The following is a 288,358-nucleotide window of genomic DNA, read 5'->3' on the forward strand; positions in this document are numbered from 1 at the left end:
CAGAGGCAGGCAAATCTCCGAGTTCAAGGCCAGCCTGTTCTACAGAGTGAATTCCAGGACAGCCAACAATACATGGAGAAGCCCTGTCTCGAACTCCTCCCCCCAAAAAAAGATGAAAGATTAATTGAAGGTGGGGTTCCATGACACATTTTCTGTGAGGTCATCATGTATGCTGAGGTGGGACTTTTCAGTGATGCTGCTATTCTGGGGTCACCCACATTCCATAAACCCTTCATCATGAGCCTGTAAGTAAGCTCATAAACTCATCGGTAAACCAATGGCTTGGGTGGCATTGTTCCTTTGGTCTGCCATCAAATTCTCTATCTGGGGTGAACAGACATCTGTTCATGTCTCCCCAGGAAACGTCACACAATACCGACATGGTCTCCTCTCCCCTCTAAAAGGGCCCAAAGCTTCTTTCCCTCCCTGTGAGTAAGCCACCACCAACAATCCCAGCAACTTCTTTCTGCCAATTTCAGTTATGGGAGCTGAATGAGCTCGTATGACATCCTTCCACTTGCTAGGTTGGGGTGTGGGCAGGGCTGGGAAAGACAAGAAACTGATGTTCATAGAGATGATAAGGATAAAGATGGAGCCCAGTGGGGTGATTCAAAGGACTCTGTCCCAGTATATATTGCCCCTCCAAAAAAACCCACAGACCTGCCAGGCATGGTGGTGTACACCTTTATAACAGCACATAAGAGGCTGACACAGGTGATCTCTGAGGTCAAGGACACCCAGGGCTGTAGAGGGAGACCCTGTATCAAATAGAACAAAGACCCAAGAGACTTATTCCTGAGCCTTGTAGGACTTCAGGTGTTAGTAGTCTGTACTGGAAAGCAGATTATATTCCAGCAGCAACGATTCCAGTAAGCACAGGAAATGGGCCTTGCATTTGCAACACTGGTGCTCAGCCCCAAGGAAGTTTCCAGAAACTGTCAGCCTAAATGTATATTTAGGCTGGCAGGAGATGGGACCCTGAATATACAGACAGAGCTCTGTGACAGGAGTGAGGCACGAGCTAAGTTTGGGCTTCCCTCAGGGAAATGAGAGGCAGGGTGACGATGAGCTGGGTGGGCTGGTCTTTGGCTGCTGTGCATGGTCCCCAGAGACTAGCACTGATGCAGGACTCTCCCTAGGGAGTCTGTTTCTATTCACTCCAGCCAGGGAGGGCCGGGACACATCAAAGAAACAATTCAAAGTCCAGCTTGGTAAACCCATGAGTTTAACTGGGATTATTTAAGGACAGCCACACCACCAAGGGGTCTCCTTTGCTCCCAACCACTGTGAACTGTTTTCATACCCTTGGAGTGGAGGGGACTGATGAGACATCCTCCTTCCTTGAGGGGATGTTGTAGCTGGAGTTTTCTCCAGTCCTGCCCAGCACCACGGACCCCCACAACCACTTATAAAACAATCACTCAGAAACTTATATTAATTAAACTGTTGGGCCATTAGCTCAGGCCTACCATTGACTAGCTCTTACACTTAACTCAGCCCATTTCTGTTAATCTATATGTCACCACGTGTTTCGTGGCTTTACCTGTTGCCTTTACATGTTGCTCTCTGGATGGCAGGCTGGCGTCTCTTTCCACTCTGTCTTCCTGTTCCCTCAATTCTTCTCTTTGTTAGTCCCGCCTATACTTCTTGCCTGGCTACTGGCCAATCAGCATTTTATTTATCAATCTATCATAGCAACATATTTTTACAGCATACAGGACATCCCACAGCAGGATGTTAGTGAGCCCAGTTTTATGAAGGTGGTGGGTCTCATGTGGCAACCAGGGCTGCTCTGACATCAGATGGCAACAGCTACATCAATCCCAAAGGACAGATCATCCCAGCACAGCGGCCCTGGCAGAAGAGGAGACATTCTAAAGAAAGGCTGTGTGCCCTTTCCTTTGCTATCAGGCTATTCAAAGAATTGCAAAGAGTTAAATTTCCACCGAATCCTACACTGGGGGAAGGGATAGGCCGATGTGCTGGTGCCAGCCAGAGGAAGAGCTTGCCTCCCAGGAAGAGACTTCAAGTAGTTCTGACAGTCTAAATTAGCATGCTTTCTTGGCTTTCCCTTCATCGGTCCTATAAAATTCTATCACTATGGAGAAAAGTCAGAGAACTCAGGAGTCTTTCTTTCCTGACTTCGGCCAAATTGTAAATAAATCAATGTTCCTATGTCAAATTATCTCCTAACTTCTCTTAAGAAGTTGTGAGTTTCTGGATCTATGTGCTTTTCCTAAGACCAAGATAGGATATATCAGGGGTAGGGACATGGAGACGGCTCAGTGGGGTGAAGGTGCTTGTTGCCTCTGAGTCCAGGCCTCACATGGTGGAAAGAGAGGCTCCCAAAGGCATCTTCTGACCTCCACGTATGTGCCATGGTACTCTCGTGTGCAAGCACACACACACACACACACACACACTACATACATACATACATACATACATACATACATACATCAATAAATTTTAACAATTTAAAAGAAAGCCTAGAGGCTGTTTGGGGAGAGGGTAAGATGTCCCAAGACAGATGCACAGCTTCTCTTCACATTGCCTGTATTTCCTGTGCACTGCAGCCCTTTACCCCACCCCCACGCCCCAATGCTGGGAGAACAGGATCAGATCCCTGATTTTTCTGGTTCTTAAAAACAGGCCATCTTTGGGCTAGAGAACGCTTATCGCTACTGCAGAGGACCCAGGTTCAGTTTCCATCACTCATACAGTAATTCACAACCCTCTTGAAACTCCAGGTCCAGGGAATCCACTGCCTTCTTCTGACCAGGAAATCCAATGCCTTCTTCTGGCCTCCATGGGCATCAGGCAGGCATGTAGTAAAAATGCATAGCTGTAAGAAAAACTTCCATAAAGTAAAATAAATAAATATTTTAAAAAAACAACAGCCCACCTACCAGACATGAGAGAGCATTCCTGTAATCTTAGCAGAGGCAGAGGCAAGTGGATCTCTGTGAGTTCAAGACCAGCCTGGTCTACATATGTTCGGGGCCAGGGTAAGGCCCTAACTCAAATATACTGGTGACCTGGAATCTTGTGAGGCTTGTTTGTTTTGTTTTATTTGTTGACTGATTGGTCTTTTTGAGACAAAGCCTCACTGTATAATCCAGGTTGTCCTTAAACTGGCTATCCTCCTGCCTCAGCCTCCTGAGTGTGGGGATTATAGATGTTTTTCATCGTATCCAGCTGCTCTGAGGCCTTTGCTTTTCCTGAGTTTCCTGGTGACTTGTACTTTTTATCCCCTGAGTCTGCAAGTTCCTCTATTTACATATGTCTAGGTCTAGAAGGCAGAGTCGTGTGTGTGTGTGTGTGTGTGTGTGTGTGTGTGTGTGTGTGTGTGTGTGTGTGTGTTATGTGTCACTATGCACTGCTCACTCCAGAAACGAATATAAATACATTATCACAACCTGAACCTGATTATGGAAAGTCGTGAGTAATTTTGTATTATAACAATCACAAGATTGGAAGCCAGAACTCAATTCTCACGCCAGCTTCAAGGGCTCCCTGGGGAGTCTGGTTCTCAGTGGATGTGTGGGAAAGACTAACTTCCCAGGGTGGCAAATGGTTTCTAGACCTTTGAAGAGAAGGGCTAGAAAAATCACCAGGTGGCCACCTAGGCCTATCGCTCACAGCCCACAGTCCAAGTTTAGCCAAGGCATCAGAGGAACTATCCACATACGAGCTGAGAGAGAGAGAGAGAGAGAGAGAGAGAGAGAGAGAGAGAGAGAGAGATCAGTCTAAGTACACAAATCATCTTATCTCTCCTTGGAGTTCACTCAAATTCCTGGGGAGCTTACAAGATTTTATTTTTCTGGGGACTGGAGAGATGTCTCAGCACTTAAGAGCACTGGCTGCTCTTCCCTAGGATTCGGGTTTGGTTCCCAGTGCCCACATGGTGGGTCACAACCATTTCTGTGGGAACTGACTCTCCTTTGGCCTCCATGGACACCCATGTGGTGCACAGAAATATGTTCAGGCAAAATACTCACACACATAAAACAATAAAACAATTTTAAAAATGTTTTAAAGATTTTTTTTTGAGACAGGGTCTAGTGTAGCCCAGGCTGGCTTCCAACATATTCAGTACCCAAGAATGATCTCGAACTCCTAATCCTCCTACCTCCCCAGTGCTGGAATTATAGGTGTATATCACCAGGATAAGCAAGGACTCTACCAGCTGAACTATATCCTCAGCCTCTGGAAGGCCTGCAAATCCCCATGTAGGCTAAAGCAGCCTTGCTATGGGATGTTCTGTATGTCAAATGTGTTGCTCTGATTGGTTCATAAATAAAACACTGATTGGCCAGTAGCCAGGCAGGAAATAGAGGTGGGACTAACAGAGAGGAAAGTTGAAAGAACTGGAAGGCAGAGAGGGAGACACTGCCAGTTGCCACCATGACAAGGAAGATGTAAGGTACCGGTAAGCCACGAGCCATATGGCAAAGTATAGATTAATAGAAAATGGGTTAATTTAAGATATAAGAACAGCTAGCAAGAAGCCTGAGCCATTAGGCCAAACAGTTTAAATAATATAAGCATCTGTGTGTATATTTTGTAAGTGGGCTGTCGGACTTCTGGGGCTTGGCGGGACCAGGAGAGAAAACTCTCTAGTTGTACACCCTTGTCCTGCAGCTCAGGGATGGTCCTCATCTTTGGATCCAGGAAGCAATCGGCAGGCGACTATTTAAAGGGATGGGAGAGAAACTTTGCAGAGAAGCCATGAGTATGGCACAAACAGGGATGAGAGTGAGCATGGGATGTCTTGTGACCCATCCTGCTAGAACCAGGCCTTGGGCTGGAAAAGGGAGAGGAGGCCTCGGCCGAGATAATGGCTTGACTTTGCTCTCTGTGGGACCCATCCAGTGACTGGATACTGATAATGAATGTGTAAAAATTTTGACAGCTGGAAGTTACCATGTAGGGTCAAGATTTATTGTACAAAAGGCAAGACTGATGGATAAGAGAGGCAGGGTAAGAGTGAGCCTGATGTGGCATGTAGGAAACCTCATATCTGGGAGAGAACCAACCAACCTGGAGTAGGAGGCTGAGGGTTGACCGCACAACGTACAAAATATAAAGGTTCCAAAGATTTTGATAACTGACTAAAGGGACCTGGAAGAAGAGCTTAATAAAACATTTTCTTCTGCCAGGCGGTGGTGGTGCACGCCTTTAATCCCAGCACTCAGGAGGCAGAGGCAGGCGGATCTCTGTGAGTTCAAGGCCAGCCTGGTCTACAGAACGAGATCCACAACAGGCACCAAAACTACACAGAAAAACCCTGTGTTGAAAAACCAAAAGAAAATTTTTTTTCTTCTTGGGACTCTGTCTTTGAAAGATTGGTAAGGCACTCAAATCTTAAAATTGTTAATATGTTAATTTTTTTTCTTTTGGTTTTTCAAGACAGGGTTTCTCTGTGTAGCTTTGCGCCTTTCCTGGAACTCGCTTTGGAGACCAGGCTGGCCTCAAACTCACAGAGATCCACCTACTTCTGCCACCCAAGTGCTGGGATTAAAGGTGTGCGGTGCCGCCGCCGCCACCACCACCACCACCACCACCACCTGGCTATGGGCACACCTTTAATCCCAGTACTCAGGAGGCAGAGGCAGGAGGATTGCTGTGAGTTCAAAGCCAGCCTGGTCTACAGAGTGAGTTCCAGGACAGTCAGGGCTGTGCAGAGAAACCCTGTGTTTGAAAAAACAAGCCCCGTGTTCGAAAAACAAACAAAAACAAAAAAAAAGATGATGCTATTACCTGATGGGAACACAGGCAAGTAAACACAGTTACAACAACTCGGTCCGGGCTTCTACAGGGGCCCACAGGGAGGTTGCTACCAGAGCTGAGGAATGGCAGAAGGAAAAGGGATGTGGGATGAATGGTCCAAGGAGAGACAGATTAGCTTGTGTAACAACTTAGAGACAACAAGAACACAGGGAGCTCAGTATCACAGGTATAATTTGCGAAGGCAGCTGTGACACTCAACCTTCTGGAAAAGCTTTAACTGGGAGTGCGGCTTTTGTCCCCGAGTCAGTGGGATGATTGTGGGAAGCACTGTGGAGTGGGTGAACAACAAAGACATTTGCATCTTAGAGGCACAAAGGTTCCTGAACAGCCCAGAAGTCTTGCTCCAGCACCCTCTAAAACCCACAGGATGGTACAGCATGTCCCACTTATCTCGGTATCTGTTTCGCCTGAGTCCATCACCAGGAGCTCCAGCCAGTACTCTGCAGTGGCCCAGATGGGTCATTTCACCAAATGGGTGAAGCTCAGAAAAAAACTCATAGGAATTACCCTCTGTAAAGTGAAGAAGTAACCAGGTCAGAAGCATTTTATCTGAAAGACCAGACAAACTTCATGTTAGACATTCACTCATTCACATAGCCAAGTAACCCCTAATGCTTGGCTCTGTCCGACAGTCCATGGTTCATACTTTTCTGTTCCTTCTTAGCAGCTTGTGGCCCGGGCAAGCAGTTTCAATTGAGCATTCTCTTCTGAAGCAACTCTCTGTCCCTCTACGCGGCTGTGAGAGCTGAGTGATGTAAAGGTGGCACAGTGCCAACTACTACTTCCCTTTGGTTAAGCAGCTTCTGAGCATCCAGATGGCACCCAGGGCTGACGAAGACGAAAGAGGCATGCCAGTCTCCTTAAAAGGCTCCCACTCCATCAGCAAGCCCTCACCCTCCCAGCCTCCATTGCCCCAAGCTCTTGGTGATCTAAAAAGGCAGCCAGACTCAGGAGCTCTCTGTAGGTAAGGGAAGCAGCACCACCTGATCTAAGACCAGGCTGGCATCGAGTGGAGAGGAGGCTCTGCTCTCTGCAGAGCATCCCCAGTCTAGAAAGAGCCTTGCACCGCACGCACATCAACCCAACCTGGAAATCAGAGCATAAAAGCAAAGATATCTGAGCCTTGTAATGAACCTTGTTCTTTAAGGTACCAATAGCCTCTTGAGAAAACCACCCTTCCGTTGGACAGAAAACAAATCTTGAAATTTCCACTTTCCATGTGGTGAGCTTGGCACAAAGAGTATGGAACTCAGTTCTGGCTAGCACCGTTCTCCTCTTTGGCAGGTTAACATAACCAGATTGACCCAAAGGAGGGATTACGAGGGCTGGAGATAGCAAAGGGTTAGAGCAGAAGATCCTTAGGAACATGGGTTAAGGTGTTTAAATTGGTCTCCTGTGATCTGCCTCATCTCTGTCAACTGCACCCCATGATCAGCATCTCATCATCTTTGTGTTCCCAGCATCATCTCATCTTTGTGGTCCCAGCACCCAATGACTATTTCAGTGTTTTCACTGTACAGTCAACTGTAAGAGTTTTAGGACCCAAAAAACTCCAGGATCGGTATCTTCACAACTACTAGTCGGCTCCAGTTATGTCCTTTGCATGGAGTTTGTCACTATGCATACACACACACACACACACACACACACACACACACACACACACACACAAATTTTAAAAAATTTAATTTGTAAGGTAGAAATTGCAATGGAGAAGAACAATTCCAGTTGGTCCAACAGACCATTTTAACTATACTTTGTGGGATTTTTGCTGTTGTTATTTTTGCTTTATGTCTATGGTTTTGGTTTTTGTTTTTGCCTATACATATGCCTGTGCATGCCTGGCCCTTATAGGCAAGAGGGCATCACATCCTCTGGAACTGGAGTTACAAATGGTTGTAAGCCACCATGTGGGTGCTGGCAATCGAACCCAGGTCCTCTGGAAAAGCAGCCAGTGCTTTGAACTGTTGAGTCATCTCCCCAGCCCTTGCGGGTTTTTTTTTTTTTTTTTTTTTTGCCTATTGTCTTTTGTTGGGGTGCGGGGGAGGGAAGAACACTTTCATCTAGCCCAGACTGTACTGAGGCTGGCCTTGAACTTCTGATTCCTCTGCTTGAGCCCCCCCAAGTGCTAGGTTAACAGTCATGTACCACCACACACAGCTTTAACTACCTATTTTGAAAATTAGTCCTACATGTGTTTAACATGAAACAAGAAGGAACTTAGGGAGCCTTTTAGAAAAATCTGTGCACCAAAATTCTACCCAGAGGAAGATGCTGGCATGACTTGCCAACAAATATTATTATTTGCTTGTGAAATTTGGGGCATTTTTTTTTTATGTACAGTCTCATGTAGCCCAGGATAGCCCTTCTGCCTCCACCTCCCAAGCACTAAGATTACAGGTATTTGCCACCACATCCAGTTCTTTGCCAGTTGAGTTTTACAACAGGAATCTGATGGTCACCCAAAAAGAAAACGTGAACAGAAAAGGATGTATGTCAGTAAAGCTGTCCTGGGTTTCCTCCAGAGGCTCTCCAGCTTCTCGAGGTTTGCCACCAATCTAGACCTGAAAGTGTTCTGATAGCAGAGCCAAGGTAGCTGATGCATGACGTTTTTGCTTGATCAGTATTTGCTTAAATACCATCCCACATTTAGGCAGGTTGGGGGTGTAGCTCAACGATAGAGCATTTGCTTAGCATGCACAAGGTCCTGGGATCACCCCACCCCAGCATAATCAATGAATTAACTGATAACAACTTGGGCTATTTTGAACAAATTCCTAAGTGATTTGTGCTTGGGTAACACACTTCGACTTCAGTCGTTTAGAGAGGTGCTTATGTTGGATGCACCCCAAATGAATTTCCCTTCCTCTAAAACGGGATAAACAAAGTCTCCTGTCCTTTCTCTAGCTGAAATCGAGATACATGTGTGCTACATATTTAAAATAGGGTCAGGGAGGCAGCTTAGCAGGTGAAGCTGAGCAAGCCTGAGGACCTGAGTTCAATACCCAGATCCCATGTAAAGGGGGAAGGAGAGAAGTGATTCCTAAAAGCTGTCTGCTGACTCTCACATACCCTCTGTGATATGTACACACACACACACACACACACAGGCACACACACACAGAGGCACACTCACACCAAACACATACACATCTAAAAATTAAATCTTATAAATCCAATTTATGTCATGGTTTAAACCCAGCAGCTGGATACATTTTTAAATTATGCTAAAAATTCCTATTTAACATCTAAGTCTTCCCTGAAGCCCAAAATGTCCCAGTGGTGGTTTAAAACATTTTTTTTTTTTTAAATTTTAAGACAATGTTGTAGGGAATCTGGATTGGAGGTCTGAAGCTACAGAGCACTTCTTAGAGGACAGAGAACAAAATATCAATGCACTTGCTGTGTCCAAGCACCGGAAGTTCAGGCAAGAGTGTCAACGGAAACTGTTGGGAACCTAACATTCCGTCACATGACTCCATGAAGTAGACGGGGCTACTCTGGTGGAGCCTGTCACGAGGCCTTCCACTTCATGGAGTTCACTGTAAATATTTGCTTTAGTTTTTACAACGGGAAAACAGAGGCACACATGTTTGGAAGACAGACACAGTGAGTAATACCTACCTCCTCCCAAGAGTGTTCTAAGGACCCAAGGGCACATGATGAGTGAAAGTGGTCTGTAAACTAAAGAGGCTCAAATAAGGATAACCAATGCTCCAGTTCCCACCGTTCAGGGTGAAGCCAGGGCACAGTCATGGCTATCTCATCCTACCACAGATCTGCTCCAGAGTTATTGTGACCAGGGCCACCTGGATAAGTTGCCAAAGAGCAGGCAGGACTGGGACCAGGGTATGGCTTAGATTCTGTGTACCATCTGAGTAATGGATGATGTGAGTAGCAGCTTCTGGTCCTGGTCCCCACTCTTGCCACTGTCCCAGGAGCAGTGAGATTCTTTTAAATGGCAACGCTAGCTCTTAAGGCTGTCCATCCTTAAAGATCCTCTATCTCCATAAAACAGTCCAAATCTCCTAAAGTACACTTTGGAATCGATCTGCACATAACCTGCTTGTGAGTACGAAATGTTTTATAAACTCAGTAGCCAGGGCTAGAGAGAAGGCTCAGCAGTTTAAGGACACTTGATGCTCTCACAGGGGACCCAGGTTTGGTTCCCAGCATCCACATGATGACTCACAACCATCCGTAACTCCAGTTCCAGGGCATCTGACACCTTCTTTTGACCCCCTCAGGCAGTAGGCATGCACATGGTGCACATACATATATGCAGGCAAATACTCATACACATAAAAAAAAACTTTAAAAATTATAAAAAAAAAATAATAATAATAAACTCAGAAGGGAAGTGCTCTTTCTTGGGTGGTCAAAGAGATCACAGGTTGATTCACCTTGCTATTTCCAGGACAAGAGATGGTATGTTAACAACATAAAGCCATTTTGCTAGTTTAGTGTTGTATTCCTTCAGTTTATTTCCAAAGAGTGTACTTTACACACACACACACACACAGAGAGAGAGAGAGAGAAATGGCCCGGAGACTAAACTCACTTGCTACACAGCCTTGATGATCTAATTCTCAAAGCTGCCCTCTGATCCACATGTAAGATGCGATACATACACACCTGCATCCACACACACACACACATATATAAACCCACAACACACACATCCTCAAAGATCTATCCAAAGAAAAGCTCTTAGGGCCTGCAGACATAGCTCAGTGGCAGAACATTTGCCTACCACATACAAAGACCTAGGCTGAATCTCACGCTATCCAAGAGAGAAGGACACCAGAGTAAGGGGGTCAGAGGTCGTATAGAAATGCTGCTGCCTCCTGTTTAAAGATGGAAAAGGCATAAAAAGAAACCCACATACTCCGCAGACTCATAGGAGTCTCCAACCTGAGCATGCATCAGTCTACTTGGAGAGCCCGACACAACACAGACCAGCTTCTATGGAACAAACCTGAGGTAGCATCCAGAATAGTTTGCTGCAGGTCTTCGGACCACACAGGATCTGTTGACTGACTCTAGACCATGTGCTACGTAACAGCTGTACTCTAGTTGGCTCCCAGTGTCTTTGCTCTGTGGATGACCATTAGAACTTCACTTCCAGGAACCATTGCACTACTTGCTTATATAAGCTTGTCACGGGCATTTTATTAGTTTCGTTTCAAAACCAAAAAAATACCTATAGGCCAGGCATTATAGCCTCTGACCTTAATGGGTTCGTAGCCTTATTAAATTGATCCCAATCACAGATGTCCATGCTAAGGTGGTTTTTCCTGGATGTTATTGCTATTTAGACAATTTCACCTTTTGAGACTTTTATCATTGTGGGAGAAGCAGATTACTCACAGAAACTTTGCTTAAGCAAAACGGACCAATTAGTCACACATATGCAAAGTAAATAAATGAGTAAACCCTGAGAGGATCTGCCTGGGGCACAAGTGTCTGTTTCCAACCTTAAGACCCAGGTTTCCCTAAGAACTCTTTTAGTTATTGGAGCCAAAGGTCAAGGCAAGCAGCAGACCCAGCCAGGCAAACGTACAAAATCTGTGGATGTCTTCTCCAAGTCCTCTCAGTCTCTGGGCACTGTTTGGTCGGTAACTTTGGAGGTCCTCTGTCAAACCCCTGCGACTCTGCCTGTTCACCAGACACATTCATTCAGAAAAACAGGTGTCCGTTATAATTAGCTGTCTCAAACTGCCAAATAGCTCAGATCCCTACACCAGTTTAAAAGGAAAGTATAAAAAAGGAAAGTATAAAAGAACCACTACTCAGCCATTAACTGATGCTCACAAAATTATAAAGATCACAGGGGCTGAGATAGACAGACCACACACACACACACACACACACACACACACACACACACACACACACACAAATTTTGCATTCTTACCAAGAACCCAGAATAAGAAAGGCCAAACTTTAAACTACCAAAGAAAGACTTGTTGTGATTTTTTTCCTGGTAACGCTTGAAAGCCTGTTTTGTCCCATGTCCTTGGCTGACTGTCACAGATAATGGCTTTTGTTTGGGGGAACTTAGCTGTTTTTCCTTTTTCTCCTTAGCATTCCTAAGGTTTTTGACAGACAGAAAGGACAGTCTGCTTTAAGCTTGACTTACAAACCTTGACCTGGGAAGTCAGAAGGACCCAGGGATGGACTGGAAGTTAATAGTAGGGAAGTTTAATTTACATATTAAAAAGAAAAGTGAAAGGAGGCCATTCTGATTTCATTCCTGGAACCAGTAATTCTGGTGACCTCATTACACCCTATTATGAAATAGGTTGATGTACTTCTTTTTAAAGAAAAAAAAAAAAAAAAACCAGACACTATTTAAAAGAGAAGTTTGGCAACTAGCACACTGGAAGAAAGTTACAATGTCAAAGCCCTGTGCCTAAGTCCCTTGGCCAAACACTGCACACACACACACACACACACACACAGACACACAGACACACACACACACACACACACACACACACACACACGAACAGTGCTGTGTGCTCCTCACACTAGCTCTCACTTCAAGACACCTGCTGTTGGACAAACCCCGAGCCTCAAAAACAGAAGAGATGTCACTTTTCTTCAGGACAGAGATTTTTAACATTACATGCCGAAACCTTTAAATACACACAAGCATTGAGAGCATTCCTTACTCATCTATGAGAAAGAGCAGTGTCAAATTTAACTTGGAGACTAGCTAGTTAATGTCATGCAAGGAGATAGGGCAAGTTTTCTTTTTTTTTTCTTTAGGCGTGCATGGTTTTTAAAATCACTTCTTTAGGGAGTGAGTCCAAGAAAAAGTTGGCAATTCTTTTTTCTTAATTACCAAATTCACAGGTTTCTGACTCTTATTTCCTTCGAGTTTACTCTGTGATCTGCAGACTGAAGAAACTATACAAAATTTAGATTTTATCATTATTTGTGTAAATCCAATAAATAGAAAGAATTTCCATATGCACTTAGGATTTTCTTTGGTATCCCCCTCCCATATCTCCCTGAAGCTGATCTAGACTAAACTTGACCACAGAGCAGGGGATGAATCCACTCAGGGTTACGCTCTTTTACCTTGACAGGACCTGACAGAGAAAATGACTGCTCTGTTGATCATTTTTAAAATTCCTAATGAATATCTTTTTTGTTTGAGACAGCCCATGCTGGCCTCAAACTCATGGCAATGCTCCTGTTTCAGCTTCCTAAGTGGTGGAATTAGCGGTGTGAGCCACCATGGCCAGCTTTCCCTGACCACTGTAAATGAAATGGATACACCCTCTTACTTTAACATTCTTGTAAGAGTGTGAGAGAGGGTAATTTTACAAGTTAAATTTCATATTCTTGCAGCCATTCAAGCAAGTCGATCAGTATGACTCTCTTGATGCTGATACTTTACAGTGAAAACTCTTCAGATTTGTGGGCACCGCCAAGGTTTAAGCGCAATAAAGCCCAAGAAAAACGTAGATGATACACTTATGGCCTGCAGGAACCCTTTTGCCTATGTAGTTCTTCCAGGCTTCAAGGCTGTAAATAAATTTGTCATTCTTTTAATAATGAAACTATTCAACAGTGTCTTCAGCTAACTATAGGCTCCCTTACAACCCCGGTCCCCAATTCCTTTATAGGTCTACAAAGGAAAAGACAAACCACCGTGGCATAATTTCAATCAACAAAGTATTCTTTCAGTACACCACCAGCCATTTGGTTCAAGGTCACAAAAACAAGCCCTCCGCCGGCAATAATGCTCTAGAAAGTTCTTACACTCTCCAGGAGCCATCCTCCTCTACCACACAGCCATAGAGATTTCTGAGTAAGGCCTAGCCTCCTCACCAAAGATGCTAAACGCGCTCAGTTGATACACAGTGCTGTTGGGTCCCACGCAGAAATCCCGTGAGCTGGCAAGGCTGTAGCCCACACAGGATTAGGAAGTGCTTTAATCCGAGAAATGGCAGGCAGAGCACCCAATCAGACTTCAGCCAGTCTGAACGGTGGCTCATGGCAATAGCGAGAAGAGTGAGGACAAAGACAGCTAAGTTACTTTCCAGCAAAACTAGAAGACAAAACCCCGAGAAGAGCCCACCCCCAAGCACTGCTAATCCAATCACATGTCGCCTGCCTTTAGAAATAGATCACATACATTTGTCTTCCTGGGGGGCTAGGATGCTCAGAAGAGTAATTCTTGAGGGGAAAAGTGGAAAAGGTTGGGCGCCGGGGATTCACTTGCCAACCGAAGCAAACCTTTCCCCCACAGCCCCTTCCCACAGATGACCGGCAGCCTGCAGTTAGCGAGAACAGAGCAACTGCAAAAAGCCATCTGAGAAACATAACAATTTAATAGATGAAATAAATACTCCAGTACATGCAGGGTAAAAACTTGACATTGAGGGGGAAAAAAAAATCACTCTATAGTGTAAATTAAAAAATAAAACACACGCTCACAGTAGCTTTCCCCCCCACTTGCAAATCACATGGCAAAGTCATACTCTTATCACACCATGTATACTCTAATTCAACAAAAATAACGACATACAAAAAGGTAGCTACATCCATGTCTAATGAGTGAAAACTGAGGTAACCTTTCTTTTAATTAAAAAGAAGACAGAAATGAACCCATGACCTTTTTCCTGCCCAATTAGTAACTGAGTTGAGAGGCTGGAGTGTGTAAGGGTAATCCTGCAGCCAGCGGACTACCTACCCATCTCTTGCATCTGAGTCCCTACAGTGGGCTGGTAGACACCTGGGCCCTCTGCGTACATGTTAAGTTGTGTGCATGGCCCTGCGTTCTGGAAAATTCCTCTTGAGCATTTAACATGGAAGAAGGGGGAGGGGGGGGTCACCTATGATTTCTTTGGTATAAATGGAGAGGGGAGAAGTAAGTGTCTTCCTTTAGCCTGGGGTGGAAAACGGGGATGGGGGATGGAGTGGGGTGCTAATTCACAGAATTGGAATTCACTGGCGGTAAAGTCCTGGGTGAAGACCTTTCCCTTAAAGCCTGAGATAGCAGGGTGCAGCCTTCAGACACGGCGCAGGCTGAGTTCCTCAGCCTCTCCCTGTGGTCCGACATCTTGGCGCCCCCATCGGGGTGCTGCGCCAGATCCCTGAGGCACTGGGTCAAGAGCACGCAGGCCGACACCACGCTCATGGCGCCACCCAGGATGGCGGTCTGCACCGCCTTGCCTTCGGCGCTCACGGCCGCTGCGCGACCCAGGAATTGAGGCTCAGTGGCGAAGCCCACCAGAGCGCTCACAGCCTGCACCAAGGGCCCGCTGAAGAGCGCGCAGCGGCTGCGGGCCAGCTCGCTGGGCGCCGCCTTCACCTCGCGCACGCATGCCAGCAGCGCCGAGGCGCTGGTGCTCATGCACTTGACGCCCAGCTTGAACTGCTCGCGCGAAAACCGGTCCCGTGACTTGTCACTGGCCAGGGCGCACGCGTCCGTCAGGAACTTGAGGTTGCGAGACAGGCCCTGCGACACCTCCAGCAGCAGCTGTGGGGTCATGTCGGCCAGCGGGGTGGCTCGAAGCACGGCACAGCCCTGCTCCACCTCGTGGCGGCAGCGTGTCACACGGTAGCGGTCCACAAGGCCCGGCTGTGCGGGTTGAGCGCCCGGCGTGGCCACGGCCGCCAGGTAGGCGGCGTGCGCGGAGCACTCGGTCAGCGACACCACCAGGTCGCCCAGTTCCACGAGACTGTCCCCTGCCTCTCCGAAGCGGCCCATGTTGAGCTGGCTCTGCACGTCGTGGGTGAGGATGGACAGCCCCTTGGTGCGCGCGATGATGGTGTCCCGGCACTGCTCGAAGGACTCGGCGCCAGCGCCAGGGGAGGCGGGGCCTTCGAAGAGCACCGGCCGCGCCTCACTCGACAGCAGCAGTAGGTCGGCCACCAGCTGCATCTTGCCCTTGCAGTGATCACAGATCGACACCAGCCTCTTCCGTGGCTGTGAGCTGGCCCCGCCGACGGCGCTCCCAGGAGCCGGAGAAGCCGCCTCGCCAGTGGGTTTCCCGGCGCTGCCGCTAGCCATCGCGCCCAGGGGGCACTGGCATGCCGCTGGGGAGCCCGCTACCACCGCCGCCGCGACTCAGCTGGCCAGGGCCGCGCTGCCTTCCGCGCACCATCATGCCACCCACCGCGGCGGGCACAGAGATCGGGGTGGCGGCGGCCGGGGGGCCGGGCGTCGCGGGGCGGGCCCAAGCCCGCGCGGCAAGCTCTTCGGGGCGCTGTGCACGCTCGCTGGAACCGTGAGCTGGGGCACGGCAGACTCCTAGTCCGCGCCCCTCGCCACGAGCCTACCAGAAAAGTCCCCGCTGCCGGGCTGTCGCCGCCTTCCTGGGCATGGCCGGCCGGGCCGCCGGAGCGGAGAGGGCGGGACGGGGAGGCTGGGAGTTGTCCTTCCTTCCTTCCTTCCTTTGAAATCAAAATCCTCTGCTCCTGGAGGAGCGCGGGCGGCGGCCCCGGCAGGCTTTGCTGTCAGCCGCGGCGCTGCGGCGATCGGGCTCCGCGGCGCACGTGGGCTTCAGGCGCGGCGACCCCGCCAGGCGGCACCGGCCGGCGACGGCGGCCGGGGCAGACGATCGGGGGCGAGCGGCCGCATCTCCGGCTCCGGCTCTTTGGGCGCTGGGCGGCCGCAGGGCCGAGGGCGTGGCTGGCTCTGTGGCGGCAGCGCGTAGTCAGTCGGGCGGGAGGCTGCAACACAGGGCGCTGGGCGGCCGCGCCTTCCCGCCTGGCGGTTCAGAGTGCTCGGCCCGGCGCCGCGGCGGCCCGCCGTCCCCTCCTGAATGGCCCGCGCCCGGCGAGCGGCTGTCGTGGCGACTCCATCCCTGTTCCCCCGCAGAACCCACGGGCCCCGCGCATCCGACGCCCCCAGGGTAGTCGGCTCAGAAGGTGCGCGCGGCTCCTCGGCGACCGACCGGGGCCCCGACTCCTGCCATGTTTGTCAACCAGCAACTTCCGAGCGACCTCCGAGCAACTGAAAGGAAGGGCGGAGACCGCAGGCCAGGGGACACCCGCCTGCCCGCGCGCGGCTGCGGCTTTCGCCTCCTCGCGTCCGCCTCGCCCCCGGCTCGCCGCCGCCACCTCGGCCGTAACCTCCCCGGAGCCTATAGGAATCTTTTGTGTGGCGTCACCGCCTTTCGTTTAAATCCCGCTTCCTCCTCTTGCCCTTCCTCCCGCCCCCTCCGCCGATCCCGGATGCTTGCGCGATGCGCTGCTCCTCCCCCGGGAAGCTGGGGGCCGTGGGAGGACGCCGCGCCCAGCCCCGACGCTGCGGCCCTGGGGCCGGTGGTCCCTGAGTCTAGAGAGGCTGGGAAGCGCGTGTGGTGGGGCAGGCCCGCCCTCGCTCCGCTCCCTGGCGCTGCGCACACCCTGGGGACACCGGGGCGCAGCCGCGAGTGGCCTTACGTAAGCTCTCAGCCAGCCCCGGGGCTTGGTGCTTCCTCCCCGCCGAGGGAGCGAGTGTAAAAGGTGATCTGTTTTGCTTTCTTGAGGAGGAGGCCACTAACTCTCCCCTGTTTCCCCCCCACCCCCGGATTCCAGTTCGAATCTCCGAGATTCGATGACTTTTGCAAGCCTCCCCCCGCCCTTTGTTGTGTTCGACCCTCTCCTGTGCTTGGAACAGGAGTGCTGGTCCTGCTCATGTCCCCACAGCGAGTGGGGCGCAGAGGCAGACCCGGCCGATCAGGAGTTGTGTGACCTTGGGCAACTTCTCTCTCCAAGTCAGGTAGTGTATGGTGACGTGGTTCCAGCTGGCCAGAATTAGTATGTGCCTTGATCAGCAGTTCGCCCTTTCCTGGCTCCATCTATATAATGGAATAATAGCAGCCATTGTTAAGTAACGAGCCTGTCTCTGGAGGAAAACACTGTTATCTCAGGGTTACAGGCTGGGAAACTGGTGGCCCAGATGGCTCCCTGCCCCATATCTAGGGATTAAACCTAGAGCCTTAAACTACTGTAGTTTTATTTATTAATTCAACTTTTATTTATTAATTTTGGAAACAGGATCTGATTAAATTGCCCAGGCTGGCTTTGAACTTCTGATCCTTCTCCCTCAGCTTCTCAAGTAGTTGGGATGACAAGCCTGTGCCATCGGGCCCAGGGGTGAGGTGGACTAAGTGACTTCCTAAACTCCTGACCAGAGCAGAGGGTTAGAAGAGGTGGTCCTCCACCCCCACCGGCCACCCCGTTCCTTCCTTCAGGCCTTCTCTGCAGGAAACGCCTGGAACACCTGGGCCTGCTCCCAGCAAAGCACTCTCCTCTGAACAGTCTGAAGCCTTCTGCTGGTGGTGCTCAGCCAGTGGAAATGTTTGTTCCTCTGTCTCTTCCTAGGACCTCCACAGCCAGTTATAAATGTTATTTATAAGTTGGGTGACCTTCAGATTTATTGTCCAAACCCCAGTAGTTTACAGAGTGAACTATGAGACAAGTTATTAATAAGTTAACAAGGAACAACAGATACAAACCTGGATGGAGAGTCATACTACTCATAACCAAAAAATGCCCTTACAAGTCGTCTCGATTCTAGGTGAACCGACTTTCTCTAAACTGAAGCCAGTAAAACCAATGGCTCTGCAAACAAGTAGTGATTCTGTAGGGTACTCCTTCATATTTTTCTACAAGGGAAAAGCAGAGCAGACTCTTTCCACGGTAACCCATGAATAGCAGTTAGTCTAAGGAACAGTTTCCTTAGCTCTAAAACCTTAAGAAAGGGGCCAGTGAAATGGCTTAGCAGTCGAAGGTACCTTCCAGGAGCCCAACAACTTGATAATTAGTCACTTGGACCTGCATGGAGAAAGAGAATCGTCTCCTCCAAATTGTCCTCTGGCCACTACACGGTGGCATTCACACAAATTCGTACACACACACTAAATGAGTAAAAATTCATAAAATGTAAACAGGCAAAGAGACGTCAAACCTTTCCCCTGTGCTCACTTTATTCCAGGAAGCTGTGGGATCAGAGTATTTTCCCAAACATAGTTGTTGCCCCTGGAGTCCGAGTTCCCTTTTCTTCTGTTGTTACTACAGCCTCTTGTCCCCAGTATATGGCACATAGACTGCCCTCACTTGGTTTGCATCATGGAATTGCGTTTAGCTGTGCAGTTTGGTGGACTAAATTTTTGGCCTTCCTGGCTTCACTATTTTCAGATAGTGCCTCTCTTCCTAAACTAACCTTACCAGGTTCCGCCTTCACCGGCCTTTTGGGTTCTGTTTTTCCTTCTACCATTGTTTACTCACGGTATCTACCATGTGCCAGCCCCTGTTCAAGGCACTGAGTTTATGTAATAGATTGTAATAGGCAGCCTCAGCTTATGAAGATTAGAGTCCAGGAAGGGCAGGTTCACAAGCAAGGCCCCCAGTTACTGTTTGTACAGCTCAGAACAAAATGGGCATCAGACCGAGTACTGCATACCAAGTTTTTCGGTCAAATTGGGCAGACTTATTTTGGTGCAGTCTGACCAATGCTAGGGAAGTAGAGGTGATCTGCAGACCAAAGCAGTGGGAACCAAACCTAAAATGCCCTGCTCTTTCTCGCCTTGCTGGAACTGTGCAGGAACTGTGCCCAGCAACATCCATCTTCAGAAATGTTTCATCTTCCGTGACACTCTACCAGTGAAATAGCATCTCTCTAGTCTCTCTCCCAGTCCCTGGTCATCATCCACTTCTTCCATGAGCTGGATTATTTGAGGTACTCTGTTCTTTTGTGCCTGTCTTATTTCACTACGCATAATGTCCTTAAGGTTAGTCAATGCTATAATGTGTCAGAATTTCCTTTTTAGGGGGAATAATATTCACCTGTACATACTTTGGACATTCATTCCCAAGTTTCATATTACATCCCAGAATTGGTGCCCTAGCAACCAAGCTGTCTGTGGTACACAGTGCCACCCAGTGGTCGGTAAGGAGCAGCGTTGGCCGTAGTTTTCCTTTGGAGCTGTGTTTCCTTGGTTTTATGTTTGTGCTCCCAGACAGTGATATCAGCTGATCTTTCTTACACATTTGCGGACATCACGGTTCATTCTCTTCCTTTGAGTACCGCTCGTGGCCAGGCGTGGTGGCACACACTAGCACTTGGGAGGTAGAGGCAGGAGGATCAGGAGTTCAAGGTCATCTGCAGCTGTGTAGGGAGTTTAAAGCAAACCTGGGTGAGAGGAGACCAAGCCTAAAAACAGCAAATAACACCTCTCCTGGGGAAGAACAATTTACAACTGAAGAATGTGGCCCTATCCCTTTTCTCATCACAGTTGATGCGTAAGAGCATCTCACTGGCTAGGGTTGCAGAATCACCATGGAATAGGGCACCCTCCCTACTTGGTATATTCTCTAGCCCTCTGGCACATCGTGATCCTGTCCAGTGGCACACCTGGGCAACACTTGGGCCTTCACTCCCTCATCATCTCTGTTGTTACTCCTGTAGTGAGCAAGGCAGCTGTGCACAGGCCGAGTGATCCGTTGGCAGGAATGCCTGAGCGTTCAGCTTCCAGTATCTAAGAGGAGGGAATTCCTCCCAGTGTTTCCCAGGGTACCCCGTATGGATAAGATTGCTTGCACCAGCCAACAATTTCATAGCCTCTTCATTCCTCTACTGGCCACGAAGAGAAAAGATGAATCCCAGGATTGAGGGATCACAGGCAGCTAACACTAACTATTCCTGGCCAGGGTACCTGGTGGTTAGTACCTATAGATTGAGCAGGGCTGTTGCTGCCTCCCACAGAGCCTCTCTGGACCGTTAGATACACTTGGGTATGTCTGCCCCTTGTTTCCACTGTACTGTCTGACCAGTGTGGGTGAAGCCATGGCCATGCTGTTTGGGACTATAGGCCCAGCTCCCTCAACAACCCTGTCGAGCTATGAAGAGTGGAGCTGGTATCTATTCTCTCCCACATCCGATGCCTTGCATAGTCATCAGCCAGTGTTGATGGCATTCAGTTGTCAGGCCTTCTCTCAGTTTGTTAAAGGGTTAGTGTTTGGCACCATTGGCCTACCCACCAGGTCCTAGGCCTAATTGATTGAGTGTGCCATTCAGTTTCTCCAATGTTTTGGATGTTGCTCAAGCAAAATTTCAGGGAGTGCTAGAAAGTACCATCTACTTCCTTTCCTGTGGGGAACAGAGGCCAGCCTGAGCCCAGGCTCATGCTCTCATTAAACCCAAGATGCTCTTGGAGGTGGGGTGAGTGTGCACCACAGAGCCTGGCCCCTCATTAAGGCCATGAACACAATCTCACTTCTGGCCCCTTGTAGGCGGAAGTTTCTCCAGTCCCACCCAGCCCCACCGTCCTGCAGCCGCTTATAAAATAATCACTCAGAGGCCTATATTAATTACAAACTGTATGGCCAAGGGCTTGAGTTTCTTGCTAGCTAGCTCTATCATCTTAAACTAACCCATTTATTAATCTATGTTTGCCACATGGCTGTGGCATTACCAGTCTGCTGGCATGTTGTTCCTTGGGTGATGGGCTGGCATCTCTCCTGCCTCTCCTTCCTCTCCTTTCTTCTTCTGATCTCTCTCTTGGATTTCCCACCTGGTTATAACCCGACTTGCCATAGGCCAGAGCAGCTTGTTTATTAACCAGTCATAGCAACACATATTCACAGCACACAGAAAGACCATCCCACAGCAGCCCCTCTTCTCCAGTTCTATATTGCTCTGCCTCAGACCTGCTTTGGATTCCAGTGCAATCTGAGTGCTCCTGGCTCCAGATTTTTGTTTGTTTGTTTGCTTGCTTGTTTTTTGAGACAGAGTTTCTCTGTGTAGTTTTGGTGCCTGTCCTGTATCTCACGCTGTAGACCAGACTAGCCTCAAACTCACAGAGATCCGCCTGCCTCTGCCTCCCAAGTGCTGGGATTAAAGGCATGAGCCACCACCGCCCAGTTCTGGCTCCAGATTTTGCAATCTATTTCTGTATTGGTCTTAGTGTTATTGTGCCAAAAGCCTCACTGCTAACCCAAATGGTACCTTGCATGGGAGAAGAAAGACATCAGGGAAGAACATGTCCTGTATTGCTGGACCCAGATTTTTGTCTGCATGGCTATACTAGCTATTTGACCACAGTTGAATGATTCTGGAATCAAAACAAGTACAGGGGCTGGGGGTGGGGAGATGGTTTAGTGGGTAAAATACTTGCTGAGCAAATACGGGTCAGCCCTCAAGGAGACAGAAACTGGAATCTTTGTAGTAAGCCAACTAGCCAGGCTAGCAGAAATGACAAAGTCCAGGTTTGAAGAAAAGACCCAGCCTCAGTGTATAAGGTGGAAAGTGATGGAGACACCAGATGTTAACCTCTGGCCTTCACATGACACACACACACACACACACACAGAGAGAGAGAGAGAGAGAGAGAGAGAGAGAGAGAGAGAGAGAGAGAGAGAGAGAGAGAGAGAAGAAATAAGTACAGATACTCATCATGGCATGATCACTTTAGCCCCTCCTGGAATCTATGTAGAATTCACAGTAGATGGCTTATCTCCTCTGCTAGGGCAAAGCCTCTGATACAATGCAGAGAACTACAGGTTCACCTTCCTGTGTGTTTCACCTGCCTAACAAGCCATTGGTAAATAATTCCTTCAGAGTTGAACTGGTCCAAGTTCCAAAACACCAAAATATACTTAAAGTATCCAAGTGCTGAAAATGCAGTTGCTCCAGATGTTTTCACATCAGTGGAGTGGGAGCCAGATGGGTTTCCTCCTCAGATGACAGTCAGTAGCCCTGGAACTTCTGACTTGTTTCAACAATTGCAGTACAATACTAAAAAAAAAAAACCCTTTTATTCTCTGTAACTAGATATTGTGGGCCAAGAAAACCAGCATTTTTTTCAACTTACCTTGGCAGTTGGCAGAATGAATGACCAGGGTGACCCCGCCCTGCAGAGCACATGATCAGCCACAGCTGTGCGTGTTTTTTAGCATGACTGTGCCAGGACAGAGCTCCAAGCCACTGGGTGGAGCAATGTGCCCCTGGGAGAAGGCTCATGACATTTCCCCTATGATTTCAGAAAAGAAAAAAATTCCTCTTTTTCGCTTATGAGTTGTTTCTGCACAATGTCAATGTTTATGCATATCTGTGCATGAATATGGAAAATGTTAGCCTCTGCTGCAATGGGATAAATGCACACCACATTTGACCTTAGAGTGAAAGTCAAATAAGGCACATATTGCTAGTTAGCTGCTGTCTTAACCTCCACTTTATGCTTTCCCCTTCATAACAAGCCTAATTTTATTTGTGCTGGTAGCAAATCCAGCTAAAGAACAATTCCTCATGCCCTCTCAGAGAGGTAGACTCCAGCCAACGAGACCAGAAGCGCTGTGCACAATTCCTAAATAGGATGCTTAAAATAAGTTGATCCTACTGAAAGACATTCTCCCTTCAGCTTGGCTTCTTTCCCATTTCCATTGATTGGAATGTCATCTGATGGCCAGAGCACCAGCAGCTATCCTGGACCTTTTGATGACCTTGAGGATGGGAACTCCAGACCAGTGTGATGAGGTAGTATGAAAAAGAAGTCTGGATGACTCGAGACACCCTATTACACTCAGTTTCCACCAACTTCTGTGAAGGAGTATCAGTCCTAAGAAAGACTTTTGTTTAAACATTTTGGATAGGGTTTGCACTATCTGAAACCTATTAATCATATCTATCCAAAGCACAGAGAAAAGTGTGTGTATGTGGGGGGGGGGGAGTAGTAATAATGCTCATGTGTAGGGACAACCAACCAACAAACAAACCACTGGCAGAGTAGTGAAGGATACTTTATGATGGATGTGATAGCCCACGCCTTTAATCTCATCACTTGGGAGGCCAAGTCAGGTGGAGCTCTGAGTGGGAGGCCAGCCTGGTCTACAGAGTGAGTTCCAGGACAGCCAGGGGCTCAACAGAGAGACCCCGTCTTGAAAAGCCAGAAAACAAAAAAGCAGAACTATACAACAGTAAAGAGATGAAATACTCAAGGACTCCAGTATGCTTAGTAATTCACACACTGTGCTGACATAAACAGTGAAAACCATTCTTGAGATACTTCCACATTTGTAAACATGGAAATGAATTGTATGCAGCATGTGATACCTTGGGGTAAGAAAACTATATTATTATGTTTGAATATTGTCCAACTATACCAAGGTTTCATGACTTATTATATAACTTGAAATTTTAAAGAAATCAGATGTGCCACTAAAAGTTTATGAAACTTTAAGGTGTCTCTGACCACAAATATTTTCTTTTTATTTCTGAAAAGCTTTGTGGTCAAAATCTTGTGAAATAAAAAAAAAAAAAAGTGTGATTTTTATCTTAAAGATTAGAGCCACAGTAATAAGTGGAAATCACTTTTGTTTGTTTGTTTTTTAAAAGAGTTTCTTTGTGTAGCCTTGGCTGTCCTGAAACTAGCTCTGTAGACCAGGCTAGCCTGGAACTCGATCTGCCTGCCTCTGCCTCCTAGGTGCTGGGATCACCACTGCTTGGTTGAGACAGGAACTACTTTAAACAATAAAAAATGGTTAAAATTAATAATTTAATTTTTTTCAATATTTATTGACAGCGGTATTGAAAGATGGGTGTGTTGAATCGTCTATGGGACAAAATGACAATCGATCCTTTATTTTCGGACTTGGAAAAAAGTTGCCCTGGCTGTGGTTAGCTTTTTAGCTGGAAGTTCTCGTGGGAAATTGTTAGGAAGTGAGGCTGAAAGTCCACACCCTGAAAAGGGCCTCTTTAGGGTCACGGCATTTTGCATCTCTTCCCCTCTCATTCATTTCACAGGCAAACAGCTGAGGCTTCAAGGACGCTGTTTGGCAGTTTCTGCAGGCCCTGAGGGAACTTTCAGATCTGACTAGCGAATGAGAGACAAAAAGGTTGACTTCTAACAAAATCCACCCCTCCAAATCGTAAAAGCACAGTCCAGCAAGACCCAGCTAGGGTAGACCTTTGGGCCAGGCCAAGGGGAGGAGCCCGTGGGGCGGAGCCTGGTGAGGGGGAGGAGCCGGTGGGGTAAAAGCGGGAGGAGGAACAGTTGGTGCCCAGCCCGGTGAAGTCCTAGAGCCATGGGGCGGAGTCTGGAGAGGAGGCGGAGATCTAGGGGCGGAGTCAGGAGGGGGAGTCGCGGGGCGGAGCCTGGTGATGAGGGGGTTGGGGCGGAGCCTGAGGTTGGAGGCCTCAAGGGAAGGCTGCTGTGGGGCGGAGCCATGGTGAGGGGGCGGGGCTTCGGGAGGAGGTCAGGACTGGAGGAAATGATGGGCCGAGGCGGGGCGCCGTAGGCTGCGGGCGGCGGGGAGGCTGAGGACCCGAGGGTGGGACTGGGGGCGTTAGCACTGGGCGTAGTTCTGCTCAGGACACTCCAGGGGCGGAGTCGGAAGCCAGGGGGCGGGGCGGGGCGGGGCGGGGGCGAGGCCCGGGCTCCTGGAGTTCGCGCGCTGTCTGCGCAGGCCCAGTGTGCGCGCCGTCGCTACGCCGGGCGGCTAACATGGCGGCCTCCAGGTGGCTGCGCGCGGCCCTTCTGTTTTTGTGTGCCTCGGACCTTCTGCTGCTCCCTTCTCCTGGGGCCTGCGCGGCCGAGACGCCGGGCGAAGCCACCCCACCTCCGCGGAAAAAGAAGAAGGACATCCGCGATTACAATGATGCCGACATGGCGCGACTTCTGGAGCAGTGGGAGGTCCGTGCTGCCCTCACTCCCGGGCCTGTCTCCGTCCAGAGCCCTTCTCCCTAACCCTTACTCCCTTGGTCTTGTGACCCTCTGACTTCTGCCCCCTGATTTCTTGCCCCGTCCTGTACCCAGGGCCCTTACTGACGGTCTCAAGTTGATGCTGACCACCTCCCCCTCCCGTGCCCGCCTTCATTCCACCGTGGCTCCGGCCTCTCTCCCCAGTGTCCTCTCCACTGCCGTGGCTTCCCGGCCACTCCAGTCAGAATCTGGCCTCTTACCAGTCAAGCCCCACTTTCCCTGCTGTGCCCCGGTGGTCTCTACATTGAGCCGGCAAACAGGGAGAGGGCGCTCCCTCACTCCTCCTCCTGTTCCGGAGTGAGTGGGTTGTGAAAGTTGTCTCTCGAGAACGTTTTTTTTTTTTTTTTTTAGCTTTGACAGAGATCCTTCCAAATATAGAGAGGGTTTCCGACTCCTTTTGGTTTATGTTCCTGCTGGGGATTTTGTAATTTCGTGGGTGGATTTATTTTACAGGTGGGGAGAGCTAAGGCATCTCATAGGGAACCCAGGTTTTTCATTCAAGGGAGCAGTGGACTTGTTTTGTGAGAGGCTGTTTTCTGATCCGTTACTTGTGTGCACTGGGGTGTGTAGTCCCAGTGAGTGTGAATAAGGTGCTAAGGGGCGGCTCCGAAAGTGATTGTACTGTCCTATTTGATTTGCACAGCTGATGGACAGGAGTCACACAACTGTACTCACTGTGTAACTTTGGGCAGGTTGTCTCTTTCTGCAGGAGAACTCCCAAGGTTTGTTTCCGATGCTGATGTTTTAACTTGTAGCTAACTCTGTATATTGGATGGGGGTAAAGACTATTGGGCATAAGCTTAAGACAGCCGCCTGCCGAGTTTGAGTAGAAGGGGACTCCTGTTTTCATGTTATCTGTACCCGACAGAAAAACTGGAGTAGTGGGGCCATGGTAGTGCATGTTTGTAATTCCAGTACTTAAGAAGCTGGTGCAGGAGGCTAGCCTGAGTCAACCCTGAGCTACATAGTAAATTTCAAACACAGTGAGATCCTGTCCCAAAAAGAGAAAAGAAAAATTAGAGAAGATTTGAGTGGGTGTGTATGACTAATGGGGAATCCCCTTATTCTCTTCTCAATTTTAAACTTTTTTGGACTCTAGTAAACAATGCCTTTTAATCTGCCCAAGTGAGACCCTTACCTTGTGAGAAGATTTGCCATGGACAATGTTCAGACACTGAGGAAGAGGAGGTTGCAGAAATAAGCAAGGCATCGTTAGAATAGTGGAAATAACCGTAGTTTACCAAAACAAAAATGGTTGGCTCCTATAAAGATAAGATGCTGTGGGAACACTAGAAGGCTGCAGGGAAGAGACTGCATTTTAGACAGGATAAAGAGAGCATGTGAGAAGAGTCTGAGAGAGACCTGGATCCTGGGCAGAATAGCAGAGACCAACAGGTCAACATACACTTAAACTTGTGAATTTGGTCTGGTAGAGAACTCTGCCTATGTGCCTCAGCATGTGTGTGAAGGTCAGAGAACAGGTTGGGTGTAGGTGATCAGTTCTTTCCTCCCACCATGTGGGTCTTGGGGAATTGAACTCAGGTCATCCAGTGTGCCCAAGCAAGCATCTTTACCCACATAGCCCTTTGAAGATATTTGTCTATCTGTTGTATACATTTTTTCTGTTTATTAGTTGATATTCTTGTTTGTTTGTTTGTTTGTTTTTGTTGTTGTTTGGTTGGTTTTTGAGATAGGGCTTCTCTGTGTAGCCTTTGGCTGTCCTGGAACTTGCTCTGTAAACCAGGCTGGCCTTGAACTCACAGGGATCTGCCTGCTTCTGCCTCCCGAGTGCTGGGATTAAAGGCATATGCCACCATTACCTTATTAGTTGATATTTTACTGTTAGTAATTCATTTTTTGTTTTTTGTTTCTCCTTTATGTCAGGATGGACAAATCCACTTAAACTTGTGAATTTGGTCTGGTACAGATCTCTGTACTTTAGTTTCCTTATATGCATGATGGAAGTGTTGGTGTTCGTCTCAAAGCAGTTGCAAGTATTAACTGAGAAAACTGGAAGGACTTGGAAGAGTACAATTCACAATCAGTATCCAGTATCAGCTAATTAATTTATCCAGGTCGTATCTGAAGCAAAGCAATAGTGAGTGAAGGTTACTGGGAACCAGGCCAGTGAGGTCTCGAATACCATAGGGCCTGTACTGTATTTAGAAGTAATGAATAGGTAGATCTGATGGGGATGAAAGTTGTCTTACCCGGATATTACAACCTGTTTCTAATCTTTTTTTATGAAAACATAATTTTAGTGGCTGTAATCAGTACAGATGGACTTTTAAAAGTTGTATTTGTTTCCTCTGATAGCTGTTAAGCAGTTCCCCATGTGCTGTCTTTCTAGCTATACTTTTAAGCAAGTTTAGAATGTGCCCTGGAGCTGTAGAGGAGAGGTAGTGACTCTGTTTAGAATGTGCCCTGGAGCTGTAGAGGGGTTTTGAAGGAGAGGTAGTGACTCTGGAAAGTGGAGGGATGGGTGAGCTGGGAGGGCTCTGAAGTCTGCTACACGGTATCTCCTTTAATCCTCTCTCTTAGGTGATAAGGGAGGTTCTGTTTCCTGAAGGCTGACCTTGAGGCATCTAGAAGCAATTTGCCCAGGGTCACAGCAGGTTAGCCTAGTTAGAACTCTGTCATTTGACCTCAGAGCCTCTCTTTGACCCACTTAGCGACACTGCTGCACATGTTAGTAGTGTGCACTGTGCAGGTGGACTAAGATGAGGATGTTACGTGTGAAGCCGAAAGCCTGCACGATTGACACACGAGGGAGAAATATGATCTTGTGACCCTCATCTACTGCTCAGCTTTCTCCAGAGGGAAGTGTGTGACCCTCATCTTCTGTTTCTGTGAACCAAGGCATGCCTTGTTTTGCCAGCTGCCATGCAGATTGAGCTACTATATGTAGACACTGTAGATGTGAGCTCCCTTCCCAGCAGCCCTGGTTCTCCTCTGAGATCTTCTCCTCAGTGGGATCTTCAAGTCAGTGAGTGCTCTCACTCCTTCCTAATCATATGAATGTCTCCTGAGGGTCCTGCGTCAGGTTTGTGCAGAGGAGGTGAGGACTCTGTGTTAAAACTGATGCTGAGTCTCAAGTGGCACAGGAAATAAAGATGTGATTTCATTTTCTGTGGAGGCCAGAGGGATTGAAAAGCCAGAAAATAGATTTGACTTTGGCATTAGGTCTTCTGGTTCATGTGTAAATTGCGCTTGTTCTTTGAGAATCATCTGATTCCTTGAGTGGAGAACTTAAGCAGTTTGCTCTGAAGGTTGGAGATAAAATTTGTCCAGATGAAATATTCTAGTAACTCAGCAAATAGTAGCTATTATCAAGGCCCCTAAAAGAAGCTAGTCCAGGACAGGCTCCAAAGCTACAGAGAAACCCTGTCTCGAAAAACAAAAAAAAAAAAAGAAGAAGAAGAAGCAAGTTCAGCTTGGTTGTCTGCAGACAGCTGTGGGGCTTGGAGAAACCAGTTGAAAGGTCAAGACTGCGTGCAGTTGAGTGTGTGTGTGTGTGTGTGTGTGTGTGTGTGTGTGTGTGTGTGTGTGTATTTGTGTGATGCACACCTGTAGTTCCATTCCAGCATGTGTCCTGCTCCATCGAGCTCCACCTTGTACCCATGGAGCAGGGTCTCTCATTGAACCTGAAGCTCAGTGAGTGGCCAGAAGACTCCAGCCATTTTCCTTACTCCAACCCCAGTGCTGGGATCGTAAGCCTGAGAAGCCACGCCAGCTTTCAAGCTGGTGTTAGTTTAGTTTGTGTTAGCCACAGGTCAGAGAACAAGTTGGGTGTGGGTGGTCAGTTCCTTCATGCCACCGTGTGGGTCCTGGGGATTATACTCAGGTCATCCGGTGTGCCAAGGCAAGTGACCTTTACCCACTGAGCCAACTCAACAGCCTTTGGGGGATTTTCATTTGTCTGTTGTGTGCATTCCTTCTGTTTATTAGTTATTCTATGTACTGGCTATTTATGGATGTTCTACTGTTAAAAATGGATTCTTTTTTTCTCTCATTTCTTTATATCAGTATGGACTTTTGGGTAGCTATAAATCCTTGCTATTATTTTGATGTTCATATTATTCCAAATTTGGTCCTTGAGCTGCTTCAGGTTGGTGTCTGTGTCATTCTGACGTGGTGTGTGAGTCACTGAGCACGTCCTCCTGATGCAGGGAGATATTTGAGGGTTCATTTTTGTTTCACATGCAATGATTAGGCTTTTCTTCAAGGAACCTACATTTTAATATTTTTACCCGTCTACCTGTCGAATCAATCTGTGCCTACAATTCCAGTCTGCTCCAAGGTTCACCCTTCCTCCTTCCATGTTTGCCTCTTCCCCCAAGTGAGGAATCTGCTGTAGTCACCCTCAGCATGTCTGCACCTTTGCCTCTTCCCCCAAGTGAGGAATCTGCTGTAGTCACCTTCAGCATGTCTGCACCTTTGCCAGCTCCTAGAATCCAGTGAAGATGCTTTCAGAATTGGTAGGTCACACCACTGCATAGAGCAGACCTGGACCTGGGATTTAACATCTGTGTGCAGTGGATTGCAGGTGTTGAGGTTTGTTTGTTTTGTTCTGCTGGGGATGGAACCCAGGACTCTGGGCATGCTAGAAAAGCATCTGTCACTGAGCCCACAGAGAGTTTTGAATAGTGTAACCCACACCTTACTAAAATACAGAACTAATGAGTCGACGGTATTACAAACCATCACACCAGATGTTCCTTCATGTTCTTCCCAGTCTGACCCACCTCACATCTTTCTCCTGAGGCAATCAGTGTTCTAATTTCTGTCCCCCACATTCGTTTTACCTGTTCTTGATACTGAAACAAATGGGATTGTATAGTATGTCTTTTGTGCCTGCCGTGTGTTATGTTTTAAAAAGAAAGTTGTCGTAGTGGTGCTGGAGATTGACCACAAGGCCTTGCACATTCTAGGCAGGCACTCTCCCGCTAAGCCACATCCCCAGCTGTTTTGTAGTCAAGATCTTGCTAAGTTGCTTAAGTTGGCCTTGAATTCTCCATCTTTCTCCTTGATCTACTGAGTCATTACTCACTTTAGCCAGTATGCCTGTATTTGGGATTTGTTATAGGTATATTTGATTTTCATGGCTAGGTGGCATCCATAACAATACCTAATGTGGCTGTTTTTATATTCCACCAAGTTGGGTAGGTTCTTTGAGAATGAAAACATCATAGAAACCTGTATGATACAGGACCCCTGAGCTGTTAAGGGAATCTTGCGTGTGTAGTAATTTGGTGGTGTGTACCCCTGCTTCTGACATCCTGGGCAGTATCTGTGCCATTGTAGAGTGATGGCAGGGTTAATGCTCCCTCTCTCCTGGCAGAAAGACGATGACATAGAAGAAGGAGACCTTCCAGAGCACAAGAGACCCTCTGCACCTGTTGACTTCTCCAAGCTCGACCCAGGCAAGCCTGAGAGCATCTTGCAGATGACAAAGAAAGGGAAGACCCTGATGATGTTCGTCACCGTGTCAGGGAACCCCTCCGAGAAGGAGACAGAAGAGATCACCAGCCTATGGCAGGGCAGCCTCTTCAATGCCAACTATGATGTTCAGAGGTAGAGACCCCAGGCTAGGCTACTTTTTTGGGTTTTGGGGGAGGGGTGGGTTCACTCCTCATACTTAAAAAGATCCTCCTGCCTCTGCCTCCCCGGCACTGGGATTACAGCTTCCTGTCACCTCACCAGGGGGTGTGCTAGGGATTTTTCTGGGGCTGAAGCAGGGTGTCCTTTTTGGTAGTCTTCCCAAGGACCTTAGACCTTTCCTGTCTATGAGTTCCTTTAAATTTATTTCAATATTTTTTTCTTTAAATATTTGTTTTTTGTTGCTGTTTTTTTGTTTTGTTTTTGGTGTTTTGGTTTTTGTTTTTGTTTTTGTTTTTTTTCCACCAGTAAGTTTGTTTTAATATCTTGTTTGGTGTTGAAAGTTTTGTTTATCTTTGTCTCTAACTTTTACTTCATCAGAATAAAGAGTTGTATTGCTTAGCCTCTTAGGATGAATGAGTTACAGCTCTACAATCCATGGTGTCGATACATGCAGCTGTAGTAGGTGACTGATAAATAACTAATGTGAAGAAGTCTGTTTTCAAAGACCATATGATCTTAAAATACAATGTGGAAGATTCTACTTTATATATATTTCATAGAGTTTACTTTTGATCATGTTCACCAGCCTCCACCCCCTCCTGTATCCATCCTTACCACCCTCTCTTCCCTTCCCATCCATGAGTGTCCTTTTTTTTTTAAAGATTTATTTATTTATTATGTAGACAGTGTTCTGTTTGCATGTATCCCTGCAGGCCAGAAGAGGGAGCCAGATCTCATTACAGATGGTTGTGAGCCACCATGTGGGTGCTGGGAATTGAACTCAGGACCTCTGGAAGAACAGCCAGTGTTCTTAACCTCTGAGCCATCTCTCCAGCCCCGTGTCCTATTTTTTTTAGAGCCTGCTTTTTCTCCTTAGCAATAGTTCTGAAAGTCTAGGTCTCCAGACGCCTTAAGAAAGTAAGGAAGTGATGAGAAAGAATGGGAGTTTTGAGAGTGCACAGGCCAGCATGCCTTCTGTAACCTCATCAGAGCCATGTCTTGGTGATGACTGCTCTCTGATGGAAGCCTTGCTGCTGAGGGGGGCAGCTGTGGAGTGCTCAGAAACAGAAGCGCCATGCTTCTGGACATGCTTTTGTGTGTTTCCCGGACCCATGCTGTCCCTGTGCTTCCTGGGCCCTGCCGAGAGGGCCTAAGCTGAGCTGCTTGCTTCTGACCGTGGTAGTTAGGATTTCTGCCTGCTTAGAGGTGTCCCGTGGGCCTTGAGGAAGACCCTGTAGTACCTGCTCTAAGCCAGTGCCTGTTAGCCTTCTCAGCAAAGGCTTTTTGTCAAACAAAACTAACTAGAGACTTCAGGACATGAAAAGGCTGGGCACAGTGGCGGGTGCCTGTAACCTCAGCACTTGGGGGTGAAGTCAGGAGGATCTGAAGTTCAAGGTCATTTTCCTATGAAGTCATCTTGAGCTACATGAGACCATTTATCAGGGAAAAACAAAACAACCCCCCCCCAATATGTAAAACAGAGATAGACATAACATTTCAGGGACTGTGCCCCTCCACAGCCCCGGAAGGAGTTTTTCTTTTATAGTCTCATTTATGCCTTAGGAACACCATCATCTGCTTCTGTCTAGATCCAAGCAGGATGCTTGTTTAAAGCTCAGCCAATATTAAAGTCAGCAGCCACTTGGCCCAAGGCAGTACAATACGGTGTTCTGTGTTGGTGTGGAATTGAAGTCTGGTTATGGGCCCCGACTTTCTCTGACCCTTGGCACCTCACTAGCATTGCTAACTGGGGGCTTCTCTGTTTAGGTTCATCGTGGGATCAGACCGTGCTATTTTCATGCTCCGGGATGGGAGCTATGCCTGGGAGATCAAGGACTTTCTGGTCAGCCAAGACAGGTGTGCTGATGTCACTCTAGAGGGACAGGTGTACCCTGGCAAAGGAGGAGGAAGCAAGGAGAAAAATAAGACAAAGCCAGAGAAGGGTAAAAAGAAGAAAGAGGGAGATGCCAAACCACGGGCTTCCAAGGAAGACAACCGAGCTGGGAGCAGAAGAGAAGACCTCTAGCCAGGCGGTACGCTTCCCGCCGGGCAGGCAGGACCACACAGCCAGCCCCTTGCAGGCCCGTGAGACAAGCGGGTGCAGGAACCTGCATACCAGATGACATTCTCATGTCTTCTAGAAAGGGTCTGTGCATGACCTCTGGTCAGTATCACAGTTACTGTATGAAGAAGGCTTTACATGTGAAGGCAGGCTTTGTGATTGGTAGTGGACACTGGCAAGTCATGCTAACTGTGGCATCACCTGACATGGAAACTTGATGGATGTTTTGTACCTCTTACATCTGGTGAGTCCTCAGAGTACCACTCCCTCCCTCTTCCCTGCATCTGATGTGTCTGTGTCTTAAAGGCCTCATCAGCCGAGCCGAGAACCTGTGGCTTGACTGAGGCAGGCATGGACTGCAGTTAGTGAAGATAACATACTGTGTGTGCAGTGCAGCTGACTGCACACCCGGGATCCAGACAACAAGCTCGTTATAGGAAGTGATGCAGATCACGAGGCAGTGCCGCTCCGATCCCAAGGAATCATTTCAGGTGGCTTCAGTGCTCCTCCTCGGGTCAGGGATCCACTGTCTGTCAGTCTCCCTGTGGTTGTAGAGGGAATGCTGGGAGCAGAGGAGGGTGTGGTGCTTCCGTTGAGGGCTCGTGCTCTTGTGGCCCGACAACTGTCAAGCTGGTGAGGAGGAGGGACCAGCAGCAGCTCCATAGAGTGGACCTCATCTCCAGTATTTCTGAGTGGTTTTCTGTGATAAAGTGCCTAACCTTGTGCTTTCGTATGGTACTCCTGGTGTGCTGCTGCTCTTCACATCTGGGTTTTGCTGTTCGTAGGTTGAAGCCTATCTAAAGGAACATTTCTGTGAGGATGCCTTTTCTAGGAACTTTAAAACTGCAGTTGTGATTTGAAACTCAAAACAGAACATGTACACATCCGTGGCTAGAAATACCCCTGTCAGAGTGTTGCCGTGTGAAATGCCCTACCCTGCTGCCAATACTCCTTCCAGTGGAGCTACTGTTGATCATTGGTTTTCCAAAATAAAGTACGTTTACCAGCTTCCAGTGGCGTGTAGTCTGTCCTCTTTTTGGTTCCTATTCATGTTTCTCTTAGTGAGCCATGCCCTCTCCCTCCCCAGCTCAGGACACAAACTACTGAGCCTCTTCAGAAAGAGGCTTTTCTTGGTCCTTGTTGTGAGCCTGGGAAGATGATCTGCTGCTGTCCTGGTTGAGGGTGCTGCCAATTCAGGACAGGCTGGGATAGGGTGGGTACTCAGCTTGGTGGTATCTGAGCCCAGCAAATCTGAGACAAGCCACATCCCTGAGGTTTTTCTGTTTTCACATGAGGCAGTTGATTGGCTACTGTCTTGTCTGTAGCTGTGATGTTCTTGTCCCATAGCTGAAAGCCTTCACGCTGCTGACACAAGGCTGTCACTGCTTTCTGTGAATGTGTAGCCACTTCACCAAAATTCATGCATCATCTGTGATGCACTTGGTGCCACTGTGTGCCAGAGACAGTGCAGACATGGCAGAAAAGACAGATGACCTACAGTGTAAAATGGTAACCACGGGGAGAATGGAAGAAATGTGGAATGGAGGGGGCCGGGTGGGCAGACTCTTCACCTTATTGGGATGGTCAGAGGCTACACCAAAGGCCAGAAGAAGAACTATACCGTCAGGGAACAGCCTCTGCAAGGAGAAACAGCAGAAAAGGGAACTTGAGAAAGGTCACCAAGGAGTCTGGGCTGGGGAGTGAAAACCACAGGGGATGCTGGGGTTTGGGGTGCCTGAGCGGTTTTCCATGGTTAGTACTGTCTGATAGAATGGAGAGCCTCCCAGGTTTACAGGAAGGGACCCTTGAACCAGTGCTCAGTCCGTGCCTGCTTGTTGCTGTTCCTAGTTTCTGGCTGTGTATTCCAAGCTCTGATGAACAGATTTTCCTCTCCAAATGCACACTTATTTGCTACTAGAAATTACATTAGCATGTGCAGACTTCCTTTTATTGCAACTCAATTGTTTAAAATCCAGACAAATCTAATTATCTTCCCTAATTATTAACACTACCCAAACTGCCCAGTGTTTTCGAATTCCTTCAAATCTTGTGTTCAAGTTTCTCAAGCACAAGAAGCATGTGTGTGTGTGTGTGTGTGTGTGTGTGTGTAATACTGGTGCTTCTTTGAGTAGAATTCATCTCCAAACTACCGATTCCTTACAGTGGTACCAAGGCAGGGAAAGCAGGTACGGTGATGCATGCCTGTAATCCCAGTGTTTGGGAAGTAGAGGTGGGAGGATCGGGGTTCAAGGCTGGCCAGGTTACATAGTTTGAGGCCAGCCTCAGCTATACCTGAAACCCCGCCCCTCCCACCCCCAGGCAAAAAAAAAAAAAAAAAAAAAAAAAAAAAAAAAAAAAAACCCTAAACTAAACCAAAAGGAGGAATAGTTAACGAGAAGAGAAATCTGTCACACAGCTCCCAGGGTATTCAAAGTTCTTGGGTGTACAGTCTTTTCTTAGCATAGCGTAGCTCTCAGCTGCCTTCCTAAGTTGACCCTGTGCTATAATTGCCCTGGATTCTCGCGCTCTCAGAAGGACCCGTTGCCATTACAGTGACTGCAGGTACATTTGGACAGTACCTTTGCTTCACTCCGGTGTCCCCGAGACCACTGGCTCTTAGTTCTCTTTCAAGCCAGGAAGATCTGCTCTTGGCCAGCCTTCTCTCCTCAGGGAGAGCCACCTTAGTGCTCCAGGAAGCTCCTGTGCTGGAGATTGGTCCTGGCAGTGAGTTGGTTATCAGCATTTCTGAGTTCCAAGACAGCCAAGGCTACACAGAGAAACCCTGTCTTGAAAAACACAACAACAAAAAAAGACTCGTCACCCCCTGAGCATTATGTCAGCCTTTATGCTGTGAGACAATGTGGCAGGTATGACTTTTCGGGGGTTTTCTTCAGCATATCACATTCTATCCCTTTGGAGAGGTCTCAGGCCACCGTATTGTTACCCATGGGAGAGAGTGGTCTTTCTACTACAGTCTAAGACTCCTTTCCTTAAAACTTTTTTTTTTACATTTGTGTATTTGTGCAGCATATGTGTAGGCATGCACATGTTCTGTATCCTAAGTGGAGGTCAGAGGACAGGCAATCTGTTGTTCCCCCTCCTTCTATTATGTGGATCTTAGGGATTGAACTCAGGTCACCAGGCTTGGCTGCAAGTGCCTCTACCCACTGAGCCATCTTGCCAGCCCGGATTCTTTCTACTAATTAATATTCTGTCATTTTGCTAGGAAATGTCTTCATGCTGCTTTTTCAAATTACAGATTCAGCTCCCTCTCCTTTGGTTTAAAAAATTGTATAAAACTTGTCGTTTATTGTTAACTTAGTTATAGTTTTCTGTATGGATTTTGCATAGCAACTTTTTTGCTTAGTTCTAAAATAGTTTTTTGTTTGTTTGTTTGTTTTATTTTAATACTTTGAGACAAGATTTTCCTGGTGCTCAGGCTGACCTCAAACTCACCGTGTAGCCCAGGCTAGTATCTAACTTCCTCAGCCCCTTGGATACTTGGTTTACAAGTATGTGCTAACAGCATTTTTTTTTTTTTTTTTTTTTTTTGAGACAGGGCTTATTCTTTGGCCCAGGCTAGCCTGGAACTTACTATGTAGTCCAGACTGTCCAGACTGGCCTCATTCACAGTGATTCCCCTCTCCCACCTCAGCCTTCCAAATGCTGATATTATGAGCATGGGCTGCCCTGCCTGGCCTGAAATTTTAAACATCCATCAGTTTTTAAATCTCATCTTTGAACCGTTTGATTTAAAAATCAAGTTTTTATTAAGTTCTCCAACTCAGAAAAACTCCAGTGGAGACTCTCCACCTTGGCTTATATATTTTTTTCCTATTAGAATATTTGTCTGTGTTGGGATTGGGGATATGACTTGATAGCATGCACAGAGGCCTAGAGTCAGTCCCAGCCATCACATAGACCCGGTTTGTTGATGGCACAGGGCTAAAACACAAGTACATAGGGAGCAAAGGCAGGAGGATCAGAAGTTCAAAGTCATCCTTGACTCCACAGCAAATTTGAGGCCAGCCAGCCTGAAGTAATGACAAAGTAATTTCTTTGTCTCAAGAAAGTATGTATTTGTTAACATTGGCTTGCTGTATTCTTTTGCTGTTGTTGAATTCCAAGTATCTGGGTAGATGCCATACCTGTTTCTTCCTCTTTCATTCATTGTTCAGTAGACACAGCTTTTCAGCCTTGAGCCCAGGCCAGCATTTGCAGTGAATTCTCCTGGACACTCCCACCCCCCCACTCCTCCAACTCCCCCACCCCCCACCCCCGCTGCTCTGAGTTGGGAAGATGTGATCTCTAGCTAGATGCTGCTTGCTCAAAACTGAACAGTGAGAAGAGAAAGGTTCAGAGGGCATTGAGCTTGGCCTTGTTTGGCAGGTGGCCTAAGTTTTCTGTGCTTTCAGGAAGTGGCCTAGACTAGGGTCTTCCTCCCAGGTTGGGGAGAAGCAGCCTGGACTTCAGACCCTCCCTTCCCATTAGATGTGGACCTTGGCCCCTCTGTCAGGACAGGATGCATGGTCTCTGCTTTGCATCTGTCTTTCTAGAAACGGTTTTCACTTGCAGCTCCTGAAAAAAAAAAAAAAAAAAAAAAAAAAAAAAAAAGACCTCACAATGTGTGGCTTTTGGAGGTGCTGGGGGCAGGGTGGCTTAGTTGGTATAGTACTTGCAAGCACACGGACCTGAGTGTGACCCCTAAAACCTACTTTAAAATGCCAAGTGTGAAAGCATCCACTTGTAATCCCAGCACTGGGGAGGCAGAAATAGCAGACTCCTTAGGGGCTCCCTGCCTACCCAGTGTAGTTTAATCAGCCAGGTGCTCTTCCAGCCAATGAGGGGCCCTGTCTTCAGGTCAAAGGAGGTAGACAGTGTTGCTGAGGATGACACCTAAGGGTGTGCTCAGGCTTACACACATATGTGCATTCACATGTGTGAGTGTGTGTGTGTGTGTGTGTGTGTGTGTGTGTGTGTGTATGTGTGTGTGTGTGGTGACCTAGTTAAGACTAAGGTATGAGAAATAAGGTACTTGCTGTGGGTATACATCCTAGGGTTGTCATAAACTTATAATCAGAATAAATAGAAAAAATTGTAATGCAATAGTTTGAAATTTAACATTAAAAAGATTTTTTTAATGACAAAAGCAAATATTTTAATAAAGACCAGTCTTAGTTAAGGTTCCTGTTGCTGTGATGAAACACCATGACCAAAAGCAAGTTGGGGAGGAAAGGGTTTATTTGGCTTACACTTCCACATTGGAGTCCATCATTGAAGGAAGTCAGGACAGGAACTCAAACAGAGCAGGAACCTGGAGGCAGGAGCTCAATGCAGAGGCCATGGAGGGGTGCTGCTTATTGGCTTCATATGGCTTGTTAACCTGCTTTCTTCCAGAACCCAGGACTACCAGCCTAGGTATGGCACCACCCACAATGGGCTGGGTCTTCTCCCATCAGTCACTAATTAAGAAAATGCCTTATAGCCAGATCTTAGGGAGGCATTTTCTCAGTTGAGGTTTCCTCCTTTGGGATAACTATAGCTTGTGGTCAAGTTGACATGAAACTGTCCAGTAAAACCAGTGATATAGAGTGAGGCTGTAAGACATGGTGTCAGGGGTGGAACTAATCTGCTAGCTTAAATCTGCAGTTCTTTAAAAAAAATTTAAGGATGTTAGAGAGATGGCTCAGTAGGGAAGAATACTTGTTGCTCTTCCAAAGGATGCAGGTTCAATTCCCTTCCCCCACATGGTGGCTCACAACCATCTGTAACTCCAGTTCCAGGGGATTCGACAGCCTTTTCTAGCTTTTGTGAACACCAGGCATGCAAGTGGTATACATACATACATACATACATACAAATATACATACATACAGGCAAAACATTCATAAAATAAATTGAAAAAATTAAACACTAAAATTTGTTTTATATATTAACAGTACAGCTTGCATGTTAAACAACACTATCACAGAATCATGTGATAAAGATTTCAAGATTTATTATTACTATACTTTTTTAAGTTATATGTATATGTGTATATGTGTGCACATTCTCTCAGTGTCTAGAAGAGGACATCAGATGCCCTAGAGCTGGTGTTACAAGCAATTGTGAGCTACCTGGACCTAGGTGCTAGAAACCAACACAGGCCCTCTACAAGAGTATTGGTACTATTATTTATTTGTTTTTGAGACAGGGTCTCACTATATAGCCTGGCATGCTCTGTGTAGACCTGACCTTCAAGTGCTGGGATTGAAGGTGTGCATTACCATACCTCATATGGCTGTGAACAGAAAATTTAAAAAAGGAGAAATTTTCAAGTTACAAAATCCCTCCCTCCAAAACAAATTTTTTAAAAATCAGTTTTTCTAAGTAGGTCAGTGTCACAAACAGACGAAGTCATGGCTGATTCCTGCTGCTGTGATGGTCAAGGAATTGGAGAGCATGGCTTCAAAGAAAGAAGAGGTTGGATGCTTCTGGAATACCAAACTGCTCATTGCTGTTTCCTCATAGTAAAAGTTCAAATTCTCTGAATTCCCAGGATTTGTTTTTTTGTTTTTTTGTTTGTTTGTTTGTTTGTTTTAGAATAACAACTGAAATCTTGACTTTGTTTATTTGGTTTTGTTGTTTGTTTGTTTGTTTTTGAAGCAGGGCCTTGCCCTGCATCCCTACCACCCCCACATCTGATTTTTATTAGGATAATATCACAAAGCAGGTTGTGAGAGTGCAAGCTTGTACCTCCAGCACTTCAGAGGTTGAGATGGGGGGATCACTACAAGTTCAAGGCCAGCCTGCATTAAACGTCAAGACTCACCTCTAAAATAAATAAGCAAACAAACAAATAAATGAAACCACAGCAGTGGTTAAAAGCCCTATAAAAGAAAGAACTTGGGCTGATTAGATGTCTCAACAGGTAAAGGTGCTTGGTGAAAACATGGAAAACAAACAAACAAAAAAACTGAGTTTGATCCTTGGCTTCCGCAGTAAAAAGCAGAACCAGCTCCAGAGAATTGCTCTTTGAGGAGGCGTGCATATTCTGGCACTCTGTATGTGCGCATACACACCACACAATAATAACAACATGAGAACACGTGAGGAAAGACTCTGGGTGTGATGGGAAGTGCCTATAATCCAACACTTGGGAGAGGAAGGCAGGAAAACCAGCAATTCAGAGTCATCAGCAACAGAGCGGAGTTCAAGACCGTGCTGGCCTTCGTAAGACTCCATCTCAAACAAAATAAGAACTTCTGCCAACACGTCTTTCTCACTTGATTAGGTTTCCTCTGGGGCCATTGTCTCTGACCATTATCTTCAGGTTGATGTCATCAAAGCAGACATAGAATTTCATTTGTTCTTGTTTCTGTCTCCCTGCCTGGGCTTTATGCTCTGCAGGTAGTCACTATAGCACCCCGTCCTTGTAGTATACCATAATTCCACTTAGGATTTTACAGATGACGTCATGGAGAAAGCAGGGCCAGATGTGGCTCCAGGGAAGACTGCAGAAGCACTTGAGCCAGATCGATCCTGTCTCTGTAACAAGACCTTAGCAGAACTGACTCCATGATGAAAGTACTGTTCAGGCCATAAAACTCGGCACACAGAGAGCAACACCTGTCAAAATGAAAACAAAGACCTAATCCATCAAAGTCCACAGTTCTGGGAAGTCTCTGAATGTACTAACCTTGCTTTTTGGCTTCTGTAGTTCCACTTTTGGCTCATTGTTCTTGTTAACTGAAGTGTGTCAACCCAGGATATAGTTTTTTATGCTTAAAAGCTCACCCTGAGAAAGGCTTGGGATCCCGAACACCAGGTGTAGTTGTGGAGTAGTTAATAAAGATTTTCTATGGGTTTAAACCCAGGTCCGAGTAGTCTTCTCTGATGGATGCCCACAACAGCCTCCCGCCTGTCCCTTTAAGGAGAATCTGCTGCAGCCCAAGGCTCCCGCCACCCTGCTAGCCTCCCCAACCTACCCCGCTGTTCCACTTCCTGGATGGGCATGGGGACCAGAGAGGAACACCTGACCCCCGGGGACATCCTATATGAGGTTGGCAAGTCAGATCCTTCTCAGCCAGACTGATTCGGTGGCTGAGTTGTGACTGGACAGCTAGATGGAAGGCCCAGGGACTTCCGTTGCAGAGGAGTCTAGACGGGCTCTGAGTTTCCGCCCTGGGTTGTGTTGATTTGGGTTGCTATTGAGTTCTGAGAGTTCAAAATCCATGAGGACAAGTTCGGAGAGGCTTCTGCATTTCTGACTTCTACTTCCTCCCCGACTTTCCCTTCTTTTGTTCAGTCCACATGGGAGAGGAGCACACACAGCTTGCGTTGGTCCCTGCTCGTTCCTCGCTGCTAAGTGACTTCCCTGTTACTTCTCAATTTGCTGAAATTAGTCCTCTCATGTTCATTTGAAGGTCACCGAGGCAAAGGTGTCTTCTACTATATGTTGCCACTTTCTGAAAGGGTCATGCCAATTCACCACCCCGTGATGGGAGCAGATCCATCAATCCAGGTGCCCAAGTGGGGGCCAGGCCATATTGTCCACTCATCAAAAAAACCAAAACATTCTGCCTACTGTGCGGAGTAAAAACCAACTCCTAGTCAGTGAGACGACTCAGCTGGTGGAGGTGCTTGCCACCAAGCCTAACCTCCTGGCTTTGACCCCCAGCCCCCCTGACGGGAGGAGAGAACTGACACACTGAGCTGTCCCCTGACTTTCCCATGCCTGCCATGGCGTGCGCACACTCTCCTTCAGCACACACAGCAAAGAAATGTAACATGGTGGCGCATGCCTTTAATATCAGCACTCTGGAGACAGAGGCCGGAGGATCTCTGTGAGTTCAAGGCCATCAGAGCGAGATCCAGGACAGCCAAGGTTGTTACACAGAGAAACCGTCTCGAAAAACAACAAAAACCAAGAAACAAAACAAAAATATGTTTTTAAAAGCCAATTTTTGTTGTGAAATAATTTCCTTTTCCTCCTCCGACATTTATTTATTTATTTATTGGAGGAAGTTGTTTTTGTTGTGTTGGTTTTTGTTTTGTTTTGGTTTGGTTTGGTTATTTTTGAGACAGGGTTTCTCTGTGTAGCTTTGGACCCTGTCCTGGAACTCACTCTGTAGCCCAGGCTGGCCTTGAACTCACAGAGATCCGCCTGGCTCTGCCTCCCAAGCTCCTGTTGCCCTTTTAAGACAGGATCTCATTATATAGCTTTGGCTAGCCTGGAGCTTGCTATGTAGACCAGGCTGGCCTGGAACTCAGAGAGATCTGCCTGTCTCAGCCTCCAGAGTACTGGGATTAAAGGACTATGCCACCTGGCCTGGCTAATACTTTACTCTTCTGCTTCTTAATTATGGTGGTCTCTGTTAATGAAAAACATTAAAAATGGCGAGGATGAGGCCAGCAGAATGGATCAGCTGGTAGAGGTACCTGCTACTGAGCCTGACAACCTAAGTGTGTTCCTGGAACCATATGGTGGAAGAACAATTCCTACAAGTTGTCCTCTGATGTCCACATATACTAGGAACACACACACACGCACACGCACACACACACACACACACACACACACACACACACACACTATAAAAATAGGATGGGCATTTGGATTTGTTCATAGAGCACTTCCTGGTGTGATTTTCTTGGATATCTGAATACTTGGTCCCCAGCTGGCACTGGGTAGGTTTAGGAGATGTGGTCTGAGGTTTCAAAAGCCCTACACCATTTCTAGAGCACTCTCTCTGCTTCCTGTTTGTGGTTCAAGATGTGAGCTCCCTGCTGCTGCTCCAGCTACCTGCCACCTGCTCCCTCCGCTCCACCGCCATGGAATTGTAAGCCAAACATACTCTTTCTTCTATAAATTGCCTTTTTCATGGCGTTTTATTGTACAAACAGAGAAGTCACTAAGACCTAGCATGCACAAAGCCCTGGGTTTGATTCTCAGCACCACATAAACTGGTGTGGTGTCACGTGCCCATATCCCAGAATGTAGGAAGTAGAGACAGGAAGACTGGAAATTTAAGGCCATTCTAATTGCCCAGAGATTTCAACGCCACACGAGGCTACATGAGATCTGAGATCTGTCTCAAAAAAGGAGTGTGTAGGGGGAACTTTACTACTCCTATGGCAAAGAGCGAAAGAGAGGGTTCAACTGAGAATGTGGTGAAGAGAGCTAGGGATTTATAACAAAGAGCAGAGTGTGCAGGTCCGTGAGTCGCAATGACTAAGAGGCATTTGATTAGCTATCAAGGATGGAGGAATTCTTGTTAAACTGGCTTATGATTGGGGCTAAGATGGGTTCCACAGGCCAATTGGAGTCAAGAGGGGGAAAGAAAGAGGCTCGGATGAGCTTGACTGAAGTTCTGTTTTGTTTTTGAGACCAACTATTGCTGTGTAAATCCAGGCTGGCTTTGAACTTGAAATCCGGCCCCCCTCTCCCAGTGACGCCTCAATCTCCTAGGTGCTGGGATCATAGGTGTGGAAGGTGTGCTTCTAATGGAAATTTTGCAGGGCCAGATGGCCTTTCTTTCCTCTGACATTCTGCAATAATGTAACAATCATTCTTGTACACAGGCATTAATGTGTACTTGTAATCTTGACTGTGAGGGATGGTAAAGTAGGGTCCCATGAGGAAGATCTGAATCTTTTAGGATTGGAATCTGATGGAGATTCTTCTCCTTGACCAGCCTTCAGTCAGGCTCCTTCAAGCTCACTAGGCCTCAGCCGTTAGCATCCAACTATGGCAAATTTGTATTGCCCGGTTTAGCAAGAATCCTGTCAAGTCAGTTCTAGAACTGACTTGATATCTGACCACACTTCATATGGGTTATGGTTTAAATGTGAAATGTCTCCCTCAGGGTTATGTGGTCAATACATGGCCCCCAGCTGGTGGCACTGTTTGAGGATGCTCTGGAAAATTTAGAAGTTGGGACCCAGTTGGAGGAGGAGCTCGCTGGGAGGCCTGCCTTTGAAGGCTCTATCTGGTCCCCAACCCCTTCCTCTCTGGTTCTGGTTCAATGAATAACCTCCTCCACAAGCTTCCACTGCCATAATACTCTGCCCCAGTGCTTGGGAGCAAGCTGATGCTGTGGAGAGAACAACCTGCTCAACTGTCCATGTCAGACATCCTGTCACAGTGAAGAGACACAAGAAAGGAAGAAGCATGGTAGCCATGACGTTTGCATCCCCTGCCGCCCCTGACATGATGTTTTAGCAAGGACCCAGGAGGCCAGTCTGCCCTCATTCCTGGTGTACTCTCTGCCATCTTCATCCGCTGACCACACCCTGCCTCAGCTGTAAATCCCAACTGCTCATGCAGTGTTCAGAACACTCTCTTTTGTTGCAATAATTCGCGATTAAAACCCATTTTTATCGCCTTCGTACTATCAGACTTGGTTTTCTTTCGCAGAGTCTGAAAGGAAGAGGTCCAGAAGGATTGGGAATGCTGATGGCTTTGTGGAATTTCTGTTGCAGAGCTGAGCTGTGTGCAGCAGCCAGCATGTTCTAGGCCAGTGGTTCTCAATCTTCCTAATACTGAAGCTTCTTAATACAGTCCCTCGTGTTGCGATGACCCCAACTGTAAAATTGTTTTTGTTGCTACTTCATAACTGTTGTTTTGCTGCTGTTATGAATCATAATATAAATGGCTGTGTTTTCCAATGGTCTTAGGTGACCCCTGTGAAAGGGTCATTTGACCCCCAGGTTCAGAACTGCTATTCTGGGCTTTAGTGCTTACGCTCATGATCACAGCAGCCCTGCAGCTGAGATGATATAGCTTATTTACAGGGCAGCGGGCTGAGGCAGAAAGGGTAGTGATGTAATAAACAACGAGAGTTCCACCTCCTTCACATGACTCCTGTCAATCAGAGGTGGCGGCACACCCTTGAAGTCCGTGCACTCGAGAGGCTGAGGCAACAGAAGTGTGAAAACTTATTTTTTTAAAAAAGGGCTCTGGTCCATTAACGTAAAATTTTACGTTCTCTCTTCTTTATGGTCTGAAAAACAAAACAGCTCTTGGGAAGTGGATTGCCGTCACTCACTCAACATTGTCTTCCTGTTAGGAGCCAATTTGTAATTTGTGTTGCGCCCACTAGGGGGCAGCAGAGACTGATTGTCCCTGGCTGATGCTCCACAATCCTCTGGTGAGAATTCTTCAGTTATTATTCATTGCTCAGTCGTGCTCAAAGTGTCCCGTGAAAATCTGCCTGCAATTTATCTTTTAAATGCAAATGGTCATTCGATCCCTGTGCATCCTTTGGTGGAACATAAATTAATTTAGGTTGGTGAGACCGTTTGGTGGGGCAGGGGACCTGGCACACCGTGCCGATGACCTGTGTTTAATCTCAAGGTTCACTAGGTGGAAGGAAAGGACCGACTACGACAAATTGTCTTCTGACTTACACGCAAGCACCACGGCACGTGACCACTCAATAAATTTTTAAATAATGTATATCACCCTCAGCAGCACTATGTGGTAGTAGACACTATATCACCTTACACACAGAGAAGCCGAGGCCCAGAGAAGTCAACATTTCCTGTGAAAGTCCAACCACAAATAAATGACAAAGGCAGGATTTGAACTCCTGTGTTTGGCCTCTGAAGTCTGCCCTAGTTCCTCTAATTTGCCTGGGGATCCTGTTCCATGGACCTCTCTGCTTGCGGGTCCAAACGCTCCCTAACTAAGCGCTGGGCACTGCTGATCCTGGGGAAATGAGGGTGACGCGAGTGGACAAGGCAGGCAGGTCCCTTCCTTCTGGCATTTGCAGACTTCATTGCATGATAGGACATGCCAGCTTTGTACAGTTGTATCCTGCTTTGCCATGCATAGGTCTTCAAGCCTTGGCTCTCGTTTCTCCCTCAAGGCATCTGTTGGCCAGCCTTTAGCCTGAGGCCTGCTGGAGCAGTTAGCCCAGCTCTGCCTTCATGAACTGGACCATACTGGGCGAGTCACTGAGGCCCTTGCCTATGACTAACACTGGGCACTCATGCAAGTCTCTACCTTGGAGAAGTGTTGTGAGGGTCCAGTGAGCTAACCCACCCAAATATTTATGTTACCATCGCAGCTTTAGTGGTGGTTTGAATAGGAATGGCCTCCATAGACTCAAACATTTGAGTGCTTGGTCATTAGAAAGTGGCGTTACTTGAGAGAGATTGGGAGGTGTGGCCTTGCTGGAGGAAGTGTGTGACTGGGGTGGCCTTTGGGTTTCAGAAGCCCAAGCCAGGCCCAGTGTCTGTCTCTTCTCACCACCTGCGGATCGGGATGTGGAACTCTCAGCTACCTCTCCAGCACCATGTCTGCCTGCATGCTGCCATGCTTCCTGCCATGATGACAATGGACTAAACCTCTGAAACTGTAAGCCAGTCCCAATTAAATGCTTTCCTTAATAAGAGTTGTCATGGTCATGGGGTTTCTTCACGGCAATAGAACACTGACTAAGACAGCTTTCCTTATTTTTTGTTTGTTTTTGTTTTTGTTTGTTTTTTAAGATAGGTGCATACACAATGGCTTACAGGAGTTAAATTCAATTTAAATTTACCAGTCACAGCATCCCCTCTGCAGCATTCTCCTTTGGAGGGTGTGCTGGCTAATTTTATGTCAACTTGACACAAAGCTAGAGTTAGCTGAGAGGAGGGAACCTCAATTGAGAAAAATGCCTCCATAAGATCCAGCTGTAAGGCATTTTCTAATTAGTGATTGATAGGGCAAGACCCAGCCCACTGTGGGTGGTGCCATCCCTGGGCTGATGGTCCTGGGTTCTATAAAAAGGCAAGTTGAGCAAGTCATGATGAACAAGGCAGTAAGCAGCACCCCTCCATGGCCTCTGCATCAGCTCCTGCCTCCAGGTTCCTGCCCTGTTTGAGTTCCTGTCCTGACTTCCTTCGTGATGGACTTTAATGAGGAAGTGTAAGCCGAATAAACCCTTTCCTCCCCAACTTGCTTTTTTGGTCACGGTGTTTTGTCACAGCAGCAGAAACCCTAACTAAAACAGAGGACCAAGGCTCTTTTCACCGTGGATTTAAACCCTGAGGTAGATGGCTATAACATGACTGCCTGGGCCACGAAGATTTTTTCTAGAAGGATGGCCATCTGCCCAGTGTGTATAGCACAGATTCCTTCCAGGCAGGACTGCATGCTGTTCCCACCACTGTGGTACCTGGCTGAGCCTGTGGCAGTGGCCTTCACACCCAGGTGAGCTGGCTTTGCTTGAGGGACCAGATTAAGGCAGAGTCCCAGAGTCTTCCATGACTAGCAGGCGGCTGCAGGCTGACTGTGAGACTGGCTGACACAAAGACATTTCCAGCCGGCAGAGTTTCCCGAGGTCCCACCAGGTGCTATAAGGCCAGAGACTCAAGAGCCTTTCCCACTTGGTTCCAGTCTGGGGAGGTCTGAGCCGGCAGCTGGGTCCCTGCTGGAGTCTCCAGAGAGTTTGCTGAGTTCACACAAACCTGGCCTTTCTGAACACTGCAGACCTCAACAGCCTACTTGGCAGATCCCTGCTGGATGCTCACCACCAAACCCAGAATGCTTTTGTCTTTTTTCCCCTCTCAGGGAGTCTCCTGGGGTCCCCCAGGTGACATCCTAGAATTAATGGCTTAGGGCCTGAGGGGCTGTTCTAAGCAGAATGCTGGGAATGCCAGAGCCCGTGGTCCTCTTGAGTCTGCCCCTGCCAGCCTGCGTGCTGCCCGAGGGGAGGGAGACTCCAGCCGGGCCTGACACACTGAGGCCTCTTTGATGCTGTCCTCACTTGGGCCCTGAGCTGGTGACTGTGACTGTCAGCTCCCAAGCTCTACAATTAACCTCTTCTGTGAGCAGGCTTGACCGGCCTCTGGGCTCCAGATTTATATCTCAGAAGAAATGGCACAAAGGGACCCTCATCCCAATGCAAGGAGGTCCCTTACCCCTCTAGAACAGACCTTCACTGTGGACCCCCTGAGACCCATGTTCCTGTGTTCGAACCCCAGCAGGGTGAAGATGGACATTTCTGTCTTTGAGCTCTTCTTGACAGTATATATCGCAATGCTTTCTGGGCCAGAATGTGTCACTTTTCTGGGCCTCAGCTGGCGTTTAGCCAAAGGTACAGCTCACCAAAGAGGAGTGTGCCACTTAAAAAAAAAAAGAGAGAGAGAGACTTTTTTTTTTAATTATTAAGAAATTTTCTATTCATTTTACATACCAACCACACATTCCTCTGTCCTCCCTCCTCCCTCCCTCCCGCCCTCCAGCCTTCCCCCACAACCCACCCCCCATTCCTGCCTCCTCTAAGCAAGGTCTTTCATGGGGAGTCAGCAGAGCCTGGTACATTCAGTAAAGGCAGGTCCAAGCCCCTCCCCCCTGCACCAAGGCTGCACAAGGTGCCCCACCCTAGGCACTGGGCTCCAAAGAGCCGGCTCATGCACCAGGGATGGATCCAGCCCCCCTGTGCCTGGGAAATGGGAGGTTTGAGCTGGAACAGGGACAGAGTGGGAGAGCAAGGAAAGAGATACCATGATAAATGAAGACATCATGGGAATAGGAAGAAACAGGGTGCTAGGGAAGTTCCCAGGAATCCACAAAGACTTCTGCTTTTATTTCATGTATATGAACGTCTTGCCTCCCTGGTGGCCATAGAGATCAGAAGACATTGGGTCACTGGTCACTGGAGTTGCATGCTTGTGAGCCACCATGTGGGCACTGGGAACAGAACTTGGGTCCTCTGAAGAAACAGTCAGTGCTCTTAACCACGGAGCCGTCTCTCCAGCATTGCAGCTTTGAGCCCACCTCTTTAGGGTTTTGAGATGCACGGCCAAGGTGGAGGAGATGCAAAGCTCTGGGGCAGAGACTGTGGGGTATGAGAGGAGGCCGGAATCAAATCAGTCCAGCAAAGTGCACAGTGTCAGCTAGGAACGGGGCTGAGAAGCTCTCAGGAGAGGCGTTGACCCAGGGAAGCCAGGGCAAATTTCCCACCAAGTACAACCCAGCTGAGATGCCAACTCATGGGAGACTGTTCCAGGGGTGTGTGGGGAGGAAGTTTCCCGGAACAGTCTCTAACCAAGTAGAGAATGAAGCAGGTATGAGCACCAAGCTGCAAAAGAAATGGTCCACAGCCTTAGGTAGAGGTGAGAGAGAGCTCTGTGTGTGTGTGTGTGTGTGTGTGTGTGTGTGTGTGTGTGTGTGTGTGTGTGTGTGTGAAAAGTGTACATATATGTGTATGAGGGTAAATGGGTATTTGAATGTGCGTGAGGGACTATTAAGTATGGGTGCTTATGAGTGTCCATATGAGTACAGATGTGTGTATGGTGGTTTGAATGAGAAATGGCTCCCATGGGCTCATGTATCTGAACATTTGGTTGGTCCCCAGTTGGTGGTGGTGTTTGCCAACAATATGCAATATTTAGGAGGTAAAAGCTTTTTGGAGGAACGATGCCACTGGGGGAGGGAGGGTTATTTCCCTGTTGTGGGATAATCTTTTTGTACACTGTGAAGATGTGTCTCTGCCAAGGCACCTTCTGATTGGTTTAATAAAGAGCTGAATGGCCAATAGATAGGCAGGAGAAGGTAAATGAGATTTCTGGGGAGAGAGAGGAAGAGGAAGAGGAATCTAGGCACGAAGAGCTCACCAGCAGACTCGGAGCAAGTTGGACGTGCCATACTAAGGAATGGTAACTGAGTCCATGTGGCACGATATAGATTAATAGAAACAGGTTAAATTAAGTTGAATAAGAACTAGTTGGAAACAAGCCTAAACTAAAGACCAAGCTTTCATAATTAATAATAAGTCTCTGTGTCATTATTTGGGGGCTGGCGATCCAAAGATAGTCCTACAAGAAAACTTGCTACGTTTCCTGTTTCTCTCTCTCTCTCTCTCTCTCTCTCTCTCTCTCTCTCTCTCTCTCTCTCTCTCTGATTCTGATTCATGAAATTTGATCTCTCTGCTGCCTGCCTTTGCTGTGTGTCTTTCCCACCCTTATGGAATGGAGTCTCTTCCTCAGAACCTTAATCCAAAACTTAATCCTTTCTTCCTTGAGTTGCTTTTGTAAGATTATTTTATCACCACAACAGGATAGTAACTGATACAGTGTGTGTGGGGTGGGGTGGGGTGTATGAGTGTGGGTGTGTAAATGTGTGTGAGTGGGTATGAGTGTATGCAAATGTACATGTAAGGATGGGTATGTGTATGTGTACACACCATGAACATCCCTGATGTAAGGAATACTGGTCCAGCAGAACTCGGTCTTTCAATCTGGAATATTCTATGACTTCTATTCCTCACAGGCCTACAATTGACTGCAAAGAGTAGTGTGTTATTATAAACCCTTTGTAAATATCAATGAGATGTAACAGTGAGACCATCATTTATTTAGTCAACCTGTGTAGCTGAAGGTGTAGGTTCTTTAAACCTATCGAACGCTTAGAAAAATGCTACACATCCTTATACCTAAGCTGTATCACCTTGGGCTAAATTCCCAGATAAGTAATAAGTAATTAATAGGTGAAAGAAAAAAGCTACTTTCTAGGATATTGTTTTGTAATGCTAAGTGCATTCTAAATTGGTTATTTCTACTTATCAAAGACTTGTCATGGAAATACTCTCAACGAATACATAGAGTGAGTGGTGTGATAGGTGTTCTGATGTTGGCTTTAATAGTCACCGACATTTCAATACTCACTTGACCCTTCCAGTTGGGAGAGGGGCTGAATTAGCCAGTCTCTGATCACTGTTCGGACTATTTCAAGATGTCCACAGCCACATAAAACACTGCAGGGTGTGTTCTTTTCGTAAATCCTTTGCATCACTGCAGCATGTTCTTTGGGAAAAAAGCCAAAATTTTGGAGCCAAAGTCTGCATGCTTTTTTTGAAATTGTTTTTATACAATGCTGTGGAAAAGTTGCTCTGAGTGACTCATCGCTGTCCAGGAGTGTCTAGTTCTTTTTAAATTTTTTAAAAAGTATTTATTTTGTAGTTCTTTTCACAACTTGCTTGTTTAACAGTTGAATAGATGCATCACTCTGTTGTTGCAAAGAGCATGGTGTCGTTGCAGAAGACACAGACACGGAATTTTGACACTTAATTTTCCCTTATGGGAACCGGCCACTTCCTGGAATCCTTTTGGTGGTTTCTTCTTTTATCTTACTGCTTTGTAGGAGATATCTATATATGTAAAGTGTTATGAGTGTCTAGTTGTCCTAGCTATATGGGAAGTTGAGGCGGGAGGTGAGAACACTTGAGCTTACAAGTTTGAGATCAACCTGGGCAATACAGTGAGACCCAATCTCAAGAAACAGGAAGAAGAGGAAGAATGGTGTGTAGAGGTGGGGCTTTGGGGAAGAGACTAGACTAAGTCATTAAGGTGGAATTCCCATAGTTCATAACTGGTTGCTTTTTGAGGAGAGAGACCAAGTCAAACCAGGTGCACACCAACCTCTCAGCACTGAGAACCCTTGCCATGGCCTACACCACATGTTTGAATGGCCACTTGTGAGCTACATAAACCTCTTGCCTTAGAAAGTATCTAGCCTAAGGTATTTCATAATACACTAAGGAGCTGAGTAAAATAGTGTGGTCTGAGAATGGGTGTGGAGACAATCAGATGAGCAGGCATCCAAAGACAGCCATCTCCTCCTAAGGATACACATTTTAAATCATTTCCTCAGTACATTTCCTTTCAGTGTTATTTAGTTTTAATAATCTGACATAGTTGTACCAGCTTGCCTTTTAAAAAGACTTATACTTATTCTTTTTAATTGTGCATAGATGTGTGTCAGCATGTGAGTATGTGTGCCTCGAAGCTGGAGTTACAGACTGCCTGCCATGGGTGCTGGGACACATACTCAGTTCTCTGGAGGAGAAGCAGCAAGTGTCCTTAACCACTGAGCCATCTCTTTAGTTACGTAGCAGCCAGTCTTGATGATACACACCATTGATATTGTGTGTTAGAAGACCATCCCCATCTGTATTAGTCAGGGTCTATAAGGGACAGACTGACAGAATGAACTAAAATATATGTTATGTCACCCAGTCCACAAGACTGGATGTCCCAGCAGTCCCAACCTGGTGCTGAGGTCCCAGTGAGGTCCTAGAGAGCTGCCAGTTTTCAGTCTACACTGGAATCCCCAAGAAGAGGATTCTAACACCAGTGAAGGAGTGAGTGATGGCAAATGGCAGACAGCACAAACTTTCCTCTTCCCCATCCTTTTAACGGGCTACCCACCAGATTAACATGGCTCAGATTTAGGGTGAGTCTTCCGACCTCAAACGATCCAGATTTAGGTTAGGTCTTCCGTCTCAAATGATCCAACCAAGAAACACCCTTGCACAGATGTGCCCAGCTGCTTGGGTCTTAGTTAATTCCAGATGTAGTCAAGCTGACAACCAAGATTAGCCATTGGGCTACCCCCAAAGTTACCATCATTCAACCAAATACAGAGTGTTTTCACTCCAGAAGATGAAGGGAGACCAGTCTATGTAGAGAACACACAGAGCTTGGCATGGTGGTGCAAGTCTATGATGTCGGGACTTGGAAGGCAAGGCAGGAGGATCAGGAGTTCAAGGTATTCCCTAGATCCATGGTGAGTTTAAAGCCAGCCAAGGCTGTATGAGAACTTCTCCCAAAAACAAACAAACAAACAAACAAACACGCATACATAAGCAGAATCCCATCTCGGAGACTTAGCTCTCTTCTGGAGTGTGAACTAGTGGAGTCCCCTGTCGTTTGTGTGATCGCTTGACTGCGTGGGCTGATCTTATAGGCACAGGCAGATATTCTCGTGTTTTCTCAGGCTGTGTTCAAGCGCACCTCTGTTAACTCAGCTTTCTGGGTGACTGGCCACCTAGGGCCAGCTTGTGAACAGTTGTGACACAGGGATTTTTTTTTTTTTTTTGCAAGCTGGCTGTTCAGCCTTTGTAGCCTGTGCTCACCATGGTGAAGGATTTGCTCTGTAGAAACAGCGAATGGCTACAAGCAAGGACTTCCTTCTGCCCGTCCACTTCTCCTGCTCTCTGCTTCCCTGGCCCTCTTTCCTGACCACCCACAGGTGAGGGTGAGACATTGACTCTACTTTTCTTCTCCATTGTTGATGGGCTGGCCCAGAGGGAAGGGTGGAGGAAGACGCTTAGGAAGTCTTCAATAGCATATGTTGTAATGTGCTTCTAAGTGGCCTGTGTTGTGTCAGGGTCCTGTGTTGGCTCGTAGGCTTGGGGTTTTGGGTTAATGTGAGGACCCACATACTCACTGTGATCTCAGCCAAGAATTTTCAGTTGAATACTGCTGAACCCCTTTCTCCTGCAACCCCTGCCTCTGGAAAGCCCCCAGCTGCTTTGGGACAGCAATCCCTTCTGGGGCCTTCAGTCACCTGGGACTGATGCTGTTAGCTTTGTGGGTAACGTAGACAGACTAGCCTCCACCGGATGCAGGGCCTGTAGGAGTCCTCACTCTCCCTGCCAACCAAAAAGCAGAAGTGTGTTCACTAGAGGTTGACCTTTGCCGCTCCAGGCTCCAAGGGGAGCCCCCACCTCTGCCCACTTTGGTCACCCCTAGTGGAGGCATGTAGCAGGAATCTTAAAAGTTCTTATTAATAAAATCAAACCCGAGGCCAGTTATTGGGGTCAATGCTGGTAGATCAGAGAGACAGAACAAGCCACAGCTAACCTCACCTGGCCAACTTCTCAGCTGGTCTTGTTTCCTCCGACTGGAGCTTCTGTGTCCTCATCCCAATGGCTCTCAGCTGAACTGTACCACTCAAAAGCCTGAATGCTTAACCAGCCAAATGCTTAACCAGCCAAATGCTTAACCAGCCAAATGCTTAACCAGCCAAATCCTTCTAGTTTCTGGTCCTCACGCCTTATATACCTTTCTGCTTTCTACCACCACTCCCTGGGATTAAAGGGTTGCTTTCTGGGATTAAAGGTATGATGAGTCACCATCCTTGAACACATGGATTTCTGCCTCTGGAATGCTAAGATTAAAGGCGTGTGCTACCACTGCCTATCCTCTATGTTTAATATTGTGGCTGTTCTGTCTCTGACTCCAGATAAGTTTATTAGCATGCACAATATTGGGGGAATACAATACCACAGAGGCACCTTATGGATCCCCCATCCAAGGCAGCAGGTAAGCTTGATGGCTGCTAGTTTTCCCTTTGCATGCCTACCATCCCCCAGACCAGTTCTTTTGGAACAGCATGCAAGAGAAGTATAAGTTCATGGATTTATGTGCACGTGTATGTGCATATGTGTACATGTATGCACTGCAAGGGTGTGTGAGCATATATGTATGTGTATGTCTGCATATAACTGTGGCATGTGCTGTGGGCACATGCATGTATCCATGTATGTGTGTGTGCAGTAGGGAGGAGGTACAGAGTTTCTTCTAATCACAGAAGATTCAGCAGTTTTGTTTAATCACAGATAAAAGTGGTCTCTGAAAGCTAACATGATAACCAACGTTCATAGTAGCAATCCAGTAGCCAGCAAATAACTCAGTTCCTTTGTCAATTGACTTACTAGGTCTTTGTTGACAGGGAAGCTTGTTTTTGTGCTTTTAGGGCTGCTGCTGGGGTTGGATCCCTTCTGCCCGCTGCCCACATGCCACGAGGTCATTTGTATTTTCTCGTGGTGATTGTTCTGTTCCCCTTCCGAGAAGACTGCATTTTGTTTGCTTTTATCTTCTGCAGTGGTTTAGGAAGGAGACGTCTTATTTTGAGTAGGACTAATTATCATCATTAGTTTTTGTTTGCATTCCTAAACCTGCAATTACAGACCTATCAATGTCTAGGACAACATGCCATACTTTCCTCCCACGGGGAAGAAGGAGAATCTGCACAGCTTCTCCTACCTGCTCCCTCCCCTGCCTGTGCTCTTCAAGAGGATTACAGAAACCCAGCCCTTCCTTCTGAAGACTCTCATCAGCTCCCTTGTGTGGTATTGTATTCCCCCAAATATTGTGCATGCTAATAAACTTATCTGGGGTCAGAGACAGAACAGCCACAATATGAAACATAAAGGATAGGCAGTGGTAGCACACGCCTTTAATCCTAGCATTCCAGAGGCAGAAATCCATGTGTTCAAGGATACAGCCAGGCATGGTTACTCGTGCCTTTAATCCCAGAAAGCAACCCTTTAATCCCAGGGAGTGGTGGTAGAAAGCAGAAAGGTATATAAGGCGTGAGGACCAGAAACTAGAAGGATTTGGCTGGTTAAGCATTTGGCTGGTTAAGCTTTTAGGTTTTGAGCAGCACAGTTCAGCTGAGACCCATTCTGGATGAGGATTCAGAGGCCTCCAGTCTGAGGAAACAGACCAGCTGAGGATCCGGCGAGGTGAGGTGGCTGTGGCTTGTTCTGCTTCTCTGACCTTCCGGCATTCACCCCAATAACTGGCTCAGGTTTGATTTTATTAGTAAGAACTTTTAAGATTCATGCTACACCCTTGGGTACCCTGGCCTTGCCCTCAGGCTGGGCTGATATCTGCAAAGCTTGTCCCATGTCTCTGTCATTTCAGACTTTACTGCCAGCTCCTCTCCTGACACCTCTTCCTCGTTCTGCAATTCTTAGTATCGTGGCATCTCATTTAGAGACCATCTCCATGGCATCTTTTCAGGAACAGCACCCAAGGGCTACCCATCCCTCTCAAGTGTCTGGATGCCAGACCTAGTTTCTTTTGCTCTTACTCTGGGTGGTGCCTAAGACCAGTCTTTCTGTAGACTCGTTGGTCCCTTTTCTTTCTTTCTTTCTTTCTTTCTTTCTTTCTTTCTTTCTTTCTTTCTTTCTTTCTTTCTTTCTTTCTTTCTTTCTTTCTTCCTTCCTTCCTTCCTTCCTTCCTTCCTTCCTTCCTTTCTTTCTTTCTTTCTTTCTTTCTTTCTTTCTTTCTTTCTTTCTTTTAAGATTTATTTATTTATTATGTATACAGCATATATGACTGCAGGCCAGAAGAGGGCACCAGATCTCATTACAGATGGTTGTGAGCCACTATGTGGTTGCTGGGAATTGAACTCAAGACCTCTGGAAGAGCAGTCAGTGCTCTTAACCTCTTGGTCCCTTTTCTTTATGAATGTAGTGAGTTGGAGATCTGGGAGATGACAGTTGGAGGCTGGGAGTGAGGCAGCATTTGGACAGCTTCTGGTTCTTCAGCTTGTTGTCATAATGGCCAAGCAGCCCGTTCGTTTATCACACGCGGGGCAAGCCTGTTTCCTAGGCTGTAGATCACTCTCAAAGCCTCACCTGTCACACTTGACCATGCAACCACCTGCTCTGGGGCTCATTTAAGATGCAGCCTGTGCAGCTGGAGAGATGACTCAGTGTTTAAAAGAGCATGCACTGTGTTTGCAGGGGACCCAACTTCAGTTCACAGCACCCATATTAAGTGGCTCACAATAGCCTGCAACTCCAGTTCCAGAGGAATCTGAAACCTTCTTGCCTCCTGAGTACTCATGTGAACATTAAACCCCCCTCATACATAATTAAATAGTGAGATAGTTTTATTTTGTTCTATTTATGTATGTATCTGTGTGTCTTAATCAGGATTACTACTGCTGTGATCAAACACCATGACCAAAAGCAACTTGGAGAGGAAAGGGTTTATTTCACTCACACTTCCATCTAACAGTTCATCATCAAAAGCAGTGAGGGCAGGAACTCAAGCAGGGCAGAACCCGAAGGCAGGAACTGATGCAGAGAACATGGAGGGGTGCTGCTTACTGGCTTGCTCCCCAAAACTTGCTCCTGCTGCTTTTTTATAGAACCCAGGATGAAAAGCCCAGGATGGTCCCACCCACAATGGGCTGAGCTCTCCTACATCAATCACAAATTAAGAAAATGTTCTACAGTGTGGTGATATTGTGTTCCCCAAAATATTGTGCACCCTAATAAACTTATCTGGGGTCAGAGAACAGAACAGCCACTAGATATATAGGCCAGAAAATGGTGGCACACACACCTTTAATCCTATCACTTGGGAGGCAGAGATCCATCTGGATCTCTGTGAGTTCAAAGCCACACTGGAAACAGCCACGCGTGGTATCAAGAGCCTTTAATCCCAGGAAGTGATGGCAGAAAGCAGAAAGGTATATATGGCATGAGGACCAGGAATTAGAGCCGGTTAAGCTTTTAAGCTTTTAGCAGCAGTTCAGCTGAGATCCATTCAGATGAGGATATAGAAGCTTCCAATCTGAGGAAACAGGATCAGCTGAGGAATTGGCAAGGTGAGGTAGCTGTGGCTTGTCTGTTCCAATAATCTTCCAGCATTCACCCCAATATCTGCCTTGGTTTTGTTTTTATTAATACAAACTTCTAAGATTCATGCTACACTACAGCCTTACCTAATGGAGGCATTTTCTCAGTTTAGGCTCCCTTTTCTCTGGGGACTCTAGCTTGTATCAAGTTGACACAAAACTAGCCAGCACAATGTGCTACAGATGTGCAGACCTTCAGAAGCCAAAAGAGGCTGTGGGTGTTAGACATCTACTCCCAGTCCCCTGAAGAGCTGGAGTTACCGGTGGTCGTGAGTCACCCAACATGGGTACTGGAATCTAAACTCTGGTTCTCTGGAAGGGCAGCGTGTGCTCTTAACCACTGAACCATCTCTCCAGTTCCCCAACTGTTATTTTATTTTGGATTATTTGTTTGTGTGTCTGTGCCTGTGTTTCTGTGTGTATATGTACTGTACATGTGAGTGAAGTTCCCACATAAGCCAGAAGGGGACATCAAATGTCCCAGAGCTGGAGAGACAAGCTGTTGTTATCTACCCAACGTGCTTCCTGGGAACCGAACTCTGAACCATTTGTCCAGGCCCAACACTGGTTTTTACATGGATGCTGGGGATCAGATTCAGGTTCTCACGTTCACACATATGCACTTTGCAGAGCAAGCCATCTCCTCAGATACATCTTTTAAAATAAAACAAAACAGAATGCAACATTGTGTTGTGCTCATGGTAGGAGGTGCTGAGAACTTAATTTCTTTCTTTTTTCCCAGTGAGAAGGACCAAACTCAGGTCAAGTATTCTACCATAGAGCTAAATCCCCAGCCCCAGTAGCCTGCATTCCTGACATTGGTGGTAAGCAGCAGCTGCAGACAGAACTGTGACAGATCTCTCGTGAGGACTCTTGATACTGTGAGGTGCTTCCTGGTGATTTCTGGGAGCAGGGAAGCATCTCTCCCCCCTCCCCTCTAATCTCCTTTCATCACCCCCCAACATCAGTCAGCGGACATGGGACCCTCTCTTCTTCAGGAGGTGCTCCCTCCCTCCATATTCCATTCCTTTTCCTGTGGTTAGGAAGGAACCTCCTGCTTTCCCAGCCTGCAGGGTGGGGACCTGATGTGAGGGTATAGGATGCTGGCCTCACTGGTGGTAACAGAAGGGAAGTCCAGCCAACAGCCCAGCACAGACCTGTCTGTGGGACCCTGCCCGCCACACCACAGCTCCCTCAGATAAGAAAGGCAGATGGTACTTGTTTGCAGGAGGACACTACCTGCGGGGAAGGGGGAGTTCACAGACGCTGCAAACCCCAGGATCCTGGGCCCAGGGCTGGGCTGGGGTGCTCTGGGGAGCCCTGCGGAGTGATTCTCATGAGTTAAGTGAGAGGATGAGGGATGGGGGTGCCAGGTGAAGGAGACACACAGATCTTTAAGCCCCTGGGGAGAGGAGAAATGGCAAGTGTTCTGTGCACTTGACAGGAGGGAAGTAAGGAGGCGATGGAGGCATTTGCCACCTAAGGACACTTTTGTGCCCAGCCAAGACTGTCCTGTAATTGGGATAAACTCTTCTGAGTTCTTCAGAGGGCTTGCCTGTGCACTTAAACAGAGGTCCTTAGCTGTAACCTCCCTGGCCGCCTAAGGCCAGCCCATGTTTCGTCCCTGTGACCCTCCCTCACCGTCTCCTCCCAGCCTGCAGGAAGACCCCCATTCTCTTTCCCTCCAGGCTGTATCTTGAGGTCATTGGGAGGCAATGTCCTTCAGAACCTTCACCAGGGCATCTTGCTCCTTCCATGGAGCCTCCTCTGCCCTTACCTCTTCCCTGGTGGCGGTGAATGCATATCCAGCCAGCCAGCCTCCATCTGGACAGGGGCAAGGAGTTTACCTAGTGCCTCTAACAGTGCCTCCTCACGGGGACTTGGTGACTGTGTCAGAAGTAACCAAAGGTCATCAGGGTTCACCCTTGTCACGTTTCTCTCACTTTGGATCCAATTGGCAGTGGTAGTCACCTGTCAAAAGCTTCCCTACAATTCTTTCAGGTGTCTTTGTTACTGACTGGCCTTGCTGGTTGGACACTTATTTGTACAGTTATATGATAGTGTAAGTCGATAAAGAAAGAGTGTATAGATCTGAAAAATGAAAATGTATTTCACTTTATCTTCTAAATAAGCCAAATAATGTAAAACTGCTTGCTAGAGTTATAATATGCTTCATTCACAAACTCCAGGAATTTCCAAAATACTTGCAAATTTGGTATTTTGCTGTAGAAGTCTTTCCTATGACACGGGCATCCTTGCTTCTCTCTTACCCACTGATTGGTATAGGAAAGGGTATCAAACTGTTACAGTGAATCCCCTACTAAAGTGGGGGGTGGAGGAAAGAGGACATTTTTGGCTGAGAAATCTTAGGGTGCATCCCCCGATCATCAGATCTGCCGTTTGGCCCTGCCCTGCTTCCCGCTTTCCCTCTTGCAAGGCAACATGTTTTATACGGAGATGTGCTCAAGTCTTCAAACCCTGGTCACAGCCCCTGCCCAGACTGTCAAGGTCCCATTTTGTCCTACATGACTCCGAGGTGAACTCTGCTATCTCTGCCCAGCCCATTGACCTTCCTGATGATTCTAGCTGACAATAATTCCTCCCTATTTAAAGAATCCTGCTACACCCCTCCCTGGGCATGCCCTGGCATAATTTACTGTTTCATGGTGCTTTTTGGACTTGATGTCTGGCATAGTACAAGGGTACAACTGTGATTGCTTCCCGATGCTAATGTTTCTCCCCCACTCCCCTGTTCTCCTTTCTCCTCCCCCCTCTCCTTTCTTTCCTTGAGACTAGGCCTTTAAAAAAACAAATTGTTTTTATTAGTGTGTGTGTGTGTGTGTGTGTGTGTGTGTGTATGTGTGTGTGTGACAGTACATGGGTTTTGGGGATCAAACTTAGGTCACCAGGCAAGCACTTTTACCCACTGGGTCCTCTTATGGGCCTAAACAGGACCAGGCAACTACCAGGAGGATCCAAAGCAAAAGAAGTGATACATGACCAGAGTGGACCCTGGGCACATTGTGTTGCTCCTGACACAGTCATCAGGAACCCACCTGGAGGAAATGGAGGCATTAGTCAGCAGTGTAGAGTACACTCTGCTCTCCACCTCACAATCCTCCTGCTTCATCCTCCCCAATGCTGGGATTGCAGATATGAACCATCCTACTCAATGACGACATCCTTAATGCTTGGGCTATGCGTTTGTCACTGTATTGATGGCACAGTGTATTCATCAATGGATCATCTAATTAACTATTTACTGACAGCTTTAGCACCACGAACCTGGTACCAGCTCCTTTAGGTGGGTTGTGTCCACCCACATTCACCCTCTCTTGCTCACACTAGGGGCATAGATTTTTTTTTTTTTAATGCCAATGTGTAAGTCTCAGCAGCTTTCTGGACAGAATCAAGAGAAGACTTTTCCATGACGGTGAACATGTTTTATATCCATGCAGTCTACAATGGTGGTCACTAGATTTTGATGACTGTGGAGTATCTGCAGTGTGGCCAGTTAAGGAACTTACTTATTTTAAATTGTTCTTAATTAATTAAATGTCATCCACAAGTGGTCTGGACCAGCTCACTCTGCTCAGACAGTGTGCCTCCTCACCCCTCTCCAGAGCCCATTCCACCTGGCCCTACCCCTTGTCTTGAGTTCAGGTTGGACTTGTTTGTCTACTTCTGTGGCCATGCCCCTCTCAGATGGGGAGTTTGTCCTCCGGTCAGAACTTGAGAGGAAGGACAGTGGTCTTCTAACCCCCCAGTCTGATGCCTTCCCCAGGTTCCCTAATAGGAGGGGGAGGATTGAGAGCTTCCTGATGGCTAAGGGACCTAAGGATGAGGCAAGTACTGCCTTGCTTGGTCACATGACATGGCATCTTCTCTGCCAGTGGACCATTCCATCTGCTCTTCTCAGCACTCCTGTGGGATGGGAGCAAGGTGGGGTTCTGATATGTAAGTAGCTCTTGGGAACAAGACCAGGAAGTAAGTGGGGCAGACTTGGGTGATTCCGTCTTACTTTCTGTAGACAACTGCTTTAACATGAGACTCACTGTCCCAGAAAATGAACCAAGCAGACAAGACAATGACATCCTTTGTATGTTTAATATGGTACAGCAGGATTTTTTTCCAAACCAGAGCTGATGTCCTTGGCTCTGGGCACACCCCTTCCCAGTGCTCCAAAGGACACCTTCTAACAGAATACTTCAGATGACTCTCCACTTCTCTGACAGCGACTTCTTGAAGTGCATATATAATAAATAAATAGAAAATATACCTTTGTTCATGGTGACAACTACAAGGGACATTTACATACAAAACATGCTGTGCATACAATTCCCGAGAAAGGGCCAGCTATTTAGCCAACAGGAAGAAGATGAGCCTTTCAGGAGCCTTTGGATCAAAGGCGCCTGACTCAAGGGCAGTGCTGACGAACAGAAAGGACAAGAGCGACTTTCTAAGCAAGAAAGACATTTGTGCTACCAAGAAAATGCCTGGACATGGACTCCTGGTGAATGGTTTAGGAGAGAAGGCTTTCTCTACAGAACCCTGTACTGCTCACATATGTACAGCCTGGAGAACTTTCCAATAGGTATTTGCTGAAACGAACTGAGCCAAAGACATTCAACATTGACGGCCACCTGAAAGTGATCGCATCTTCAGTGGTTCACAGTGTGAGACCCTTGCATTAAAAACCCAATGAAACTTAGACAAGAAAAATGTGAGGTCACTTTTATCTCCTTCCCACTCATCTCCCCAGAAGAGGTCTTTCCTGTGATGTTGGCCACTGAAGCATCCCTGTCTTAAGAGGCTGAGATCCACAGACACCTCCTCGCAGAGAAGATCTATTCAGTGAGCAAGACCCCCTGAGAGTTGGCTCAACCTGGAGAGTGGACGCTGGGACTAAGGCTCCTTGGCACCACTGGGCAGAGAGGACCAAGAAAGTCTTTGAAAGAGTCTGTGGTTGGGAAGAAAAGGGGACCCATGCCATTCATGAACCCCAGGGAACCCCCAATACCTCAGAAGATTATTGAACATGGATGGTTTCCACTCATCTGGGTGTCTGAGTTATTTGCTCAGACAGCGTTCACAGCAGCTGAGAGACCCCGGGCCAGAGCCAACCACTCTCAGATCCCCACCAATGAAAAGCCAATTTGGCCCACCAGAAGCACATTGGCATATCTTGATGCTATCCATTGGGCATTCCAGCACCACTGTGGAATAAGGTAGCACCAAGAGGATTCCACAGTCATGAGTAGCCCGTGCCCAAGTGTGGCAGGCAGTGTGAAGAAGATGAAGGTGGCCGGGCTGCTGCCTAGAGGGGAGTGTGGAGTGTGCACTGGGGAGCAAAATGAAAAAGCCCTTTACAGAAGATCATTCTATCTGGCCCACCTCTCCCTTGCGCGGGGATATGCCCCCTTCCTGCAGCTACCTCAGGAGCACTGGACACTCCGGGCTAGCTGTTGAGGCAGTGTGATGTGGCAGTGGGTGCTGAGATTGGGACTCACAGACTCCGCCGTGTGGCTCTTTCCCATCTCGGGTCTCATTCTCCTCAGATATAGGTGCAAAGTTCTGGACTTCCTCTCCATCTCTGACACCCCAGATTCACCGTGGTGTGAGCATGCTCAGATATCCTGGAGTCTTCTTCGGCCCAGCTCTTGGCTGAAGTGCACCGAGACCCGTGGGAGAGCCTCAGATCTGTGAACTTCACTCCACCCTCCCTCTCTCAGGGTCAGAGGGGGCCGGCTGGAAACCAGCCCGAACTAGGTTCTGTGCATCGGAGCTCCGCCCTTGTCTCTCTGCTGACCCTACCATGCGTGGGTCAGCTGTGGAGGGCAAAAGGTGACCTGCAGTGACGCAGACGCTGCAGGTGGTGGCAGGAAAGCCTTCCCCCTCTGAGCCATGCCAGAGGCCACCTCATCTCTCTCTACCATCTCTGTCCTTCACTCCCGCCAGCACCCAGGCATCCCAGAAGAAGCCTCCCACCGTTCCCGGATGGTGTGAATGTCCCCTCCTTTCATCTACCACTGGTCAACTGTGTCATTTCCTTCTGGCCTCTCAGCCTGGTATCAGAGTGTACTGAGACCTGGCTGCCTGTCATCTGCTGACCCCAGGTCCCCAGGTGCGAGCTCTCACCTCTCCATCCCCTGTTATCAAGGGCACTCCCAGCGGAGACATCAGCTACAAAGATTACCTCTACTGCTGGACTCCAGGCACAGAGTAAAACACTGTGGAGTTCTGCCATCCCAGGGAGGTCCTCCAGGAGCCACCTAGTCCCCACTCCAATGTGCCAACTGGAGTCTCTCGAAAAGGGAGCCCCTCCAGAAGAGGGTTCCATCTCCTCTCCAGCACAGTCTGCCACCCTGGCCAGCTCTGTCTGCAGCCAGCTCCTAATCCCAAGAAGCCCTATCCTCGATTACAGGAGTCAAGATGGCCTCCCCCGCCATCTGCCACTTAATGTGTCTGCAAGTGGCTGTGGAAATCTGTGAGTGGTCCCATCATCTGGGCCACCGCCTACCTGGGTTCAGATTCCTGCCCGAGTGGCCGTTCGCTGCCAGCACTACCCAGGTCTCTTTGTATGGTCTCCATGCCTCTACTGACGAGGCACAGACAGGAGAGAAGCACCCGAAAGGAGGATGTAGCATCAGCCAATGCTGCCCGGGTGCTGCAGGTAGATTGGAGAAGGGCAGGTGGCAGCACCAAGGTCTTTGATATCAGTCCCTTAGCCCAGTGGGGCTGAAAACCAGGGGACCCGGCCATCCTGTCCCCGGCCGCTGTAGGAGTCCAGCCCGGGATGGTAACAGTGGCAGCTGTCCTTACAACTTCTTTTTCCTCACCACGGGGATGGGCACCACTTGGAAGATTTTGGCCTTGTGTTCGTCAGTCTCCAGGGTCACCCAGGTGGGTCGAAAGCTGCCTTTGAAGCCGACGAAGGCCAATTTTTCTGGAAAGTGAGGGATCAAGGGGGTGACAGTGAGGGAGCTAGTAGAGAAGTGCTGTGTGCCATGCCCTAGCACACCCCTCCAGCATCCTCTGCCCCAGTGGGGCATCCCCTTCCCAGCTCCCCTGGGCTCTGTCCCTCCCGGGTAAGCTCTCAGCCCAGCTGGCGCTGGGACTGGGCACCTTTTTTGCACGGGGCTTGTAGGCATCACTTGAGCCTCCCAGCCACCTCAGTAGGGTAGAGGCTCTGTAAGTACAGGCGAGCCATGCTCAGCATGAGAAAGGGTGGGTGGGGAGGGAAGAGTGCCAGCAGGATTCCTGCCTGCCTGCCTTCCAGCTGACCTACGGCCACCAGAAAGTCTCTGTAGCCTTTGACCCCACCTGTGAAACGGTGGCATTTTTCTTCAAGATCTGTCACTTTGTGGCTCTGGGAGGGAAGGATCTTCCCAGGACATGAATGACGTACAGTGTGGGCCTGAGTAGAACCCCAGATCTTAGGCTTCCATGCCTCATGGTCTCTGCCCTGTACTTCAGTGACTTGGAGGCCCATGTCTACATGCAGGACTGGCTCAGGCTGGAAGGCAATGCCCATCTATCACCTCTGGACAAGTACCACTTGACATTGGTCATTGTATATCTGAGCCTTTTGGCAATAGCATCTTAATTTAACAGATAGAAGCCTAAAAATAGCCCTGGGGATTCAGGGAAATGACCTTGACTCCCTCTCTCTACTGGCTGCTGTGACAGGCTTGTATCTTTCCGGATTTTTCTCTAGCTGCAGCATGGAATAAATATCTGCATCATGGGCTGCTGGTTTTGATGCTCATTATCATCAGGACACAGTTAGTCAGGACCTGGCTCAGGAAGGCAAGGGTCCACATCCAAGCAAGCGCCTCACTACGGAACTGTTGAATTCTTCCTCGTCTGTGGAGGGAACCATGCCTGCTACTCAAGTTATTTATGAATGCATGAGATAATTATTAAAAGTTCAGCAAGGTGCAAGGCTGGTAGCTATCATGGTAGTCTTCCTTCACACATCTGCTCCCTCTCACTTAAACCTCTCTGGGGCCTTGTTCTGAACAATCTATGACAAAGGAGCATCCCGTGGCCATGGATATTTATATCTGGCTAGCTTTACCCAGCATATCTAGGATGTCTGGGCTGGGGTTTCATCACAGAAGAGCTGTGTGACCTTAAACAAGCATGGAAAATCTCTGGGGTTTAATTCTCTCTTCTTTTCCTGTCTTAGAAGACAAACAAGAATTTTTCAAACTGTAATTGATGCTACAAAAGCAGACATCAGCTGGACTTATGAGGAGGATGCCGGCCCTTGGCCAGGCTGCATGGTCAGACAAAGGCAGTTTCTGATGATGCTCGTACTGCCTAAAAGGCCACTTGTGGAGGAGAGGGCAAAGAGCTTTAGAAGTGTTCTTCCAGTGTCTGGTCACAAGGGAAAATGAATGGGCTGTAGTTGGTAAGTAAGCGACACCAGGCCAGAAGGCCACCGGCTTTGCCGAGGATCCTAGGGCTGTATCCAAGCCTAGTGGGAAAGAGTGTCACAGATGCAGCAAGGATAATGGCATCTCCACACTGTCTGCCCCAGGTCTGAGGTCAGCTTTAACCTCACTCTGACTTACCTTTCAACTTGAGACCTTTGTCTGCCCCAAGCTTTTCCAACACTCTGGTCCATGGGCCTCTGGTGATGTATCTGCCCTTCGATGCCATAAGAACTATGGAACTGAGGAAGAAGAGACTGGTCAGATGACAGGAAAGAGAGGAAACTGAGGTGAGGGGGATGCGGGAGGGATGCTGGCCTCGGGTAGAACCTGCGGTGGCAGTGTCCAGGCCTGGCCAGGGGTTTGAGAAAGGATATCCTTCCCTCTGTCTTAGCCAACATACTCTTTCCCTTCAGTGACAAGTATCCCCCAACATCTGGCCACATCTGGTTTTCTTGGTCTTCTCAAGCCTAGACAGGGCCCTTTGCTTTTACACATTTGCCCACGAGCAAGACAGAGTATGTGTGAGGAGCATGTTATCTCAGGGTGCGATACCAGAGGACTCATAGTGTGACTTCTCACTCTCTCTCTCTCTCTCTCTCTCTCTCTCTCTCTCTCTCTCTCTCTCTCTCTCTCTAACATAAAATAGTTAATGTGGCAGTTTGAATGTAATTGGCCCCCATAATCTCATAGCAAGTGGCACTCTTAGGAGATGTGGCTTTGTTGGAGTGGGTACAGCCTTGTTGGAGGAAGTGTGTCACTATGGGGGTGGGCTTTGAGGTTTCCTATGCTCAGGATACTGCCGAGTGTCTCAGTCAATTTCCTGTTGCCTGCAAGATGCAGGACTCTCAGCTCTATTTCTCCAGCACCACATCTGCCTGCATGTTCCCTGCCATAATAGTGGACTGAACCCCTGAAACTGTAAGCAAGCCACCCCAATTAAATGTTTTGTTTATAAGAGCTGCTGTGGTCATGGTATCTCTTTATAATAATAAAAACCCTAACTTAGACAATTGCTCATAAAGTTCAATGCTATTTCGTTTTTTTGTATGTAGTTATGCATTTGTTTCCTTCCTTCCCTCCCTCCCTCCTTCCCTCTTTCCCTCCCACTTTTCCTTCTTTCTGATGATTTTTTTGAGAGGGGGTATTACTATGTGGCCCTGGCTGGCCTGGAGTTTACTAGGTAGACCAGGCTGGCCTCGAAACTGCTAGAGATCCACCTGCCTCTGTCTCTCCAGTACTGGGATTAGAGGCATACATTATCATGCCCAGATAATATGTGCTTCTTCATTCAAATAATCTCAACTGTGTTTGAGATAGAAGCCAATAAAAATGTAGTGATGGAGGAAGCCGAGACAGCTAGAAGGGAGCAAAGGGGGACTGAGAATGGGGACACCAGGGAGGAGGAGGGAGCAGCTACCAAACTACAAAGCCACCGTGAGTTCCTGACAGCATGGGGTCTCGGAGCCCTGCTGCAGGGGCTCTACTTGGGGTTCCTAAGGACCATGCTGCCAACTCACAGCAGGCTGATTTTGTAAGAACGGTGACCATGACCCATGCTAGGTTCCCAGTGGAGCCCATATTTCTCTCTCTTTCTTTTTCTGTGGACCTGTGTGTGTGCTGTGTGCATGTAGAGGGCAGGAGAGGATGTCAGACGGCCTGTTCCACCACTCTCCACCTTATCCCCTTGAGACAGAGTCCCTCACTGAAGCTTCTGCTAGGCTGGCAGCCTGCAAACCTGAGCAGTCCTCCTGTCTCTGTCTCTCACAGGTTACAGGCACAGGTGTGGCCGTGACTAGCTTCTTACACTGGTGCTGGGATCTGAGCGCAGGTCCTAATGTTTGTGCGGCAAGTGTGGAGCCAGGGGTGTGTGTTAGTGGTTTCTGTGGATGGCACTGGGCTTTGTACAGCCTAGTCTCCTCTCAGCTGCAGGAAATGTGTATGGCCCAGTCTGAGAGCATTCTGGGAAGGACACTATGTAGTCATTGCATTTCCAGGATGGCCTCTGTTGTGTGTCAACACCCTCTCTCATCGGGCAAGATCAGCCTGATTTGTCAATGGGAGACTGACCAAACAGTTACACATTATTTGTAAAGGCTTCCCAGAGGGGTTGCTCAGGAGGGCAGGGGTCAGGAGCCAGAAGGACCCAATTTGCAGAAATCTCGGTGGGGAGTGGACAGTCTGTTCTTTCTGCTGTGGGCTGTATTTAGTCCTTGGTGCTAAGAAAACAGTCCCCATCGTGGCAGACTCATGCTGGGCCAGACATGGGGAGTGAGCACCAGCCTCAGAACAGAAACAGGGTAGAAACTTCATGGGACATCCGACTCCCAACTCAATGGAATTCTGTAACCACAGACCACAGTCCAGACATGGAAAAACTGTATGGGATTCTGGAACTCACTATTACCCCCAATTTTGTTCCACTGGGAGCAGAAGGGAGGCTTGTGTGCAGTAAGGGCCAATGGGAAAGCAGCTAGGAGCTGTCTTGGGCTCTTTGAGAAGGCTAAAAGGCAGAGGCCCAAGGGATTGGAAAGGTGAGGCCCATTAATGAGAAAGGCTTCATTGCGAACGCATCCTTAGGGTGGATCCAGGCTCTGCTCCCAAGAGGAAATTTCCCCATTGTTCAGATGCAGAATAAACACTGCAGGCCTGTGGCAGTGAGCCCAAAGGAAGGTCATATGCTCAGGGTGGCATTTGGGTCAGCTGACATAAGTGGACAGGGAGATAGGCTTGCTTATCATGCAGTCTCCTGGTATGACTGGCAGGTCTCTCTCCCTGGTACATTATTTCCTTGACCACTTGCCTGCTGACATAGTCTCATACAGGTGGAAAGTCAGAAGAGGCTCCTAGAAGCTATTCTCAGTGTCTGTGGTGTGAGCTGCTGGGACCCTAGGGTCAGTGGTGGTCCTGGAAATGGGTGGGGAAGGGAAGAATAGCCCTAGCCTAGGTCTGAGCCACAGAACAGAAGCAACTCCCCACCCAATTGCTGTTTCCCAGGAGGCCAGGGAGGCGTTGGAGGATCTCATTCCTGTCTGTGTCTCCACTGCCAACCAAAGACTGACTGAGACCATCTATGTTTCTCCAAGGGATGTACAAAGGCTGCAAGGAGCCCCACACCCCACTTCAACAGAAGTCTGGGGGCTATTTCTCACTCCCAGCTTCTGTGCTCTGGTTCATTTCAAGAAAAAGTACCACGGCCAAAAAAGGCCTGAAACCTACTCATCTCTAGATGATAAATGTACTTTCCCAACTTGGAAAGTTGCATTCTTCTGTATGAATCTGCACAGGAAAACTAAAGTGTGGGGCTGGGGAGCTGGCTTAGCGCAATGTTAACATGCTTGTCTTGCAAACACAAGGACCTGAGTTTGACCCCCAGAACCCATGTGAAATAAAGCCAGGTGGTGGCACCTGTGTTTGTAATCTCTGTGCTAGGGAAATGGAGACAAGCACAAGATTCCTAAGCTTGCTGGTCAGCCAGCCTCACCTACTTAGAGAGTTCCAGGCCAATGAGAAAACCTTTTCTCAAAAAAAAAAAAAAGTGCCTAAAGAATGCCACCCAAGGTTATCTTCTGACTTCTACACACATGTGAGCACACCCATATACACCTGCATCCATTTGCTTTCACATACATACATACATACATGCAAATATCATGTGAAAGGAACACTGAGTAAATGTGGGAAGAACAGATACAAAATGTGACCAAGCAAAACCTGTTCTCCAGAATCGCACATGGAGTCCATTTCTCCCAGGACCATGAGAGGACATCCAGAAGGGCACTTCTCTCCACTCCTTAACTATTTACGAACCCCCAGATGTTACAGGTGCCACATGGATTGCACAGGCTGTTTCCCACCAACTTGTGGCTACAGAGAGTTTTCTATACCCATAGTACAGTTTGGGGGACTCAACAAGCAGAGATTAAGTCCATTGCGGAGCCAACGTCAAGAAGGCTGATTCCTTGATGGGGCATCCATCAAGGCTCCCAATTCTGGTTCAAGCAGTGCTCCAGTGGAGAGCAGTGGATGGATGGGAAAAGACATTGGGGAGGAGGACACAGATGTGCTAGACTTGGAAAGAGGTGAGGAGAGGCTACCGAGGATTCTAACATTTAAGAAGCTCAAACTAACTTCCAACATGGGAGATGGGAAGAAAAGAGCTGGTCAGGAAACTAGGTCATGGTGTTGGTGACCAACAGAGACAGAGAGGACACCAAGAAGGGACCAGGTGGGAGGGCAAAGGACTGTGTTAGACTGTGTTATAATTATGGAGTGAAAGAAAGATACTCAGCATTAAGCTCAGAATCTGGTCTAAACGTCTGGAGGAGGATGATTTAGAAAAATACAAAAGGGATGGTTGATCCGGAGGATTAAAAGATAAAAAGAAGAGACAAGGGGATGAGAATTTAGTTCCATGACAGACATCTAGATGGCATCCTCTAAGCAGCCATTGGACAGGACCGTTTGGGGTTTAGGAAAGAGATCCAGGCTGGAGCACTTCAGAAGCCACCAGCATTTGGATCCTATTGGAGGTGTGGGTGGGGATGAGATCATTGGGAGAGAGTATTGTGACGGGGGCAGAGGGTCAGGCAGCCTTCCAAGGTGTGAGCCAGCAGGCCTCTCCGCCCCAGTGTGACCCACATCCACAGCAGTCCTGCCTCCAGCATGAACAGCAACAGGCATGGAGGTCTTCCCATCCAGCAGGCACAATCCGTAGGCGCAGATCATCCCAACTGGCAAGTATCATGCGGGGCTGGGCATGAGGGACAGGGCCCTAGCCAGGAATCTGTTGTGTCATGGGACAGTTCAGAAGCTGAGACATAGACTCACTTGTCAGGGACAGCTGCCACGTAGTTGAAGAGCTGCCAGGGAATCCCCTGCAGAATGGCATTTCTGAAGCTCCCGTGGCTCACCACATGACCTCTGTTGCCATCAATCACCACTACCTGGATGCCATCTTCTGAACAAGGGTACTTCCTCCCATCCACCTGCAAGGCCAAAGCAACACAGGCATGAGGGATCCTGGGAGCAGCTGAAGCCCCAAGGTTCTCCTTCCTGTATGGTTCCTATGTAGACACTAAAGACAGAGTTACACAGTTACACAGCGACTCAGTTTATAAGACCCCATTACATCATTTCCCTGTGCTATACATAGGTTTGAATAGTGACCCCCCAAAAGATATGCCCACTAGGAACCTGTGAATTTGGCTTTATCAAGAAATAGTATTTCTGCTGGGTGGTGGTGGCGCATGCCTTTAATCCCAGCACTCGGGAGGCAGAGGCAGGCGGATCTTTGTGAGTTTGAGACCAGCCTGGTCTACAGAGCGAGTTCCAGGAAAGGTGCAAAGATACACAGAGAAACCCTGTCTTGAAAAACAACCAAAAAAAAAAATAAAGAAAGAAAGAAAGAAAGAAATAGTAGTTTTGAAGATGTCTTAGTGACATTATTAAAGATCCCATGGGAGGAACATCCAGAAAGTTTTGGGCAGGCACTAAATCCAATGATGGGGGTCCCTTGGGGAGAAAGATGAGAGATGTGAGATCAGAACAGAGGAGGGCCTCATGAAGATGGGACAAAGATGTCAGTGAAGTGACTCTAATCCAAAGGTCCTTAGAGCCACTGGAAGTCAGAGGAAGCTTGCTGGCTTCCCAAAAGGAAAAAGAATAACTTTTTTGTTTTAACCCACACAGCTTGTGGTGACTTATCACAACACCACCTGTAATAGTTGAACCTGACATGTCCCTACAGGCTCATGTTCTTAATGATGGCTCCCCACCTGGTGAGGATGTTTCAGGAGTATGTGGACCCTTTAGGAGGCAGAATCTAACTGAAGGAAGTAGGCTACTATGAGTTGGTCTTTCAAGGTTATTCCTGACCCCTAGTTTCCGCCTCTCTCTTGGTTTCCTGGTCCTCCATGAGGTCAACAGCCTCTGCTACATGTGCAGGTATGGTGGTGTAAATGAGAATGGCCCCCATGAGTCCATATATGTGAATGCTTGGTCCCCATTGGGTGGGACTGATTGAGAAGGATTAGGAGGTGTGACCTTGTTAGAGGAGGTGTGTCACTAGGGATGGGCTTTGAGGTTTCCAAAGACTCCTACCATTCCCAGTGCCTCTCTCTGCCTCCTACTTGTGGATCAACATGGAAGCTCTCAGATGTTCCTACCACCATACCTTTTCTCCATTATCATGGTCTCTAGCCCTCTGAACCTGTAAAGCCCCAAATTAAACACTTTTCATTTATAAGTTACCTAGGTCACGGTGTTTTGTCACAGCAACTGAAAAGTAACCATGACAGTGGGCCTCTCTGAACTGTGCTGGCCTGTCATACCTTCCTCACTACAGTGGACCAAAACTCTCTGACTCACGAGCCAAAATAAATCTTCCCTCCCGTAAGTTATCGGGTACTGTGTGCACAGTGAGATAAAAGTAGATAATGCACCCACTCCACCTCAGCGAGCAGCCTTGGGTCTACAGAGCCTTTGCTTACTTCAATATAAGCGAGGTCATTCCGCAGGTGGAAATAGTGCTGCCTGGAACTTTCCATCTTCACTTCCAGGAAGTGGTCTTTTGTCTTCTGAAAAACAAACCCGGAACAGTGGTGAGGCTGTGAAGTCCGGGAAGTCGTTTTTCCTCACGTGCCCTGTGCCTTGACCCAGAACTGAGTCAAGGAGCTGAGGAGGTATCCAGAGAGGAGTTCAGCTGGGTCTGAGCCTACTGGAGGCAAAAGGCCCTGCCTGCCATGGCCACTTACCAGCTGAGCTCCAAAGAGCTTCCTGGGCATTGGTACATCCACTGTGGCCCTCTCGGTGAACCTGGGGTAAGCAGTGGCTGTGCAATCACTGATGCCCGCATTCCTTGGGATCAGAGCTTTGATCTTGATCCTCTCACAGCCCTTCATGGAGCAGAAGGCAAATTTCTCCCTTTCGTTCTGGGCTTTTAGCTTCAGGAAGAGCAACCTACACACAGAAAGAACCTGGCTGTTGCTGTGGGACACTTAGAACCCCCTTTTCACCCAAATCAAACATGGTGGCACCCACTCATCATCCCAACACTTGGGAAGCAGAGGTGGGAGGGTCAGGTCACCTCAAGTTTAAGGCCAGACTGGTCTATATATTGAGTTGAAGACCAGGCAGGACTACCTAGCAAGACCTTGTCTCAAGCAAACAAATGAACAAACAAATCAAAAAAATCTCCTGGTCACCGAGGTTACTTCCCGAGGGCCTCAAATCATGGAACTGTGCCTTTCAGAGAGTCATATGCAGCTGGAGGAATAAAGTAAATATATTTATGGATACATTCAAGAAGGAGCTAAGAATGCTGGCAAGTATTTCCTGAGGAATAACTATGTCGTACAACTGTAAATTGACATATCCTCTCATTTAAATCATCAACTTTGCCCACTGGGTACCATTATCACACTGACTTGCCAGATGAGGAAATTGTCTCAGAGACGTGACCGCACTGCTGGGGAGTAGCAGAGCTGGGAGTTTTCCCATTCCATCGTGGGTCCTAACTCGGCTTGTCTTCAAGTCATAACTCCTCTGATAATAACTATGGGGAAGGAAGCTGACCCACGTTCCTGGGAGGCCGGTCGTGAGGCCGCCGCAGAACTAACTTGGCATTTGTTATTGTTGTTCCTTCATCTCAGAAAAATGCTCTCAAGTCTGTCTGAAATATCTAATGAGAAGGTCTGACGGTCCACGCTTCTCTTTTGCGGAGTCATCTTTCAATGAGCCCACTTGGCTTTGCGCCTGCGCGCCACAATCTGCTCCACCCCACTTCTGACCAGAGCAGGGGCTCGTGCTGGATTCTCAACAGGCTGTTTATTGGCTCCAAGGAGGCAAGAGGATGCACTCTCTCATGGGCTAGAATGAAGTGGTTGGTCTTGCTGTTTACCGGTTGGTAACTGAGTTGTCAGGGCGTGTGAGTGGTGGCTGCTGCGACGATGTTGTGCCATGGACCTCCCAGGAAATCGAGAAAATAAGGCAGCTTGAGAGAAGACCCCAATAACCAGAGGCTTGGCATACACGTGCCCATTCCTGTGTGTGAGAGCGTGAGGGAAGGAGCCTTGTCTTGGAGTTGAGTTGTTTCACGCTACTACAAGTCAAGAACCTTGGTTCTACTGGGTGTGGTCGTAGACATCTTTAATCCCAGCACTTGGAAGGAAAAAGCTGGTGGATCTCTTTGAGTTTGAGGCCAGCCTGGCCTATATAGTAAGTTCTTGGCTAGGGCTATCTAGTGAGACCCCCGTCTCAAAAACACAAAAGCCCAACACACATACAAACAAAAAAATACCTTTGCTCCTGGCATCAAGTGATCCCTGACTAAAATGGAAAGTGTCAGGACACAGGAGCCTCCAGCTCAAGGCCAAGCACAGAGTCAGTCCATCTGTATGTTCTGTGTGGTGGGGAGGCTGCAGGATGACCTCCTCTGAGTGCTGCCCATGGCCACATCATACAGGGGCTCCCTTCCCCATCAGGATCCATGCCAAGGACCGAGGAGCAGAAGTTGGCATGACCCCTTCGCTCCCGTACTGGACTTAACAGTGTTAAGATTTCCTTGTTGCCAGATGAGAGCAAGGGAATCTGGGAGGCCATCCGTCCCACACTCCAGTACAGATCACAGCTCTGGCCTTGATTTGTGGGTGTCCCCGTGATCTGAATTGAATGTCAGGGCCCTGGGATGGTGAAGAAATGAGGGTCTCGCCTCCGTGGGCCCCATGCTTCTGGAGCAGGGCTGCCAAGGGCCATACTTCCCTACCCCATACTCCCCCGTTTGCTGACACCTCCCTTGGGGGGAACTGATGAACGCAGGAGTACATGCAGAGCACAGCTGAAACCAAGCCAGGGCCCACTTCCCACCTTGGAACTCCTCCTCTTAGCCAGCCTGTTTTCATTTTATCCCTAATTATGGCAAATTGATATTCCTTAAGAGAGAGAGAGAGAGAGAGAGAGAGAGAGAGAGAGAGAGAGAGAGAGAGAGAGAGAGAGAGAGAGAAGCTACTTTGTTTTCTCCTCATAAGAAAAGCAAAATGCCCATTAAATGACCTTCCACCTTTCTCTCTAGAAGGCTTCTGTGGCCAGCTTCATCACTCTAGGTCATACAGGACTTCCCCAGTTATTAGTCTGGAGTGTGTGTGTGTGTGTGTGTGTGTGTGTGTGTGTGTGTGTGTGTACACAAGCACATGTGTTTATATATGAAAGTGGAGACCAGAGGTCAGCTCTTGGTGTCATCCTCAGGAGCTGTCCATATTAAATTTTGAGAAAGGGACTTGCATTTTTCCCTGGATTTTGCAGACTGAACTAGGCTGGCTGGTGAGCCCAAGGAACCTGCCTGTTTCCACCTCCCTAGTTCTGGGGTTTTAAATGCATGCCCCCCTGTGCCTATCTTTATTATGTAGGTGCTAGTGGGCTGAACCCAGGTCCTCGTGTTTGCACAGAAGGACTTGGCTGACTGAACTAGCTCCCCAGCCCTGGATTTATTGTTAGGGGAAGGGGCTAAAGAGCTCCCTAGCGTCTTTGTGCAGATACTGTGCTTCCATTGTGTCTCTGTTGACCAGGACCCAGTGAAAGTCAGCGTAATTTGGGGGCCTTGGATCCAGCTGGGGTCGGTTTGTGCTGGGGCCCCTGACCAAGTCACTCTGACTTTTCCAGGGTCTTCTTTTCCCACCTTCAAATTAGCAGATTATTTGTTCCCTTTGGGTTTCAGGGATAACATACCATGTTTGTTTATTTGTTTTTCCTTACTCCTTTTACCTTTTTTTTTTTTTTTTTTTTTCCCTCGAGACAAGGTTGCTCTGTGTAGCTTTGCGCCTTTCCTGGAACTCACTCTGTAGCCCAGGCTGGCCTGGAACTCACAGAGATCCGCCTGACTCTGCCTCCCGAGTGCTGGGATTAAAGGCGTGCACCACCACCGCCCTGCTCCTTTTACTTTTTTTTTTTTTTTTCTAAAAATTTCCCTACAATCCACTTGCAGATTTAATAGAGAGTTTAGGTCTCTCCCAATGTTTGACTGCTTTAAGTCATTCAAGAACATGGTTAGTGTTAGGGCCACAGTGCCGAGGAAAGCATCCTGTACTCATTAGTACAGCTACACTGTACTTCCTAGAGTTATGGGAAGACCCACGATACACGGTCACCTGAGCCCCATTTCTGCAGACCATAGGAGCCTCCTTACCCAGAATCCTCATCCCAGTAGTAGTGGCTCCGGCCTGGATAGCTCTGCTCCACCTTGTCCATCTGCAGGGTCCTCACAAAGGTCCCGGTCTTGGATGTTTGCTTCAGCAGGCGATTGTGAACATCCGAAAGGATGGAAAAGGTGGTGCCTCTTGGGTAGCAGAGCCCCACTCGGATCCAGTCGCCCCTAGGAAGGAAGGTGGAGTTAGTTCTGGGCAAGGGTGTCCAGGCCTCAGGGCCCTTGAACACACCACGGGAAGAGTGGCTAAAGAATTCTACGTGGGAAACTTTGGAAGAATAAGTACTAAGTCGCAAAGTGTTCAAATAGAAAAGGATGGATGGCGACCAGCGGTGGCTGCAGAGGGCCATCGGGATGGTCACCTATGAGCATTCAAGGGCTGATCTAGGGTTGCTGTGCATGGATTTTGGCTTGGAAAATGGTATTCTTTCAACTAGGCTATGATTAAAGAGCACAAGCAAGTGAGGGCTGGGTTCAGCCCCTTCCTGATAGAGCATGATCAAAGGGCCGGCTTCATGATGCATGTAGGAAACGCATGAATGGGAATGTATGCAGCTGACCTGATGCTCTCAACCTGACAGCTTCCTCTCTGCCATGATCTATACTGATGGACTTGGTAGGTCCTTGAACCACCCAGGAAAGGCTGTAAAGGGCATGCTGGAAGGGATTATCTAGATTAGGCTAGCCTCTCACCATGCCAGTGAGGGATTTTCCTGATTAGGTTAATTGAGGTAGGGACACCCGCCTAAATGTGGGTAACACCATTCCATTGGCTGAGGTCTTGGACTGAATAAAAAGAAGCGTACATCTCTGTCTGCTTCATGACTATGATGTGACCAGCTGCCTCAAGCTCCTGCTGACATGACACCCTCACCACAGACTTTAACCTCAAACCCTGAGCCAAAATAAGTCCTTCCTTCCTTAAGTGACTTCTATTAGGATATCTTACCACCATGACAAAAAAGTAACTAAGATGCCCTCACAGAGAGCTTTGTTCCCTTCTCCATAAACAACAGGAGCAATGCCCCATGGCTTTTTTTCCATTTACTGAGCACTTGGTAATGCCAGGAGCTGGGTGGTAGTTATCATATACTCATTAGCTCGCTCCACATTCTTTGTTCACTTGGGAGGCAATCATCACCCCGAGCCTCCAAGGGGTTAGCTGTTCTGCCCAAGGTGGGCCCAGTATGCATCCTGAGCTGGTGTCTGTAGTGGGTAGCCATTCCAGCTTGGATCTGGAAGTTCCAACCCCCATTGAGACTCTGGCAACTGTCACACCTACAAGGTGGGGCCAGGGGAGGTGCCTGGAGACCTGAGACCTGGATGGGCAAGCACTCTCTCTGTTCCAGGACCCTAGACGGTGGAGGTTGACTGAGCAGAGCTCCAGAGAATACCGCTGGACTTCGATACACCTTTCCCAGACCACAAAACCTACCTTTCCCTTTTTTGTAAGTTACCCACTAAATAAATCTTCCTTTTAACTATGTGGAGTGGCCATAATAATCTCACCAATAGGTGTTCTTGGATTCTCAACTCTGGGTGATGAGAACCTCTCTGGGTACATCCTGCAGGGGTGACAGGGACCAGCCTGAGGTCCTCACTAGCCATGAGGAGTTCTCACTCTCCCGGCCTGTGTTCAGCAGGTGCCACTCACTGTCCTGGGTCATGTTACCCTGAGCTGCTCTGACTCACTTGTTGAAGTTGATGAGCCAGATGGCAAGCTCAGCTGGGGCTGTCTGGTCCCAGTGGATGGTATAGCCCTTCTGCAGGGTGATGACGGGCTGGTACTGCTGGTAGTGGGTGCTCCTGGTGAGGGCCCCCTCCAGGTAGAGGGGGTGGCTAGGGAAGTCATTCTTGATGATCTTCATGCGCAGGTTGCTGCTCTTGTAGGCCTGGATGTACATCTTTGAAAACCCAAAAAGGAAACGTACAAAGAGGCCGTTAGGAGGGATTGTTTCTGTGTCTGGTTATCGTTGGATCGCAGAGGGCACTTCTAGAGCTACTGTCTTTTTCCAGAGCCTGAAGAAAAGGAAGACCAAGTAAGAGGACACCTCTCTCTCTCTGCTGGGGACACAGCCTAAGCTGCACTGTGCTCATCAGTCACTCTCTGTGATTTCCAAAAAACTGACCTCTGCTGAGGAGTGACCAGTGGAGCTGCCAGGAGGCACATGTGGAAAGACAAGAAAGGGGAAAGGGGGGCCCTTCCTTCTTTCCTTCTTTCCTTCCTTCCTTCCTTCCTTCTCTCCTTCCTTCCTCCTTCCCTAATTCCTTCCTTCTTCATTAACCCCCCCTCTTCCTTCTCCCTTTTTCTTTCTTCTGTCTGCACTGGGCATTAAACACCACAGGTATTAGGAAGCACTCCACCACTGGCCATATCCCTAGGCCTCTTTTTACTCGTTGAGTCAAGGAAGGTCTCACTAAGTTGCCTGCCCAAGCTGGTCTTAAAACTAATGAACTGCCTCCACCTCCTTAGCAGCTGAGGTGTCAGGACCTGTAGCTCCGGGCCCGGCTTGTAGGGGTGTACTCAAACACTACCGCAGATACAACTGGCCCTTCACTGCCTATGGGAGGTTGTCTGGGTGTGTTGTCTTACTTCGCTCTCTGGCCCTCTGCCCGGGGGCCAGGTAGAGTATGTGTCAGTACCTACCAGATGAGAGTATGTTGTCTCATTCAAAGGGAAAAAATGGGAAATAAGACCACCAGCCATTAAGTCTCTAAGGAGCAAAGAGCTGACGTCTATTTGAGAGTCTCTTCTGGGGACTAGGGAGATGGCTCAATGGATAAGATGTCTGTTCTAAAGGCATGAGGACCTTTGTATGGATCCCCAGGACCTATGTAAAGGCTGGCATGGCTGCATGCATCTGCGGGTAGTCAGAAACAGGTAAACAAGTTCCGGGAACTTGCTGGACATCTAGCCTAGTCAAAACAATGACTTCAGTTTCAGTGAGGGAGCTTATCTTAAAAAATAAGGTGGACAGTGGTGGAGAAAGGCATCTGTTACTAACTTCTAACCTCTACATGTGTATACTCAAGCAAAGCACACAGACATAATATATACATATATGTGTGAAACACACACACACACACACACACACACACACACACACACACACACACACCCTCTTCGGTTCTCTGGCTCATCCCATATTCATAAAGTGACATCTCTGCAGCTAAGGTCAAGAGAGACCTTTACACCAAAGTGCAATGATGTGCCTATGGAAGGAACAAGCTCTCTTCTCCTCCAGTTTTATTACATAACACACACATATATATATCGGATGTATGTTATGTCAGATGAAAAGAGAAATTCCAACACTGTCCATCTTACAGGGCTGTCCAATGCGTTGAAAGACACATTCAAGTATCTTGTAAGCTTTCTGAAGTCCACTGTGGTAATAAGAATGTCTGCCTTGTAGGACAGCCAGGAGGACAAGACCATCACATACTTCCTTCCTGTCAGGCCCACCTGGCCCAGGTGACTTCTTCCTAATCTGACAGTTTTCTCTGCCCTCTTTCCCCTCATTAATTAACTAATTCATCAGTCATTCATCCAAGTAATGGCAGTAATGGTCACAGGGTCATGACAATTATTTCAGGTTGTTATGCTCCAGACAGTGTACAGCACTGTTTGATGTGTTAGCTGTGGGTCGTGTGTGCCCACTGAGTCCTGCGCATGAGGACATTGTGGTCCAGGAACCAGTTTTAAAATGTGATTTTAATTCATTTAAATCTCAAAATGCAGACCTGATCACGACATCAATCAATCAATAAATCTCAAAACAAGAGCAGTGAGAAAAAGTTTTCTTCTTGTTAAACACAACTTGATTGTTCTGGTAGGTCTCTGTGTTCCTTTGCTGAGAACTGACATTTCAAAAGAAATGGGCCAGTAGGCTAGAACAATGGCTCAGCAGTTAAGAGCACTTGTTGCTCTTCCAGAGGACCTGGGTTCAGTTCCCAGCACCTACTTAGTGGTTCACAATCAGCTATAACTCCAATTCCAGGTATCTGGCACTCTCTTCTGACCTCTGTTGGCATGCACATGGTACACAGACATACATGTAGGCAAAGTACTCATACACATCAATAAAATAAATAAGAAAAAAGTGGACTAGAAATATACAATATATGCGGAAGCTTGAAGTCTATGAACAGAAAAAATTGTTCAATATTTTTAATATATTGTTCAATATTTTTTCAACTACACATTGAAAGGATAGTATTTTGAGTATGTGTAAAATATTATTGAATTAATTTCTCATTTCTTTTTTCCTTTTAACATGACTACCAGGAAAATTATGTCTTGCATTATATTTCTATTCCTAAAAAAGGACAGGAGGAGGGATTTTATTTGTATCATCTGAAATCATTCCTAAAACATCATTAAAGAAGTTCAGCTTTTAGCTCAAGTTCTCACATGAGGACCCTGAGGCTCCCAGGATGTGAGTAGTGCAACCTGATGTAAAGCATCCCAGTGCAGTGTTTGGACTATGAAAATCCTGTGGAACAGGAGTGAGGGTCAGAAAAGGTAAGGAAGGGAAATCCTTCATCGTTCTTGGCCCAACACAGAGCTGAGCACACACCAGGCTCTCTGCGTCTTTGTCACATGAGTGAGTGAGCCAAGTGGCTCAGGGTGGCATTCCCACCTGTGCATAGCGCCCGCTGCAGATGGCCCCTCTCCAGTCTGGGACATTGATGCAGTCTGGATGTCGAACCAGCCAGTTGTCATCCTTAGTGAGGTAGGAGCCAGGGTACTCCGACACAGAGCCATCCACATCGTGGAACACAGATGTCTTGTCCCCATCCATGTCCAGCTGGTTGAACCAGGGTCCCGGCTCTCCGAAGAACACTCTGGAAGTAATCTGAACAGAGCCCAGGAAAATAAGACTGGTCCGGAAGGTGAATGGAAACTGCAGCCGTCCTCAGACTAGGGCAAAGTTTCTAATTTCCGCTGACATTACAAAGCAGCCAGACGGAGGCTGCCCTTGGGCGCTAGAGGAAACCGCATGGCTGACCATCTCATGGAACTCGAAAAACAGTCCGAGTGTCACTGTGCCTCTACTCTGAAAAGTAGCGTACCATTTTGGCTCTGCTCCCTATAGGTTTGGCTGCTGTAGGTGGCCTTGGAGGCTGGTCAGGTGGAGGAGGGGCTTAGGAGTGAGTAAAAGTGAGTGTTCTGGCAAAGGAACTCGGGAGGAACCGGGGGTGAGTGCTTGTATGGGAAAGTGTGTACACACAGTATGTAGGGGGTACCTGTGTGTGAGAATGTGCGTAAGTCTGTGAGCGTGTGTGGTGGATTTAAGGAGGACAGCCTCACAGTGCAAGCCATTGGACATCTCTGTGACTGACCTCCCCTCAGGGGTCTGAGTGAAGAAATTAAGTAGCTTAAGTTCCCTGTCTTCTCAGAGGCCCTACCAGGGATTGGGCAGAAAGGCAAGGACAGTAGCAGGAAGGAGGAGGAGGAACTGAGGAGGAGGAGGGCAGGGAGAGAAGTGGGAGGAGGGAAAGGCTTGGGAGACCACAGGCTATAGGTAGTGAGAAGTTGCAGGCCCCACAGGCAACCTTGGCCTGCTCTTCCGACCCTCAGCTCCTCCACCTTCTCCATCCACAGCCAGGAGGCCCCTGTTCACATTCTACTTTCGGGATGAAGTTAAACAATGTCTTCAGAAGACTTTCCTCGGACACTGCTGCAGTTGTGAGATGCTCTGTGCCAACTCAAGTAGCCTGGTCACAGCATCCAGTGTGGCAAGGGTCTGGAGGAACAGCTTGCGAACCCCGAGTTCATCTCTAGGTTCTCACTGGGGTACAGATCGAAGGCCAGGGGGCATTCACCCAGACTTGACCTTTTTCTGTGACCTGAGCTTGTACTTTTCCAGTTTGGGCAGAGAGAAAACTGGGACATGGTCCAGCCTGCTTGGAAGAAGCTATTCCACCCTTGTGGTGGTGGCAACAGCTCAATCTCCAAGCCGTGGGGGACATGTGAGTCATCATTCAAAGCCTGGCCATGCCAGGAGCCTGTGCTGGCACCATACTCACCGGGACATCCTCAAAGGCAATGTTGGTCACATTGTTGTGGGGGCAGCTTTGCCAGGCATTGTTTAGGCGGAAGGCCAAGGCACTAGTGTGCCGGCCCTCCAGGGCTGCGAACTTTCGGAAAGTGCAGTTTTGGATGTTGATGGGACCATCGTAGAACTGAATTCCTCTGATCGGAAAATTCCTGTGCGGTTAAGGAAGTCAGATGTCAGACTGTGTTGTTTGCCTCTCTGGAGGTAGATGTTAAGAGCTTTTCTGAGTAAAGCCATTCCCCATCCCCACCTCCAGCAACTCCTTCCACTGAGAATCATTACGTCAATTAACTCACTGAGATGGCATGGATGGGCACAGTGTCGATGAAAGAATGACTGCTGAAGATGGATGATGTGGGATGTATTGGCTGGCTGGTGGAAGGTGGATGAATGGAGGGATGGATGGAGGGATGGTGGAAAATGGATGGGTGGTGGAAAATGGATGGATGGTGGAAAATGGATGGATAGATGGATTGGGTTGGATGACTGGGTAGATGGATGCTGGCTGATAGGCAGATGGATGAACGCATGGTGGGTGGATGAATAGATGGAGAGATTGTAGGTAGATGGATGATGAATGGGTGGATGGTAGATGGGTGGCTAGAGAAGTAGATGAATGGTATGATGGACAGCTAGTTGAATGAATGAATGAATGGTAGGTTGGTAGATAAATAGCTGTCTATCTAGTTGCTGGCTTAGGGACCTCTGTTTAGACAGTTTCTCTACTCTTCCCATCAATGTGTCTAGTCACTAGGAAAATACTGTAAATACTTCAAGAGACTGCCAATATTCTGTCCCTTGGGAGAGGAGCACTGTTAGTCATTATCGCCCTAGTTTTGGTTGCTATAACAATTTAATCAGATTAAGATCCAGATGAATCTCCTCCGTAAGCCTATCCACTGGCAATGTGCTGGGCTTGGGAAACTGCAAGGGACAGAAATACACAGAATGGGCAATGATAAAAAGAACTACAAGGAACTTTGCAAGCACTGTCAGAGGCAAAGACCACTCTCGCTGGAAAAGCAAGGCCATGGATTGCCACAGGGCCCCTGAGAAGGCTTGAATCCTGCTTCCCTGGGGGAGCAGCAGGAAGGGAGTGGGAAGAGGTGGTGGCCGGGAGACATGGAGGGACCAGGGAAGAATTAGTGATACCAAAACTTCACCCTTGCCTGGCAGGGAGGAGGGCCTCAGAGGTACCTCTCCCATTTGCCTGAGACTCTTGAGGAGGGCATGGGAAAAGATGGCCCATGAGGGACTGGTCAGACAGCTTGGAGGCCCTTTTCAGGGCTGGTCACAAATCTAGGCTTGTCATTTTCTTTTTTTTTTTTTTTTTTTTTTTTTTTTTTTTTTTTTTTTTAAAGATTTTATTTATTTATTATGTATACAGAAGAGGGCGCCAGATCTCATTACAGGTGGTTGTGAGCCACCATGTGGTTGCTGGGAATTGAACTCAGGACCTCAGGAAGAGCAGTCAGTGCTCTTAACCTCTGAGCCATCTCTCCAGCCCCCTAGGCTTGTCATTTTCTAAGCCTAACGTGTTCACTTATACCCATGTCTCTGCTTCTGGCTTGGTCTCCTCCCTCCCCTTCCACGGGGAACTTAAGGAAGCAAGGGAGTAGAGACAGAAAAGGAAGGATACGAAGTATCTGTCCCCAGAGAAAGGCTGTCCCCAGCTGTCCCTGTCTTCTATTCAGGCTCCCAGCTGTTGCATATGCTTCCCAAGAAAGTCTCTACTCACCCCCAAATCTCCTTGTGTTTCCATATTTTTGTGTTTGTAACTGATGATGCTGTCACCTTGAATCTGGTACTCATGGAGTGTGTCCATGCATTTTTCCAGTTAAGATATTCAGGGTCGGCACATTCTTGCTAGTTCTACACCAATCACATGCTTCAGATCCTAATCTACTCTTCAGGCAGAATATATCTTAACTGCATGGTCCTTTCTAGGTATCTCATCTTAAAGGCAGTGTGAGGAACCCACCTGAACCTGTCAGGCTACTATAGACAGGATCACCTCTGGAAGTTACCGGAATATCCTGTCCCTGGAGGTTGGTAACCTTCTAGAAAGAAATTCTAGAAATGCAGACTCAGACTCACTTGTAAATAAAAGGGTCTGTTGTGTCCCTTAAAATGGAAGCAAGAGTTTCTTGACAGCTTGGCCGAAGAAAAGCAAGCATATGCCTCTGAGTATGCCTCTGGGGTCTATTTGGGGAGACCTAAGTGTACTCAGGTTGAAAGTTTCAGTCTGTGTATTTCTGTCCTGATTGTAGCAGCAGAAAAAATTATTTCTACAAAGAGAAAAACTAAACTGAGTCTAGGGCCTAAGTGGAACAAGCCTTGCCTCTTGTATGCATGGCAGCCTTGAGATGTGACCACCTAGGGATGGTCTGTCTTTTGATGTAAGATTCTAATCCGTGTGAGACATGGCTGCAGGTTTGATCATCTCTGTTCATCCTCCTCTAAGTAGACGTTGGCCTGATTGCCTCTCTGCCATACTCAGAAGTGAATGAAAGACTTCAAGTGAGTTGTTGCGGAGAGTCAGAATCCCTCTTCTGGACACCACGTTCCCCTGAACACTCACTAAGACCCTATTATGCATTTGATGGTTGTGTACTTGTTGGACTTCTCTCTCCTCATTCCTGACTTCATCCTCCTTCAGGTTGTTAGAGAGCAGAAAAATTCAGAGTCAACACGAAGAAGTCTCCCGCTAACTTCTTTCTATCCGTGGCTGTGACTCAAGCTACACACACACACACACACACACACACACACATACACACACACACACACACACACACACACACACACACACACACACACACACACACGAAGGCAGTTCCCACCATCGCAAACCTACTGGCCTATAGGAAGGGTCCTTCCACTGTGGTCCAAGCCACCTGGGCCCCAGATCCTGTTGTCCATCATTTCTGTGCCCACATTGCCACTCTCGCCAACAAACAAGCTGTTCTTTATCTCCTGCTTGGAGCCATCGTCATATGGGAAGGTTCCGCCACTGCAGAGAGGAGAGGTTGGGGGTGAGATGTCCAAATATAAGCTCCCACAGAAGGCCAATCACAATGGCAGTCACTCTTACCTGGCCAAGGTCAGGCCGATGCCATTATCAGCAAACCTGGGGACAAGAGCAGACAGTCAGGACATGCTCTCACTCCACAGTCAATGGGGCTGTAGAAGGAAAGGCCATTGTCTGTCCCCAGAGTCTAACTGTGGACACCGAGGGGAAACTTTTGCTGAGGAAATCATTAACTTTCCACTCTACACAGAAGATGGGTATTCTGGTTCCTCTTCACAGATTCGGGATTCCTTGGGATGTCTGGTGGAGGAAGAGCTAGAAGATGTACTCCACACTGGCAGGGGTTCTCAATGCTCAGCATTTGGGGGCATGGAGCATTAGCTGCAGGAGAGCTGGGCTACCCATCTCCAGGAGTACCCTGTCCCATCCTTGCCTGCATCCAGATATGCTAGAGCCCCTCCCCACCCCAGACCACACAGGGTAAATGCTCAAAGTCCTGTCAGCTCTGGACCATGTCAACTCTATTTTCGGAACCTCAACCATTGTACCAGCCAGACTCTGGGCTTCCTTAGAATATCTGGTGGAGAACAAGAAGATTTCCCTCATTGGCAGGGTGCTTCATAATTTCCCTAGTAGAAGGAGAAGCATGCTTGGCATTAGACTTCTAGGGACTTTACATCATAAATCAATGTTTTAGGACCTTTTTTTTGGGGGGGGGGGGTTAATGTCTAACAACCTTAAGCATCAAATCTCATTTTTACCACTCATTAGCTATGCAATGTGAGAAACTCACTAATTGAGCCTGAGTTTATCATCAATGGAGCTAAGACTGTGCATTTTTTAAAATTTGCATTCTTTTTTTTTTTTTTTTTTTTTTTTTTTTTTTTTTGGTTTTTCAAGACAGGGTTTCTCTGTGTAGCTTTGTGCCTTTCCTGGGACTCACTTGGTAGCCCAGGCTGGCCTCGAACTCACAGAGATCCACCTGGCTCTGCCTCCCGAGTGCTGGGATTAAAGGCGTGCGCCACCACTGCCCGGCTAAAATTTGCATTCTTGAGAAATATATCGAGGAAGAAATAAAACCAAAGTTTAGGCACACAGTGAGTGCCCAGCACTGGACTCCCTTTTCCCTTCCTGCACTGACCAGCCATGGACCCTGAAAACGAGAGTCCTCATGAGTAACTCAGCATCAGCACTGTGGTGAATCTGTCATGCTGCTGTGGGTTTTTTCCTCCCCTGGCCACTGTCTGCTGCCATCCTCTGTCCCTGTCTTTCAAGTGGGGGCAGAAAGCTGAATGTCGGTCGGTATGTTTAGAGTCCTCTGCGCCTTGCTCACTCTTCAGTCTGGGGTGGAGTATTGAGCCTCTTTTGTGGCAGTATCAACTTCCTTTGCAGACTCACCGGCAGCTGTCCAGCCACACATCCCCACCCCGAAGCCAGGCTCCGTGATCCTGGTTCTTGTAGGCAGTGAAGTGGCGAATGATGGCTGGCTCCCGGGGTTTCAGCGGGTCTGCGTCCTGATGAGGGCTGTACCTGATGAGGGAGCATGGAAAGACATAGGTGGTATTCCCTCTGGCCTCTGTAAGCTCCTTTCCACTCAGAGGTTCCCAGATATCTCTGACTCAACAGAAATCCATTGGCACAGTGGGCTCTGGCATAAACACTCTGAGCTTTCCCAGAGGCAGGAGATTCCGTCTCTAGGGCCCAGCTCCTTGCAGGAGACAGACAAGGGGTCCCACTTTTGCTAATGACCCTGAAGTTTTGACAACAACTTTTTCGTTTTCTTTGAGACAGGGTCTCACTATGTAGCCTCAGTTGGCCTAGAGCTCCCTGGGCAGACCATGCTGACATTGAACTCACAGAGATCTTTCTGCTTCTGCCTTCTAGGTGCTGGATGGAATTAAACTTGTGTGCCACCCTGTCCAGCCTTGACGACAACCTTTTAAAAGCAGCCTCTGGTCTTCAGCTAAGCTCTGGCTTGACTCATCAGCTTAACCATCAAAGACCTTACCATTAAAGTAGCAGTGAGTGCTTCCTCTGATCATCTTTGTATCCCAGCCCAACCTGTCACAGCTCTGGCCATTCCTGTTGTGGTATGGTCCTGGCTCTGTGGAGGGATCTGGAAATTGCTAGGAATTTCAGTCTCTCTTTGGCTACTGGAGCCTGTACTCTAATTCAGACTTAGTTTAGACTTCTAGCACAGTGCTGTATCACAACAACTTGCTCAATGCCAGCTAGCCTGCACTCATTAGACGAAGGAACGCATGGTCAGAGCAGAAGAAAAGGAAGCAAGCTGAGAGGTCCCAAGGGACAAGTCGTCCCACGGGTTACCTGGCAGAGATGATGGAGAGGAAGGGCCGCTTGTCCTTGGCTGAGGCCTCAGTAGTCTTGACTCCATTGTCTATGATCATGCCAGCCTGGGAGGGAAGGACACATTAGCTACCACTGTTGCCCACAGCCCTCTCCACACTCCAGCCTAGACATGGCTTTGGAATATGCCGGTAAACCCAATGCGATTCTCAGACTGTGTCCAAGTAGGGTCTACAGTGAGGGAGGAAGAAAGCCTGCCTCATCTCTGAATCTCTCTGACCAGATGTGGGACATGGTGAACTGTGTGTAGGTAAAGAAATTGGGGTCTAAGACTGTCTAACATGGGGTCATATAGCCAATTCTATATACAGAACTCATGCTAACTTGGAGAGTTTCTATCCCAGACCCCCAAACAAGGGCTACAAGTATGCACTCAGAAATGTCACAGACTTTCAAATGAAATGCTGAACTTGTCTCTCTTTTCCCTGACATTAGTGACATCCTACAGCCTGTCCTGGCTCCTGCTTAACTTGAGAAAGAGAAAGGTTAACTCTTTTTTCAAGATTTTTTTGAGTCAGGGTCCCATAAAACCCAGGCTGGCATCAAACTTGCTATGTAGCCAAGGATGACTTTGAATTTCTGATTCTCCTGCTTCAGCCTCTAGAGTGCTGGGATCATGTGTCTGTGCCATCATGTCTAGTCTGTATGCAAACCGAGGGCTTCGTGCGTGCCAGGCAAACACTCTGCCATCCCAGCTACATCCCCAGCTCTGGGCCTGTTGTGTTTTCTTTTGTTTTAATTCGGTGCCAACGTGGGAGGAAACAGAGGCTGCAGTTCTGTGGGCCACCATCCAATCCCGCTCACTCCCAGATCGCCTTGGCCTCTTAGGAGGGCTTGGACCAGTTTTTTCTCCAAGCTACTATTTATTCTCTGGCTGGCTTTAACCTAACTACAGTGATAACAGGAGCTTTGGCTCTGGGCTCTGTTCTCACGGACTATGACATTGGCAAATCCCTCACCTCTTTGGCTAGTCACATCGTTATCTGTAAAGTTGGCTGGTGGCACCTGCTTCACAGCGTGGCTATGGAGACTGAATGAGGTGCCTGAGATGTGACTCCATGAGGAGGCTGTGGTGTCAAGCCTTCCTGGGTAGGAGCACCCAGGATGCAGAGCCTGTGCTCAGAGTCAAACTGGCCCAGCTGCAGATTCTCTTTACCTTCTCTCAGCCTGCCTCTGACGTAAAGAGCCCTCCTGCCTTCATAAGTGGTAATGCCCACGCCTCACACACACCCATGTCCTTGACTCTGACTCTCCTTCTATTACAGACGTTACTCTTTTTATTTTATTAAAGTTTTCTTCTTTTTATTTATTTTAATGTGCATAGGTGTTTCTGCCATGGTGTTGGATCCCCTGAAACTGGCATTACAGACAGTTGTAAGCTGCCATGTGGGTGCTGGGAATTGAACTCAGGACCTCTGGAAGAGCAGGCGGTGCTCTTAACCTCCGAGCCATCTCTCCAGCCTGAGATGTTACTCTTGACTACATTACTCCCCTTCCCAGCTTCCTATGCTACCCAGTCCGTGGGCCCTCTCTTGCAAGTAGGAAGCTTTCTTGAGGCCTCAGGGAACGGTGGGTCCCAATAAGAAGCCAAAGTGTTTTCTCTCCTTCTCCAACTGTGACACGGTCTAAGCACCTGCCTCTGCATGGGAACACACTGGCATCCACAAAATGCCCTATCAACAGCTCCTCCATGCACAAACTCCCCTCCACACTTCTGCCACTGCCTCTGGAACTGTCCCCCTGCTTAGGATCTGAGATGTGATTCAGGAGGTGACTCCCCCTCCCCCCCCCCCCCCCCGCCATGGCTCTCTCTTCAGCACAGGCCTTTGTCCCCTTACCCCCAGGTTCCAGCACAGAGTCTATATTTCTTCTTTTTGAGTTTTCTCCCAGGTTCATTTTTTTGGGAACAGGCTTTGTTTGTGTGTGTGCACGTGGAGACCAGAGGTGGATGACAAATGACTTCTATTATTTTCTATTGTTGTTGTTATTGTTGTTGTTGTGATACAGGGTCCTTCACTGAACCTGGAGTTCACTGGCTAACTGGCTGGCCATAGAGCCTTTGGGGTCTGCCTGACTCTGCTTTCCCATCTATGAGGTTACAGACACCACTCTTGTTCTCCGGCTTGCACAGCAAGATCAACACTGAGATACCTCACTAGCTCTCTGAAAACCTTTTGTTTGACCCTGGATGTACCCATTCCTCTCTGGGAGCCCCAGTTTCCTTGTCTGCACTGTTAAGAATTGGACCAGATACCATCCCGATGTCCCAAAGTCCATCTTGGTCCACAGAGTGTTGCCATTTTTTTTTATCTCAGCCCTGCCCCCAAACTCTCTCGGTGTGTCCAACAGCTCCAGTCTTAACTATTGTCTTTATGGGAAGGTTCTTGACCTGTTGAAGTCCAAGTCATCCCAGTCCTTGCCCCTTTCACTCTAGTACCTAGCTTGGAGCAGGGTACACAGTGGTACTCAGAAAGGGTAATCAATGAAGGTGGTCAGGGAGTTTCTTATTTTCCACCTACTGACTTAGCCCTGCACGGATGGAGCCACCCACTTCCCAGCAAGAAGGGAGAAAGTCCAGGATGCCAATGCCATCTCAGAACTACATCCAAACTAGTTTATGGCTAGGCCTTAGAACCAACATCACTGATGCCCACAAATGCATCACAAAAATCAAACCCGATGTCCAACCCAGTATCCTCCAGGAGGGGAAGCTGAAATGAAGGTACAGCTTGCTCCTCCAGTTAAGCAGATGCTGTGAAGAATGAGGCAGGCCCCCAAAGGAGACTCGTGGTGAATGGTCAGTAATCTGCAGGCCTTGGAAGGCTGCTCTGGACCCATGGTAAGAATGTAGCTTTTCCAGGCACTAGTCATTTGCAGGTTGGGGCAGGGGAATGAACAGGCTGGCCATAGCAACCCAGCATGGAGAGACTTACCCGGTAGTTAGAATGTGCTCGGTTGTTGTGGAATTTCCCCAGTGGAATGTGCTCAGAGTAACCTGGGGAGTACATTCCCACAGAGGGGCCCGTAGGCACATGGTGAAAAATGAACCAAAATCCAGTTTCCTGTTGGGACAGGGCATAGGAGAGAATCACAGAAATTAATGCCAGTGAATTCCTGGTTGAGTGGCCCAGGCTCTGGGAATGGATGCAGCACTGTGACCAGAACAGGCCATCAGCAGACACCACCAAACATACCTGTGTGGTCCAGTGCTTGAATGGACACCACATACTACCAAACATACCCATGTGGTCCAGTGCTGGAATGGACATCACACACCACCAAACACACCCATGTGCTTGACTGGACAGCACACATCACCCAACACACTCATGTGGTCCAGTGCTTGAGTGGACATCACACATCACCCAACAGACCCATGTGGTCCAGTGCTTGAGAGGACACCACAAATCACCCAACACACCCATGTGGTCCAGTGCTTGAGTGGACGCCACACATCACCCAACAGACCCATGTGGTCCAGTGCTTGAGTGGACACCACACATCACCCAACAGACCCATGTGGTCCAGTGCTTGACTGGACATCACACATCACCCAACAGACCCATGTGGTCCAGTGCTTGACTGGACAGCACACATCACCCAACACACCCATGTGGTCCAGTGCTTGACTGGACAGCACACATCACCGAACACACCCATGTGGTCCAGTGTTTGAGTGGACACAACACATCACCCAACACACCCATGTGGTCCAGTGCTTGAGTGGACACCACGCATCACCCAACACACCCATGTGGTCCAGTGCTTGACTGGACATCACCCAACACACCCATGTGGTCCAGTGCTTGACTGGACAAAGGTTACTATAATCTGTAATTTGGCTACTTGCCAGCTCTCACTTTTCACATCAGCCCTGCCCTATCTGTCATGTTCGAATTACTGGGTCATTGTAGAGGTTAGACTCTTGATGGATAGAGTTCCAAACAAGTGTTCTCAGCTTTCCTTGGAGATCTGGAAGCTGAGGCCCAGAAAGAACAACAAACAGGCTCAGGGTCAAGGCCCAAGGCAAAACCAGCAGCAAGGGAGAGCTGTGTCAGAGCAAGGCTGTTGGAGCAGGGCATGGTGCTTGTTGCCTAGCTACCACCATCCAGCTCTTTGGCGCTCTGGACACACTAGGTCTCCCTGCTGTAGCTTCCTCCCTAGCCCAGGGTGTAGCTTTGATGTCAGAATCACATGGTGTTAGCTTACAACACTGATGTATCAGGTACCATCCGAAGGCAAAAGAACTCATTCTGTAAAGAATTACTGTGCAGCTGGGCGGTGGTGGCGCACGCCTTTAATCCCAGCACTCGGGAGGCAGAGTCAGGCGGATCTCTGTGAGTTCGAGGCCAGCCTGGGCTACCAAGTGAGTTCCAGGAAAGGCGCAAAGCTACACAGAGAAACCCTGTCTCGAAAAACCAAAAAAAAAAAAAAAAAAAAAAAAAAAAAAGAATTACTGTGCATAAACTGCTTAGTACGCTGGGATGGTTTGTATAAGAAGTGTCCTCGACAGGTCATGTGTTTGAATACTTGGTCTCCAGCTAGTGACTCTAGCTCTGCCCCCCTCCTCCAGAGACAGGGTTTCTCCATATAGTTTTGGTGCCTGTCCTAGATCTCACTCTGTAGACCAGGCTGGCCTGGAACTCAGAGAGATCTGCCTGCCTCTGCCTCCCGAGTGCTGGGATTAAAGGCGTGCCCCACCACTGCCTGGCTGACTCTGACTTTTTTTGTGCAACCTTTAGAAAAGGGAGACAGACTGGAGGAAGTGGGTCGTTGTGGGTAGGACTTGAGCATTATAGCCTGGCTCCACTTCCTGTCTTGTCTTTTTTTTTCTAAAATGTTTTTTAAAGTTATAATGTGTATGAGTATTTTGTTTTTATGTCTGTCTGTGTATCACATGTGTGCCTGCTGCCCACCGAGGTTGGCAGAAAGCATAGGATCCCTGAAACTGGAGTTACGGATGGTGGTGAGCCACCATGTGGGTGCTGGGAATCAAACTCTGATCCTTTGCAAAAAAACAAGGACTCTTAACCATGGAGCCGTGTCTCTAGCCCCTCTTTCTGTTTCTTGATCCACCTGGATGTGAACAAGCTCCCACTGCCGCAGCCACAAGTAACTTCTGCCGCCACCATGCCCTCCCTCCTACCGTGGACTGTGTTCCCTTAAGCCAGAAGCCAAAATAAACTACTCATGAACGGTCACCAGGTTATGAAGTGACAAGTCACAGGACTCCCCAGTCTCCAGTCCCACGGAGGAGTGAGTAGTCCTGCGCTCTGAACACACACATTTCCAAGGCCGCCTCCGCCAGCTCCGCCTTGCTTATTCCTGCTTACCTCGGACCCGGCAGCTGCACAGTTGATGAGGTTGTTGTTGGGATTTGCCATCCAGAAAGTGGACACAGCACTGCAGGGAGAGGAGAGAGGTTGAACCGTGTCCTGTAAAGGGCTGGCAGCACTCTGCCTGCTGCACAGTGTGGGGAAGAGTCTCTTGTCTGAGATTGGAGAAATCGATGTATCCATCGGAGGCTACGTTTTCTCGCCAAGGACAGGTGCATTTAAGCTTGTGCACTGTTCAGGACTGCAAAAGCTAGATGCAGCTTGTGCTTCTACAGATCAGGAATGTGAGTCCAAGAAAGTAAGCCTTTCTAAGGAAGGCCATCTGTGCAGGAAGCAATGTGTCTCTCCTGTCTCTGTCTCTCCTCCTTGTGTTTCTCTCTCTTTCTGCCTCCATGTCTCTGCATCTGCCTATGTTTTTTTCTATGTCTTTGCATCTCTGTGTCTCTCAGCCTGTTTCTCTGTTTTTCCTGTGTCTGTCTTCTGTCTCTCTGTGTCTCTCTCTGTTTTCCTGTCTGTCTGTCTGCCTACCTATCTGCTTCTGTCTCTTTGTCTTTCTGTCTGTATTTTTCTACCTCTGCCTTTCCGTGTGTGTCTTTGTGACACTGTTTGTGTCTCTCTCTGGCTAGAAAGAGATTCTTGCGGTCAGGCTGTCGGGTACGTATTGGGAGCTGATGTGGCAGCTGCTTCCTGTCCACAAGGATGCCATGTGGCATGGAGCCACAGGTGAGCCAGAGTTCTCCAGACTAAACAGTGCTAGTGAGGCTCACAGAGGAAGAAGGGAGGAGGGAGGAGGTGGGGTGGGGAAGCTGCTTTAGGGACCTCACTCTGAGAAATAGGCAGAGGTGAACAGCAAGCTTTTAAAGGTCCTTTTAAGGGTCCTGAGGTGGGACACTGAATGTTCATGTTCACCCTCCCCACCTCCCACCCCCCCACCCCCCCACCCCCCACCTTCCTCCCCCAGACCCAGGTGTACGGAGTACCTTACAGGACCATGCACACACTTACTTGCAGTCCTGCCTGGGCTTAGGAATGTACCCTGGGTATGAGTCCTCTGTGATCACTTTGCACATCCTGCTGTCCCGATCCGATGGGAGGAGAGTCCCCGACTTAACCAGGAGGCCGAGGCAGTGGTCAAAAGTGTTGCGTTCCTCTGGCCCATCTTCAGTGAAGAAGCAGTGGCCCAGGGAATTATAGCCCACAACATCCTTGATCTGCAGGGTCAAGAAAGGAGCTTCACTCAGCACCCACGTGTGCATGTGTCCAAATATTCATTCAACAAGCATGAAACAGACCTCCATCATCTCCAAGGCCTCAGAACCCTTAGAGAGCCCTATCCCGAGCCCCAGTTCCCTGTTGGAACCAGACTCTGATAACAGCATCTCTCCCACATAGGCTCCTGCTTTGGCTCCAACACCCCAGAGAGGAGATGCTCTCGGCTCACAAGGTACAGTGGGTGAGGGTGGAAGCACTTTGCACATCTTTACTGTGACCTTCCATCCCTGACTGTCCAGTGACTTCATCCAGGGAGATCTTCCCCGCTTCCCTGTGACCTCAGATCAACCCACACCTCTTAAGGCGCTGCCACTGTGCCAGGAGCTGGGAAATCTGTACGCTATCCAAATGCCCTTGGCACTGACTGAAATACCAAGGCCATGCCCTCAGCCCTGGTGCCACTACAAGGGACTGCCTTTCTCACTGTAGGGCATTCAGTAACCTTGGTCTATTCCTGGCAGATGCCAATAGTAACCCCACCCCCACCCCACCCCATCAAGCTGTTTCCAGACTTTCATTACTCTAGTCCACTGAGCAGGAGAGGGGACAACAGTGTCACCGATGGGAAAGCATTGATCCAAGGTGAACACCCCAAGTTCCTCCAGGCTCTCACACGGCAGGTGCCTGCCCCCTAACTGTAGGGCAGTCAGCTCTAAGAACCATCCCACAGCAAGCGCCATCATGGCCGAGCTCTGGCTGGTCTCTTAGACCTTTTCATCTCTCTGTGGTCTCACACAGTCCTCTTGCAGAGTTTTGTGTTAGAAATAAAGGGGCTGAGGCTGGTAGAAGCTAAGCAATAGTCCACGGCCACAAAGTCCAGTAGGCAAAGCCGTGGCAGGGACATTCATTTTTTTTTTTCAGGCCCATGTGTTCACTTGTAAGGGAAGACCACACTGCCTGCCTACACCGGGTAAGCTCCCTGCCTCCTACACAAGCGTCCTTCCTTTAATCTTTAACAACAGGCGAGGGCGTGACCTTGTAGCCCATTTACTCCTTCAATGGACATTTCAGTCAATGCCAAGGGCATCCAGTGGGATGCTTCCTTCTCGTCTAGTGAGTAATGAAAGCATGTTATAAATAGCCCTGAAAGACAAGCCCGGGAGGGGATTCGGCTGCTGTTGCTGGCAGAGACCTCTAAGATCAAATTCAATGCCTGGCTTTGGAGAGGAGGAAACCATGCCCAGGGAAGGGATGTGGGTATCCCAGGGAATTTGGTACCCTCAGAGTCTCCTGTCTTCTGCCCACGGATCTTTCTAACTTGTCCTTAACCATTTGCCATGCACTTTATATCACATGTTCAGGAGCCCTGCTCTGAAAGCCAGTGAATGAGTTGGGGACATTTTTCTAACAAAGGTCCAAGGAAGAGCTGGCCTCTAAGATCTGTGAGAGGTGCTGCGAACAGAAAGGGATTACCAGAGGAAGGAAGAGAAACAGCTACTGCTGTTGGCTGTCCAGTGTCTTACACATGTTATCCTGTTTCAACCTTATCTCAATGGATGCCACTTGATCTGGATGTCCCAAGCCCCTTTCTTTGCAAGGACCGAACTTAGACTTGATCTCCATCTCATTTGAAACAAAAAACAATCCGCTATTTTGAGGAAGCACTGAGTCTTACAGAGCCAGGGAAAAAGGAGGACGAGGGAGAAGGAAGGTCTGGGGCAGGAGAAGAAGCGTAATTCACATCTTTGCTTAGCCACAGACTGGCTCTGTTACTCACACTGAGTATCCCTTGTGTGACAGAGGGATGCCAAAAACATTTTCAGATTGTTTCTCCTTAGAACATGTCACAGAACTGACTATTAGTTGTAATACATGGATGGATAGATAGGTGGGTGGGTAGGTAGATAGGTAGGTAGGTAGATGATAGATATAAATGGGTGATAGATGATAGATAATGGATTAGATAGCTAGATGATAGATAGATAGATAGATAGATAGATAGATAGATAGATAGATAGATAGATAGATAGATAGATAGATAGTGTGTACATAGAGAAATAGCTATAGATGCTAGGTAGATAGGTAGGTAGATAGGTAGGTAGGTAGGTAGGTAGGTAGGTAGGTGGTAGGTAGGTAAATAGCAAACAGATAGTGGTTGCATGAATAGATGGATTGAAAAATAGAGATAGATAGGTATCTAGGTAGATGATGGATGCATACAGATAGACATATCAGCGAAGTAAATGTTCTCTTTCTCTTTCTCTCTCTCTTTGTTTCTCTCTGTGTGTCTCTCTCTCTTTCTCTCTGTCTGTCTCTCTCATTGGGGCTGTCCTTGTAAGCTAACCAGAAACAATGTATAACCCCTGCCATTCATTGAGAAAACTAAAACTATATTTCCCTTTCTTGCCCTCTGATAGCGGTTCATGATTCCTGGATGCTGTTTTAGGTAGTAGGGTCTGGGCACAAGATTGTAAAGGAGAAAATATGAAAGACTCAGAAACAGATGTCAGCTATTGTTTCAACTAGTATGACACTCGATTTAGTTGTCACTGGTGGTTTGGGGGTGGGGCGTTGCTAGCCCTAGGGGCAACTAGCAGGGAGCAGGACTAGGTCCGAAGACTGTTCTCTGTGTGTCAAGATATTCTATGGTCACCCCAGTCTGAACTGGCTTCCATCAGCAACCTGTATGATCTAAGAAGAATGATGCCTCAATTATGCGAGCACAAGCAGAAATTAGTGATAGGTTGACTCTCTGAACCTGCAGGATTCCACTATAGCTTCCATTAAGCTCAGACCAGAAGTATTTCTTTAAAACACTGCCTGTGAGGAACATGTACAGACTCTTTCCCCTTGGCTTTGGTCCCCAAATAACATGGGATGCCAACTGTTTGTTAGGCATTTACATGGCAGCATAAAACCATGTAGAGGTGATTTAAAGCATGAAGAAGCATGTGCAGAGGTTCTTTGCAAATACCAGGCCATTCTATACTGGGACTTGAAATGAAGGGTTTTGGCACTCTCAAGGGACTCCTGGTACCAAAGAGGATGCTACTTACTTCTGAAGTCTAGGGTGGGTATTTTATGTGTGTGTGTGTGTGTGTGTGTGTGTGTGTGTGTGTACACATCAGCGAGAAGCCTCACATCAAATTCAGTCATTTTAAAAAGAAAATTTATTTCCAAGCTTCTGCCATTATAAAAAATTTAAAAATAAAATTCCTGAGGAGAAGCTGGCCTTGGAGCATATGCAAGGGTCATTTGTTTTGCAGCTCTTAATGAGTTTTTGAATATGCAAATAGAAGTTGAGAGAGGAAACAGGACAAAACACTACCTAAAAAGGGAAAGAATGCTTCCAAGGCTGTGCAGGGGAGGTAGGAAGGGGTGGGGGGAGGCAAGGATAAAGAGAGGCAGAGCTCATAAGGTCAGGGTGCTGCCTGAGAGAAAGCAAGTGAGCTGGAAAGGGGCAGTGAGACCAGAGGGGCCAGCCATTCCCTTCCACACTGTCGATCTCTGCTCTGATCTGGAATGTTCTCTACCCTCCTTTCCGGTACCTCGGTTTCCCAGTGGAGCCCTGGACCAAGGTAGCTTTGTGGGAAAGGAAAGATAAAATCTGGGTCCTCCGTCTGGGCTCAGGTGGAGAGGAAAGACGACAGCAGCCGCACACCTTGACGAGTGAGAGAACATGTTCAAAGACACCGGAGAAGGGGTGAGCCAGAGAAAATGGAAGCCTCTCCCACAATCCACAGGGCTGTGCAGCTGGCAGAGGAGATGCTGCGTTTCCCATCACGGGCTCCAGATATCTTTACCAGCATGCCAAGAGAAGGGTGTGGCCCCATAGGTAGCGAGCCTGGGGACTGAGTAGATCCGCTGGCACACAGAGCCATACAAGGTAGATCCTGCGCAGAAGCAGTTGCAACCTGCTGGAGACATCTCGATTTCATACCACCATCATTTATAATAAAGATAAACTGTGAGCAGGTCCCCAGGTGGGAAAGGATGTACTTTCTTGGCTCAGTCTCCCTGGCTTAAAGCAAGGAGGTAGAAGAGAGCAGAACTCACACTGGAGTCTTTTGTACCTTCTGCCTCAGGCCAGGAATGTATTGATTGCCTTCCAGTCCTAGGAAGGCAGTGTTCAAGGTCCTGCCTTGAGCCTGAAGTACCCATGAAGATGCACTGGACCCATTTCCCTGTGACCCTGCAGAGAGTGTATGTAGAGCCTCTCCTTGGGGGAAATTCTTCACCCTACACCTGCTAGCCTCTTGAGGATAGTGTGCACAGAGGCTCCTTCCTCTCTGCACCTGCCAGTACCTTGGAGCCTTGTATCGCTCCATGCTACAATGTCAGAAGGACACCTTCAGCAATGTTACTATCATAGGAGATATTACCACAGCCTCACTCTATGGACTCAGAACAGTGACTTAGTGAGCTGGGAAAGGAGTGTGAGAAAGAGGCCCTGTGACCAGATGAGGGCAGGCATTGCCAACAGATCGATCAATCTGGTAAGGTTTTACTGAAGACCCTTCCTATGTGAGCATGCATTGGGACTTTTCAAAGTATCAGGGAGGGAGTACATTCACAGAGTTTTTGCCAAGAGCATCTAACTACACCAGCCCTACTTTTTGGTGGGGGCATATGCTGCTATCTCCCGGAAGCAGGGATGTTTCCACAGAACACAGAGACGCAGCGGCACACAGCGCTACCGCTATTTACTGTCCTCTCGAAGCACATCACTTGTGTTATCTGGTTTCACCCTCGCAACAACCCTTTGAAGCTGACTCTATCAGCATTTTCACTATGCACTGGAGGAAACCGAGGCCCAGGACGTTTCCGTCAGTTCCTGCGACTCTATGCGCTTGACTTTTGAGCTTCTGCTGAGACCCACAGCACTGACACAGGAAAGAGCAAAGAGATGCATGAGCCAAGAGAAGGACAGAGGTTTGCTAAACTTAGTGGCATTTTAGGGTGATATTGCTGAAAGCTGTCCCCAAAGGGCTTGTGTTTTTGTCAGAAGAGGGAATTGGTTTAAACGTTGAACTAGAAGGGGCTGGAGAGGTGGATCAGTGGTTAAGAGCGCTTGTTGGTCTTGTAGAGGACTCAGGTTCGGTTCCTAGCATCCAGGTTCCAGGGATCTCATGCCTTTATCAGACTTTTGTGGGTACCGGGCAGGCACATGGTATATATACACACATTCCATGTAAAGATTCTTACACATAAAATAAAACAATCTTTTTTTTTTTTTTTTTTTTAAAAAGTGAGAGGAAGGGGGGTGCTGCCTAAGTCAGGCTGACGATGAAGGAAGCTGACTCCCAAGGATCGGGGTACACAGGCAGAAGACAGGGAAGTGCTGTGAGCAGGCCCCCGGGACACTTCGGGACCTGCTGGGGTGCTGAGATACCTCTCGGCTCCATACAGCTAGGGGCCCTTCTTTCTAGTGAGCTGGGATCTGCTTGTCTGGGATCCACCACCTCTGACCAGGGATGATGCTAGTGAAAGGCTTCCCGGAACAACCGCCCCCACCCCCCACCTTCCCCATGGCCTCTGCAGTCTAAACCATAATCGCATCTTTGTCTCTATATTGCCTCTTTTGGTTCTGTCAGCTGAACCCTCTCCCCGAAACGTAGTCACCCGCTGGTAAACCCTTCAATGCAGGCAGCTAAGGAACGCACATCCGTGTGAAAGGCCAGCTCCCACAGCAGCCTTCTGGAAGGCGTACAAATGCACATTCCGAGAGCATTCAAAGCCAATCTGTAAAACTTCAGGTCTGCCTGGGATATGGCCCCGCTGCTGCCTGCTTGGCTCAGAGAACCGGAGACCTGGACACCGTCTAGATGGCAAGCAGTGCAATTTGATTCCATCTTGGAAAGGCTGCTCCGAGGCTGGGCCTGCAGATCTGTCAAGCACAGCTCAGAACTGAGTGGTGGTAGACCCCTGAAGGGCCACCAGATTAAGATTGTAGCTGGCACCTCAACTGTGCTGTAGCTGGATAACAAGGGAGCTGAGACATGCTCCTTCCCAACTTGGCAGCTGATGTTCCTGGGAGCTGGGCAGGAGGAAGTCTTAGCTTACAGTGTTGCACAGATTTGCTGGTTTGGGCAAAGCTCTCCAGGGTTCTGTTCTAAGACCCTGACTCTACTGTGGGTACCAATGATTCATCTAATTATTACAGGTCAGATCTGGGGCTGCGGAGGGGGGGGGGACACCTTAACTCATTGTCTTCCTTTTCCTACCACAAGTCTCTTGATTCCTACACCTAACTGAATTAACACAGACTCCTGGTGATGCCCCCATGCCAGCTCCAGAAGTCTGTATCTCACTGAAGGGTTGGCTCCCCATTCTGTCCTGGGGAGCATCCCGCATGCCTGCTCAGTTCCTCAAAGCCAGCCTGTTCTGTGACAATACCTGGATTCCCTGCTCTGAAGATGGGTACCTAGGATAATACAGCCAGGAATGTTTCACTCTCATCCTCTACCCAAGCCAACTAAAAGGTAACACTGTGTTCTGCAGAGCTCAGGGAGGAAATAGAAAACCTGACTGATTCAGTAGTTTGTCCAAGTTCTCACCGGAAGTAGGTGAGAAAACACAGCACAAGATCTCCCTTGCAACCACCCCCCCCAACACACACCCCCTAAGTTCCTAGATAGGATACCCTTCCAGCAGGCACTTACCAACAGGCCATTGGAGCCATGGACAGTGACACAGCGGGAGAATGTGTGGTGGATGGAGAGGTCCCTGACGTACGTAGGTGGGTCATAGCCTCCCAGTTCATCCAAATCTCCAGCCAGGTGGAAGTGAATTGGGTACTGGCCCACCAGCTGCTGCCCCATGTACTTTAGCTCCACGCCCTCCAAGTGGGCTGCTTTAAATCCCAGAGCAAACTGCAACAAGAGAGTGAAAGTTAAAAGAGCCCCCAGGGAGCCCTGGATCCGCCTAGCTGATGCCTGCATCCCCAGAAGACAGAGGTATTACCTTCCCAGTGTTTTGTCACAGAGTACCTCCTGGGTATGCAGTAAATCAGAGGCTCTGTACACACGGATGAAGATGCCCAGCCCTTCTTACACTACGGGAGTCCAGCAAGGCTTTACAAGATGCTGCAGGGTAATAGACTCTGGATTGGAAGTGCCCAGGACAATAGCTAGACTTGTTTTGATCTTCCTTTACCATCTCCATAGCCACCCATGAGGAAGACATATGCTTATGGGGTGGGGGATGACAGGAAACATGCCCTAGGAGTGCTGGAGAGTGGTGGACTTCAGGGTGTCATTGTTTACGGTGTGAAGCCTTCTCCTGGGAAGGAAGGGGGTGCTGACTCTGGAGATATCCTGAGCCTCTGCTCTGGGGACATGCATATGAGTGGCAGGTGGTCACAGCTCAGGGAAACTGCTTGGCCAGATGATGTGAGCAATCCAGGAGCTCAGCAGAGAGCAGAGTCTGGGATGATTTGGGTCAGAAGTAAGCTCTGCCAATTCCTACCAGGGAACTGGAGTTTGATGTGCAGACCGTTCTCCTTAGATTCAGGTCTCACCTGGAATGATAAGTCCAGCAGCCAATGCCTAGGGAGCTGTGTTGAGAATGATTCTGAGTCTAGTTTGGGCTTCATGGGCAAGAGGGTCATGGGGACGCAGGTCCATTCTCAAGAATGGGAGGGGCTACAGTAGCTTGTACGACAGAAAACTACTGTTTCCTCTGGATCTCACTATGTTCTTGGGTACATGGTGACAATTACCAGAAAGTGCTCATGGACTGGGGACTGGAGACTCTAGAATTCCTAACAACATAGATCTGCACCACAAGACTCTCCCCACTTAAAAGGTCAGCAGAGCTCCCATTGGGAACTGTTTCCTTTCATCATCCTTGTTTACATTATTAAAAAGAATTACTCTCATAGCACGTGATTTTAGCCTCAAGAGAACTCTTTTTTACAAAACCTGTTTTAATGCTGTTAGCATTGAAACCAATAACCATATGAGGAATGCAGAAGAACATGGAGGACATCTGTGTTTCTTGGACTATTTACCAGGCCTGATAAAGGCATTTTGTAGATATAAAGAAATTCCTCTTTGAGTTGGCTACTAGGAGAACGTGAGCTGGGTTGCTTCTGATGGCTTTGAGAGACCTGCTGCTATGTGTGGCTGTCTTTCTAGACCAGTGGTTCTCAACCTTCCTAATGCTACAACCCTTTAATACAGTTCCTCATGTTGTGGTGACCCCCAACCATACAATTATTTTCATTGCTAGTTCTTAACTGTAATTTTGCTACTGTTATGAATCACAATGTAAATATCTGATGTGCAGGATATCTGATATTCGACCCCTATGAAAGGGTCTTTGGAACCCCAAAGAGGTCATGACCCACAGGTTGAAAATCACTGTTCTGGACTCTACCAGGACCAGGTAAGTTCAATGCTGTATCTCCCTACTTCCTGCTGCAACCCTGCTCCCTGCTGGTTGTTTGGTCTGTATTATAGTGGATCTATTGAGGGTATGTTTTTTGTTGGTTTGTTTGTTTTGTACGTGTGTGCGCGAGTGCGTGCATGCGTGTGTTCGGGGTGGCGGGGGGGGGGGGGGGAGCACTAAATTCTTGTAAGAAATTTTCAGGAAGGTGGCCATGGTGCTACACATTTGTCATCTCAGTACTTGGGGAGACCAAGGCAGAAGAATCTTAAATTTGAGGTCAGCCTGGCCTGCATAGTGACAGCTTGTCAAAAAAAAAAAAAAAAAAGGCAATATAAAAACACTAATAAAAACAAAAGTTAAAAAATGACCAAGGGTAAATAATGAAGACAGGACAGAGGCAATGAAGTAGTCAAAGTGCTGCATGTGGCCTCGATCAGCGGTCCCTGGCTGCTTCCATCATCTCCAACAAGTACAACTGCCTATCATTGGTAGGTAGACATCTCCTAAGGGTACATGTCTCTTCCTACCTCCTGCTCCGCCATCCCCTTTCCTCCTATGAGTCTTTGTCCACAGCTGGAAACTTGTCCACAGCTGGAACCTTGGGTACCCTCCTGTAGGGCTGAGAGCCTCAGCCAGGCAGATTCCTACCTTGATGTGACCCCCAAAAGTATCGAAGTCAAAGAAGTCACAGATGTGGCTGCTGTAGGGGTAGCACTGGTCCTCCATCTCGCCCATCACCACAATGTTCCGAGTCAGGAGCCCGACTTCAGCCCGCATGTCCACACCATCAATCTCCTCCCCAATATGTAGGTACTGTGGCTTCCCTAGGGCACAAGACGGGCGAGGAAGCAGAATGGCAGGTGTAGCCTGCCCACCATGCTCCCATCCTTGTACTCCCAAAGCTGTCCGTCACTTGCTCTTCACCAGGCCCTCACTCATGGCGGGCCCCACGGTCCTTGTTCCCATAATACAGAAGGACAAAGCCCAGGTAGGTATAGTCACATGCCCAGGAGGGGAGCTACAGTTCATAGCTACCTACTCATGCTTAGGTCTTAAGACCATCACAGATGTGGCTACTTGTCCAATAATATTTACTCCTCTTCTGCTTTTCAGAGCTGGACTCTGCCGTGGCTCATCTGACATGGGGCTTCCCTGGGGAGCTCTGCTTCCCCACCTCCCTATAGTGAGGTGTGGCCATAGGATCTAGGTAAAAGTGCCGGGTATAACCTTGAGTTGCCTCTCTCGATCTCCAGCCTGGTGAGTCAACCTCACCCAGCAGAGGAAAGCCATGGCCTAGAGATGGCAGGATGGCAGAGGACAGAGAGAGAGGAGAGAGAGAGAGAGAGAGAGAGAGAGAGAGAGAGAGAGAGAGAGAGAGAGAGAGAGAGACCCAGTCTCCTCAGTGCTTCCACTATATCTGTCCTCCAGCTGCAGTTCTTAGAATAAAACAAACCTTCTCCCTTTCAGATTCCCACTTCAGAGCAGGGCAAACCCATGCTCTGCTCTCGGCAGCCTTATGGAAGGTACATCCACAGCTCGGTGCTTGAGAAAGAGCAGGCTGGTGTTCCTGTGTCCAGAGCTGTGGGTTTGCACACATGCCCCTGTGGCACCACGTGGAGCCAAGGGGAAGAGCTTGCACCCTACTCTGTGCTGACATCATCCAGCAGAGGAGGCATTCTCCCAGCCCACGATGCTAGCCATGAACTGGGGCACATTCAGAGGCGTTGGCTCCAGCAGGCAGTCCTTTCCAGTTCAGCCATCCCATCCCTCGTCCGCATTTCTTATGCTCTCTACCCTCAAGCTTTCCCAGGCCCTGCCATCCTTGAGAAAAGTCTAACAAAGCAGACACCCTCCCACACTTTCTCCAGTCTCAGTCCTGTGTGGTCTGAATCCTTGACCCTGTGTTCTGTCCATTCTGCCCCTCCCACTACCTCACCCCCTTTCTAGCCAAACTCTTTTAGTGTTACCCTCCGATCCCCTCTCCCTCCGTCTGTGCAGAAAACACAGTTTAAGACAGGCTCCTCACTGAAATGGCTGACAGGGCTTGTGGATATTTTCTGTTTCACTTGAGGGTGCGATTACAAAGAGCACCACTCTCCCGTGTGGACTTCCAGCCCAAACCACACCACCTACACCACTTGGCTTTCACTCCGACCTTGACTTGATCAAGGAGGCCCTTGCCTTGGCCCTGAGATACCACGAGTGCCCATGTGTGAAGGCCACTGTTAAAATTAGCAATACCCACCACAGTGACCTTCCTCGGCTTTCTCATCCACAGGAAGAGCTGACCTCTGCCCTCCCCTTCACTTGGCACACATCCTGGGAGCTAGCAGAATTGTCCAGGAAGCCTATGGTTTTAGAATTCTGCAGACTCAGTGAGATAGTGGTTTCTCTGAAGCAATACGACATTGGTACATGCTGAAGCTGAGAAAACAGCTCCGGGCAAGTGAATGGCATGTGTTTTCTATTGCATCTGTGACAAATTACCACAGGTTTATTTTTTATGGTCCTGGAGGTTAGATGTCCGAAATTAATTTCCTGGGGCCAGTCAAGGTGTTGGAAGGGCTGCTTCCTTAAGGTGCCACACAGTGGGATCAGGATCTACCCCTGATCCTGATCAGGCACATGAGCTGGCTCTCTGGAGCCCATTTCCTACCAGAGGGACGCCTTGCTCAGCCTTGAGGCAGCGGGGAGGGGCTTGGTGCTGCCTCACCTGAATGTACCAGGCTTCGTTGCCTCCCCACAGGAGGCCTTAGCCTTCTGGAGGAGCCGATGGAGGGTGGGTGGGTGGGGGAGGCTGGGGAGAGAGTAGGAGAAGGGATGCGAGGGGGAATCAGTGGTTAGTATGTAAAATGAATTTTAAAAATTTCTTAAATAAATAAAACAAAGAAGGTGCCACATAGAAACTGTCCCGGGCCTTTTTCAGATTCCAGTGGCCACCTGTACTCCTGGGTCTGTGACCCCCGCCCCCACCATCTTCCATCGCTCCATCTGCTTCTGACTTTCCAGTGCTTTCTCCTCTCTAATCTTCCTTAATCCCTCTTATCTGATAACCTCTGTAATTACATCGGCCCCACCCACATAACCCAGGACACTCGCCCACTTCCAGAACTTTAATCTAGTCATAATCGTAAGTCCTTTCTGCCACGTGAGGCAATAGTCATAGGAACCAAGGGTCACAACATAGATTCGGCCTACCACAGAGTCCTTAAGAGTCTCAGTCAGCTTTCTGTTACTATAATTAATACCAGGGATGAATCAATTTAGAACGCAGAAAGGTTTATCTCAGTTCGTCGTTTCATAGATTTCAAGTCATGACCTGTGGACTGTGTTGCTTGGGCCCGTGCTGACACAGCCTATCCAGTTACTTTGTGGTCAGTAATAAAACAGAGAAAGGAGGAGACCAGTCACTCACAGCCTTCTTCTGGAACATATCCCTAATGCACTTCAGCCTTCCATTAGGTTTTACCACCTTCCCGCTGTTCCACAGAGTCTGACATCACTAGAGGAGATAATTGGAACCAAGTTCACCACAGACTGCTGGCTGGGCCTCTTCCTCCCTTGACCCACTATGGCTTTTGGTTTGGGTCACAGGCCACGTGTCTTTCCTGCCTTAAGGTCCTCTGGACATTTATGTAGAAGCCTCTGCTTCTATCCCTGGTTGATCTTCCTGCCTGTCCGTTCTGCGGCCTTCACAAACCAGCTGGTCACAGGGCCTTCCCAGGGGTAAAGGGCAAAGTCTGTCTCTGAGAGCGGTGTGCACGGCTTCTGAGGGACACCGGCTTCAGAACGCCAGGCGGAGGAAACATGGAACCTGCGTGGTGGCTGAAAAGGAAAGAGGCATTCTAGAAGATGATGCAGGTCGTCTCTAAGTGGGGTGCGGTTACAGAGAGTTTTCTGCTACCCTTAAGCTAGCCTTTCCATCTCCTCGTGAAGATCTGGAAGTTCTTCATCGGTGAGCCTGGAGCAGGATGTGGGGGACATGACTGTCACGGGTACAATAGGAAGGCTGTTTCTCTTTACCACTGGATGGTGGTTCTGGGGGCTGAAGAAGTGCTGTGAGCCTGGGCCTTCTCCAGCACCGCCACTGCTGTGTGATGCCTTTCTCCTGTGATTTGAGGATGATGCTTCATGGAGTGTGAGAGGTCCCTCTTTCTAGAACCTGTTTATTTCCCACATACCCTGGACTCTGACCTCCAGGGCTGTGCTAGTCCCTGTATCTCTGTGTCCTTTTTTATGATGCACACGCCCGCGGCATCTCTTCAAGGACTGAACAGCCACCCTCCCACTGCCGTTCCTTCCATTCCAGCTCATGCTGTCCTAGGTCACAGGGCCTTGAGCCCCTCCCAGAGTGCCCTGTAGGTCCACTCTAGCTGGCCCAGGGTTTCCCAGAGGGAAGAGGTCTGTCCAACTGGCCTCCATCCTTTCTCTGCCCCTCACATGTGTCAGACCGGCATGGCAGTCTACAGACCCTGCACAGTCCTCACATGCATCTTGCTGGGGGACCAATTACATGTGTACTTCTGTCTAGACACATCTTCCTTCTCTCTTTTCTTTGTCACTGGAGAACCTCTGCTCTTCTGTCTGCTCTCTCAAGCCACCTCAGTTCAATATGCAGAGAACTGGACCTTCTTACAAAGGTAGATATCTGTCTCCAAGAGCATCTGGGATCCTGGTCTTCTAGGTCCCAGGCCTCCAGCCATGCGGGACCCAGAGCTAATCTCCCCTAGCAGGCACCCCAAAGGACAGTGTTACTGACAATGCCCAGGGAAACTGTCAACAGATTTCTCAATCAACCAAGACAATTTGGGGCTTGTGTGAGGGGTTTAGTGGAAGAATTGACTGCCACTGCCTTTGAAAGGGTCAAGGCAAGTGATGGGCATTCCACTGGGTCCTGAGAGGTACAGCAGAGAGCTGACTTCCTAGAAGAAGTCCCCAGAGGGCTAGACTTGTTTTGGGAATAGGTGGTACTGTGAGTCACACTAGCCCGGCCCATCTAATGGTCCAAGCTGGATGGAGCAGAAACCCTGGCTCCTGGCAGGCGCATCACCTTCATCCCCACACATTCTCTTTAGTTTCCACCATGCTGGCTGGTCTTGCCTCCTGAGGCCTTTGCTATCTGAGTCTTAGAGTTCCCAACCACCTGGTTGCCTCTATCCAAGACAGTCACTTTCCACAGGGCTCTGAGCCAAGCTGTATGACTCTGTTTACAGGAGAGTCCTGGAGCCTATGGTTTAAACTCCCTGAACCTTGGACCCTTCATCTATAAAGCAGAGATAAAAATAGCTCACATCCCCGAAGCAGCTAGATCATTAAGGTAGTTAATCTACAGAATGTGCCCCAACAGCCCTGGACACATGGTGGGAGGCCGGTGTGACAGAAATGGCAGTTGTCAGGGCTATTGTCTCCAGAGCTCCACCGGGGACAGGAGCTGATGAACAGCTGGTTTCAGAGCTTCCTTTGTTCCACGGAGGAAGGGAGGCATGAACAACTTCAGGTATATAGAAGGCTTGTGTTTATCGGGCTCCCATGGACTAAGGAAATGCAGGTCCTTCTGAGCACAGCAGGAATTTGGCAGTCACAGCTGCCTCCCCTGCAGCGAGGCTCCCTATCAGAACCTTTACCACACTGCTGCTGTCCACAGTGCGGCCACTTATCTCTCCTTGTTACTTCCACAGGCCACGCCCAACAGCAATCCCAGGGGAGTGGTGTGTCTGACTCCTTTCATCCCTTCCTGATGTGGGGTTCTCCCACCTCTCTCCACTTCCCCTCCTTCTGACAGTGTTCCCCTGTGCAGGCCAACCAGGTCAGAATTGTCCCAAGTGACCTAAAAGAGCTTTGAGCTCACTAGGAAAGGGGAAGGGGTCCTGGGGTATAGAGGGGACTCCAAACATTGGTATTTTCCTGTGTTTATCTACAGGCACCCCAATGCCATACTCTGCAAACCTCCACAGGACAAGCACAGAACCAGATACCACAAGCACAAGAGGAGAATGAACACCTTCTCTGGGGGCAGACACCAAGGTACTTGTAGGCTAGACCCAATAGAACCCAGAGGGTCGGGGGAAGTGTACGGTCCTTCTCATACTCAAGCTGAGAGTTTGAGAGATTCTGACTTGCTTAGTCTACACCAGCGCCACCCACAAGGACAGCCTGTGACAATGGATTCCATGCTCTTCAACAGGGTAGTCACTAAGCCCATGTGGCTTCCACACTTAGAAATCTGTCTCCTGGAAGGAATGGGGTGAAACTGTATTTAACTTCAATTTAATGAAAGCAGCCACCTGTGGCTGGTGGCAGCCACATTGGAAATCGTGGACTTAGACATTTGATTTCTACAACTTCAGACTAGTCTTCGGCCTCACACATAAAACAAGAGCCCCCCCCCCCCGAAGCTGAGGGTCTCACAAAGAAGGGACAGGTGAACCTGTAAAGTTCTGGGATGTCGTGGGAAATGACACTCATTCTGGGCAGGAGGAGTTAAAGGTGTGGAGGTGTTTATAAGGTACAGTGGGAAGGTGACATTGAAAAGGGGGGGGCAAAAACACCAAGCGGGGAGTTCAACTGTCATAGCCACATTAGAGGTGCTGGGAATCACACTACAGTTGGCAGAATTTTGAAAAATATTTTAAGATGAATCATATATTTGTCACCCCCATCTGTTTCTCATCAGCAAACCCTTAAAATGCAAAGAGAGTTGTTTTCTGGAATTAGGAGGAAGGAGGGTCCAGGAAGAATGTGTGTGTCCCTCTCTACAGGAGGAGGTGACCCTAGCAGAACGCAGCAGGTGGGGGGAGAACGCAGGTGCAGATGGGGGGTGGGCAGGGGGAGTCCGCACTCTCTGTTAGTGGGGTATGGAGAGCAGAGAATGGACTTTGGGAAGGGAAACAATGGGTGCCTGCTCAGGAAAGACATGGACATCCAGACAGACAGACATGCATGCATACTCATCCCCACCTGGGGCTTTTGTGACACTACTTACCAAAAGGAAGGAGCTGTTTCCATGGGGACACAAAGCTTCTGAGCAGAGTGGACGGTCCACTCCTAATAGGCAGTGGGAGGCTGAAGCAGAATCCTTCAACGCCAAAACAAGGACTGGGAGGAACCATGAAGGGAGTCTAGCATTGTTTTCACTCATACTTCCATCCTTTGGAACTTGGTCCCCCGAGAGGCCCCCTGACACTCTTGGTCCAGCCTGAGCACATTCATGGGTTATTAGTTGGGTCAGTAACATGCTGTCAGGAATAGTAGCCCTTGACATGGACCCCCAAATCTCTGCTGTGTGAGCCTGGCATCTCATGGGTCCTTCAATCTCAGGGTGACTTTGGCATCCACAGCTGTCCCGTTGGGACCTGTTTAAAGTGAGATCTCCTCGATGGCCCTTAGGATGCTCATTCTTGGAGTTCAGGTGAGGTCTAGGCTGCTCAGACCTAGGGGAGCTCCTACTTCTACTTCCAGCAAGGGCTGGAAGTCAGGCTTCTCCCATCCTGGAGAGCTACATGCTGCCTGGAGCCACAAGAAGTGACATCGGCTCAAATGATCTGCTAAGGGGGCACCTGACATCACAGGACGCTGCCTACCATTCACTGTCCCATTGGCGATCACCTAAGTGTCTTCCTATAGATGCAGACATGGGAAGGTCTTCCCTGCTAGGGGACACCCAGCAGACTCAAAGACTTCAGTGGCTTCCTGTGCACTCAAGCAAAGCTCCTGGTTGTGCAGCCTCCTCTCCCCTCGGCAATCCTAGGGGCTCTCATGGTCTCCCCTGGAGCCTCCCTGTCCTCCTCATGGCTGGAGCACCCCTGCTCAGGTGGTGTGCTCACATGACTTCCTTTCTAACAATACTTCTCTTTCCTAGCCACCTTGTCATCGTCTCCCAGCTCCCTGCTTAATCTTGAATTACTCAGGGCAAGCGCCGTGTCTACTCCAGCTGAGCTGAATCCCTTCTCCCTGTGCCCAGCTCCTTCTTTTGTAATTATTGTGCCTGGAGTCTTATTTTTAAGACTCTCTGATGGATGCCATTCTCCTTGCTGGGATGCAGCTTCCCTAGGGGCAGAGAATGGTGTCCATCTTGCTCACTATGGCACCCAAAAGGCTGATGCAACTGCCTGGTAGATGTTATGTGCTCAGGAGCCACTGGGTAAGTAGATGAAAAAATGTCCCATTCTTCTTTCTGTCCCCACAAAGGTAGACCCTAGGGTACCTGCCCATCCTCAGGGGAGGAAGGTGCACTGTCATCCACAGGTGTGACCCCCACCCCTGGAGCCATGGAGATCTCCAGAAGATAACTGCAGACTGCCCCAGACTTGAAAATAATGACGGCAGAGGTTGCTTTCTCCTCCACAAAGCCATGGACCTGCAGGTCCTGAATGGCAGAGTTGGCGAACTGAAGCACACAAGGTCTGGCCTTTTGTAATCAGTCATACCCCTTCCGTCCTTCCCATACTGAGGATCAGCTACTAAATCACTGCAGCTCTGGCTCAGCAGTCAAAGCATTTGCCACACAAGTGTGCAGACTCAGATCAGTTCCTGAACCTGTGTAAAAGCTGGTTGGGGGTAGCAGCTCACCTACAATTCCAGGGCTCAGAAGGTGGAGACTGGGGGTCCCTGGAACAAGCTAGCTGGTCAGACTGGCTGTGTCAGCAAGCTCTAGCTTCCATTGAGAGACTACCTCAGTCAATAAGCAGGAGAATGATGGAGGATGACTCCCAGTATGAACCTTGGGCCACCACACACATACATGCACATCCCCCGACCTGTGCCCAAACACATGTGAACATCCATATACATATGCACACTAAACACACATACGCAGAAGAAGAAGAATTATTGTAGCTGGTGTTAATAGTCATTGAATTTAATTAGGTATAGTAGCATGGGCCTTTGATCCTAGCACTTGGGAGATGGAGGCAGGATTGTGAGTTGGGGCCATTCTGGGCTATATTGGTGAGTGGGGAAACAGCTAATAACTAGTTGCCTGATTCCAGAGTCTGTACTTTTTTTTGCCTCTGCCAAACAAGACAAAGCCAAAATTGCCTTTTGCGAAATGTGTTCACAGAATATGCCCAACATCTCACCCCCTTCTAATATTAGGAGTTAAACCGCCGATGGCGCCCCCACCCAAAGCACGTTTGCGCAGTGTCAAGTTCATGTGGCTGTGTCCTGTGGATGATGACTATGAGGCAAACTCCTCAAGCTTAGGGCTAAGAGAAAGGTGACCCTGTAGATCTGTCGCCTTCCTTTTCTTGAATGCAGATAATTTCTCTGCTCTGGCTGCCAGGAAGCTTGAGATAACCTGTATGGCTTATGTCAGCCATTTCTGCCCACCTGTTTCTTTTATTTTGTTACTTAGACTTTTACCACCTAGATATTGTTCCCCACTTCATTTCTTTCTTTTGGGTATCAGATTGATCTGGACTTATTTATAAGGTGCCCCCAAGCCTTTCTTGAAGAATGTGAAGAATGCAGTGGTTCAAACCTTATCATTTAAATAGGAGATCTCTTACCTTGCAAACTTCTCTATCTACACTTGACCTGCCCACTGCTACCTCCTTCTCTTTCTCTGGTTATACCCCCAAATTAGCATCTCACTTAAAAGGTGTGCTTTGCAGACTCTAGTCCTAGAATTGGGGCCTTGGGCTTCCAGCTGTGTGCTGTCTCAGGCACCCAACACAACCGGCCCATTTTCCCCAAGGACAAACTCAGGAGCTAGAACTCCATCCTGACTTCTCACTTCACTAAAATGAGGCCAAAAAAGACTGTTTTGGGTTTCAGTTTCTGAAGCCTTTTTCTAAAATACTAGACATTTGAAATATACTGGATATGCCTTCTCAGTGCTCAATTTTCTCATCAAGATTGAGATTATTTCCCCAGGAAATTGCATGTGACAGTCTGAACAGGCAGAATTGAGTCCCCTCCCTTTCACAGGTCACTCTGGTTTTCCTTTAAGAAATGATCCTTTGGGCTGGAGAGATGGCTCAGAGGTTAAGAGCACTGGCTGCTCTTCCAGAGGTCCTAAATTCAATTCCCAGCAACCACATGGTGGCTCACAACCATCTTTAATGAGATCTGGTGTCCTCTTCTGGCATGCAAGTGTATATGCAGGTAGAACACTGTATATTTAATAAATAAATAAATAAATAGAATCTTTAAAAAAAGAAAGAAAGAAATGATCCTTTATGGACTTGAGGCAGTCTAAGGATTGTTAATGAAGGTCCTGACCTCTCCGAGAGGTCACCAGCCCAGTCAAATGCCCTCTCCCTAGACAGTGGCTGTGCGGCGTGTTGTTCCAGGGATTCAGCATGCTTCCTAAAGATGGTGATACCTAGAGATGTTGCCCACTGCCTCCTGCTGCCCAGGCCCTCAAAGATGCCCTGCTCTGAGTCCTTTGTAGCTTAGTGTTTTAGTATCTATTTTTTTCCTCTGATGTGAACAGCCTGCCAATCAGTTTCTTTCTTGTTTCAGAGAGTCAAATTGGATTCTGTCGCTTACAATGCAAAGATATACATGCATATTTTCCAGGATCAACTGACCAACATTATATTTAAGGTCTATGTGGTGGTTCCAATAGGAATGGCCCCCATAGGCACATATATTTGAATGCTTGGTCATTAGGGAGTGACACTATTTGAGAAGGAATAGGAGGTGTGGCCTTGATGGAGTAGGTGTGGCCTTGTTTGAGGAAATGTATCAGTGAGGGTGGGCTTTGGGATGTCTCAAATGCTTGAGCCAGGCCCAGGGTCTTTCTCTCTTCCTACTGCCTGCCAACTCGGATGTAGAACTCTCAGCTACCTTCCCAGCACCATGTCTGCCTGTGTGTTGCCATGCTTCCAACCATAATGATAATGGACTAAACCTCTGAACTGTAAGCAAGCCCCCCATTAAATACTTTCCTTTATAAGAGTTGTCATGGTCATGTGTCTCTTCACAGCAGTAGAACACTGACTAAGACAGTCTCTTTTGCTAACAATCTATAACTCTGGTAATATCATAAAACATAAAATATAGGACACCTAAGATTCAGGAAAAGAAAAAAGGAAACACGAAAGCAATGCAAAGACGGAATTTAAAGTATTGAGGTAGGCTAAATTATTTTCAAGCAAATATTCATTCTATCGTTTCAACCTCAGTGAGAAAAATAGGCTCTTCTGGCCATTCATGTTGCGCTTGGCCATGGGCTGTGCTCTGTATTGACTGTGCGTTGGCCAACAGACTGTCATGAGAATGTGCCAGTTTTGTTTGATTTTTCTGAGTTCATTTTGTTTTCTTTTGTTTTGAAATAAGGTACTACCTTAACGCTCAGGTTTGCCTGGCATTCACTATACATCCCAGGCTGGCCTCAAATTCACAGCAATTCTCCCTCCCTGCTCTCCCAAGTTCTAGAATCCTAGATGTAGGCTAGTATGCCCAGTGTGAGCCAGTTCTAAAACCCAGGCCCTAGAAGTTCCCCATTCTCCCGTCACCTCTATAGGAACATTCAACCTCTGTCATGAGAAGAATGTGTCTCGGGAAGACTAAGAATAGTATGGAGCCAGCCTGAGCCCAGCTTCCATCCTGGAGCTAGGCTCATCCTAGAAAGGCTTAAGGCCAGAGCTATGATAGTGTCCCCAAAAGGAGTTAAAGAAAGCTTTGCCATGGGCCTGGGATGCTATGAGGGCTAGCCCAATGAGAAGAAGTTAGATCACTGGTTGCACGACTTTGAAGGGAACCCTGGGACTCCAACATCTTCCTCTTTCTTCGCTTCCTGGAGGCCATGAGATAAGCAACTCCCTCCACCAGTTGCTTGCCCGGCACAACAGGGCTGACAAACCATGAGCCAAAGTAGCCATTTCTTCTTAAGGGAATTTATTTCAGGTATCAGTTAGGCTGCCTGCCTGGACAACGTGTAGATGCATCAAAACAGAACAAATGCTTGCAGTGAGAGTCTCATCATTTTCTCTGTTACGCGGCATTCTGAGACTAGCTCACAGATACAGATCTCCCTTTCATGTGAAGTCTACCAGTGCCCAGATTCATGCAGCCTGGGCAGAAGGGAGGCGCCTACCTGCCACTCTGACCTGCGTAGAGGTACATGCTTTGCAGGAGAGCACTTGGAACTCTTCTGCCTGGTACATGGAGTAGTCCGTGCTGGCGACGACCAGGGTGTCTCCAGGCCTCCAGGACTGCACATTGTCCACCAGGCTCAGGATGGTGCTGTTTACGTTGGTGTCGATGCTGACCGTGAGCTTGGGCCTCACTGTAACCCAAAACAGGAAGGACTGAGATATGGCCCTTTGCCCTCAGCAAACATGTGGCTGCCCACTTCTTCCCCTCCCCTCTGGAGATCGGTAAATGCCAGGTGTGCCCTTCCAAAACCCAAATCACCAGGCTCGCTCCATCTCAGTCTCAGTACTTACAGGTTTTTGAAGTCAACAAAAACCCAACCAAAAAAGACCCATTCATTAGCTCTGGGCAGAGGAATTTTCCACTGACTTCTGAGCTGGTGTTCAATGTGCTGCCTCCTCACCACACCCACTTTGCCCAAGATGTAAAACAAATATAGACCTTCTCCACTGTTATTTACAGTAGCCGTAAGCACCCACCTCCCCAAGTCCATCCCTAATGACTGCTTTCTGGAGATGCTGATTCCAGAACAAACCAGCCATTTCCAGTCCTTTCTAAGGAGGACTGCCTGGGGAACTGGGTTTGAAATAAATAACAGCACCAGAAGAGGCAGAAAGTCTGTGTCAGCCCTGTCCATCGGCACACTGCATTCCTGGACCATGCCAACCCCTTCTAGAAAGGCTTATGACAGGGCAGAGTGTTGCTGTCTGCTTCCAACTCCAGGGACCGTCTGGCTACTCCTGCATTTGTACCTAGACCGCTCAGTGACACTTGGATACGCAACATGCTGACCCAGCCATCCCATTTCACACCGCATAGCAGCCAGGTCAGAGATCAGAGCACAGTTGCATTTCTAACCCAACAAGGAGCCAGGATATGTGCTTGCTTACCAGATTTTCCACATAGGAATCGCACTCGGTAGCTGCGGCAGGCTCGGCCCCGATTGTAGCAAGCAAACCTGTAATCTTGGCCATTTTTGTAGACAACCTCAGTGCTGAGGGCAACTCCATCCATTGTTGTGGCCTGAGAATGAAATGGAAATTACAGAGTCAGGGTACGTTTTTATGAAGAGGGAAAGCGCTGATTAATGTCCACAATTTATATTTACGAGACTAAAATTGTCCTCACTGCAAAACTATTTACAACAGCCCAGGACTTATTATCTCAGTTGTCTATTTGAGTTTTGTCATAAGAAAGCAGTGTTAAGTCTTGGAATGGAGGTGGAGTGGCCTGATTTCAGGGAGAGAGTCAGCTGAGTTTGTGATCTAGTAGCAGGAACATCTTGCTTGCACCCCACAGTGCTTTTTGCTTATCATTGTGTGCACATTTATAAAACATCCACCACACACAGGCTCTCTTAGAACCCTAATGTGGCCCTTCTTATGATCATCCTGCCACCATGAGTCCATGAAAGGAGCTAGGTCAACTCACAGGTGCCCAGAAGGCCTTCTACATCTCATCAGGAGTTCCAAGCCTCTGTACCCAGGTTCAACCCTCAAAGGCTGAGATTTGATAGGTTGAGGCTGTGGCCTGAGCATCCGGACTTTAAAAGCTGCCCAGGTGATTCTAACAGGTAGGCAAGTTTGGAATCCAGTCTCTCAGCTAAAGAGCGAAATGCTTGTGGGTATCCATTGCAACCTCATTACGAAGTGGTGGTTAGTTCTAGAGATAAGGAAAATGGTGCTTGAGGAAGATGAGCACCAGAAGAGCCAGTAAGTGGCAGAGTGGAAAATGAAGCCCCAATTCATTTAGCATCAAAGCTGCTCCCATTTCAGCTTTCAGGTGCGCCCAGCCTAATGGCCTCTGTTCAAATGTCCTACCCCCACACCCCACTGCATCCTTGAAAGTGAGGTTGAAGTTGAGTAGGGATGCCAAGCAAGAAGCTACAAGGGCAGGGCACAGTTTAGGAACAGGCTCAAAGGAGGGTGGTTCCTGCCAGCTGGGGCTCATCCCAAAGCCAGGGTGTGTCCCTCTGCAGACTATGACTGTCATTCAAAGACATGCAATTTAGAATAGCACTGTGGCCATCTTTGGCACAGAAACCATGGAGACAGGGAGACAGGCTTGGATCAGGAAGGAAAGTATCACCAATGAGAGGGAGAGGGAGAGGGAGAGGGAGAGGGAGAGGGAGAGGGAGAGAGAGGGAGAGAGAGAGAGAGAGAGAGAGAGAGGGAGAGAGAGAGAGAGAGAGAGAGAGAGAGAGAGAGAGAGAGAGAGAGAGAGAGAGAGAGAGAGAGAGAGGCTGCGGGTAGGGGGAGCACTAAACTTTTTAGGAAAGGTTATTTGGACCTAATGGAGCCAGCTTTGTCTTGGCTTGAAAGGAGTTCTCCCAGACATGCATGCTAAAATTCAATCCAAATCCAGCTCTTTCCAAGTCACATTCACAGCCATAATTTCCATGGTCTCTGCTGCAGCTGAGACCAGGCTGTGAACTTGTCCCTAAGGGAACTCACTAAGGCCCAAAGGAATCATCACCAAGTTCCAGGTCATCAACTGTCAAGCCCTGCTCCTCCGATCTCAGAACCCCACAGAGCCAGCTCCATCCTCAGCAGGAGCCCTGTCGCATTGACAACAGCAATGGGCCTTGAATCATTACCCATTAGAACCGGATATTCATCATGGGACAAAACCCAGTAATGATTTCAGATGAACTGCTTAATTACAGTGCTTTCTCTTTTAATGATCCCAATCTTGGATAAGAAGAGTTAAAAAAAAAAATCTATCATTGCTAAATGGCAGGCATCTTTAAAGAAACATTATTATTAGCCATGCTTGCAGATAATAAAATGCATAGTAATAAATTATCATGGTTAACATAAATTAAAATAATTTGGAGCAGAGCAGGGTGTCACTTGCCTGTAATCCCTGCACTCAGGAAGCAGAAGCAGGTGGGTCTCTGTGCTACCCTGGGCTACACAGTGAGTTCAAGGTGAGAGCCTGTCTCAAACCCCTCCCCCAAGTTTTTGAATAAACTTTTTAGAGGGCATTCAGAGACTCATGTCTGGCATCAGTAAGTTCATGGAACCAGGTCATGAGGGGACATTTATGACCCCTATTTTTGCGCTGAGCCACGAAGTCAAATCATTTGATGGACATCTACAGGCAGACTGTGCCCGCAGAACAAGGGCATGGGGTATAAAAGGGCACTCACTCTGAGGGTGGTCCAAGTACAGAGTGCACCCTGAGGAGACCCGCCACCCAAAACCTTGCACTGTGGGTTCCTCACTGGAGACAGCCCACAGCTGTCACTGATGTGGAGGGGTACCTCTTCAGCTAAATCAGACCCTTCTGGCTTCCAGAAGCATTTTCCTGGTCACCATCTCTGTGCCAGCTACTGTGGGGGGTGACAATGACAATTTCATTGCTGCTGTTTACTTCCCCGTGGCCTTCTCCAGTCCTCTGGAGGCCACAGATATCTGTCCCACCCTGTCCCCAGAGAACCCGATCATTGTCCATGTGGAACAGGTACCCCAGAGCCTGTGTCAGATGCAGTCCTGGGCAGTGGGGGTGGTACAGCCACTAAGAGGGTTTCATGAGAGCCCTGAGATCTGAGGAAGTGAGAGGCGATGGGCAGCTATGGGGGCAAAGACGGGCATATGCGAGGATCTTTTGTTTCAATGTGTGCCCAATGTGGCAGTCACCTCCTCCTCCAGGTAGAACAGACTCTGGGTGGAGACCCTGTGAAGACTCTGAATGCTGACTTCCATATACCTTAGTAGGGAGCAGGGCTGAGGGAATACGCTTCCTCTGGGCTGCTGGGCATGGGCTACCCTTCAAATCCTATCTGCCCACTGTGTACTCGAGGGCCCAAAGGACATCAACAGACGTGAGCTGGGTGGGCCAAGCAGGCCCTTTGTGCAGCGGGAGCTCTCTCAGCCATGGCTGAAGAAGCAGAGTAACAATAGAGACAAGGAACTCAGAGAGGCAGGAGCTGGAGTCTTAGCTTAGGACAGACAGGAACATTTGTCTCTGAAGTGGGACTGGTATAAACAATCTGCTTCAGAGGAGGAGACAGACATTCATACCACCTGAGTGACAAGAAAAAGCTGTGGCCCACAGAGCCCTCTTCAAAGCAAAGCCTAGTGGACTCCCTGGCTGTGAGGTTGGTACCTGTATGTCAATAGGTCGAGTGCAGATTTTTCCTGGGTAAGCTGCTCGGAGATCTGAAATTTTCTCCCCACCTTTGCCCTGAGGCACCTTATCGTGGTTGAACCACTCTGTCCATTCCACATCTAGGCAGAAAGCAGAAACAAGGTCAGATGGGAAAGCACTCTTATTGACTGTTTCTTTTTGTAAAGGCAGTATAGGTTTCTTGTTCTTACAAAAGCAATGAGTAGGCCGGGCGTTGGTGGCGCACGCCTTTAATCCCAGCACTCGGGAGGCAGAGCCAGGCGGATCTCTGTGAGTTCGAGGCCAGCCTGGGCTACCAAGTGAGCTCCAGGAAAGGCGCAAAGCTACACAGAGAAACCCTGTCTCGAAAAACCAAAAAAAAAAAAAAAAAAAAAAAAAAAAAGCAATGAGTAAGATGCAGAGAAATAAAAACCCATCCATAAACCTGCCCCCAAAGGCCATCACTACCATGGCTGCTTCCCGCAAGCTTCTACGGCCAACACCATGATCTGGCACATGCCAAACTAAAAGCCACAATCCCCTGTGGAGGAGCAACACAGAGAGATCTTAACCACTGGTGAAAGCTTGCTGACAATTCACCAATGTGGCGTGAATAATTCAGGACAACTTCAGTTGTGATTTCTTAGTTGAGGCTTAGCAATGTGCCCCTACTGGTATAAGAGAAATTCTTGCTGTCCCTAGCCTGGGCAGCTGCCATTAGGTTTTACCAGCCTGTCTCAAACACCTCACCTTGAACCCATTCGCTGGTTGAAGAAACATTGAAATGTTCGCCATGCTCTGTCTGGAACAGCTTGAAAACCCGGGCGGCAGCGGAGCCTCTGTGACCTGTCAGAGTAGACCAGACACTTGAGTGAGTAGGTACTCCATGATGATGCCGGCCTTACAGCAGAGAGGAAGCCCTCACACCCATAAATCTTTGTTTTTGATATTTGTTTTGTTTTGAGATTGGACCTCATGTTGCCCAGGCTAGCCCTGAGTTATGTAGTCAAGGATAACTTTGAATTAATCTTCTTGCCTCCACTTCTTAATTCTAGGGATTCATCCAGTGTGCATTACCAAGTCCAGTTCACAGTGGATTTTTGTTTTTCACTCATGGCTCTTGAACTATCTCAAGGAATTTTACCCGCCCCCCCCCATCAGATTATTCTTGCCATTTGGAAAGAGATTACATTCATTTTCTTTTTCTTTTGTGTGTTTCAGCTTTGAAAGTTCAATTGCAGCCTTCTGACAAATGGAGAATTGAGAGAGCCTGTTATTTCTCATGATCTGAGTCTGCCTTGGGATTAGAACAGGCAGCTCTCACCCCAACAACGTGTGGCAGAGAGGCTACGCTGTATGATAAAGACCTCCTATAGGGCTGCGGAAGGAGCTCAGATGATAGAGTGCTTGCCTAGCACTCATAAAGCCCTCCATTTATGCCTCGATTTAAGCTAGTCAGGGGAGTGTAGACCTGTAATCTCAACACTCAGGAGGATCAGAAGTTTGAGGTCATTCTCTGCTATATATTGAAATTGAGGCCACGCTAGGCTGCATGAGACCCTGTCTTCAAACTAACAAACAAACGAACAGCAACAAAACCTTTCTATGGCATCTGGTCCATAGTATTCCTCGGGAGGCTTCCTCCCAGCTCTTAGCTTTTCTGTGTCAGGGAATACTTCTTTGGACATGTTAAAATTCTAGGGAGAGATCTACTTTCCTCCACCATGGACCTTTGTCACTGCCTCATAACATAGTGGCTAATGAGCCCAGACTCTCAGCTGGGGCCTTGCGGGTGGGCAGCTATGTTCTAAGAGCAGCCAGTCACTCACAACCCACAGCCTCTGGTCAGGCAGACACTGGAGGGGACCAGGCCTCTCACCAACCATACATTACCATGATATTCAATGTGGTCTTCTACTGAAGAGGCGGGATTTCCCTTCACAGTGATGAAGCTCCAAGGGTGTCTGAAATCAACAACAGGAAGTCAGGTTTTTCACACACTGGAACCTGCTTCCAGGCTGGCAGGGTGAAGAAGGGTCCGAGAGCTGAGTCTCCTTAGCTGCTGGAGGAATTCGCCATCCACCCATGGGCTTCTTCTCCCCATAAAACCTTTCTTTGCAAGCACAGGTGCCTGGTTCCTCACCAGCCAGCTAGCCTGGGCATCTGCTCCCTGGAGAGGGTTTGACTCAATGCTGGCAAAGCACGGGCATGAATCACAATTAAACAAACAAGCCAACAACCCGACCGTGCCGCCCGCCAAGCCCAATTAGATCCTGCAGCAAATACTGGAAAGGTGTGCCAACACGGGTGATTCCACTCATGCCCATTGCCTCCGAAAGATGAACTCAAGGAAAATGGCCCAGGACACTGTGACTGGCTGCTTAGCCACCTGCCTTGGATCTGAGAAAGGAATGAAGTATGTTGGCCTGGTGATGGGGAAGAGAGAGGAGAGGAAGGTTTAAGGTTTGGGAAAGTCACATACCCCTTTCTCTTTGAGAGTGTGTACTGCTCACAGGCAGGTTTTCTTAGTGGTTTTTGTCTTCCTAGCATGCTACATGTAGTGACTCGGGTAAGGACTCCACCTGAAATTCGACACCCTGGCTTATTGGACATGCTATAATGAAGGGAACTGAGAAATGGCAGAGATGACTAACTTTTCTCCCTGAAGTGGGTCTGAAGCCCTCACCCCCATGAGAGAGGTGCCCTCTCTAGAGCTGAATGAAAAGGGATTCTGGGACGAGCTCTAAGTTCATTCACTACAGTTGGCTTATTCGAGAAAGACTCATCAGATTTTTTTCATTTATTCTTTAAATTTCATGAAACTTAGCACAAAAATACTCAGGTTGAACTATTTGGATTCTTATGGCTTCCATTTCTCTAGGAAGATCCTGCATCATGTAAAACTTAACAGTGAAATCAGGCTGCTTTTCTTCCGAGAACCAGACTCTTGCTGAAGACTTTCCCATCCCCTAAGATGAGCAGCAAATACCTCTTTATGACAAAGCAAAGGATCTTGGTGTGAGTGGCTTTAGATTTTGCTTGGCCCTCTTGTCTTGGGGAGACGTTGCTGAATGATGTTCAGCTGAGGTTGACGATTCAGCCATGTCACGCTCTTACTTAAATCTTTGACTGGCTCCCCATTGCCCTTGGAGCTTATCAGCACAGAGCCATTGACCCTCCAAGGCCAACCTTTCAGGCTTGTCTCTCACGCACCGCTCTCATACACATCACGCACGGCTCAGTCTTCCCTCACTCCTTGTGAGAGCCGCATGCTCCCCCTCTAGAGCGGCTGGTTTCACAGCACTGTCTTGGCCTCCTCCCAGCTGTGATCCTGCACTCTATTCCCCTTGCCCACTATCTTGCTCTCTCTCATGGGTACCATCCATCTAAATCCGCTCATGCAATCTCAGCAGGCCCAGCCATGTGAGTCCCACCAATACCTCCTCACTAGTTTCTGAACAAACAAATGAAGGGTCCCAGTCCCAGCACATCTACCGATTTTAGATGCTCAGCTCTTGTCACTCAAACATACAAAGGAGGGGTGACTGTGTAATTCCTGCTTGCTGGGGCCAGGATGAAATGTGGAGGTTCCTACTGTGCCAATGGCTCTCGTTTATGCGGAGAGAACAATCACTGTGCCAGGCAGAGTGATAACTGTGTTACTCATATTATCCCCAGGAACGTCTCCCAGCCAGCACCCTTTTGAGATAGAGCCTGAGATACCCTATTTTACAGATGCAAGAATTAAGCAAAGAGCATGAGTCACTTGCCTGTGGTCACACCTCAGAGGCAGTGCAGCAGATTCAAAAGCCAGGCATCAGGAGCCAGGCCCGGGCTCCCTGAGCTCCCACCACCTTCCTCTGCTGAGGCCGCTTCTTTCTCAATCCTCTCCCTCCCATCGTAAATTAATAAACTGACTTTTTGGTTTATACTGCGGTGAAATGAAAGCATGCTTGGCGTTTGCTGACCAAGGAGCCCTGCCATTCCAAGATATCCCTGTCATAATTGGTAGCTTGGCTTCCTGCCACCAGGTTTCCTTCCAGAAGCTGCATCCAGAGAACACAGCCTGGGACCTGGGCTGTTCCTTCTCACCCAGGGGATCTTTGCCCAGCCAGTTCAATTACTTGGCAGGCTAGAAAAGGCTCTGATCATCTCTGAGTTTGCCCACATCTGAGGAGCTGACGAATGGGAATCACAATCTTCAACAGCCATGGGACAGATCATCTCAACCTTCCCCAAGCTGAGAACTGGTTTACCGGATCAAAAGATAGATGTGGTTTCTGTGTGCCAAACGGCTTTCTGAGGTTGTCAATGTGTGCGCATGCCAATATCAGGCATGATGCTACAATCCAAAGCAAGTAGGACACACACTAGAACCTGTCGAAAAGGCTCCCTGTCCTTGGGTGTTTGGCTGGGTAGAGACGCTTTGCATAATCCCTAAAACACTGTCTGCCAGTTCCCAAGTGGCATAGGAACCTGGAAAGGGGAAACAGACCTTAGCTGCCCATCAGGACTCTCACTGCCCCTTTCTTCCTTAGGGCACACTCAGTGCTTGTAAATGACTGATGGAAGAAGTAAGTCCATGGGGAAATCTGTGCTTTGCAATAGTGGGCTGTTCCTGTAAGAAAACCTAAGCTTCCTTCGGACACAACTACATCCAGTGTGGAGGAGCAGGGTGCCTGCATGCCTCTGTGCTGTGATTCAGAGTCAGGTGGAGCTGGAGACATACACCCTGGTTAGTATGGCATGCTTCAGTTCACCAGAGATACCAGTTATGGGCAGTACCTAAATCCAAGGTGCAGGAAGTGCTTGCTGCCCAGCTTGGTCATTGCCTTCCGGGCTGTGTCATCCAGGTTTCTAGAGCCTTCATCATTCACTGCGACAGAAAGGATCCTGCCATCAGGTACCGCATTCAAATACTGGACCAGTCGTTCACTCTCCTTCTTGGATCTGTAGGTGTCAAACCTAAAAAGTGTAGAGAGAGTAAAGATGTGGACAGTCTTGGTAGCGGTCAAAAGGATATCGAGACCTAAGCACACATCTGTTTCAGGAACCGAGAGATGCGGTCCACAGACCTTGAGGGCCTGAGTCTGTAACAAAGAAGCCTCTTCAAAGAGCAAGCAAGTGTGGCTGTTCGGCTTGCCACACAGAGACACCCAAGAAGGAGGGATTTGAGTTGGCCACAGTGTTCATTCATCGGGTAAAACGCCTCAGAAATAACTACAGAGATGGGGAACTGGGGTTCTGGGATGTAGACTAAGTCCCACGCTTGGGGCTCAGGCTTTTCATGTCCCCTTTCTTCCTGGGGATTGTAGCTCACGTCTCTTGGAAAGGACGGGGGCTAGGAGAAGATCCAGACACTTAGAGCCGCAGGGGTTTCTATCTCTGATCACACCAAAGCAACTCCTCCACAGTCCCCGGGAAGGACAGCATGGCTGCCTCGTGTCGTGTCTCCCTCCCTGGAGCACTCTGTGTATTTCAGTCATTAAGCTGTCACCTGTGCTTCAACCTACAGTGGTTATAGACTCATGATCATTGTGAATACTGTTACATTTCTGCCTGCTTCATACTACAGTGGTGATAGACTCCTGATCATTGTGAATGCTGTTACATTTCTGCCTTGCCCTCATCTGTTCTCTTTTTAAAAACATTTTACTTCAATATAAGGAGAATTCTAATCAAGCAACTCACCCTTTTAAACAAGCTTTTGAGTATATAACACATTACCATCGGGTCACTACAGGAACAATGTTATAAAATTGATTATCTCTAACTACTGGTGTGTGTGTGTGTGTGTGTGTGTGTGTGTGTGTGTGTGTGTGTGTGGTACAGATTGAGACATGTTCTTACTCTATAGCCTAGGATAGCCCACAACTCACAATATATCAGAGTCTGACCTTGACCTGAAAGAGACCCTTCCTCAGCCTCCTAAGGGCTGGAGTTACAGGTATGTGCCATTGCACTATGGTTTTTGTTTTTTGAGATGGGAGAGAATATCCCATTATGTTGCTCAGACTAACCTTGAACTCCTGGGCTCAAGTCATCTTCTCTCAGCTTCCCAAGCAGTTGGGACATCAGACACAACCCCCACGCCCAGCTAAAACCATCTCAAAGTGGACAAAGACAAACTACCCTCTTACGAGAGAAGTTTCCATGAGATACAGATGTTGAAAACCAACAACTATACCCTGCTGGTGAGAAATCAGCAGGGAAGGCAATTGCTCCAGCATCACTAATGTAAAATGGCAACTCCACGTGAGGGTTTTTGTTGTTGTTAATAATTGTTTTAATTTTGAAGTTGTAATATAATTACATCATTTCTCCCTCCCCTCTCATCTCTCCAACCCCTCCCATGTACATCTCCCACCTTGGTCTCATTCAAATTCACATCCTCTTTTTATTTAAATGTGTTCAGTATGTGTGTGTGTGTGTGTGTGTGAGTGTGTGTGTGTGTGTGTGTGTGTGTGTGTGTGTCTAAATATATAAATGTAATGTAACTTGCTCAGTCTGTATGAGGTTACTTGTGTGTCTATTTTCAAGGCTGACCGCTTGGTGATAGGTAAGCAGTTGGCGTGCTTCTCCCTAGAGAAGACATCTTCCTCCTGCTCTTGGCATTCCTTAGTTGTCTGTAGTTCTTTGTACAGGGTTGAGGCCTCCTGCCCTTCCCCATCCACACTGCCCTGTGTATTGGTGTGGTCCTTCTTCTAGCCATATAAGGTTCTGTACACTTACAATGGAAGAGCTCTGTCTCGGGACTTACCAAGCAAAAGTTCTAAAATGACTCTAGAGTAACAAGCCAGGGGCACTAACGAAGAAAACTGTGAAAAAGACCAAGGACAGCACCACAGTGTGCTAACCGGAGAGGCATCCCCAAACTGCAGGTTCATTTCATCTGTCCCAAGGCACTTCTCAAGTCCAGACCTCCCCAGCCTGCCCCCAAAGGCTGAGCCTTCTCAAAGACCCATGATGCCACATCCACTCCTTCTCCAGGAGCCCCACCTTCTCCCTGACCCTCTCTGCCATCAAAGCCCAGCCACCTGTGAGAGCCAGCCCCAGGTCCTGCTCCTTCAGGTCAACTCCCCGTGTGAATTTAACCTGTGCTTGTTTATGTTTATTGATCTCCCCTCAGACTTTCAGCTGTGGGATCCTTGAGGTCTCCAGCGTTCTTCAAGCAGAGGAGGTGCAGCCGCCAGGTGTGTGGTCACTCAGCTCAGCACCCATTGCCACTGTCCCATCCTGCCGGCACATTAGACCCTGCCTGACGGGCCCCACACTGCTGCTGGACTGTGGGATACTGGTTCTTGCACCTGCTCCCAGGAGGGTCCCTGACGCTGCAATTGTACCCACAGAGCTCTGTCTCTGCTTGTCCCCCCCGGCTGTGTTCTTCCAGAGGTCTTTTCTAGAGGGCAGTGTAAGAACCTTGAGGAGACAGAGGGCAGGTCCAGCTCTGCACAACTTAGACCCCGGAAGAAGGAAAGAGAAGGAGGGAAGGCGAGACATGAAGGAGTGAGTGGCTTGCCATCCTGCCTCCCAAGGTGCCCTTGAGTCTTCTATCTCCACCAGACAACTCATCCCTGCATCCACCTCTCACCTGGACCGCTGCGAAGGCTTGCCAGTCATCATTTTTGCCCTCTACTATCCACCCGTTTTCTTCACGGTCTCCAGAATGTTCTTTTCAATTAGATCGTGTCTTTCTTCGAGACCTCAGATGGCTTTGCACCTCACTTAAAGTAAAACCCACCTCCTGACTGCCGCCTGTACCTCTGCTTCCTCCTGCCCCACGTGCTTGCCTTTGAGTCCCTCTCCCTCATCTAAAAGTGCAGCGCTCTGGGCACCTTCGGCCATTTGTACTTGTGTTGAACCTTTCCCTGACACAGGCTCACCCTGCAGTTCTTAGCCCACAGGCTGCTCCCTGAACTGACTTCCCAAGCACCTGTCTAAAGTGGCCCCGCTTGTCCCTCTCTGTTATTCCACTATAGTCCACTATGCCTTTTACATATCTGTCACCAGTTGTCACCACATGAAACTATAGTGTGTGTGTGTGTGTGTGTGTGTGTGTGTTTGCACACATTTGTGTTACATTCAGCTTTATTGGGCAAACGCCTAAGAAAGAAGGCACCTCTCCAGAGAAGGACTCCCATCATGCCATTCACGGCATCCCCATTGACGCTCCACCCCCCAGCTGGGAGAGATCCTGAACAAGTGAGTACATGGAAGCCAACCTTACCGGTCAGAATGGACAACGGTGCCTGATTTGGGGTCAATGACATGAACGATGACTCCACGGTGGCCCCAGCTCCTTTCAAAAAAATATCCCCCCTCCTGCATGCCGCCAGGACGAAGGGTCTTGTTTAGAAATGTCCAGGAGAGCTTTCTCTGTCCGTGCAACTCCAGAGTGCCTCCTCTGCCCACTCCGATGTACTTCAGCCCATAGTAAGGGTCCGGCTGGATGCCTTCATCAGCCCTGTAAGAGAAACAGGCAGTTAGCCAACCCTAGATGCTGAGCTCCCAGGGGACTGTCACTGTTCCCTGATTCCCACGGTGGCCTCAGAGAGCCAGCTGCATTACTGGTGATGACATTAGGTCTGTAGAAAAGCATGAGCTTTTCGGGCGGTGGTGGCGTATGCTTTTAATCCCAGCACTCGGGAGGCAGAGCCGGGCGGGTCTCTGTGAGTTCGAGGCCAGCCTGGTCCTCAGAGCGAGATCCAGGAAGCATTAGCAAGCTGACCTTCCCGAAGCAGAGCACCAGTGAGCGCACAGGGCAGCCGATGTGGTCTGCAGACACTGTCTGCTGCTACTTTCTTCAGCGCTGCTTCTGTCTCAGCCCTTATTGGCTGTGGGATGGCTGTGGGATCACAGTACTTTCACTGTGTGCCTGCCTCTGCCCAAACATGCTTGGCTATCACTTCTTAGAACCTTTGATAGCTTAAAGAGGGGTCACAGCCAGAAGGGAAAGCCACGTGGGATGTTCCTGTGTCTAGCTGTCCTGCTTCTGTCTTTTCCAAATGGAAGCATCCTCTCCTGGAGAGTAGAGCGGTGCTTGTAAGACCCAGAAACCTAAGGGAAGTTGGAAGGCTCAGAAGGGCCCTCCCTATGGTTATATACAAGCGGTAAACAATGGCTGAGGCGGAGGGGACTCTCCAGTGGAGTTGCCTGCCTGTTGGGTGGGAAGCTTCTGGGATGCAGCTTTCATGAGTCAGCACCCATGCTGTGGGGGTTTTTCGGTGATGCAGTTACTTTGAGTCACCTACGCTGTTATAAGTAACCCCATACACCTATAGGTTCCCCCAAGCTAGATTTGGGTAGAATTACTTCCCTGGTCTGTCATTGGTGCCCTGTCTGGAGCAAACATATATTTGTTCACACTTGCCCATGAACCATTGCACACTTGTCCTTTCTAGCACTAAGCAACCTCTTCCAGAGTCTCTCCAAATTATGGAATGACTGGAAAGCTACCGTCAGGGACTTCCGTAATGCAGCTACTCCATCCATACCATGATGAGCGAAGTGCCCTGTGGACTCCTGCTCACCCATGTCACCACGTCCATCTTGTTCATGGTTACAGTCTAGTAGGACACGATGGTGGTTCCTGCCCTCTCTAGAAGTCTAGACCTCTCGCCTGCCTCTCCTTTGGAAAACCTCTTGCCCATCAGACCCAACAGCAGAGCTTGACCCCTGAGCAAGGTCATCCCACCTTCCATACAGCACAATACTGAAATTGCCCTCAAAAGGGCAGAGGGCACTCCCAGCATGCAGCTCTCCACCGTCATCAATCAGAATATGCCGGGCGCGCAGTACGATGTGCTCGTGGTGGTCTTTAATGACAAGCTTGCCTGAAGAGAGAGAATGGGGAGGTCTGGTTAGACAAGGACCTTAGGTAATGTTAGAGCAGAACCGAGAGCAGGTTTCCTGCACCCCCTCCCTCTAGACAGGCAAAAGGGCACATTTTTCTCGACACTTCTATAACCACTGTCTTGCAGAAGTTACTTTTCTCCATTCTCTGCTTTGCAAGATATACACAGTGGTCATCTGGTTCTTTGCCATTATTCCATGTCCTGAGTTCAATTACCCAGCATGCAAAGGTGAGACTAACAGGTCCCTTTGGAGCACCAATAGGATTTGTCCTTTTAAACACTCCTTTCCTCCAAGATTAGACCTTTGACAAGCTATTTATCAGTGCTCTGAGTTGATGGCCATCACAAATCTCCAGGTGCTCTGACATAAACCCAAAGCATGGACCATCCATCCTGTTTATCTCAGCTCCTGGACATTTGCAGGGCTCGAAGCGGTGGAACGGACAGGAAAGCTTACCTCCCTGTGAGATGGTGATGGAGTGGACTGTGGCAGAAGAGGTGAGCAGTAATCTCCTGCCCTGACCAATATGTACTCGATGGTCTCGGTCATGGCCAGGCGTCCAAGGCTGCAGTTCAGGGTTCTGGTCAGGACATTCGGCTGCCACTGCCAAAGACAATGACATGTCACCACTCAGCTCCACCAGCATCACCAAGCAAAGGATAATGGGAGGGGGCACAAGTACATCTTCATGGAACCCATTTCTTCTCCACCCGGGTTAAAAGCAAGTCCTTAGACACCAAAGAGATGCTCTGATCTGGGAGGCAGGTACCCTGGGGTAGGGCACCACTGTTTTCACGACTTTATCACCTGACTCTGGACAGCCCCCTTCCTTCTCTGATTCAGTCCCCCATTTGCAAGAGGTGGGACTTTCTGCCTGGTGGAGGTGTCATGCTGTGGGTTCCTCTGAGGGTAAGAACTCATCACTGGACATGTCAGCCAAGTGACACATGTAGCATTACTATAAGGGATACTGGCCCTGGTGGAGACTAAGGCCACTAAGCTAGAGCCGCTTCTACACTTGTCCAGGCTAGTCTTATCTTTCTGTTCTGAGCTGTCACTCCAGGAGCTGAGGAAGAAGGCTTTTTGCAGGTTATGTGGACTCATCCCCCTGGGGAGGGGAGGGGGCAGGGAGCCACCTGCTGCTGCTCTGAGGTCAGGCTGCACTTCCTGCCCTACAGGCCCCAAGGCAGCCTAAAGCCAAGTGTGGCCAGCATGCATGTAGCTATCTCGTGGAGACTCCTACATTTTTAAAACATTTGCTGGGATCTGCTCTAGGTCTGTGCCGCGGAAGATGCAAAGAGGGACATCTCTATCCTAGGAACTGGGAGAACCAAGCAATGAGAAATCCAGAAAAAGAAGCAGGGAGAACGGACAAATTGACATGAGACTATTTTTTTTCCCATTTTCTCAGAAACTAGATTGTAAAGAATAAATCAGGAGAATTAAAAGTAACAGAGTGGGTGGGGAGATGGAGGTAAGGCTTAGGTGAGCCTACAAAGTTGGGGGGAGATTCAGATGGGGGACCAGGACAGGGATCGGGATTGGAAGCAAGCTCCACAGTGCCGGAAAGTGAGAATAGCTGCATCCCGCAGGTAAAGTCGGTACAGGAACCACATCCACAACATGGGACCAGAACCAGTTCCCATTCAGTACCATGACAGGCAGCTCTTTGGGATATTTGATTATTCTTCAGTTCTGCATGAAGGAAATCCTAACTACCATGGTTAGGTATGTGAAGGAGAGCCTGGAGGAAGACATGCCCTTGTCTACACTCAACAGCAACACATGGGGACTACATGGGCTTTCACTGAGCCCAAGTTTTCTGTGTGGGTGCTGATCCCCATTCCCTACATTCTCTCCCAAGTGTACAGCAGCCACCTTTGGCTCTGTTTGCCTCCCTGTTGGTGTGAACAGTCAAGAAAGAATCCCGAGTAGCCTTTCACCCGGCCCTGGACATGGGAGTCAGCCTCAAGGAGTCAGTTCCCAGAGTGTGGAGAACAAATGTCGCCACCTGGAGTGCCCAGGGGTGCAGACCAAGAGCCTCCTAAGGCTAAGTGAATAGCGCCTCAGGTCTCATGGCCTCACTTTCAAGCCAAGCCCATGGTCCTTTCTCCTCATCCAGGAATGCGAGTTTGCAGCCAACTTTGCATCTTGGCCTGGCTCTGGTGGGCCTGATCCTACAGGCTTGCCCTCTGCCAGGGGCATGAACCCCACTCTCCAGAAGCTCCTAGACTGTGGCTATGACAGAGTACTTCCAGGACTGGATTTGGTGGACCCTCTTTTGTGGAAGCTGGGTATTCATACATTTGAATCAGTGAATAGCTGAAAATCCTCAGTGCCATCCCTGAAACATCACCATGACAACCACACTGATTTCCCTGACTAGGGCAGAGGCCCCGTGAAGCAGACTGTAAGGAGATGCAGGCTACAGCCACGTGAAACATGAATGGCAAAGGTGTTTTCTACTTCTCTCGAAGAACACAGACTAAAGGGCACCAGAGAAAGGCACAGCTCCCTTCCAAAGGGTTTGTACGTAAACTGGCATGTTGGAAGAAGCACCCGGGAAGTATCCGAATACTCCTCTCCAAGCTGAATCACCCCAAAAGATAAACCCTACTGCAACTTATAGTCTGGAGTCAACACCCACTTTGTGTTTATTAATTGAATGAGCAGATGAATGAACTCGGGCAATGTCGTTAACCCTTGCACTGAACACTGACGTATTGCCTACCCACTATGTCATCCAGGAATGGAGAAGATTTTGTAAGAAACCACAGTGGAGGCATTCTGTGCTACAGAATGCTTCCTTCCTCCAGTGGCCGGTAAACAATGCAATTCAATATAAGGTCCTTTATTATGGAAAAACATAAAACTCAGTGAATAATAATAAGATTTTAGGATGAACATGGTGCTGATGGTAGTATCATTAACCCTCTGTTCAGTGTCTAAGATTTATGTCTGTGTCTCCCATGTCCTGCCAAAGGTGCCGGTTATCTGATGGCTGTTTCCTTTAGTGTGGCTAAAGTGTCCTGTGCTTCTAATCTTAATTTAAAATCACAAAAAAATCACTTGCTTGGCACCACAAGGGAAAAAAATACCACAAGATAAAAGAAAATCACTTAAAGACAGAGTTGACAACATTGCGATAGGAAGATAGATCTGAGTAGGGTGCTGTAGCACATGCCTCTAACCCTAGCACTTGGGAGGTTGAGGCAGGAAGATTGCAAGTTTGAAACTAGCCTGGATCATACTGGGAGAGAAACTGTCTCAATAACAAACAACTGGGCGTGGTGGTGCACACCTTTGATACCATAACTCTAGGGGCAGACAGGCAGATCTATGAGCTTAAAGCCAGCCTGGGCTATCTTGTGAGGTCCTAATATATGTACGTATGTATGTACATATGTATGTATGTATGTATGTATGTATGTATGTATGTATGTATGTATGTATTTTGTGAGGTCTTCGTCTGTGTGTGTGTGTGTGTGTGTGTGTGTGTGTGTGTGTGTGTGTGTGTGTAAAACAAAACAAAAAAAAAAAACCCACAATCTAGTCCTTTCTCAGAGCATCTGAAAAGACTTCATGGGGCCCAGAGCCTGATCTGATAACATAAAGTGGGACAGGATGCTGAGCTCTGAAGCTGAGTAGCCCAGACAGAGACAGAGAGCTGAATCTCATTTGAATTCCACCCCCCTTGCCCCTCTCCTTACACTCCTGGGAAGTTTTTAAGTTTTGTATTAGTGGGTAACATTTAAAAACAAGATTTTCTAAAAAAAAAAAAAAAAAAAAAAAATCCAAATTTCTGGTTTCTTTTAAAAATTCAAAATATCTTACAACAGTGTCCCTCCTTTCCAATTATCCAGCATTGAGAGATAGGTACTCCGTTAGGTGAGTCTCAGCCCCACGGGGACGGTAGTTCCCTCCCAACTAGGTTCACTTGCAATGGAGCTCAGGCAGACGCTGAGCTTGCAACCTGGGATGATTCTAGGCCAGTCTGTCATTTCCTAAGAAAACTTGGGGCAGGATGAGGCTTGCTGGCAACCAAGGTGTTCAATGAGGACCCTACCCCAGAGACTCCCTGTGATCTCCCTCCCCCAGCAGCCTGGCTGAAACTGAGGTCCAGGTTTTGTGGAATCTCACCTGCAGATGCGGCCCCTGAGAAGTCAACCAGGAGGAGCCAGCCCATGGCCAGCACAACCTTGAGGGAGACATCATGCCTCCCAGCAGCTCTCACTCCAGCAGCGTGCTCCCTGAAACGTAAGTGCAGAGTGAAATGCATCTCCAGAGTAAACACCAACAGGAGACACAGAGTCACCCACGGAGCCTGGGGACAGGGATGTGGCAGGAGAGGCACACCCCACAGGCCCAGAGCAGAGACCTTGTGAGCAGTTCCTCACCTACCATGACTCAGGGCCAGGCAGATCTGGACAGGCAAACTCTGTCACCATTCTGGCCCTGTCCGGTAGCTCTCGCTAAGTGATCCTCACGCTCCCTGCCTTTGAAATGGAGCCTTTCTACGTAAGCCAAGAGACACAAGAGGCCGGGCGGTGGTGGCGCACGCCTTTAATCCCAGCACTCGGGAGGCAGAGGCAGGCGGATCTCTGTGAGTTCGAGGCCAGCCTGGTCTCCAAAGCGAGTTCCAGGAAAGGCGCAAAGCTACACAGAGAAACCCTGTCTCGAAAAACCAAAAAAAAAAAAAAAAAAAAAAAAAAAAAAAAGAGAGACACAAGAGAAACTAACTATAAGTTGGCCATCCAATGCCACAGGCTTGCTGTGTGATCTTAGCTGATTTGTGGACTTCTCTAGACTTGGTTGCCCCGTCAGGGATGTAGCAGATGAGCTGATTTTGAACTTGACATTGTCAATGTGTGTTGACCATCCATCAGTCTTCTCTTTGTCCAGTAATAGAACCCCTGCTTTTTATCTGCGTGCCTGGCCACCTAGAATAGCCAGCACATTCCTCAGTATCCTTGTGGCCTTGGGATTGAGTTCAACCAATAAAGCAGACTTTCAGCCAATGCCCTTAAGGGAAAGGAAAAAGGACTTCCTTCCTTCCTTCTGCCTTTCTGTTGGCTGGGGTGCAGATGAGATAGATGGCTGGACCTCCAGGAACTCCCTTGCATCACACAGTAGGAACCAAGCAACGAGGATGGCAAAGTAGATGGAGAGGAAGTAACTCTGGATGATGGACTTATTCTTATGTTGAAAAGACAATTTAATTTCTATTTTATTAAAGGATCCACTGTGGCTTATTTATTTTACTTTTGACTCACACAGAAGGTGTCTATATAGGAATCTAGATAAACATCAGGATGGGAATTGTTAACAACACAGATATGGGATTTTTTTTTTTTTTTTTTTTTTGTCTTTGTGCTCAGAGATTCCACCTGGCCCTTGGGAGGATGTAGCCCTAGTTTCTGAACCATCTCCCCAGGTCCTTCCCAATAGACCTGTGTTTGTGCCTAGAACAAGCAGACATTATCCTGAGAAGGTGGCTCCCAGAGGCTCCGCTTCTCAAGCCTGCTCAGTGGCTAATCTGATGCCCCTGACCTTGGGCTCAGTGAGGCTCTTTGTGCCAGCTCAGTGAACCGAGGCAGGGAGAGGGGACTTTCTGCACAGGTGGGCTGGGAGGAGGGTCGGGAAGGAAGGAGCAGCTCAGAATCAAAGCCCGTGTGTCCTCTCCAACACCCTGCCCGACCCAGGCTGGCTCTGCCCAAACAACAGAGGCACTTGTCTCTGGTATCTGGGAGGCCACCTTTCCCAGGGCTCCCAGGGAGGACTGCTCCAGAAGATGAAGAGGGATGGTAGCGAGTGGTGCCTGCAGGCCTCAGGGGAATGGCACAGCCCTCTTCTCAGGTCTCAGCTAGCTTAGAAAAAAACAAAGGCAGCTTGCCATCGGCTGCCAAAGGGCCTCGTGACCTCACTGTGCCGTGTTCTCCAGGGAAGTTGGACCTGGACACTGGCACCCTCTTTGTGATGGAATCTGGTGGGGCAGCATGAGGTGGGGGGAGGGACATTCCTCGGGTTGAACTTGTGAGGACCTCGTACTTCTTCTACACAGAGTCCCTCTGAGGTCAGGTGTCAGAGGTCGTTTCACTTTGTGGATGGATGTAAGGACCCTTCCAACAGAAAGGAGTGATGTCCAGCACCCTTCCCTGACATTAGACCTTCAGCTGTGTCTTTGCCAGTGTCTGAGCCACAGGAGGTAGAGAGGTCCCTGTGCCTGGAGCTGCCCTGTTGCAGAGCACACAGCCTTCAAGCTTTCCTGCACAGAAAAGCTTTCGGGTTCTTGATACAGTTCTACAGCAGTGGATCTTACAGATACTTAAGTTTCTCTTGGGAATTGTCCACCTAGAAAGACAGTGTTTTCATCTGGCCACTGAAACTTCTGGCAGGAGGGTTGGAATTCCGCTTGTTGGTTGGTGAGACAGGCTTGAAGCAGATTTTGGCTGTGGGAGGTCTTAGAAGAAAGAGCTCACAGGGAATGATGCTGAGGACTTCTGGGTATAGCCAGCAGCTGTAGGCCAGCTCACCCCGCACTGGTCAGGCTACAGGCTTGCTAGGACCTTGGTCGTGATGGTCTCGGCTGGCCTGTCCTCTCCAGGGTGTGGGAACCCCATCAACTCGAGAGAAGAATCATATGGCTTCCTCGGCAGACCTGCACTCTAGGCCATTACACATCTTCACAGTAACAGGCCAAGCTCCCAGATGTTCAGTGTTCCCAAGTCCATCCAGCTGCCATACCAGCTCGGAGATGGAGGGATCAACAGAGGAACGAGTGTGTCAGTGGCTGTCAGGTACAAGGGCTTTGCTCATCCTTTCATGGCTGTCCTGGAGTCTGAGGTTGTCACCTGTAGAGCAAGCAGAGTGTTAAAAGATTCAGTGGTGGGCTGGGGAGATGGCTCAGTGGTTAGGAGCACTGGCTGCTCTTCCAGAAGACCCCGAGTCAATTCCTAGCACCCACATGGCAGCTCACAACTGTCTGTAACTCCAGTTCCAGGGGATCTAACACCCTCATATAGACATCCATGCAGGCAAAAACACCAATGCACATGAAATAAAAATAGTAATTAAAAAAAGATCCCGTGGTGTCCAGAGTGATAGTACTCACGGACACACTTGTGTCCTGTGGCTTTCCAGCTCCCAGGGATGGGAGTTCCTAATGCCTCAGAGGCTGCAGAAGACAGGACTCTCTACAGAGGTTCCATGAGGACATAAGGACCAGTATTGAGAAGGGTCTGCTGAGGCTGAGGTATCCAGCATGAGCCAGAGCACGCTTCTAGGGGGCACGTAGCAGGGACTATACCACCTTCCTTGTTACCCAGCCAAACCCTAGACCAGACTGAGCTAATAGATGAGCAGAACAACAAGGTGGTCGGGAATGTGGTCACCAGAGCCTTCCTTAGGTCCCAGCCACAGGGCTCTTCTCATTTGAGATCAGAGAAATGAAATGATATAGCATCAAACTGTGGGGCCATTATGAACACCAGAATAGACGCAGACCCGGAAGACCACAGAGCACTGTGTGTGACATGAGATCATCATGGAAGCACTGGGAGCCGCTCACAGCACAGACACTCAGTAGCTGGGCAGAAGAGCCTGGAAGAGTGACTCTGAGAATCTAGGCTTGAGTTCCGGTTGTAGCTCCCATCAACTATGTGGTTTCAAGCAGGCCACTCAGCTTGTCCATGCCTTGGTTTTCTTGTTAAAAGGGGGAGCAGTAATACTTCTCACAATCTGGACTTAAGTTGTGAGGGGTGATTGGGACATAGAGCTTAGAACACACCCACTCATGAGGCCAGTGAGATGACTAAGCAGGTAAAAGTACTTGCCACGCAAGCAGTAAGGGAGGTGAAGAGATAATCGCCTGGAAGCTCGCAGGCCAGCTGGCCTGGAATACATGCCATAGCAGAAATAAAAAAGACTCCATCTCAAGATGGAAGGAGAGAACTGACTCCTGAAAGTTGTTCCCTGACCTTCACATGTGCACTGTGGCTGTTACCCCAGTAAGAATGAGTAAATCTTAAAAACAAACAAACAAGCCCCAAGTGGTTCCCAGGTCCCTGGTGTTTGGATGCCATCCGATGAGAAACACGAGACAGGTGGCCAGGTACATTATATTACTGTCAAGAGGATGGAAAGGAAAGGATGCCATGCCAAGTAGAAGCTGGTTATGATCAAGTCATGGAGAGGGGCCTCAAGAAAGCCTTGATCTGCCACCCTACCCGCCTTGAACACAGGTTCCAGTCTCCAGAATTGTGAGAAAGTGAATTCTTGCAGGAACTTTGTCTGAACAACTCCAGTGTTTGTGGCTAAGCCCTCAGCTTCCCGCTACTGCTTATGGAACCTTTAAAAGGTGGAGTTAGGCCCTTGGGGGTGTGGCCTGGAGGGGGATAAGAAGCACTGGTCTCCTGTTCTCTCTTGTGCCTGCCAGCTACAAACCAAGCAGCTTCTCACCTTCCGCACATTCCTGCCATGATGTGCTGCTTCACCACAGGGCCCAAAGCCATGGAGCCAACTCATCATGGACCAGAATCTCCAAAACTGTGAGCCAAAATAAACCTCCCCACTTTATCACTGGATTTATCACAGGTGCTTGTCAGGGTAACAGACCACTGACACGTACACCAGCATGCAAACATGCACCCTTAAGAAATGATCACAATCTTTCTACCGCCGAGTTTTCTCACCTGTGCTGATCAGAACAGACATGAACAAGGCTCCTGATAGGCTCGACCACTGCCTGAATCCCTTCCCATAGTCCCCATAGTGCTCCCTCACAGCCACCCTCTGTGCAGTGTCTAGTTGTGGATGAGGAGACCGAGCCACAAAGCATAGTATTGCTTAAGATCACACAGTCAAGAGGCAGTACGGTTCAGAATCAGCTCTCTCCTCCAGAACTATGCCTCCAGTTCCTGAAGATTGGTTGTGTGCAGTCTAACCCTGGGCTCTCAGCACACAAGAGCTGGTGGGAACACAAGACATTATCCAGTCGGTGTATTTCACACCTCGGCATGCCCATAGGTTCCCAGGAGCGCTCAGTAATAGGCACATCCTCACCCACAGCACTAAGACAAGACCGAGCCTCTGCTGAGGGCCACAAAGCTGGAAGGCAGCTCCACCAGTTAAACTGGCTCAATAACCACCTCAACAATCTCTCTACCACATCCACTGAAGAGAGTAAGTTCTTGACATGGGCCATCTCTCTGCCCCTTGGAGACAAAATTGTGACCCTGAAGTCAAGCTTGAGCAAAGTTTTGGGAGGTGGGCAGGTGACCACACTCTTGAGGTCAGAGAGGGCACTGGCATCAACCTTTTGTCATGAGACCAAGCTTTTCTTGGTATCCATGGATTTCAATTTCTGCATTAGATACCTTCTCCAACACATCACAAGGGAGCCACCCCCCTTCTTGAGTCAGGGAACAGGCTGTCTCCTTGGTTACACCTGGTCTGTTCCCAGGCCTAGCTTCCTCCTGACAGAGACATATATCTTCCTGGCCACCTGGTCTGGAAGCAGCACCCTAAGAAAGAAGGAGGCAGGAGAGTGAACAGATTGAGTCCTGCTCTGAATCACAGGTAAACAGGAAGTTGAGGCCCTAGGAAGCCTCCTCTAGTCCCAGGTTCCTCTACCCTTTTCAGGGTGCTCCATTAGTATAATCCACTGCGATGAAATATGCAAGACCTCTGTGCAAGGGACCCCAGGCTCAAAGAGTGCAGCCTGCCCCTCAGAGAGGTGCACTCAGGGAACCCTTTGCCTCTGACTCTGGGCATCCCTCAGGCTACTCCGTGAAGCTTGCCTCTCAGGCATGTGCCACTCCATTATGCATGCACCTGCTGAGACCTGTTTCATTGATGCAAAGACCAGAGCCCCAGTGGCTCCACCAAGCCAAGCCCTCCCCAGAAACTGGCTTCCTGAGATGAAACACTCTGCACCTTCATCTCTAGCCCACAGAATGCAGAGAGGGACCGTGACACCTCCCCCAGCTGCACTTCAATCTGTGTACCTGTTACCAGGGCAACTCCTCCACCAGCAGATTTTCACCTGGCAGGTCTAAGAAGGCTGGTTTTGCATTTGTGTGCATGGGTTTTTATTTTTATTTTTTGCTTGTGTTGAGAGTTGTTTAAAAAAGTAGTCTTCTGTATGGCAGGTTGGCCTCAAACTCACTGTGTATCTTGTGTACCTTGACCTTCGAGTTCATTTGCCTCTACCTCCCAAATGCTGGAACAAATATGTTTGTCCTATCACAGTCAGCTTTTTTTTTTTTTTAGGGGAGGGTGGGGAAACAGGGTCTATATAGCTCAAGCTGGTCTCAAAGTCATGCCCTGCCTTAGCCTCCCAAGTGCTGGATGACAGACATGTGTCACTATATCTGGCTCTGATGGAACCTTTCTAATAAGCTTCCAAGTGAGGCCAATACGGCTGGGTGGTGGACTGTGTTCTGAGTAGCAAGGATCTAGGGTAATCACATTCTCCCCATTCTACAGAAGGACAAACTGAGACCCCCCACAGAGTAGAAGGAGGTTACTTGCGTTGATCAGAATCGGGTAAAGGAAAGCGTAATCTAGTATCTAATGGAGAATTTTGGGCCAAAGTTAAGAGACACAAACCACCTTCCTATGTGCTTGGGAGGAAGGAGGAGCCAGGAAAACTGGGTGTATGGCTTCTCCCTTTTGTCCCCCCTCCAGTCACAGTTTGGATTGTCAACATGTCCCGGGTGCCTTGCAGAGGCCCGGATAGTCATACATCATCCTCACTCTGTCCCCTGGAGGAAGAACTGCCTTTGATCTGGGAAACTCCCACTGGGGCCACCTAGAGAAGCCACGCCAGGGTGCTGCAGTCCACGTACAATGGCTGGAATCCTCACCCTGGACTCACCCACGCCTCCGCGCAGCATCAAGAACCCTGCGTGGTCCTCTGCACCATCAGCTCCTCATATCCCTGTCACCCCATCACCAGCCGTGAGGCTGAGGCTTCCCAGTCTTTGCTGGCACCGCTGGGAAAGGGCAGCCCTGGGACCCTGCTCCCCTCCCTCTACACTCTCCACGCTCCTGACCTCGGTGCCCCATGAGCACTGTGCAGGTGTGGGGAGAAGAGAGCCCGACCTCTGTCTTCAGGGATCCCTCCGATCCCAACACTCTAAGCAGAAAGCCCCGAAACTGAAAGGATGAACACAACCCTCCAGCAAAGCGGATGCCGTACAGTAAGAGCAGCGGCTTACTGCAACGTAGCGCTCACGAGGCTAAGCCTTTACCCTGCACCAGACAACTCTCTTCCCTTTTTTTGTTTAGAGCCTTGCTGTCCAATTCAGTACCTACTCATCATATATGGCTAAGTGAAATAAAAACATGCAGACGCTCTCTCTCTCTCTCTCTCTCTCTCTCTCTCTCTCTCTCTCTCTCTCTCTGAGTGCATTTGAAAATGCTAAGGCACAACCTCAGGTATCATTCCTCAAGCACTACCCACTTTGCCTTCTGAGACAAGGTCTCTTACTGGCCTAGAATTAGGCTACGCTGGCTGGCCAACGAGACACAGGGATCCTTCTATCTCTGCCTGCCCAGCATTGGAATGAGAGCTGTGTGCTGCCATTTCCAACATTTTACACTGATCCTAGGAACTGAACTCGGGTCTTCATGCTCATGTGAAAAGCACTTTACCGGCTGGGCTATTTCCCAAGCCTCAACTTCAGTTTCTTAGCAACATGAAGCAAGTGAAGCACTCTCCAGCTGTGTGTGGTGTTGCCTCCACAGGGAGCACCAGACCCGAACAATCTGCTGGTGCTCTGCTCTGGTTTCCAGCCTTGGTGCTCAGTGATTCAGACGATGCACATTGAAGCCATGAGTCTTTTTAGAGCCCTCGACTCGTGGTATGATCTGGGTCAGTGTGGGCACTAGCGATGAGATCTCAGTTCTAAGCCTACAGACCTATCCAATCAGAAACTGTCCTGGTAAGGGTCCCCTAACCTGCTCTTACAAGTCCTCTAGGTGACTGTGATGTGTGCAGAGTATTGATTCCGTTAAAAAGAGACACTTGTCAAGCACCAGTTAAGTGTCAACTCTGTGGGTGTTTGGCATGGTATTGGCTAAGTGCTGACAATCCCCCATGCATTCCAAGAGGGGTCCAAAGAGAGGCCTCTGACGGGCCACTTGAGTGTGAACTTAGCCAGTCCTGTGACATCCTGAGCCTCAGTTCTCTCAGCTTCAATATGGGGAGGTACAGAGGTGTTCGGTGCAGTGAGATAATCCCACTACAGTGTGCGGCAGGGTGCAGGTCCAAGGTGACCCTCCTCAGGTGCTGGCATGTCACCGTCACCCAGGTCTGGCTTGTGTTCACTGTCTGACTCAGTACCTGTCAGCCTGGATTAGTAAGCAGGGCCGGTGGTCTGGCCCGTCTCTCAGTGATGGGCTGGTGGTACCAAACCAGCAGCTGAGAGGTACATCTAAACATCTCAGAGCTCGTCACCAGGACTGCCCTTAGGAAATGGCAACATGGGGCAGTGTGCTCATGGAAGGAGGAGAAACCATAAACATGACCTAATGGGATCCACACACTGGGCTCCAGGCAAAGGTTCTGCTGGATAATGTGGTGTGGTGAATGTACCTAATCCCTGATGCACCCAGCCTGTTTACAGGAGATAGCACAGGAAAAGGTAGCAGCTGGCCTTCCACCTCAGAGGCTGGGGGCAGGGCACCAGAGAAGGCCATTTCTCTGTTTATTTACATTTTGAAAATTACATTTTTAATTTTCTCAGATTATTGTATTGGGGGGGGCAGCTTGTCTTGTCCCCTGCAGTCAAGCAAACCCCACCTTCTAAAGAAGAGGAGAGAGATGAAAATCTAGGCAGAAGATGACCCTGTCCACTCAGCATTACAGGACCAGTGTCCTAGAGTCCAGGGGTGAAGTTGTGTGTGAGAAAGAGAACAAAGACACACAGGGCACCCAGAGAGCAAATTCACTATGCCCCAGCCTCCCTCTCCCCGACCCTCACAGTCTATGATTTGCCTCCTTGATTTAAATGCTCCTCCACTTCATCGTCGCCATCCCAGATTTTGTAAATTGGAGTTGACTATTCAATTTCTACCTCTGAGTTCTCCCTGACTCTATAGTCCCTATCCCTTCCCTCTTCCTTCCTTTGCAGCCATGGGTTTACTGAATGCTCTCTCTCTCTCTCTCTCTCTCTCTCTCTCTCTCTCTCTCTCTCTCTCTCTCTCTCTCTGTGTGTGTGTGTGTGTGTATGTTCATGTTCATCTGTACGTGGGTGTACATGTGTGCTCTTGTGTGAGGAGGCCAGAGGTTAACCTCAAGTGTTGTTTCTTAGGAAACATTTACCTTTTTTTTTCTTTTTTGACAGGATCTCTCAATGGGACCTGGGTCTCACTAATTAGGGGAAGCTGGCTGGAGAACAAGCTCCAGGGAACACTGGTCTGCTTCTCTGGTGCTGGATTATAAGCACTCACTGCCACACGGGCTTTTTATGTGGGTGCTGGGATTGAACTCAGGTCCTTTTGTTTGTGTGGCAAACACTTTATTGACTGGTCTAGCTCCCTAGCCCCTGATTATATCTTCCTTTTTAAGTATTTCATTTAACTGTGAGGTTATTGTGTGTTATTGGGGCACAGCTGCCCAAGTGTCAAGACTCCAAAACCCAGTTCTTTAATGGAAGACATCAGCTCCAGGCTGGGCATACAATGGTGGCCCAGCCAACACCAAATGAGCAATGGATTTGCCAACTCTTCACTGAATGAAAAAATCACTGAATCACTTTGTTGCTCTGCAACTTTGGACTCTATTCAGTGCTCTCAGTAAAACAGGTGGGTGTATTTTTGATGTTGAAACTGGATCCATTTAAATAAAAACATTATTTCTTCTCCTTCAGCTCTCCTTCTGTCAATTAAGCCTTACTTTCACCTGAGGAAAATAATGTCTTCCCTATTGAAGTTGGATTTGACACCCCCCACCCCCCCACACACACATCATGAAGCAAGAGAGGAAGTCTTGACTGATACAGTTGCCAAGCCCAAGGTCATCCTGCCGGTCCTACAGTTAGGGGTGACTAGAGGTTGCTTCAGAGAAGGATCTTGGCCTCTCCCAGCAATTCCAGTATTCTCTGGAGAGACCACTGCACACAATAAAAGTTAACGGAGTATCTCAATGCCTCCCCCTTTTATTTCCCCAATATTAGATGCCTGGCACACCCCGAGACTCACTTGCTCCTGTAGGTAGTGTTGTCTTTGCCCTTTGGGGTATGGCTGAGATACCTCTGGGGGGCCTGCACACACCCTGTTCCCAGCTCTAGCTGCAAATGCCCTGGGACTTCTCACCGTGCCTGCTCCTGCTCCTCAGGGCTTCACAGAGCTCGACCTTCATTTCTGCAACTTCGCTTCTGGTCCTGCTATTGCTAGCTCCGTTCAGGGTGCTGGGGACATTCATCCCAGGGTCAAGTGGCGGGGTGGCTGCCTCCTATCTCACAGTGAAAGTTGTTACATCTCACTGGGATGGAGGTGGAGCCCGAGATGGGTTTACATCCCACTAAGGTATTGGAAAACTCCTAGAATGTTGCTCTTGGTCCATAGAGTTCTGTGTAACATAAACTTCATGGATACCTGAGTTCCCTCTGCCCTAAGGCCTTCCCCACAGTCCCTCCAGCTCCAGCATTTTGTCTGCACTGCACATCATAGCCTTTTCCACTGTTACATGCCTCTCTCCGGGGCCTTTTGTCCTTCCCTGCATGGGAGCATCTGTCTAGTCTTCTCGGCCCATCAAATGGGTATAGAAAAGTGCTGATCATCTGGAAAGAGCTGACGCTGTCCTGCCCCATCCAGCTCCTCCACCTCCTTACAAGTCTGCCGACTCCAGTAGAAATTTGGAGACAGGAGCTGTCACTTGGATTCCAAGGCAAGTTGCCCTCGACCTCAACTGCAGCTTCCTAAGCTTTCATCTGCAGGCTTTTGTTTCCAGCATGCTGGGTGAACTCACTGAGGCCAGAACACATGAAGCCATGAGCAGCTGGCTGGATCATAGAATGTGGACAGTTTGTGTGGGGTAGAGTCAGAGACACTGGCCTCGTGTCTTCCCTGGCTCCGAAAGTGACAACAGCGGTAAACACTTCATCTGCTGTAGTTTTAAGTGAAAATCCTAGCGTCGGCCATTGACTCGGTGTTCCTCCTGGCTTCAGAGTGCCCTGTGCATGCCCGCTTGTCTCTGAGGCTTATGGAAGAGTTCTGTCAAGCGCCCCTCCCATCAGGCCGGAGATCCATGCTGCTCATCTCTAGTGTGTGCATGCGGGGGATAGGTGGGTGGGGGCTTATAGTTCCACAAAGAGATTAGGACCTACATGAAAGTGAGGGTGCCCAGGGTAAGCAGATCGGTGTGGGATGTAGGGTCCAGCTTATAAAGCATCTCAAATGTGCTTTATAATGTGAGGCTAACTTGTTGCTGAAAGCTTGCAAGCCACCGGCAGACACAGCTGGAAGCTGGCTAGTGTGTGCTTTATGAGACACAGTGACAGGATGGGGAGGACTACTGGAACAGGAATGGGAGCAGATGTGGAAACTTCTAGATCACATGCAGACACACACACACACACACACACACACACACACACAGACACACACAGACACACACACTGATGTCTATAAGGTGGTTCATCACTCCATGCAGCAAGAAACAGCCTGCCCTGCATCATGTGAAAACTCAGTCTAGCTGGGGTTGAGCCCCAAAGTAGAGCCAACCAAACAAGCAGATGTGACTGTCTGCTGGTGTTGGGAACTGGTGGGATGGGGTGCGGGCGGGGAGCAGGTGAGAAGGAACAGTAAGGAGAGCTGTCTGATAGAGTGACTTGTCAGCAGACACCTAAGAAAGGGACAGTGGAACCAGGAAGTGCTGTGGGCATATGCAGGTGGAGAAGAGTGTACCGGGGTGCTGTGGCTGGGGCTAGGCTGAGTTGATAGCAAAAAGGACACCACCGTGGGCCAAGGAGTTGGGTAGTGAACTCCTGGCGGCTGTCCTGGGGTGGGACAAGGGCCGGGAAAGGAGAAAAGGAGTTTGAGCAGGGCATGCCAGCGGCTGTTTTTATTCCGTGCCTTTGCCATTGTGGTGGCCCATGCTCCATCAATGGCTCCCATGCTGACCATTATTCCTGCTGGAGAAATGCCTTCAGAGGTGGTAAGTATATCACAAGGCTGGAGCAGCCCAGCTTAAAACTGTAGCTAGATCCTGGGGGAGAGGAGGAATGAGGGAGGTCCAGGAGAGGCAGGGTTTTCAGCCCGCACAGTACACCTGGGAAGGGACAGATTGTGAGAGAGGTGTCAGCTGGGTCTAAGGACTCTGCGTACGGTTCTGTCCTGGGTGTCCAGGACACTTTTATGTGACAGAGTATATGGTAGGTTTCTGTTTGTTTGTCTTGTTTGAGACAGCCTTATTCTATAACCCAGGCTGGCCTAGAACTCACTCTCTATCTCAAGTTGGCCCCAAATGCAGTCAATCCTCCTGTCTCAGCCTCTCAAAGGCTGAGATTATAGGCATGAGCCACCATGCCTGGGAAGAATATTGTTCTAAAGCTTCTGCTTCCCCAACGAAAGGAAGGACAGCAGCACCAGAGATGAGCATAGAATGTGCTCAGAAAAGAGGTGGGGAGGTGGGGTGGTGGGGAGGTGAGCTGAGAGGTCTGTGGGGTTAAAGACATGGTGTGTGTGTGTGTGTGTGTGTGTGTGTGTGTGTGTGTGTGTATCTGTGTCTGTATGTATGTAACAAGAAAGAACGTGTGAGAGATGAGGTGTGTTTAAATGCATGTGTGTATGCATGAGTGTTCGTGTGTGTGTGTGTGTGTGTGTGTGTGTGTGTGTGTGTGTGTGTGTGTGTAAGAGAGAGGGGGGGTCACTGTGTAGAGCTGACAAGCATACAGTTCCGTCTTCACTCCCCAGAGATCTAGTTCCTGGACAGAGCCCAGCCTCAGACCTCCGATGACTGATGGAGGCAGAGCTCTCTCAGAGGCACAGTGAAAAATGAAGTGTTTTCTTTTCTACCAAAATAAAGGAAAACAGTTTTCCCTCAACTAAACCAAGACTACTGGCTACTAAATATGCCAGGGGCTCCACACCAAAGAGGCCTCAGGTATCTGTACATACTAACTGGTATCCTACAATTCAGTTCAGCCCTGACACTGTCATGTGGCATGTGTTTTTAGCCCCCACAGGGTTGAGACCTATTTAAACACAGAAAGAGCTCATGATGGCATTTGGACATCCATACCGTGAACTGGGCTTCCTTCACACTATGGCTGGCCAGTCATGGCAGGCTCAACACCTGCAATTCTAGCATTCAGGAGCCTGAAGCAGGATTGCTACAAGTTTGAGGCCAACCAGGGTTACCCATCCAGACCCTGTCTCCAAAAATATAAACAAACCAACCAGTCAACAAGCAAATGAATCAGAATGCTGCTGGGAGCAGATTGGCTGGCAGCCACATCCACACACGCAGGGGATGGGTGGGTACGAGAGCATGGCATGAGGACTTCTTCAGACGGAGGTCCAGACAGAGTTTGGAATGAAGGTGATTCATTGGAAGCCTCGGAGGTTGGTGGAAGGACATACTGTGTTTAGTGTGGAGGAAGTAAAGGAGCTGGGCAGGAAAGGGTGTGGCTAAGAGAGTACAGGAAAGACAGCCCCAGAGGATGCTAGGGGCTTGGCTTGCCTGTCTGCATGCCTTTTTGCACTCTCTTCCTCGGTCTTCTTACGTGTTTGCATGGGGCTAAGCCACCTGCATGGGCTCCAGAGGTAAACCATGCATGATCTAAGGGCTGGGCTCATTGAGAGATGGCTGCATGCCCATTAAAGAAAGTGGGCATTGGCAGGAGTTGCTGAGGATACTGTTCTCATCCCACTGTGGCTGGCAAGTGCCAGCCTCAACACCGTGAGAGTGAAATGTGCACAAGGGAGCACAGAGTCCCAAGGTAAAAAGGGACAACCCTTGGACACCCAGATCCAACTGTTCATGAAGCTAGTATTAGCCTCGGAGTTTCCAATTACATAAGGTTGTAAAGCTCCTATTTTGTTTAAGCCAGCTTGAATTGTGTTTCTGATGTTCGCTATGGTAACAGTCCTGACTAGCAAGGAGCCAGAGGGAAAGCAAGATGAAAGTTGTTCCAGGTCTCTTTGATCTCATGAAATGGGCACCGAGGACTTCCTTTCCCAAACTGCAGCATGCCTGTCCCCAAGAGATGCGGGCCACCTCAGAAAGCAAGAAACCAGTGCTCTTACTACGGTTGGTAGGACTGACCCACAGGCCTGCAAGTTTGAGACTCGCCAGATAACCTAGAGGCCTTGTCCCCAAATAAAATTGAAATTTAAAAGGTTGGGGCAGGGGGCTGTAGCTCAGTGGTAGAGTGCTTAGCCAGCAGGAAAGGCCCTGGGTTCAACTGCCGACACCATTGAAGAAAAGAATTGAAAATAAAAGCAAGACAATAATTTTTCTGCAAGAACCATTTACACCTCAACCCTCACCTATTGCAGCTTCCACAGACCTGCCAGGACAGATCACGGCAGTTTCTCTGAAGATCTTCTGGTGGCCACTCTCTATCTTCCGCGAACACTAGTGTCTGCTCCTGCTATATTGACCTGTTGGACATTTCCTTGACTATGTGAAGCCCATGCTTCCCTAGGATCTTTTCATGTGCTTTTCCCATGACCTCATATCCTTCCCACCACCCCACCCCACCCCTGCCTGGGGGCTCAGCACACACTCCTGTTCTTAGAGAGCTTTTGTGGACACCCTCTTCCCACCCTGCTCCCGGGGACCTCTCCTAGGGAAGGTTGCTTTCTTCACTCAGGTTACAATCATCAATTTGATTAGGGTGTGTGAAATGGATGAGGAGAGGAGGAACCATGGCCAACTGTGACGCTCCTCAGAGTGTGGGTCTGCAACCAGTAGCCTCCACATCACTCACAAGCTTCGGAGGAAGGAGAGGCGCCCAGGCCACTGGCTGGCAGTCCCTAACAGTGCCTGTGCACACCGAAGTGTCTGAGATTCCCTCTACCTTCTCTTGTCCTGCCGCAGGAGGAGTCTGAGCTGCTGTCTTGCTCTCTCTCTGGTCCTCTGCCCTTTCCCCCAAATAATCATGTCTATTATCAGGGTCACCACACATGTGACAAAGGAGGCTAGTCAGAGCAGCCCCTCAAGTTGGTGATGAGAGAGGAATCCTCAGAGTTCTGAGGCGGGCATGCACCCATGAGGGACCCCTTCCAATTGGGGCATAACCAGAGGTCCCCGCTGGCCCCTGTTGGGTCGGGCAGGCAGGCTGGAAGGTCATGAGGCAGACGTAGCAGGCCTGGCAGCAGTTCAAAGAGCCAGCCTTCCTCCAGGCTGCTGTTCTCAGGCGCTCACAAACCCAGGAAGGGCTGAGACAGGCAATGTTTGCAGAGCAGATAGGCCTCTCCGCGCCTCCCTCTGCCGGCCACAGTGGGTGCCAAAAGGCACGCCTGCTTTGGGCCCAAGCCCGACCCAGAGTCCTCCTTTGATCTGAGAGGCTTGTCTTTCCTGGGTTATTTATTTGTAATAACTGCCGTGGTTTCCTACCACTCCAAATACGCTGAGAGGAAGCTGCGGGCGGAGCTCTACAGCAGAGGCAATTACTTCCCTCAGAGTCTGGCATATTGTGTTACCTGCATCCCATCTCACAGGTGTGACCTGCAGCCCTGGGCTATGCAACAAACACCCACGTTCTCAGGAAGAAAATGAGTTTTGGCAAGGCATGGCTGGAAATGGCAAGGCTCTGGGCCTAAGCCTTATCTACATGGGGAAACATGCACTTTAGTACTTAGCACTTGCTTAAGACCATAAGCTGTGACTGGAAAATGCAAGACATAGATGCCTGCCTGCAGAAGCTCCCTCTCAGTCCCCGGCTCTGGGACCTTTGACTGACCACCAGGAGACCCCAGGCCTCGAAACAATTGCTTCCTTCATCAATACAACATTCCACTATGAAAATGCTCAAACACACAGCTAAATTTTAAGCACTTCAGTGAACCCTTACTGACCCACAACTCGCTGCTACCAGCAATACCATTTAACCTACCATGGAACAAACTATCCCTGTCTCTACCTGGTCAAAACTCCCATCTTAATTTTTGGATGTACTTCCCGGTGGAGTGAAGAAATGGCTGCCTTTCTAATGTGTTTGACGCACACTTTGTACACTGGAGTTCAAGATTCGTCCACGTGATGGAGACACACAAAGCTGAAGGATGTGTGCATTGAGTATTTGGACAAATAGATTGTGCACATGTAACCAAAGTCCTACACAGGTACAGAACAAAGCTGTTGATCCTCTGAGCTCCTTCACATCCTTGCTCAGTTTAGTTTACCCACGGAAGGCTTCTCCACGTAACCACTTCTCCAGTTTAGAGTAGCAGAGACCAGCAATCATTTTGCCTCACCTAGAACTTCGTACCAAAGAATGGTACGAAGATTGCCTGCGCCCAATGCACTGTGGAGATACATCTTTGTTGCTACCTATGTCCTCAGGAGTTCATGGTAAGCCTTAGCTAGCTGTGAACATATATGCTATGCCACATCGTGGCTTTGGCTGTGCTGGTCTAGGCAATCCCCACAAAGTAATACTGAGGACTAAAGAAGAGTCTTCAGTTGCTCTGAGAACCCACACAGATGATCAAGATGCTGTGAAAGCAGGTATCCTTGGTTCACATCCCCTCGACAACTTACTCACTGAGCAAGATGGGGCAGGTCTTGGAGAAGTCGCTCCCCATATCTGTGGGAGGTACAGATCAAGTCTCCTGGTGGATGCCGGAGACCACAGACAGTTCCAAGGTCTGTGTACACATTCCACTAAAGGGAGCTTTGGGGTCATTAGAAATACATTAAGGGTCATTTGGACATAAGCACTCTAATTCTGTGACAACAGAGTGGAAACTGAGATGGCCGCTAAGAAGCTAACAGGTGGGCAGCACATACAATGTGGATACGCTGAGTTAAGAGATGTTCTGGCCAAGAATGAGATGTCCTAAGACATCATCATATGACCCGTGGTGGTCGTGGTGGTGGTGGTGTTCAATTTTAAACATGTGAATTATGTATTCCCTAAATTTTCTACTTGATATTTTCGGACCATGGTTGACTGCGAGAAACCGAAGCCACAGAAAACAAAAACATTAGAAGCTTGGAGGAGGTTGGCCTCTGTACCCCTCTGTTCTCCAGCTTCTTCAGCTGAGGGGTGCTGGGAGCTGCAGAACCACCTTCCAATGACTGGGAAGCATCGAGGTGAGCACGTGGAAAAGGTTCAACAGGCTGGGGAGGAGCAACTTTGCCTGTCAATGGGAGCTCGCACCCCAGTGTGCCACACAGTAGCTCTGTGAGCCTGGGGAATTTCCATGGGCTCCTTTTAAATAAGAGTATTCATACTAGTTTATGATATTATCTTGTGGGTTTGTTTTTCCTCTCCTGTTCCCCTGCTCTCCCCACCACCTCCCTTCATTCTTTCAGGCTGAGGCTCCACTCTAGCCCATAAGGCTACAATAGGTTAATGTCTTCTACCTAAGGGAGGGTTGGGGAGAATTTCAGATAACAGCTAGGTATGGTGGTTCACACCTAGAGTCTCAGCATTTGGGAGGCTGAGGCAGAAGGATTACAAGTTCCAGGTCAGCCCAAGCTACAGAGTGAGACCTGATCCCCCCCCAAAAAAAGGGTGGGAAGGGGTCAGCTTAGGAAAGTACTTGTACCTGTAAGCATGCTCTAAATTAAATTACACACACACATCATCATCATCATCATCATCATCATCATCATCATCATCATCATCATCATCTGTGCTCTCTGAAAGTTCAGAACAATGACTGGTTCCAACTGCCGAAAACAGACATACTCAAGGAACTGTTGAGAGTCCTGCCTTGTGAAGTCAGAACACTGAGGCTGCAGCTCAGGTCAGCCTCGGCATCTCTGCCCATCACAAGCACTGAGAGTGAAGTGCAGGGAGAGCAACTACCAAGTCCCTGAAGCACCTCCTGTGCCCTCAGGCTTCAGCCTGTGCTGGGTTCCTAGCCAGAAACAGGGGCCAAGCAGCAAGCATAGTCCCTGGCTCTGGCTCTGGCTGCATTTGCTCAGCTGAGCCAAGGTCCAGGATGCTGGCCTTAGCTTAACCCAAGTTGACTGCACTGCCTAAGCCTTCTTCTGGAAAAAGTTGTGTGTATGTGTGTGTGTGTGTGTGTGTGTGTGTGTGAGAGAGAGAGAGAGAGAGAGAGAGAGAGAGAGAGAGAGAGAGAGAGAGAGAGAGAGAGAGATGTCCTGGCAGAGATTTAGGGCTGTCCTCACTGGCTACCTACAGTCTGCAGAGACCCGGAGACTGGGTGAACCCAGCCTGACCTGACTCCAGCATTTTCCTGATTCTGTTTGCCACAGGCAATTTAGTCTCTGAAACTGTGTTCCCGGAATCTCAATGCAAGTCAGACCCTCAAAACCACTGAGAACATTTCAAATCCCCTCCTTTGGTTATTTTGACATCTACATTTAATCAGCAGCCACCTAGCAATGACTAAAGAATTCCTCCTGCCTAACTGTGGCATTGTGTCTGCTCCTCAGATTCCCCTTGTCCCACCTGGGATGCTGGGTCTGCTAATTACTGTGCTATAATCATTCTACCATGTGTGAGTTCATCAAAATATAACTTTGTGGTCTGGAGGTGTAACTCAGTTGGCAGACTGCTTGCCTAACACACGTGAAATCCTGTGTTCAATTCCTAGCACCATATAAACCAGTGTGGTGGAACACATCTATGATCCCAGCACTTGGGAAGTGGAGTCGGGAGGTCCAGAAGTTCAAGGTCTTCCTTAGCTACATAACAAGTTTGAGGCCAGCTTGGGCTCCACAAGACCCTGTCTCAAAGCGAGACAAAAAAGAAACATTGCTTTGTACCACAAAAATACATAGTCACTTGCCAATATAAATTAAGCACAACATTTAAAAGTGGGAGCCCACAGATCCTTCAGTTTGATCAGAGATATCCCAAAGAAAATTCAAAGTGAAATGAAATATTAATTCTGCCAAACGCATGTTTTGCATATTAGATTGAATAATAAGAAACGATCCATGTTCAACTGTTAGAAAAATGTGGGGCCCATAAGATTCAACGTGTTCATCATGTAGCCACTCAGTACACAAAAACACCATTGTGTCTGAGCCTGGGAGGTGCTGTGGAGACACAAGAATAGAGGAACAGAGCTGCCTTCATAGTGTGCGTTGTTGGTCTTTACTATCTAATCTCCCTGTCTGCATCTCTTTCCCAGGCTGCCTCACCTTTTCCTCTCAGATCTCTGTCTTTGAAACAGAGCCAGCCACTTTCTTAGGGCATCTGGGGCACCACAAGCTTCACCCTGAGCAAAATCTGCACTCTGTTCAGAGCATCAGTGGCAGAAGTTTGTAGGATGGGCCTCCTGTAGCCAGACATACCCCGGGGACTCTTCCTCTCCCAACAGTGAAATGACTGCACCAGGACTTTTACTGAATGAATGTGAGTGGTCATTCTTAGCCTGACTGTAATCCCTTCTATGGCCTGCTTTTGATTCCAGGATAAGACCCGTCTTCCAATAACTCTAACCTCTGTGCTGGCTGAAGACAGTTGGCATTGACTCAGGTATTAGCCAATGGACTCAGAAGAGTCCAACTTCCTCACCCATTAAGGACATTCTGGCTTCTGCCTCAGTGTCCACATTGCTCCCGTGTGTGTTGTCCTCATTGCCTTTCATGTCCAACATGTTGTAAAGACAGAGGAAGTGATTCTCCTGACTCACTCTGTATCCCAGGGCAGGACCCCAGGGTCACCTGTGTGACCTGGGAGGAGGATTCATGATGATGAGGCAGAGGGTGTGAACCACAGGGCGATGCCCACAGATACTCAGCCATCTGTAAGAGTGTGCTGTAATCCACATCAAAACAAAGACGGGAGCAAAATGAAATAAACTGTGAAGTTAATTGCAGTCTTCCTCCTCGTTTGAGGTTTAAAATGAGCTAAGGCCCACCTTGTTTGTCTGGTTTCCACGGTCCTGACATAGGATGAAGGGAGGCGAGACAACCCTTCTGAATGTGCTGACATGAACACAGAGTCTTAAACTTATTTAGAATAGGGACAAATGGGGGATTTTTGTTTGGTTTTTGTTGTTTTGTTTTAAGCAAAAACCAGAATCACATCTCAGTTTAAAGGAAGGCAGGGCAGAGGAAATGACAGGCTGGCTCAGAAAGTTTCCTGAGTTGAATAAATAGAGACTGTGCTTCATAGGAGATGAAGAACACCATCACACTGGTTAGTTATCACTCATTCTTCTCCAAGGAAAAAAGGAAAGAGATTGACTGTAGAGACTGTTTCAAAGTTCTCGTTCTGACCGAGTAGTCCTCTGGTGAGAGAGCCTTCACTGTACCTGCCGTTGAGTGACTTACTCACACCCCAGAAGTTAAGTGGTTTACAAAAACATGGATCCCAGGGTCCAAATCATTAGTTGTTCAAGCTCGTACACTGTCTCAGCTCTACCACTCAAGGGAAATGAGAATTCCATTAGCACACAGTTACACACTCTCACACATGTCCTTCCTACTCCGCGCCTTCCTTATCCTATTTGACCTTTATGCCACCTGTGACCTCTGACCCAGGCTCTGTATTCTCATATCCGCAGTGGCCTCCACAGATACCCCTGCCACCTCTTCGACTAAGTCGCCTGCACTGCTCTCAGAGAATTCTCAATGGTGGCTCTTGTGTTTTATATCCTTCCAAAATGTTGATACTGCATGAGGACCTTCATGTGGTTTCCAAATGCTTCCCAGCTTCACCCCTCAGAATGTGCCATCCTCCATTCCTCCAACCTACCTGAACAGTCAGCTACCCAAGACCCTCTGTGCCCAAGTTACCAGGGTTGTCAAAGGGGCCTGAAGTCATTGCTTTCCTGGAAGAAGTCCCAAGAGGAACTGGAAGCTTCCCTCTCTGCTTCCATCCTATGTAACATTTTGCTTTTGTTTCTGTTGTCATTATGGGGTGTTACTGCATGAGATGTCCATGTGGCTAAGTGGGCTCCTAAAGGCTTGGGGGGTCTTTTTTCTTTGTCTCTCTATCTCTTATCTGAGATCCAGCCCAGAACAAACACTCAGCAAATACTTGTTGGACAAATAACCGAATTAATGCTCCCAGATTAGTGGGCTAAGCTCTCACCCGGGGAGTGATGAAGAGAGTCGGGGACCACTGACTCATCTCACCGCCTCCTTTCCCCCTCTTGTCCCTAGTCCTGTTGTGGAGGGACTGGTGGTGGATCCAAGATTGTCTGTCACCTCCCCTTTCCAGACCCCACACCTTGCAGGGATTTCATCCCTGGGGAGCCCCAGCCAATCGGCTGGCCCCAGGTGACCACTTTGTGAAGATGCTGCCCTACACTCTCCGAACATACCATCAAGCCTGATTAGCTGTCCCCACCCAGCTCCTGCCATAAATACCCAGAATTGCCTACCTCTTCCTCTGACTGGACTGGTCCACATAGGCCTGCCCCTTGTTGGACAATCCCAGCATCTTGCCAAATGAATCTCTCACATTACACAATCCAACTCTTGTTCGAAAGCCTTGGTGCTGTCCCCTCCCAGATACCAAGGCTCAGAAAAGGGTGGCCTTCATCTGGTTGTCACATCTGAGCAATCATTCCTCAGCATGAGGTAAGCAGAACTGGCCTCCCTTGAAAGTTTCTGCCTCTTTCTTCATTTGGTTCTCTATATACATAGTGAGTTTTGTTTTGTTTTGTTTTGGAGACACGGTTTCTCTGTGTGACCCTGGGGTCCTGGGACTTGCTCTGTAGATCAGGCTGGGCTCAGAGTTCCACCTGCCTCTGCCTCTGCTTTTGGAATGCTGGGATGAAAGATGTGCACTTGCGCCACCCCCACCCCCGACTCTTTTGCCATTTTTTAACTGAGCCACATTTTTGTGAGTTGACTGTTAGCATCAAGAGACAACTCACTTCCTGGCTCCCCTTCTTTCTCCCAACTGTCTCTACTGAGAGTCACTCTTAGCCACACACAACTTTCCCACAAAGAGAAACCCCATGAGTCCCTGATTTCTTTGTCCCTCACATCAGCTCCTGTTAACCAAGCTGGAGCTGGGGAATTACTGACCTAAGAACTCAGTGATCACTAGCAGGGCAGATAACTGCCCTTGCCATGGCCAGGGTTGACGAAGAGAGAGGGACCAGGACAGGTAAGGATTTGTGGCTGGAACAGAGGACAGGGCCCTTGCTGAGAGAAGAGCTAACAGAGCCGTGAGCTTCTGGAAGTCCCTCCTTACTTGAGAACTGCTGTGGGACGGTCTGTATGTCAAATTGCCCTGATTGGTCAATAAATAAAACACTGATTGGCCAGTGACCAGGCAGGAAGTAGGTGGGACAAGGAGAGAGGAGAATTGTGGGAAGCAGAAGGCTGAGGCGGAGGGACACTGCAGCCACCGCCAGGAGAAGAGCATGTAAAGAAGCTGGGAAGCCACCAGCCACGTGGCAAGGTATAGATTTATAAAAATGGGTTAATTTAAGATAAAAGAACAGTTAGCAAGAAGCCTGCCACGGCCATACAGTTTATAAGTGATACAAGCGTCTGAGTGATTATTTTATAAGTGGATTGTGGGACTGCGGGGCTTGGGGAACCTGGAGAGAAGCTCTCCAGCTACAAATGGCGCCCAACGGCTCGAGTTTCCACCTTAAACCTGACAATATTTAATAACCAATTCTAAACAGAGCCAAAACCAGGTTCCTGCTTCTTGTCTCATATGAGCAGCTAGACGCCGCAAAACGCGGGTTTGAACACTGGCGGGTTCCTGGCGTGTGCGTTTGACCGGCAGTGTGGCGGAAATGAGGCGTCTGCCAGCGGCACATTACGCTGTGTGGTAGATTTAGTCTTTACTAGAAATAAAAAAAAAAAAAAAAAAAAAAAAAAAAGGTTTCTGGGCTACACATTGCTTTGATAAAAGCATAGACCTACAATTTCTGAGAATTGATGGCTCCTCAAGCTGGCGGAAAACGTACCACCGCCATGTTGGGAAGCTGAAGTGGGCGGAGCCAGCTGCCACAGTGCTGTTTCAGTCTTAGAATGGTGCAGTTTAAAGCAATAGGCTCGAGGTAATATAAAACATAAGCCACGTAAAGATGGCTACCACACAGAGAATCTGGATTATGTTCTCTTTGATATTCGTAACTGAAGAAAAACATTTGATTACAAAAGCTGTTGAGTTATGCCAAAATGTATATTTTAAAGGTACCTTGACTTCAAAATTTGGATTTAAGGATATGTTGCTTTGGAAAAGAGGTTCTGCTTTTGTTTCCACAGAAAGCCAGAGGCTGTGAATTTGTTCCAGATTAAGATACATCAGGTTTTACCAGCCAAGACCACCTGAAAGGTCTCCGATGACACCATGGCCCAGATGATCCAACATCCAGAATTGTTTCAAGGCAACTGGCTCAGACGATATGGTCTCACGGACTACTCCATGATCCTAAAATTTTCTTTGTGTCCCCATAAGATACAGCGCCCCCCTCCAGCAGGAAGTAGTAAGAGAAGCTACGCCCAAATTCCCAAATATACCAAGCTGACTTTGGAGATGTGTAAAAGTTAAAATCTTCCTTTTAAAAAAAAGAAAGGGGAAGTGCTGTGGGACGGTCTGTATGTCAAATTGCCCTGATTGGTCAATAAATAAAACACTGATTGGCCAGTGACCAGGCAGGAAGTAGGTGGGACAAGGAGAGAGGAGAATTGTGGGAAGCAGAAGGCTGAGGCGGAGGGACACTGCAGCCACCGCCAGGAGAAGAGCATGTAAAGAAGCTGGGAAGCCACCAGCCACGTGGCAAGGTATGGATTTATAAAAATGGGTTAATTTAAGATAAAAGAACAGTTAGCAAGAAGCCTGCCACGGCCATACAGTTTATAAGTGATACAAGCGTCTGAGTGATTATTTTATAAGTGGATTGTGGGACTGCGGGGCTTGGGGAACCTGGAGAGAAGCTCTCCAGCTACAGAGAACCATGGAGCAGCCAGTTGAGCACAGATGTCTTTTAGGCAGGAGGTGTTGGGGATCAGAAGGGAGGGGTGAGTTTTAGATGTAGTTTAAAGAGTCCTGGTTCAAGGCCAGCCTGATCTGAATAGCAAGTTCCAGATTAGCTGGAGTTATACAGTAAGATCACATCTCAAACAAACACAGAAACAAACAAAAAAAGAAGTCCCTGAAGCCATCTGTATCACTGATCAGGGGAAAACCAGCTTTCAAGACTGAAGCCTGAAGTCACAGAAACCATTAGCCTTGGGCTTGTCTTGGAGGCTGTACCCTGGTCTTGCTTCTGGGTTACAGCAACAAGGTCAACTGTTTTTGGGGTGCGGATTCCCACACCCCTCCTTCTCCCCAGGAGTCCCCTCCTATCTAAGGGCAAGCCCACACCTTGAGGCCTGCAATGTTATCGGAGCGTTTGAAGTTGCTGTCTGGCACTTGTGGGGCCTGCAGTCCACCTGCCACACCTGGCTGCCAGCCAGCCGCACCACCTGCTCAGTCAGGGCACCTTTTTTGTCAGCCACAGCTGCCGACAGGCTCTGCCCTGACTACAGGCTGCTAGGGTGCTCTGGGTTTACCCTTCCCAGACTGATCCTCCCTGGGAAAACAAAACAAAATAAAAACAAACAAACAAATTTAAAAAAAAAAAAACCTTAAAAGATATAACCCAGCCGGGCGGTGGTGACGCACGCCTTTAATCCCAGCATTAGGGAGGCAGAGCCAGGCAGATCTCTGTGAGTTCGAGGCCAGCCTGGGCTACAGAGTGAGATCCAGGACAGCCAGAGCTACACGGAGACACTCTGTCTAGAAAAACAAAAGCAAAACAAAAAACAAAGTAAAAGATATATCCCAGACAAGAGATTTGGGTTATTCTCCACCTCCCCAGAGAAAAGGCTCCATACACAGGTCTTGGCCCAGGTCTCAAGCACACGAATAAGCTGCTCCTGAGCCCTGACCAGCAACTTCAGCTCGTATGAGGCCATCTACCCACCATGGAAGTTCAGGCGTGGTTCAAACCCAGGCTTCTTCCATCTGCCGCTGGCAGAAACAGAAAACTGTGTAGTGACCTCAGAAACCAACCAGACTTTCGCTCAGGCAGCTACCACAGGACCCTGAATATCCATTCTTACATACAAACTCAAGAGAAATCAAAATCTTTGCCCATAAAAAAAACAATCTACATGTGAAGTTTTACACACAACGTCATTGTTCCTAACAGCCAGGAACGGAAGCAACACAAATGTCCATGAACTGATGAGTGGATAAATAAATAGGGTCTCTCCACACAATAGAATATTGGTCATCCAGACAAAAGGATGAAGTCCTGACACATCCTGCAACATGGATGAGCTCTGAAAATATGCTCAAGAAAAGAGAAGAAAGACCACAACTTGTCTTCTGACACATTCATCAGTTGGCAAATTTTCAGACACAGAAGTCAGATGAGTGGTTGTCAGGGACTAGGAGAAGGGTGACTGTAAAGTGACAACAGCCAATGACAGCTAAGTGGAAGGGGCACATAAAAATGTCTTAAAAGCAGATTATAATGGTGCAAGTTGAAAGACCCTCTACAAAAACTACTTAATCACCCACTTTAAAAGAAGGCATTATAGATGCAAATTATGTTTCAGCAAAGTTGTCAGGAAATAAATCTAATCATCTTCTTGGTCTCCCTCAGACAAGGGACTGGGCCTCTGTTAGCCTGTGTTCTTGTCTGTTACACCAGGGTGAGAACACCATGAGGACTAGACTGAGAACCACTGGAGACCACCATTCCAGCGGCTGCCACCATAGAACCCAGGCTCTGTGCAAGCAGTCTCCACGCTGTGCCTTACCCTCTTGGCAGCAGGGCCTGGTGAGTGACTTTGCTTTGTCTACATGAGACAGAATGATGCTGAGGATGCCCAATGTCCAACAGCCAGAAAGTAAGTAGCTGAATCAAGGTTAAATTTCGCTTGGTCTCACTCCAAAGCCTGATCCCATATGCCCCCTCCCTCCCCCACCCCTCATTTGGGAAGCATTGATGGGATACCTACTACATACCAGCACTAGATTTGGCCTTAGGGAATCAGTATTTAATGAAGCAGCCATGTTTTCTGTTTCCTTGGAGTTTATAATCTACTGGGTATGGATAACATCAACCAGTCACCAAAACAAGTGAATGAAATACAAGTGACATAGTAAGTTATTGTCACAGAAGGCCATGGAGAGTACGACAGAAATAGATTTCTACTGGGAAGGAACTGGGTGCAGAAGCCCATGTTGGGCTACCTGCAGGACCTAGGCGCTTGGCCAGGGGAAGAGAGGGCTGAGTGCTCAGGTCAGGTGTGTGACTGACATGGAAATGAAGACCGTTGTCACACTCTAAACCCTGTAATGAGTTTATGCAGGTGAGGAGAAGCATCCGTCTCCACAGCAGAGATGCCCCTGGGTCTGATGCTACGAAGGGATTAGGAAAAAGCCCACGTTCTGGTGGGCTTTCCTCCCCTCTGCTACCTGGTCTGGCCTAAAGAAAATTAATGATCTGTATGGGAGCTTGGATCCATGTGGGTAAAGGAAGTCCTGCCCCCTGAATCAGGTGGGTGTAACAGGGTGTGCCCACTCAGGACAGGGTCAGACTGAGGTGCAGCTGGGGTGGGTGGAGGAGTGGACCGGGGAACTCTCCCAGATAGAGGGTGTAGGAGAGCCAGTCTGCTTGCGTCACAAATTATCAGGTGTATCTTTGCCCAAGACTCCGAGGCTCAGTTTTCTCCTATTTCCTCTGGCTTAGTGTGGCCCCGCCTGGTGATTCTGCCTAGCTCACTTGCAGTACTTTCCACCTCAGCCCTGGCCTGTCTGCCCCACGGCCACAGCCAAAGTCAACATAGAAAGCTAAAGTCTGGAACGTATGGTGTCCCAGACTTCACTGAGCTAAAATCAGTCCAGGAAAATCTGTCAGGAAGTCACTTGTCCTCCCGAGACAAAGACCATGGAGGGAGGGTACTGAAGGAGACCAGAGAACCAGAACCAGGAGAGAGGTGACTGTCAGCACCCTGTGTAGTCAGGGACTACTGACAGGTCTCTATGCCATGATCTCATGCCACCCATCTACCAGTCACTTCCCAAACTTTGCATTCAGGCTTCTAGACTAGCTGATTTAGAGGGTGTCTCTACTGCTGAGAACTGGGCATGCCGGGTGCTGTGTTCTGGTGTCTTGCTCACCTACCAGAGGCTGCACTTGTCTGGGTTCCACGTGCCTGCCTTGCTGGATTGTAGAACGGGTGAGAAGTCCTCAGTGTCTCTGAACATCTCTGTTGTCTGAGAGTCACCTCATCGTCCCACTCTGACCTCTGTCACTCTGTCACGGGAGGCCTTGAAGTAGGGTAGAGACACAGGAAAGACGGGTAGCCTTGCAGAGCAGCTGGTCGGGTTCAACCGGCTTTATAAAGCTTCAGCTGAACCGAGCAGAAATTCCTCTTTAGGCTGCCACAGCCTGTGAGTCACCCTGGGGGTGGCTTTCAGTAGCATTCTCATACCATGGAGGTCGTGGTCGTCCAAAAAGCCCAGAGAGGAAGGAACAGGCAGAGTTGTAACCTGCCTAAGCTTAGGAAGGGAGGCTGCAGCTGCTCCCGCCCCCTCCATCCTGGCATTCTGCATATTTTAATGGCCTGGGCTTCTTTCTCCCAGATGCACTAAGGATCCTAGGACATGGGCTGCCAGAGGACACAGGCTGGTGGGTGGAGGAGTCCCGCACAGAAGCCCAGGGCAGCTTCAACTTATCTTGCAAGGGGGAGGGAGGGTCACAGGAGCAGGAAGTCCATGCCCACTGACCAGCTGCTCTCTAGGCAAGAGTGGGTGAGAGGAGGACCCATTAGCGTGGTTGTAGGGCAAAGGTCTTGGTAGCATGCCCTCTGGAGGAGATATATGCCTGGCCGGCTTCCCAAATGTTGACTTCCATCCTCACTTGGCCATGTTACATTCAAAGGAGGCCTTAGGTAATTTCTGTTACTGCCTGCCTTTGTCCTGCCGTCTGTAAAGTTCTCTCTCTCTCTCTCTCTCTCTCTCTCTCTCTCTCTCTCTCTCTCTCTCTCTCTCTCTCTCTCTCTCTCTCTCTGCCAAGCACCAGGCCACTGCAATGAGAATGCTAAGATGCCCTCCACATCAACTATGCCTGGCTCTTGTTAGAGTCTACAACAGGCCTTCCCCCTGAGCCCAGGCTGGACTGCTAGGGATTGAGAGGGACCCCAGGGGGAGAACACCTGCTAGATCTCAAGACACATAGCCGCTGGTGGCTGCCACCCACACTCTGTGTCCTCAGCTGCCACACGCAGAAGCAATGGGGACACGAGTAAGAGAGGCTTCCTGTGGGCAGATGTCCTTGACTTGTAAACTGCAAGCATATAAGCACGCTCAGCCTCGTGTGCAGCATGTATGGGCTGGATATAGTCAAGGCTAGACCGGTGAGACAGCCAGACTAGCTCCACTTACTAGTTCCCGGCTCTGGGATCAGTTAGTTCCCTCATTCTATACATTCTGACCCCCGGTGTTCTCCCTGTAGCAGTGGGATAAACACAGTAGTGTCCCCGGCAGGTCATGGAGATGTCGAAGATACAGCAAGCAGCATTATTCTGATGGATGACTAGACTTGTTCCAGTTACAGGGAAGTTCCCCCTGTGTGACTCACACCTCTAAGGCCATCTTGTCCAGTCCAGGGCATCACCTCCCACTAGCCAAACTCCATAGTTTTCCATCTCAGGTGGTGGCCTGCATGCTAACCATGGTGCCCTTCCTGTACACTAACCCACATCCCAGCTACCTCCTTGATCCCAACATCCTTCACAGGCCTCTGGAATTCATCTCCCTATTTCCTGTTTCCCTTATCTGATCTCTCAAGTTTCACTCCAGTATCTCCAGGATGGCAACTCTGTCCACAGCCAGCCAGAGCCCTGGCTCCCCTTTCTCCTCCATCTCCCCAACCATCCTCTGCCTGTCTGCCTCTCACGGTCCAGCAGAGCAAGGCTCCTGTAGAGAGTTACTGACTAATCAATGGACAGGATGGAGAAGGCCAACAGGGAGAGGAAAGGACAAGAGGCAGCAGGGAAGAGAAACCGCTTGTAGCACATGGCCTTTAGCTGACCATGCCTGTTGAAGAGACTGTGTGGGATGGGTGGTAGCATATTCACCTTAAAAGTGTGGGGATCCGACCCCTAAAACCTCACATTAAAAAATCCAGGTGTGGTAGTACATTTGAGGTCTCAGTACAGAGGAGACAGGCAGGTGGATTCCTGGGGCTCACTGGCCAGCCAGTCTAACCTATTTGGTGAGTTCACCGCCAATTAGAGACATTGTCTCAAAAAACAAGGCGGTTGACACCTGAGGAATGACAGTTAATGTTGTCCTCTGGCCTCCATACTCACATACATCCATAAACACACACAGACACAGACACGGACACACAGACAGACACCACACACACACACACACACACACACAGAGAGAGAGAGAGAGAGAGAGAGAGAGAGATACACACATACACACAGACAGACACACACACAGACATAGACATACCCACACAGAGACACACACACAGACACATTCAGACACAGACACACACATACACACCACTAAGTAAAGAATAACCCAGCACAGATTGCACCCGAATGAGTCTCCATGTGGGTTGTTGAACACCTGGTACTGTGTCTTCAGCTTAAGAGTCTGAGACCAACTGCAACACCAGTGTGCTGGCTAGTTTCATGTCAACTTGACACAAGCCAAAGTCATCCGAGAGGAGGGGATCTCAATTAAGAAGATGCCTCCACAAACACTGGGTTGTAGGTAAGTCTGTAAAGCATTTTCTTAATTAGTGATTGATGGAAGAGCACCCAGTCCTTTGTGGGTGGGGCTATCCCTGGGCTCGTGGTCCTGGGTTCTATAAGAAAGCAGACTGGGTAAGCAACACTCCTCCATGGCCTCTGCATCAGCTCCTGCCTCCTGGCCCCGGCCCTGCCTGAGTTTCTTTCTTGACCTCCTTTGATGATGAACAGTGATATAGAAATGTAAGCCAAATAAACCCTTTCCTTCCCAAGTTACTTTGGTCATAGTGTTTCATCACAGCAATAGTTACCTTAGTTTGGACAACCAGTGTAGATTGTAATCTGTTCCAGGTACTGTGCTAGGCACTTCCCATTCATCTCCATATGTGATTGTCACCAGGAAGGAACTGATGCCTTGTTTTACAGATGAGAGGCTAAGAGATTTGGTAATTGTCTCAAGGTATACATGGCCAGTTAGGGAGAGCTGTTGGCAGAATCTGACTCTGTCTGATCACAAACCTTATGCTTTCTCCCCTCCCCATGAGAGGCTGCCATTGGTCCCTCCTGATAGGGCCAACTGCACTGATTGGCTGGCCTCTCTTGGCCAAAACATTTTGGGGAGGGTCTACCAAGGACCTATGAGAGAGGAAACTACGAACCGAGAAGGGAGGAAGACCTCCTCTCACATAGCTCATGAACCAATAGAATAAGGTGATGTAGACCAAGATTAGAAATGCAAGAGAGAAGGAGCGAGGGAGAGAAAGAACATGCCACCAGAGCCTCCCTAAGTCCTTGTGCCAAAGTGACAGCAAGAACCAAGACTCGTGAGGCCATCTTCTCCCTTTGTAGAGAGTGGGAGAACACTCTGCTGTATCTTTGGATTTGGGGGGTCTCCCTCCATCATTCTTCTCCTGCCTCCATTTCCCACGACTGACATGGAGACTGTGGTTAGATGGGACCCCTGGGCATCTGCAAGCTGAAAGCAGTAGTCACTAACTCCCGGCCCAGGGACAGAGTCTGGCCTGCGAATGTGATTAGTTCAGCCTACACGGTGTTTGTAAGAATTTGTAACAACTGAGAAATTTCACACACATTTCTGGATTTCCAGCTTGGCTGGAAAATCTGCAGCTCCAGCAACCGTCAGCTGGAATGGGCCACAGCTGCTGCCTCAGTCGGGCACAGTTTCTCTTCTAGGAGATGCAGAGGGAGGGCACCCTCATGCCATCCCTGGCCAAGGCCCCAGGTGCCGAGAGAGAGGCTGTGCCTTCCTCTGCCTGTAGCTGGTGAGGACAGAGAGTGGCTTTGTCAGCTAATGAAGCTAAGGCATGGTGGCCCCACAGTGGGGAACCAGGCAGCCTCCGAGCTGCCTGTGTCTTGACCATGGGGCTCAGGCCCTCCAGGAAGACTTCTGGGATTTTTAATGCAACATCAAACACATCTGGCTTCCTGACCTGGACCCCCTGGGGCTCTTCCTCAGGCCACAGTGCCTCCCCCACCCCCATGCGCCGCAGGCTGGTCTGCCCAGGGCACCTGGACAAACACTTGGGCACTGCAGGCCCAGGCTGGCTGCCCACACTTCAGGCTGGTGGCACCCTACAATTTGAGCAGTGTGTCCCAGGCAGCTCCCTGGAGCTCAGGCCTGTTTACTTCCTCAGGGAGGCATGATGGCAAGGAAGCCATTTCAGAACCAGCAGGCAGACTTTTCTTTCCGACTTCAAGAAGTTTCCAGAAAACCCAAGCACATATTTCATAACAACAGCCTTGCCATAGCTCTCTAGAGGCTGAGCCAAGAAGAAGGGCAGAGCTGACAAGCCAGCAAGGGCCCAGAGAGGTGGGAGGGTGCCCACAGGCGAGGGTGGCTTGCAGGACTGGGCCAGGCAGCTGTGGAGAGCCCAGCCCTCCTCTCATGGAGCAGGACACAGTGGACAATCATGTCAGCTCCTACCAGCCTGGATTTCCATCCCTCCGCCATGGTTCTAGCTCCCAGGAACCCCCACAGGCCCTTGCAAACACTGGCCTCTTTGGGCTCTGCCTTCCCACAGTCCCCTCTGCACATGGCCTCTCTTCTGCTGCCCACCTGCCATTAGGATTGGGAACTTATGTTATTTTTTTTCTTCCTTTCATGTTTGGGGAACCCTACACATGACAGAATTCATAAAGACCTCAACTCCAAATCTCCATCTTGCTCTCTCCACTGGGCTGCCTTTGGGTGAGTCAGTCCCCCACCCCCACAGTTCTCTTTCCAACCTTGAGAAGATGACAGGGGAGGGGTGTGTGGTGAGTCTGTACTATGGTGAAACACAAGCAGGCCTTCAGAAAGACTTCACAAAAAGCCAGAAGGAAGAAGAAGCACCTGGATGGGAGAGCCACCACACACAACTTCCTTGGGGCCGGATGCTGAGCTGGCACCCAGGGAAGCAGGCAGATGAAAGCTTCCACCACAGTGCCATCCGAGGCTCCTCCCGCTTCCAGTTTAGTCAGCTGAGGCCAGCCCTGAGCCCAGCTGATTTCCGAAGCCTGCAGAGATGCTGCAGGAATGGTGAGTCAACGCCCGGCATCTTCTGCTCAGAGCACAGGGTTGCTGAAGGCTCACCCTACAGGTAGCGCAGGGGACCCTGGGAAGTCTGGCCCACTGGGCAGTAGCTGAAGGCGCTGGGACTCTTGCAGGGCCAGAGGAGGATAGGAAGGACATTCTGAAGCTTGGAGAGCCCATGACTGTACACCTGACTTTCCCAGGTGGCTGTAACTGTCATGTCCTCTCGACCCACTGCGTAGCTCCCTGGTGTGAAACAAATTCCCCTTGTTTGTCTAAATTCATTTGTGGTTTTCTTTGGAGGCAGAGTCTCACCTAGCCCAGAGCAATCTCAAACTGGCTTTGTAGCCCATCTTCCTGTCTTCATCTTCCAAGTGCTGGGATTGTAGGTATAGACTCACTATGCCCAGCTTATGTGGTTCTGGGGATGGAACTCACACACACACACACACACACACACACACACACACACACACACACACACTCACACACTTGACTCCAGAGCCCTCTCTCCTGACAAGCTCCCTTAGAATAGAGGGTTCCTATGTGCTGGGCAGGGCACCTCTTACCCTGAAGAGTGGGGTGGCCTCACAGCTGCTTCTGCCACACCAGGCAGAGCAGCAGCGCAGCCTCAGCTCCACCCCTACCCAGGCCTGCTCTCATCCCTCTGAGAGCCTTGCACAAATCAGAATGCCTTGGTTATCCTTAGCAGATAACCGCTAGGTACCCTGAGATTCAAACTCTCTGAAACCTGAGGTCAAGCACACCAGCCACTTAGAGAGAGTGGGACAGGGGTGGGGAGCTCGCGTTTTGGGGGCAGGAAAGCCTAAGGCTGAGTGCTTGCTCTGCCTTGCCTTGCTGAGAAACTGAAGCTAATTGCCTAACCTACCTGTTCTCAAGGAGAAAATGGGAATTCCAGTTTCCATCCAAAGAGACCAAGCAGAAGTATTCTGTGGATCTGAGAGTGCCATGTGAGCACTGTGACACAGACTCCTGGGATGGCCTTGACCATCAAAGATGTGCTCAGGGCCTCTTCTTAAGCAAGATGAATGTGAACCCCAGAAAAACACAGAAGAGAGAACTTTGGGGCTTCGGATATCATTACCAAGGAATTTAATCCAATCAGCTGCTGCTAAGTGGCACAGAGAAGGGACATTGCTCCTGAACTTGAGCAATGGTTAGGATTTGGCAAGCAGAGAGTCAGAAGCAAGGACCAGGGAAAATCTGCAGAGACCGGGGGCAGCTAGAAGAGACAGGATGGAAAAAAGGGCCTTGCTTAGACAGAGACCAGAGAAGTCCCACGAGAAAACCACAACCTGAGGGGAGGGTTTGCGGGCGTAGGTGATACCTCCTTGTGGGGAACATTAGATTAGCCACCATCCTGGCTATACCATGAGCTCAGCTCATCTGGGACAACTCTGCTCCCCAAAGTGAGCATCTTGAATAACAAGAAATGTGCACTAGCAGTGTCCCTAAATAAATAAAAGGATGATTGATTCAGATGCTCTGCAATATCCGGGCACTTTCTCTTGATGGAAGGCAGATGAGGATGAAGAAAACATATGAGAGTATTTAGCGCAGGAGTCCTAGCAAAGCCAGCGCAACTCCTTGGCACAGCAAGGCTTGGAGGTTCACTGACCGAACTCCGTGGCTTTCAATCTAGACAACTCTTGTTTGTTTTTCTCCCTTCCAGCAACCTCTCAGGAATGTTTTGAGGACAGACACAAGCTCATGGCCTGCAAAGTGTTCCGTACCAGACTGGCATGGAGAAATCATGGCATTCTCTTTGGTCTTGCTACATTAACCAGCTCTTCCAGGAAAGCCTGGGGGAATCTCTGCTTGATGTGATTCTACGCCATAGCACCTCATTCCCACACCCCCGTCAACCTCTCAGTCCCTGCCATTTACACATCCATTTGTCTGTCTGTCAATAGAGGATCTGCACGGCAACACGCTGCCTGATCTATGCATCTTGAGGTACCTGCCTGGCAGTCTATGCTTTCTAGATGGTTCCAGGCAGCCAGAGATTGGCAAGGAAGGCTCAGGAGCAGCTCCAGCTGCTCCAGCTGCTCCTCGGCCTTGGGGGTCTGGCTAGAGGAAGATACATCTCCTGGCCCATGCTCCCATGATAATTGCAGGAACTGCTGATAAGACAGGAACTGCTGAAGGTATCCTCCAGGAAGGGTCCTACCCTGGAGGGAAGGGGCAAACAAAGGCTGGAGAGAGACAAGAGATCATTTTTCTAGACCAGGGCCCCAAGCATCCAAGTACTCAGAAAGTCTTTAGGCCTTTTCAGGTTTGGTCCTCACATTACTGTCTACTAGTCCACCTTGTCATAAAACACCATGCTGCTGTCCGCCCCCAAGGTCCTCAGAGAACAGTGTTTGCTGAACGCCCTGTTGGTTGGACCATTGAAGTCTGGGCATGGAAGCTGGTGCTAGACCAGATTTTGCAGAATGTGGGAGGAAGGTCTTTGGTTTGAGCGAGGATTGGGGACTAGCTAGAGGGAAAAGGAAGGAGCTGGGGAGATTGGTACCGGAAGAGGGAAATAAAAGATGTATGTGTTTAAAGAGGGGTTTCAAACTGGGTTTTAGTTTGTGTTTTGGGGTGTGTGTGTGTGTGTGTGTGTGTGTGTGTGTGTGTGTGTGTGTGTTGATAATGCATGGAGGTCAGAGGTCAGCGTCAGCTGCCATCTACCTTGTCTTTTGAGGCAGGATCTCTCACTGGGACCCAGGGCTCGCTGACTGAGTAGGCTGGTTGGGCACTGGGCTCCCGGGGTCTACCTCTCTCTGTACCCCAGCACTGGGGGTATAAGTATGCACCACCATATCCAGCTTTTATAGTAGGTGCTAAGGCTTGAACTCAGATCTCCCTGCCTTTCTGGGATGACTGACTGAGCTAGCTCCTCAGCCCCTCAAGCCGTTTTTTTAAAGGAGCATGTGTCATCAAACCCTTTTTATCCCTGAAGCCTGCAGCAAGATGGATTTGGTGTGCCTTATATTGTGGTGCAAATGGACAAAAATCTCAACACAAGCTACAAGGACGGCCGGAGAGTGATCAAAAAATTTACTTTAAATTACCACCAAAGCCTACTTTAAAAAGGAGACACTTGAGCCTCGGAGTTCTGCTGCTCTGGCCGTCACCAGCCCCAGCCCTGTCAGGACGCCTCCTGAGAGGCAGAGCTCAGGTCCCACAAAGCTCATTGTATCTCCCTCCTCAGTCAGGGAAACAGGAGCCCTTACCAGGGTTCTGAGGCCAGGAAAACCACCAGCAGTGGAGAGGGTGGAGGAATTTTCCAGGCACTTTTTGGTTTAAAAGCAAAAAAAAAAGCCAAAAAGTTACAAAAAATAAATAAATAATGAGTTTCTTCCCCTCTCTAAATATACCAAGCATGAGGCTCTTTTTATGAGCAGACCAAGTTACACATGACCTATTTTGATGTTTCCCAACAAAGCACTTAGCATTTGAAAAGGCCACTTAAAAATAAAAGTGTGGCTCTTTCCATCCCCACCTAAATGTTACTGTTATTATTATTATTATTTAAAAAGGAGAAACACAGCTCACGTTGAGGCATGGGCTCCAATCTGTCCTACCTGTGGGCAACAATGGGGTAGAGGGGTCAGTGGTGGGGAAGTGAGACAGTGGATGGTCACAGAAGCATCCTCCTTGCAGTCCCTAAGGAAGAGGAAACCTTTAAGAACTGCCAGGTTCTTACAAATTCTGGAAACACAGGTGTACTCACAGAGGTCTTCAATGACAACTCCAATCCATAAACGTTTAAAAAAAAAAAAATGGCATGTGCTTAAAGTCATCATGAGCCACTCCAGAACTTCAGAATGTTAGACAGCCTGGTAGATTCCACACACTTCCATCAGATCAATCTCTTCTGTGACTGTCCCCAGGGGGCTCTATGCCACCCAGGGCCAACCTGACCCAGGAGAGGACAAATGCTACTTGTGAATAAATGCTCCTGGAGTTTCTATGTTCTTGTGCAGGACTAGGCGCTGGTGGGAGGTGGACCCTCCCCTTCTCTGCTAAGGGATTCATGATTGTTCTTCATGACTCGGTTCTGCTAACACAGTTTGCTGATGTCTCCTGCCCAGCCACTGACTCTGGTCCCTCTTCTTGTCTGCCTAAACAATCACATCTGGCACATGCTATAGCAACCTGGGTGTGTCTGTAAGAATTGTGAGACATAGCTCAGTGTAGAGCACTTGACCTGGGTTCTAGTCTCCCAACCATGAAAACAATCCTGAAGACAAATTGGAGATTATTTGCCATTGTTTATCTGAGTACCATTTATTTATCCCATCAAATGATGGTGAGCATTAGGCTGATCCCACTTCAAGCTCTCATGGATGCTGCTGCACAAGTGCTAATACCTTTTTGTACTCCCCACTGGTGCTGAGGAGAGCCCCAGCTGTTCTGAGTCTTCACCGACATTCAGTGTTAGTCTTTTGACTGTACTGTGTGTGGCTCAGTGTGGTCAGAATGTATACGTCCCTGTGAACCAGGGAGCTCTTCCCAGGCCTTAGGGTGCTCTCTTCCATGAAATTCTACTCAAGTCTTTGCCCACTTTCTATATGATTATTATTTTTAAAATTTTTATATTAATTTAAAACAGGGTTTTTCAGTCTTCCTACTATTGATATCTTGGGTCAGACGTATTAGCTAGCTAGTTTTTTTTTAACTTGACAAAAGCTAGGATCATGTAGCACAGCTGTTTAACCTTCCATTCCCCCCATTCATGTATCTGACACCATGGAAATGAATGGGTAATAAGGGCCATAGTTTCCAGAGGAAAAAAAAGCTAATTTGTGTAAAATTGACCACATTCTGAGACCGCCTCCTACTTTTCAACATGAGAAGTCCTTGCAAATGGCGGGAACTGCAGAACAGCTCTTACTCTGTAACATTGAGGATCTAGTGGCCTGGTACACACACCCAGGAGCTAGAGTGACACTGCACTCAGACAAACCAGAGCTCACAGGCCCTGTGATCGGGAAGCTATCGCTCAGACCCTCACAGGCCCTGTGATCGGAAAGCTATCGCTCAGACCCTGTCCCACCAGGTCACTTGACTTTGCATGGGAAATCAGAAGCAGACCTGTTGGCTTTGAGACCGCCCAGAGGCTTTCATGTTCCATCCTCGGGCCAGGTCTATGGATCGGTTTGTGGGAGTCTGTTTTTTGACATGATCTCACTCTATAGCCTAAGCTATCCTGGAACTCATGGAGATACTCCTTCCTTGGCCTCTCGAGTGCTGAGATTGCAGGTGTGTAACACCACACTTGCTAGTGACTCACTTCTAGCAACCTATTGAAGGGAAGCGATGCTTTGCTGTTTCTGAGAAATTAGAAAGAGTGAGAGCTTGGGGCGGGGTGGTCTTTCGTTTCTCCTTCCTCTTCTCCTTTCTCTTCTTTCCTTATTCCTTCTCCTCACTCCCCCTTGCCTCATTTTCATGTTCTAAACACAGCCACCATACTGTGCAAAGCCAGACAGCCACGTGGAAAGGCCACTGTGTCCCGGGGAGGTCTCCGTGGGGAGACAGCTTCTGCTGCCAAACACATGAGCCAGCCTCAGATGGTTCAGCCCCAGCTTTTCAACCGAAGCAGAACATGAGTGGAGCAGCTGACCCTGCTGAGCTGTCCACATCCTAGGTTTGTGCGAAAAGAAAACTATGGCTGCTTTGAAAATCAGAGCTTTGGGACAAACTGGGCAGCCACTGATACATGGAGTATCTAGAGCTTAGTGTGAACTTTGCTTTTCAGATTCTTAAAACACTCACAGACACCAAGTTCTCCATGAACCTGCACCTTGACCACCCCTAACTCATTCTGAGGTAACTTTACCAAAGCACATGTGCTTGCTTGAGACCTCACTTGAAAGCAGGTCCTGAATCCTGAAGTTGAGACATGTGCCGTCTCTACCGACTTTTGGACCAAAGCAATCCATTAAGTGGAACTGGAAATGCCTTACATAAGCTTCCCCTGCCACCTCTATCTGTCTCTGTCTTCCTCTGTCTCTCTGTCTCTGGTCTATGTCTTATACACACACACACACACACATTTTGCTTGAACTCAAAGCTACATCAGTTTGGAGCAGTACAGTCCCGTACAGTAACCTCAAGACAACACAGATCAAAGAATTCACTACTTGCAACTAATAATACCAGCGCTCACCCATGGAAATGTGCTAAATGTGGAAAGGGCAAAAGCTTCCAACCAGATTTTTTAAATCAAAGCAGGCCGCCTAGGAAGGGCTCTGTGGCGGTGTATGCTAGGCATGCACGCTCCCCTAAAAGCACATTCTTGACCTGTAGGACTGAGCAGGTGAGGCTTACACCAGAATGACAGCCAGGAAATGCCTATGCTCGGTCCCTCTTCTCTCAGTTGCTCAGTCACGCGCCTTCTAAAGCTACCTTTCTCAGGCTTCAGCACATAGACACCAGCCTGGCGAAGGCCAGAGGAAAGGAAATTGCCACTGTTGACCTTGAGGGAGCCATAGAGCCAGCAGGTGCATCCAGGGTCCTCTGAGAAGAGTGATGACAAGCTGTGACTTGTAATCAGCTTAAGGACACCGACCTTCAGTACTGACCTTCGCAGCCTACAACTTTCTGACACCCGGAATGCAGGTATCTGTAAGGAAAGAGGCCAGGACAAGGAAGCAGAGAGCCAGAAACCCGCAGCTCCAGACCTGGCACTTGACCCTAAATGTATGGGGTTATTCCAAGGCGCCTGGCATTCACTGTCTCTGCATGGGACTCCTAGACAGAGGCCATTCTTTCCGGGTCCAGCTGCTGCTGCCTGATTCTAAAGGTGGCCCGCTTAGCCCAGGTCCAGCTGCCCCTTCCAAAGCGCACCACATCCTTGTATCCTGCTGCCTTGCCTACCCTCCCAGGAGAGATCAGTCACTCAGAAAGGCTGTGGCGGCCCCTGTGCCTGACTCCACAGTTATCTTGGATGTCACCGGCTGTTGCTGTTGTCTCCACCACCCCAGCAGCCTCTGCTTTCCTTGACCCTTTCCCCACTGTGCCTCTCAGAACCTTGTACCTTGCCCAGGCCTCACCCTCTTCCCAGACAATTTCTTCTACCTCCTACCTAGGCCTCCGTCTAGTTCTTTCCTGAACAGAGTTCCCATCAGCCTCCCAAGGCCACCAACCGCTTTACCACACCTGCCAGATCCTCCAGGTGGGAGAGTGGATCATTATCCCCCAGACCATGCCTCTCAAAGCCAGCAGGATCTAAGGCCCCTGATTCCTATCTGCTTCTCAGTGACTTCCCAAGCCACATGGAAGGCATGGGGGTGGTAAAGGTGGGGTCCATTCTGGAGTCAGTACTTGCTGAACATAGAAGAAAATTATGTAAGCCACTCCATAAAGGCAATTTCAGAGGGCCCGATTCTCACCCGAGTTGCCCTGGAGGCAGTGGGGAGGGGCCCCAGCATCCCCAGTACTGGTCTCAGCTGTGACAGAACAGTCAGGTGAGAGAAATTGGAATTCCACAAGCAGCAGGACACCCCAGGCTAAGGGATGCCCCACTCCTCCTCCCTGCCGGTCCTAGGCTGACACCTAACAGATAAAGATGACCTTCCGGCAGGCCAGCACGGGGGCTTTGATTGCATTTTCAGTTTACACTGAGGGTGATAATTGCTGCAGAATGTTGAACCTGCTTCAACAGTCAGATATGAAAGAAACCAAATTACAGAATGTTGAGCAATTGACAACAGGAGAGCTGAACAAAGAAAGCTTATTGGTGGATGCAAAAGTGACCAGCTGTCAGCCCCAACTAGAAAGCCTGGACCACAGAGGGATGAAAGAGGTAAGGAGTATTCTAGGCAGGGTGATCCTAGATCCCCTAGATCCCCCAGATCCCCCAGATCCTCCAGATCCCCCAGATCCCCTTAGAATGTGAACACTGGGCTAGGTCCAGGTCTGGTCACCCATTGGTCACACACACACACACACACACACACACACACACACACACACACACACACACTCCTGCTTTCTGGGGTGCTGGGTTAAGACGCATCAGTTCACAAGGGACTCGTAGAGAAAAGCAAGAGCCTGAAGATTTCTCAAGAGGACATTTATACACGGTGGGTGGTATTTGGGGAATTTGCAGAAAGGAAATGGTCTGCCAGCCTCTTCACTTTCCCTGTAAAAGCCTAGTACTCTTTGGAGGTGTTTAGTTGGCCCTTGGAGATTCTCCCCTCGACTGTGATGTGCCACAGAGCAGGCCTTCTAGGCACATCCACGTGGAGAGCAGAGCCTGAGATGTATGACCTTGTTCCAATAAGCCCTCACAAGAGGTCAAGAGGAGACCTGCTCTTCTGGAACTGAGGTGGAGGCCCTTTTTACCTCCAAAACATCCCAGAAACTTCTGCGTTTATGGTGGGGTTCCACAGAACAGTTGGAGGTCTACAGATCTGAAGTGGGTCAAATGAAAAAGGGTGGCCCAGGAAGGTGGAGACCACCAGTGGCATTTGAATGAACAGTACAGCAGTGAAAGCAAGGGACTGGAGAATGGAGAAGGGAGATGCATCCCTGAGATAGAGCCGTGGTTGAGGTGGCTCGGCAACCCGTCCACCCCAGAGGATGCTCAAGTGGCAGGAGATAAAGGAGGGCCCGGTTCACCACTGAGAATGGAGCAAATGCCAGAGACATGGGCAATGGCAAGTATTCAGAGGCAGGACGTGAAGATAACCAGATCGAAGTCCGTGCTTTCTGACGGTGGGGCACTCGGGGAGTAGAGAAGGTAGTGGTGGTGGTGGTGGTGGTGGTGGTGTGTGTGTGTGTGTGTGTGTGTGTGTGTGTGTGTGTGTGTGTGATGTCCCACCGCAGATCCTCAGCATAGCTGCCAAGGGACTGTTTGCTCCTGTAGTTTATCAACCATTCTCTGTGCAGGACGAAGAGGAAGGGGCTGAGTTTCCCAGAAACAAAACAAAACAAAAACAATCCATTTCTTTGTGAAGAGAATGTTCAAAGTATCTCTTCCAGATATTTTAGAATTCTAAATACTTGATGTCAACTACATTCTCCCTGCTGTGTGATGGCAGAGTTTTTTCCTCCTGTCTCTCTGTAACACTGGCTAATCTCAACATATACACATGTGAAAACACACTCTGTAAGTAAGTATAATTATTATGTCTTAGTCAAAAAAAGATGAATGATCCAGAACCCAGACTGTGATTCCAATCTCTAGATACCTACTCAGTTTCAGGCCCAGCTGGTTTCAACTATCTTGGAAGCATCTTAAGTCTACTGAAGACCACACCTGTGGAGACCTGCCACTCAGTATGATCTATTACAAAGACATTTTTTCACAATGGAACCTGCAACACAGGCTGGGACAAACAAGAAGTCACCCATCACCCCACAAGTCACTGTCATTTTCTTAGCAGATCCAGTTCTACTAAACTCTGCTTTTAGTGAATGAATTTCAAGAATATTCTTTCTTGGGAGTATATTTATATCACCAGGGAGATACTGACTGAATAGAGGGATGGAGGGAGGAAGAGAGAGAGAGATATTTTACTCTGCAAATGATGAGATACAGAATTCACTTAAAATGTGAGGCCTAGCAGTCAAGCTACATCTTTTAAATCAAGAAACCTGATGATATAACGACCCAAATGGTTTATAGCCTTTTTATTTTAAATGCTGTGATATTTGGACTAAACCTTAAGATCTGCAGATCTTAAGGTTTAGTCCAAAGATTTGCAGATCTTAGTGAGGAAAGGAGCACTCTCAACGCCTGAAGAGTCCCTGTGTGTCCTACAGTTCCTTTGACCTGAAGGATACCTGAGCACTCTGGCCAGCCAGAAGTCAGTGGCTTGGCTCCAGAGCCACGCGGCTGATGGAGACTTTTGTTCTCATCCCAGATGCTAATGAAAAGTGCAATGGCCTTGCTTACTTGTTTGAACCATGGCCATGTGTGCTGTGGCTTGGCGGGTGCTCAGCATTTGGAGTGGTTTAAATAGCAGGTCAGGCAGGGGCCTTCCCAGCCCAGCCTTGTCCTGGAAATTCTTATGAACATTTCCAAGAAAAAGAGGAGAAAATAATACTTGCTTCGCTAAGGGTGGAGCTGAGGGCTCCACTTAACTTTGGAGTTAAGAATTCAAATTTTATTCTGATACAGGTGAGTGTCCTTTACCAGATCATTTAGTTTCCCTGAGCCTCAGTTTCCCCACTTGCAAATTGAAAGTATGCCAATACAGGTTTGCTGAGTTACTGGATGAGGTTTTTCCACGCAACTCATGGTCACTCTATAGTGACCAGGGTGGCCACCTGCCATATGGTATACCACATTCAGTAATTCTCTTTGTTGACCAGTGGAGGTACCAAGACTATACCAACCTGCAGTGCAGATTTGTTCTAGAAACCCAAGAGAGAAGACATCTAAGCATCTGGGGAGCTCATAACTCCTCTTTAGCTGATGAAGAAAACATGTAAATGGAAGTTTTTGTTAAGGCTCAAAGGTAAATGGCTAGCTGGAGAACATTCCAGAACATTGTATGTCTCAACCCAAATTGACCAAAGCTGGCTTTTGGATTTTCAGTGAAACCTGCTTCTTCCCAGGTTCAAGAAGGTCACTTTCTGAGCTGAATCTTGGGCCCCTGCCACAATGGGAACCATGTGAGAACCTGAAAATGAAGTATCTACCCTAGCTAACTCAAAAAGTTTAGGGCAATCAATGATAAAAACCAAAGAATCCTTCCTACTTAGAGTTTTTTGAACTATGAATGAAATATGAGTTAGTAAAACTAGACATAAGGCTTTGCCACCTGTTAAGAAGAGCTGACCCAGGCTACTGGTATCAGAATAAGGATCAGAGCCCCCAGTCCATAGCCTACAAGAGACTGGAATTTGATGATGTGCCCAAGCTCAGTCCTGAAGACAGAGTCAGCAGTGAGTGCTCTGGGGTGGGAGGTTGCTGATCTGGAGCAAATAACAGTGGGACTGTCCTCTTGTATCTGAAGAAGATTGGACCAGATACAATCAGAACTCCTGAGGCCACCTGCCGCCAGTGTGCCAGCTGAGATACCAACAGAGGGGACCTCTCTGGTGCAATTAGGATTCAACCAAAATCCTAAAGGATGGGAATGTGAGATTCAAGCAAGTAATGATGATGTGCTCGTGGTAAGGGAATGGGAACAGATGGAGATAGCAGCATGGGGAGCTGGGTGGAGAGTTGTGGTGACCAGAGCTGCAGGAAATCATGGCAGAGTTTGCAGAAAGGTCAAGTAAACACCTCTCTCTCCTCATCCACAAGCTCCTGGCAGATACTGTGAATCAAACACAAGCTCCTTCCCTGGGAACCCCAAAACAACCTCTGCAAACCTTCTCGCCTGAACTGGTGAGACACAAGCTAATCACAGACCCAGCCTCTGATGCTCCTGTCCGTGAGTCTCAGTCCAATCACACAGTTCACTGGGCATCACACAGTTCAATCACACAGTTCAATGGGTGCCTCCCTCACCATCGTGTCAGTCAGTAAAACTGTTATGAAGTCAACACACCTGGCTTGTCAGGAACCTACGGTGGGGCTGAGATGGAAGAACAAGGCCCCTCACATCTGATCTCAAGATAGGGGAGCTCCGGGAATAGCATGGGTAGTGTGAGGATTATGGAAGTAAAAGGTCTCTGGGGTCTGTGGGCAGGAGAGGGGCTCTGAGAGAGTTGGCCTGTGGCTCCAGGGGGCCATGTTAGAAGATTTCTAGGACTATGGGGAGTGTCTCCAGTCCTCATTCCTGCCCTGAGTTCTGGCCTTAGGCTGCCACAGGAAACTTCCCTGATAAAGTCAATAGCAAAGGCCTCACTGGAGAAGACACTTTGCTCCTGGCCAACCATCTGAGGAATCCCAGTGTGCTCGAAGCTGGCTCTCATCCATGCTATGGGTTGTACTTTGCTTCAAACATCTACAAGAACCCACAAGCTAACACACCCGGGGGAGGAAACACTGCATACTCTTATTTCAAAAAGGAACTATGACAGCCCTTTTCTCCAGCTGCGTCCTGGAGTCCTATTCTTTCCCATTCAGTCCCTCAGTGTAAAACAGAAGTAGGGCTTGCTGCTGGTGCTTTAGTAGGCAAGATAGCCTAGCCCAAGAAAGATTACACGATTTTGTCATGGCCACACGGTCGGCAGGAGCTCCTGCAAGGCTCAACTCTAAGCCTATGGTCTCACTTGGTTTGCCTATTTCCCAAACTTGGCTCTCCCTCCTGGCCATCTGCTCGGGGGCCTGAAAAGTGAGGTGTTCTCTGTGGCAGCAGATGGAAGTCAGTCATAGAGTATGAACCAAATGGCATCATACTGGGGGCAGAGATGTTCTCAGACTGAAAATAGCCTCCGTTTATGCTACAAGTGACATAAGGAGGGGAAGAAAGCCAAGCCATTGGCCAAGCAGCTGTACTGTCTCCTCCAGACGCTGCACTCTCCTATCCCTCTCACGAGTGACTATGTGAAACGCAGTTTTGACGCTGCTAAAGCCAGATCCAAGCTTTCTGCTCCTGTCCATCCTCTCTTCTGTCCTGTTATGGGAAATGAAGGAAGGCTGAGGCTTGTGAAAACAGAGTCTGCTTGAGAAGCAGATGGTGGGAGCTGACGGGGGAGCTCAAGAGACCCAGGCCAAAGGGGACTTAGCCCCCCTGCTTCAGGGACCTGCTTGCTGCCTGGCACAGGCTGGGTTTGGCTTGGAAAGGGAGAGAGCTATGATTGTACACATGAGAGGACCATCAAAACACCCTGAGCTCATTACACACATCCATCACCCTCACTTCCTGCAAGGTCTCTGAGGGGGTTGCCCTAAGGGCTAGCAGTAGAGAGGTGCATGCATGCTCTCAAAAGACCACTCCAAGAGCTAGAGGAATCTGGCTCTGGGTAAAACATTGAGGTTGATGGAAAACCCATCTACCGAAGACCCCTTTGCAGCCGGGAGTCTGTGTATAGGGACATTGTCAGCTTGCTGCCCTGACTGGGAACATCCATCAAAACCAACGGATGTACCATGGCTTCCTGTACTATCAGATCCCATCCAGGTAAGGCAGGAACAAGTTGGCACCCTTCCATTACCTCCCTACTTGTAAATGAAATGATCCAATTGCTGAACTAGAGTCTCAAGTATCCATAGCCAGGAGGGAACGAAAAACAGCTAGGTCGCTCCTCAAGTACCTGGTGGCAACCGGAAGCCCCCTAATATGGCGGTCTCTAAAAAGTTCAAGACCTTCCAATAATTTCCGACATATACCTCTTTGTAATCCCAAGAGAAGGCAGAAGGGCACAGCTGGGGGCCATTTTAGGAATTTGCCAGCCAGAGTTATTTATCCTTTAGTAATGTTCCATCTCCTGTCAACCCTGGCTTTGTACCATTGCTTCATGGGCACATCTAAGTGACACAAGAAAGGGAGGAGACCTAAAGGGTTTGTATAAGTACCCTGGGCTCCTCAAAGTCCCCATCTCCACCCCACACACTTCCCTACTTCACACCCTAAGTAGGAGTCTGGCATCCTATCTTCCCAAATTAAAACCTTTCAACTTTTCTCCTGAAGATTTCTTGGGTCTGCCCCCCTATTTGAGGTATTTGTATTTTGGTTTTTGTTTTTCGATCTTGTTAGGGGCAAAGCTCCCAAGCCAGCATCCCTGCCCTGGCCTGCCTCTTCAACCCAAGCCTCTTCCTGAATGCAAATGCTCTCGTGCTTTTCCCCAGCCAGAAGCTTCTAACCTCATGGCTCTCAATTATAGAAAAGTCGTAATTTCTCATCATGATCCTTCAACTTGAACTCTGTCTATGTTTCTGGTCACTGTCAACACTGGCACACGAAACTATCAGGAATAAAATGAGACAGAAATTAAAGTTTGTGACTACAATAAGCCAGTAGAGGATGGAGTTTTCCGTGTGCCCTCCTGAGTGTGAACCATCGAACTCCTGACCCTGCGCTGCCAGGGGCTGTCTCCCTAAGAATATATCTGCTCCAATGGGAAAAGGGGATCATAATTCCATCTCCAAATCCTCAGCATCTGAATTCTAACATGTCTTGCTTCTTAAGTTATTCCATAAGCTAGAAAGTGAATTTAAAATATGTATTCAGGGTCACACAACTGGCAATGTGCAGACACTAAGTGACTTTGGAGCAGGCAGCCCTAAATGGAACCTCTTTATCAAACCCCTCCCCTCAATGCTGTGGGATATCTTTCTGTAGGCCATGAATATATGTTACTCTGATTGGTTGATAAATAAAGCTGCATTGGCCTATGGCAGGGCAGGATAAGGTTAGGCGGTACATTCAAACTGAAGAAGAGAGGAAGAAAGATGGAGTTGAGGAGATGCCAACCTGCCTCCGAAGGAGCAACAAGATGCCAGCAGACTGGTAATGCCACGGCTATATGGCAACATATAGATTAATAGAAATAGGTTGATTTAAGTTATAAGAGCTAGCTAGGAAGAAGCCTGACCCATAGGCCATACAATTTGCAATTATTATTAAGCTTCTGAGTGATTATTTCATAAGTGGCTGCGGGACCTCAGGGCCGGGTGGGACTGGAGAAACATGGGACCACGGGGCCAGATGGGACCCAAGAAACTGGGACCTGAGAAACATGGGACCGTGGGACCAGATGGGACTGGAGAAATTTACAGCTACACTTCAAGGTTCAGGGATCTATGTGGAAGAGGAGGCAGAAAAATGATAAGAGCCAGAGGTGGTGGACGACTCCAAGGAAACAGTATCATCCAGACACAACAGGACTGATGTACATAGGAACACACAGAGACTGTGACAGTACAGATGAGATCTGCACAGGTCCAGACCAGACAAATCCCAGCATGGAGAAGGGGAAGGGGACGCAGTCCCACCCCTAACCAAGAAGCTACATGCAATTGATACCTGCTGGGAGAGGGAAATCAGTTTTCTCCACTGGAGTGTCACTGGGTGTATCAGCTACACTGAGCCGGGCACCATGCTCAGGTATCATTGGCCAACACAAAACAGACTCCATGTTTTTAGTGCACTTTTTGTTTTATTCTGTTTTGTTATGGTTGTTTTTTTACTGGTTTATTTTTATTTTTTTGGTTTGTATTGATTTTTACTTTGTTTTCTATTTTATTGAAGGGGGAGAGAAGAAGAGAAAGAGAGAGGGGAGAGAGAGAGAGAGAGTAGGGAGGTGGAGAGGATCTTAGAGGAATTGGGGGAGGGGAAAGAACATAATCAAAATACATTGTATGAAAAAAGTATTTAAAAAATCCATGGGGCTGGAGAGATGGCTCAGAGGTTAAGAGCACTGACTGCTCTTCCAGAGGTCCTGAGTTCAATTCCCAGCACCCACATGGTGGCTCACAACCATCTGTAATGAGATCTGGCACCCTCTTCTGTATACATAATAAATAAATAAATCTTTAAAAAAAAATCCATGGTTACCCTGATACTAAAACCAGATAAAGACTCAACAAAAAGAAAGAAGAAAAGAAATTATAGGCCAATCTCTTTGATGAACATAGATTAAAAAATTCTCAATGCAGTGTTTGCAACCTGAACTGAGAAACACATAAAAAAAGAGTTGTGTGCTATGATCAAGTTTAGCTTCAACATAGGGATGCAAGGTTTGCTCAACATATGCAAATCAATACATTTATAACATCATAGGAACTCAAGAACAGAAATCACATGACCTCAATAGATGCAGAGAAGACCTTTGACACAGTAAAACATTCCTTCATGATAAGAGCCCTGAAAAAACAAGCAACCTAAGATAATATCTCAACATAATAAAAGCCACATACAACAAATCTACAGGCAACAAATCTACACTAAATGGACAAAACATCAAAGCATTCCCAAGAAAATAAGGAACAAGCCAAAGGATCTCCCCCTCCCCACTTTTACTCAATACAGTGCTTGAAGTCTTAGCCCATGCAATCAGAGAAGAAAGGGAAATAAAAGTGATACAAATAGTAAAGGAAGAAGTCAGTGCACCCTTATTTGGAGATGACATGATCCTATACATGAAATACCCTAAAGGTGCCATCAGACAACATTTATAAATGGTCAGTGTCTTTGACAAAGCAGTAGAATACAAAATCGGCACACACAAATCAGTAGCTTTTCTATATAAAAATAACAAAGTCTCCAAGCAAGAAATCATTGAAAAAAAAAATCCCATTCATAACAGCCTCTATAAATACCTTGGGGGCTGGAGAGATGGTTCAGCCATTAAAGGCTAGGCTCACAACCAAAAATATAAATACCTTGGAATAAACTGAGGAAGTGAAAATCCTCCCCAATGAAAACTTTCAAACACTGAAGAAGATTCTAGAATATGGACACACTCATGCTCACAAATTGGCAGAATTAATATTACAAAAATGGCTATATATGTGTAAGGCAATCCACAGATTCAAAGCAATCCACATAAAAATTCTAATGAAATTCTTCACATATGTAGGAAAAAACCCTCTGAAATTCATATAGAATCAAACTATTCCAAATAACCAAAGCAATCCTCAGGGGGAAATTCTTGGGATATCATACCTGATTTCACGTGACACTACAGAATAACAGTAACAAAACAACACAGTTCTGGCGCAACAGTGAATAGACCAGATAAATTTAATAGAATAGAAGAGCCAAATATAAAGACACACATCTACAGCCACCTGAATACATATGCCAAAAACATACATTGAAAGAAAGCTTCTTCAACAAACGGTGCTGGGAAAATAGATTGCCGCATATCAAAGAATGAAGCGAGATCTATTATCTCTTGCCTTGTACAAAAATAAATCCAAAAGGGATCAGAAATCAATGTAAGACCCCAAACTCTGAAATTATTAGAGGAAATTATAAGCAAAATACTTCATAGGCATAAGCGGGAGTTTTCTATGGTTTCCAATAGCACAGGAAATAGAACCAAGAATTGACAGGGCAGAGAGAGAAGGCTAAAAAGTTGCTGCACAGCAAAGGAATTGCTTGAGTAAAGAGACAGCCTAAAGAGCGGGAGAAAATCTCTGCTATCTATTTATCTGATCAATGTCTAGTATATAAAATAGCTCATAAAAGCTAAACATTACAAAAGAAAATAATACAATCAGTGTGGTGGTTTGAATGAGAATGGCGCATATATATTTGAATCCTTAGTCATCAGTTGATGGATTGTTTGGGAAGAATTAGGAGGTGTAGCCTTTTTGGAGGAGGTGTGTCACCTTTGTTGGGGTTGGGCTTTGAAGTTCCAAAAGCCCATACCAGCCTCCCTGCTCTTTACCTGCTGCCTGGGAATCAGGATGTAAAGCTCTCGGCTACTGCTCCAGTACCATGCCTGTCTATTCCCTGCCATGGCAATCATGGTCTAACCCTCTGAAATTGTAAGCAAGTCCCCAGTTAAACACTTTTCTTTAAGAGTTGCCTTAGTCAAGGTGCTTCTTCTCATCACTAGAACACTAAAAAAAAAAAAAAAAATCAATAAATGAGCTAGTGAAATGCACAGGTAGTTCTCAAAGGCCAAAGTACAAATGACCAATAACATATAAATTATGTCCACCATCACTCTATCAGAGAAAAGAAAATTAATACTATGTCTAGATCTAATTTCACACCAGTCAAAATGAGAACAAATGTTGATGAGGATGTAGAGAAATAAAAACCCTTATTTATTGCTGGTAGGAATGTAAACTTGAGGAGTAACTATGGAAATCCTCAAACAAACTAAAAATAGAACTACTATATGACCCAGCTATGACACTCCTTGATATATATACAAAGGAATATGCATGCATGCATGTGCATACAGAGAGAGAGAGAGAGAGAGAGAGAGAGAGAGAGAGAGAGAGAGAGAGAGAGTTTCCTCAGCCATGAGAATGAAATTGGGTTGTTTGCTGGGAAATGGATGCAAATGGAGATCATCACGTTAAGTGAAATAAGCCAGGCTCCAAAAGATAAGCATCACATGCTTTCGCTCATTTGTGGAACCTAGCTTCTATAAAGACACATAAAATCTGTTAAGTTTGTAGGCCATGAAAGTGGAGGTGAAACTGCCTCGGGGAATGAGGGAGACCAGCGGGAGTGGGTATGGAGAGAGAAAGGGGAGAGCATGGTGGTTAAATATGGTCAAAGTACATGGCATGCTTGCACAAAACGTCTTTAATGAAACACAACGTGCAATGAACACACGCCTACAAAAATATATATTGTCATATAGTAAAAATTATTAATTTGTTAGTTAATTAAGTCTCAGCAACCAGCACAGAACTTGATATTTGAACAGTTGCTTTCTTATCCCTGCCTTCTCAAAGGCTTCAGGCCCTTTAGTGAAGTCTAAATCTGCCAACCCTGGGGTCTATGTATTGTACTCTACATCCCAAAGTAGATGGGCTTTCAGTGTGTTTGAACTTCAGAACTACTTTGAGAAACAGACACTAATCACAATAAAATGGTAATATCCAATTTTTTTGAGCATTGATTACAAGACAAGTTGTCCTGAGTGTTCCCTTGTTTATGTTCCTTTATCAACAACAGCCCATCTGGCTAAGGACTGTCTATCTCTCCATTCTACAGGTGAGAAAACTGAAGTTCCCTTGCCCCCAAATCCTCAGGAATCAAGTCTAGATCCAGCAGCTTTTATTGGTCATTGCTCCCCTGTTCTACAGATGAAGAAACTGAGGTTTAGAAAGCTGAGAGGACTTCTGGTCACATAGTAAGTATCTATGTCTGCCCTCTCCATTCAGTGACCAGCTTCCCTCTCTCAGGTGGTCCTGACTATGGTTTAGGGTATCTGAGGCTGAGGAGCTTGACCAATGGGGAAGCAAGGTCCTAAGATCAGAAGACCCAGGAAAGCAAACTCGTCAGAATATAAAGGATGCACTGTGCCACCAGTCCTCTGGAAATTTATGCAGGCCAGAGAAATACTGGGCTCTGCTCACATACTTTTGGCAGTTTGGAAGGACATGTGACTAGTGGTATTTATATGGAGCAGACTGCCCACTTTCCTCTGGCCAGTCTGAGTAGCTATACTACCATGGAATACCATTGCCCAGGAGAGTTTCAGATCAAACAGAGGAAAGCCAGTTTGGGAACAGACACATGCAGAAGCAAGCTGTAGTGCTTTTGTACAGTTCCACACAGTTCCAGGAAAGCTCTGCACAGTGGCCAAGAATGGCAGATTAACAATGGGTGAGAAAAAGTCCAGGCTGGTCTTTGCTCTCCTCACTCAAGCTGCTGAGTAGTGTGGGATGTCTTCGGTTTGATTCTCAAGATATCTGAGGAAACCCAGGTGAGTTAGGCAGGCTCACCCTTGAATCCTGACTGCTCAAATGAAGAAAGGGGGCCAAACGTTCCAATTTAACTGAGCCTTAGTTTCACCGGGCAAAAAATAAGGCCCATCTCTCAAAGACTTATGTGAATTCAATAAGGTATTATAACAGTGCATGCTCTAGGCTGGTCTCTCCATCATTTTTCCCTCTCCCTAAGACAGGTCCTTCCCTTTTCCCTGAGAAAAATGTAGCCCTCATCTTAAATGATGCATATCCTCAACCTCTATTCACAAATGCTCTAGAGGGTACGCACAAGCTGTACTGCCAACTGTCTTGGTGAATACTAATTTGAGGAAATGTACCAGAGTTCTCACTCCAGGTCACATCCTGCCTTAACCCAGACATAAATGGGTGTGACAAGATGCCAGATGAAAAGCAACTTCTGAACTGCAGCCACTGACCTCCTGTTGAAAGCAAACACATGCAAGCCAAACCAGCCGGACATATTGGAGCATCCTGGAGAAAGTGGCCAGCCCTCTAGCAGGACCCAGCCCTGTCATGAGTGAAACAGACGTCCTGGCTCTGTGGCTCCAGATTTCAACTCTTCCCCTGTGCCTCTACATGGCTTCCTGAGATCTTCACCACACCGTGACAGCCATGGCATCCAGGCAAGAAGGGAAATGGGCGAGGCTGCAGGAAGAATTATATAAGCCTCCATTTTTTAAAACAGAGTGGGTATTTTGGGAAAGAACTGGCTGGGTGAGTTGTTTAGCAGTCTTTCTGGATAGCCTGTGGGAAGTTGAAAAACAGCTTCCTCTCTGGGTCTTCGGGAAGTTGGATTATCTAACTCCATCAAAGAGGAATGAAGATGTCCAGGCTTGGTTGGACCAACAAAGGAGGATACTCTACAACAGAATGATGTGGACAGAGCTGGATCCTTGCTAAGCTCTGACCAGGCTCCCGAATGCATACCAGGAGGAAAGGTGTTTGTAAACCATTCCCCAGCCAGCTCTCCATAGACAAATCCTTTCATTAGCCACTGTTTTTCCATCCAAGAGACAAAACTGATTAAGGATGACAAAGGCCTGGTTTCTACTCCTCCACTCCCTTTTTCCACGTCAGACACTACTAATCAATCACAGATCTCATAGTCTGTGAGTCCCACATTGAATTCTTTATACAGGACTCCCTGAAACCACAAACAATGGTCAATGGGAGATGGTCTGCAGTGATACATCTTCACTTTCTTCCATCACAACTGAACAGCTACTAGCTTCTGTTTGCATTCTGTTAACCTGTTGAAATCTAAATATTCCTCCATGGCCAAGGGTTCTCTGTACCTTAGTATGCAGGGATTCTGTCTAGCTAAAGAGTAGATCATTCACATTTGTTTGGGAAAAAAAAATCACAAGCACTTAAAAATCTAGAGCATACAGTAGTTCCTGCATTAAACATGCCCACAACTGTGCTGATCTTCTAGGAGTCCATGGTAAATTTGCCTTTCTCAGTCTTCTTGGAAGTTGGACATGGTCCTGTGTTTTCATCTGGCCAATGACATGTGAGCAGAAGTGACATGTCTCATATGTGGAAGGTCATCACGGAATTCACCATGTTTCCCCTCCACCTTGGTGATCACGGGAGCACATGCTAAGATGCGATTTCTAGTCAGGAGGGTCCTTGAGTAACTGTGATGGACATTTCCTCATTAATGATCCATGTTGAGCATGATCACAAATGAGAAAACTTCTTTTGTGTTGGGTTACTGAAAGCTGGGAATTGCTTGTCCCTGGAGCATTGCTTTGTTTAACGTGACTCCTACAACATGTCTACTACCAGCCATTCTTCCAATCCTATCAACAACCTTCTGCAACGGGAAGCATGTTACTGTTCACATTGTACAAATAACATTTATGTATAAATAATGCATATAAATTACATCCAAATAATGTCTAGAAAAGGAAAACAATTAGCTGGCCACCTGATCATAAAAAAAAGATGTATATGCTCTGGTCATGTAATTTTCACAAGAGATGGGATATATCAGCAAGGCCACACTGAAGATTAAAAGCTGACTCAACCCCCACAACCCTGCCACCTGTGGTGGGTGAGAGAGGTGACCCTGCCCCTTACCAGCTACAGCACTTAAGAAAGTGAGCCCTGCATCTCATGTGGGCAGAGCTGACCCTATTGTCAAGAGTACTGGTAAACCAGCCCTGAGAAGATCTGGCCCCACCCCTCATCGGCCATATGGTGGTGTGGGCTTGGGAGAGAAGTCCCTTCCCCTTGCTGCCTGTGGCAGGTGGGAGAGATGGCCCTGAGGTCATAAGAGCAGGAGAGATGTCCCTGCCCCTCACCAGCTGCAGCACTCTCACTTGGGAGAGTGGCCCTTGTGCCTTGCCTGGGCAACACAGTAGAACTGGCCCTAATGGTCCAGGTATAGGAGAGCCAACCCTAAAGGCATGAAATCAGGGAACTGGCCCCTCCCCTTGCTCATTGCTTCAAGGGGTGAACTAGCTGGGGCAATGCTGGAGAGTTCACCCTGGTGGTAAGGATGAAGGAGAGCAGGTGGGTTGACTAACCCTGTAACTACCCAAGCTCAGAACCAGGGTTGAGTTGGCCTACCCCAACATCCACTCATCCATGATCTGCAAGAGCACTGCCAGTCCTGCAGACCCAAAGCTGCAGGATCTCCATGACACAAGGCAACAACAGGATATCCAAGAGGAGTTCCACTGAGGGACCAGCAACAATAGTGTAGCAGAAATCAGAAGTCTCGAACCAGACCAATGACTCTTTGCAATGAACACTTGCAAGTAAAGATATATGGACAAAAGTGTTTACTGCATGACTTACTGGGTCACATTACAGTTTCCATGACGAGATTTTTCCTTTTTTTTCTCTCTTAAATTTTATTCATTCGAGGGGGAGCAGTTTGCAAGGGCAGAGGGAGGATATGAAGGGACAGGGATATGAATGGGATTGAGGAAGGATATGAATGGGATCGAGATGCATGATGTGAAAGACATAAACAATAAATGGAAAGTTAAAAAAAAAACTGACTCAACACCAAAATCATTTCTATGATAACCAAATGCAACCATTTAAAAATAAAACCATAACTTACCACTGTAGCCTCCTAAATTAAGGATCACATCCTTCTTTGCAATAGTCACCCAAATCCCCAGATCCAGCCACACCCTACCCTTGAATGTTCCCATCATCCTCTCTGCTTCTACTCACACCTTATTTATGGAAAATCTTTCTTCTAAAGGCAGTGTACATTTATTTAAACCATTCTCCCCAGTTCTTTTCTCTCAAATGACAAAATACTACACATTCCAGGACAAGCCTGCCCAGTAGACTTCCATAGACCCTTCTTAGCTATATATAATTATTATTATTTTAGGCAGTGTTATAATTTTAACTCCTCCTAACACAATGGCTTTCCACTTCTCTTTCTACATAAATAGCCTTATTGCAAATGCTTTCCTGTCAGCCAACTTCACTATTTTCCAGAAGCAGGCAGAGTAGATACCACACGCATAAAAACATAATAGATTTCTCTGCCTTTTCATCGGGCATATAAACATGTCAGCAATGAGATACTGAGAGGAAACTATCTCTTTGACTTTGTCTTGGAGGAAAGTGAACAGCCAGTTTCTGGTCACAGGGCCCAATTGGTTACCTGGTTTATACACATTGTTGAGCTCTGGGTTGCAGATACACAGAAATGAAGTCCCCCCCCCACCTACTCCCATCACTCCCTGCCCCCATGGCCTGCCCTGAGGCTCCTCCCCACCCCCAACACACACGCATGCAAGAGGGGAGCTCAAATCCAGCTGGAGAGGAAGAACTAGAATGGCCTTAGTTCGGAGGAAGGTTTGAAAGTTCTCAAAAAAGAAAGTTGTGAAATCTGGAGCAATCAGAGAAGGCTTCCAAGTGGAGGGGATGCAACTTTACCTGGGCCAGCAAAGGTGGCTCATATGAGTGTAATGGGAGGACTCCCATGTGGAGCAAGCAGCAAGAGCTCAGACAGGAGGAAAGAGGAGCTGAGATCGTGAGATTGGCAGAGCTGTAGACTGCAGGAGATGAAAGCGGAGACTGGGAAATGTCTGAAAAGCTACCGGTGGGACCCAGCCGCCTCCCCGCTACCACTGAGTATAGGGAGTATAGACTCGAGGGTTCAGGGTCCTGCTGAGTTGGGAAAGCATGGAAGGGGTCAATCATTCTCTCTCCTAGTGCCTTGATCAGGTCTGCACACACACAGAGCTAGCTCAGCCTTAAAAGAGACCGTCTCTGACTTTTCACCGCAAAACCCCTGCAAAAGGGTCTGCTGGAGAAAGGCAGGTCTCTCAACTCACTTGGATTTTTAAGCATAAATTCCAGTGCGGGGGAATGTTGGAAAGAGGGCACCGGCAATGGAGTCATCCCAGGAAAAGTATTTATTCTCGCCTTTCCTCGGCCAAGGAAAGTTTCTGCTCTGGAAAAAGCACCTCACCATGCAGTAAGCTGTATGGCGAAGGTTAAAATAGAAATAAAGACCCAGTTCTGATGGCCTGTCGTCCTGCCTTTAACTCTGCTGCTCCCGGGGTAAAGAAGATCAGAATCTGGCCCCTCCTGCTTGCAAAGAAACATATTTTTTTTGGTTTCCAAACAATATCCTGCTTTTGAAAAATTATAGCTTTTGATTCTCTTTATTTAAAAGGCACTGATTCGGAATTTTTTTTTATCCCAGCTTTTTTTTTTTAAACTAAGAGACCAAGGAAGAGAGGTGGTGAGGGAAGGACCAGAGGAGGGCAGAGGGGGGAAGCGAGGGAAGGGAAAGGAGGGAGAAATGAAGGAAGAAGGGGAAGAGAGGGGTGAGGGAAGAGCGTTCACCGAGAACTGCTGGAATCCAGGGACCTAGTTACCTTATTTAATCCTCATGGCCAGGCTATCTGGAAAAATACTCTCCATCTCATCTTTATAACCAAACCGTTCAGAACAAGTCAGTGGCTGCTTTTGTGGCTGTAAGCTCTCAAAGGAGAAGGGTCACAGCCATTGGTTGTATCTACTAAGGAGGACACATGAAACCCAGAGCAGATGTCAGAAGGCTGTTCTGTTGGTACAGGGACTTCCATGGAGAGAGAAGACTCCCTGGTGGAGATCGACCTGGATGTCTCCTGAGATGGCTTTTATTGTCAACTTGACACCTGGGAGTGTATAGCTCTGGGTGTACCTGTGAGGATGTTTCTAGAGAGGTTTAAATGAAGAAGGATAACCTACCCTTTAGGGTAGCACTGTTCCCTGGGCTGGGGCCCTAGGCTGAAGAAAAAGGAGAAAGTGAGATGAGTGACAATAGTCAAGTCTCTCTGCTTCCTGGCCGTGGCTGGACCATGCCAGCTGCCTCACATTCCCATCTATTCCTCCCTCACCATGATGAGCTGTGTCCCTTTGTAAACCACCAAAATCAGTGTGCATCCCATGAGTTACTTCTGCTCTACATCTTGTCACAGCAATCAGAAGGGTAGCTGACCCACTTCCTGTTTCCTGAAGCTCATGGAGTCACTAAACACATCTGTCCACGTTCACCAAAGGTGCAGAAGAAACACAGGTTACTGCTTCAGTCCAGGCCTAGATGAGACTATTGCTCAAAACCACCTCTTAGAAAATGAAGCAAAAACCCAAACAAATTTAAGAGGTGCCTATGAAAACAAAACAAAAACAACAAAAACTACTGACATTGAAAACCATAACATCACCACAGGCTGGAAACAAGAATAAACTCAACAACGAATCTCATTCACAGCCTCAACTAATATTCAGAATACACAGCCTTGAGGAAACAAAACAGAGCTAAAGTCACAGGCAGCAGCTTTTCTAGCACAGAGGGGAGGGACCACCTCAAGGGGGTAGGTGAATTAAAAGTGTATCCTGGAATTTAGCTCTGCCCTGGGAAGAAAAAGCAGCTCCTTTAACTTTGGGAAAAATAGTTTTCAAGTGTGGAGTCCCCAGGAATCGTGCATATTTTTGCCCTGATTTGTGCTGTGGGGCTAAGATGCCCTCATCTGCACATGCCCAGAGCACACCTATCCTTAAAGAGCCCCCCTGAAGACCCTGAGAGGGAATGGCACACACTGAAGCATCAGCAAGCTCTTCTTCGAGTAGAAAGCAGATAAAGGAGGTCTCAGTGGGGTGGTAGAGTGGAGCTGGGACTCGGAGGACCATAGGAGATTGCCAAGGACACCCAGAACTTGAAGAGGGTCTTCTGAGGCATAGAGTCTGTCTAGGGCAACATCCCAGCTGTAGCAGAGAAAGGTCTGCAGAGGACCAGGCTGAACTGAGGCCAGCAGCTAGGCTGAGTCCTACCCAATAAGAAGCCAGCAAGTCTGGGCTTTACCCTGAGATGGTAGGAGGGAGAGGCTCAGCGCTGACCAATAAACCTTGGCTGCTGGCGGCTCTGAAGCTGGAGCTGGAAAGAGGCCATAATGGAGGGGGCTCTCCCATCCCTAAGAAGCCCAGACGCTGGAGAGTTTAAATGGGAGAAAAAACAACCAAATGCATCATTCACACTCTCCCTTTACTTCCAAGAGACAGATGCATGAGGAGAAGCAAAATTAACCATTCACTGAAGAAGGGAAAAGGCAACGTGAGGCCATGGAGCCTGTCCTGTGCGATTTCAGTGTGACTCTGAGGTAGAGATGCTCAGCATAGGTCTTGAGAAGCCATGATTGACACCCGAGCTCCTGCTCTACCCCTCTTCCATCACAGCATCTGAACCTTTCAAGATACAGCGCTGTGGTCATTACTTGGCCTCTGCTGTGTTTATGAATGCTTTCATTCCAGCATCTTCCCAGCCTAATAAATTAGGCCTAATGAGTTGCTTTCCTGCTGCATTAAAAAGGACATGACTGCATGTTTTTCATAAACATGTTTAACCATAAATCTGCTTCATCTGATCGGTGAGCCAATTCTGCCTGCAGAAAAATATGAGATTCTTCCAACAGAGCTTAAAATATCAAATGTCCCTGCGAGTGACAGTAATAAGAGCAATGACACAAGCCACCCTCATTACCAACGATGCTCATTTGCTTCATGCTTCGCACCGTAAACGCCTTCGCACATGTTGTCACAGTAAGCCCACATACAGGTGACACTAACTCTGCTTTACAGGCGATGAGAGACCTGAGCCCCATCCATGAGGCTCAGATTCAGGGCCATGCAGCTGATGGCTGAGGCTCAGATTCGGGGCCATGCAGCTGATGGCTGAGGCTCAGATTCGGGGCCATGCAGCTGATGGCTGAGGCTCAGATTCAGGGCCATGCTGATGGCGGAGGCTCAGATTCAGGGCCATGCAGCTGATGGCTGAGGCTCAGATTCAGGGCCATGCAGCTGATGGCTGAGGCTCAGATTCAGGGCCATGCAGCTGATGGCTGAGGCTCAGATTCAGGGCCATGCAGCTGATGGCTGAGGCACACATTCAGGGCCATGCAGCTGATGCAGCTGATTATCTCCAGACTCCCTGCTCTTTTACACCAGCTTGTAATACAAATAGGAGAGTGTGGTGGCTAATTTTAGTGATCAAATTTATTGGATTGAAAAGTGCCTAAAGCATTAATGTGTGTACCTTTGAGTGTATTTGTGAGGACGTTTCCACAGAGGACTAACCGAGAAGGGAACATCCGTCCTGGATATGGGAAGCACCATCCCATGGGCTACAGTCCCTGACTGAAAAAAAAAAAATGTAAATATCAAAAAAGCAAGTTGAGCACAGGCATTTCCTTCTCTCTGCTTCCTGAGACACCGAAATAAGGGCAAGCAGCACCTGTGAGCTCCTGTTACCATGCCTTTCCCACTATGATGGGCCTTATCTCCTCAAAACTTGAGACAAAACCAACCTTATTCCCTTAAGTTGTTCCTTGCCAGGAATATAGTTATACCAGTGAGAAGAGTAATTGATACAGGGAGAGTTAAGAGGAATCTGCAGAAAGGACCTCCAAAGCTTCTGTTTGAAACTAGCCCCAGGTGAGCATGAGGAAAAGCATTTATGTGGTCCCGGATGCTGGCTAATCAGAACCCTGAGGAACACTGTGCTCACAATGGATTTGCTGAGGCTAGCTACCAACAACTCAGGTTAGAGCTGTGGTTGGAATAAATGAAAACTGTGCTGCTGTGAGCTTCTGATCACAGGGACAAGGCACTGGGCACTCACCACTGCTGGCCAAATAATGCCAGAGAAATCTAGATGTCTGTGGGCAGTGGTGATGACTGGTGGCTAGTGAGTGAGTGGACAGAAGGATGAACAGGCAAAGGGATGGGTGCACATAACTGAATATGTTGTTAGACAGGTGGAAGTGATGCCAGGTGGATGGACAGAAGGGAGGGAGGGAGGGAGGGAGGGAGGGAGGGAGGGAGGGAGGGAGGGAGGGAGGGAGGGAGGGAGGGAGGGAGGGAGGGAGGGGAATTGGTTTAGTGGAGAGATTAGTGGATGGTTAGAGGGACAAAGAGCAGACAAGTTCTCCAGCGGCCAAGTCACTGAGTCATTTTAAGCACAAGTTTTAAAGTCACAGATGACTCAAGAAAGAAAATGGGGGCTTGTTTTTTCAACCCAAAGCTAATCTTACTTAAATCAAAACAGAAAATTTTTAAGCTATTTTACTTAAGCTATATTATTTATTTCAGTCGTCATATTAAGGCTGGGTCTCAACACTGTCACAGTGTTGTATATCCACATTACTATTAAGAGAAACAAACCAGGGTTAGGGTGTAGGTCAGCTCTCCTAAAATATGCAAGGCCTAGGTTTGATCCGACCTCCCTTCCTCTCAAAAAAACTGAAGAAGAGAAAAATAAAAACAGTTCATCTGTTTGTGGGACACGGAATTCTCTGATGCCCTACCAAGATTCTCAGTACCTGCACTGAGGACAGTCATATAAACCAACACACCAGTTTACCCCCAACAGTTTCATAAGGAGCTCCCGTCTGGGTAGACAATGGGTCAGCGCATTTCCTTCTAATTGACTGAGGAAATATTCAACCACAACATTCTTTCTCGGAGTGATTCAAATACTGACTATATGGCATGAATATTTCCTCCATGTAATTAAATGCCACTTTATAAAATTTTCAATGGCCACATACTCTTACATTCAATAGAGGAAGAATAATAGTCAACCTTTCCCCTACTGCTAGGCATTTGGCAATTTCTGAGTTTTTATTATTATGATCATCACTTGATTAAAAAATATCTCATCAATGAAAGTTTGTGTTCTTCCCTGGAAACTTTTCAAATGAAGTCCCAGGGACTGGAGAGATGACTCGGCAGTTAAAAACGCTGGCTGCTCTTACAGAGGACTTGAGTTTTGTCCCCAGCACCCACATAGGTGGCTCACACCTGTAACTCATCTACACTCACTTGCACATACACACACACACACACACACACACACACACAAATTTTATAAATTAAAAATAATTATTTTTTTAAATCCTTTGGATACATTCAAAAGATAAAATTAAGGTCTAAGAAATGACATTGATACCTCACTAGGTGTTCATTTGTAAAATTTCCCACCAGTATTATATGACCTGCTCAAGTCGCCACACCTGGCTGCAGGGGAGACTTTGAAAACACCTCACCAGTTTGCATCTTTACATCTTTATTCGCTAGCACTCAGGTTTCACGGACATTTCATGACATTTCTCTGCATTTTGAACAACCGAGTATGTCGACAATTGAGTCAGCCACAGTTTTCAGTGAGGTTGGTTCTCACCTCTGCTCTTCATCTCTTATTTGTTGCCAATTGCCCAACTCTGTTGTTGACTTACTCATGCGTGCCTTCCCACATGCTTTCATTTCAGCCTGATGACTGCACGTACAGAACCGACTTTCTTTATTACAGAGTCCATAACAGATGCCTTCGAAGCTTCAGCCCTGTTTCCTCTGGGGATTCTGTGGCATTGTTTCTTTGTCTGTTCAATGCTGTCACCATGACTGGCTTTCTTGTTGCGTAACATGCACACAGCTCTAGGTTTGGTTTTGAATTTTCCAATTTATTCCTCTTTGGTGATACCACCCTAACCACATCTTGTGTTTCGTGGCCACAGTGTAGAAAGATGCTCTGTATCCCACTGCTGGGTCTGTGGGTGCTGTTAGAATCCTGCCTATAGAACTAAAGTGGGATAGGAGGCTGGGTTTCATTGACAACTTGATTGGATTAAGAGACCCCTAGGGCACTAATGAGACATGGCTGTGAATGTGCTATGAGGGTGTTTCCAGAGAGCATTTCTTTGGAGGAGAAAGAATACCCTGAATGTAGGTTGCATCATTCCATGGGCTGGGGTCCTGGACTGAAGAAAAAGGAAAAAATAAGAGCACCAGCCAAGCACCAGCCAAGCACCAGCATTCCCATCTGTCTGTCTAGAGGTGAGCAGGCAGCCTTATGCACCAGTGCCGGACCTTCCTGGCCATGATGTACTGTACCCTCAAGTCACAAGGCAACAGAATCCTTTTCTCCTTGAAGTTGCTTTTTGTCCAGTATCTATTCACAGAGATGAGAAGTGTAACTCATGTGCAACAGAATATATACCAGCAGGAATCTGGGCACAAGGGAATGGGCATGCAACAGGCCATTTCCAGACAACCCTGGCTGACACACACCAAGGGGCATGGTATCGGCAAGCTGTCACCAATCCCAGAGGTGAGGTATCCTGGCCACAGATAGGTCTTCACAAAGTCAGTACAACAGCCGTGACCTGACAGAAGCAGCAAACCAGATATGCAAATCAAGGCCAAAGTTGGGAATAGAAACTTCACGGCCATTTGATGGGCTTGGGCCCTTTAACACAGCCTCTAAAAGTGATGTCATCGTATCCCGAACACTAATCAAGTGGCATTGGTGACAATGCTACAGTGAACACTGTTCCAGGTGTGTCAAACTGCAGTCTGCAGACCACACGCACCCAGGGATAGCTGTGAATGGGGCCTCCAGCAAAAATCACGCACTTAGTTAAAACGTTATGAGGGGGTTTTCAAACTTGATTGTGTGGTTCTCAAGCATAAACTTTGTAGGTGATATGTCACAATGTCAAGTGGCTGGGTGTGCCTAAGGGCCTTATCCTACACCAAAGAAAGGCCTTCAAAATAAGCATCTGAGGTTGCTGGGAACAGTTTTTTAAGAACAAGGGATCTGGATGTGGATTTGGTATGTGATGTGGTTGGAATGTCCCTTCCAAAACAAAATTCATTTCAAAATTGTCATGGTAACAGTGATGCATGTAGGACTACAAAGAATTAGGCCATGTGGGCTCTGCTCTTACACACACCCTCTGAAGGAACTAAGGACCTGCTGTAATGTAGTCCTGGAGGGACAGGTTTTCAAAGGCTGATGCACACTCTTGAGACTTCCGGGTTTTTTTTTTGTAGCCCAGGCTGGCTTCAAACTCAGGATCCTTGTTCTTTAACCCTCTGAGTGTTAAGATTATAGGTGTGTGCCACAATGCTCAGCGTGAGGTTAATATGAACAGTGGAATTTTTTAATCCTTTCTAGGATATACTTACTGGGAATGGGCAGACATCACTTGAAAAGAAAACTAGACATGAGCGAATGAGCAAAAGATGGCGTTCCAGAAATATCTGGTGACTGGATGAGCAAATGCATCCCTACTTCCTCTTTCTTGGGAGAAAACTGTTCTCCTAGGTCATCCCATACTGCAGGGAAAACTTTTTCCTCTGAGCACTCACAATGCTTCTCTGCACAGAGTATTTCCCAAAACCAGGATCCTCGAGCCCCTAAAGACACCGTCTCTGAGTTTTGCAATACAATAACTGTGTGAACTGGCAGGATGAACATGTTGCCATGATAAAGTGGCACCTGTGTTCCACGGCCCACACCTGCCTTAGTGAATGCATTGGAGCAGTCAAGGTCAAATGTCTAGGAGCATCTAACAAATGTTGAGAGTGCAACCATTCATAGGTAAAGCAAGAACAGTCATCACATGGCACCTGTGTTGTGAGCGCGCCACGCTCTTGATTGTGAATGTCTCAGAGGCTGTTCTGCTGGCTTGCAGATGCATTCTTCAGACTCTGTCTTTGTCCTACCAACGGTAAGTAAATATACACTGAAGAATATTCTATCAACCAGGACGTGAATTTTTTTTAAAGCATCAGATGATATGTAATTTCCAGGCTACAGACATGTCTCAGTAGATAAAGTGCTTGCCATGAAAGCAAGAGGACCTGAGGGTGATATCCAAAGACCTAAGTTTGATGTGCATGGGAGGTAGAAACAGCAGGATTCCTAGGGCTTGCTAGCCAGCCAGCATAGCCAAATCAGCATTGAAGAGACCGTGCCTTGAAAAATAAAGTGGAGAGCAACCAAGGAAGACATCTGACATTGACCTCTGATTTTTACATGCATGCCACACTTGCCTGCACAAATACACGCACACACTCGCATACGACACATCAACAATTGTGGTATTTTCTTTTACTGCTGTTAAGTGGGCTTAATTAAATAATGGATCTGTGGCTCAGAATCAGCCCCACGTTAAACAGAAGAAGAACTGGCCCATGATGACTCAAACAATAGTCCTTATGTGAAAAATCAAATCCAGACACTGGTGAGTGAAATACGAAATGGAGAGATAAAGTGTTTCCCGCTAAGCCCGCCATTAGAGAGACAAACTTCGTGTTGGCCGTTTGGATCTTATTCAAGTTAGATTTTTGTTTGTATAACATTTGTAAATTTGTTTTAGAGTTAAGATTGTATAAGAACTTATATAAGCTGAAGGATTTGTACCTAGTCGTATGTTTACACACATTTAAATAATATAATAATAAAGGTAGCTTGAGTCAACACTGGGCATCCTGGGAATGTTTTCCCTTATAAAGAGCCTGTATGCTGCAGGGGTAAGAGCAACACTGGTCCTGAGCCTGATAAACCACAGCTTAACCACTGAGGCAAAGGCAGCAGCTGGCTAGTAAACTCACTCTCCAAACCTTCAACTGGTGCCGGGCATGGCTGGGCACGGGAAGAACCTGCCTTGGTGGGTGATTTTTAACCTGAAAAGAAGGTCTGCTTGTTTGTAAGTCCTCTTTGTAAATATTGTCCCGGGTTGGGCAGGAAGGGGCAGGTTTTCAAAACACCCATAATCATCTTCTTCTGTGTGTTCCTTCTGCCTTGGATCTGCCTTCCAGAACGCAAACAGCCTCCAGCGGACTTGCCAGGGAGTGAGGGAGAGAGACCAGCCTTCTCCAGGACTGACGGCATCTCTGATTTTTATCAAAAATCAGAGCTTGTTCTTTGGGCTGTTTAGGGATAAATCTGCCTCTCCTGCTTTACTACAGTGTGGGAGCTAAGGGGAGGAGAGATGTAGAGACAGGAACTGAAGCCTTTGTGCAGGCAAACCCATAAGGGGAAGCATGCAAGACCAGGGCTGGCGCGGTAGCTCTGCACACTGCCAGAGAGCTCTCCCCAGCCTTGGCTCCTCTAAAGACACGGCCTTGTTTCCTCCTAAGGCAGAGAGGCACTGAAATCCTTCCAGCAACGACGGAAGCCGCAGCCAGTCCGTCCCTTTCGCATGTCCCTGGGTTCGGGTACTAAGGTGAGAATTCTGTGCCAGTGTGTTAACAAGTGGAGAGAAGATCTTGGCTTCATCATTAAAGGGAAGCATCTGCTCTGACATCAGAATCTTTCCCTGGGTTTTCAATGTTTACCTGAAGTGAAAAAAAAAACAAAACAAAACACCCAGGAATCTACTGGGAAAGATACGTGTGCTTCAAGCAAGCCTGATCCTGCCTGGAAACTGGCCTTGGGATAGTTAGGGAAAAAAATAGTGAAGAAACCTGGTCTCCTCAGCCTCCTGTCAGAGCTGGAAGGAGCTCAGAGATAATGGAGCGTAAGTTGTTCTTGTTTCGTAGTTTGGGAACAGGCTCAGAAGAACCACCTATCCCAGCCACACAAGCACTTGATATCAAAGTTTAAAATATTGGACTCCTGACCCCTACTCCAGGGCTCTCCCTGGAGAACCACAATTACATCTTCCCCACCAGGAAGGAGGCACAGTTTAACACATTCCCTGGCTAAGCAGTACCATCTTTTTACAACGATGGTCCTGAGAAGCCACTGACTTCCTCAACCAGATGCAAGACAAAAAAAAAAAAAAAATCTTGGGAGATGGTGAGATTGCTTAGTGGATAAAGATAAGTTGGTGTGCAATCCTGAAACCTGAGTTTAATCCCTGAAACACATGTATTTGACTCCACCAAATTGTTCTCTGACCACCATACATGTTTCCTACCCCAGCACGTAGCTAACATAATGCAATAATAACACAACTTCGTAAAAAAAAAAGGGAACTCTTGAGATTCAACTAATTCCAGATAGGATCTTAGAGGCTCAGAGATATAATTTATCCACAGCAGAAAAATGCAGCAGAGGCAGAGAAAAGACCTATGGATCTGGAGCCCAAGAGAGTCCCAAGACTGTGCACCATACCTCCTGCACCCCACAGATTAGCTGGGAGCCAAGCTCATAGACTGGTCGGAGATCAGAATGAGATGATGACTGTTAAGTGCTTATCCAGTGTTCTGATAGCTTCCACCACCATCACCACTACCACTACCACAATCCTTGTCGTGATTTGAATAAGAATAGCCTCCATAGGCTCATATATTGTCTCTCTACATCAATATAACAGTAACTAACACAGAAGTTGGTACCAGGAGTGGGGTACTGCTGTGATAGGCCTGGCCATGTTTTTGGTTTGGAGGAATATGGAAGACTCTGGGACTCTGGATGAGGAAAGTGGTTGAACATTGAGAGGTTTAATGGGCCATTCTAGTAGGATGATGCAAAACAGCATTGGGAGTGATGTAAATCATGAGGGCCCAGCTCAAGAGGTTTCAGAGGGGAAGAATATTAGTAAGCGGCCTAGAGATATTTTGGCAAAGAATGTGGCTGCTTTTTTCTTTTATCCTAAAAATCTGCCTGAGGCTAAATTAAAGAGTTTTGGATTGATAGCACTGGCAAAGAAGATTTCAAGACAGCCTAGTATGGACTCTGTCGTGTGGTTATTAGTAATTGCTCTTCTGCAAATATATAATGAAATGGAGCAAGCAGGACAAAGAGAAATACAAAGTGTACAGTTCAAGGAGAATAGGAGCATCAGCAATTTCAGTGCTCAAGGAGATAAAATGTTTGAAGAAAAGCCTGATGCCTAGTGGAATAAAGGGAGTGAGTGGTGAGCTTAGGGCAGGATCCCACTCAACTAAGCTTCCAACTTGTGGAAAGGAATGGAAGAAAAGCTTAAGCAGTGAAGGAAACCACCACCAACAGAAAGCTGATGCAAATGTAATTGAATGAGGGGGACCAAGTTCCAGCTCCATTAAACAGCAGAATTTGACACCTTTGGCTTGTGGTTCTGGCTTTCGAGTTAAGGATAGAAGAAAGGGGTTATGGAATCTCCCTCTGTGACTAAGAAAAGCTGCTGAGGCTAGGCATGTGTCATGAGTGTCTCTGCATGGAGGCCCAGAAAGGCCTTTTGCTTGGAGTTGTGAAAGTAAAGTCTGGATTACACTGGAGACCTCAAGATATTGGAGATGCCAGAATTGTGTGATACCTACCACGGAGAGCTGCTAACAGGTGGGGGACCAGCCCAAGAGAAAGAAGTGTGTTGCAGTCAACAGAGCTGAAAGGAGTTGGAGATCTGAAGAGCACTTTGACATCGGACATGGAGATGCAGAATTTGGAGCTTGCCCTGTTGATTTTTTGGACTTGCTTTGTCCAGTATTTCCTCACTGTGTTCCCTTTCCTCCTTTTTGGGATAGCAATGTATATTCTGTCCCATTGTATGTTGGAAGTATGTGATCTGCTTTTTGATATTATTTTACAGGGGGTTACAGTAAAAAAGATTGACATGAATGTCAGAAGAGAGTTTGAACTTTGGACTTTTAAACAGTGTTGAGACTGTGATAGACTATGCAGACTTTCAAAGTTGCTCTGAATGCATTTTTGCATTATGATATAGCTATAAGCCTATGGGGGCCAGGGAATGGAATGTGGTGGTTTAAATAAGAATGGCCTCCATGGGCTCATAGATCAAATGCTTGATCACCATGGACACTTTTTGAAAGAATTAGGAGGTGTAGTCTTATTGGAGAAAGTGTATCAATGGGTATAGGCTTTGAGATTTCAAAAGTCTATGCAAGGCCCAGTTTCTCTCTCTCTCTCTCTCTCTCTCTCTCTCTCTCTCTCTCTCTCTCTCTCTCTCTCTCTCTCTCTCTCTCTCTGCTTGCTGTCTGTGGATCAGGATGTAAAGCTCTCAGCTACTACCCAGCACCATGCCCATCTGCTTTCCTCCATGATGATAATGGACTAACCCTCTGAAACTCGTAAGCGAGCCTCAGATTAAATGCTTTCTCTAATAAGTTGCCTGGGTCATGGTGTCTTCACTGCAATAGAACAGTAACTAAGACAATCACCATCACCACAACCATAGTTACACCATCATCATTACCACCACCACTGCTCTCACCACTACACAATCTTCACCATTACTACCATTGCTACCATCACCAACATTATCATCCCCACCATATCACTATTACCAGAACTACCTTTATTACCTTGTCTCTCAATTCAGGACACTTTGCACTGCAATAATTTTCTTCTTTTATTATTTCTTGACTTCGATATTTAAATAAGTCTGAAAATTAAACCTTCTATGTTTGACATTTCCTAGCCCAGTGCCTACAACTCTAGGTCCAAAATGAACAAAATACATTCCACAAATCTGCCAGGTATGTAGCACCCCTGGTTGGTTCTTTGATGACCATCTCAAGGTCATCATGCTCACAACCGTGTTAAGTATGCATACTCATTCTGGACAACAGCACTATCCTTCTGGCTTCCATGCAAAAAGATGAGCAGATCTAGGAACTTGTGGCCCTCAAGAGAAGTTCTAAACAACCTTGTGGAGATCATTAGGTAATAAAGTCTGCTTTATATCACCATCTGTGGAGACTACTCACCTCTTTTACTCAGCAGAGAAGGTGAGAGCCATTTCTGGCCACTAACTGAGAACACAGACTGACAGAGGAAAGAGGAAAAGTTAAAATCAAACTGGGGGCTTGGTCTCTTACTTTGAGCTCTGGAAGGAATGGGCAGAGAACAGCAGCGCTGAGAAGCCATTCTGCAGAAGATCTGCACCCCATGCACCTTCCCAGTGGTTCACTCCTGCAGCAGTACCTCGGCAGAGGTGCAGGCACAGATCATCTCCTCCCATGGAATGCTTCTGCCCAATGAAGAGCCGTCCGGACCCTTTCTGCTGCTCTCTTCATCCCAGCCAAGAACAGAGCTAGAACGAACAACCCACTCAACTCGTTGCCTTTTCTTCCACTCTAGCAACAGCTTGTTCCAGCACTTTCTAGGCATTGTCTCCTTTAACTATCAGTGACCAAAGAGGCTGTGCCTATGACTGGTCCCTGTTTAACAGGAATGTCCTCTCCCATTGATGCTGGCTCAGGCCTTTCTGTGCAGTTCACAAACCCTAGCAAGATATCACAGACTGAATGCTTAGATCCCTCCAAGAGGTATGCTGAGACCCTAACCTTCCAGGTAACTAGGCAATGAGTGTAAAGCCCTCATGAAAGGGATCAACACCCTTACACAAAGACCCTGGGAGATGCATTCTCTATTTCTTCTGCCATACGAAAAATATAACCGGAGGATGGTTGTTTACAAACCAGAGATGGTCCTCATCAGATCCCCCATGCTGCCACCCTGACCTCAGACTTCCAGCCTCCCAAAGTATAGAAAGCCAATTTCATCTATAAGCCACCCAGTACTTGATTTCAGCAGGCCAAAGTGATGAAGACAGGGCCTCTGAGAGGAGATGCCAATTCATTTTTCTTATTTCTCCACCAAAACAAGACTTGTTACCCTCACTGTACACACAAAAACTAGGAAAATTAGGCTGTCAGTGAGTGTACCAGCTCCCACACAAATCAGTGCCAGAACTAGAACAATCAGGACCTCTGACCTGAAATCTGAAGCCATCTTCATCACATCCCAGGACAGACATGTGGACATGTGAGGAAGCTCCCAGAACACGTACCAAACCAGAAAAATTTATTTCAGTCATTTAAAGATTGAGAGAAAAGCTGTGAGAACTGACCCAGAATCACTGGAAAGTGATTCACTATTCTAGCTAGCCCACACCCCATGGTCATTATTTTAAAATGATGAAACCAACCATGAAATGGTTGCTGGTGCTGGAGCTGTGCCCCTGTCAACATCCGGTGTGTGGGCAGGCCCTGGGGGCCATACTGCTGATGCAGTGGGTTAGGGCAGAAGCTGCCTTCCGGTGAGGTTGGTGTGCCTGTCTGGAGACAGAGTCGGGGCAGGGAGAATGATGAAGGGACCACTGGGTTTTCTTTGTTCTCCAGCTTTGCCCTGTAGCCACCGACAAGTTACACTGGGTTTCAGGATCTGCCGCTGAGATGCTGGGCATGTAACCTCCCCCACTCCCATCCTGCCTTGCTACCACATATCCCAAGGAGATGAGCTGGCAGCTAGATGTCACAAGAAATGAACTCAAGGCCGTGTTGGCAGAATTAGGGCTTGGGCAGATAACAATGCTGTGTCACATGTCACTATACTCAATAGGAGAGAGATTCTATCACCGGTGGCGGGGGGGGGGGGGGGGGGGGGGGGTTAACCTCAGAATGCCTCCCCTCCTCCTACCTTCCTGCCTTTCTTCATATCCATCTATTCTCTAATAGCACTCCCGCTTCTCCCAACAAGAGGCAGAATCTAAATCTCTTCTGTATAGGAACTGGCCTTGTTTCAGCCAAAAGGAAAGGTAAGAAGGAAGGAAACTGTCTTAGTCACTTTTTATTGCATGGATAAAATGCCAGATAAAAAGTAACTTGTGGAAGAAAGAGTGTCTCGGTTTACATTTCTAGGGGGATGAAGTCCATCATGGTGGGCAACATGGCAGCTAAAAAGGGAAGCTGAGAGCTCACATCTTCAAGTGCAAGAATGAAGTAGGGAATGAATCCGAAGTATAGCCAGACCTTAAACTCTCGACATACTTCCTTTAGCAAGGCTGCACTCCCTAAATCTCCCCCAGACAGAGCCACCAACTGGAGACTCAGTGTTCAAATGTCTGAGTCATGGCGGGGATGGGGTGGGGTGGGGGCAGGTAATAGTTCTCATTTAAACCACCAGAAAGGAAAAGAGCAATGTAGCATTAAGCTCAGAGGTATCTCAAGGAGACAATGCATGCTGTTTCTACCTCACGGAACTTTATCACCGTGGGGACAAGTCCAGACTCATTTGTTGATAGTGACAGACATATGGTCCCATCGCCCTCTTCCCCTCAGTAGATAGCTGACTCTAAGGCCAGACATGTAGATGAGGCTGTCCTAGACCACCCAAATCCAAGTTGTTTGCCAACTAAATGTAGACCTAAGAGCTCATTAGGAACTGAAAGCCCTGTCTCCATCAGTGAAACCAGCTGGCCAATCCACAGACTGAAGATATGATGGTTGTTTAAACCACAGCCCCAGGGTGTACTTTGCTACTCAGTAATAGCATAGATTAAGAAGGAGCGTTGGGAATGCCTCACAGAGAGGATGATACCTAGGGAGGGTCAGGAGAAAAAAAAAACCAATGGATTGTTGAATGGTTGGTTAGAGAAAACAGCAAATATAGCAAGGAAAAAATGGCAAGAAAACAGCATTATGCCCAAAGGCCCATGAAGAGCCCTAGTGTGTCCCTAGAATCCAAGCTGGAAGTGAGGCATACCTGGACCAGAGTCTGGAGAAGGATACTATCCAGCCATGAAATCCTCCCCCATGGGTCCTCAGACTGCTGATTCAATGGCCTCAATTTATCATAGGTCTTTGACAAGGTATGAAAAGGAGCAAAGTCAACGCATTTGCCCCTGTGCTGAGGACTGGAGTATTTCAAACAAGTCCAGAGAAAGTGGGGTTGTCAATTACCATGCAAGTTTCCTCTCTAGTGCTGATAAAAAGTTTTTAAAGCTGTGGTGAGCACAGACCCCTCAAGAGCATGCCCATGACAGAATGAGGAAGGAGTCCCAGCGTTAGATGAGAAGATGAGGAAGAAGTCCCAAAATGAGATGAGATGAAAGCCTGTTTCCCAGGACTTGGGGGGGGGGGTTGGGAGGGGGAGGGTGTTGGAGCGAGTGTTGTTTGAGACAATGTCTTCCTATACCACACACCCCACCTCAAAAACTGGAAAGAGCAAAAATGCTCAGAGAACAGTGGGCGATTTCAACTGCCTCTTCCACCATTTGTGAATTAAATCCAACATAAACTCCCATCTCCCGAGAATCCGCCAGTAATGCTTAGAACCATGACTCCTGAAGTCTGGGAAAAAGGTGAGAGGAGTTCCTGTGGCCGCTGATGAAGGCTGTTGAGACACCTAGGGAAGCGCTATCCAGCCAACTCTGCAGAAGGACTTCATGACTCCAGCAGCAGGCAGCCAACGCCCCAGCACGCCACAGTCTAATCCTCACTTGGCCAACCCTCAGAGCGGAATTGCTGCAGGCTGGCCCCAGCCTTCACTCCCAGACATATCCAGGCTTGGTCGGCTGAGAGGCACTCACTGAAGTTGGCCCAGATGGTCAGATCAAGTGTCTGCCTGAATTCCTACTGAGCTAGCTTTATCGCATTCCTGTTATCTCTATGCTGGTAACTGGATCAAATATACTCTTCCTGGCAGCACAAATCAATGGATAAAGGAAAGATTGTTCGATAGGATTGTGCTGGGCTAACAGGTTAGTAAATTGAAGGGATAATGGAGTTAGCTTATCTTCTTGCACCATGAACTGAAAAGGAATGCCAGACGGGTCAAAGAGCTTAAAAATCAACTTGCGGATCACCAGGTAGCTCTAGAATTTTCCTTGGTGAAAGAGATCAAGATACAACTGATAGGTTGGGCTGCATGAGAATAGTTCACATACCATATTTTTATAAAGTGAAAAATAGAAGAAAAAACTTTACAAATTCATAGGCATTGGGAATATTTTAAGAAAAAATGTGAATACCTCAGAAGTAAGCATATAAGAAGAGCTTCTGACTTGAAAATGATTTTCAATCTTACCAGTAGTAAATAAATACAATTAGGTGTTTGCAAACAATAAAGAAATATCGCTATGATGATCATCTACTAAAACGAATTTTTAACTCTAGTAAGATGGGCTGTTGGTGCACCTGGAACTGTTACAAGCAGTAATGCTGAAGATTTGAATAGATATTTGGAGGTGCCTTGAAAGAAGAATCAGAAACAGCCAAACACTTTGACCCATTCCATCTCTAGGAATCTTTTCTATGTGAATATATCAAAACTGAAGGAAATGCAACATTTTTTAATAATGAAAGATTTGGCAAGGAATTTGAAGCCCTTAAAAGAGCAATTAAACTGATGGTTTTTAAAATTGAGAAAAAAAGTTTAAAACCATGTGTGTGCAATTTAAAGTTACATGGATGTATTACAAAATCTCCTAACAACACCAGAAAATTATTCATCAAAACTCCTACCATGGCTCTTGGGTGTTAGAGCTAGACTTTTTCCCTGTAATTCCCAATTGATAAATTGTGTTTGTTGGTTTGTCAACCTGACACAGACCTAAACATATTTGGGAAAAGGAATCTTGATTGAGAAAATGCCTCCACTGGAGTTTCTATAAATAAGACTATAGGGCATTATCTTAATTAAAGATTAATGGGAGAGAGCCCAGCCAACAGGGAGTGGTGCCACCCCTTGGCAGGTGGTCCTGAGTTGCATAAGTAAATGGGTTGAGAAAGCCATGAGGAGCAAGCCAATAAGCAACATTCATGCATGGCCTCTGCTTGAGTTTCTGCCTGCAGGTTTCTGCCGGGACTTCCCTCATTGAGAGACTGTGACCTTGAGCTGTAAGCTGAAATAAACCCTCTCTTCCCCAAGCTGCTTTTGGTCATGGTGCTTTATCGCAGAAATAGAAACCTAAATAGGACATAAATATAGTTATGTGGTGGTATTAGTTGTATAGTAGGAGCCTGTTACATGTATATACATATGCAAATTAATTAAAAGAAAATTAATCACATATCTTTCCTAGTCACCTTGCTCCCGGCTGTTGCTTCTTCCTCCAAAAACTTCTTTTTGTTTGTTTGTTTGTTTGTTTTGTTTTGTTTTTCCAGACAGGGTTTCTCTGTGTAGTTTTGGTGCCTGTCCTGGATCTCGCTCTGTAGACCAGGCTGGCCTCGAACTCACAGAGATCTGCCTGGTTCTGCCTCCCGAGTGCTGGGATTAAAGGACTGTGCCACCACTGCCCAGCCCAAAAACTTTTAAATCAGATTGATTCAGTACAGTACCCAGAAGATACGCCTAAATGTTGGTGTGATGAATGGATGGATAAACAAGTAAGCAGATGAATGAGTGATTCTGTGAGGGAATGAATGAGTAAACACATAAATAACTGGGCATTCTCTTTCTACACAGGGGCTTTAAAACCTGGAAACATCTTGACATTGCACACTTGTTAGTGAGATCATGTTCTCTTGCAGGCATGAAAAATCTCCAACCCCTCAGGTCCCTTCTGCTCATGGCTCCCTTAATGGACCAGGTTCTCTGATCTCTCTTTGCCCAGAATGCCCATCTCTGATCAACAGACAGAGTCTAACTATATTTGTTAATGTTCAAATAAGCATTGGCTTCTTCAGAAATGAAAGAACCCTTCCTCTTTTCCTGCCCTCTGCATCCTTTATGAGCATATGTTATTCTCATTTGTTCACACGATTGCACCCCACTCACTTCCACCACTCCCCCGGGGTTGTAAGAAGTGGTAATCTGGTTTTGTGCCCTCCCTGTCTGGTGTGAAGTTGACTATTAGATGCCTTTCGAAGAAAGGGCCTAAGCAAACTCAGTATCTCATGGTCTTATCGAGCTCCCTGACACTGACTCAGAGCTTTCAGACCCATCTAGCTTTTTCAGCAAACAGGTCAGACCGATAGATGAATGGGTGACTTATCACACCCCTAAAGTGGGACACAAAGCACGCACCAAGAGTCCTGTGATAAGAGCTTCTCATCCAGAACTCCATTGTCTGCTCATTCGGCTCCTGGCCAGCTCCATTGTCTCAGGTTCTTAGAGCTCTCTAGGATAAGAATGGGAGTGTCGAAGGCACACGCTAGTGGCCCTGAATCTCACGACAGATCACATTTACGACTCACTCTACCGTTCTGAGAGTGACCAACAAAAGAAGATAACCCAAATCTCTGCTTACTTGCTTAGTTTTATGAATAATAATAATATAATAATAAATTGTAAAATAGATCAAAAGTAATCTCTTAATATTCTTAACGAGAGCTAACTAGAATTCCACAGTATTTTAAAGAAAGTGATTTGGTTTTTTGAGCACTGGATAATGCTGTTGAATTTTTAGAGTTCCTTGCTTGATCAACCAGTGGCCTAGCATACATATGTCTAGCCCAAACCTTCTCTAGTCTTCCAACACACAGAGCTTCCAGGACCTCTCCTCCTCCATCAGCCTGTGTTCAGTCCGCCATCAAACGACGTTCATTGTATCTCCTGAACTCCACTCAGACCCATCTGTACTCTTTTTCTCCCCCTCTCAGACTCCCTTACCCTGTCTTGACCCCAGCCTCCTAGCCTCCTGTGTCTCTTTTCTTGCTAACCAGTGCCTATCAACACCCACCCCCACTCACATGAATATGAATCTTCCGAGAGCTACCGGAGGGATCCATTTAAAATTAAAACAGAACAAAACAAAACTTTTCCCTACTCCCACTTCTACCAGCCACCTGCAGCCAGATGCCCTGACTTTTGTCCCTCCTGAGACCTTGCAACCTTTGAGTCAAGTCACTGACCACAGTTAGAAGTGTGTGCATGTGTGCTGTGCTCTGCTTCTCCCTGCTGTCTCCCTCTGGACCACACTGTCCCTCTAGCCACACCCAGCTGGAAGACGGGAGAGATGGAAGAGCAGGTAGGGTGGTTGAGATGTACCCTAAGTGAAAGATACACACTAATTTTGAAGACTTGTTATAAGAAGCTGCACTATCTCAGTATTTTTAGACTGACTATCTGTGAACTATTGCTGAAGCTGCAATATTTTGTATGCGTTAGACTATAAGAAAGTATATTGTGAAAACTAATGAGCTTTTTATACATGTGTGTATGCATTGTTTGTATATGTGTGTGTGTGTGTGTGTGTGTGTGTGTGTGTGTGTGTGTGTGTACATGGAAGCCAGAAGTTGATGTTGGATATCTGTCAACCATACTCTACCTTATAAATGTTGAGAAAAGTTCTCTCATTTGAACCCAGAGCTTTCCAGTTCAGTTAGTCTAGCTATCCCGCTTGCTCTGGGAATCCCCTATTTCTGCTCTCTAGGTGATGGCTGGGATTAAGGGTGGGCCGCCACACTCACCCAGCATTTACATGGACGTGGGAGCTCTGAGCTCTGGTCCTCATGCTTATGATGCAAGCACTTTACCTGCTGAATCATCTATCCAGTCCCATAAAAATTAATTTTGCCCACTCTTTTTCATTTTAAGGGATGGTAAGAACACTCTGATTCTGTCTGTGGCTCCCACTGAATTTCTATGGGACAGCAGCAAGCAAAGGATACGTTTTGGTTGAAAAGACATTCTATGGCAAAGGCAGAAGCTGAGCATCACAAGAAGTTTTGAAGAATCAGGAAAAACTTTAAACATCATCAGAGGCTACAGAATGAATACGCTGTCCCTGTCCTGATGCTGGACACAGAAAAAAACAGGACTCCTCAAACAGTACAGGAGGATATTATCAGGCAATTGAGATAAATGTTGAGTCCAGAAACATTTCCTCAAAGCCTTGAGACTCTTCTGCATGGCAACCAAACCCAAGTCCCAGGGAGTCAGCCCTAAGACTCCAGGATGCTTTGCATGCAGAGCTCCCTGCATGCAAAATGAGTAAGCCTGGCACCCTAAGGTCTGGGAGTCTGCTCAGGGCTGGAACCATTAGCCTCTCCATGGGGATTCTGGAATGCACTGGCTGCCAGGAATACCACAATCTTTGCCTAAGCCACCTCCCCACCCACCCAACCCCACTCCCCCACCCCACCCCAGGAATTAATGCCTGCATCCTGGTCACTCATTTCTCCATTCAGAGATACTGAAGTTAAAGGCTTAGGCTTCCAGACTGAGCTTTTAAAGCAATCTTCACCTTCTCCTCCCTCAGGGTCTCATTCCCAGTCCCAGGAGACTCAGAGACCTTCTCCAAATACCCATTTCCTAGATCCTCTTCCCTTGGCCAAGGCCCTTCCTTCCTTCCTTCCTTCCTTCCTTCCTTCCTTCCTTCCTTCCTTCCTTCCTTCCTTCCTTCCTTCCTTCCTTCCTTCCTCTCTGGCCTGCAAACTGCACTCTTGTTTAAGAGCTGATCACTTCCTCCAGGATGCCTGCAGCCTGCCGAGAAGCCTTCCCTGCAGAGCTAGCTGTTTGTGCTTTCTCTGGAGTGACACTCCATATTGCTTTGTTCACACCTTCTTACAGCCCAGATTGTAAGAGGGCTGTCTGTCTATCTCTCCAGCTAAACTGTGAGCTTCTCCATTGTGGAGAGACAATGATACTATCCTTAATCTCTGGTGTCAGAAAAGATCCACACTTAACAGTGACTGCCTTAGGGTTGGAATTCCTTTCAACTTGCTCTACTGAGAAGGATAACATCCCCCTAAACACATTTTGCCAAAACTCAAGAGTCAGGCCACAGCAGTCATTACTAAGAACATGGCCTTTTAGGTCATGTAGCCCCGGGTCCCAGTTTTCAGCTCTACCACCTCAAACTGGGTGATCTTGACTAAATCATGCCACCTCACTGGGCCCCCTCCATCTGCAAAATGGAACAAAGGTTTGTCAGTTAGATAAAGTGAGGTGCTGTGTACAAAGTGTTTCACATGGATCTAAATTTTGTAAGTGCTCAATAAACCCCAGATAGTTGGCGCACACCTTTAATCCCAGCACTTGGGAGGCAGAGCCATGTGGATTTCTGTGAGTTCGAGGCCAGCCTGGGCTACAGAGTAAGTTCCAGGAAAGGTGCAAAGCTACAGATAGAAACCTTGTCTGGGGGTGGGGGGCACCCAGATAGTAATTTACATGTTAGGTATCAACCCAGGGCCACAGGAGCACAGACATCTCAGAAGGTTACCAAGAATTGCTACTTTTGCGACACTCGCAGAGCAAAATAGAGAAGAATTAACACTGCCAGCTCTGGTAGTCCAGGCCTGAAATCCCAGCTACTCAGGAGGTTGAGGCAGGAGGATTGAAAGGCTTGCTAGGGCTATGCAGTTAGTTGAAGGCCAGGCTGGTAACTTAGTGAGACACTGTTTCAAAGGAAAAAGGAAAGAGTAGGGGGGGGGGCAGTAAACAAAACAACAACAACAACAAAACTGCCAACATGACATGACTGCTCCATGATATGGTTAGGGTTTCTATTGTAAATATTAGAGAGTAGAGAGAAAAAGTAATGAAATGAACATGGCAGCAGTAGGCTGAACGTGACCAGAGTTAGGGAAGCAGGAGAGAAGGAGAGAACAGTAGAGACAGTGAGACAGCAAGAGAGAGAGAATAGAGGAGAGAGAAAGGAGAGAGAGACAGAGAGAGAGTCTGAATAGTAGGAATAGAATAGCAGGTGATAAGAAGGGTGAGTAGCTGTGGGGAGGAAAGGCCAGGAGACTGGCATGGAGGGCGGTGATATACCAACCACAGGTATATAGCTACGCAGCAATGTGTCCCTTCTGCCAGCTGGGCACTAACTGGTTTCCTGAGGAATGCTGGCTTTTCTCTGAAAGAAAATCCCCCTATAGTCCAGATCTGAGCTCATTTCTAGACATTTGGACAGCCTGTGAGACCTAACAAGAACTATGTGAGTTCCGACTACATGCTAGTCATTGGCAAAAATGACACACAAGTCTCTGCTCTGCACCAGCTAGGGATTCTGTTTCTGAATGAGGAAAGGGCTATGGACTGCACTGTTGGTATATAAAGGCATCCCATGGACATAGAAGTCATCTCCAGCTAAAAGAAACCACGTTCTCCAGAGTGGTCACCAAACAACTGTGAAAGAAGCACACACGCTGTTCAAATCATGACTCCCCTTCCTGTCCCCAGATCCCAGTGTCCTCAGGCAACCTCCGCAAAGCATGGGTTCAAGTTCATGCTTATGAAGCAAGATTTGAAAGAACCATCACCTCTGTTTTTATGTCAGGAATAGCTTCTTATTTAAAGCAACAGTATATGGGTATGTTTAAAGGAAAAAATACTTTCATTCCATGATCATTCTCAGAAAATTCCAGACGTCGATACGCTGCCATTTGCACCAACCATACCCTATGATTTTAAAATCTGAATCATATGCAAACTCTTCCTCAGCCACCTGAGAAGCCCCGACACACATCTAACCCACAATTACGTGGTCAGCATCATCGCCCAACTGTTGGGATGCCTTTATATACCAACGACATGGCCAGACCTTTGTGCCTTTGCAAAGTCATTTCAGAAAGAAGGAAACCAAGTATCTGGGAGTGCCGAAGCCCAAACCTTACAACTGCTTTTTCTCTCACTACCTGGAACAGAACAGAGGAATCTGTTGGTTGGTATCAGAGCCTTTTTAGAAAGTCCTGGGATATGGGCTGGGGACATAGCTCCATCAGTGGAATGTTTACCCAGCATGCACAGGACCTTGGATTCTATCCCCAAAATCACAGACATTGGGCCTGGTGGCATATGCCTATATTCCCAGTACTTAGGAGGTAGAGGCAGGAGAACCAAAAATTCCAGGTTATCCTCAGCCACATAGTAAGTTCTAGGCCAGCTTGGGATGCAATGCAGTCCTAGAGAAAGGGGGTAAGGGGAGAAGTCACAGGCACAGCTGCATTACAGTACAATGAAATCTGCAGAAGGTCCTCCCACAGGCCACTCGTTTCTTCCTTAGCCAGAAACACGGGTAAACAGGGGAAGAGGAAATGGGTAACTTAGGTTCCTGAATCATGTGCCTCTCGTGCCTCAGTTCCAGAGTCTCACATCTCAACAGAGTCACAAGTGCCCTTAGCATCCCCAGAGGCTTGTTTGAGCCACCATGACCTAGGGCCAGGCAAGTAAAATACTTACCTTAGGTATAAAATGAAGAGTGCTTTGCACGTGTGTGCGTGTGTGCGTGTGTGTGTGTGTGTGTGTGTGTGCGTGCGTGTGTGTGTGTGTGTGCGCGCGCGCGCGCGTGCAAAGCTACACAGACAAAACCTCAGGAGGGTCAGAAAGCTTGGTCCTTAGTATATAAATGACACTGCAATCCAACATGTAAAAATCCAGTTAAAACACCCATGAAGAAGCAGGAACAAAACTCTAAGTGAGAATAGAGCCAGTATAATGGATGATTTTCCCCTTTGCCTCTGGCTTACATGCTTCCTAGTGTGCAGTGAATGGCTGCAGAGTCACTCAGCTGTGAACCATGAACATGAGTCAGGGCAAAGAGGAATGTGTGACCTCACTCAGGCTTGAGCAACAGCAGAGAAATGCAGCATTTTGCTGAGTAACATGGAAATGGATCTGAAATGTATGGATTTAATTCCTCTGAAAACAACATGATTTTTCAAGGGGAGGAAAAGTACTTAGCAGTGGTGTCTGAGGTTGTTTTTTTTTTTTTTTTGAACCCTATCTTTTGGAAAATGAACACACGCGCAGATTACTCAGCGCCTGCAATCCAGCTTTGAAATGTGCTTGTCACAAACCACCAGCTTGTTTAAAAACGGGTTTTGTTTTGTTTTTTCCCCCACTCAAGCTTGCTCTCTGTGCGCTCAGCTTTGGGGGCTGATCTCTACTGTTCATTAGAGGGAGGACAGCTGTGTCCCATCACACAGTGAGACAGGGCAGGAACAAGTGTCCCACCAGACAGTGCGACAAGTGTCTTCTCCAGGAGGCACAGCATGCCGACGGCTCAGCCGGTGAAAAGCTTGCTGTACAAGCAGGAGGGCCTGAATTTGGTCTCCAGGAAGAATGGCATGTGTTTATAATCCCAGCTCTGGGGTGACAGGGACAAGGGGCTCTCTAAAGTTCACTGACCAGCTGACAGTTGAAGCTGTGAGCTCTAGGGTCAGTGAGAAATGTTTTCTCAAAACCGCAGAGAAAGACTGAGGAAGATATCCACCTCTGGCCTCCACATGTATGTGCAAACAAGTACACGCACATACGCACACACACACAAAAAAAAACACTTTTTGATAAAGAAGGCAGGAGAGTGATGCCTTGAGCTAAAAGCTGGGCAGAAACACCACACAGGTCTACAGCTGTGTCCTCAAATCCCACCTGCAGATAGCATGCCTGCCTCGGGAACATGGAGGGAAAAAGAGATAAAGTTTAGTTACAGCCGAGCAGTGGCCTCTCCACACCCCTGTCATTGAGGACTCAGGCTTGTCAGCTAGTCTCCCAGACAGTTCCATGTGGCTGAGAGAACCAGGGTCTGTGGTCACCTCTGCTGAGACACCAGGACAATGCAGAAACTACCCTGAGTATAGCCCAAGGAAAAACCTAAGAAGGAGGGAAAGGCGAAGACTCCGTGCCTTGGGAGCCAGTCTTCGTGAAGGGTTCCGGCTGCTCTGGCAATGTGGGGTGAAGGCCAGATGCTCCCCAGAGAGTAGAGTCACAATCACCTTTCTCTGCAGCCTTCCCTGAAAGTGCCAATCAACAGAAGGAACCCTAGGCAACCACAGATGCCTATCCTGGTAGAACCTATGTGCCAGCATGCTGTTTGCCTGTGCCTGGGTTTCTCACATACCCAATAGGTTCTTCTGAAGGGTGAGTGTTTTCTAAGTTCTCTGGACTAAACAAGACTTGTCTTCACCATCTTAAATAGTTGATATGGTTATGCTGGAAGAGCTAGCACCAACCCCAGAAGTGGCTTTCCTGATCCCCTTTAAATGACTGGGACCACTCATCAGGGAAGGGCAGGTTTTATTCAAATGGTGTCCCACTCAGGGTATCAATTTTCTCCTTAAAAGAGAGTTTTGCAGGGGACTCACAAAAGCCGCACTTGAACTACCTTGCTAGCCAAAGTCTTCTATACCCACCTATCAGCCTTATCTCCCTTCTAGGTCTCCTTCTTCAAAAGCACTTTGCATTCGAATTGGGCTGTCTTGCATTAATGAAAGGAGATCCAAGGTCCTCTGTAGAATGTGTTGACATTTTACATCCAGGAAATAAACTAATTTTTTTCATTACCGGCTTTTATAACATATGAAAATCTTAGGAGGCTTAAGACTGATTGACAGGTTTGAAAATAAACAGCCTATTTTTGCAGATAGCTCACAGCTGTATTGCTTCCTCCCATGGTGAGCTCAGCTGGAGTTTTCTGTCAGAGAGTCTTTGCCAGTAGTAACCCTCATCCTCTGTATTCTTTAGGTTAATACATGCAAAAGGACTCTGGCCTTATTTCTTTGAAAATTGATGACACACACATACACACACCTAAGAAAAAAACCATCAAGACATCAAAATATTTAAAAGACAGAGCAAGATAGACTGTACTGAAACTAAGATAACACCATTAATATGGCTGCCTGGAGCAAAACACAAAAATCTTAGGAAAAAGGCTTTTCAACTGTGTGCCTGGGAACACAGAGGGATCTTTGGAATCTCTTGTGGGCCTCAAGACAAACACTGCTCCCTTCCTCACCATAGATACTTTAAAAAAAAAAAAAAAAAAAAAAAAAAAAAAAAAAAAAAAAAAAAAAAAAAAAACCTGGTTTGTGAATGGGATTTAGTCAGATTTTATAGGAATAAAACATTTTATAGTTAAAGTCCTTTTTTAAACCTCTAGTCCAGGAGACAAAAGGCCCCAAGATCTGCCACTGTTTGACAGACTTGCTCCCCTCCATGATGTAGCCCAAGGTCTGGGCATGCCAGGGGGGCCTATGTCACTGAGTCAGATATGCACCTGAGCGTTGCAAGAAGTGAGCCATTTAGGACTGTTGGTGCTTCTGGATCTTTCTCTGTGCCCTTCTCTCTCTGTGGAATGTTTCAGAGCTTCCCTCTCAGAATCCCATTATTATCTATGCCTATTAACCCTTCCAGACTTCCATGAAGCTTCCTGGCTTCACCTCCAGCTGAGTCGATGGCTCCTCTGGTCCCCCAGCTCAGTCCTAACCTCCTCCCTGTGAGCCATCTTTCCTGGTCCACCTCACTCTGTGGAGCAACTTCTGACCTGGAGGTCTGTCCTTCCTCTAGACTGTTAACTCCTAGAGATCTTGGAGCATGTCCTCAAATCCACCTCCCCAGAAATTAATTCAAGGCCCACCACACAGACTTCTCTGTTTTCAGTCTCCAGATGTGGTGGTGGATGACAGAGTGGAAGAGTGCACCTGCATCTCCGGTACCCAAAATGCATCTGTTGTGGACACCCTACTCTTGCAGGAACACTGCAAGAATGGGGGGACTGAGGATGACAATTGGGGCTTTAAATTTAATGCTCACATTTTTAAAAACCTTTTAGAGTCCAGGAAAGTTGTTTAAATGTAAACATGCATTCTCACTGTCTGGAACCAGAGTTAGATGAATTCCTCAAATGATCTCTTAATGCCACCAAAATTGCATTCAAATGCTTCTGCCAGGCAAAGATAAATTGCCATTTACACAATAATCTTGTGCTTAAAAGTGACTGGGTCCAGAGAATTTGGGGAAATTTATTATGACAGGGAAAAGGGGTTCAAGATATTTAGTCTGCTGATAAGACAGCTTAGGAATGACCATAATTATCTCCGGGAATTTGAAGGGTCTTTATAAGGTCACTAAGAGGTCATGGGCCAGCTTGGCTCCATCTACTTCAACATCAGAAATTGACTTAAACGACACCAAACTGAGTTAGTCTGAGTCACAGAATGTCAAAGGGAGTTTCAGAATCAGAAGCATTCCACCCCCCACGAACTTGTTAGAAATGCTGACCTCCTAAATCCACTCCTCATCTGCCAAGCCAGAGTTGTGCTCTCTCAAGCCTCACTGTAGCTTATTTACATGTTCAAGCTCAGGAAACTCCTCTAGTGTAAGAAAGCAGAAAATTGGAAGAGCCAAGGACCCTTCCCCAAATCTGACAACCAGTCTAGGTTAGGAGCAGAATGGCAATGATCATCACCTTCTATCCAGTTTCCAAGGGTTGCTCCAGCGCCCTTCATCTTTCCTGATCAAAAGGAGTCTGAGTCCTTCCTTCATGTTCACTAGAATGTCTTCAGCACCATGCCCTACAGCTATAAAGACTCGGGCAATAGCACAAACCACTCAGCTCAAGGCAGGGTAGCTTGTAGTAGGCTGCTGAAGAAGCCTTCAGACTTCTCGTCCCTAGAAACAGGATAGACACTCTGCGTGGCAAAGCCAACAGCCTCTGTTCATGACTTCCCTGTAATAGAAAATGCCTGATGGCTTAGTTCCTCACAGATGGAGAAAAAGGGCATAGCTCTTTCCAAAGCAGTGTTTCAAGCACTCTAAAGTTGTGACTAATCCCATGGTCTCACTGCCCTTGCAGAAGATTCAGAGCAAATGCCTTACAAATGCCTCACAAGTTCCCGAGGCAAGAAGTCTAGGGTGGAGAGAGAGAGATACCTGCTCAGAGTGGGTGCCTTTGCAGGGAAAGCCTTCCTAGGCTTCCAAAGGATCCTTCCCTTGCAGGGCTTGGAAGAGAAAGCCCTTTTAGCTTCCTGGAGCCAAGCAGAACCTAGAGGAGCCAATCAGAGTCTAGGGACAAACCCTGGAAAATAACAGGGGTAAGAAGGAGCTCCTCTGGGTGGGTAAGTGTGTTTCCTGGCACCAAGGGAACTGAGGAGCGGTATAATGTATATTTGATGACATTCTCAGCAAGAAGCCTCCCTGCCAGAAACCTAGGCTAGAACAAAGTCTGGCACCAGGGCAGACAGAAGATAAAGGGAAAACTGTGGAACCTGCCAGAGAGGCCAGGATGGTCCCAAGAGAGTGGCTAGACAGCAAGGTGTGGAAACTAATAAAAAGTCACCATGACAGGCGCCATCCTATCCAAATCTGCACAGTTCCCATGTGTAAGGCTTTGGGGGATGTGAAGACCATGCCGAGAAGCTGGCAAAGCAACATGAAGAAACACATGGCCCTGAGCATGTCCCCACTGCCCACTCCCAACCGCTGCCAACCCAACCAAAGTTAGGCGAGCAAGATCCTCCTAGTCCCCATTCAAAGGAAACTGGAGCTTCCATCACAGCGATGAAAACCACAAAAGACAGCTGCCACATTAGTCTGCTAAGATCAAACATCTGTGTGTTTGCCACCATGCGCAAAGATACATGTCACTCAGACTGCCACAGTTGGGGAATCTTGTGGATGAAGCTCACACACATAACTTTGTTCCCTTTGTGCAGCCAAGCTCCATGCAAGCATGGGCCTTTTGAGCTACAGATAAAATGCAAAGTGCACTTAATCTGCGTGATGGTGCTGATCTGCCAACACCACACAGGACTAAAAGGGGTCACTTATGCCACAGGCTTCCAAGGAGCCAATAAGAGTAACTCGAGATGCCTTACCATCCCACTGGCCCTTCTCACCAAATGTCATCCTTGCCAACAGATCGGTCTGCCCCCAAAGACTCAGACACAGCTGCCACAGACAGACAGAATGCAACAGAACCAATAATGAGTTCCTTTCTTCCTCCCCTCACCGGCCTTGCCTCCCAGGAGTGTTCTATGGTTCAGTCATTTTCTTACCTGGAAGCTGCAGGGACACTGGACTCCGTCGTGCCCAGAAGACAGCCCAGACTTCAGGGTGAGTTGGAGACCCAGATCCTTCTTATGTAGTCACATCATCAGCAGAGGAAAGTCACAGAAAGACTCCCAGCATCTGTGGGCTGCTCGGGAACTCCTTTCAAGTGGAGGGAACAAAGATTCCTTCTGATCTACTGAGAGAGGGAACGAAGGAAAATCTGAGCACGCTAGAATGTGAAACTGGCAGGAATAGGCACGTGTACATGCACACTCCCGGGGGAGGTCTGACTACAATACTGTGTGCTTGTCGCTCCATCATCCATTTCTTTGGCATGTCATATGCTAGTTGTTTCTATCAGATAGAACCCCAAAATGAAGAACTTAAGGGGACCTCCAAATCTAGTGAGGACCAAAACATTGTGAGCAAAGTGTCTTGACCGGGTTGTCACATCTCAGCAAAACTCAAGCATGTAAAAGGGTGTGTGGCGTGACCACTCGAGGTCTGACAAAGCCAGCGTCTCTCTTCTACAGGTAACCAGAACTTTACCTAGAAAGAAGGCCTTGGAGACCCTCCATACCTGTACCCCAGGGGTGCTGTGCCTCAGTGGGGCTCCTTAGCAGATTGTGTGAGAAAAAGTGCAGGAAGAAACGATCATCTAGATCAAAGTGCTGGAATGATGGGCTGAAAATGACTTCTTTAAAAAGAAAATGCTTCCTCCAAGTGGTACAGGTGGAGAAGCAAGGAACTGATTGGCCTCTCATAAAAATCCCTCCACTTATCTTCCTTCAGCACTTTCTTCAATTCCCTCAGTGAGTTGTCAAACGTGACAATAAAATGGCAGAGTTACTCCCAACCAGTTACTGGGTTAGGAAAGAGGACACGGGGCTGGGAAACGTAATTCAGAAAATGCATAGCACTTTGAAAGGCACCTGTAACCGTACCATTTTAGGAGTTCTCTCTGCTCAGCACTAGACTTAAATGCTTTGCCGTATACCAGCAATTTCCCTGACCACTTACTGGTGGGGTCCACTTGTCCCCACTTACAGATGAGGAAACAGGCATCAGTTTAGTTGACTTTCCCAAAGTCAAAGATTTCTCTCTCTCTCCTCCTTCCCCTTCCCTTGTTCTTATTATTTATTATACATATGCTGCTGCCACAAGCAGAAAAGACCTTCTGATTTCTCGTAATTTTTAAAATAAAGGAACACACATACACACACACACACACACACACTACTGTATTTTGGTATAGGTAAGTGGTTCTCAACTCTTGAGTCACAACCCCCGAATTCCATCAGAAAACATAGATATTTACATTATGAATTATAACACTAGCAAAATTACAGTTATGAAGCAGCAACAAAAGAAAGCAATTGTATGGTTGGGGGTCAGCACACCATGAGGACCTGTATAAAAGGGTCACAGCTTTGGGAAGGTTGAGAACCACTGGTCTAGGTGGGACTCACAAGAAGAGCCCATCCAGCATCATTTCTTACTAGAAGAAGGAAACAACCCCTTGCCCGATTCCCAAGCAATCAGTTGGAACCGTCATCTACCGGAATAAGCGGAGCCCTTAGAAGCTGCCTCCAGAGCCCTTCTCTAGAAGGCTCTGTTAGGATCCAAAAGAGTGTAGCTGGTTTTGCACACCCACTCAGACACTTCCTTGTAATTTTGTCTTACTTGGTTTCTTCTCCATTCTGTCATAAACTGTGAAGCTAAAATACTGATTCATTACCATATTTATTAAATTGTTTTTTAAAAAAAACAACAACATGACCTTATGTCCTACACTGAAAGCAGTTTAGTTCTATACCTAATTATATATGCTTTATCTCACTGTCTGGATCACGTAACAAAGGTTGCACACCTGCCACACCTCTGAGGGATCTCCACAGGGCTACATAAAACTCAAGTGGCATTAACAGGCTACACAGAATGCAAGCTCTGCAGGGACCTGGCAGAAAACCACAGCCCCTGGCAGGGTAGACTCCCTCCTGAGTGGTTAGTGCCTCCAAAATGAACACCTAGTTCCACAGGTCTTTTAGTCCCTTTCTACCTTCCCAGTGTCTCAACACCTGAATCGGAAGGAGGCGCCTGCCTGCTCCAGACTCACGGCCACAGGCCCCGAGTGGCGGAAGTAGCTGGGAGCTGTCCATGGTGGCTCCGCGCCTGGGCACGCAGAGCCTCCCGTTCCCGCCCGCGGGCGCGCCTGGGGTCCCTCTCCACACCACTGACTTGGAGACGACTTCCTGGCTCACTGTCTCCTGGACAGGGCTTCAGCCAGGCCGTGGCTCTCACATCAAAACTTGGCTTTAAAAGGGAGTTCTTACCTGTGGGCAGAGTTGGCTGGTCGGAGCAGTACTGAGAACTTCAGACGGGGCGCGGGCGGAATGTCCAACTCTTGGGGAACAAGGATGCACCGCCCCTCTTGTCAAGAACACACGCCTTCTCCCGGGTCCATTCCGAAATCTCCCCGGACCTCATTCCTAGAGAGGAGAACTGGAGAACCGTGTACGACTCTTGTGCCCTGATGAGACCTTTGTTTTCCTGTCAATCTAGCGAGACCCTTCTTGCAGGTGACGTCCGTTGCGAGGGGCCAACAAACATTCCTGCAGTGCTGCCAGGCTTGGTGTTTGCTTCAATATCAGCAGGGACCATCGAGTCGTCTAACATCAGATCATCTCCGCTCGCCCCGTGCCAGCGCATCGCTGGGACAGCAGGGGCTGATGAGGGAACCCAGAAGACCTTGCCAAACGCGGAAGCGACAAGGTGCAGACTTGTGAGGCTCGCGACCACTAGCCACAGGGTAAGCTCGCTCACTGTACTGAGCTCCTTCTGAGACCTGCTTCGGGGCCATTCCTCTTCGGCGAAACACTGTTATTTGTGTGAGCATCTTAGTGCCATTCACAGGAGGACAACCTAAGCAAAGCAGAGATCTGCCTCCCGTCGAAAGCGTTCCTGGACGTTGGTGTCCCCAACACCTGCCGCTTGTAAAGACCTCAGAGACGACCACGGAGGACGGTGACGGGGGCTTGTGCCCACCAATACACTCGCGGAGAGACAGACAAGCAGGCAGGCAGACAGAGACACATGGGCAGACGAGCAGACAGATAGACAAGCAGGCAGGCGGACAGACAGACAGAGGCAGACAGCACAGAACAGCTGGACAAGAAGGCCGACGGAGGGCAATGTTTTCCCTAAACCGAGGCGAGGCGCTGGATTCCGGCTGTCCTCTCCCCTCCAAGACTAAATCCATGCAGCCCTCGCGCCCCAGCCCGGGTCCTCTTACCTCCGCGGTCCTCTTACCTCCGGTTGATGACCGAGACAGTGCCACGCCTCGGGGACCTGGAGTGCAGCATCCCGGAGTATGATATCTGATCCCCCGCGTCGAGCTCCCGAGCGAGAGACAACTGGACGAGAGCGCGCGGGAAGTGGGGTGCAGATCCGAGCCTCACTCAGCTCAGTGAGCCCCCAGCACCAGACCACTGCCACTCTGCGCCCCAGGCGCTCCTCTCTCGGCTCCGCGCTTGCTGGCTTACTAGCTAGCTCGGAGCTGCCAGCCTGAGCCGCCGCTTTTTATAGCCGCCTTCCGGGGCTGGCTCCTCCTCCTGGAGCCCCCGGCGCCCGCACTCATCCAGCACCCCCCCGCCCCCCCTCCCCGTCTCGGGGCAGCGTCCTCCCACTCACCGAGGTGGGCGGCCTGTGGGGGCCGGACCCGGGCGGGCTCTGGCGGCAGCTCGGGAAGCCGCAGACCCAAGCCGGAGAGCCGCGGCTGGGACAAGCCGCGCCACCAGGTGAGGGCGCTGGAGCCCAGGACGAGCGCGGCCGACCTCCGAGGGTTGTAGCGGTGGAAGCGCGCTTTGCACCCAGTGGCCTCCCCGGGGGACAGGGGACCGGCAGGCGAGAGAGAAGAAAGGCCTGTGACTTCCACAGAGTCACCACCACTCTACATTCGAACTGTTAGATTTCAAACCCCCCTCCTTTTTGTAAGCGGACATAGCAACAGAATCCAGAGTCGCCTGGGTAGGTCTGGAGGTCCCTTGGAGAGGAAGATGTATCCTTTTGCTGTCAGAGCGCTCATTGACTAGGGAGGTGGCTCAGTCACTAAAGTGCTTACAGACTTGAAAACCAGAGTTCAATCTCCAGAATCAATGTTAAAAGACCTTGGGTGATGGCCCTGGTTTGTAATCCCAGCTCTGAGGAGGTAGAGACAGGGGCTTGCTGGCCAGCCAACCTAGCCTACTCTGCAAGTTCAAGGTGAAGGAGGGACACCTCGTCTCAAAACACAAATAAACAAGATGGGCAGCTCCTGGGGGCGGACACCCCAGGCAGCTTGACCTCTGCCCTGAGACATGCATACCCATGTGCATCCCAGAAAGAAGGAAGGTAGAGTGACGTCACACGTGCCAGTTTTCTGTACATGCTAGTTACTCGTTCATGGACAAGGAGCATCACCAACCGGCTTCCTTGAGCCCGGGGAGAGGATTTCAGTGAGACTGGAGAGTATAGGTACTAATTAATAGCTAGTGCTTGCTATCCTGCATGTAGGGTGGTGGGACGCGGAACCTCTTGTCCGCACTGGCCAATGTTCTCAGGGGTCAAAACAAGAAGGTACCACCGGTGAGCTATTCCCTGCCACAGGAATCAGCCCATACAGAGTGTGGCATCTCCTCGGTGCCCGGAGCACCGGCTACTTAACCACTCTGAGCCCAGCAAGAAACAGAAGGTGTTGTGGAGGGTTTTCTTTCCGCTTCATTTTAATTCTAAGATGAGGGCTTTGATTGCAATTGTGCATCCTGTCCCCCTTTGGGAATTTGTTACTCAGCTCCCTCCTCTGGTTAACGGGAGTCTCCAAATATACATTTCTTTCTTCCTGCCTGCCAGGGTCCTGCGAGCACCTGGCACCGTTATGCAAGAGGGGCTTCTCTCTAGGCAGAGCTCACCAGTTTGGGGAATCTAAGTCTGGGCCTTGGGGCCAGTCTATGGTAGAGACTTTGGAAGTCTTTGTCTAGGTCCTCTGGGCAGAAGGCCTGGGGCACTTGTTGGAACCACGGGAGCACGTCTCCAAACCTTTCCTAGAAAGCTGGAAACAAAGCTGTGTCTGTCCTTGACATCCAAGTACACCAGGAGCTGGGTTCTGTGGCGGCTTCCTTTCCAGCAGAAGAGAACTGGAACCTACCCCCTTGTAAAGTGCCCATCCAGTCCTCACTTTGTGAGGATCCACTGCGTCCTTTTCTTAAGGAACCCATTCCCCAGGCCCACAAACACTAGGGCGTGGGCTGGGTATCTGAACATTGTGCCCAGTGGAGAAAAGTATGTTTGCGTCAGCCTCTCCGGAGCCATGTGTGAGACTCCTCCTTTTTCAGCCAGTGTAGCACAGACCTGAGGCTGCAAAGCAAGAGAAGAGCTCATTTCCACAGGCCTCTGAGAGATGAAGAGTTGTCTCCTGCTTAAGGGATGGGCTCTGGGAAGTGCTTTGTCATGCTTTCTCCAAGATCCAAAGTGCCCAGCTCATTCCTCTGGTATCTAGTTTTCTTTCTCATTGGCCAATGCCTGGGGTGTGGAAAAATGCTGATGAATTACAGACAGGCTCTGTATGTCTAAAACCAGACTATCCAGCCATATCCACTCATCACTTCTACTCGGTCCTCTGTGACAGACAGGATATGATGGGTAATTCTTTTTGGGTGAATACCAGCAATATGAACCTGATGGATTTCCTAGCCACACTTCTCTAAATTCAAGCACTTATAAATGCAGAGATGGAGGCTAGCTACAAAATGAACTGTTAGCTTTCTAGTTCTTGCCAGGATTCACCCCCCCACCTCCCCAGAGAAGAGTGGTTGTCTTGGCTGGGGGTATGGAGTCCCGCCCAGCCTCCACACCCTGTGATGGGTTCCCACCACCTTCCTGAGATATGCAGCCCCCAGACCTCATCCTGTGTGTTGTGACATCCTGCCTGCCTTCTGCTCCACAAACTGCCTGGATCTGGCCGTTTTTCATCAGCCCGCCAGCCATATTCCATATCTGTCCCTTAAAACAAAGGTCACCTCACTTCACCTACTGACCACCACCAGAGCTACGACACTCTCTACATGTCTGTGTGAAGCTGGAAGGGCTGGCCACACCTGTAGCTTCATTCTCCAAGCCTCTAGTCCTGGCTTCCTGAGACTAACAAGGGACCAAGAAAACAGTTAGAAATGAGAAGCATGGTGAGGCTGGGTGAGCCGCCTATAGATCTCAAGAATTCTAGCCGACAAGCAAAATGGTGAGCCTCAGATAAATCCCCATAGCCTGAAAAGCTCATGTAGGGGAAAAGAGCGAATTTAAATCCCACCAACAGGGGTCGCCCTTGGACATAGAGCCTGAAGCTGATATCCGAGAAACGAAATTCTGGGGTCTGCAACCTGAAGCCAGGTTTCTAGCACTTCGAGTTGCTAAGTTCCTGTTGGAGGCAAATGAGGTCCAGGAAGGAGAGATTTTAAAAATATCGCCAGTGTTTCTGGAGAGTTCACATCTAGCAGGAACTTGGGGCAGGGAGTCCTAGGATTCATGTCAACCTCTCAGGAGCCATGGAAGTGGATTTCTGCATTTCTCCTACAAGGTGGTCATCATCATAGAGAGGGAAATAAATATTAAATACATGCAAGCTTGTGTGAATGTTTCACATTTATTTTTCCTAACTGAAAAAAAAAATTCTATGTGTCCTATTTTCAAAAAAGAAAATTAAAAAAAAAAAAAACTGAACACTGAGAGGATCACCTAACTTTTAGTACAATGTACCAATGAGTTTACAATGTAGAAAATTTTTGTTGTTGTTTTTTTGGAGGGGTGTTATTTTTTGTTTTGTTTTGTTGTTATTGTTGTCTTGTTTTGTTTTTGTTTTTTGAGACAGGGTTTCTCTGAGTAACAGCCCTGGCTGTCCCGGAACTCACTCTGTAGACCAGGCTGACCTCGGAGAGGCTATAATGTAGAAAGTTTTTAAAGGCCAGGCACAGTAGTTCACATCTGTGATTCAGATTAGTAGGTGGAGGAAAGAGAATCTGGAGTTCAAGGCCATTTTCAGCTACACAGGGAGAGTGTAGGTAGGTTTTTAGACACAAGCTCCATTGTCTGAGAAGAGGGAGCCTGAATTGAAAAAATGCCTATCACACTGACCCATCGGCAACTCTGTAGAGCTGATTATTGATTGGTGTGGGAGGGTCCAGCTAACTGTGGGTGGTATCATCCATGGGCAAGTGGTCTTGGGGTGTATAATAAGCAAGCTGAAGAAGCCAAGGGGAGCAAGACAGTAAGCAGTCTTCCTCCATGGATTCTGCTTCAATTCTTGCTTCTAGTTTGCTGCCTTGAGTTGCTGCCCTGGCTTCCATTCATGATGGACTGTGATCAGGAAGCCAAATAAACCCTCTCCTCCCCACGGTCATGGTCATGGTCTTTATCACAGCAATAGAAGCCTAAGCAAGACACAGAGTTTGAGGCCAACTTGGCTACCCGAGGCCTTGTCTCAGACAAGTAAAAAGCAAAACAAAAACTTGAAATAAATATTTATTTATTAATAAGTAATAAATAAATAAATTGAAGCACAAAGGAGGAAAATATCTCTTTCAGTCAAAGCCATCTCTGTCAGTCTCAGTGTATAGCCAAACATTTGCCCATGTATGTTACATAGAGAGGTACAGAAATATGTAAATGTAGGAGGCATTTAACAAATAACTCCATAGCTCAAAATCCTTCTCCTCCACAGCACATGTCCTGGGCTATGCCTCTTGAATGCACACATCTACCTGCTCCTCCTACATCATCCAGCATGACTGGTTATAAATGGATGAGCATATGCATAAATGTTTTTTAGAAAGACAATGTGAGCTGGGCGGTGGTGGCACATGCCTTTAGTCACAGCATCAGGAGGCAGAGGCAGGCAGATCTCTGTTAGTTCGAGGCCAGCCTGGTCTTCAGAGTGAGTTCCAGGACAATCAAGGCTGTTACATAGAGAACCCTGTCTCGAAACAAACAAAAACAAAAAAGAAAGATAATATGAATACAGTAGAGATGGGTCAGCAGGTAAAGGTACCTGCCACCAAGACATGGTACAAGGAGACAACCAACTCCCCCAAGTCATCCTCTGACTTCCACGTGCATGCTGGTACACACACACACACACACACACACACACACACACACACACACACACAAATGTTTTAAAATATTTTTTAAAGGAGGAAACACAAACACTTGAAAAGATGCTCCATTTTGTCCATTAATAAAGAAATGCAAATGTATTTGGTTAGCCAAGAAAAAAAGTGATAGTATGTTTGCTGGTGCTAGGCAGTGAGTGAGGGTGGGGAGCAGCTCACATTCCTTGTTGGTGTGAGCCTGTGTCCCTGCAATGTGAGGACAGTTTGACAAGGCTTATGAAAGGTACATAGCATTTCACTTAGTAATTCCATCTTCAGGAATTTGTCCTATAGATATGATGTGGAAATGATTAACACCAGATTTACACTACAGCCTGTGTGTGTGTGTGTGCGCGCGCGCGCGCGCGCGCGCGCGCGCGCGCGCGCGTACGCACGTGCATATTGGTATGTATGAGTGTGTGAGTGCATCATCCACAGTGTGGGGATGAGATCAGAGGCATGCCCTTAGGTATCAGCCCTAACCTTCTGTTTCAGTCAGGGTCTCCTTCCTCCTGTGTATACCAGTCTTTTCTGGATCATGAACTCCTAAGGAATCTCCTGCCTCCACCTGTCTGTCCTCTCACTGTCTGGGATTACAGACGTGCACACTACTGCACCTAGCTTTAAGTGTCTTTTGAAGATTCAAACTCAAGTCCTCAGGCTTACGTGACAAGTAAGTGCTTAACTAACTGAGACATGTCCCCAGCTCCTGCAGCTCTATTTCCAACAATTACAGCAAAGCAAACAGCTTAATGATTGTTAAGGATGTTAATCCACAAGATAGAGTATTGTGTAGCTGTTGTTGGGGGTGGGGGAGAGTACAGCAATTCATGCCTGTAATGCTACTTGGCTAACTAAGGCAAGAGGATTGCAAATTCAGGGCTAGCCCAGGCTACACAGTAAAACTACATCTAAGAAAAAAGAGAGAAAGATAAAGAGAAGGAAAGAGGGAGGGAAAAAAAGTAATTGTTATTTTATTAGATTTATTTTGAATTGTGTTGCGTATCTGTGTATATATGCACATGAACTCCTGCAGTCCAGAAAAGGATGTCAGATTTCTTGGAGCCGGAGACATAGGGAGTTGTGAACTGACTGACGTGGGTGTGGGACCTGAACTGCAGTCCCCTAGAAGAACAGTATATAGTCTCAACCACTGAGCCATCTATCTAGCCCCATAATAATGTTAGTAAATGACTTTAGATAAAATGAAAAATTAAAATGTACAGCAATGAATAGTACCAGCTGTGCAGACACAGGGAAGGAAATGTACATTTGCAAATTTCCATTTATTTCTGGGGATAAATGACATAGATGATGCACAAGAAGCTAATAACACGATTTCCTCTGTGTGTGTTCAGTAGTATTTAGTATATTCATAATATTGTGGAACTGTGGGGAGGGAGGCCCAAAACAGCTTGACCACACAGCTGCCATGATAGGCCTAGAGGCCCAGACAGAGCTATTGTGACAGGCTTACTGGCAGGCAACGCCCAGACCCAGGAAAAGCCGTAAGCTGACCCCACCCAGGGATCCATCCAGGGATGGGGAAGTAACTAGCATCCCAAACATCCCAACCTTTAGATAAGATAGTCAGATGTCCTTGAGCCTAGCATATACCTATTTCCTCTTCTTACCAAGATACCTCTAGACAAATGTCAGCCAATAAGGGTCCTGAACCTTGGAAACTCCCTCACCCCAACCTCTGTTATGATAGAAACCCTACCCCACCTGGGCTCAGGGCTCTCTGCTCTCACTGCTGCATCGGACAGGCAGAGAGACCAAGCTTTTTATGTGGCTGCTGGGGATACAAGCTCAGTGCCTTACGCTTGCCTGACAGGCACATTACCAACTTAGCCATCTCTCTAGGCTCTCTAGAGCACACTCTCTTTGCTTTCAAAGAAGAAACGGCTTCGTGGCACCTAAAATCAAACATGATGCTGTATTATCAGCCGTGAAATCATGAGGGGAGTGTGCATCAGCTCAGGGCATCTCCACATTTACTTCTTCATTCTGCAAGAATGACAAGGAACACCGACCGTAGTCTGCTTACATGTTATTTTCCACACTGAGACTTTCTCTTTGGCAGGATTGTAGGTGTTTGTTTATGTGTTGATTGACGTAGCATCTACCAGGCCCCTCCTTGTTCTGGCCTGTGGTCAGAGATGAGGTAAGATGAATCACTGTTTCAGACTCACAACTGGTGAGGAGCAGATGGATGAGGCCCCCATGCACACATGCACACCTCTGGGATTCCATAAAGAAAGTTGGCATAGGACACCGCTGAGGCAGCATGGACAGACAGGGGAAGGTTGGGGGGACATGGTAAGAAAATGGAGCCCCTCACCCTGGAGTCTGACTGAGATCTCTTCCCAGCTGAGAGTCAAGAATTCCAGCACAAATGATAAAAAAAAAAAAAATTGCTTTGAAGAATACCTACATGGAGATAGTATCCCTTCTCTATAGAGATATTTTCAAATAAGAATGGAAAAATTGTAATGCACCATGCTTCAGGTCTACATACATATAGACTTACTCTATTCCCAGCAGTTTTCCAGGAATTTTTCCAAACAAGACTATACATTTTTGTTTACAGTGAAACATCTTAACTTCTCCTGTAACCCTCATGATCTAAGGATTTTTACCTTATCAGCTATATGTGAAAGGGTAAACGGTACTGGTTGGTTGGTGGAAGAGTCACGAGCCACGGTTATCAGAGTTAGAGTGGACTTTATTAGAAAGAAGAGGGGAGAGGATGGAGAAGCCAGGCCTGGCAGAGGGAGGGAAGCGGGGCAGAGCAGACAGCAGAGAGGAAACGGGAAAAAGGGAGGGTGGGAGTACATGTGTGGCTTTTTAAGGTGAAGATTGCGTGATCACGTGACGGTACACAGTTGCCCGCAACACACTGATGACCTAGGACGTTACACCCGGAAGAATGAGAACAGGATACTAACGATATCATCGTCCAATGAGCCCCAGGGGCGCCCTATGGTATCCTTTGAAACTCTTTAGCAATGCTTTGAGTTCAACTTCAGAAGCCACAAAAATCAGAGGTATGTCTATCATAAAGTTCAACTCTTCCCGGAAGCCCACACCCGCACTTGGCTCTGCCTCTTCTCTGAGTGCCTCTCTTTCTATAACTTCTCTCTTAAATGTATGTTAAAACCTCCACCCAATAAGCTCCAGCTCTGCTTCGTCCTGGGTCATTCTGAAATGCGTTTCTGTTGTGAGGTCAAGAAACCCAGCTCCCCCTGAACGGAGGTCTCTGAAAATAACTTCTCAAGCTGCTACTGGTGGCAGGGTGGAACTGGGTCCCCATGCTGTGCTCCATGGCCACCGACACCTTGAGAACTCAGGGCAGGGACGATGAGAATTTCTCTAAATGACAGTGGCATTTGAGGTAATGTTGAGAGTGGCTTCCTGCTTGCTGTCCCCCCCAAATGGGACTAGGAACTCAGATCACAGGTACAGAGGGGGCAGGTAATAAAGGAAGCTACAGCAAAGGAAGAGGCTGGATGAGAGAGTGACAGTGACGTGACTGTAGAGGGAGAGGAAGTCCTTTCGGAGAAAGTAAATCTGGAGCAGACTCCTGGTTCGTGACGGAAGGGCACTTCAGGCAAAAGGAACAGCATGGACAAGGAATCCTGGGCAGTTACTCTAAGGAAGTAGGACAAAGGATCCATCTTGAATGATGACGAAGCAGCAGAGGTGGCTGCTGCTCCCGGAGGGCATCCTGGGTCGCAGTAACGCGTCTTTTGTGAGAATGGGAAGTGGTTTGCTGGGTTCTGTGGAGGTTTGCACTCTGCCTTCTGTCTTGGAATGCAAGCTCTGGCTACACTTTCATGCTTCCGTACTTTCTGATATTCCAAGAGACTGTCTATCATCGAGGGGTCCAGCACCGTTCAGCTATCGGTTATGTCTCCCCATGTCGAGCGCCTCACAAGTAGTTCGTGAAGTCAAGTCCTAACCCAGCCTATGGGGACCAGGCAGTTTGCAAAGGAAGAGAGATACATGTTGGATAAAAGCATCTCAACTGGATGGGCAAGAAAATCAAAGAGGGTGAAAATCCAGGCAGAACTTGCTCCTTTTCTACCAGATCAAAAAAAAGTTTAAAACTAACCAAACACACAAGAATGGCAAATGTTGGCCGGGCAGTGGTAGCGCACACCTTTAATCCCAGCACTCGGGAGGCAGAGGCAAGCGGATCTCTGTGAGTTCGAGGCCAGGCTGGGCTACCAAGTGAGCTCCAGGAAAGGCGCAAAGCTACGCAGAAAAACCCTGTCTCGAAAAACCAAAAAAAAAAAAAAAAAAAAAAGAATGGCAAATGTTAGGATGGAGAGAAAGGGGTAGCGATTGGAGTGGACATGGGTGGAAGTTTTCAGGAGGAAAGCTGAGTATAGATAGGAGCACCCAGGAAGTTATGCCAAACAACGAATGAGTTGTGAAAAAGCTGTTCAAAGCCAAGTCTAGAATGCTGACATCAGCAATAAGATATTGATCATATAAAGCTTATCCCCATCAGGAAATGACATACCACGTTCAAATAATCTTGAAAGGCATTTTAGACATGGGAGGACATTTATGAGCTATTGTTAAGGGGAAATCATTATATATGATATAAAATTTAGCATTTCAAGTCATTTAAGGTTTTAACTGGGTTAGGAATTCACATGGCTCAAAAAGGAAAAAAAAATAGAGGAAAAAGTGAAGGAACAATTGGTTTTCCATTGTGTGGCTGTTTAATGAAGGAATAAGCACAGAGGTTTATTCCTGTAATTCCAGCTACTTGGGAGGCTAAGGGAGGAGAATTGTAAGTTCAAGACCAGGCTGAAACCATATCTAAAAAAGAAAGATTATTTTATTATATTTATTTTTATTATTTGTTATTGTGTTATGTGTATATGTATCTCTCTCACTCTGTGTGTGTGTTTGTGTGTTTGTTTCCCACCTTCCAACTCCCTAAATTATCAATAGTACAGAGCAAGAAATCAGGCCAGGCAGATAGCTCAGCAGGTAAAGGAGCTTGCCACTTGCTTGCCTGAGGATCTGAGATCAATCCCCAGGACCCACAGGGTAGGGGAGACTCACAAAAGTTGTCCTTTGTTCTCTACATATGTGCATGGCACATATACACATGCCCACATACCCCAAGACATAAATGTATAAAAATTTGAAAAAGAAGCACTAGTTATGTTATGCCCAGATCACAGGGACCCCCAAAAGACCATCACGGCGACCAAATCCAATATGTAACATGGCTGTCACCCCAGTGCAGGGCAGGAGGTGGAGACAGCAGGCAGCTAGTCAAGCCAGTCAGTGAGCTCTAGGTTCAATGAAAACGACCCTGTCTCAAATGAAAAAGAGAGAAGTGACTAAGGAAGAAAGTTGACATCAATTTCTGGCTTCCACATGCAGGTGTATACGCATGTACACACACAGAGACACACAGACACACAGACACACAGACACACGTGCATACCACCACCACCTCATAAAAAAGTGCACTCCCAAGAGAAAGGCTTTGCTTAAACTGTCTACAGCTCAATCTCAGACCCTGGGAAACTTCCTTCCCTCGACTGGCCTAAAATGAGTAAGATGTATGTAAACAATGGAGTTAGACTGACAGCCTACAGCCCCCAGGGTCGCAGACAGGCATAGGCAGGGCGACCTATGTCAGGTCATGTTGGTATATAAGAACACCTGCAGTTTCTCACCCGCATGGCCCACTGGGTGTATTTATAACACTTGTCAACCCCTGGGTGTCTCAAGCTGTCCCCAGTGGACTGAGCCCACCTGTTCGCACGGGGCGGGGGTGGGGGGTGGGGGGTGGGTAGTGTTTCTAGAAAGAGGCCACTTCTGCGCATCTGGAGCTAAGCAAGGGAAGGGTTAAGCACGGCTCAGATGCAGACTTGGGGAAGTTTGTGCTCCATCTCTCAGCAGAGGGTGCTCAGGACTAACAGACCTGTAGGAAACATGGAGGGTGGGATGCTGCTCACAGGCTGGCTTCCGGGAACCACTCTACTGATGGGCGCTGTCACTGAGACGCTCACACTAGAGTTACAGGTGTTTGTGAGCCACCATGCTGGTGCTGAGAACAAAGCCGGGTCCCTGCAAGAGCAGTAAGTGCTTTTAACCTCTGAGCCATCTCTGCAGCCCCTACGTCTTAGTTTTTGGAGGAACCTCCAGAGTCAACTTCATAGTGCCTGCACCAATTAACACTCCTACAAACAGTATACGAGGGTCCTTTCCTGCAAATCCACACCAGTATTTGCTGTCAATTGTTTTCCTTGATGATGGTGGCTAATGCAGAGACTCATGGCTCGTCAGGGTGCTAAGACTAAGTACTTTCAGTGCTCAGTCCTCAATGGAATATTCCTATTACCCCTGCCAAAGCTTAGGGACTCTCACTGAAGAGGAGGAAGAAACAATGTAAACGCCAGCTCATGGGGAGGATGGCCTGGAACCCTGTGTTCTGAGCATGATGTGGCCATTGCATTCACCGTACTCACATGCGGCTGTGGTTACCTGAGCAGGGCCTGCACAAAACCGAAGCCGTCGATATTCAGTCATGGATAGCAGAGGGGACATGGGCCCAGCTCATCTGCACAGAGCCAGTGGCAGCTTATGGCTTCTCCAACAGGAGGAGTCAGTCATTGTCTTCAGAGGTGTTATCACTGGTGACATGCACCTCAGTTGATAGCTCCACACCCCTGCCAGTGAGGGGGCCCCGGTTAAACCCAGATGTCACAAAACCTAAATAAAGCAAAAAGACACAAAGAGGGCTTGGCTCGGGGAGGGTGGAGTGGCCAAGGTCACCAGAATGTATATTTACACAGATAAGATTGTCGAAGAATAAATAATTCAAATCAATAAATGAAACCAGTTCTTCTGGTTTCTTTTTCTACGACCGGAGAACAGTATATCTTTCTTTCTAAGAACAGTCACCAGAGACTTTCAAGAACCCAGCGCTCAGGAGAATCCCTTTTGTAATTAAATAGAAAATAATCTGGTTTAGAGGTTCTCAGATTTACTGAGGATGAAATGAGATCACCGGGCCGGCTGCTGAAACATACACTCCACCCCGAGCCACACACCCGCCCAGCCCAGACTCTCAGTCAATAGGCCTGGACTGGAGCCGAGAATCTGCCTTCTGAATTCTCCAGTTCCAGGGAAGCAGCAGCTGCTGCTGGCCCGGGATTCCCTCTAAGTACTCCTGGGCAGCATCAGCAGTCATACGGACGGTGGGTCAAAGAACACCTCTCGAAGTAAGATTACGACAGGATTTCCTACAGCCTGGTCTGCATTTCACACTCATGGGCAGAGATGACGTGAGAAAGGAGAGGGCTCCCTCACCCCACACACAGGAAAGAAAGAAAGAAAGAAAGAAAGAAAGAAAGAAAGAAAGAAGGGAGGGAGGGAGGGAGGGAGGGAGGGAGGGAGGGAGGGAGGGAGGGAGGGAGGGAGGGAGGGAGGGAGGAAGGAAGGAAGGAAGGAAGGAAGGAAGGAAGGAAGGAAGGAAGGAAGGAAGGAAGGAAGGAAGGAAGGAAGGAAGGAAGGAAGGAAGGAACACTTCTTCTGGGCTGGCAGGACGGTTCAGTGGGTAGCGGCACCTGTTGCCAAGCTTGGAGACCTGACTCCAGGGCCTGAGACCTGCCTGGTAGAAAGTGAGTACTAACTCCTGCAAGTTGTCCTCTGACCGCCATACCTACTCTCACACAATAAGTAAACAAAGTAATTGTTTAAAATCTTTTTGTGTGTGATAAAATAAACAAACCAACATATTCTTCTTCTCCCCCAGCTTTGCTATATGTCACCTCCTTTGAACAAGGAAACTGCAAAAGCCCCAGGTCACTGGCAGGACGGCTTCTGAAGCCCTTAGGTGGGTTCCTCTCAACTTTAAAAAAGTGAGCTGTCCTTTCTCCTGATCAATAAATCGCTGGCTTTGCTTCACTCCAGCTCATCCCAAAATTCTTTCCTGTAGGTCGACAAGGACCCAGTTGTATCTGAGCATCCGAGGTGAGGCTCACAGGGCTTCTCGGCCTCCACAGTGGCAGGACTGAGCTCCCTGCCACAGTGACATACACAGGTGAAGTGGGATAACTCCTCCATCTACAGATTGTGGTTGGAGAAAATGGGTTCTAGGATGTTGCAGTAACTTCCTCCGTCCCTCCTCTCTTCCCCACACTTTCCCTCTTGGAATGTGGTCCATCTCATGCTAGCGAATTCGCAGACCAGCACTTCCGAGGACTTGCCTAGGTTGGTGATTCGCTTGAGAAGGTCTATGTTGATGCAGAACGCAGCACTTACATTAAAGGGGATACGAAGCAGCTTTTTCTTGAGCCAAATGCAGGGGACTGTGGCCCAGGAATATGGAATCAAGTTGCCTCTCCTGTCATGTTCCAATGTGCAAACAGTGTGATGAAGTTTTGTAGCTATAAAATGAAACAAAACCGTAATCAAGATACTTTGCAAATGCACTGGCAGGAGCATCCAAAAGGTGGATTATAGCAAAGCGGGCAAATCTCTGCCACACGTATCAGATGCTGTTTGATGACTTTCTTAGCTTTTAGATTGATGGAAGATAGTGGTCTCCTACATTAAAACAGCCCAAAAGATTCTACCTGATTATTAGAAGGCTGTTCAGTCAAAAACTATGATGGGTAATGAATGGCTGTATATATATATATATATATTGGATTGAGAATAGTCCAAAATAATTTTGGCTCTGGATCTGCAACATTCCAACTCTTCACAATTATAAGGGTCTCATCAATCCACCTTGAAGGATCTTTAGCATGGACATAGCCTTTCTCCTGGGAACTCCTGCTCACATCCTGAGATCTGTCTCATGAACTCTTCAGGTTAAGTCACAAAGCAATAGTTGATGTCATGTGAGCATGAAGGAGGAAAGCAAGTTTATAGAATATGTGGTAGATTGTGTGTGTGTGTGTGTGTGTGTGTGTGTGTGTGTGTGTGTGTGTGTGTGTGTTTGTGTAAGAGGTAGAGACTAGAGATCCCCCTTTAAACAGCATAGACTGAGCAGCTCTCATTCCCAGGAGCATCCTGGGTGACTTCATGCCCTTGAGTTTTTGCTGTGAGAACACTAAGTGGTTTTGTTGTTGTTGTTGTTGTTGTTTGTTTTTTTGTTTGTTTGTTTTTTGAGACAGGGTTTCTCTGTGTAGTTTTGGTGCCTGTCCTGAATCTCACTCTGTAGCCCAGGCTGGCCTTGAACTCACAGAGATCCACCTGGCTCTGCCTCCCGAGTGCTGGGATTAAAGGCATGTGCCACCACTGCCCAGCAGAACACTCAGTCTTTAAAAGGGAACCTGGCACGGCCATTAGCCTGTGAAGCCAACACTTATAAGAGAAGTAAAACCACTCTGAGGTTCTGAGGGTAAAACATTTTTTTTTTTTGCAAAGAAAATTCTTACTCAAGAAACAAAAGTAAAAAAACCCAGGCAGCTCTTCTATGCATAGAAGCCACCTCTGGGAGAGTGAACGTCCCCAATCTGTGGGGCAGGTGGGGCCGTTTTCCCACACATTGCTAACACACTTTCTATCTGTGTTTAGGAGGGATCTCCTTTTAGTGGAGAAAATAGTGCTCTGGTTCTCTGGGTGTCCTGAGCTGGTGTTCAAATGCAGCAGCGTGTTCTGGCCTTGTGGAGTCCTCACCGACAAGGTAGGAGCGAATCATCCTTATTTATCAAGTGAAGGAAAAGCACCACAGAGAAGTTAAACAGCATCCCTGTGACACACAGCTGGGGACCGAAATAGCAACCCAGGTACCAGACTCCACCAGTGCATGTCAAGCCACTGCTCAAGATAGGAGGCCTCCCCCCTTCTCAGAGTGTGCTGTTAATCGTGCACAGCACACTAGGATATTGATTTTTTTCACTGTTTATTGTCACTTTTCTATCAGAACATAAGCTCTAAGAGAATGGGCCTTGATGACCACAGATACCAACATCATTAAAATATACTTTGCAAATGAAAATCAAAAACATTTTAAAGGATCACACAGCATGGTCAAGTTGGTTTCATTCTGGGTGAAAAGTCAGCAAGAAAGAAAGCGAACAAGAGAGCAAGTTACTTAAGACAGAGAAGGTCTGTATTAAGGGGGGAAATGCTAGAGATGGATCTCTGTAAGAACCAGAGCCCTCTTCCACGTATGGGGAAGGGAGTGGAAGTTTCCTTTTCTGGTCAGCAGTTGGCATTGCTAGGGGTATCTAGTGAGCAGTGAGTTAAAGAACATTAGGCAATCAAAAAGCATCTTGCCTGGCTGGCCATTACTTGGGCTCCGCAGAGCAGGGCAGTCAAGAGTCTACAGCAGTGGTTCTCAATCTTCGTTATGCTGCCACCCTTTAATACAGTTCCTCACATTGTGCTGACCCCCAACCCTAAAACTATTTCATTGCTACTTCATAAACTGTAATTTTGCTATTATGAATTGTAATGTAAATATCTGATATGCAGGATATGTGATATGCAGCCTCTGTGAAAGGGCCATTTGACACCCCCCCCCAAGGGGTCACAACCCACAGATTGAGAACCATTGATCTAGAGCAATAAAGTTAATTTACTTTTAAAAACCAAATTGCTGTAGTTATTGGAATTGTCACAGTTCAAGCAAACTGGAGGAGCTGTACAAAATGGTGGACCCTGGCTAGGACCGACAATGGTGGTTCAATATTTCGATGGCTAGTCTTTATTTTCAACTTGACTGGATTTGGAATCACCATGGAAATTCACCTCTGGCATGCTTGTGAGGGTGTTTCCAGGGAGGTTTAACTGAGGAGGAAAGACTTACCTTGAATGTGGGTGGCATCATCCCACGGTTGTGACCCTGGACTGGATGAAAAGGCAAGAAAGGAAAAATGCAAGCTGAGCTTCTCCCTGACTATGGATTCTCACACTCAGGGCTTCCAACCATGGATGCTCACACTCAGGGCTTCCAACCATGATGCTTATACTCAGTGCTTCAAACTGTGGATGTTCACAATCAGTGCTTCCAGTCATGGATGCTTACACTCAGTGTTTCCAACCATGGATGTTTACAGTCAGGGCTTCCATACCCTCCCTGCCATGATGGACTAAACCCTTAAACCATCAGCCAAAATAAGCCCATCCTTCCTTAAGCTACTTTTCATCAAAAAAAAAAAAAAAATCACATGATCACCTTGAAAGATGCAGAAAGAGGTCTTTGACAAAGTTCAGATCTCTTCATAATGAAATCCCAAAGAACCTGGGAATAGAAAGTTCATACTACAGTTGTAGAATATTAGTTGAAGATGTGTTACATTTGTTTATGCTATGGAACATTCGCTTAATGAGCAAAGATATGTTGCATTCTTTTAAGTCTGTGAAGCTGAGTTACTTTGCCTGCCTAAAACACCTGATTAGTCTAATAAAGAGCTGAATGGCCAATAGTGAGGCAGGAGAAAGGATAGGTGGGGCTGGCAGGCAGAGAGGATAAACAGAGGAGAAAAAGAGAAAAGGAGGAGTGAAAAAAGGAGGAGAGGAGGACACCAGGTGCCAGCCACCCAGCCACACAGTCAGCCATGGAGTAAGAAGTAAAGAAAGACATATAGAATAGAGAAAGGTAAAAGCCCAGAGGCAAAAGGTAGACAGGATAATTTAAGTTAAGAAAAGCTGGCTAGAAATCAGCCAAGCGAAGGCTGGGCATTTATAAGAAAGATAAGACTCCATGTGATTATTTGGGAGCTAGGTGGCAGGGCCCCCAAAAGAGTCAAGAGTAAAAAAAGCCAACTACATACTGCAACATAGTAAAGGCTATATGACAAACTTAGAAGCAATATTATATTGATTGAATAAGGGCAAATTTAAAACCATTTCTTCTAAAACCAGGAATGGGACAAAGGTGTCCACTCACCACTTTCACTAGTTAGCTTTTCATTGCTGTAAAGAAAATGCCTGACCAAAAGAGCTTAAGGACTGAGGGATTCATCTCACGGTTTAGAGGATCTCGTCCATCAGAGCAGGGGAAGGATGGCAGCTAACATATGGCTTGGTCTCATATGGTGGTGAGTGTTGGTGGCAGCTGCTTGTTACACGGCATCCACCAGGAACCAGGGAGCCCAGGCTGGAAGTGGAGTCTACCCTTCCGTGACTCCCTTCTTCCAGCCAGGACTCACCTTCTATTCTAAAGGTTCCACAGCTCCCAAAGTCGCACCACCCGCTGGGAAGCCCGTGTTCAAACACAGCCTGTGGGGCATCTCACCTGCACACCATGACCGGGAAGAAAGACTTACACGTTGGTTAGTGGTTTCAGCGAGATCAATCCTTAGCCATCTGGATCTGTGTGCTTACAGAAAGACACCATGGTAGGGGGAGTAAATGGCGGAGGAGAGCTGTTCCCATCATGGCTGACTAGGAAGCAGAAAGTGAGATAAATAGGAAGTAGCCAGGGATAATACATCCCGAGGATTGTTCCCCAGGAATCTACTTCCTTCATCTAGGCCCCACCTCCTGAAGGTCTCACAAGCTCCCAGGGTAGTGTTACGAACTGGAAACAGAGAGTCAAACATGAGCCTGTAAGGGACAATTCTTGTACACACTTCTTATACATACATACACACGTGCATGCCTAGGCACATCACAGCGTGCACATGCCTGTAAGAAATAGATTGTGCTAGTCTACTTTTAGAGTTCACCAGGGTTACAGATGAGTAGGAGGCACTGGGCCCTCTCCTCTCTAGGTGGCAGTTGGTGACAGCTCGTCTCAGAACTCTGAGAGCTGCGAATTACAGGTTGTCTGCAATGTGACTGAGCCCACAATGAGAAAAAGGGAGCAGATTCAAGTTCCAAACTGTTCATTAAACCAAGGCTTTGGGTCCTAACCAATGAGATAGGGAATTTGGAGAGAGGGCAAGTCCTAGCCTCTGAGAGAAGAGGACAGGAATTTCTTTCAACCAGGAGGCTTCAAAAACCACCACCTTGTGCCAAATTCTCTACGCCGACGCCCTATTTGCAGAATGGCATGTTAAAAACGGCTTCATTTTCACTCATCTCTTGAATTTGTCATTTTATTTCCCACATGTTCCCATATTCTGACCACACAGTCATGCGAGCAGTTGAAAAGGAGGTATTCAGCACGGTGTTTACTCTGGAACACGGGAAGAAAGACAATGTGACTAGGAGAAAGTGAGGTTTGGCAAAATGGTTTTCTAAGGTATTGGCAATATTTGTTTCTTAATTCAATAGTAGGAATGTAGGTGTAAATATTTGGGAAATTAATTTAATTTTTTAATATTATTTTATGTGTATGTAAATTTATTTTGTTTGCATGTGTGTCTGTGCACTATGTGAATGCCTGATGCCCTCAGAGGCTAGAAGAGGACATTAGAATTTCTAGAACTGGAGTTCCAGACAGTAGTGAGCTGCCACATGGGGTGCTGGGAATGAAACCTGGGTCTTCTGGAAGAGCAGCAAGTGCTCTTAACCACTGAGATGTCTCTATAGCCCATAAAAATTATGTTTTGTTTTTTAGAAAAAAACAAAAATTAGGTGAGTAAAAGACTTAAGGTCTGCCTTAAATAGAGTCTGAGCCCAGCCTGGACTATGTACAGCCAGGTCCTGCCTGGACCAGGCCCACTTGGGAAGTGCTAGGTCAACTACCTGGACAGGGTATAGATTCAGGCTGTTGACTGTCTGTATAGGTCTGCAAGCTGGGGGCCACTTCCACATACATTCAGACAACGCAGACAGGGCCAGGTGTGACGCAGCTGGCCCCAGGCAGATGGGAAATCATTCAGCAGCAGAGCAATGATTAGGTAACAGTACAGCAAGGTCTCAGGCAGATGAATGAATTCAGTGTGTCATTTTGTTCAGTGCTTTGTTCCGTCCTAAACCCAGACTCTGTGCCTCTACTTAATGTGGATGCAAGCTTCCATTTCTTCTCTCCAGGCATTTCAACTTGCAGAATTTCATTCAATCCTTTCTGGACTGTGGCTGATATTACTATCACTTCCGAAAAGGAAGGGATTCGTTTAAGGTCACAGGCTCACTGAGGCGTAAGAATTGTGAGCCAGGACTGTTACACACAGCACTTCCAACCGTCTGATGCTCACTGGGCCTTCTTTACTCAATTCTTTTACCTCTTTTACACTTTTTCCTTATGCACAGAGCCCTGACAACCCCCCTGGGGCTCACTGAGCCCACAGAGCAGATCCGACTCCTCAACCCCTTCATGACCTTTAGATAGTCCTCAAAATCTGCAAGTATTAGTGGGGTTTTTAGTGAGTGTGGGGTGGCTTGGTTTCTCAAGACAGAATCTCATATATTTTCTAACTCATTATTATTAATAAATTTGGTGGCAACTGAATTTTTTTTGCCCATTTTTATTCAGCTCCTATGCTGGTTGGTTTTTGTCAATTGGACACAAATCCAGATATGAATGGGAAGAGGGAGTCTTAATTGGAAAAAAAAGTTTCCATAAGATGGGCCTGTAGGCAAGCTGTGGGCCATTGTCTTGATTAGTGAATGATGTGAGAGTCCAGCACACTGTGGGAGGTGCCATCCCTGGGCTGGTGATCCTGGGTTCTATAAGAAAGCAGGTTGAGCAAGCCATGGAGAGCAAGCCAGTAAGCAGCACTCCCAGGTTCCTGCCTTGGTTCTCCTCAAAGGACTGTGACCCAAGATGTGACCCCTTCCTCCCCAAGTCGCTTTTGTCTAAGGAGTTTTACCACAGTAATAGAAACCCTGTCACCACCCTTTGGAATCTTACATCTTTGTGCAATTGCCTCTCTTGAGTTGGTTGCACTCTCTCTCCCTTCCCTGGCTGAACACATGGTGAGAATTCTTGGCATCATACTGTAGTGTTGATGGCAACATTAATCCTTGACTACAGAGCAAACAACCTGAATACAACCAACATACGTGAACCAATGACCTAAGTTGTTTTGTTTTTTTCAATGACTTAAAAAACCATCTTAGCAGGCATGATGGCACACACCTGTAATCCCAGCTGAGACTCAGAAGTGGGAGGAAGGAGGAATTGATTACCTAAGGCTAGCCTGGGCTGCAGGATGAGACTCTATCAAAAGAATGAATCATCCTTCTGTACCTATTTTACTAGAATTTCAAGTCAGAAGTGAACATCAAGTCATTATTGCTGGGCTGGGATGTAAGATGGTAGTAGAGCATTTGCCTAGAATGCTCAAGGCCTTGTGCTGGATACACCAGCACTGAAACAAAAACAAACCATTACTGTGGAGAAGTAACTACTGAGATTATGCCTTACTTATAACATGTATTTACATTTTGTTTGTGTATTCAGAATAAGTCGTTTAATCATGCTGTGTTACCTTGACAGATGTTGATAGAACATCTAATGTCTCACTCCACATTTGCTTCTGCATGTGAGTGCTACTCTGGTCTATGTAAGTGTTTATCGGCATGAATGTACCTTTAATAGTCTACAGATGATGGAATTCACTGTTCCTCTTAACAGTATGAAAGACTTTATCTGTACAGTTGCCTGAGCCTTACATATTTTTGGAGACAGTTTTACACTTTTACCTATCCTTTCAATGTCATCGCCCAGGAAGCTGCATCTCGATTGGTATCTCTGCTGTGAGGCTTTGCATTCTGTTACAGACTAGAAAAGCTGTTGGCGGGTCACTGTTTCCAAGACTCCGTCCTCAGGAGCACTCACCAGTAGCCTAGACCAAGGGGAACATGAGAGGGAACGCATGTGTGGCTTTCAATTTGAACCTGATGCTTCTGGCTTCATTCTTAGACACAGCACACACATCAGTGGCTCCTTTCCCAATGTTTCAAAAGTCTGTGGACTGGCATTCCCTTACTGAACTCGAAGAGTCAGGGCACTGTACCCCGAAGGAGTATCTTGACAGTTCATTTGCCCTTCCAAGCCTCTAATGGGTCTCATAATCTATGCATGTATCCCTGCAGGCCAGAAGAGGGAGCCAGACCTCATTACAGATGGTGTGAGCCACCATAAGGGTGCTGGGAATTGAACTGAGGACCTCTGGAAGAATAGCCAATGTTCTTAACCTCTGAGCCATCTCTCCAGCCTGGTTCTCACAATCTAAATTGCTGTAAGAATGGCTTTATTTTGAGAGGATACTTTTTCTGAGAAAATAACCACCTCATTCTCCCAGTTTACAAAGAATGTGACAAAACAGTGCTTTACATTAGGATCTGAAGGTTTTTTTCTATAACAAAACCCCCCTTTGTCCAAATCTTTATCATTAACTGGTGACTTGGATGAGAATAGTGCCCACAGGCCCTGATGTCTGTGTTTGAATACTTGGACCCCAGTTGGTAAAACTGTTCAGAAAGGATTAGGAGAGGGCCTTGGAGGTGTCACTGGGGGGGGGGGGGGAATTGAGGTTTCAAAAGCCCACACCAGGCTGTTAACTCCCTCTCTTTGCTTCCTGGTTGTGGATCAGATGTAAGCTCTCAGCCACAGCTACAGTACCATGCCTGCCTGCTGCCCTGCTCCCCACTGTGATGGTATCGGACTCACCCTCTGAAACTGTAAGCCCCCTATTAATGTTTGTTTTTTTAAGTTTCCCTTGGTCATTCTGTCTTCACAGCAATAGAAAAGTAATTGACTTCTTGATTTCAGGGATAACAATCATCAGAACAAAAGTGAGTGTCGTCACAGTATCTTACCCTGGATGTGATTTCTATGCCCATCTTCAGTCCCAAGTCTATGAAGAGATTTTTCATAGACTCTTGATTTCTTTGTTAACTAAGAGAAAGGCAATTTAAGTCTTCCAGAGAGAAGCTTATGTACCCACAGCGAACCCAGTGGGCATCATCAGATTAGGGGTGAAGCCCAGCTCAGGAAGGAGCCTGCAGTCAAGTCTCAGGGGCTCAAGACCCCTGTGGGATGCCATTACTTCATGAGCCTTGCTCAAAAGGATGCTGCCTTTACATCACGTCCCTTGGCTCTGGGAAAGCATAGGTTGCTTTGAATGACTATGAAGCAATAATGAAAGAAGAGGCCTCTCAGTTTCTATCTGCCCTGAGTAGTTTCCTGTTTGTTAATAACAACTGCTGAAATTTAGCTGATGGATTAGTAACTTCACTCCATTGTTTAGTAGGTAAAAACAAGGAGGTAAGAGTATCAAAGATCTAAGCATTCCCAAAAATCAGGATGAGAAATCAAGGTGTTTAGAACTCTAGGTTAGCTTCTCCTCAACAGGCCTCTGGGGTGTTTCTCCCCATCTAGTGCTCTAAATTTCTGGACAAGCATACCCTGGAAGCTTTTAATGCACTTGCAGAGGATCAGCCCTTCGCCCCTCTTCCCAAGGATCCCTCATTACCAGCACTGGTTTAAGACCAGAACACAGGCTGCTCATGCACGCATACACGCATATCCTTTACCTTCCCCAAGAGCTGGAACTAAGGCATGTGCCATGTCAGGTAACTACCATATCCCCTTAGAGGGCTGCTCTAAGAGCTGAAAGCTGGCATCCTTCCTCTGGTGTTCAAAAGGCTGAAAAGACCCTACGGTATCTCCACGACTCACCCTTCCCAGAGAAACAGATACTTTTGTCTTTTGCCAGCTGCGTGGCGAGAAGACTGCTCTCAGTTTTGTGCGTTTATAGCAAGTGCCCACTGCATGTCCCACTTAGGGACCTTCTGTGTTTCCTGCTGCTTTGTGTTTCGGCATCTTACTGAAGGCCTTTTACCAACAGCCGTGTCCCAAGGATCCTCCCCTCTTAAGCTGAGATGAATGGTGCACACAATCTTACTATTTCCTTTGATGGCGAGATGAAGGAAGAAGCACACAAGCCCACGTGTTCTGATCCATGCGTCCTTTATTCCATTACCAACCACCGTGCCACATTCAGGCAACAGCACACAAACTGGCAACCAACGCAATCCAGTTGTACAACGATCTGAGGCTTACAGTACATTTAAGGCTTTTAAATTTGAAAAAAAGAAAACGAACTAAAATAAGACCAAAAGACCCCAAACCCAATTCCCCAACCAATACACGTAGTGTAGCAATTTTAAGCATCTCATTTCTGATGTTCACCTGGCACAACTCCAGTGTCAAAACCCAAATAACTCCTAAACTAAGAAATCAGCTTAGGGTAATTTTAATTACCTAAATTCTTCAAAGCAGAAACTTGGAATTTTTGTCTTGGAAATGTTATAAAAATTTTAATAGCAAAACATAGGAATAAAAACATATTAACAAAATGTATTCAATCATTTACAATACAAACAAGGAATCTGCAGTCTGTTGTTGTGGCCTGACAAAAGAAAACTACCCATTAAGAATCTGTGCACAATGTCATTGCAAATATGTACAGGACTTTAAAAAAGCCGACAAGGAGGACTTTACAGAAGGAAAGTCGGCCAGGCTTTATTAGACCAACCAGACAATCAAAATATTAAAACTCTTGGCTAGTAATAAATTTACACTTAAAAAAACCCCAGTTTTCTGTTGTTTATGAATATTCCAGTTGTATTTATACGGTTACAGCAGATGAAGCTGTTGGTGAGAGTTCCAGTAAATTACTCTTCAATTCACGTGAGTGGGAAAGACTGGCATGTTAACACAAGTTAATGGAGGATTTCTCACAATGTTTTTCCAGTTACACTACCATAGCTTCACAAATGGATCTCACCCACGGCAGGCACCAAGGCTGAGAGTGAGTGCCGCAGGTCAAACACTGGCACATGGGTGAGAGGGTGATCCTGCACCGGGTGGGGAATCAGAGGTGACAGCGAGGGAGACAGACTTGATCACGCTTTAGTCTACGATGCTGGGAAATAGTCCCCACAGTCAGCTCTCGTTCCCACTCCTGCAAGGTCATGCAGCTGAGACTCCAGCTGCTCAGCCTAATGGAAGGTGGAGATTAAGTACAAAAGACAGACTTTGTTAGCTCTTTAAGGAGAACACCCCAAGGGCTGGGCCCTTCTCTGTGGTTATTGGGTATCACTGTTAAATCCAGTCAAAGCATGTGCAAACAAGGATCCTCGCTTCACAGTAATGAGGTAAGGTCGGCTGCCATCTTCAGGAGTTGGGAAGCTCGTGAGATATGAACTGTTTTAGTCGTTCTAGGTACTGTGCGTACAGCTCTATGTCATTGTGCCCAGCCCCCTCAACCCACAAGGGCTCCACAGCACGGGGACAGCGCTCATACATCGCCAGGCCATGGGAGAAATCGATGACCTCATCCTCGGTACCGTGAATGACCAATACGGGAGAGGTGACTTTAGATATCTTGTCAATGCTGCAAGACAGAAAGGGGAGGGGGAGACAAACTCCTTTAGTCACACTCAGAGAAGTGCTGCCCTGATAAGCGGGTCAGCATCACAGCTGGACAGTACAGAGCTGGGTCATGCCCTCACGACTAAGAGTAGTGCCCAGGTACACTATAATGGCTCAGCTTTCTTTTCCCATTGTCTTTCTAGTAATACTTTTTTCTTAACATATATTTTTATTTGGAATCATTAAGGATTTATAGCAAAGGGAGATATCACAGGTTCCCATAACCCCTAACTCATTTTCTATTGGGCTAACAGCAGCCATTACCATGCTATATTTGTCAAAACCAAGAAATCAACTTTGGTACGCACATATTAGCTAACACCCCCGCCTTTATTTGGATCCCACTTGTTTTTCCACAAATGTCTCTTTTCTATTCCAACATCTCATCAAGAATACTGTACTGCACTTACTACTTTTTTAAAAAAGTAGTTTATTAAAAACATCAGACTAGCAAACCAGTACCTAACATTTTTTTAGATATTCATGCTTTAAGAAAACTTTAAAATATGAACAGGCCAGCTCTTGATATATCTGAATGGATATCTCTGCAAAGTAGGACTGGATGTCCCTCTAATTCTCAGAACTCTTCTTTAAGAAGCAAATCCAGGCCGGGCAGAACGCCTTTAATCCCAGCACTTGGGAGGCAGAGGCAGGTAGATCTCTGAGTTCGGGGCCAGCCTGGTCTACAGAGTGAGTTCAGGGCAGTCAGAGTTACACAGTGAGACCATGTCTTGAAAAAATAAAGAAGCAAATCAGGGCTAGAGAGATGGATCAGTGGTTTAGAACACTTGTTGCTCTTGCAGAGGGTCCAGGTTCAATTTCCAGAATCCACACGGTGGCTCACAACCGCCCGTAACTCCAGTTCCAGGGGATCTGATGCCCCTTTCTGGCTTCTTCGGGTACCAGGCACACATGTGGTGCACATACATGAAGACAAAACTTATAAACTAATCTAAAATTTTTTTGAAGAAGCCCATTTCATAACAGCAGAGGCCTAACTTTTTGATAAAAACAGTACTACTTGGCTCCAAAGCTTCACATGATGTTTAGATTTTACTCCTGCTGCCTTCTGTTTATAAAAACCAAATCCACTCTCACAGGGTGAATTCTCAAGGATCTTCAAAAACTGTACTTTAGGCTCTGAAAACACATCCCAGGGAGGGGCTGAAAGGACCATCAGCATTTGTCAGGCTGGGTGCCTGGGTGACTGCTCTGATGGTGTGATGGTCCATTAAGCCATGAATAAACATATCTTTCCATCTGTCCTTTTGCCTAAGACCTTCTTACTGCTGACTCCTTTTTATAGTTGATCCTAGTCAGGCTTGTAAAAAGACACAAATGGGTCTATTTGTGGGAGTCTTTCTGATAAAGTAACAGCTAACATTCATCACAGCTGAACACGTGTGCAGTCCACATGAAATCTCATTTAATCCTTATGAAACAGGACCCATGAGGAATTGCCTTCTGTTTGATCAGGAAGGGAGCTGAAGCTCAGAGAGATTATAAAATAACAGGCACCTGGCCAAGGAGATAATAAAGAGGGTTAACATCAGTTATATATTCCAAGGGTCTTCCAGTGACTGTCACAGTCTTTATGAACAACCCATGAAGCTGCCAACTGCTTGAAGGCACCCCAGAAAGACTGCAAAACCCCAGCAGCCAAAGAGTCTGCGAAGATCAGAGCCTCTGTGGCCATGTGCAGTTTTGCAGAGCATGAATGAATCTTACCTGAAACCTACTCCTCCCCTGGATTTCATTTAAAGTGCCTGCCTTTAAAAGCCTTCAACTACACTCAATTAAAAAAGATATTTACTCATCGGTTATGACAGGCCTGAGACGATGCCCATGCTGCTATTTATGGGAATCTCTAACCGTCTGCAGAGGGCATCTGAAGCTGAAAGCCATTGTCTGATCCTACATGCAAAGGTAGAGAATAACCAACATTGAAGTATGAACAGGACTCATTCGCTTTATCTTTTTAACAATGGAAGGGACTGTGTCTTCCCTTTCAGAAAGAAAACATTCTGCCATTTAGTAGCAAGTGACACTATATTTAAAAAAAATGTTTGCCAATCCAATTAATGATGAAAGCCAGTGCAGCCATTAATGGCTTGAAATACATTCCATCAATAATTTAGGGTGCTGAGTAGGAGCAGTGGCTTCTTTGTCTCTAACCTTATGAAGCCAGTGATGTCACTGTTCCTGGCTGATCTGTAAAGAGAACAGTAACACGATCAACTTTTTAAAGCTGCTGGAAAGGCAAACTGGAGGGACAGGCACACAACACCTGGTGGGATCAGAAAAACAGCATTTGCTGCTGGTTTGTTATTAATTAATAAAGTGCAATTAACTACAATGGAATTAGTTTCAATAGCTGCATGTTAAGGTACAGGCTAATCTCATCATTTTATTTCCAGGGTAACTCCTGGAATTGCTTCCCACAAACATGCAAAATATCCGTCTTTAAACAAACTGCCTCTCATTACCAATTCAGCACAAATAAGGCCACATTTGCAAGGCACATCAACCCTACTTAGCATTCGCAGCCATGCCACAGAAACGCACAGTGTCCCATTCCCAGGAAGCAGGGTTTCAGTGAAGCCTGGTACAAGCTCACAGCTGAGGGCCAGCCAAGGTGCTAACAGAGTTTCTTCCTGTGAAATGAGACAGTGGAACGCAACCTTATGCAGCCAAATGCTGTATTCTCTTCTCAGCAAGAACAGAATGATGACAGTTAATAGGTCAAACAAAGTCTTGAGACCATGCATTACTCCTGCTGACGCTTTTCCTGGAAAGGGTAATACAAGCTGGCTAGCTTCTGCAATGTACTGAGGGGAAAAGCTACGGGAAAAATACTCTAAAAATACTTCTCACATTATCACTTAATTAACAAAAAACAGAACAAATAGCCAAGAAGGAACTTGCATAGAAAGCACTTAGCTCCCAGCTTTTATATTTACAGTCGTTCTCCCTTCCATTAAGGGGAGCCAGAGAACAGCAGGGGTCAGCTAGCAGGAGGGCCCTAGGCTGGCCTCTCCCAGGCAGGGCATGTCTGCAGGGACAGGCTCAAATTCTAAGATTGGGCAAAGAAGGTGGCTTTCTCAACCATCCCCAGGAAAACCCTCCTATTCTTTACACAAAGACTACCTGAGCATGTAACTTTCCCCTCACCTGCACCCTCTGACTGAAAGAAGAGAAATCCATATATGTGCTTCTCTTTATTTCAGGGTCTAGACCAGGGCTAATTGCTTCTTTATACCCTTTATACCTCTCCAGTAATTGAACAGGTCCCTCTGAATAAATCAGCACTGAACTGGAAGTTCCTTCAGGACATGCTGCATGTTACAGCTTAATCAATTAGTCCTGGGCACCGACACACTCAAGGTCCTTATCCCTCATCTGGAGACTGGAGTCTCAGTATGCTACATCTGCCTCACATCCCCAGTGCTGCCCAGTCAATCAATATTAGAAACTGCACAGGTGTGGACTCGGAGCACTGGCTGACTTCTCACTCGTCCAGCTCTAAGCTTACCTGGGGAAAGCATCAAAACAGTATGTTTTCCTGGTGTCCGGAAAAGCGACCCGCAACCCAGACATCAGAGGGGAATGGAGGATGACCGCTGCACACTCATATCGCGAGGCCAGGTCCACAGTGGGGACGGTCCCAATGCTCTGTCCATAGAGGATAATGTTCTCAGGACTCACGCCATACCTGAGGAAAGAGGGGTCACACACCATTAGATGATGTAGGGGGGACGGTAACAATATTTTAAGCCCACAAAAGCTCCCACATACATTAGCTTAAAAAACTGTTATCGTCTAACTTTTGTATTTTAGCTTAACATGAACATGAATTTTATAAAAACAACAGAGGCCTACTTCAGAACTAAATGACTAAGAACCTGCTTTCTGCAGGACTTTGTTCCTAGCTGATCATCTAAACAAACGCATTGTAAGCTTCAGGTAAGGTTTTACTCAGTCTTCACATTTCCTATTATTCCTTTTAAAACTGATAATCACAGTTCTGAAGTAAAAATAAAAACAATATCTGGCAAACTAATATTAAGAACTCTTCCAGTGAAGTTTTAATGGTATGACAGACACTGGCACTTATCACAGAAGAGTTCACTAAGAGATAATTAATTTGAAAGCAATAACATCTTAAGCCTCTTCTCGGGGCTAAATGCTTCCCCGAGTTTCAACTCAGCAGCCGTCTCCTGATCCGCTTCTGTAAAGGTTCCAGTAATGCCCATGTGGAACACTGACTACACTTCCCAGCCTCCCTTGCAGGTGTTAATTCTGTCTCCCCTCCCTCCACGTTGGTGGGAAGGGATGTCAGGTGAAGGTGTGAAAGAAAGCTACATCCTCCCACAAGGGCAGAACAAACGGGCAGAGAGAAGAATGCAGCCCTTACTAGCCTACAAAAGATGGGTGCAGAGAGAGATGACTCGGTGGGTAGATGCTTACTGCAAAGGCTAAGGACTTGCGTTCTTATCCCTAGGACCCACATAACAGAAGGAGGGAACCTATTCCTACACTGCCCTGACTCACATATGCGCAACACACACACCCACACCCCAACAATAAATACATGGAAAACAATTTTTTAAAAAGCTATCAAGAGTATACTAAGAGCACCTAGAAAGGACAAAAAGAAGAACAAACGGGTTGGGGGCCGAGGAAGCACAGACACTTGCTACAAATTGAATACACAGTATTAGTTTTGTTATCACATGAAGATGCACATTAAAGCAGTGAGTATTATTTTATACCCAAGAGACTGAGGAAAATGAGAAAGTAAGACAACTTCTGGGTGACGTGCACTGTTTAATCCTTGCTGCCATCCTGGCTGAGTCTGGAACCCCCTGGGAAGCTCTGCCCATCTCTGCACATGGGCGGGTTCTGTCTGCAGAGGCTCTGGCTGAGGAAGGGGCCATCTCTCTCTGCTCCCTGACCAGACCCAGCGTGCCCAGGCACCTCGTATCCCGCTGCCCTGCCTTTCCCCGACGCACTCAAACCGCAGTCAATGAAAAGCCTGTCCTTCGTCAAGTTGCTTTGGTTACTTGTGTCAGTGATGAGAAAAGCAATACGGATGACAAGACTGAAGAACAGAATGTGTAACCTTATTGAAGGAGTGTAAACTGCTACAAAAAACTTGGGAAAACAATCTGGCAATCTGACATTAGCTGGTAACACTAATGATACCATGTGCAAAGTGTGTAAACCCACCCAAATGAAATGTTATTGCTCACTGTTCACTTGACAACAATATTGTTACTGTTAACTTGATGCAAAACTGAAAAACAAAGATGTGAATCCCGACAAGCCAGGACAGTGGTGGTGACGGGACAGGAAGGTTTCATCCGGGAAGAAGTGTGCCACTGGCACAGGGCGCTGGCAATGGTCTATGTCTTGTTACAGTCTGCATCTTGTTGGTCATTAAGCTCGACATTTGCCAGCTTTTGATCCTCGGAGACTGGAGTTTAGATAGTGGTTAGCAGTCATGTGGGTGCTGGGAACTGCACCCAGGTCCTCTGGAAGAGAAGCAAGTGTTCTGAACCACTGAGCCATCTCTCCAGTCTCTAAAAAAGGAAAAGTTTTAAAGAAACATGAGGCCAACAAATAGTTACTATAGGAAAGCTAACATCAGAATGTTCAACCAAAACAGCCTACAAAAATAGGGCTGTGTTCCTTTAAAACATAAACATAAGGAAAGGGACCTTGACAGCAGAATGGGAAATGGCAATGATGGTGTATTTTCAGGTGATAAAATTCACTGATTTTTTTCTTCCTTCACAGCCCATTGAAAATAGAATCTGTGGCGCTTCTTTGGGGGAGTTCACAAAGAAAGGCTCAGAGCCCATCCTGTCTGAGGACATGGAACTCCAGATGCAGCTCAAGGAAAAGGAACAACTTCATGCTACAGGCCAGCAGAGAGACTCCACAAAAGGACATGAAGGAGCAAGGACATGAAGAACAAACTGAAGAGGATGCTGTACCCAGCACCAGAGTCAGTCACTGGTGGAACTGGGAAGTGTGGAGAGGAGAGGGCCAGAAAACACACAGGAAGCGGACCTAGGCACCTGGAGGTGGCGACCAAGACGAGAGACACAAGTAAGTTCAAAGGTTAGGCCACGTGCCATCTGCCGAGGAGTTATCTGGCACCACCAGTTTGAGAACAAGAAGGAAGAAAATGTCTAATAAACCAAGAAATTATGAAAAGTAACTGGCAACAGCTCGTGTAAGTTCACAGGAACTCAAAAGAGCCAACACAGGCCAGTTCTGCCTAGGGCAACCTCAGGGAGCTGCTGTACGGGGACCTGGGGGCTCCAAGCAGCAAAGCGAGTGTTCACTGTCGCGAAGATTCCCGCCATCTGGAGGGACCCATCTGGAGGGACCCATCTGGAGGGACCCATCTGGAGGGACCGGTGACTGACACCTCTCCTGCAGTGGGGAGGGTCCTGAGTCAGCACTCGCTGTGGATAGCACAACCCTGGGAAAATGTTCTCCTGGGACTGGTTCACACTAGCCACATTTCTTCTTCCCTCGGGGTTCCTTCTGCTTCCTTGCTCATGCCTGTTTCCTCTCAGGCATCCCACAGCCTCAGTTCTCAGTCTTTTCTAGAATCTTCATAATTATTTCCATGTAGAACTTTCCAATGTCAGCTTCCATCCGCAGCAGATGTGTTACAGATGTGCAGCAGCCATTGCTGAATGGATGAATAGACAGCCTGACTTCAGCCCCTCCTTGTGTCGCCACTTTCTTCTCAGTGTTCAGCACTTCACACTCAGCACCTCCCCAGCACCTCTTCACACTGTTTTCCCATTTTCTATTTCTCTCCGGTCCCATTGCTTTCACCCATGGGCTGGGAACCTGGGGAATTCCCCTGCACACTCTCTTCGTCACTAAACCTGACCATTCCCATCTGTGAGATGTTTTCCAGACTGATGGCTTTCGTGGCACAGGCTGCTGCTCTCTGCTGGTGGATACACCTGGTGGCATCCTGTGTGCAACTGACAGGGGCTGCCTGTTGAGTCAAGTGTAGGCAGGTGTGCTTTCAGGGTGATGAGCACCCCATTTCAAGAATCTGGGGTCAGTTCCCAGAGGTCATTCTGGAGATCTTACTGGCACTGCCTCTACATCTTTCCCCAGGGGCTTAGACTGCACAGGGGTCCTTCAATGCTGACTTCTAATCTGCCCCATTCTCTCAATCATCCCATGACTATGGGAAGCTGGTGTCCTAGTTTCTGGATCCCAGCCAGGTTCAAGTCCCCTGCCTCACTGACTCATGTTAATGACACACAGGTCTGACAGCCTGCCAGGACTCTGCCCTCTGTTCAGGGCAGAACTTGGATATCACAGACCCGAAAAAGCCCATGTCTAACCTGCCCTTCTCTCAGACCTGCCTTGCTTCCAGTTCTATCTACATGAACTTCCACGTCCTCATTCCAGCTCATCTCTCATTCTCACCACATAACGTACCTGTCTGGAAACAGAGCAAATCACCTTTTATCATGTTATTTTCTAATCAAACCCTTCAGTAAGTCCCTACATCCAAGCCTACATACCCAAAGGAACCACTGCCTGCCCCAGATATAACCATTCCAGCCTTTACTCTCCCAGTACCCCTTCTGCCAGGGAAAGCTTAATTTCTTGCTGATCACAAACACCCTATGTGCAAGTCCTCGATGCCCTTCATCACCGCCAACCACCGGACCCTACAGACTCCTCCCAGTCCTACCTCCTTCCACACTTTCCTGATGCCTCTAGTCCACCCGCACCATTGTTCTGCCTGAGCTGTTCATTCACGTTCACTGGAGTGAGGTGAGGGGTATATGATGAGCCACTCGGCTGCATGCCAGCCCTGCACTGCTTATGGGGTGTAAGCCCACAACCTTAGGCATACCCTTTAGGAAAGTTAGGGACATCCATGTCCAGGGATCAGTTGGAGGCATTTTCAGCTTTGAACTAAATGTGATTCCAGCCAAAGGCTACTTGTGTAAGATACAGAAACAGACAGACAGACAGACAGACAGACAGACAGACAGACACACACACACACACACATACACACACACAAATAAATGGGGTACTACCCACCTTTTCTTTTTTTTTCCTGTTTGCTTCAGATAAGAGTTTCTCTGGCCCAGAGCTTGCCCAGTAGGCTAAGCCAGGCTGGCTAATAAGCACCAAGAATCTACCAGTCTCTGCCTGCTTAGCGCAGGGATTATATGTGTGTACCAACATGCCTGTTTTTTCTACAAAGGTTCCACAAGACCAAATTCAGATCCACAAACAGAGCCATCTCTCCAGCCCCAAAGGCTGTTAAAAAAAAAAAAAAAACCCTTAAACTAAATTCTATACATACTTAATATTCCTATGATATGAAACTCACTGAAGTCTGACATCTTGGAGATGTTGGACAGGAGCAGAATCTCCCATTTGCAGGAGAGTGAAAATAGAAGTCGCATTAGTACCCTAAACTTTGGTCTTCCGGGTATGACCTAAGGTTTTCTTGAAACAATGCTCAACGTCTCCGAGTCAGTGTATGAGGAAGCCATGGACCTGGTACAGTTCTCCGGAATCAATAGCGTAGTGTGCAGACATATCCTTGCACATCTCCACATTTTGCTCTCAGCCTCTCCAAATGCCCACCATGGTTGTGTAACCCAAGCTACATGAAGTCCAGGAGTGGCCTGGAGCCAGAGGCACCATGACCCTCTCAGCATCGACAGGTGTTGGACAGGAAGATCCACCCTGGAGGCTGAGAGTACCAGGAATGAATAAGGGAGCCCTGTCCCATGAGAATAATCACCTATTACATTAAAGTCGTTTGTTTTTGTTTCAATGTAAGGCTTTCTTCTCTCTACAGTAAGCACAAGCCCAGCCTCCGTGAGACACCCTGCATCCTGTGTGAGTTAATGGGCCTTGACTTTGTCCTTTGTCAAAAGCTTCCTCATTTATCTTCAGAAGTGTGCTTGGCACAGTTCCGCCGACTTTGAAGTCAACATTTTAAATATTTCAGAGCTAGAATTCCTAGGGGAAATTTCTTCAGTTGTAGGATGAAGACAAATACACAAGGTAGTGGGAATGTTAATTGAAGGATGGGGGTCTGAGAATAAGGAGAAACCCTTATCTACTGTGGGTTAAAACTGCAGAGAACACAGCAGACAGCCAGGCTGGAGCGGGAAGCAGGTGCATAAACAGCCACAGCAAGACAGGGTCCATTGCCTCCAGGCAAAGTTACGGTGAGCTGACTGGAGGCTTTCTGGGCACAGACAACTTAATCAACATGAACTTCACATTTTAAGTATGAGGAAGAGGAGAGAAAACATCTATCACATAAAACATGTTGATCTCCCCCTTTTCAAGGTACACCTTGGTATGTCTGAAGAGGTCTTGCGATTGACTAAACAAAGCCTCATGCACTGGCTTCCCTGGGTGTTTATTCTAGTGGTGAACAAGAAACATTCAAAGAATCTGCTGCATGGCGCTGCTTGAGAAAGTAAAACATTTACAGGTTATTGGCATGGGCTATATTTCTTTTATTTCTAATTTTCAGTTGACTTAGTTGAAAAGGACATTTACTTTTTGTAAACTGTCCCCTCTCAAAGCTTTACAAATGTGAACACAATCATTGTTCCATCCACACCGGTCATAAAATCCAACAGGCCAATAAACAGTGAAAAGTAGCCTTGTTGGCTCCAAGCCACGGTGTGTGTGTGTGGGGGGGGGGGGAATATGTGCTCCTGAACCACGTGTCTTTGAAGGAATAAAAAGTAAACAGATTAAACTGAGAACAGGCAGAGAAACAGGTACAGATGACGGCAACACCAACAATACAGCCAGTAGGTTCAGTCCGAGCTGAGAGGAGGATGGGTATGGGGAGTTGGGTGAAGGTCTGGGAAGCAGGCAAAGTTAGAAGCCAGTCAGAGGAGGCCGAGCTCCAGAGAGGAACCTGGGGGCCAGAGGGGTGCTGCTAAAAATTAGTAGAGATGCAGCATGGAAAGACTTGAGGGTCAGGCACAAGATCTCCAGAATATAGAGCCTGGTAACAAAGTGTGGTCTGCGGAAGGCCGTGGGTAGAAGACAACTGTTTACATCAACGCGTACACGACACGAAGGCTCAGGGAAGGGAGGAGCGAGTCAAACACCACTAGAGAAGGGGAAGGGCTGACAAAACTGGCTAAAGTGAGGAGTCACAAGGAGGTCGGCTAGAGCTCGTCAGAATTTTGTTTCGCTAGGAAGTTCAGTTTGGGACTGTACTGAGTTTCAAAAAACTCAAAGTCAACCTGCTGTAACACATCATCTTCTAAGCCAACTGCTCCAATCTCCACGAGCTAACTGTGGCCACTGGGTACAAACTTCCCAGGGTGGCTGCTTCAGGCCACCTATGCCCCTGTCTGTAGCCCTGCACCCACTGCTCTGGAAACAAGCCTGCTAAACTCATTGGTCCTCAGAGGGAACTTTGGCAGACTTGTAGCCTGTTTTGTCACTGGGACCTCAGGAGAAAGGGCAGACATTATTTAGCCCCATCCTCCACCCAAGGAATGTGAGCAACACAACCTGTCAGGATTAACCATAAGGAGAAATCCTCTCAAATCTGTCTGATGTGTATGCTAGAAAGACCATCCATGAGTACAAAGCTTTTATCTTCTGCTACAATTCAGAAGATGGCTGGCTGATAGAGGCAGCCTGGGGCATGTCTGTGTATGTGAACACGTCTGTGTATGTGGATACCAACTCAGCTCACCCTGGGTATCAAAGGATGTCTCCAGAACCCCTGTGGGATGTTCAAGCCTCTTAGGCAAAACAGTGTAGTACTTGCATATAAAAGCATGCATACCTTGACACTTTAAATCATCTCTATACGGTTTATAATACTTAACACTATTGTTTATGGTGTAATGACAAGAAAACGAGCCTACATGTTCAACACAGGGACAGGCATAGTCATAGCAGGCCTAATTACAGCCCACAGTGTTCAATGGGGGCTGGAGAAACTGGCATGAGAGGCAGGAGGCCACATGCATGCATACATATTACTCTGTTCATATGGATTTGGCATGATACTCAACAAAGAGCAAATTCAAGTTTTGCTTTGGGAAATGTTCTAAAATCTACGCTTCCACCTCCCAGATATTCCCAGTTTGTAGTTGGTGGAATCCATGAATGTAGAACCCATGGGTAAGGAATGCTTAGTTAAATATCTTGCTAATGGCAGAGACTGGGAAGGATCAAGTGCCCAGATCCCATTTGCAACGATAAAATGAAATGCACAGGACACAAAAGCCTCTAAAACTATACAACTTCCAGGAAGGCTTGCAGTGGTGGTGTGCGATGCTGATTAACTCAGCCTTTCTTTGTGTTTATCTAAACACCCGTGAGGCCGTGCACCTTCCTTTCACAAAGCACTATCCACCTGTTTACAAGGAGTCTTTCTAGCCTAGATGTTTGCAATTTCCTACTAAACAGAGATTAAGGGAGAGGTTCTCTGACAAGTCAATTTTTTCTGACATTCAAAACTGTTCCCTACTCCAACTCTCTGTCAAAGCAAAAATAAATAAAGCCTGACATGACTTAATTTTAATATTTTAAAAACCATCTTTCAGAGGAAAACTAGAGTTCTAAAGAATATAGAATTAACTGTCTCTGGATCTGTTACAATTAAAATAGAATCACTTGAATTCATCTAAATATAATCGAGCATGAAATTACCCCGATGATAATCAGACTCTTGGCATTCTGTAATTATCTGACATGCTGGAAAAGCCAGAAAATTCTGCCTCCCCTCCCCCACACAGCTGCAGATACCTCCTAGCAGGTGAGAGCACAGCTGCCCTTGGTCCTCTGGAATCCAGAACTGCTTTATGCAAAATCCCAGCCTGGGCACTCAACAAGATACCAGTGGCAAGTGTTACCTCTGTCCAGTTAACACAGTTAAACACAAACCCCACCTCTAAGAGACCCCAACGAAAGCTAAGGCACAGACATCAGGAAAGCTCTCCCATGGGAAGAGAGAGTTAAAACCCAACTTCATGGCCCCTTGACTGCCAAGGCAGAAAGTTACTTTTTAGAACTATTACATCCGGAAGTACCTGACCTCACTCTAAGCACATTCTCAGAGGAGCTGTGGGAGACCCGCAATGTTGGAAGCTTTCCTGCGTGACAAGACGGGGACACTACAGGTCACATCAGCTCTTGTAACAAAAAGGTTTCCACTAGGAAGTTCTCAAATGATGACAGAGGAGACAGGACACCTAAGACCTACTCTCTTTGAGGAGTACCACATCTGGGATGTTCAGTGAGATCTGGACCCCTGTAGGGTAACAGAGAAACTTTTCAGGGTAAAACACGGGGTATCTGCACTCTTGTCTGAATTATGTCATGGACTGAGGCAGGACATCTTTGTCACCAGACTCCTTGGCAATGACTACAGAGAGGAAAGCCAAATAAGGGGACATGTGACCCTGGTTCTTAATGCCACAGCCTGAGGCCCCATCCCAGTCTTGTACTTTGACCAGGACGGTTCCTGATGAAGCTAGGTGAACGATGTTCTCTGGTAAGCAGTGAGACACACATGGTCATGACTGGTGGTAATGTGCAGAGCAGGGCAGGGGGAAACCCAGGATTGGGAATCAGTGCTCCCAGGTCTGCATCCTAGCTTGCCACTGCCCTACAACAGGAGAAGTACACCATCCTGCTTCTCTGTCCTCCTGGACTGCAGTGAGGAGTGAATGAAGCGAGAAGAGAACCCGGGGCACAGGCCAGCCCCAGGTCTCAGACTCACTTCCACACACCCAGCAGTGAACCTCGCTCAAGCTCTCTCCTTCACAGTCCTGTCTCCCTCCCCGGGGCCTTCGTCGCTGGTGTCTCAGGCCTTACTTAGCTAGGATTTCCTGTGGCCCCAGCTACCAAAGAACACTAACTACACAGGCTGAGGCCAGCATACTGGCTCCCTTGCCCTGCTGTCACGCTCTGCTCTGGACTCATCCTGACTATGCTCCAGACATCTGCAACGTGACTCCGGGCAGACCTAGCAGCTGGCCCTTCCTCAGTGGCATTTTCAGCTCCATTCTTCTGGGCCACATTCTCAAAGTGTGCCTTGTGGTTTTCTCCTTGTGTCCTCCACTCTTCCTTTTGCTTCCAGAGCCTTCCGCCACCCTCTTTCTTAAAAAACCCAAAAAATTCATATCATTAATTATGGAAATAAATCAAACCACAGGACAGCTTGGCAAGGTCCTTAGAGACTGTAGATGGATGACTGCATTTTACAGATAAGGAAACACTAGTTCTGAACAAGGTTACTGAGTTAATAGAGTGCGATTACCAAGACAGCTGTCTAAGGGAATCAGAGGCGGAACAGGGACCAAGCAAGGGAAGAGCCGCAGATCCTGTGACCATAACCTCCCTGGCAGGTGTAATACCCGAGTTGGTATCACCACAGCTTTGAGGTCAACAACTGCTTGTATTCCATCTCTACCATGTCAGGGGCATGCTTTCCAACGCTGCACTGGATTCTAGTTCCCACTGTGTGCCAGGGTCTTCCCTGCCAGAGGTGGTGGGTGAATACTCACTGCTGTTCATTAGCACATGCACGTTCATGACTCCAAGATGCAGCAGTCTGTACCCAGGGCACCCTGCTGGATCCCTATCGATAGAAAGGCTCCTAGTGATGAACAAGGGTAATGGCTACACAATGTCAAGGTGCTCAGTGCCACGGGACCATCTACTTAAAAGTGGTTATACCTGGAACCAAGTATGGTGGTGCACACCTATAATCCCAGCATTAGAGAGGATCGAGCTCATAAAGTTTAATGGCAGCCTGGCAAGTTTCAGGTCAACCAGGATATACCAAGACTCTAACAAAATCAATTTTTTTGTTATTGTTATTTTGTTGTTATTGCTGTCTTCCCAATTTAGGGTTGCTCCGTGTAGCCCTGGCTGTCCTGCAACTCTGTCGACCAGGTTGGCCTTGAACTCAAGAGATGCACCTGCCTCTGCCTCCAGAGTGCTGGTATTAAAGGCACATGCCACTACACCTCACCTCAAAAAAAAATTTTTTTTAGGTGATAAATAAAAAGTTGTAAGGGCTGAGCATAGTAATACACACCTGTAATCCTAGCATTTAGTAAGTAGAGGCAGAAGGATTGCTCTGAGTTCAAGGCCAGCCTGGTTTACATAGTTAAGACTCTGTAAACTTTGGTGATACCAAAGCTGAGATCCTAAGTACTGCTGTGTAGACATCACTTTACTCTCTTTGCCATGAAGGGCATCCATAGCCTCTTCTCCTTGAGAAGGTCTAAGTCTGCTGTGCCTCTTCTTGGGGAGGGAAGGATCCCCGGGGACCCCTAAGGCAGCTATTCACTAATGGGGTGCACTGTGGAGAAGCACGTCTTTCAAAGGTGTATTTCCGTTGAATGGAACAGTAGCGGAACTCCAACTTCTCCACTTGACCACTCAAGGGCGGCTGTTCCAGGGCTGCTTTCTAAGGTTCACCCCGACCCGGTCAAGGCCTCCGGGATTAGCTGTACCAGAGTCTCGACAGCCTGCAAACAGCACTGGAGACTCTGTGACTCTGAGGCCCAACCCACAGAACTTCCCATTTCCTCTTTCTAGGTGGCCTCAAACAAAGCCCTGAAGTGACTTCAATGTTCTGTTTTAATTAAAATACGACGTAGGATACAAACCTAGTGAGGCAGGTCCTGCATCCTTATTTATCGTAAACAGGAAGGTTTTCCCAGCCACTGAGAACACTGAGTACCACGATCAATAATTCAAAATACCCAGCTAACCACATTCCATTCCACACACTCCACCATAACCAGTTACAATGTCTTATAATGCAGTCCTTGGGAGTAAATGCAAACCAGAGGCGTGGCGGGCTCGGGGTGGCTGTGGCAGGCAAGACAAGCACGCAGGGCTGAGTGCTCTGAAGACATCCATGACCTTTCTGTGGTTGCTGCTGTTTGTTTGTTTGTTTTTCAAGATAAGGAAGGTCTCACTATGTAGCCCTGAAGCTTACTATGTAGACCAGGCTGGCCTCGGGCTCAGAGACCCACCTGCCTTTACCTTCCTAGTGCCGGGAGTAAGGCTGTCACCACTACACTGGCTATGTCCACAAGCTTTTAGGCAGCAAGTCCACACCTGTGTCTTTCTTACAATGTTCTGCCTTGGTAATCAGGGCTCTCCTTCGGCAGGACATAAAATGTAACATATCTCCTGTTTTCAGTTACTTCAGAAATGGTGATGCCTTCTACAAGCTACATGCTAACAATGCCTTGGACAGCTCCAGATGCAGCCCTGCTTCCTACTCTGAAATGAAACTGTTCTGTAACTGTAAAACCTTCACACTGTAACATCTGGATGCATTTATCATCCACACGCAGGTGCCTGGTAGAGGGGCCCTCTTCACCCTGAGAGCCAGCAGGAACTGAAGAGGACAGCACACACAGGCTGGCAGAAGTGGGATCCATGGATTATAAGAACAAGGGACAGTCAGCCTAGTACCCTGGACTGAGCGGTAAACAAAGGCAGGGAGATGAAGGCAGTGTGGTAGAATCAGACATAGACAGAGCTGCTGGTCATTCCCTCTATTTTGAGCAGAGAATTTATTATCTCGGAATACATGCATCTGCTCTCAGGGACTCAAGAGCTTCCCCTGCTGGGTTCTTCTTCCTAAATCCACCTAACTTCAAACCCTGGTGAAATCCCCTCCAAGATGCCTCTGGGGCACTTCAACACATCAAACTTTTAAGTCCATCCTCAGCCCAGGAATGTCCTCCCATCATTATTTCTAAGACACTGCTCCCTTTTGCTAATTTTGTCCGTGTTTGAGCTCCCCTCAAAGCAAAGCATTAAAAAAGTCAGATGCGATCTTATAAGTAGTAAAAAGTGGGAATGTGTGTGACATCAGAGAAATCAAAATGATATAAAAATCTACAAAGCAAGAACAAATGCTTTCCACAATACCTACTTATATGCATGTTTATCCTGAAATAAGCATATTTTCTACAATGTATTAAAATTCCTAAGACTGAAAAAAATAGGAAACATATGGCTAAAGAATTTAAGAAAATATGAAGATTTTTATTGAGATTTCACATCTGCTGTACTCCAGCACAAACCAAAATACATGAATGGATGGCAAATGCCTGAGCTGAGCACCCCTCTCCCCCAGACCTCTTAGGAACCCAAGAAAAAGGCAGCTCTGACCCTCTATGAGAACTGTGACATGGCTTTTGGGGACTGCCCTAGAGGTTGTTGGACTAACGAGCTGATAAGTGTCATCTGCACTCAGTACCAGAACACCCAACTTCTAAGTATGGCCAATCTGTCTCCCAGGACTGACACTCAGGGGCCTCAACCCAGACTGGATGTACTTGGCAAATCTGTGCTTTTAGATAATCCCTTTGGTCAGCTAGGTGATAAAGTTTTATCTTCTAAAACAGCTTCAGTTCTCTTCGCACCTTGGAAGGCCCTGGAACTTGCTTACCAGGTTGCACTGACTTGGATGTACCAAGTGAGGTCGAGGACTCCGCACTCACAAGTCACCACTCCTAAATAATGCCCTATTCGTGGACCTCATGTGGAAGGTCAGCACTAAGGTGAGTTAGGCTGATCTGTCCAGTGACAGGAATGAATCAGGCCTAGACCTTGCCCACTCCTGCTCCTTCTCTGCTAGAACTTGTCACTGCCGCCCTACAGGCTCAATCTTACTAGGTGCAAGCAACCTCAGTGTTACTACTACCTGTGGCTCAGGCCTGATATGAACAAGAGTCTGGTTCTGCGAGAATCTCTGCACACCGTGGGCCACTTGTATCTGTATGTAAGGAAGCCATGTACTCATGGCAGGCAATTCTGTTAGAGCAGTGGCTTGATCTTGTCATTTGCAAATGCCTAGCACACAGCAGAACCCATTCTATACACCCTGTCTCCGATCCTAGCAACAATCTGGCATTGCCAGCTCCATGACACAGACCAGGACACTCAGCTCCCTCCAGTCGGGTAAACTGAGTCCAAGTCTGGTGCCTGCCTCCGTGTCTCCACAGAAGACCAGTAAAGGCTGTGGTGAGGGCCAGTGAGAGCAGCCTTGCTACACAGTAATATGAAGTCAGGAACGCAAGCCTCCCCAAGTACATAAGGAAGTCCTTGGGCCTTTCCCATAATGCTACACTCATGATTCTAAGGATGAAATACAAATCTTAGGAGGAGGCCCCCAGAATCACAGCAATGTAGTCAGAGCATGGCCCGTGAGAGCAGCATGGCCACTGGTGCCGAGGAGCACGCATACTCGGTGACAGCTTTAAGCAGCCACTTTCCCTCTCTCTCGCCTAGCATTCCCAGTTACTTCAAAGAAACTTTATTTTCACAGTCTGGCCATGTTCCAGTTTTAAAAGAATGCAATGCTATGACAATGATGGTTAGCTGAAGGATCAAGAGAGCCTCCAAAAAATGTGGACTATTCACAGCCCCAGCACAGAAGGCTGGCAGGGCCCAAAGAATGTGCTTTATCACATGTGCAGTGGAGCTCTGAATGCCACCTGCCAAACAGCCACATAGTTGGGATTTCTCACCTTCAGTTTCTCAAGTAGCCAGATAACTTCACATACCCTCCCTGAGCTAGAGGCCCCAGTCTCTGTATAAATGCCCTGCACATCGGGCCATGACACTCAGTGATTCAGAGTTCTGTCATGGAAGGAAGGGGGTCACAGCTCTTAAGAACTAATCATGCCCACTACAGTGTTTACAAGTGAACTAATGGATTTTCTCTCTGCACTTTCAGCTTAACATTTCTCTCTTCCTCTGCAAGACTGGAACAGGGCTACCTGTGACCTCAGACTGAACTTACTTCAACTCCTAGCACCAGACAACTATGAGAATACTGGAGCAGACTATCAGAAGGAAACCACTTAGACATGTGCAGTCTATAAATGTTCTGAAAGGGACTGAACTCAAGAATCACAGTAAATGACATGGGAGCGATCCTTTCTCACTGCACTGTGAATGACCAGCACAAGAATAAAGAAGTGGTTAACCCAGAACAGGAGAAATCCTTGGCATTTTAGAAAAATGTAGCATTCTGAACAATCCTGAATCAAAGAGAAATCACAATGATAGCTAACATACAAAACATTGGGAGCGCCAGCTGCTGAAGCAATGGCACTTCCTAGCCATCATCCCGACCATCCACATAACCAAAGTCACAGCAACACTGAACTACAATATGAAGCTCAGTGCACAAAAGACTTGGGGATGGTGACATGTGCCAAATTTGTGGAGCAGGATTCCCAGCCACACCTGCCTATAGCAGCCCAGCATCCTCAGGACATCAGAGAACAAGTTAGGTCATCTCTACTACAAAGGCCTGCAATAGCTTAGAATGGAAGAGAAAACATTCTGAATTATTTGGGACAAGTCTGGATGAGTACAGTGGCACTCGTGTTTATATGGCTGCCAGTCTGGAACCTAACACCCATCACTCTAGTTTTCTTTCTGCTGCTGTGATAAAACACTGTAAGCAAAAGCAGCTTGTGGAGGAAGGGGTTTGTTTGGCTTATACTTCCAGGTTACAGTCCATCACTGAGTGGAGCAAGGGCAGTAACTCAAGGCAGAAGCCATGAAGGAAAATCTTGCTGGCTCACTCTCCATATACAGCCCAGTATTACCTGCCTCAAATGGGCTGGGACTTCCTACATTTTAACTACCAAGAAGTCCCCCAAAGGCAGACTCACAGACCAACCTGACAATTGAGACTTTTGTACCCCTCTGGTGATTCTAGGCTGTGTCAAATTGTCAGTTAATTCAACCTTGAACACTCACAGACACTAGCATCTCTGAATAAAATGTTCACCCATGCTACCATGCCTCTCCCTGTGATTCCTGGACAAGTTGACTGGTTATTCTGCAAGGTTCCAGAGCAGAAGAACATAAAAATGGGGATTATATAATTGATGTGGAGAGAAAATACCATTGGGTACATGCTGCTGGTGGTACCTGTCATAATCAAAACTCTGTTCTCATCTAGTAGAACTCACCATAGACAAGGATCCCAAGAAAAAACTGGGCCAGGAAAACTCTACCTTCAAGAAAAGTAGGCATAAGAAGGCTGAGGAAGAAGAGGGGAAAGATGGGGAAGACAAGGGAGCACTACATGGCACTTTCGTGTAGAAACACCATCAACCCAACAAACATGACAGCTTCATCCAACAAACTTAGGGTCATCACAGAAGCACTTCTGAACCTCCTGTATGGCTCCATCTTGTTTCCTCCAGTCACCTTTTCCCCCTCTTACTGTCATCCATCCCCATTTATAACAGACCTCCCACTAGACAAGATATTAAGTCAGCAATCAATCAAAAACTACACAGTAGAATACCCAGTTTCCTAATGAAGATTCAGAGTCATTAATAAATGATTACACCATTCATTTTCTGCTTAGGATGGAAAGGAAGCACGTAAAGACATTTTAGACCTGTTTTTATCACAAATTGCTCTTAAGTTTTGAAGTTTAAAAGGGCACACACCAGCTCTGAAGATCTGTAAGCTACAGCCAGACTGCAGCTCCTCAGACAAAGATCTGGCTACCTCTTCCCGCTAAGTGTCTGCCCCCAGCACAGTGCTCTGGATCCCTCAAGTAAACAAACCCTTGAGAGCCCTAGACTTTGGAACTCTACCCTCAGTTCAGCAGAAAGTCCAGTTTACTTAAATGCCTATCTGGCTGGGCAAACAGCTTTCTCTAACAGCTGGCCACAGCTGCCTTGGGGGCTCTGACTACAGGGAAAGCTTTTCACCCTCCCCTGCCTTTGAACATGCATCTGAATCAACTCAGTCCTGCTGGCTGTCTTCCTCCCTGCTCAGCCAGGCTGTCTTGCTTTTAGAATCCTGTTGGGGAACAGGAGGAACACATAGGATACGTGGATGGTGCTGGCTCCTAACACTCCACACAAAAACTCACATCTGAGGATTCCATTCTCCAAAAGTATTAACAAGATCAGTGACAAGGGGATATGGAGGAAGCATGCTGCTCAAAATTACAAGAACATATTTACTTATGTTTTTTTTTTTTTTTTCCTTTGCAGACAGGGTCTCATTGTGTAACCCTGGCTAGTCTGGAACTCCCTAAGTAGACCAGGCTGGCCTTGAACTCAAAGGTCCTCCTGTCTCTGCCTCCCTTGTGTTGGAATTAAAGACATGTGCCATCATGTCTGGCCTTCAAGAAGGTATTTAATATCGGTGTTTCGAAACTACTCAAAGCTGGTTTTAAAAAGTTAACACTAAGCTAGAGACTTGTTCTGGCAACAGGTCACGTAGGGCAAACAACCTGGGATTAGTCTCATCACAGGTCTGTGTGAAATGACGCTGCTGAACACACAGAGGACCCAAGTTCCTAAACAAGCCTGCTTCTCACACCTGACCCTCCGGGTGTCCCACTGCTGTGACTGGCGGTCCTGCCACTGGCCAGCTCTATCCTGAATCAGCAGAACCCCGATGCAGGAGGCCCTGTCTGCTACAGGTGTCCCAGAACTGGAGCATCTGAGCTCCCAGGAACCCAAGTGAAGGAGAGCTTTGGGCTCCTGCTAGGTGTAATATCCACCACTTGGAAAGACACATACCAGGTGCCAAAGAAGGCTTTCAGGGTCCGTCACTCTATAGCTAAGGCTGGCCTGGGATTCCTCATCCTCTTCCTGTCTCCTTGTGCTGGAATTCCAGGCGTAGGCCATCATGCCCAGCTTATGCAGTACTAAAAATTGAGAACTGAGAATAGGCAAGCACTCCAACATCTGTGCTCATCTTTAGCCCCAAATAAGAATTGTATGAAAATGGGTGGGAAATGGAAAAATGAAAGAGCTAAAGCTAATAATATATACAAGACACATGTGTTTGAAATGACTTCGGTGAAGATAAAAAGGATTCAGCACACCAAGCTTTGATTTTTTTTCTGTACACTAGTCTCTGGATGAGTGCATATTCAATTATAAAGAGAAGGAACACTTAAGGAACACTTATAAGAAGGTACAAAATCATCTTTAAAAGTCAAGACATAACTAGGAGACTACCTTTCTCTTCAGCTCTCAATGAAACCTCCCGTGACACTGTCTGCAGTTCTGCTTGACCCACTATTTGCAGAGATGCACACTGGGCTTGGAGGCAGGAGAGAGAGCAGGACAGAAACCACACAGGAGGTGGATGACCACTCCCCAGCTTTTGTCCAAGGCAAACCTGGTACATTTTAAACAACCAATATACACTGATAGATGAGGTCATAAAAAGTATCAACAACCTGGTAATTCCATCAACCAAATCTCATGTCGGAGTGTGGCTCAGTCCTGGTGTACTTGCTGACATGAACAGGGCCACAGGTTACACCTCCAGCACAACGAAATAAATAACTCAACTATGGACTTGGCACTAGGACTTTTTGAGAGGAATTAAGTCCTGAGTCAAGATGAGAAAACATCCTAGTGGTCCAGTTTTCATACTTGCCAAACTGCTCCTTTCCTCCCGCAAACAAAATAAGGGGGTTACTAAGTTTGCAAAAATTCAATAGCAATCAATGACTGCAATAAAAAGCAGAAAGGCAGTCGTTTTTGCATTTGGCTTTCTAGGAACTGGCATCGCCTTCGCTTCTTGCTTTCCTGCTTTACCGTGAAGTCAAAATGTCTTCTTGTACCATTGGCATTATAGTCTATAGGGTCATTCCCATCCTCATGATTCCACCAAGGATCAAGTGACTGTCACAATAGTTTTAATAATGGAAAGGCCAAACCCATTGACAAGTACCAAGAATTTTACAGGGCACAGCCTTTTCCATCACAAGTGGCCTTGCCTCTGAATCTCTCTGGCTAATTTAAGACTAAACATGAGTGGATCAGGAGGCTCCACTCAGCGCTGCTGCCTGCAGACTGTCTGGATGGGTCTCCAGAGTCCCCTTGCTGAGGACTAAGAGCCACCACCACGTTCTAAACTTTGAGAGCAATGTACCAACAGCTAACGAGCTATGAATCATACCTCCAGCTGGGTTCCTGTGGTCATGAAACAAGCCTGTCGGGAGAAGTCCTTGGGTCAGGAAATCATCACAGAACTGCCCAGTGCCAGTCCTCTGAGCAGCTGCTGCTGAAGACGAGCGCTCTACACCCTGAGTCTACACGACTTCAATAGGGAAGGTACCTGCAATGCTAATTTAACCTCCAAAAAGAAATCAAACTGATTTTTTAAGTATTTCAATACCCCTGAAGAGATTGCAGGAAAAAGCTGGTCCCTATTTAAATGATATTATTCCCGCAGTGGCTACACTACAGGTTCGAAGTCTGAGCGAAATTAGAGCATTTCAAAATAAAAAAAATTAACTGAGTTAATCACTAACCATCACCCATTACAGGAGTATGAGTGAGTGAGGTGGAACCCTCAACTGCCCTAAGCGGGGCAGGGTTAAACACAGAAGACACTGCTTGGAAGCAACTGCCAACAGATCGACTGAGGCAGGCGGTCACCGAAATGTTAAAACAATGGCAAGAGAAATGGCAGCTGATACTTACTCCTCAGCCCCTGGCTCAGCTAAACGAGTGCTCACTGGCTCCCTCCTGAACTCCCCAAGTGGAAGCAGTATCTCTCCTGCTGTTCCCACAGAACTGTTCTCAGATCAAAGGTTTGGAAGCACTTTGAAGACTGCAACCCCTTTAGAAACACCAGGTTGATCTCTTTCAAATCTCTGAGGACTATCTATACTCTGAGCTGACTCATTTCTCTTCCTTTCAGTTTTCTTAAAAAACAAAAAACAAAAAAAAAAAACTTTGGAAACACTGGGAACAACAACTCTTTTTTTGTTTGTTTTTTGAGACAGGTTTTCTCTATGTAGCCCTGGCTATCCTGGAACTCACTCTGTAGCCCAGGCTGGCCTCCATCTCACAGAGATCCATCTGCCTCTGCCTCCTGAGTGCTGGGATTAAAGGCGTGTGCCACCACAGTTGGCAGAACAACCCTTAAAAAAACCCTATTTTACAGAGGAACCAGAAGTGTAAGGTTCAGTAAGGAGCGCGCGCACGTGTGCGCGCGCGCACACACACATACATACATACATACACACAAACACTCAGGAGCGCAAGCAACTGCTCACTGTTTCCTTCTTCCATGTGGTTTCCAGAGCCAGACATAGAATACTGTCTGTTAGAAAACAGCTATGAGTCCTGAGGGGTACTTTATAAAGGTGTTCAAAGTGTGTGTGTGTGTGTGTGTGTGTGTGTGTGTGTGTGTGTGTGTGTGTGTGTGTGTGTGCGCGCGCGCAACGTAAGCCCCTACCTGGTATTTAGCCCTGCACCAGACACAGACATACCGGGGCTCAATTTGTCCAAAGACTGAAACTTCTACACATTTTGTTTATTGTCCTGCCCAGATCTAATGTGAATACATGACGTAGAAACATACACCCACTGCACTGGCATTTGAAGTTTAGATGAGAGCAGGAGATGTGAGCCTGTGCATGACTTGAAATAAGCTACACAACTGATGTACACCAAAAGCAAAACCAAACAGTGAGCCAGGTGGTGGCGCATGCCTTTAATCCCAGCCCTTGGCAGAGGCACACAGATCTCTGAGAGTTCAAGGCCAGCTTGGTTTACCCAGTGAGTTCCAGGACAGGCTCCAAAGTTACACAGAGACACCCTGTCTGGAAAAACAAAAAAAAAACTGAACAATAATAATAATAATAAATAAATAAAAAGAAAGAATTGGACAGTGAAAAGTATAATTGGCACACAGACCTCTAAATTCTGATCTTGCTTTTCTGCGCTCAGGTTTGAGTGTCCCCCACAAGACACACACACACACACACACACACACACACACACACACACACACACACACAATGTAGAGCACCACCTGATCTGAGAACATAGAACACAGGCCCCAAGGTCAGCCCCCCTGGGGCCAAACTCTGCTTTAATGTTTAATATGTGACCCAAGGCAAATCACTCATTTTTTCCTAGTCTTCAGTTTCTATACCTGTGAAATGGGTCAACCACAGTCCCTGCTTCATAGATGTGCTAAAAATATATAATAGGTAAAATAAATGTTTTCAGCACCAAACTGCCACTTAACCAATGCTGCCTCAGCAGAATGGGTACAAAACTCTTATTACAACAAATAGAGGCACTGAGGCCCCAAGACAGCACCCGGCATCTGAGTTTTGGTGGTCACCCCGAAGCCACTGCTCCCCTAGGGTTCTGACCAATTCTGTCACTGATCTGTCATCTTTGCATGACCAATGTCAGACTAGTCAGCTATAACCTAGAGCCTTCCTTCTCACTATCTGTACTGCCTCTATCTGTAAGTCCCTTCAGGTCATCACACACGAGCCCTCCTCCAGCCGTCACCTAGCGCTGCGTCTACTGTGCGGTGAAGAAGTGGGGGTGCCACACTTGCTCACCACCAGACCAGAAAATGAGATCCTGCCAGGAGCCAGAGGGCCAGCATGGCTGCATTTCAATGCCTTTACACTCTTCCTTTGAAAAAGAACAGCCCACACAAAGTACTGACAGCAGCGGAGTGAGTGGAGATGGGTGCTGTGTGGCAGTGTCGGTAACCACTGAAAGATGAACACTAATATCACGGGTTTATTCCCATATTTCCTTACTTTGCTTACAATTGAGATTTTCCAAATCAAGTGGCTTTCCATAAATAACACGGTACGGGGGAAAGGGAGTTCCACGATCTCACAGACCAGAGGGGATGAAGCAACAGTCGAGCACTTAGTGAAACCACGTTCTCATCATTGTCGGCTGACAGTATTTGGAATAACCACAACCATTCTTACAAGTACTATAAAAGCGGAACGAGAAGGTGGCACATATACATATTGAGGATGGTAGTTAGTTCTTTGATAGTGGCTAACTTGCACCCAACACACACACACACACACACACACACACACACACACACACACACACACACACACCCTGTCCCCTCTAAGCAATTTGGTCACCTTTTTGGAATGCAGATATGGAGGTGTTGATTTTTCTAAGAAAGCAAGTTTCATCTTTTATCAGGACTGGTTTAAGGAACTGAATTGCAAGCTATCAAGACCTCAATTTTTAAGTCCTTACACCCAAGATCCCTGTACCTTCCCTGGGCTGAGGTACACTTCCACATTCAACCCTAAAAAAGGACTTCACAGAAAAAACTCTAAGACTGCACCAGCTACCTGACTGGTGCTTTTGTGGCTGGAATTAAGACGATCAAGACCTATGATCTTGAATCTGAAAGGAAAAAGGCCCTAAACATAAACCCAGTGCTTCAGATTGTCTATCCATCCACTAACGCTACCAGAGCAGGTAGGACCAGCTCTACAGGAAGACGGCATCAGGCACCCACTAAGTCTAAGAACAAGTAGTTACGACTGCGTCTTTCCTCAAGGAAGTTACATTCCCAGGAGAAGGCAGACACAGACAAGCTACTCAGAGAACAAGGGAGTAACCAAACCCAGCAGAGGCAAAATCAGAGCGATCAGAGTGGAGACATGGAAGTCTGCTGTGGGCAAGGCAAGTGTAAGGGTGGCAAGGGACCAGGAGCCAGAGGATTCTAGATAGCACATGACAGCCAGAAATGGGCAGAGAGGAGCCAAGCTTTTGGGATGGAGGGAGTCCCACTTCCGAAAATACAGGTAGCAGTCTTTCATTCTACAAGAGACAACTCCAACTCCTATCAGATCTAGATTCCAATTGTTTGGGGTGTTAACTTTGAAGTTCTCTGGCAAATGTAAAGTTAAAAGGCTAACTCAAAACTAAGAATGGACTTGAGAAGAAGCTTGTGAAAGTCCCAAGAAACACTTGTCCCACTTTCAGTTCAGAGGGGAAATAGGAAGACAGGCAGGCAGCCAGCACTGTGGAAATGAAAATGTTATCCTTCACCATCCTTAATCCTGTGGGTCTCTGGCACTTCACATATCAAAAGATCAAGAGCACACCAGGCCAGGGTGGGAGGAGGAGGGCTTTTCCAAATGGCTCCAGTGGAAGCCAGCAAGCATGCAGTCACGGAGACTGCTGTCAAAGCTGCAACGCACAGCCAGCATTGCACAAACAAAAAGGTGAGCACAGAGAACCTTCCAGGGCTTCAGGGAGCTCAATGGGACAAGGGAAGCCAGTGATGGCTCCCCAGACAGACAAGCTAGGTAGACAGAACACACACAATCTGATTCCAAGAAGTTCTCTCCCAAACAAAGAGGCCAGCCATGAGTGAACTGTCCTTCAGCACCAGTCTCTTCTGGACCTGCAGAAACACCAACCACAGAGACCCTGGAAGGAGAAAACGGACCGAAGAGAGTTCTTGCAGGGTACCCTGGCAAGGACAGTGACAGAAGCATGCGGATGCCAGCAAAAATGTCAACTCTTTTGTTTTAACTTTCTAAATTTACATTCATCCGTTCATGTGCTGTATGTTGCGGGAGGGGGGGCACCTCGTAGGAATTCTCTCCATGCACTGTGCAGGTTCCAGTGCTCAAACTTAAGTTGTCGGGCTTGGTGGCATGTACTTCCACCAACTGAGTCATCTTGCTGGCCCCAAAGTGACAACTCTTTCATGTGTTATCTTGGGCAGAGTTTCTATTGCTGCAACAAAACACCATAGTAAATTGGGGATGAAAGGGTTTATTTGGTTGACAATTCCATATGGCTGTTCATCATCAAAAGAAGTCAAGACAAGGCAGGAACCTAGAGACGGGAACTGATACAGAGGTCACGGAGAGATGCTGTTTACTTGCTTGCTCCCTATAGCTTGCTCAGCCTGCTTTCTTATAGAACCCAGGACTTCCAGTCCAGGGATGGCACCACCCACAATGGGCTGGGTCCTCCCTCATCAATCACTAATAAAAAAAATGCCCTGCAGCTGAATCTTAAGGAGGCCATTTCTCAACTGAGGTTCTCTCTTTTCAAATGATGCTAGTTTGTGTCAAGTTAACCTAAGACTAGCCAGCAGAGGTGATTTTGTTTTGTTTTCTTGTCCTGTTTGTTTTCAATAGATCCCTTTCTTAATTCTCAAACTTAGCTCTAACCCAGACCGCTCCTGAATTCCACATGTGTGCTCTACTGCTTCTTCTCCATCTCCACTCCATGTCTGATGGGCACCTCAAACTCAGACACCCAACAGCACACTCCTATGTGTCCTACCACCCTAGCCCTAGCCTCCAGCTCCACAGAAACAAGGGCAGCTTGTCTACCCCTCAAGCCTCATCCTAGTACCTATGTGTACATTTATTCATCTATTTACTTGAGACAGGATGTAGCCTAAGCTGGCCTTGGACTTGTGATTCTCCTGCCTCTGCTCCACGTGCCGGGATGCCAGCAAGAGCTGGGATTACAGGAGTGTATCCCCCCCGGCTCCTGCTGTCATTTCGGACATTGCCATTCTCCATTCTGCATCGGCAGATACTGCTGGCTTTACCTTTAAAATACACCCAAACTTCGAGCACACTACCTCATCACTCTCACTTGAGACACTCCAGTCAATTCTCTTTCTTCAATTCTCTGGTCTTTCTTTTCTAGTGGTGCAGCAGCCCCCCCATTCCCACCCCCATCCTGGAACCTTATCAAGAGCACACCCCTAAAGGGCTAACACCTACATCAAATCACATCACATCTCTACCCAAAGCCCTTCCACAACTTCCAGGTCCTGCAGGGGTCCTCATCTATTGTCTTCCTCCTTGGAACCCTTGACTTTCCCTTCCCAGCCATTCTGACTTCCTTGATACTCTGCATGTGCCAGGCACACTCCAACCCTGGACCTCTCAGCCCTCTCCTACATACAACTCTCCCTCTAACTGCTTCAGGCCACATGTCCCTCTTGAGACGAAGCAAACCCTAGCCACCCTTCTCTAATGGTCGCCACAGCCCCTCTCCAGTCCTCGAAGCAGTGTGCCGAGCTGGTTTTTCTACAACACTTTCTGTGCTCCACTGCGTGGCCATCATTATCATGAGCAGTGTTTGCCATCAGCACTTGTGAACAGAAACATCTCCAGGCCAGGATTTGCTTTGTTTAGTCAGAATGCCAGGCTCACAGAGGACACTTAACACACCTGTCAGTAAGCAGACCCAACAGGATGTGAGGTGAGCCACAAGGGGGTGGGTGTTTGAGAATTCAAAATCCTTGCAGCAGTTCAGTTCAGGTGACTAGAGGGGCAAGATGGGAGCACAGGTATGTGCCGTGCAGTGGTGCCAGTCGGAGAGGATAAAGTGAGCAAAGGGATCACGAGGCAGGCTGCTCAACAGTGCCTGCCCATCACACGATACTGAAACTGTACGGGCTGCCATAGGCGGGTGACACACAAGAACAGGGTCAACACGTATTCACCAACGCCTAAGACCAAGGCCACAATGAGCTTTAAAACCAGCAAAACTGCGCATCTATTGTATAACAGCTGAGTATGGTGGCTTATACTCAGAGGCTGAGGGATGCCATGAGTTCCAGGCCAGCCTGGGCTAGAGAGAGACCCTATCTTCAAACAACCAAGCAGTATACATACTTAAAACACAATATCAAGTCTGTCACACTACAGTGACACACTTCCCATGCTTCTCCACCCAGGTGAACAATTGCTGCAAACATCAGGGAAAGGATGATAGCTAAAAACCAGTCACTCCGCAGGTTCCTCCACTGCCTGCTTCGCAAGCTTACAAGTCCCAGTGTCCTAAGGTTTAAATCACACACCCTCACACCAGCCTTGGGATCGCCAACTCAAACGTGGCATGCCAGACCGTTCTGTTGCAGCTGTGTGAGAAGCACTAGAACACCAAGAGAACCACACAGAGTCATGACTGACCCAGGAATGGAGAGAGACCTCTAGAGAGCAGACAGGAGGCAGGGCTGTAATGGGGAAGAGGTGGCAGATCAGGAAAATGGTTGACTGCTCGGATACATGATGAAGGCGGAAAGGCGCCAAAGGGCTCTCCAGCTTGAAGCCATGAAGGCAGAGGGCTCTCCAGGCTCAGAACAAGGGTGGGCCTTCTTTACGGAACACTGAGCCTAGGTACAAGAAAAGGCCAGCGGGTGCCACCTGAGAGTGTGAACCCTCAGCTGCAGGAACCCGGGATGATCTGAGCGACACACCCATTACAGCCCAAACTCTTAGCCCTCTGTTAGCTTATTTTTAGCTCAGTATGTTCCTAATCTCGTAGAAAAACTAACATCTTCCATTAACTCCAAGTCGCTATGTTCATTTCTTAACTTACTTCATCTAGCCTAATTATAATATAAAATGTGTACAGAAGCACATTAGCATGTGAATAGTCTTTTCCTAACAGGTATATAAAAATTAAAATAGTACGTGCTGGGAGAGATCCCACAGCACAAGAGAGGGCTTGCTGCTCAAGCTCTACCCGCCGAGTTCAATCCCCTGGAACACACATCAAGGTGGAAGCAAGAACCCACTCCACACAGCTGTCCTCTGCCATCCACCCACATGCAGTGGCACATATACTAACATATACATAAGAAGAAGAAGACTGGTCTTGTTCTGTCACCGTGGACCTTCACAGTCAGCCAGTACTGCTATCACTGCACAGTTTGGCTGCATCTAGGACAATCACTAGAGTCAACTGGGGCTAAGCTGGAACTCTCTTCTGAGTTCCAACCCTAACACTACAGTGGCAGCCAGCAGTCACACTTCCCATCTGTAAGCTCATTCTCTGATGGATATATTCTGAATATAGGTCTGCTTTCCACTCTTCCCCCAAAGCAACTGCCCATACTCCACTCTAAGCATTTAGAATGTCAGGTGAAGCAGCACGCAGGGGTTCTTTGTGTTCCTTTTTGTTTGAAGATATAAGCAGTCCTGTGCTGAGAGGCAGCGGCTCAGTGTGTAACTGATACTCAGCTAACTGTCGCCTGAGCCCTGGGCTTGAGCAAGCCAGACTTCCTGGAAACAGGTTTCCAGTTTCACCATGGTGCCACGGCCCTTTAGTTCTACAGTGAATCAATATCATGGAACTTATCAATGAGCTCCGTTACACAGCCTTGAAAACACTCCCTGAATAGAAGGTGCAAGGCATTATGGGGACATTCATATTTTAAAAGGAAACATGATTCAAGTCCCATGGCCAACTTCAGGAAATGGGCAAGTGACTGCTTATGGTTGTCCCCTTAGCAAAAAGACAGCTAGAAGGTTATAAATGGCTGGAAGAGCCAAGGTTTCACTCCTGTCCTGACGTCCCCCAAAGCCTCTGACTCCTGCTGCATCTGAGAGGGCTCCCTTGTGGCTGCAGCAATACAAAGGACAGCCTGCAAAGTGACTGAAGGTATTGGGTTACAGGTAAGGCTTCTGCTCCTGGAAAGAGCTCCTTTGAGAATATAAACACCTTGGTAGGAGCACAATGCCACTGCACACTATCCTCCAAAGCAACAAATCCTGAGCCCCCTCTCTCTCTCCTCAGCTCTAAGCACACACCAAAGTGAGGCTCCACTTGGACAGCTCCTTACAGACAGGATGGGGGAATAGCCACCAGTGGGAGTGGTCTCCACTATCATCTGATACAGGATCTCCAACAGTTCTATCAACAATCCCCAGCAATGGCATCTCATTCTTGTGCCTCACTGTCTCACTGTGGGGAGGTTGCATCAGGACCTGGCGCAGGTATTATCATTTACACAGCATTATCACTTATGCTACTCAAGGGAGGCTGGAGAGAGCCACAGCATCTGAATGGCATCAAGCAACTTGTAAGTGGAACAGCCAAGACCTAAATCCAAGTCTGTTATTCTAAAGTCTGTTTCCTTCATCACCAAACACCTGAAAGCTCAGGCTGGCAGGAATGTGCCTTTCCAGGCTACCCATGAAAACAACCCTGCTTGTGTGATTCTGACAGACACTGGAAACCAGTTCCAGCTGTCAATCTCCTAAATGAAGAAATAAACCACTGGACCATCTCATGCTGGGGACCTTTAGCCCAAGCCACACAAGCCCACCTGCACTGTGTAGCTTCTGTCCTCATCTCTCTCCTGCCTTCTCTGCCCTATAGATTGTTCAATTCCATACAGCAGGCTCTTCCAGCAACCCCCCAGTGTCACCTGGTGTCTGTGGGAAGCGCCCATTTTCCTTGGCTGTTCACTACCATCACTCCAAGGTTTCCATCAGGTGCCCACACATGAAGTCACTGAAAAACAGTGACATTACTGCCCCATTGACCAGGTTTAAGGAATTAACTGTGCTCCGTTCTTCAAGGCCAAGATTCTATGTCACACACCCAGTGAATGGAAAGCAGAGCCCACTAGGAGCAGGACAGTAAATGTGAAGGAAGCACTGGCACGGTGGAGCTATGCATCTGCTCTTCCCAAGACCAACGCTGAACCTTAATTCCCACTGTACCAGAGTCAAGAGGATGGACCTTCAAGAGGTGATGGAGCAAGATGGCCCCACCCCCGTGAAAGAAAGGATGCCTTCTGTAAGAGTGGCTTATCGTAAAAGGACCCTTTCTATGCTGAATAGGATAGAGAAATCACAGGGAATAGGAGATAAGGGTAGGTAGGGTTCAGAAACACTCTTCATAGGAAAGGGCACTGTAAGCAAGCACAACATAGTGCTGCATAAATAAAGCCCCATCCACCCACCCAACTCTAGCCTGTGAGAAGCCTTCCTCCCCCTAAAGATGGCCAGCATTAAGATAATGCAATGTAAATAAAGCCCTATCCACCCACCCAACTCTAGCCCATGGAAAAGCCTTCCTGGAAGCCAAGGCAGGGTCCTCAGCACACCACAGAACCTGGTGGTGCCTTGATCTTAGACTCTCCAGGCTGCAGAATGAAAAGGAAGACATTACTCTTCTTTATAAATTACCTATTGCTACTACAACAGCACAAAGGGACAAAGTGATAGAGTGAGTGAGTTGCAGTGCTGAATTGGAACTACCTGCCAAATCCAAAAGGTCTGACCTATCTACTGTCCATAAATCCTACCTTTTCATAAAAATCAAGGGGCCCGTTACTTAGAACACCATACCAAAAAAAAAAAAAAAAGTCACTGTGTGGTGGGGAGTGGAAGAGACCTCCGGCTTCAGTATGGGGTTAGCAAAGCCAGTGCAGACGAGAAAGCTGTGATCAAGTGAACTCTGCAATCTCTACAGCCAGACTTGAGAGTCTCCCCTGGGAGATGTCTGCTAAACAGAGAAGTTCAAGGTGGAGGGAGAAGAGAGGAGGCAGAGGTAGCAAAGGGACCCTAAGGGTAAGGTCTGAGTAGACTCCGGACAGCCAGCCAACCTTCTTCCAGACTTGAAGACTGAACGTTAGTTAGAGGAGGAGTCTTCAAGAATTTCCTAAGTCAAATGCTGAGAGAAGAGCAGGCCCATGCAGGAGTTACACATTACCAGAGAAAACAGCATTTCTCCTGCAACTGGATCACAGCAGAAGTTCAAGGTCCATCGGACAGAACCAGTCAGCAGGTTTCCCTGGGATGAGGCAAGAACTCAGACTCTGTTCCCTGAAGAGGCAAAGCAGTAAGCCCAAGAGCCAACTGTGGGGAGGAAGAGGGAGCAGCCAGAGGGGGAGCTCTGTGCAGACAGGCAGGCAGACCCCGACCCTGACTTTCAGGCTGCCTTGCCTGAACACATCTGCTCTGAGGAGGAGCCACCCTCTTCTAAGGGGAGTCTCCCACTGCTCTCGGAACTAGAGCTAGCACAGACAGCTGGCCCTCTAGGTCCACAAGTTGCACACCTTCGATGATTCACCATCGAAGTATCGAAAATACAAACTGTGTGTGTACTGAACGAGACCTTTGCCTGGTCATTATTTCCCGAATTCAACAACTATTTACATGGCATTTACATTTCATTAGATATTACAAGCAATCTAGAGATGATTTAAAGGACGCACGTGGGTTATATGCAAATTCTGTGCCATTTTCTACTAAGAACTTGAGCTGTGGATTTTTGTATCCACGGGGTCCTGGAAACAGCCTCCCATGGATACCAGGAGACAAGTACATTTCCTTTCCATAAATACTACTCTGCTTTCTCCTCCTATCAAGCAGTGCTCAAAGCAGGTTCTGTCTTCGTACTACTGATCAGAATCAGGCGGAAATCCAAGGCTTTTTCCCTTACCGATTCACAGTATTCCTTCTGAGAACAAAGAGGTTACACTACCAACTTCACCAAGCTCAGAAAAGGCAACTGTGTTACTCTTAAGGACAATGACACCCTGTGAGTGCCAATTTTAAATACTATTCAAAACCACCCAAGGTGCCTTTCAAGTCCCCACCACCTATGTCAGCACAGCTTTACTGTCTGTCACAGGATGCCCCAAATCACAGATCCTAGGAATGGCAGACATTCAAGTTACCATACAGCATGTGGATACAGGTTCGGCTGCTTCTAAATTCAGTTGTCAGAGAGAGAAGCAGACAGACGATGCCTAATAAATGGTTTGCTGACTGAAATATTGGGTCTTACCAAGGCACAAAAGCTCCTTTCTCACCTCCCCTCTCTGCATCTGCTTTCTCTGTTACCAAATGATTTCCCCTCCACTGTCCTTGCCACCTACATCAAATAGAAGGCTCAGAGGTGACTTCTGTGGAAGACATCAGTAAACCCCACTAACAAACCAAATCACGAAAGCCACCGTCTGGGTCTCCAGATCAGAAGACTCAGCTAAAATACTCTGCCTACTCTGCACCTCCTTCTTGAGGGTTCCCGCTAAGTCACAGTCCCACGTCTACAGTGTGTAATCGCTCTTGCCAAGAGATGACTCCTTAAAGGGCATGCATAGAGCCTACCTAGATCCACCTAGCCTCACCCTGCCCTGCACACATCAGCCACTTTCTTCCCTCAACTCAAGCACACCACAGGCTCCCACAAGACCCCACGATCTACAGTGTCCTCTCTACAAATCCTTCAAAGCCTGCAGCAGCTGCAATTCACAGTGCACTTGTGATGTCCAGCACAGGCTGCAGAGATGATGCACCTGCATTCCTGGTGCTCACCATCAGGCTCAAGTTAGTGGCTATTCCCTATGGTCACATGCCAACTTTCTTCTTCCACACTGGGTCACACTTTCTAGCTCCTTCAAACCCTAACTCTCTCCAGCACTTTTTTTCAGAAAATATTAAAATCTTTGAAACAGTAACCTATTTCCCCAAAGAGCACATCCCCCTTTCTGCCTCTGTACCCTTTTTTAAAAAGGGATTTCCTGCCTTTAGCCATGCAAGTGGCTCTGCATGCTGGGGAGAACTCCAGCTTTCCGTTAACATCACAGTAATAACACATAGGTGCTGCACAGACAGTGGATGAAAACAGAAGACAAACGAGGAATGAGAAGAATCCTTCTTTTGTTCAACCAGACACCACAATGTCAGAAGAACAGCTTGAAAGCGGCTGAGACCACTAGCCAATGCACTGAACACCTCGCCTCCCTTTGGGTGGACGGTTGGACCCACAGATATTAAACTCTAAAGGTAAAATAAGACCTGACTCTGCAACTTCAAGGCACCGACTCAGTACTCAAGAGTGTACTCACTCAGTATATAAATGAAACACCCTGAACAAATATTTAATCAGGATCTGTATTTTAAGGCCCAGTGCTGGAGTCTGGGAACAGAGAAGACAGGGGCCCTTCCCTCCAGGAACTTTCAACTAAACAGCAGCTGTGACAATGCCATAACAAGCACAAGTCCAGGAGTGAGTACTAGCTGCAAGTGTGTTAGTTACTTTTCATTGCTGTGACAGATACTGGAGTACAGAACTTCAGGTGGATTTACTTTAGCTCACGGTTTCAAAGCCTTCAGTCCATCCAAGTTCAGCTGGCCTTGCTGCTTTTAGGCCTGTGGCAAGGCATGATATAAGGAAGAGAGGCATGAAGGAGGACTGTCCTTCCCCACCCACTGCCACTCCTATGGCAGCCAGGAAACAGGGAGAAGAGAGGAAGAGGCCAGGGCAAGACAAAACCTTCAGAAGCACAGCAGTGAATCAACTCCTCCAATCAGGCTCTCTCCTAGATTCTCACCTCCCAGTAGTCCATCTAAGAACTATAACAGATTAATCTGTTGGCTAAGTCGGGCCTTTGTGATCCCATCACTTCTCCCAAAGCTCTACTTCTGAACACTGTACTGGGGACTAGGCCTTCAACACATGGGCCACAAAGGATCGCCTAATATAACTAGGATCTTAACATGAAGGGTACATTCAAAATGCCAGCCATGAGCTCAGGAAGGGCGCAGTCCTGTGCCTGGGACACTGGGGCGGCCTAGTTCTGACTCATACAACTTATTTCTCAGGGAATAATCTACGGGCCAGGACAGAGACCACCCGGGAGGCAGCAAGTGCTCCAGTCAGTATCTGTGCAGTACGATTAACCAGGAAGTCAGAGGAGGAAAACCACTCACAAAAGACCTTGGGTTTGGAAGAGGGGTTCTGAACCAGCCCAAAAGAACTGGTACTGGGAGTGGAAGATGTCCTTCCATGGCAATGACCTCAACAGAGCTGGGAAGGGGCAGAACTGGCCTTAGCCCAGACGCCGTTACTGAAGGGCCACATAGAGTAAGAGGAAAGACAGGAGTCCAGGCTAAAGGAAGGTGGTCAAGGAACCCCGACCAGCCTCGGGGAATCAGCTAGTGTCTAGATTACCATAAGCCAGACTCATACCTTCTGAGAAATCCAATGACTACAAAAATCAGGTGGAAGCTCTCCAAAGTATCAGTCAGGAGACCTGCTGGTTGGCTGAGATTATCCTCCTGTCAGAATGGGGTGGGCGGATGAAAGCAGCACCCACACAGGCTCTGGGAAATACTCTCCACATTTCACACCCAGCACTCTTTTTTTTTTTTTTAAGTCAAATAAAACAGAACACATTCTGCTATGCAAAGCACCCGCTTTGGGGGAGGGGAGAATGTTTGTGAAACATTTGGTTCAGATATGCACAGATGAATGTGTTCGTGAAGGCATGATCAAGATGTAAAACGAGCGTCCTGCTGTAGGCAGGCTAATGGCTGGGAAAGCACAGGACAAGAGGACAAGATGTCTTCAAGTTCTGAGATTCTGGGAGGCAGAGGTGGGTGTCACACCTGTAACACCAGCACCTGTCAAGTAGAGGCAGGAGGTGATGGTCGTCTCAGCTGCATTGTGGGTTTCAGGCCAGCCTCTGATTCATAAAGCCCTGTCTCCAAAACCAGTTTTTTAAGAAACGAAAAACCAAAAACAAAATTCACACTTAATTTAGATATGAGTTCTAGTTATAACATTAAATAGACCACAAGCAAAATTTAGAGATATCATCAGGTAATTCCAATTTTAGCTTACCCCCAAACAATGCTTCTTATATGCAACGAACTGTGGAAGGTAGCTACACCTCACCTATCACCTATGTGGTAAGATAGACACACACACACACACACACACACACACACACACACACACTCAGAGTGAAGGGGCAACCCTACAAAAGGCTGTCATTTCCATAAAGACAGGCCCACATAGGAGGAATGTTCTGTAGGAATTTTATAGAAATTCCAAACATCTAGTACCAAAATGTATTTTTAATACCTACACTATGGCAGATTCTAGTAGTTCAAGATTGTGCGACATGTGCTTTTTAAAAATAACTGTGAAGAAAAAAAAACAAACCCGTGTGTTTACATATACGAAAGGCGTGTGTGTGGGCACAATTACTGAGGTGACAGGACAGCCTTGGAGAGCCAGCTCTCTCCTTCCACCTTTGGATTCCACGGATGAAACTCTGGTCACCAGGCTGGCCCTGCAAAGCAGCCTCGACTCACTGAACCATCCAACTAGGCCACATACTTCTTCCAGGCAAGGTTTTACTATGACCCGGCCAACCTGGAACTCATCCTGTAGCTCAGGCTAGCCTCAAACTTTCAGCAAACCTCCAAGCCTCCGGAGTGCTGAGGCACATCACACACCACCACTCCCTGCTAGTGACGCGTACTTTTGAAACCCTTTCCTGAACAGGTGGCATGTAACTACTTGTGGATTCTCAGCCAGTCCATCAGGACATCTGCAGCCTCGTCTACCTACATCATTTTTCAAAAGCTCCACTCCAACTGAGGATATCTCCTCCAAGACCTCAGAAGAATCTGAGCAAGCAACACACAGAGGAGATACGAAGCACTTCTCTGTTATACAAGCCATTTTCCCAGAAGCACAAGGGATAATTTATGAACATATGTGCAACACATATGGAAATAAAATCATTACTACTGGCCATGTACTTGAGCCCAGCAAACAGACTTTTCACAAGAATTATACGAAGGTCTCTAACAACAACAGTGCCTATTGTCCTTATTCTGGGGACTCGTTCCTTTGAAGAAATCCAAGCTCATTACAGACAGGACCTCAGGTACAGATGCCACCTGTGCTATAGGGATTAAGTGGGAAAGGTCACAATTACCAAAACAGGTCAGGTCACTTGGCTTTCCCACAAACCAAACATTTGTCTAAGTCCAGAGTAAAACTCAAGAGTTTTTCTGTCTTTTTTTTTTTTTTTCTTTTTTGATTTTCTTCACCTGCTCTATCCTCAGGCTAATGGCAATTTGTGTCTGGCATGTAAAAGACCCTCAATAAACACTTTCCAGTTCTATGAACGCTAACTCAAGGTCAACAGATTCCCTCAGGCCTATAAGACATCCTGTGCTAGTGGTGGGGCTTTGGGAAGGTGCCAACATCAGCTAACTTCCTGATCTCCTGGTGCCAGCTACTCTGCCCCACCAGGAGGCAAAGTCCTTGCCACACCCGACCCTCCCCTGCCTTAATGGCTGTTCAGACATCGCCCCAGGGATACTTTCTACTCGGAAAGTCTTTTAGAGGTCACCGTCTCGCCCCTGCTTTCACAGGCACTGAAAACCCCAAGGTCACTTCCATCAGACCTTTGGAGTCTGCGAGTAGCTCATCGCACAACTCAACCCAAACCAAGTTGGTTTTGCCTTTACGTTAGCACCCCCCACGGCGGCCACGTGCGTTTAACCGGAGCCACAAAGACTCCAGGCCGCGCGGGCCAGTTAAGTCTGAGCTCTCCAGCCCCGAGGGCTGGCGGTTCCGAGCGAATGCTACGATCCAGAAGCACAAGCCCGCACCCCACTCGCAGCTCGGGGCTCACCGGGTGCGCAGCGCCTGCCACGCGGCGTCGATGTCGGCATAGAGGTTCTTCTCGGAGGGCTTGCCGGAGCTCACGCCGTAGCCCGAGTAGTCGTAGGAGAAGATGTTGCAGTTGATGCGCGAGCCCAGGCCGATGTAGAAGCTACACATCTGACCCAAGTCCACGGCGTTGCCGTGCGAGAAGAGCAACGTGTAGCGGCTGGAGGGCGCGCAGCGCACGAACATGCACCCCAGCCGGTTGTCGCGAGCCGTGCGTGAGAAGAAGACCTCGACGGCGTCCAGTTCGCGCTGCGAGTACTGCCAGTCTGCGCGCTCGCTCAGGTGCAGGCTGCAAGCGCCGGGGCCCGCGCCCTCCTCGGCCGCGGCGGGCTGAGCCGCCGGTGCGGGCGCGGGGGTCGCAGCGGGCGCGGGCGCGCGCTGCTCGGGCGCCAGCACCGTGTAGGTGGGTTCGGGCGGCAGGAAGGCCAGCTTGGCGGCGATGCGGCTCGGACAGGGAGGGCAGCAGAAGAGCCAGCACAGCTCGCCCAGCGAGAAACCGTTCATCCTGGGGCCGGGCTCGGGCATCGGGGCGGCCTGGAGCCCGCCGCGGGCGGGAGGGAAGCGCAGAGAGCGCAGAGGGCGCGCGCCGGGAGCCGGAGGCCGGCCGAGGAGGCGGAGAGGCCAGGGGCGGGGCCAGGCAGGCGTTACGCGGCGAGCGGGGCGGGTCAGCGGCGGCCCCGCAGCCCCGGCGAGGCGCGGACGGCCGGGGCTTGCGCGAGGCACACAAAGCCGGCGGCGGCGGCGGCGGCCATGGCCCGCTCGAGCGCGCCGCCCCGCCCCCGCACGCTGCCGCCACTTCCGGGTTACCGCGCGGCGCGCCCCCACAGGTGGGCGGGGCAACCCATCCGAACGGACGCCCTAGTCCGAAGCAAGACTCCCATATCTGGGCGGGGCTCCCGCCTCTGGGCGGGGCTTAGCGCGTCTGGGCGGGGCTGCTCGTTGGAACGCCCTCCGGATCTGAAGCGAGGCTCCTGAATCTGGGCGGGGCTCCCGTGTCTTGGGCGGGGCTTATCTCGTCTTGGGCGGGGCTCTGAAAAAAAGAAAAAAAAGGAGTTGAGGGGCGGAGGGCGGTTGGGATTATCCTGGAATAAAAGAAGATAGGTCTGCAAGTACCTAGGGATTCGGTTCTCCAAAACCAACTTCTGTCCTTGTGGGGATTATTGAGAATTTATGGAAAAGAAAATTATTGGGAAAGAGAATTGAATGAATTAAAAATGCCTTGTTCTCGTCTATTCAATACTACTTTTTTATTTTCTTTTGGTTGTTTGAGACAGTTTAGCCTCGGCTGGCTTAGAACTCCTTGATGCTCCCCGCCTCCACCACCGAGTGCTGAGATTCCAGACTGTTTGAACAGCCTCTGCCATAACCGTGCCGGACCATCTCGCGCATGATCCCGTGCTGCAGGTGGCTGTTGCGTATGTGTGTATAGCTACACTAGTCTCTCTGTGACCACTATTACAGCAGAGCCTGGTGGTTTTTTACAACAAATGATGTTGATGTGGTCCTTCATCCCCACCTCACACACCTTACATCACCCCCTGTGGTGCCAACTGGATACTCAGTATCTATCCTCCATGATGTTAGTTTCTCTCGAATTATTTTGGCGCCAGTTTTAATCTTGAAAGACAACACCAGTTTTAATTCACTGTGGTCTTGGCCATCAGCTTCAAGTGGTTTTTCCAAATAATAACTCTCAGAGCTTTTGAAACCGTGTGAAGCGTGGTGTCCACTGGTCAGAGCCTCTGCCCTTCCCCATGGGCGTTGGCACCATGCTTCCCTTTATGGGGCAGAGAGGAAGGCATCCCAGGCAGCCAGAGTCCCAACGGGCAGTCACCACTCCAGACCTGTTTCCCTCACAGATGGCCCAAGAAGGATTACAACTTTTTTTAAGCACCCTAATATAAACTAATTTACCAATACCAAGTTCAGTAGTAACCTTGACTGAGTTTCAAAAGGCCATGTCTTCACTAAATAAATGTTTGGTGTGTTTGAATTATCAAACTGTTCCCAAAGCCTGCTCAAAAAGCCTCTTCAAGTTTGCTGGGCAAAGCTGTTCTCCCCAGAAGGCTTTAGCTTCTGGCCTTGAGTTTCCTTTTTCTCAAAAACTTGGTGAATTGTTACATGTTGCTATATTCTGCCTGCTTGTTTCTCATATTCAGGAGATGTGTGTGTGTGGTGTTTTTCATGCTGTTGTACCCACTGGGTCAGGTGCCAGAACTACAAAAGATAAGACAATCTCTGCCACAGTCAGGAAGCTCAGAGAAGATTAAAAACAGCTTTGCATGTGCATTAAACAAACTATTAACTCAGAAATGGTGACAGGAGGGTCAGAAGTTCAAGGTCATGCTCAAATACATAGTGAGCTGAGGCCAGACTGGGCAATGAGACTAAATAAATGAATGAATAAATAATGGATTTGGGGGCTTGAACTCAGGTCCTCAGACTTGAAATCATGCAGCTTTACTCACTGAGCTGTCTGGAAGACTCAGGAAATGGTTTCAGGTTCCAACTTGGTGGTGGTATTTCTGTGAGCAACAGATGTGTCATACCTTTCATGCAAATCTAATGCAGAACAAGAATAGAGGACTCTGAGAACTGAAAAGAGAAGCATCCACTCTCCTCTTGGTCAGTCTTTCTCCAGCCTCCCTCCTCCCACCTAACAGAATGGACTAGCACAGAGCTCACAAAAGGACAGCTAATGATTCTTAAGTCCACATCTTTGTGCCGCCAATGGAAAAGACAGCGATCAATTCCCGAGGTTCTGGTGGCAATCCTTAGACTGTTGGGAAACTTCAAGTTGTTTATTTAGTTTAGTCTCTGTCTCCTTCCGAAAAGGACTTGTGTGATATGATTTAGTACATTACTGATAACTAAATTAAAAAGCCTAAATTTTTGGATCATTTTAAGAGACTATACAGAGAAAGACTTCCTGGAAAAGTAAGCTCATTCATATTTATGTGAATATTCAACTTAAACCTTTATGTTGTATGCCATAGAGAGCAAGCCTTGCTCACCCATACCACATAGAGCTGAGATTAGAGTTTATGTCGTTCTCCAAGATGAGATGTGCTGCCCAAGGATTGACAAGTTCAGTATCTCAGCACATTTGGCGTGTAAAAAAAAAAAATCTTCAGCAAACACTTTCTGGTTCTTTGGATGCTAACCTCTCTGTACCGCCATCTTCAGGTCTGAACAGCCGAAGGTGAGACTGTGTGCATATTGAGCTGGGGGAGTTTAGCATCCACCATGGAGAAAAGCTGTGCCCTATAAGATGCCAGGGCCAGTGTAACTGCTGTCTAATTTGACCTTAAAGAACCCCGGTGTGATTCTTAACTGTTCTAGCAGAGTAAGGTCTAACTTTGAATTCAGGTCAGCAAATGTATTTATTGGGTCCTTAGCATGAGTCAGGCCATGAATTGACCTGGGACATGTGAAGGAAAACGTTCATGTCCCAGCCAAGTGTAAGGATTGTTCATTGCCACTGCTGCTGAACCAACTCTATCCCCACCCACCAGCTGGGGCTAACAAGCTAAACAACACGTAATGTAGCTGAAGGTTTTGCTTTCTACAATTTGATAGTAGAAACATTTATGTTTTTGACATTGTCTTTCGTGTTAGTCTTCTACGTGCTGAGTTGCTGAAGATTGACTTGATTTTTAAAAGCAAAACCAGCTAGGCAGTGGTGGTGCACGCCTTTAATCCCAGCACTTGGGAGGCAGAGCCAAGTGGATCTCTGTGAGTTCAAGGCCAGCCTGGGCTATAGAGAGTTTCAGGAAAGGCAAAAAGCTACACAGAGAAACCCTGTCTCTAAAAACAATGTGTATTTTGTTCATCATTGTTCTCCCTATGACAAGCATAGACAGAGTGCTTCAAAATGTTAATTAAGTTGCTAATGAATGAATTATTTGGTGAATAACTCTATAGACCAAGTCTGTTCCTTTTGGTATAAACAGTATTAATGAAATGTGACCTGGAGGAAGAGCAGTCCTGCTAACATCACACTTGATGGGCAGTGTCCATGTGCTCTGTAGCTTAACTGTGCAGCCACCCCAACTTTCTGGAAGGCAAAGCGCAGATTTTGACCTCAGTAACAAAGTTTACAATGAAGACAGTCACCCAGCCTCCCTTGATATAAGGAGAGCCACACGACATGAACCTGCTCAGTAGTAAAAAAACATCCTGAGGGTCTTCCAGAAATACATTCTTTCTCTTCAGGACTGTGAGCGAGTCGGAGTGAGACAGAGTCTCCGGGAGGACAGATAAGAGAGGGGCCATGACTAGGTAATAAAGACGGTGAGCTTCCAAGGTGGCCGGCTTCTTCCTCATCCTCCTCTCCTGAGACCAAAGCCTGGCATATTAAAAACTCCTGCCAGCAGGCCCTCTGCTGAGGGACTGGCCCAACAAGTTCCAGACTGGATCAGGACATGTTACACAACAGTTGTGGGTGAACCATCCTATCTTTCTCCAAACAGACCAACCCTAAATCAGAGGGACGGGGAAGAGGGGGACTCTTCAGAGACTTAGAAAACCCCAACCCTCTAAAAGAGACCAGATTTCTCAGCTTTCTGTGGCCCCCTCTGCTTGGTGCGCCTGCTGCATGGATGTTTCCTCACCACCCCACCCCCCATAAACACCTTTCTTCAGCTGTTGACTTTGTAAGCGCCTGTTTGCTGTGTTCAAGATTTCTCCACTGCTACCTGTCTCAATTGAGATGTTTTAATTCTTCATCTGGCAGACAAAATGAAACAGATCAAGATCCTTACACGGTATCACTGGGGTTTGAATGCAGAACCTTGTGTATGCTGGACTCAGTGGTAGAACCACTGAGCCACATTCCCAGCCCAGAGCCAGACTCAGCATCCTCCCCCCACACACACACACTTTTTTTTTTTTCACTTGGGTGACAGGCTCTGTTGCTAGAACTATAGCAACTAAGAGATCGAATTTCATACTGAAAGATGGTGGTGTT

At 47.7% G+C, this 288,358-nt stretch overlaps 4 protein-coding genes across 4 annotated transcripts; 1 reads left to right on the top strand and 3 right to left on the bottom strand.

The window, feature by feature from the left end:
• Positions 1-14,123: 14,123 nt before the first annotated feature.
• Tlnrd1 (talin rod domain containing 1) lies at positions 14,124-17,227 on the bottom strand. Its single transcript, XM_006990231.4, has one exon. It carries the CDS (start codon positions 15,824-15,826, stop codon positions 14,738-14,740), a length of 1,089 nt encoding a protein of 362 aa, XP_006990293.1. The 5' UTR covers positions 15,827-17,227; the 3' UTR covers positions 14,124-14,737.
• A 7,960-nt stretch (positions 17,228-25,187) lies between these two features.
• On the top strand, positions 25,188-34,178 carry Mesd (mesoderm development LRP chaperone). Its single transcript, XM_006990232.4, has 3 exons — positions 25,188-25,433; positions 30,844-31,076; positions 32,871-34,178. The coding sequence occupies exons 1-3, from the start codon at positions 25,245-25,247 to the stop codon at positions 33,127-33,129; spliced, it is 681 nt and encodes a 226-aa protein (XP_006990294.3). The 5' UTR covers positions 25,188-25,244; the 3' UTR covers positions 33,130-34,178.
• A 27,268-nt stretch (positions 34,179-61,446) lies between these two features.
• Positions 61,447-221,377, bottom strand: Cemip (cell migration inducing hyaluronidase 1). The gene is made up of 29 exons (XM_042278866.2): positions 221,135-221,377; positions 132,601-132,710; positions 128,917-129,063; positions 128,300-128,438; positions 126,833-127,069; positions 123,391-123,570; positions 120,499-120,569; positions 119,356-119,451; positions 118,606-118,727; positions 115,386-115,518; positions 114,437-114,628; positions 103,042-103,217; positions 100,665-100,874; positions 93,796-94,001; positions 92,788-92,857; positions 90,388-90,516; positions 87,416-87,501; positions 86,486-86,617; positions 85,151-85,186; positions 84,914-85,069; positions 82,028-82,208; positions 80,638-80,853; positions 77,687-77,898; positions 75,977-76,162; positions 72,552-72,756; positions 72,288-72,374; positions 70,627-70,784; positions 65,938-66,038; positions 61,447-64,304 (listed from the first exon to the last, which is right to left on the bottom strand). Exons 1-29 carry the CDS (start codon positions 221,185-221,187, stop codon positions 64,177-64,179), a joined length of 4,155 nt encoding a protein of 1,384 aa, XP_042134800.2. The 5' UTR covers positions 221,188-221,377; the 3' UTR covers positions 61,447-64,176.
• Positions 221,378-243,791: 22,414 nt separating this feature from the next.
• On the bottom strand, positions 243,792-284,156 carry Abhd17c (abhydrolase domain containing 17C, depalmitoylase). Its single transcript, XM_006990243.4, has 3 exons — positions 283,352-284,156; positions 248,808-248,987; positions 243,792-245,237 (listed from the first exon to the last, which is right to left on the bottom strand). The coding sequence occupies exons 1-3, from the start codon at positions 283,912-283,914 to the stop codon at positions 245,018-245,020; spliced, it is 963 nt and encodes a 320-aa protein (XP_006990305.3). The 5' UTR covers positions 283,915-284,156; the 3' UTR covers positions 243,792-245,017.
• Positions 284,157-288,358: the final 4,202 nt, after the last annotated feature.

Source organism: Peromyscus maniculatus, chromosome 1 (assembly GCF_049852395.1).
Source record: "Peromyscus maniculatus bairdii isolate BWxNUB_F1_BW_parent chromosome 1, HU_Pman_BW_mat_3.1, whole genome shotgun sequence".
NCBI lineage: Eukaryota > Metazoa > Chordata > Mammalia > Rodentia > Cricetidae > Peromyscus > Peromyscus maniculatus.

Bases quoted from the DNA above. Each gene is read 5' to 3' on its own strand.
- Mesd (XM_006990232.4), top strand. From the start codon at position 25,245: ATGGCGGCCTCCAGGTGGCTGCGCGCGGCCCTTCTGTTTTTGTGTGCC. The intron at 25,434-30,843 runs GTCCGTGCTGCC...CTCTCCTGGCAG, and splicing joins GACTTCTGGAGCAGTGGGAG to AAAGACGATGACATAGAAGA. The intron at 31,077-32,870 runs GTAGAGACCCCA...TTCTCTGTTTAG, and splicing joins GCCAACTATGATGTTCAGAG to GTTCATCGTGGGATCAGACC.
- Cemip (XM_042278866.2), bottom strand. From the start codon at position 221,187: ATGCTGCACTCCAGGTCCCCGAGGCGTGGCACTGTCTCGGTCATCAAC. The intron at 85,187-86,485 runs GTGAGTCTGCAA...TCTTGTCCCCAG, and splicing joins GTGTGGCTGGACAGCTGCCG to GTTTGCTGATAATGGCATCG. The intron at 70,785-72,287 runs GTAAGCAAAGGC...TTGGCCTTGCAG, and splicing joins ATGACCTCGCTTATATTGAA to GTGGATGGGAGGAAGTACCC.
- Tlnrd1 (XM_006990231.4), bottom strand. From the start codon at position 15,826: ATGGCTAGCGGCAGCGCCGGGAAACCCACTGGCGAGGCGGCTTCTCCG.
- Abhd17c (XM_006990243.4), bottom strand. From the start codon at position 283,914: ATGCCCGAGCCCGGCCCCAGGATGAACGGTTTCTCGCTGGGCGAGCTG. The intron at 248,988-283,351 runs GTGAGCCCCGAG...CTCTTTCCTCAG, and splicing joins TGGCAGGCGCTGCGCACCCG to GTATGGCGTGAGTCCTGAGA. The intron at 245,238-248,807 runs GTAAGCTTAGAG...TCTGTCTTGCAG, and splicing joins TGTTTTGATGCTTTCCCCAG to CATTGACAAGATATCTAAAG.